Source organism: Lacerta agilis, chromosome 3 (genome assembly GCF_009819535.1).
Source record: "Lacerta agilis isolate rLacAgi1 chromosome 3, rLacAgi1.pri, whole genome shotgun sequence".
NCBI classification, from domain to species: domain Eukaryota; kingdom Metazoa; phylum Chordata; class Lepidosauria; order Squamata; family Lacertidae; genus Lacerta; species Lacerta agilis.
In genome coordinates, this window is record NC_046314.1 from 48,819,118 (window position 1) to 49,058,356 (window position 239,239).

At 42.0% G+C, this 239,239-nt stretch overlaps 5 protein-coding genes across 14 annotated transcripts; 1 reads left to right on the forward strand and 4 right to left on the reverse strand.

Moving 5' to 3' along the window:
• Positions 1–953: 953 nt before the first annotated feature.
• On the reverse strand, positions 954–47,350 carry WASF1 (WASP family member 1). Of its 2 annotated transcripts, XM_033143587.1 has the most exons (10): positions 47,141–47,350; positions 39,073–39,231; positions 22,353–22,511; positions 16,055–16,189; positions 10,219–10,372; positions 8,558–8,675; positions 6,518–6,690; positions 5,504–5,683; positions 3,870–4,465; positions 954–1,892 (listed from the first exon to the last, which is right to left on the reverse strand). In XM_033143587.1, exons 3-10 carry the CDS (start codon positions 22,483–22,485, stop codon positions 1,735–1,737), a joined length of 1,647 nt encoding a protein of 548 aa, XP_032999478.1. In that variant the 5' UTR covers positions 22,486–22,511; positions 39,073–39,231; positions 47,141–47,350; the 3' UTR covers positions 954–1,734. The 2 variants fall into 2 exon arrangements, with proteins under 2 accessions (XP_032999478.1, XP_032999480.1); XM_033143589.1 differs by lacking the exon at positions 39,073–39,231.
• Positions 47,351–48,242: 892 nt separating this feature from the next.
• Positions 48,243–83,874, forward strand: CDC40 (cell division cycle 40). Of its 2 annotated transcripts, none has more exons than XM_033143586.1 (15): positions 48,243–48,397; positions 61,867–61,953; positions 64,476–64,605; positions 70,034–70,117; positions 70,674–70,813; positions 71,467–71,563; positions 72,772–72,911; positions 74,550–74,624; positions 76,345–76,390; positions 77,176–77,277; positions 77,928–78,043; positions 78,241–78,374; positions 80,964–81,040; positions 81,346–81,490; positions 82,026–83,874. In XM_033143586.1, the coding sequence occupies exons 2-15, from the start codon at positions 61,939–61,941 to the stop codon at positions 82,201–82,203; spliced, it is 1,479 nt and encodes a 492-aa protein (XP_032999477.1). In that variant the 5' UTR covers positions 48,243–48,397; positions 61,867–61,938; the 3' UTR covers positions 82,204–83,874. The 2 variants fall into 2 exon arrangements, with proteins under 2 accessions (XP_032999477.1, XP_032999476.1); XM_033143585.1 differs by lacking the exon at positions 48,243–48,397 and adding an exon at positions 49,599–49,813.
• Positions 83,875–85,070: 1,196 nt separating this feature from the next.
• METTL24 (methyltransferase like 24) lies at positions 85,071–159,340 on the reverse strand. 2 transcript variants are annotated; one of them, XM_033143590.1, is made up of 5 exons: positions 158,781–159,340; positions 128,691–128,789; positions 121,210–121,349; positions 117,694–117,922; positions 85,071–85,715 (listed from the first exon to the last, which is right to left on the reverse strand). In XM_033143590.1, the coding sequence occupies exons 1-5, from the start codon at positions 159,102–159,104 to the stop codon at positions 85,401–85,403; spliced, it is 1,107 nt and encodes a 368-aa protein (XP_032999481.1). In that variant the 5' UTR covers positions 159,105–159,340; the 3' UTR covers positions 85,071–85,400. The 2 variants fall into 2 exon arrangements, with proteins under 2 accessions (XP_032999481.1, XP_032999482.1); XM_033143591.1 differs by lacking the exons at positions 121,210–121,349; positions 158,781–159,340 and having other exon boundaries at positions 128,691–128,791.
• Positions 159,341–173,332: 13,992 nt separating this feature from the next.
• Positions 173,333–181,664, reverse strand: DDO (D-aspartate oxidase). Of its 6 annotated transcripts, XM_033143596.1 has the most exons (6): positions 181,383–181,664; positions 180,433–180,539; positions 179,797–179,974; positions 178,616–178,724; positions 176,829–177,005; positions 173,333–173,920 (listed from the first exon to the last, which is right to left on the reverse strand). In XM_033143596.1, exons 3-6 carry the CDS (start codon positions 179,966–179,968, stop codon positions 173,353–173,355), a joined length of 1,026 nt encoding a protein of 341 aa, XP_032999487.1. In that variant the 5' UTR covers positions 179,969–179,974; positions 180,433–180,539; positions 181,383–181,664; the 3' UTR covers positions 173,333–173,352. The 6 variants fall into 6 exon arrangements, with proteins under 6 accessions (XP_032999487.1, XP_032999488.1, XP_032999486.1 ...); XM_033143597.1 differs by lacking the exon at positions 180,433–180,539 and having other exon boundaries at positions 179,797–179,971; positions 181,388–181,664; XM_033143595.1 differs by lacking the exon at positions 180,433–180,539.
• Positions 181,665–187,316: 5,652 nt separating this feature from the next.
• Positions 187,317–209,197, reverse strand: SLC22A16 (solute carrier family 22 member 16). Of its 2 annotated transcripts, none has more exons than XM_033143592.1 (8): positions 209,023–209,197; positions 197,351–197,827; positions 194,695–194,812; positions 193,112–193,658; positions 190,637–190,764; positions 188,890–188,999; positions 188,670–188,769; positions 187,317–187,955 (listed from the first exon to the last, which is right to left on the reverse strand). In XM_033143592.1, the coding sequence occupies exons 1-8, from the start codon at positions 209,070–209,072 to the stop codon at positions 187,743–187,745; spliced, it is 1,743 nt and encodes a 580-aa protein (XP_032999483.1). In that variant the 5' UTR covers positions 209,073–209,197; the 3' UTR covers positions 187,317–187,742. The 2 variants fall into 2 exon arrangements, with proteins under 2 accessions (XP_032999483.1, XP_032999484.1); XM_033143593.1 differs by lacking the exon at positions 187,317–187,955 and adding an exon at positions 188,238–188,381 and having other exon boundaries at positions 188,626–188,769.
• Between the last annotated feature and the right edge of the window lie 30,042 nt (positions 209,198–239,239).

The window sequence follows — 239,239 nt, forward strand, 5'->3', positions numbered from 1 at the left end:
CAAATTCTTGCAAAACATCACTTACTTACAGAGAATCTCCCTCAAGTCAAGGTTAGAAAGCTTATCTGTAGACAAAATATTTATAGCTGTTAGTTAAGTTCTAATTAATCTGTTCATTAGAACATATTAGGAGACAAAAAAACTCCTTTATATAGATTACAGATTATGTGTGATTCATCATAGTTATTTCTGGCAGCACTTCTTGGCACAAACATTTCTTTGAAGGCAGAATTTACCATCAAGCTGCTTTATGGGTTCTTTTGAGAGGCAGAATAGATTGCTCTGTAGTACAGAGCAGGAAATATAAAACAGCCTCCCACCTGCTAATGATCAGCAGCCTACTTTGGAAAGTGTAAGAGCTACGAGTTCTCTAGCTGTCAGTTACACATGGCCTTCCTACGCAGACTGTTAAAATTGAGAAGCTAAGTTATTTCGTGTTAAACTAAACAGTGCCTTAGGTTCTTCATTACTTAGCTAAATCAAATTGGTGTTTTGACCCTTTTTGTTATTTTAACTGTTGGGAAGGAATAAAATTGCAGATACATACCACATGGACAAAAAGCAACAGTATTTTGCTATAGAAACATAAAAAAGCATCAACATGGTTTTTTTTTTGTTTTTTTTTAAGGTGATGGCCCTTGTTTTCCAACAGTGAATGGTAACAATTATTAATTATGATTAATCTGTAGATAATGAACTTGAGGAGTGGGTAAATCCAGCTGAAGCTAATGTTTTCATAGCACAGCTAATTTAAGAAACAAGCAATTGTTTTAATTTTGGTTGGTGTGGTTGGTTGATTTGTACTAAGTAGTTCCTGAATTACTTAAGGGAATAAATTTCCTCTGAGTAGGGCTGCAAACTCACCTAAACATTGGTATTGTCTGCTGTTGTTTTTGTTTCTTATATAGTAATGCTCTTAAAGTGAATTGGTGCTGAAAAAAGCAACAGCTAGAAACATTTAAAACAAACCATTTATTTAAATCAAACTGTTATTTCTAACAGTTACATAAGTTACATAGAATGGCTAAGTCAGAAGATTTCACAAGGTGGGGGAGGAGGGTCAAACTCTCAAGCAGGCAAAATAGTATCACACAATAGGTACCAGTAAAGAAAATCTTAAAACATTCAAATAAGGCCATATTTTTTAATTAAAAACAACAATAAAACCCCCAAAGATCATTATTTGTTTTTCTTTCAGTGTGTCCAGTGCTGCTAGAACTACATGTACCTTGTAATGTACAGATTTAATCAAGGCAGTAATAACTAGGGTGCAAACCCCCAAGTTCTTCTCCTGCTCAAATCCCTATGAAGTACCTGGGAATTGCAGCACTTGATGGATTACACCCCTCTCTGTTTTTAAACTGTTTAAAATGCTCAAATGTGTAGTAATGCTCATTACTACATACAACTCTCCTGGAAGCTTCTGCCTTCATAACTTAAAATTCACAAAGTGCACAGTTAAAGATATGCCAGAAAATTTAAATCTGCTACTCTACCAACAGCTGCCCATGCTTAATACTTAGTGGTCTACTGGAACAAAATCACACTCTTTTAAAAGAGCTGTATCACTGTAAAACATTTAGTTTCAAAGATGTGCCAACATTTTGTGAACTGAAAAGTAGAAAAACATGGATTATATAAAGAAAATACAAAAACACTAGAAATGACCAAACAGTTTTAAAGAACAAGCACCACAATGGACATCAGCATTCAGTTTAGTAGCATATATCCATTCTACTCCAACCAGTCAACTTCATCAAACTCTGAGTCATCTTCTGAATCACTGTATTCCACAGCAATGCGACGAGACAAGATGGTGGCAACATCATTCTCAACACGCTCGTGTTTAGCTTCTTGTTCACGTTGCTCTTCAACTTTTCGTAACTGAATACCTAAAAGTACACGGGGGGAATTAATAGTACTGTGTACACCATATTTATCAGACATGTGAATATGAACTTGCTTTGTTCAAAGCAATGCCAAAAATTCTCAATTGTTTTAGACAGCTTTTTATAGTTCATGCATTTGCGGTTTCCCCGGTAGTTTGCAAATCTCTACAAAAAGCTAGTTTGTGTATGGCTATAGGTTTATACAGGGAGGGGATTTCATGTAACATAGAGAAAATTGTTTTGATTCTTCTAAGCACATAAGTGTATGGAAAGATATCATAAGGCATAAAAATGCCATTATCACACAATGAGACTCCAGTAACAAAAAAAAAGTAACAAAGGTTGAAGTTATAATTGGCTGCTAATGCAGATGTCTTTTTTAGAGGCATATATTATTTCCAATAATGCTGTTTTACTGTAAAAAGCAACAAAAAACTTTTGTTGTAGCTTGAATTAAATATTCATTGGTCCTTTAGTGACAATGAAGTTTTTTCCTGGTAGCTTTAGAAATCAGCTCAAATAGAAGGTTAATGGATGCTAATCCAACCAGTAAGCATTAGCAACAATAAATATTATATACCCTTTTTTCTTCTTCATTGTCATTTTTAGGGTTCTAAACTCAGCAACAACAGTTGCTCATATGAAAAAAAATGCATAGTTAGTTGCACGTGCATAGTTAGTTGCACGTGGAGAGAGTCACACGTGGAGAGGAAACTGCAGCAAAGTCTGGTAGAAATGGGATAATGGCTTCTTTTATTATTTCAGTGTAATTTAATAGCAAAGGGAAATGTCAACAACTCCCTCAATAAATAGTCTGAGGTTTGCTGCTAAATTGCTATAAAAATTGTAGCCTCTGATATGGTGACTAAGACTCCCAGGAGATAAAACTAGTCTCTCTGAAATTATCCTGGACAACAAGGTCTAAGAGCACATGCTCTCCAAATGTTAAGCAAGCCTGACCTTCCAATGTTGGGATATGCAGTATATACACAAAGCAGAATACTACTTGGTGATTGTCTTATATGCCCACCCCCTTTCTGCTTTGCTTTATTTAAGTTGACAAAATACACAGCTTTTCTGAAACCATTCTCAAGCTACTAATTATCTAAAGTAGACAATGTAAAAAGACCTAAGTCATGAAAATTATCATAGTTTTTAGGTGGCAGAAGGATGTAACATGACCAGCACCATATCTATATGTATTTGATTGGTTAAACAATTTGCAGATAATAGACGGAAAATATGGTATTTATATTTATTACATAAATTATGGAGTTTTTAAAGTCACTCTGGCTCAATTTAAAGAAACATTATTTAAATAATGATATAACTCATGGTCATAAAACTGTAGGCCAATTGTTCTGTCATGTGTACACTTCAGCTAGCATTTATATAAAACCACTTTAACATAAGAACGTAAGAGAAGCCCATCTCGCCCAACACCCTGTTCTCAAAGTGGCCAACCAGAAGCTGATGGGAAATCCGCAAGCAGGATTTGAGCACAAGAGCACTCCCCACCCCCATGGTTTCCAGCAACTGGTATTTAGAAGCCTTATCTGTGTGAAGGCAAAACATAGGCATCATGGCTATGTTATGTCTGATCCTCTTTAGTTCCACAGTTTAGCTATGTGCTGCATGAAGAACTTTCTTTTATCTGTCCTCAATCTTCCAACATTTAGCTTCATTGGGTGTCCATGAATTCTAGTGTTGTGACAGAGGGATAAAAACTTTTCTCTATTTTCTCCAGGCCATGCATAATTTTATAAACTTCTAACATGTAACCTTTACACTTTAGCCAAGGATATGTGAAGTGCATATGAGAAAAGAATCTATATATGGTAATCTGCCTATTTTGCAGAACCAATGAAGTGTTTAAAATATCCTCAACAGAAATAATTTAATTGAAAACATTAAATCTGCTAAAAGAGTATTTGATTCATTAAACAAATAACGCTGCTAACCAATGAACAGAACAGATACCTTTTCGTATTGCTTCCAGAAGGACACTTCTGGCATCGCTGATGACAGGTAGTGTTGATGGGTGACGCTTGGGTTCAGGAGCAGGAGTGACTTGTGATGGTGGTGATGGAGGCATTATTGGAATGTGAGACCCAGGGGCAACAGATGTGGGAGTGTGGGAGAGTGCTGTAACAGGTGATGAGGGTCGGATGCCAGGAGGTGGCAATGGAGGAGGAGGAGGAGGTGGAGGAAGTCCTTGCATTTCGCCCTGTGGAACTGGAATGGCTTCACATACTTGGGCCGCTCTGGTGACGGGAGGAGAGGGTTGTGCCAAAGGAGGTGCAATTGGAGGAGGAGCAGGGTGAAGCACTCCAGGAGCAATCTGGAGAGGAGCTGGGGGCGGAGGCACAGCTGGAGCTTGCAAAACAGCTGTTGGAGGGGGTGGAGGCGGCGGCACTGGAGGTGGAGGAGTGGAAGTCATTGCAGATCTTAATGAAGAAGTTGACAAGGCGGATGGAAGGGGTGGTGGTGGTGGAGGAGGAGTAGGACTCACAAACACTGGTGTTCTGCCAGTAGCAGGTGACTGAGGACGATTTTCAGTCAAACCTGTGGTAGAGCTGAAATGAAAAACACTCCAAGTGATTACTATAAGAGTGAAAGCTGGCCACAGGGCATTTATATTTAACTTTCAATTATATTTTAAACTTCAGTAATAAGGCTATTGCAGATATATTTTTGCACAAGCATGCTAAAGGGCACCATAGTTCAGTCATTTACTACAAGCTTTTTACTACTCAAACAATGTAACAATAACACTGCATTATTTACGCTTTCACTTTTTGAGTATGTTCTGTAAGTTCTGTCATATGGCCAGTGCTAGACTGAAACCAATGCAAAATACCCTTAAAGCAGGGGTGGGGAAGCTGTGGCCCTCTTTATGTTATCATACTGCAGTTCCCATTATTCCTGACAATTTGCCAAGGTGGTTGCAGCTGGTGAGAGCTGGAGTCCCAACAACATCTGGAGTGCTATGGGTCCATAGAATCATAGAGTTGGAAGAGAGCACAAGGGCCATCCAGTCCAACCCCACACCTTCTTTTAAAGCATAGCATGAAAGCACTTTAGAACTGGGAACTAGTATTAAACTGATCTCTAAACATGTTAACAAATTGACAACTACATTTTGGAATGTGTTCGTTTCCAATAAATGTTCTAATCTTCCTTGAAGTCTATGTCTCAAGCCAGGTCCCCACATGGATAATACTGTGTGAGCTGAAGCAGGGTATTTTCCTTACCTATTTACAAAACCAGTGCCTGTGTCCTGCACTGGAAAACATTCTAAAACTCATATAAAGTTGAGTTTGAAGTCTGTTTCTTAGGCTTACGCTTTACAGTGTTTTGGACCGACCAAGGTAGAAGTACTTTAAAAGACACTTCGAAAAATATATTTTTTAAAAAACAAAAAGTTTTCCTTCAATAATAATACAACAAAACTGAAATCTCAATGTTAAGTTCTGTATTTATTATAGTACAGTATTTGGCAAACAAGCATTCCATGCCTTTCAGTTCCCTGATAGGCTGTGGTGTCAACCTTTCCCCTGCTTGTCAGTTTTAATGAAAAGGTGTCCTGAATTAGTATTTTAAGTGTTTCATACCTGACACAGGGTGGAATGGGTTTCACATCTCCTGCTCCATGCATTGGTGGAGGTGGGGGTGGCTCATGTGGCCTGACTAAGACACGTTCCTCTGCTCTATTCAGCAATTCAGTCATCTGACTGTATGGCAATGCAGAAAGAGAATAGGGTCCATCCATGTGTTCCACATATGCCTGAGGTCTGAATAGAAATAAATCCACTTACAGATTGTATATGCTAATTCTGCATCCTGTCTACAGCCCTATTGGTTTCAGGAACCTCAAAAGAATGAAGACAGTCCTTCTGGCAGTTTGTATGGGGTTAAGACGAAAGACAGAAACAGTACAAAATGATCAGTAGAACATGACAAACCAGGTTACACAAGGTAACATTGCAAGTATAAAGGAAGCACTTTGCAAGCGTTTAGCAAATATTATTTGCTTACGTTACTCTGTAACAATCTTTGTATGTTAATAAAGTATACAAATAACAGTAAATAATGTAAATGGTAGGTTGAGTTCTTCTAATCGCAAAGTAGAGAGCAAATAAAGGGGATTTTTGGTTCTCTGAAACATAGAGGCAAAAGAAGGGCAAGGGCTTAGACACTGAAGGAGGAACAGCTGAACAATGAAGGAGGGATCACAACAGCAGTAGGAGTGTAGAGGGCAGAGTGGCAACCGCTGGTAGTTGGAGGTTGTCTGAAGAACCAGCATAAAAACAGCATGTGTACATCCAAATATATAAATGGGTATAGTAGGAATGTGTTCTCATAATAGGTCTCAGGTGATTATGTGGTTCAAAAATCCATGCAGACAATAAATGAAAAAAAGCTGCTAGGTCAGAAGCGGAGTACAATTTGATGTGATGGATAGCACCAACTCATTAGCATTTTGTCTACGACATCAAAAGTTCAAACAATGGCCTCAGGTTTTCTAAATTCTATGAAAAATATTTTACAAACTGGCCAATCCTTATGTTTTTATAACTAATATACAAAATAATTAACTACTAAAAGTAAGAAGTAAAAATGAAAACCTCGTCTCAAAATGTGATGCAGGGCCATTAGCAATTTCAATGTGCTTATGTAAGAGACTGGCGTCATCTTCAGCAAGCTCTGGACCCAGGGCTAACTTCTGCCACTCTCTGCGCCTGTCATGAGGAGCCCGCGGCACTTTTTCCGGTTCATGAGGACGATCTAGATTCTTCTGCTACAAAATAGCACAAAAAATAAATTGACAACTGTTCTTCCTGGCAAACTATAATACAATCTGTTGTAACACCAACAAAATCACTTAATTATAGGACAAATACAAAATTCAAAATAGATCAGTAAGGCTTATCACTACAACTGATTCAAACATTTATTTGTATATATAGAACCATTATTTAATTACTTCAGCTATTAATGCAAAGGTTTACTATGGTTTGTAAATCATGCTAATTGAGAAACACTGAAGAAAGTGTTTGAATGGAGGCTATAAGGAGTAGAAACATACATTTCATCTATATAAGCACTCAGTCCCCTTTATCTGACATTATATAAGATGTCATGCAAGAGAATGGATTACTTGAGTGTTTTTTCTTAATTTTTAAAAATATATTTCAAAAACATACAGGAAGGAAGGAAGAAAATTAAACCCAAACACATATACAAATCTTTTGGAGGTTTTTTTTCTACAATCCAGTGACACATGAATTTTATGAGATAAATAGATATATATATATATATATATATATATATATATATATATATATATATATCTATCTCACTGGAAAAAATAATTATTGGTGCAGTGACATCTTTTTAAATATTTGCTTTATTTATAAATACCAGGATAATGTCCTCAGTCTCATGATGTGCTCACTTAAAGCTGAAAAGGTACTAAGAACGCAGTAGCATATTTCACAGGAGTTTCAACTTTGTTATCATTAATATATAAAATAAAAATTTGCCACATAGCTGAAAGCAAATCTTTTTTGTTTGTCCTCTAGTATACCTTCATTTATGAGTTAATTTTTCAGCAATAGCAATCAACCGGATTTGACTATACCTTATTAAATCTTGATTTAATCCTTCTAAATATTTCTGTTTTCCATCTTGGAAGCTAACATGAGAATACTACTACTACTACTACCACTAATAATAATAATAATAATAATAATAATAATAATAATTTATTGTTTACACCCCGCCCATCTGGCTGGGTTTCCCCAGCCACTCTGGGCGGCTTCCAACAGAATATTAAAATACAATAGTTTATTAAACATTAAAAGCTTCCCTACACAGGGCTGCCTTCAGTAAATGTCTGGTAGTTGTTTTTCTCTTTGACATCTGGTGGGAGGGCGTTCCACAGGGCGGGTGCCACTACCGAGAAGGCCCTCTGCCTGGTTCCCTGTAACTTGGCTTCTCGCAGCGAGGGAACTGCCAAAAGGCCCTCAGCACTGGACCTCAGTGTCCGGGCAGAATGATGGGGGGGGGGAGATGCTCCTTCAGGTATACTGGACCGAGGCCATTTAGGGCTTTAAAGGTCAGCACCAACACTTTGAATTGTGCTCGGAAACATACTGGGAGCCAATGTAGGTCTTTCAAGGCAGGTGTTATATGGTCTCAGAGAATGGGGAACAACCTCTGCCTGACACAAGGGAAACTGCTTCCAGACTGGGTTGAGATTACTAGGCTATACCTCAGCAGCATCTATTCTTTTCTTTTGTAAAGTAGCATCATCTTTTCTCTTCCTGTGTTTAGATGGTCTTTGATAATTTCTCCCATTCAGAATAAAAAAATTCCTTCCAGTAGCACCTTAGAGACCAACTAAGTTTGTTCTTGCTATATGAGCTTTCGTGTGCATGCACACTTCTTCAGAAACACCGAAACAGAAGTCTCCAGACCCTTATATATAGTGAGAGGGTGGGGAGGGGTATTACTCAGAAGGGTGGTGGGAATGGGTGATTGGCTGATAGGCGTGGTAAACCTGTTGACTGTTAACGACTGTTAATTGGTCTTACAGGAAAATGCAAGGGGTGAGATGGCTAAAAATAGGACCACGTAATGTAACTCATTTACTAGGATAATACCTTTTGCTTCCTTTTTTCCTTTCTTTTGTCTTCTGTGTCTTGTAACATCTTTTCTTTCCATAGATCAAAGAAATAGGATGGATTGGTGTAAAACTTCAAACCCTCTTTTCCATCATCTCTAAAGGAAAAATAAGATTACTAGATAAAACATGTTACTAAATAAATATTAAATATTGTATACACAGCATGTAACAGCAAAAGGGAGACTGCTGAACCCTCACCTCCCAATTAAGGAAAGAAAATCCTAACAATTTGAAGGGGATGAGGTTTATATAATTTTCATTATATAAAGTGAATAAGAGAAATTGTTTGTTCTTAGGGGACGGCACAAACAAATAGTATATGGAAGAGAGGAGGGAAAATAAAATTTTCTACATGTACCAAAAAAAGAAAAAATGAAATAAAATAAAAAATTCTTTCCAGTAGCACCTTAGAGACCAACTAAGTTTGTTCTTGGTATGAGCTTTCGTGTGCATGCACACTTATTCAGATACACGAAAGCTCATGCCAAGAACAAACTTAGTTGGTCTCTAAGGTGCTACTGGAAAGAATTTTTTATTTTGTTTTCACTATGGCAGACCAACACGGCTACCCACCTGTAACCAAAAAAAGAAAAGACATGGAGAGATAGAACAAGTTTGTGGACACAAATTCAAGCTGAGAGTGGATCTTGGGAAGGAAGGGAGATAAGGAAGCTGCCATGGGGTGGGGGAGAGAAGACCAGGTTCCACCAGGCTTTTTCAGCTGCACTCTGCTCTCTCTTCATTAAAGCAATGAAGAGGAGGCTTCAGTCACCACCCATCCATCTGGGAGAAGGGTGAAGAGGCCCTCCCTTTAACTACTGCCAACCGGGCAGCTCAATTACCCCACTGTATCCAATCAGCTGGCTGCATTACCCAATGCATTCTTATGGCCTTTTGAATTGCTGGGCTCTGTCAGTGCTGCAGCTGCACTAGTTTGCCTATCCAATGCATTTGGTTGGGGTCCTGGAAGGGAGAGTAGCCAATGGGTCTCTGGTTCCCTCTGGGCTGCAAGTCAGTGCCCCACCTGAGGGCTCCAGCACTGGGCTTGAAAATACACTCTGAATAGAAGTATCTGTCCATACTGGGGGTCATCTTGTCCAACCTCCTACCATTCAGGAATCTCATCACGCAGTCCCTCATCCAATTTGAAGCTGTACCAGACCCTGTTTAGCTTTGCAAATATGCTAGCAGTTTTATTGCATTTTTAATCAAATATTACAGGCCGTAGCCCTGAAAACAGGTTCCTGTGCAGAACTGTATCACAAACAAAACGCTCAACATCATCACTTTCCACTACAATGTGGGCTGAGTATTTGTAGGGCTGTGGACAAGATAAAAGTATGAGGCTAGAAGACCATACCCATCATACCTGATATTTACATGAATGCTAGGAATTTGGTTGAGCCACTAGTACGATTTCACAGTGAAGAAGACAACAGTTATGCATTCTGAGAGACTGTGTCATCACAATTAATGGAACATGCAAAAAGTAATCTTAGAATGATTAGCTGCCCTAGTAAAAACTGAAAACAAAATAGGAATTGAGCTACACAAATCGCCAGTTCTTAGAGAGTTCTTACTTATCACTAGTAAAGTCTGAGAAATTAAAATACATTCTGTGCATTTTTTAACACTGACCTGTAAGGGGTAAGAATGTTGAGTGGAGGAGGCTGTTCACATGTGTCATAAGTCTCTTGCAAAGGAATGGGCAGACTCTTGCGGTCAAAAAGCTGCTGATCTTGAGTTGTGGAACTTCGGAAAGCTTTTCTCATTGTTATATCTTGCAGTGAAACTGAAAGAAACATCAACGTTTAGATAATGAGATAGTGAGATATAAATGTTGCACTAGGAGGCAAAAGTTATATCGGACAATTGTAGCTCATAAGACACAAGTAGACTGTGGAAATTACCGGTATTGTTGCTGAATCATTAAAAATAAAGTTACAAAAAGAAATCATGGTCATATACAATGAAGATTCCATGCAATTCTGTACTGGCAACTCCCCATTTATGCATATTCAATATGTGCACAACTGCACATACATGCATTGGCCCGAACCTGGTAGTGACCCAAAAACGACATGAAAAGGGGCAGAATAAGATTGGGGCAGAACGGGTTTTTTTGCAGGCTTTTTCAGTGGTCTTTCAAATGTTCATGATTTCACTGAAGTATGCAGTGCCTCAGAACATAACCCCCACGTAAATGGGGGGGGGGGTTGCCTGTATTTAAATATATATGGATAATTTGGAGCAGCAAAGCAATGAGCATTATTCCCATATTACTAGTCATGTATTTAAAGGCAATTTGAACAGAATTGAGGACATCCTTTGAAGATACTTTTCTGCAGTGTCTTGTGGAACACCATGATCTTGATAGCACAGGATGAGTAGATGGTAGGGCTAAATTTTATCTGCTGTCTGTTAACAACACACTAACACAATCTATAGAGACTCCTACTAACAACATCAGTATGTTTTTAAATAAATGGGCTGACGAAAGCCTATGTCTGAAAAGTTAAAATGACTGTTTAGATTTTATATGAGAAGTCTAAGCACTTCAATCATGCAAAATATACCTTGTCTGGTTATGTCTATCTTCAGGATGACTGACTATGCTTATATATCAACTGGTCTTGCTTATTGTTTAATTTCTATCCCTTCCTATTCCTTTGGACGGATAACAATACTTTGGACATCAAAATAACACTCTGTTTGCACTTTCAGCAAAACTACTGAAATTTCACAGAAAAGGCAGCCACCTGAGTAATCAGCTCACAATGATCCCTAGATCAAATTGCCTCTACAGCTAAAACAAAGTAATCTGTCTGGAAACTCCCTTTCTAGGAATTAGCTTCTCAGCTTTTACAATAAGAAAATTGCCTTCTAGACTTCATATTCTTCTTACTATGCTGTTTTTAGAACTGTCCTGCATTTTAGAGAAGGCTCTTCAGTATTTTCTTTCAGCCTGGCATCCATTGTTCCATTTGCATCCTTGACATATTGCTAAATTATAGCCTTCTGTACTAAATTTCACAAGAAGTTGCTATCTTGTAGCTTTTAAAACTGTTTCCCCCCTAGTTCTTTCACTTCATTCATTTTTATTTCTCCAGCTTTGCATTACAAGAGACTTCTTCAGGCCTGGTTCAAAGGATCACATGCATTCTGGTGAGCCTAAGACTCATATACTGCCTCCTCTTTACATGTTACACTTGAATTCTATACCTTATCAGTTTCTCTGTATATTTTCTTTGGCAGTTTATAATCTCATTAAGGTGATTTAGGCCTCTGGAAGGTTTTAACTGAGTGCCAGTTGCCTTCTGACACAAACAGGCAAAACTACAAGCTAAGAGGGTTCTGTGGATCTATGCTAACAGAAATCTTGCACTATAGGTTCATAAGTTGGTAATTGTTTTGGCTAATTTTATTCCACTTTCATTTACTTTACACAGAACAAATTTTATAAATTCTGATATTCCTCTAGCAATCCTTAAAACTTTTAATCAAATTGACAAATAACCCCATATTGATTTTACATCCCATTGACTAAGCAATTATTTTTACAACTGTCTGCCCCATTTTTAAACTGACTTCATACTCTGGTTCCCATTTTTATCATGTTTACTTAGGCTGCATCGCTCTTGAGATTCTTTACTTGTACATAACATCTGTTATAAAACTGCACATAATTCTACATACAAAAATGCTGAAATACACAGACATAATTTTGATCAAATATTTAGCCAAATATGAAAACTTTCAGATATTTGACTCATAAATATTTTATATATTTTAATCAATCTTTTGGCAGCCATAGTTTTGTTATTCAGCTTCCTCCTCTCATTATTATTATAGTCCTACATTGTTACACCTTTACCTATGAGCACATGATAATAGCATCTCTTTCTCTACCTTAATTTATTTGCACAAACTTATATGAAAGTATTATTTTAATTCATCATTTAAATCAATTCAATCCAAACTAAGTGAAATTCAATCCATAGCAATTTGAAAATTATCCCCCCCCCCCAATTGCCTGCCTAAGTAAATGCTGTCTAGTGGAATAAAATGAGTAAAAAGTATTTGGATAGGAGGCAGGAAATAACACTATGAATCATGAATTTTCAGTTTCTACTTGACTGTGAAAGATGTTGACAGAGAAGAGCACAAGTCTCTGAAAGAAAAATAGATGAATACAAAAACTCACTCTTTTATTAGAATACACAATTCAACCAATTCCAATGATATATTAATCCAGTGGCAACCCAACCATTACTTTGGTGTGGATTAAACAATGTGGATTTGATTGGTGGTAGAGTTGGAGTTTCACTTCAGATAATTTATTTATGGAATTCTGGCTTTTGCTGCTGTTTTTTTTGTTTTCACTTTTTGGGAAGAAGGGTCTGCGGCATGGCTACCATCACGCTTTTGGGGTTACCCTGGGCACATCTGACTTCCACAAGGCAGTTCCGGTTTTGCACAGATACATCTGCACCCCATGGGGCTTAAAAATGTTGGATGCCATTTTTTGAGCCCTAGTCTGAAGCACTGATACCGGTAGTTGTGCTGAGCTCCCTACTTGCTCTCACTTTGCCCATGTTCTCTGGAAGGGGAAGCTGTTCTTTTTTAAGGAGAGTTGGTCATGCTTTTGAATTCAACTGATGTACCTGAAGACTAGAGAAGAACATGCTTACGGCAGCATTCCTTCTGGTAAGCCTATCGCTTGAGGAGGGTAAACAGGGAAGGAGTCAGAACTTGTGGCTGGTTTTAGAAGTGGTTAAATCAATTGATGAAATTACCAATTAATACAGTTTTGCAGCCCATGTTGAAGTAATTTGAGTTTAAGAATGGGTAATCACTACACACAATTCATTCACACAATTCATTGGATGAGTTTGATTTAAATGGAGTAGTCAATTACACAATTAATTATTGCAGTTCAGAGATCAACGTGAGCTTGATATCAATTAGTAAGAGAAGAGATCCAGCCCAGTATTTACCGGTAACCTTAAGACAAGAAGAGCAGTAGGGAAAAGAAGTCTAATCATCAAGTGAGGCAGAAAACAAACTGCCCTCCAAGGAAAGGGAGGTACTAGCACCTGGTCAATGGATGGTGTTTTCTGCTTCTTCAAGCAAGTCGAAAAACAACCACACCCACTTGTTAGTATCCTAATGCCTACTTAAAAACACTTAATCTCTAATAAAAATAGTGAACTGAACATTCCAGTGACTGCAGCCATTTGTGGAAACAAAAGCTGGGGGGTTGGACACAGTATTTTGATATACCTCTGCCCATGGAAGCCCAACAAATGCCAAGGTTGTAAAACTTTTGCAGGGCTGAGGGCCACATTCCATTTGGGAAAAGTGGTCAAGGACTACAGATCAGTGATGGCAAGCAGGACCAAAGCAAAAAGTGGTGGAACACTCCTCCCTCTCTTCATTCATTCATTCAGTATCCATTCTTTTTCTCCCTCTCCTTCATCCATCCATCCACTCTCTCTCTTTCACACATATGTGACCACATCTTTTTTAGTCCTCATCCATCCGTTATCCATGCTCTCTCTTTTTAGTCCTGGGGTGCACCAAAGGAGGTGCAGAGGGTTGCATTAGGCCCCTGCGATGCCATTCTGTGATCTAGGCCCATGCTGCTAGTGAAAACTACATCTCTCATGTTACCATGTGTTACTTAATAATACGAACACTAATAATAATAATAATAATAATAATAATAATAATAATAATAATTTGTATGCAGCCATTCAGGTTGGCTTACAGCACATATAAAAACATAGAAAAATGTCAAACATAAAAACCTCCTTTCAGGTGTCTTCTATACAGATGTTGGTCTATGCGGCCAAATGATTCTTGTTAAGGAAAGAATGCACCTGGTGTATTGGCCTAAGCTGGCAAAAAACATTCTTCACCACACCAACAAGTGGGCATCTAAACAGCAGTCCCAGATCCAAGAGCACACCCAAGAGCATACACCAGGATGAGATATATTCCCAACCAATTGTACTTGTCTTGTTTGGATTGACTATATATATCTCCTCTGCTCGCGGCTGCAGCAGCGGTGGAGGGATCCTCCACTTGCAGCTTTACACTGGGAGTAGAGCACAGTCTCTTGGGAGTTGGACGGGCCTGCTTTAAAGAATAGCACCATAATTTTGATTGATCAATCAATAAAAAACAATAGTGTGAAAATTAAAATGAGCAGGAGAAAATCCAAAGCCACATAAGCAACAAAAGCCAGCAAGACTCATATAAATCCACAGCAACCACCAGTAGTTTTTTTAAAAAAAGGAATGCAAAGGAAAGCCTGGAATAATAATAATAAAAAAGCTAGGACATAGCCTGGTACAAACTCATAAAAGTGTCTAGTTTTAACAGGTGTCCCTGGACTGATGTTACAACTGAAAAGGACATACTCCTAGCAGATTCCATGGAGTCTTATTCAGCAGAAGCACCTAGATTAAGACCTGTAATATTGAAAGGAGTGCATGCAGTGACACATATGGGAGCAGGCACAATTCTAGGTAGCCAGCTCTGAAACTACCGTATTTAGGACTTTACACATTTAAACCAGCATCTTGAATTGAGCTTGGCACAAACATGTAGGCCAATGCAAAGCAGGAAAGAATGGTTATGATCTTTTATAACCCACAGTCTGGAGACAGCATTCTGCACTAATATTATTTATTTAAACATTTTAGGTCATATTTCAAAGTGAAGTCTCTAGAAGGCAGTTTACAAGACATAAAATACAAAACAGTGTCCCAAAATAGTATTTTTGTAGAGACTACTTAAAAGCCCACAAATTGATAACAAATAACAGTATGAGTGGTGTGTGTGAGAGAGAGGGATGTGGCCAACCCTCTATGTGGGGCAAAAGTGGTTAGCTACCCAGCACTAAAGCATGAAATGTCATGGTGAAATCCAAATTTAGCTGGAAAGCTGGCATCATTGCTCAGAACGAGTACCTCTAACTTATGAACCTGATTTTGGGAAAGTACAATCTCATTCCAAAGCGGGATATCAAATCCAAACTCCTCCTCTTCTTGCCCTATAACCTTGAAGCTGGGGGCGACCAGCCAACATTATTTCTGATTTGTCTGTCAGTTTGTTCACCTACATCTAGACCAGAGCTTTCCAAACTTTTCATGCTGGTGATATACTAACGTGTTGCAACACACAGTTTGGAAAGCTCTGATCTGGACTATCACTAGCTCAGAGATTCTAAGTGCTGCTACAATTCAGTAACATTTGGTAGGTCTTTGCTGAAGCCTCATAAGGCTCCATGAACCAGGAGATCCACAGATTCAGACAACCCCCTGCCAATTTCTGTTAGAATCTCCCTCCTCCAAGTATTTTTGTTATTGTCTTTTGCATATCACACCAGATATGCTCACTACTAATAGCAACTATGGCTGATATGATCCACAAGACCACACATAATATTATTTGCATAAAAACTTACGTTCTTCTTCTTTTGGATCAAGCTGTGTAACACTGATAGATAAACGGTCCACACGTTCTTGCAAGGAGTTCACTCGGAAAGAAAAACTGTGTGCCTCATTGAAAAGCTCACCAAATATATCTTCCGCATATTTACCTACAAAGGAAAGTTTTTAAGTTAGGGTTAAGAATTTGAACAAGCAGCTAAATTTGTTAAATTATTCTTTGATATAGGGCATTCTTACATAAGCCTGCCTCCCATAATTCTTTGTTCCTGCCTCCATCACGTGGAGAGGAATTACCCAATCCAGTGGCTTCATTGTCCACCTTAGTAAATCTGCTTATTATAAAAATTTGCCAATTTAAGAAAGTTAAGACATTGCAATTCTCCTTAACAGAAGCTTGCCCCTGTTCTTAGGAGTTTACATTTTTTGTTTTATGATCCAGGATATGCCCTATTTCCCTTCTCAATCATTATTACCTGGTGTTCTCCCAGGTGCAACTAGACACCTGATGCTTAATTCCCACTGCAGAATTACAGTAATCAGTAGCACTCTAAAAATATGAAATGCACATAAGACAACCATGGAAGGAAGTGTTTAAATATGTATTTGCAAATGAAATAAAATGGATTCAATGACTACATGATTCAGTTTTGAATCTGGAGCGTTGCCAGTCTTCTGCTGTATCAAAATTAATACAATTAAGGTTGCCAGAGCACAGTCCCCAAAATAAGAAAGTGGCACAGGTCTGTAATGGTCACTTCCACAGCATTTTGTTATTTTTTTAAATACTGAATGCCATGCAACCTTAAATGTTGTTGTTGTTGTTAATCTTTTATTTATATCCCACCCTCCCTGGCCAAATCAGGCTCAGGGCAGCTAACTCAAATATATAACAATAGTATAAAATCAAACAATATTTAAATTACCTCCTAAATACTGGTCAAAATCAAATTAAAGTCTAATTAGATGGCTTTCCATAGGGTTAGGATTGGGAACAGTAAGTCCTCATCGGCCCAACTGTTTACGCTGATCTTATATGGGTCTGTGAGAATGCTGGGAGGCCTCTTTCATATTATTTCTGATACAAAAAGAAAAGGGTAGTCAGGCTGAGCCCTGAACAAAGGCCTAGCAGAACAACTCCATCTTGCAGGCCGTGCAGAAAGATGTAAAATCCCGCAGGGCCCTGATATCTTGTAGCAGAGCATTCTACCGGGCCAAGGCCGAAAAGGCCCTGGCCCTGGCCGAGGGCAGCCTAATCTCTCTGAGGCCCGAGATCTCCAAGGTGTTATTATTTGTAGACTGTAAGGTCCTCCAGGGGGCGTACTAGGAGAGGCGGTCCTGTAGGTACAAGGGTCCTAGCCCGTATAGGGCTCTAAAGATTAAAACCAGCACCTTAAAGCTGATCCTGTACTCCACCGGGAGCCAGTGCAGCTGGTATAGCACTGGATGAATGTGATCCCATGGCAAACACCCCGTAAGGAGTCTTGCCGCGGCATTCTGCACCCGCTGGAGTTTCTGGGTCAGTTTCAAGGGCAGCCCCATGTAGAGTGAGTTACAATAATCAAGCCTGGAAGTGACCATCACATGGATCACAGTGGTGAGATCAGGGTGGGAGAGGTAAGGGACCAACTGCTTAGCACGGCGGAGATGGGAAAATGCCGCCTTTGTTGTAGCTGTAACCTGTGCCTCCATAGAAAGGGAGGTGTTGAGGATTACAACCAAACTCTTGACAGAAGATGCTGTCTTGGCTAGTTACAGGTAGTTAGCCGTGTTGGTCTGCTGTAGTTGAAACAAAATAAAAAAAATTGAAGAAGTGTGCATGCACACAAAAGCTCATACCAATAACAAACTTGTTAGTCTCTAAGGTGCTACTGGAAGATATTTTTATTTATTTATTTTTGTCTTGGCTAAGCATTCAGTGTTTTGCTAAGGTCTCAATCATCAACATTTTACAAACATTTTGATAGAAATCTTTTCTATCTTTTTATTTAAAATGCACATATATGTAGTCATAAACCTGAAAAAAATCAGTAATATATTTCAAATTATCACTTGTTTATTTGCCTGAAGAATTTCACTGGGACTTACAGTTCTCTCACACAACAGGCTTTATATTTAAAGCCTGCTACATCCCATGGTTTCATGCAATATAAAAGCTAATTCCTGTCACTGAATGGCTCATAGCTTACACAAAAAATTGATCTTTCCCATCATTATTGAGATAGTTGTGACTAGGCTTATCAGAGAGCTTGTCATCTATAAAATCTCAAATCCTGCAATCCCATTTTATCCTCAAATGCTCACCTTGTAGTATTTTAAGATACAAAACCATATAATGCATTGAAATATACCTGCCACCAGTCCACCAGAGGAACAAAGTTAATCTTTGAAGAAAATGCTCATGCTCCCATTCTGACAATGTTTCAGGGGGATAGTTCATAACTGGTATGGTGGTAGTGTTGTTAAACACTAGGCCTGCTGATAATAAAACATCTGTCATGTATGTCTTAATCATGGATGAGGGGACAACCTAGTGGCCATGAAAAAGAACATTCTCTGTGGCAGCCCCTAAAGCTGTGAAATTTTGTCTCCAGAGAAGTGTGCCTGGTGCCTTCATTGTACAGCTTTTGCTGTATGCTGAACACACACCTTTTTATCCTGGCCTTTTCCAGCTAAAATCTCTATATATAAAATCACAAAAGGTGGGTTTTTGTGCTGTACCACCTTTCTCCGTAACCGCTTGACCAATTTACTTCAAATTTGGACATAATGTTGCATGGGCATATGGGAAGGATCTTACGTACGGTAGTTAGATTGCAAAAATAATACACCTAACCCAGGTAAAAAATGGATTTTGTGCCAAAAAACACAGTGGCCTCCAGTGGACATAACACACTAAAAACATCTCAAACCCCTCCTCCTCCTGTTACTACGTCACTACCTCCAGCTAATAAAGGGGCATGCTGTTCACAAACGCTGCTGCTGTCTCTGGCGGCAGCTGTAGACCCACGCAGGCAGGAACAACTGTTTGTGCGGTTGGCGGCCATGGCTCCATCGGGTGGGGAGGAAAAGCGAGACGAAACGTTGCTTCCGCCATCTGTGGTGTTACCTCAGCCACCTACAGAGCCAGGACGGGCGGAAACGGCACTCTCAAACCTTTCTGATGCTGCCTCCACTTACAAAACAGCCAGGGCGGGCGGAAACAAAACTTACCGTCATTTGCGGCGGTGGCAGTAGCGGCTGTAGAGCCAGCCGGATAAGAAGCAGTTTCCGACACCGCCTGCACTAACAAGACGGCCATAGCGCCTGCTGAGTCGGCCGCAAAAAAACCTTTGGTCATTTCCGGGACTCCGTCTCCACTGAGAGGAGAGTCTGGGCACCCGGAAACGAAAATGACCGCCATTTATGGTGGCGCCCAAAGCACCTGCACAGCCGGTAAGGAAACCACGCATCCTCAACTTCAACAAGAAAAAGTGTTGGTAAGCATACACTTCCACTTTTGCACTGCACCTCCCTTTCCCATTTCACCAAGTTAGCCGCGTGGCCGGGCCAGCTAGTATATATTTAAAACCCACCCTATTGTAATGTAAAATGTCATAGGTGATTTTATTATTGAACTATTATATTGCTGTATGTAACCCATAGATGAGGGGGAGCAATAAATCCTATAAACAAATGGAAGTGCAATCGCTGTTAATACATTTTCATAAGCTTGCTTTCGCTACTCAGAATGATACATAGATGGAACCACTAGTGGCTAAAAGGTAGATCTTATCCAGGCCACAGCTACAGTCTCAGTGGTATTTGGCAAAACCCTTAACTAGCAGAAGAATCTGGAATTTGATATTATCTCTGTACACCTGAAACTCCAGAGTGATCACCTAATTTAAGACAAGATATTCAATGTGGTAATGCAGGGCACAGGGCAGCAGCTCAATGAATAATCCATGTAAGTAGTAGATTTCTTATGCATGTGTTGGTTATCATCTCTCCCAACTTGGAGAGAACTGAATTAAAGTGGTCACTTTAAAAACAAAACAAAACCATACACACATACACAACTTTTAATTAGTGAGAAACACATGACAGAGCCTTCCCCTAATCTAATACTCAGTCTAAACACCAGATAAGCATATTTGAAAAAAGAGATGTATACTCATTTTTTAATTGAAGTCATAATGAACTTCTGGGTCAAGGAACCTGAAGAAGCTGAATACTTTAATTTATTAGAAAGGTATGCACATGCTATAGCTCTGAGCTGCTCTCCTTAGGATGCATTAGGCTGACACAGGATGGAAAATGCTAATGTCAGTGGATAAAATGTACTACCGGTAGAAAAAGTTGCAGTTCAGGCCAGTACTGCAAGCACCATATTCCACCTGATAGCCCTTTGAAGTGGTTACAGCTCAGAGGAAAAAACAATACATTTCAGTAAGATTGCTATAGGGTTCTAAAGTATTCATTCATTTAAAATTAATATGGAAAAGGGGGAAAGCTTTATTAGTCTCCTTTTTTCACTTCTGCTACATACATAAAGTTTAGTTCAGGGCAATTAACCTGATATGAGAATGAATAAACAAGTTTTTATGAGCATACTTTAGAACATTGGTGACAAGTGAAAATATGAAATCTGTGGTATGAAATATGAAATCAGCTTCAATTCTCTACAGGTTCACCAAACTCTTGCTATCTGGTTAAATAGAGCCATAGTGTCTTTTTTTTTTTTTTTTTTTTTGCAAAAGATCAGTACAAAAACTGAAAGATATAAATGATCAACCATTAAATGTGCTACTAGGAAAGGTCATATAGACTACTTCCACTACCCCTAAGGTTTATGACAAAACACTTAAGACAGGGTTGGAGAACCACTTTTGTCCAATGGACTGGATAAAAAAGTGTCCAACCCGTACCTGTCAATCATCTGATGTCATATGACACCAGGTGGCTCCAATCCCATGCAAAAACAGTAGGCCAGGATTGCTACGAAACAAACTCTAAGGCTCCTGATTGTCCTTTACAGGTGTAACTTTAGTCATCCTGCACCTGGTGTCATATGATATAAAGTGAGCGACGGGTGGGCATGGCCACCCAAAATGGCCTGGCCCATGGACTGGAGGTTTCTACTGCCTACTTAATATAAGCATGATAGGCTAGAACAGTACTCATGCAAACACATAAAACATTCCATGATGGACTTCTACTCAATCTTGCCAACTAACTAACTGCATTTATGGTATCTATAAATAGATACTATTATCTATTTATATTGTTCATATTTACACAATCTGTGTTTTGCAAATATTTTGTAGTTTATGCTTATTTGTATATTGTTATTTTTCAATTATATTTTTGAGGACCCTTTTTGAGGTGAAAAGTGGTTCTGAATTTTACCATTAATATCCCATACTTCTAAAGTGTGGGGTGATCTGTTTCCCCCCCTTCTCTGAACATTAAGTCAGTGGTTTGTTTCTTGTTTACTCTAATTTAAACATATGCAACCACCTGTTTTCTTGCTTTTCCTCTTTATTCAGGATGTCTTGGGATCAGCCTCTACCATTAAGCTTTCCCCAGGCTGGAATATAAACCTTCTCTCCTCTCCCTTAAAATTGTGTGGAGCTACCAATCTTCTGCTTTAGGTTACCAGTCTCAAAAGTCCATCATTCTTTTGTTAAATCAGTTGAGTCCCTTTAACTTTGGTTAGGTTACACTATTAGCCTACTGAGTAGGAGCCTTATTACATCTATGTTTTGCATGGCAACTGCACATGTTGGCTACTAACATTCACAAACAATTGTCATTGTTCTCCATAAGTAGTACAACTGCCAGAAATGTGTACAGAACTAGAATCTAGTTAAAAAAAACAAAACCCAGAACCAAAAACCAAATGAAGTGAAAATTACTGAAAGGCAGAAGGACAAAAAAGGGGCCTCTCCAACACAGAGAAATGTTCATATACATGGCAGTTGTATTATCCCAATATTATCCTCAAAATCGCAGGTCAGACACATACCAAGTTGGCAGAGTACAGAGAGAAATTTCTGCCTGAGTTCTATAGTCTATATATAAACATTGCAAAACTGCCAGTTCAGTTCTTTTAAGACCATTAAAGTCAACAATAAAACTACACATAACACATTTTGTTAAATGCACAATTGATGGGGATATAGAACATTTTGGAATGATTCAAAAAAGACGGGATGAACATTATGAATTAATTGTTTTGAAGAGAGTAATTTTATTTTGTTTAAACATAAAATGCAGCTGCATTACACATTAGCTCAAAATGCACTGTCCCTTAATATACTGGGTACTTACTTAGACTGCTTAGTTGTCTGATTATATTTGCCAAGGAAATATTTGTAACACATTCCAGTTCATTCTTGATGCCTCGTGGTAGTGCTGTATGACAAAGATACCTAGGGTCTATGTTTCTTTTTACCAGTGGCATCCTGAGATATCGATGACACAGCACACCTAGGAAAACACAGGAGATAAATTACAACATGGTTTAATTACCAAGATCATTGCTCACTTATTGATAATGGGAAAATTAGACATTATATACATTCTTTACAGTAATGTAAAGTCAAGAGAACTACGAGATGTTCTTTCAACTGCTGTTCACTTTGAAATTCCCTTACTTAAAATGCTACAAATATAGGTGTTAATGCCACAAATACTTTTCTTAAGAAAATGAACAGTATGACCTTTGCATGTCCAGTATGTACACTAGGGCTTACTTTCAGGTAGAGTATACACAGCATTAACAATAAAGAATAAACAACTGGAGAAACTATTTGTAAATGGTTTTCTTTGTATAACATTTTAGTTACTATATAACTACAAAAGCAAGCACAAAGAATTAAATACCCTCTGCCGCTCCCAAGAGAGGTGGGCAGTGGCAGTGGGACTAGCTGCAAGAAAGGGCTCCTTTTGAGCTGCTCGTCCCTCCGCCGCTGCCTTTGTCCGAGGGAGGCGGCCGGGCAGGCAGGCAAGCAAGGCGGCAAGCAAGGGCGGCCACCTCTCCATCCCTGCCGCCACCGTGCTGGCTCTGAGTAGCAGCCAACTCTCTGCTTCTGCCTCCCTCTCCCCCCCCCCCCCCATCACTGACTCATTCGCTCCAAGCCAGGCTGCCCCTCCCCTTTGGACTCTCCCCATTCAGCGGCAACCCCAGCCTCAACCCCACGTGTGTAACACACACACACTTGGTGGCACTTGCAGCGTAGCAGCCAAGGCCGCTCCACCGGGCATGGCACAGGGCTCTACCTCACTATGGCAGCCACGCGACACAGCACCCTTGACTTCATGTTCAGAGCCACAGGTGAGGCGCCTCGCTCGGGGTTACCTCTGCCCACCCCGATGACACCGACCCCACGCTTCCACCCTTTTATTTTTCGGGGGGGGGGGGGGAGGAAGAGGCTCCTCTAGCGAAGAAGAAGAAGAAGAAGAGGAAGAGGAAGAGGAGTTTGGATTTGATATCCCGCTTTTCACTACCCGAAGGAGTCTCAAAGCGGCTAACATTCTCCTTTCCCTTCCTCCCCCACAACAAACACTCTGTGAGGTGAGTGGGGCTGAGAGACTTCAAAGAAGTGTGACTAGCCCAAGGTCACCCAGCAGCTGCATGTGGAGGAGTGGAGACGCGAACCCGTTTCCCCAGATTACGAGTCTACCGCTCTTAACCACACAAGGCAGAGTGGCTGGCTAGGCGGGCGGGCGTCATTGCGGTGCCTCTCCTCTCCTCTCCTGCACAGCCATGACTCACTGCTGCAGCCCTGAGCTGCCTTGCACTGCTGCTGCTCCTCTTTGCACCATCAGGAGCAGCTGCAGCTGCTTGGCACAGGCCACTGCCTTTGCTGACTAAGCCGAGCCGGCTGGCTTCCTCTCCCGCTGACCCAAGAAGCTGTGCCCCAAATAGTTTAGTACAACATTTGATTCAGAATACCGGTATTTTCTTTCTTGTTTTCCTCCTCTAAAAACTAGGTGTGGCTTTTTAAAAAAGAACTGTCTAAATAATAGATATTTAACAACTATATGCAATGTTAACAAATATCAGACATTGCCCTAAAGAAAAACTAACACAAGCCTCACCAGTATCTTAATGAAAAGGCTTGATAGAACAAAATCAAAAGTTTTAATGTCATTTATAGGTAATTTTACCTATTTTAAAATGTTTTAAATAGTTTTAAACATTTCATTGCTGTTTTGATATTTCTTGTAAACTACTTAAAGAATGTATTTCAAGCAAACAGTCTATAAACATTGTTAAATAAAAGTAAAATAAATAAATTATGGATTTGTTAACTGGAGGATTAATTAATATATACCTGCCTTCCATATACTGAACAGAGTGGAAGGTAGGACAACGAGCGTTTATAAGAAATGTAGTCAACAGAAGAACCTACTGGTAAAACTGCAGAGAAAGAAAATGTAGCATTGCTGGAGAATCTATTTGAGATTACTATTAGAATATAATCTGAGAGAATTTTTTTATTGAAAGATATATAAGTAATCTGAAATTTTTTAAATGACAGATTTGTGGATTAAGTATTTTCATTTATTACATTCCAAGCTTTGCATGGCTCAAGATATTCATTTTTTATAAGTACAGGTGGCAACCATTTTGCACCCATCTGATCGCTGCATGACTGCTGACCTGCGCGTTGTTTTATACTCCAGAAGGGGGTGGAATGGTCTTACGTACAACTGCTGAAGTACACAATCATCCAGAACACAACCCCCGTGCAAATGGGGAGTTGCCTGTATAAAAATACTATTTTTAAATCCGTTCAATTTTGTTTACATTCCGCTTAATTTTTATCATTCTGTTTCTTTTAAAGAGATATTGTCACTTTATGTTCTGTCTCTTTAACATGTATACTTTTAGAGAAATTACATGTACAGTGGTACCTCGGGTTACAGGTGCTTCAGGTTACAGATGCTTCAAGTTACAGACTCCGCTAACCCAGAAACAGTGGCAGAGGAAGCCTCTTCACCGCCTGGGGCGGCGGAGCGGAGGCATCCCCCTGGGGGCGGGGCGTCACAACGCACGTTGGATGTACTGCGCATGCCCAGAATTTCTGGGCATGCGTAGTGCATCCAGGCCAGCGCTGCTGCTCCCGTGGTGAGCCGGCGAGCAAGCGGTGAGTCGTGAGGCTGCCCCATCCATGCTGCTTTACGGACGGGGCAGCCCCACGACCCGCCACACGGTCGCTGCGGGAGCAGCAGTGCCGACTCGGATGCAATACGCATGCCCGGAAATTCCGGGCATGCGTAGTGTATCTGGGCCGGCGCTGCTGCTCCCACGGCAAGCCGGCGAGCGAGCGGCGGCTTGTGCGGCTGCCCCGGCTGTCCATAAAGAAGCACGGACGGGGTGCCAGGCAGCGGGGGAGTGGTGGGAGGGGCCAAGGAGTGTCACCCCCTCCCCTGGAACCCAGGCCGCCTGCCCCCTATGCCTCACCCTTCCTACGCCACTGCCCATAAATAGTACCTCGGGTTAAGAACTTTGCTTCAGGATGAGAACAGAAATCGGGCATTGGCGGTGCAGCGGTCCCATTAGCTAAAGTGGTGCTTCAGGTTAAGAACGGACCTCCGGAACAAATTAAGTACGTAACCAGAGGTACCACTGTATATTATTTTTTCTCATATTTGTGTGTATGAATCTAACTAAAACCTTCCATTTTGGCTGCATTGTGGACTAGATGAAGTTTTGAAATTGACAGTAAGAGCAGCCCTGTCTAGAAGCATTACACTAGTCAATTTGTGAAGTTACCCAAGGCATGGATGATGGTGGCTAGGTCACTAAATAATGTGCTTTTTATTACATTAAAAACAAATAGATTTTTTAGTGTTCTGTCTCAAGGTAGGGAAAGCAAGAATAGCCTAAAAATATATTGTACGCATTAAAAACTACAAAATGTCTACCCACATTTCTAGTCTATTTTATTCATTGATTTAAACATTGTTAACTCTCCTTTCAGAACACACTGCTCTCACCATGTGGCTTACAAGACTCAGCATAATAGTAACAAATACACTTTCAAATTTCTGACAGTGTTGATGTTTTGGCATGCACCATTACAAAATATTCTTCAAAAACATACCCATTCCACAATCCAGCTACAGCTAAGCACATTTAACTCCATTTATTTTAATGGGAAATTTAAGTAAATGCACAGCTATCTCCCACTGAAATCGATGGGGACTTGTGCTTACCTTAGGGTGAGTTATACCCATAAAAAACTGCACTGAAGTGCAACTATTAGTACACAGGCTGATTTTTGTTGCCATTATATGCACTCCCCAAAATAAAAATTAATGTAATTTAGTATAAAATTGCTTTCTTTTTAAGACCTATTTTTTCAAAATGATTTCACTTTGAGTTTATTCATTATCTTACCACTGCTGCATTATCTCTCCACTGTATAGCATACAGCCACAAAAGCTCTATGGCTGATCACAACAGTTCTTTGTATTCTTGACAGCCATAGAGAACCAATCCATTTTTAAAGCTAAAAACGTGAATAGTTTAAACAAACTGTATCTTCTAAGGATATAATTACATCATTAATAAATTATAATTTTTAAAGTGCTGTGAAGGCTTTCCTTTTCAAAAATCTACTTTTTATGAACACTGCTTGTGTACAGTCGGACTCTCAAAGCCATTTCCACTACTTAACAATAACTTGCTTTTCAAATTCAGACAACAGTTGAATAATCTGAGTTTAAATAAAATGCACCCCAATTTATGTTAAAGGTAATCTAGAATATATTTCAACTTCAGAAAGTCCCCTATTTTCTATAAATAGCAAAATGCAGTCTAGTACTGTACATTCATTTTACACCTAAACTTTAACAGCTAAAAAAGGGATGCACAAATTCACTCTGCTATTAAAAACAAAAAAAAACTGCAGTTCAACCTCTACTGTAGTGTTAACTTCACAATTAGTCATCAGTGGCAGGATTCTAAATACACAGAAAGCACAGACGGGCTAGTCAATCACAGAGCTGTGATTCCATTAATCATACTGAACACCTCCGGATCTGTCATTCTTTTTTTAAAGTATTTTTTATTAAAGATTTTCTTGATTTACAAAGGTAGTGTAATATCTCTCGTATTTTTTCCATGTAACATTTTTACAAATCAATTTCGTTTGTTGAGAAATTAGGAAGAAAACGGCGGAAAGAGGTGAGTGGGATGGGGAGATGGGTGGGATGGGGTGACGATGTTTCTATTTTACTGAATTATATGTAGGGTTTGGTGTCAGCATAGTTTGTGCAGGTTCTCTGTTGTTCAATTGTCCTCCTTTGGTGGTGAGAGAGGTTGGGGTTGGCATAGGGTGTGATGATTCATTTGTGGTTGGCTGTGGTGGTCTTTGGTTTCCTGTGTGAGTGGGGTGGGTCAGTGTTTTTGGTCAGGTTAGCCATATTGATATGTATGCTGTCAGTAGATTTTTGTAACTGTCTTGTTGGGCTGTGTGTGTGATGAAGGGGGGCCATACTGGGGACCTCCTGTCATTCTGATGCTACAAAATGGACCGTCGGTCCTTACACAAAAGAACTGGAATTCAACACACAGTGTCTTCCCTCAATAGTGCTGTCTTTTCAAAGATACACTCACCCTAGTGCTCACGATTCCCCCTCTTCTTCAGAAATGTGAAGGTTAGTTAAAAAAATGGAGGAGAATATATCTGGTGATGAACCATTACTCTTAAATTCTAGGCTAGGACATACAGGCAACAAGAAGCGATGATCGCGGGGGGTGGGGGGAATAAATGTGTGCAGCTCATTGTACTGAAGATCCAAGTTGGAAATTGGAAGCTAATGAAATAATAAATCATGTCAGACAAAATGAAATCTATTGCTCAAAGGTCTGTCACTAGGAACCTTCATATCATATATGACCTAATTTGCTGATTATTCAAAGAGTGATGTATACATAATTTAGATTCATTTGATAAATTATTATAGAATTTTTAAAATTACTTTATTTAAGCTATTTTCTTATATAAGAAAACTGCCTAAAATTCCTTAAGATCTCAGGAAATCAGTTGCTCAGTCCATTAATCCCAATGGGCCTATTCTGAGTATAACCGACACTGGATATCTCCCAAGAAATTTTCAGCTTCCTAAATATATTTATCAAGTTTTATATTTTATAAATCCCATTAACAACTGCTTTTTTAAGTGATAAAGTTAAAAATGTTTTAGATATAAGAAATTATTGAGTTGGAATGGATCTCAAAGGTAATCTAGGTGAAGCCCCTACTGATACAAGAAATCAATTACTACTACTACAGTGATCAACTTGTTATCACTCTCCATGGGCTGATTTATGACTACTGTGGGGATCTAGAGTCTGAAAATGTGGAAGTACATTTTAACTTACTTTAATTGTATTGCTTATTTATTGTTTTAGACTGCACATGCTTTGGGGTAGAATTACTTCATTTATTTGTGTACAGAGCCATATACATTAATGGTGCTATATAAATACCGTAATTTTTTTCTCCATAAGACGCACCTGAACATAAGATGCACCTAGTTTTTAGAGGAGGAAAGGGGGAAAGCCCCGGTTTTTTGAGGATCAGCTCACAGTTGTGCAGCTTCTTTTGCAAAGGGGGAAAAGCCTTGTTTGGGGTAGGGGACCAGCTCACAGTTGTGCAGCTTATTTTGCAAACAGAAAAGGCCCCATTTTTATGGGGTTCAACTCACTGTTCTGCAGCTTCTTTAGGAAAGGAAAGGGAGCGATTTCTACAATTTTCTGCTTGTTTCCCTCCGTCTGCAGAACATTCAACAATGGAGGCCTGGGCAAGGGGGCAGGGCAGGGCAGAAAGGGAGCCTTATATCTCTCCCGATCGCTTGCTGATCAGCTGTCCAGCGGCTTCCTTTCAACACCCCCTTATTTGTTTTTGTTTTTTAAAGCACAATCTGCTTTTGGCCCCTGGGCAATTTGGCTCCAGGGACCACACATTCGCTCCGTAAGACACACAGACATTTCCCCTTTTTAGGAGGAAAAAATGCCATCTTATGGAGTGAAAAATACGGTAAATGTGAATACAGTAATGCTATATTAATGAAAGAGGTACTGATTGGCAACAGAACATGGAACTGGAGCCAAAACAGGGACAGTGCTCTTCCTAGCTGTTCTCAGAATATATCCTATGCAGATATATTTTTGGCAGGTTAAAATCTTCTACTGAAAATCAAAATGTGCCCTAGAGAGTCCATGGCTGGGTTGTGCAGAAGGGTCTGCAATTTTATTTACAAGGTTAGCAATATGTAAAGTAGCATTCTTTTATCAAATTAAAATCCTGAGCTCCATTGTTGAGAAATATTGCTATCCTACTTCCAAGTTTGTGCTCACAGTACACCTTTAGCTATACAAGTTATTATTAATTTTCAGAATGTGATGAGATGTTATGTAAATTATATTTAAATCAGTTTTTTCAAACTAAATGAAGTAATTGCTCTTTTGAGAGTACCATTTTACAATAAAATTTCTTTGCAACCCAAGGGGCAATTTCCAATGTATTGCAGAGTTTGTCACATGTAAAAACTATCTACCTGCTGGACAGAAGTCATGGGTGTGTCCTCATTCCACTGAGCTAGCTCTTAGGGAACAGGTTTGTTGCCTTGAGGCCAAGGTGGGCATACAGCTTTTTCATTGACCCAGAAGCAATAGCACCAGTTCTTAAACACTTCCTCCTGAAAAGTAGCCAATTGGAACCAGACAGATTTACAAGACAGTATAGTTATTTGGAATCTAATAGGATTGCTAGTCCATTACTGATAAGGTTTATTTCCCCCCCTTCCCAGTTGTTAATTATGTCTGCTGCTACTGCTTAATAATGTTTCTGGAACCAGCCCTGCTGCCAGAGGCAATTTTAGGCTAGTGTAACTGGTTCAGCTGCACTGGACACTGGCGCCACAGGGGATGTCTCAACAGTGATGTAGAATGGAGCAAGAGAGGTAGGTGGGGGAGATGCTGAATTTTAGCATTCCAGAAGGAGTTGCTGAAATTTGACAGCCCAACACCCGCCACTGCGGCTGCTACTAGGAACAAATCTAGTACCACTGAATTACATAGTATATATGACAATGTTAAGAAGCACTATAAATAGGTTTTGATTTTCACACCAACATTTTGTACTGAGAACTTTAGTATGCTCCACATATATGAAAAATTAAGATTCTTTGGCTTCTCAAGATGGGGGAGTTTGGGAAGAAATTGAGATGTTTCTTTTTGGATTTCTACAATGCACTCTACGTGCAGCTACCTTTGAATGTTACTCAGAAACTACAATTAATCCAGAATTTGGCTGCTAGACTGGTGACTGATAGCAGCTGCTGGGAGCACATACCACCACTCCTAAAAATATATATAAATTGGCTCCAGTATGTTTCTGAGTACAATTCAAAGTGCTGGTGTTGACCTTTAAAGCCCTAAACAGTTTGGCCTATATACCTGAGGGCAGTGTTAGAAACTCAGATATATAGGCTAGATGCCAAATGGCTCTTTAAAAGGAGTTACAGTTGCCAAAACAGAATGTCTAGTTGCCATTTTGGGGCAAGATGGCTCTAAAGTCTTATTTTTCATATGGCAGACTGATTATGATTGATTCTCAGTTAAACATCTGGTTAGTTCAGATGACAACCTTGAGCTAGGTTAAAAGATTTCAGAACTTAAAGAAGAAAAAATCCACGGAGAGTCCATATATATATTGTCATATTCTGACCTCTTTTTCTTAATGGTGACTGCTTCTGCTTAGGCTGCACAGAAAAAGCATTTTGGTTCCAGAAATTCATTCTAATTGTGCAGATAAAATATAACTGATAGAATTCTACAGGATGGAGTATTAGCATGTAAAAACGGTCCAGATAAAATGATCCACAGGCATGCACCTCCAGATGGTGGAGATGTCGGGCGCCATCCTGGTACCCAGGCATCTTCACTTGGTTGTAAGTAGTCAAAAGCCAGGTGCAAACACATCTAAAGGAGCACCTCCACCCCCATCGTTCAGACCTGACACTGAGGCCCAGCTCTGAGGAACTTCTGGCAGTTCTCTCGTTGTAAGAAGTGAAGTTACAAGAACCAGGCAGTCGGCCTTCTTGGTAGTTGCACCTGTCCTGTGGAACATCCTCCCATCAGATGTCAAAAAATTTCATAGACATCTGAAGGCAGCTCTGTTTTGGGAAGCTTTTAATAATTGTTGTGTTCCTTTATAGTTTGTTGGAAGCTGGCCAGAATGCAACCTATTCAGATGGGTGGGGCTAAATAAATAAATGAATGTGGGTTTTTTTTTTCTTAAGAAGCATGAGGGCCATCCCCTCCTCAGCAGCTGGCATGGTTGGGCACCTGCCAGGGGTCTCATCCCAACACACAATGAACCACGGCCAACCGCAACCCTCAAAATTAGAACTAGATGCCACCATTTTTGTTTATCCTTGTGCACATGCTTCAACAGCACAATTACACAACCCAAGCTTAACTCTTTTTCTCCTCTTCCTGCTTCTCTTTAGCCTCATGGTGCAACTAAAAAAGACTCCAGTTCCTGTAGCACTGGCAGGAAAAAGAATCAACCATTTCTGTCTCCCTCCCCTAGGAATCACTCCCACTTCCATTTGGGATCACTGCTTGATAAATAAGAGGCTGTACTGGGGTAGTATGTGAGGACAAGTGCAAGGCCAGACTTGAAGGACAATGCTTCACTTTATAGCTACTTTCCTTTCTCTCCCCTGCTTCCCCCATGCCTACTTCTCCGATATGAACTTTGATTCTGTGGCTGTAATAGTATTGAGGGATGAACCTGAACCCACCCACTCTAGTGGCAGCAACAATGAGCAGATGAAGCCAGTAGTACAGCGTGCAGGCTCAGGGAAGCAGCAGTAAGGGGACATGATACTATGACTGAAATCATTCCTGCACAGAAAAAGCAGTACTGTTAGTCAACAGAGGTGGTAACTGACTATGAAATGCAAACTGAACATCCAATATATGAAGAGCAGCTAAGATAAGGCTTCTGCATGAACAAAATCAAACAGTGAATGTGTGTTCCATGACCAACAGAGTAGCTCAAGTAACTTGTTGCTGCATGGCCAGAAACACACATTCTATGGCATAGGATTCAATATTCTTGTGAATAAAAGATACTGATGTCCGTATCAGCAAAATGAATATTGCCACATTCAAAATTTCTAAAGAAACATAAATATTACTGTACACATTATCTGTGCACAAAGAAGAATCCATCTATTCCCCAGGGCTACAAATACCTTGTTCTTAAAGCTCCACACACTTCTGTAAGTAGCTTTACATATCCACATTTCCAGCAGTGCAGAGACCTCAAACACGAAAATGGCTAAAGGAAGAATGTGGTATCTTCTGTATGGCTAAAAGAAGGATTGGGGTAAGTTTCCCAGATTTTTTTGCTGTTCTTAGCAGGGGAAGCAGCAGTTATTCCTTTAACCAGAATTCAGAAAGTAAGATCTGTTATTTGTTGCTGGCAGTGAAAATAAGGCTGCCTTCAGAAAAACTGGCTCTGTATCATGTATTATGATTTTGCATAATTTTGGTTTATTCTCTTATTTGTAGTATCTTTTACCTTCTTATGACAAATTCTAGATGCCCTCTTCCCTGCATCATAAAAGCTTCTTTAATAGAAAATGCTTTCTTCTCTCTCTCTCCCATGCTTTCCAATAACAAGGAATAAAGCACGTGTTGTTATTACTCAGAACCTGGGCTGGTGATTTTGGGTTGAATCCAAAGATTTTGTCTGCACAAAACGCCAACTGTGGCAACTTATTTTTACAATAACAAAAAAGGAGGAGAGCACAAAATACATTGTATGTTAAGGGAAAGCAGCACAGTTGTTTTGATCCACAGATTGCACAATATGCTTCAAGGTCTAAAAATCTCCACCTCCCTTCTCCTATATAAAAATCAAGTGTGCACAACCCAAGTTTGCAGCAGTTGGGGTATGTTTGTCAACAGGAGGTTAAAGAATGAGAGAGAGTTGCAAACAGATAAACACATCTAGGAGGATATTGGCTGTTGTAGAGGTCTCCCAGAAATCCTATCTCTCTACCAGCAAGACTTTCCTCAACTACAGATTGACTGTGGCCAAACCTTCAATGCATTACAAGCAAGATTTAACTGCATGCAAGGGCCTTTATCTGCCTGAGCAGTTTGGGATCCCTGCTGGAAGGCACAGAACAGTTTTGTCATTGCTATAACATAGCTCACCCTGGAGGTACATGTCTAGCATGGCATAACATGTCTAGCATGGCATAACAGAAAATGGCATATCTATAGTAGAAGCTTGGGGCAAACTATAAGCAGACAGTACCACATGGCCAGCCTTTTGGTTCGCTGGTGTATATGGATGCTTCTGTATTCTGTGTACCAACTGAAAACTGGAACACATCCTTCTCTTTAAAGATTTTCCATTAGTGACTCAACAGCAGTCTAAGAAGCCAATACTGGGGGGGGGGGGCTGGTCCAGTGAAACTTCAAGATGAACAAGTATTCGGACATAAGCTTTGGTGGGTCAAAGAACACTTTTCTCAGACATATGAAATGCTATCTGCAGCTGACAGATGCATCCGTAACATATGGGTATGCGTACAAGAGTGTATGCACACCCCCCCCTATAAACTAGTTTGTGGGGAGAAGCGCAATGTAGCAAAGTGAAAATGAAAGGCTCAGGAAAGCATGATAGTCATGTTATAACCTATTAAGAGTGCAGTTCAGAACATTGGACATTCAAAAAAAGAACAAGATAAATCCAATTATTCTTTACCAATACGCAAAGAAACAAAAAGCAGCTAAAGAAACAATTATTTTCTGCAGCAACCTGGCCACACCCAGTCTCTACTGACCCTAACAATTGTGATGATTATCAAATCTTTAAGTGTTTTATGTTTTTAATCATATTTCTTTGCCAAACCACAACTAGTTGTGAGTGGGTCACAGCCATGATTATTGTATCTTTTGCCTTTTTAAATAGATTTTGTGGTTCTGTGCCAAGTTGTTCATTTCCTGTGAATGCTGTGTGCTCCACCCCTTCTGTTCAAAGCTTTTGCTTCCCTGGGTAGCCTTTCCTTTGATTGTGATCTCATTGCCCAAGGAGAAGAATTCCAACCCTAGTGTTCTCTTTGAAATGTTAGCATCTTTATGTGGGGACACTTAAACATTCAATACCCCACCTACAGTCAAACAGCAGATGCATCGTGTGAGTCAGCTCTCATTTACAATCATTTAGGGACAGGGGAGGAGTGGAGAAAAAATTGTGTTACGTGGTTGAATTTTTTCCCACATAAACTAGGTTGAAAGCCACACCAGGGTCACTTTTCATTGCAGAATTTACACAGAAGCAGAGCTACTAGGATATGGTCACCTGCACAGTTGTAGCCAATGGTCACAAATTTCAGACACGTGTAATTCAAAATTTTCATTCTGTAAACAAAAAACACCTAGAGTAAAAAAAAAAAAAACACCTCACTAAATCTACTAATGTTTTGCCATTGTGGTACTTTTTTGTTCCATCCAATATTAATATATTGTGGTAAAAAAAAATGTCCCACATGATTTTTCAGTAAAAACCAATCCAAAGGAGGAGGTTATTCTCTTATTCTTACACGTGGCTTCACTATTCCCACACTGTTGAATTCAGCTTGGGGTAGAAATATGTACCCTAAAAACTATCTTTCCATTTCTTAGTTTCTGTTAAAGAATTGCCATATTGGATTAAAGTGTCCCAAATGGTTTTCCAAACAAAAACTATTTCAGGGAAGTATATTAAAGTGCTCCTCTCCAACATAACATTTATGCATCTGTCTGGGGCATTCTATTACCCCAAAGAAATAAAAGTTATCCCCTAAAATTGTCTACGTCCATTCTCCCTATTATGTTTTATAAAAAGACTGAGACATGACTGTCAATGTCATCACTTACATTCTACACTCAACATGTATTAACACAAAATAGTACCGGTAGTACTTTCTAAACCTAGGTTTAACTGTAGATTTTCACTCTAGTCTTTAAGCTTCCATTGATTAGAAAGGTTATACTAAAACACTTTAAACTGTTAATCAAACTTGTACTTCTCACAACCTGTATTTGCATTTGATACTTACAATGCAACTGAAAGAACAATCACCCCTCCCTTCCAGACCTCAATCTTTTAGCAAGAAATTGTATATGATGTTCACTTAGAATCTAACAAGATGACAAATGTTCACAGCTACTGAATAATTAACTGAAAGTTTTGCTGACAGTAGTTTAGTCAGAATGAATTAGAAATTAAGAATTGATACAGTCCTATAGAAACAGATCTAAGCCTAACACCAGATCAGGACAGAGTATGCCACCTCAATTTGCCTACATCTTAAGACTCATACTACACTTTTCAGAGTTCCCTGTTTTGTCCCTATCTGCAAGTGCTTCTTCTTCTTTTCTGCATGTGCTTCTTAAAGCAAGATCAGTCTAGGAAGGTGGCTACTACCCTGGGTACAGAAAGGACTGTTTTACCATTTCAAGTAAAAAGTCACCTTTCCCAAGCTAGGGGTAGAAGTAGCTTGGGGGTTTTGAACAAAAAAATGATGCAAGGATATAAGCAGCCATACTAGGCCCAAGGCTTGCTGTCTGCCTAAGCCATGTTTGCTTTAAACAAAAACACATGCATATATTTGTACAGTCGTACCTTGGGTTACGTACGCTTCGGGTTGCGTACTTTTCGGGTTACGAACCCGGAAGCGCAACCCGAAGCGTGCGCGATTCGTGCATGCGCAGAAGCATTTTCGCTGTCTGCGCATGCACAGAAGCAGATTTTTCCAGTTTGCGCATGCGCAAACCAAATTTTCCGGGTTACGTACTTTTCGGGTTACATACAGCGACCTGGAACCAATTAAGTGTGTAGCCCGAGGTACCACTGAATATATGTATAGTTTAAATAACCCAGGTGGCATTCAACTAAGTTTTACTCAGGGTAAATGCACTGAAATTTTGTTCATTAATTTTAATGAGTGTACTCTGAGTAACACTTAGATGAGTAACACCCAGGTATAGGGAGCCTCATATAATGCATAGCTGGAGAACAAATAGCTATGCATAGTTGAACATAATTTTCACAGCTGTGAATAAAATGTATGTGTCTATTCGAACATGACAAGTTTATACAATTCTCATTTCTTCTAGTTTGTAGTTTAAATTGTGTTTAATTGTTTCATTTGTTTTAATATCAATGAGTTTCCTTTAATGTCAATTCACTGTGTGTTAATAATAGTATGAAATGAATCCTGCTTGTCATGTGCAGATCTTGCGGATTCATCCCCAAAATTCATAAACTTAATTTCCATTAGAGACATGGCTAGAATTGATATCACAGTGGATTAATTAACATATACAGTAAGTAATTTTGAATCAGCTGATTGCACTCTAGAACAAAGTGATGTCAAAGGTCTTTCTGAAAAGCAGTATGTTTGATGCAAACAATATCCATGCATGTTGATATTCAATGCATGAATAGGGGAAATTCTAGGTAGGAAAGAATGATCTAGGATCTATCTGAATGCCAGCACACATCCTCTAAAACCCACAATTTTGTACTACAGCACCTAGACCTATACAAATATTCCACTACTGCAATCCTGCATGAACTTCAAATCCTGCATCACACACATTATAGACTAAATGTAATTTAAGCTATAATAGGCAGAATAACAGGAAATGATGGCAAGTAGGGAGCTGTTCAGCTACCACCAACAGCTGCTATAAATCCCTTTCCAGTCCCTTTTTGATTTACTGGCACTCCTTCAACATGTACAAACAAATTAGACTACATCCAAAATAGATGTGTGGAGGTTAAGATCTACACCAGCTACCTCTTCAGTTCTTATAAAAAGACAATATGGACATGTAAATTAGTCTTTTCTTTTTTTGCTGTTTCACCCTCTGGACGCTTAACCTCTGGCAGAGGTTGCTAAGCTTTTGGGGCCAACGGGCACAGTTGGAATTTTGGTAGACAGGTATCCAGGGAACTGTTCTGCAGTAGTTCCAGTTTTATCTCTAGTGACAGTTCCAAAAGGTAGCATTTGATGAATGCCAAGGCTTCCTACCATGAATAGTATTGAACTAAGTATTGAACTATTGAACTAAGACCAAATACAGAACTTTCACCCACAAGGCCTTTAAAATTATAATTAAAAGAAATTATTAGAGTGGGGTGCAAAACTGTATTAACAGTAAAGCACTTCAGTAACTGTAAACTTAGTCTCTAGTCACACTTTAAAGGCACTGGCCCTTGCTTGAGCATTGTATTGCTGGTCCTGACTTGGGAACACAGTAGAAAGCTATTGAGATTGTCTCCAGTTGACTTAAAAGAACTAATGTAGAAATTACAGAAATATTTCAAAATAGTGGGACTGCACTGTAATAGCAGAAGTCCTCACTCAATAATTATTTGCAAAACTGCATCACAGTCATAATATGCCAGTAATTAGCAATTTGGATTGGAAGCATTGGTTAATTATCAATTACTCTTGAATCTTGGCTTCTTAGACTGCTGTTGACAATCACCAGAGAAAAAGGCAGCAGAAGTTAAAAACTATGGCTAACTAGATTTCTAACTTTTCTTTTCACATTGTTTCAATTGTGATATCCTGTACCTAGCCTGATGGAGGAATCCCAAACAGTAAAGAGGAGATGTGCAGCATGAAATAGTCCTGCAAGCTATGAGAAGATTGGAATATGTAATTTTCATATTCTTCAATATATATGTAGAAATAGAATGTAAATTAAATAAATTTCAAGGCATTCCCTAAAACACCATGCTGAGAATCTTCTAATATCTCCTACTGATATATCTAATTAATGTGCTCATCTGTTCAGATGTTGTAAGCCAGACATGAGCTTTATAACACTACTTTCATTCTACAGAGTATTTTGAAAGCATCAGCAGAACAATTTTGCTAAAGTGTAGAAAAAGCCCATAGAACAAAAATTGTGTTATTTAATACGATGGTACAAACAGAAGTGAAACTCTTTTGCTATCATGATGTTCAATCTGTTTCAGATTTCAATTTCCATAATTTGCTTTGGCTGCTAAGCAACAAATCAAATATGGTTTGATGTATTTTGTATTTGAATGCATTATTCCCCCTGCTGCTCTGATGGCTGAAAATACAGTTGCAGAATACTTGCTTTCAGAGAAACACTATTCAAAGAAATATAGATTTCAATAGGGGTATTAATTATCTGAAAAAATAGAAGAATTCACAGAAAGTAAGACTCCAATTCTTAGAAGTGTTCTCAATCCGTCATCATTTCTCCTTCATACAACATGAAAGGGCTTTGGTTCTTACCTTAGTCTATGGGAGAGCATCTCTAAAATAAAAAAATGGACACCATGGGAAAACAGTTTAACTCATATTGATCTATTGTTAGAACTCCTTTTTTAGTACTCAAGGTCTTGTCTCTCAAGTTTCCATTGGTCAACTTCAGTACCCTTAATAAATAAATCACAGTATCAATATGTCACACCTTGCTAATACCTTCACTTTAAAAGACTGCACACAAGTTACTCCTCATGTTTAAAAAAAACTGCACACAAGGCAACTGATGTTGAGATGGAAGGCAGCAAGCAGAAGAAGTTGGAAACTTTCAAGAATATCATGATTAGGAAATGGCAGCTTGCACATTACCTCTTCCAGAGATAAATGACAGCTGCCTCAAGCCCATTAATTTTGCATTGTTTGACATTAAAATTAGTAATTATAATCAATATTTCACTGGTAGAAAGGAAATAGGATGTGCAAGATAAATTATAGATTTACCATTTAATTAAGCAATTTTTCAGACTTAGAAACTGGAATTCTGATCCAAATTATAAGAATTACCACTGTATTATGGGAAAGTATACTATATTCTCTCTATACTGGAAGATAGGAACATCAACCTTGCATTCAAATTCAGTTTACCAGATCACAGCCAATGTGTCTAAGATCAGAAATTATTTTTGTACCATCTATCTTAACTTACCTTTTGCTTTTCAGTTGTCTTCTACCAATAACACTCCAAGGGGTGTTTGAATTTACACTCTCAAAATAGTCTTCTGTGCATAAACAGGTACTGCTTCATTATAGGAAAGCATACACTGCAATCACTTGTGTCTCATCTCTGGCCAGGAAACGGTCACATCTAGAAGTGAAAGGTTAATTTAAAACTATTTAATCTTCGACCTGTCTACAAATGATTGTCAACAAGGATGTAATTAGTGTAAATTATTATGTTAACACCTGCCCACTGGGAACTGGACCGAGATTACAACTGCATTTCACACATTAGAATATACTGACCTTTTGGCATTTTTCGGATTAAGAGATGGATGATCATGACTTTTAGTGAATTTTTTGTATTCTCCACCTGCTAGATATAGAAAACTACTACTTCTTTTTTTCCCACAAGAAAGTTACAATCTCAATGCTACAATCTACAATGTTAGAGGATTAAATAGGAAGGAGGGAAGGAGACAAAAAAATAATGGGACAATAATATCCATAGTTGTTGAGGAGCACACAGAGTATTACGTGGGTCAGGTTTGCTACACAAAATTTACGATTACCGCATTTCAAATAGCTGCAGGGGTCCAAAATAACCCCACTGGCTGGGGGATGAGGAAAATACATTTTGAGTGTATTTTAAGGATTTATATCTTCCAAAGCAAAACATCCTAATCCTTAAAATTATTAATTATATTTGGGGAGAATACAAATCAAATGCTATCTACATACAAAATTCATTACATGAGAAGCCACATGTAAGTAATAAAGAATCTTATTGACACCTGCCCCTTGCTTAAGAGATCCCTCACTCCATCTGTTTTAATCATCTCAAAATAGGACATCTCAAGTCCCCTTAATCTTCAGTTATTTGGATTGGATTTAATTCATCCTGTTTGACATATGGGATTTATGTTACTCTTATGCTGTGATCTTATTTTATGATTACATTGGGCTTTTTAAAAAGAGGTGATGTGTGCTGTGGTGTCTTTAATGCACCAAGTAAACCTAAGTCTCATGCATGGGATAAAAATGATAGGCAGCAAAACTGATAAAGTGACAAGAAGGGTGGGATAGGAATATCAGATTAGAGAGCACAAATGAAAGTGAAATCCAATAAAGCAAGAAAAAGACTCAAAGTGGGTGTAACTTACCCACAATTGAAAAGCACATCTCAACATGAAAGGAGGGATTTCTTATTTTCTGTAGTATATTACCTATTCAGTTCTCTATTGAGTTCAAATATGATAAGTGTAAAATCTCCATATGATTTCCAATACAGCTGCTTCATACTGAAATTTTTGTGTAAGGCACCTTTGAAGTTGGTTAGAGAATACCTAGCAGACATGTTCAACCACTGATTTCTGAGTGTTTCATGTCAAGGCAGAAAGGTATTGCTGGCACATAACATGTATCACACAGAAAATAGGCAAATTAATGAGTCCCTGATGGTACTGCCAATTATGTTGCCCCATGATAGCATCACTTGAGCAAATATGAGGACAAGGCTAATATTGAATCTGTTGAAAGGGCTAGCTCCTGAATTTGTGTTTATTGGTAAGTAGCTGCTTCAGATGGTGGTGATGGGCAAAGGAAGCTTTCTAGCCAATATTTGAAAAGAAAAGCTCACATTCCAAGAAAGGCTGCTGATCCTTAAAGATGTGCTGGAGATAGGATATAGCTGGGAGCTGTAGGTGACAACTATTGATGTTCAATAGTTGTGATAGCAGAAGCCACCAGTGCAATGAATTATGTTAGCACAATGGGGCTTCTCCTCACTCCCAGTTGGCTCTGGGGAGGTTGAGAGAACCGCTAGAACAGCTCACTGGAGGAGAATGGAGATAGTGCCATTAGTGCAAGTATTTATGCATGCCTGATGGAGGAATCTCCTTAGTACTATTTTAAATTCCACCCTTTCTTGATTCAGTTGACTCTTTAGACTGACACAGCCATCTATTTCTAAATTTGCTTAAGTACAGTGGTACCTTGGTTTAAGAACAGCCCTGTTTACGAACGATTCGGTTTATGAACTCTGCAAAACCGGAAATAGTGTCCCGGTTTGCAAACTTTACCTTGGTTTAACAACGGAATCCGAACGGTGGAAGGGCACCGGCGGCAGGAGGCCTCACTAGGGAAAGCGCACCTTGGTTTAAGAACAGATTTCAGGAACGGATTAAGTTCATAAACCGAGTTACCACTGTACTGTAGTTTTTGAAATCCTTTATGTAGATCCTGTAGATGTTTGTGCCTATACAGTAGTACCTCAGGTTACATACGCTTCAGGTTACATACTCCGCTAACCCAGAAATAACACTTCAGGTTAAGAACTTTGCTTCAGGATAAGAACAGAAATTGTGCTCTGGCGGTGCAGCGGCAGCAGGAGGTCCCATTAGCTAAAGTGGTGCTTCAGGTTAAGAACAGACCTCCGGAATGAATTAAGTACGTAACCAGAGGTCCCACTGTACAAGGATTGTTGAAAATGCAGTTATGTCTGTAAACCTTCAGGCAATGACAGTAGTCATTTAGAAATTCTGGAATATCTATTACATAACCATTAAATTTTCTGATCACCATAATATAGCTACCGGTATGTACTGGTTGATGGTGGAGTAAAAGGCCTCCTTCCTTGGATTGAGTTGCTTCCCTGTACTCCTTTGGCAGAAAAGGTAAAATATTAAATAAATAAATAGAGGTATGATGCCATTGAACAAGTAGATAGTTCAGCTGGTTAGAGTGTGGTCCTGATAATACCAAGGTTGCAGGTTCAATCCCTGTATAGGACAATTGCATATTCCTGCATTGCAGGGGATTGGACTAGATGATTCTCAAGGTCCCTTCCAACTCTATGATTGGAGTATGTCAGATACAGTAGACACATGCAGACAGGAGTTGAGAGAGTATTGCTCCAACTCAGTAAAAAATATGTGGGGCTACTATGCATATGCCAATTTTACAACAGTGACATTTATCTCTTTGAAACTGGAGTGTGAAAGACTGTATTCTCTCAAGCAGACTTATGCGGTGGTGAGTTCTTTCAAAATGCACACGACGCACAAATTTCCTTGAAATCAGAATAACCAAAGTTTATGCCTATCCAACAAAAATAATTTGTTTTCAAAATATATATGCCCCTCCCATTAAAACTGTTCTTTTGTATGCAGATATTATGAAATATAATTTCATTAGACATTACTGCTGTTTGGAATTGCATGTGACAGCAAGAAATCATTGTGCAAATGTAAAATATGTGCTGGAAAACTGCTGATTAAACTAGCATGTTTAAGGAGGTTATTTGATTTATACTACCTGTACACAAACCAGACAATGTATTCCTCTTGTACAAAGACAAGAACATAGCCAGAATAAATATTAAAATACTCAATATGTTCAGGGATTTGGCCAAGACAGTATAAGGCAACTTCTGAGAACCTGACTTGACACAAGTCTGGTATGCTGCTGTGAGAAGGCTCTGAGATAGTAAACTACAAATAAAAATGTACAACACCCCCACCCAATCCAAAAAGCTACTTGCTTTCCCCTCCTTTTTAACTTCTGTACCCTAAAGCAGAGAACAGTGATTTACCTCAGAATTTAACACAACAATGGACAGAATGAAGAACTCCAGCAATGAAGCAAAATTACTCCAGAGGAATTCTGGTTAAAGTGCTGGTACTAAATGGCATGCATAATTATTTTTATAAATTACATACACATACCTAAGCCCTAAAATTTCAGGTGATTATTTTACCATATGTATTAAGACTTTGGTTTGGTCATGGGATATTAATTAGATATGTTAATTAAATGTGCCACACTCAACTGCAAAGTGAATCACCTGACATCACTATGATGTCAAATGATGCTGTGCCTTGAAGCTCCCATTGCCAGGACTTGGGCTGCTTGAAAACCCTTTTGCAAACAGCCCTGCACTCCTCTACAAACCTCAGAAAACCAGGGATTCAAGGAGCAGAGCAGGGCTGTCTGCAAGATTCTCATGTTGGAGTTTGACGTGCCAGTAGATAATGTCAAGCCTACAGGCTAGTCAGATTTAATATACAGTGGTACCTCTGGTTAAGTACTTAATTCTACGGGGGAAATGGAATTTATACCCAAGATGTACAAAATAGGGGGGAAAGTATAGAAAAGACTTACACAATGCATAAATGTGATTTAGAAGAATAAATTACAGGGCACTGCACTCTTATTACCTCGAGCTTGTCACAAACAAAACACAAAGATCAGCCTTTCTCAAACCATTCTATCAGGTTTTCATCATCTTGCCCCACTTTTCTTCCAAAATCTTATCCCAGTGCATTTCACTCCACTGTATAAAACAAATTGCAATGAGATGTCCATTTCTTTCCATCCATATTGTGTGCTTAGAAGTTCTGCATCCCACTGAATGGGAAGGAAAAAAACTATTGCCAAATATAATTGGTGTGTGTGTGTAATATTTGTGTACAGCAATATTCCAGAATGGATTCCTTGAAATCCAGCTATTTCAATGGGGCCCCTACAAGATTGATTTAGTTGGGTATTATCCTCTGTGACCAAGTTAAGAACTGGCAACTACGTTAGGCATCTAAAAGATAATTAAAGAAGAACCCTTAGGAATGAACACCAATACATGCCAGTCGGTATTCAAATTCAATTTGTTTATTTAAACTACATATATGCTGCAAAGCCCTCCCAGGGCAGCTTAAAAATAAAATTGGATTCACTTATGTAGGATAATTTAGCTTCATATGGTTAGCAGGAACAGTGTGCTTTCAAATGATTTACAGTATTAACCACTTACAATGCTTCTGATCTTCCTTTTACCCATTCACCTTCAATCAGTTTATATGCCACATCCTCTATTATCAGCCGCCACTGGACATAACCTTTGGAAGTTTCAAGCTTGTAAAATAATATACTAGATGACAACTAGCATTTTAAAAATCCACACATTTGCTTGTCTAAAGCAAATAACTCTTCCTGAGACTAGAATGGTAACAAAAGCACCTTTTCTAACTGAACTGTTCTAAATATTCCTCTTGTATTGACTCATTCTAAATCAGACAAGGCTATCTTCACGTATATCTATTTCCCTCGGTTTTATACAAATGCTGGTTATGTTGTTTCAGACTCACTCTGAAAACACACACATACTGCACCTCACTGATGGTAAAAGTAGAAACAGATATTTGAAAGCCTTTACAGCAAATGCATGCTACTGCAGAACAGTGCCACTACTGTATTCACACATTTCAGCTTAATTATATATATCATGCCCAGTGCTGCTGGATAAAAGCAATAGTCTTCAACAAAATAGTTTACTGAATGGGTATCTGACCAATGTTTTCAAAGACACATTCTGAGCATGATATTTTTGAACAATGGTATTTGTAAACAAGAGACCTCTGTATATGCATTGTTATGTTAAAAAGAAATCTGTTACATTATTACCTAAAGCCGGTAGGGTGCTAATATAGATACCTATTTGCTGTTGTTATTATTATAAAGTTGACCATACCTACAATCACGTTTTTATCATCTATTATAGAATGTCTAGATTTAGCTTTATTTTTACATTTGCTTCACATATGATGGAACATCTGCAGTATAATGATCCAAAGGTAGTTATCAGCGAATTTTTTTTAAATAGGCCCTTGAGAAATACACAGTTCAATACACAGTTTGAGACATCAATTTCCAGACAAAGTTTTAAATTTTAAAACCTAATTTACAGGAAGAAGCAACTCAATGCAACTGAAGTACATTATGCAAGATCCAATACTGGCAGATCACATTTCAAATTCTTTAAAATAAGAGCATCACAGACACAGTATTCAGTCTCTGCAATTCTCAGATTCTGCTACGGAAAAGAAAAAGCCTTGAAATGTAACAAAATATTACTAGGGAGAGTATTTTCAAATAAATATTTTATGCTTTATAGATTAAAAAATGTATGAGATACCTCTATCACCTATTGTCCAGCACTGGCTTTCAAAAGTTCTTATAGGGAGCTAGCTATACATGAATTATTTAAAAGCACTCAAAATAAAATGTCAAATTCAATACCTCATATTTGCACTATTTTTAATTTCAAACTAGTACAAAATTATGTAAAATGCCAGAAATTAACAGCTAAAAGAGTTGAAGGCAGTTGAAAGAAGTGGTTTAGATCTATCACTATAAGCTTAGTTTCATTTAAAATTAGGTATTTAGACCATTTTAGATTACTACCATTTTTGCATTGTTATACCCTAAGCACATCTACTTCGCTTGCAGTAGATTTTATACATTTGGGAAGCATGTGTATGCTTTGACTACTACCAGGCAGTTAAGGTCTCTAGCTAGATTTAAGACATATAGGCAAAAATTTATGAAGTGGTTATGATCTCTCAGCACCACCTATTATAACACATCTAGAGAGAAAGAGAGGAATGTGACTGGTTCTTTCTTACTTTTACATGTCCAGAAGAAAAGCATTACAACTCTTCATGCCATTCTATATTATTTTCTTGCCCGCTTCAGTTATACTGGCTGTATACAGTAGTAATTTTTATTACTCTTCCTCTTATTTTATATGCCACCCATCTGATTGGGTTGCCCCAGCCATTCTGGGAGGCTTCCAGCAAATTATAATACCATAGTAAAACATCACACATTAAAAACTTCCCTAATATTTTACTGGACTTTATAGCAGCAGTCTGGCAAATATGAAGAACAATATTCATATTACAGTATATGATCTAAAGAACATGAGGCTGCCACCTTGCTGAAGCTAAGGCAAAGGCCATAGCTCAGTGGTACAGCATTTGCTTTCTATGCAGGATTTCCCAGGTTCAATCCCCACCATCTCCAGATAGGACTGGTAGAATCCTGCCTGAAATCCTGGAGAGGCTGCGAGTCATTGCAGAGGATTCCTACTGAGCTAGATGAACCAATGGTCTGACTCAATATAAGGCAGTTTCCTATGTTCCTAAACTGAACAGGTCTAATGTCTGGTCAGTGCCAGGATTGATGATCACTTGGAAATCACATGTACACTGCCCTGAATACAGGATGGAAGAAAAGCATGATATAAATGTAAGATGATAATGAATAAAATAAGCAATGTGCTGAACAGCAGCTATGTTGGGGCTAAAGCCAGAGTAAAATAGCCCCCAAAATTGGATAAAAAAGCAATAATAAAATAAATAAATTAAAAGGGCATTTCCCAGTCCCCTTCTCCATTTTTCACTGAAACCTTATTACACTAGATCACAGGCATTTGCTCTCTGTTAATTAGCCAAGAATAAATACCATCTGCTGGTTTGGTATTCAGAACCACTAATGCAGATTAAGATTCCTACTTCACTCTCAAAGGTAAGGGGGTGGGCGGGCGAGAAGGGGCCCTTATACTTCTAACCACTCCTTAGTCAAAATTGTGGGTTGATGGGTCAGGAAAAAGGAAGTAACAAGTTTGCATTAAAGTGATCTTACGAGACATAAGTTGGAAATTGGACAGACGGGGTGGGATGAGTTAGGAAACGGGGAGGCGGCGGATTTTTTTAAAAGGCTGTTATTTTATTTCAGAATAATAGATACGTACACAGGAGTGGGAACAGCTCAAACAGAGGTACGGTGATTAACCAACCTCACGATCAGTCCCTTTTAAGGAGGATTCCCGAAGCAGACTCGCCTCGCCCCCCCCCTTTCTTTCAGAGACCACAACTCCAATCTCTCATTGGGGGGGGGGGGGCGAGAAGCGCAAGGCGACCGGAAGCTCCTGCATACCCCAACCTGAGGAAGGGAGGGGGAAGGGAGAAGAGGCTGTAAGACCCTGACCCACTCGCCTGTCCTCTCCCCTCCGTAAGCCGCGCAGAGGCAGCGGCAAGCAGGACAAGGTGGGAGGATCCCTCCCTCCCCGGGTTGGAATCGGTGAGGTGAAGTCTCTCCCTCCACTCTGGAAAACCGGGGAAGGTGGGGGTCGGAGAGAGAAGCGGCGATGGCGGGAATGAGGAGGGGGGAAATGGGGGGGGAGCACTGCAGTGAATGAGGGGCCGCAGCAGGGCACTCACCGTCTCTCTCTGCCCGTTTTCACAGCAATAGCCAGCAGCACCGTCCTTCTCTTCACATCTTCTCTTCACACAGCCGCCGCCGCCGCCGCTCAGCCCCTCCCCTTTCTGTGTCTGTTGGGCTCGTGCCAACCGGTCCGTTTGGGTTTGAAGTTCGAACGCTCAATAGCCGCCCCCCTCGCGGACAGGCGTTCGTGAGAATTCGGGGGGGGGGTAGGAACGGATGATCCGTGAGAGAGCACGGGAGGGGGGGGGAGAGAGAGAAGGGGCCGGTAGAGAGAAACTGCGAAGGAGAGAAAACGCGGAGCTTCCCCCGCACAAAGCTTCACAATAGACACGCAGCGGCGCGTGTGTGTGTATGTGTGTGTCGAAGGCGGGGCTTCTCCGCCGGCTCCAGCACTCTCTCCTGGAACGGGGGGGGTGGAGGATGGTAAAGGGGTGGGGGGAGGTGGAGGTGTTGTTTACGCAACCACCTGACTGGCGTCCCCGACAGATCCCTTGACACACATTGGAAAGGGAGTCGGAAGACACCACCATCATCCGGCTCCCCTGCCTCGCCACCCCCCAGCACGTTGTCAGGTGGTACAGGCTACTTTTGTTCTCTTTAGGGTGGGAGGATGATGGAGGAGGCACCAGAATTATTGCGGCGTTTACTCTAGCCGGCTTGTCGCAGCCAATCATAACGAAGGAAGGCGGAGCTGGAGGCTGTTCCGACGCACTTATACGAATTCTTTCCAGCAATTAGCCCTGCTTATTCGAGAAAAATATTTTTCATGGCCCAGGGTCATTCTATATATTTTGTGTCCGCCTCCATTTTCATTTTGAGACGTGTTTGACTGGAAGCGAAAAGTGCTGAGGAGAGCCAGTACTTCATAGCGCAGGCTCTGGAACATTTATCACTGAAGTTTTCTTAAAGCTTATGGGATGCTCTAGTCTAGGATGCACAAAGGAAGTGAGGCTGCAGTCCTATTACACTCAGGAGTCAACCTTATGCAGCACACCTGACGGATTTCTGAGTAAACATAAATAGGATTGGATTGCAGTTTGCGGGTGTTTATCGAAAGACATTCTTACTAAATTCAGTGGGGCTTAACTGTCTAGTAAGGCTGCAAGTGAACTAAGCACACTTACGTAAAAAGTAAATTATGGAAATTAATGGGACCTGCTTCAGAATAAGCATGCGTGGGATTAGGCTATAATACACTTAAAATGCACGCTTGAGAAATAAGCCTCATTGAGTTCCGTGGAATCTACCTGCAGGTGAGTAGAGGATTGCAGCCTGCCGCCTTAACCTGGGACTGTTGTTGTTGTTGTTGTTGAGTCGTTCAGTCGTGTCCGAGTCTTCGTGACCCCATGGACCAGAGCACGCCAGGCACGCCTGTCTTTCACTGCCTCCCGCAGTTTGGTCAGACTCATGTTGGTAGCCCTACTTACCGGGAAATTCGATAGTTCTTTCTTCTGAGTAGCTGTGGTTATGATTGCGCTGCAATTCAGCGGCGCTTATTTGAAAGTAAACATGCATATAGTTTGTTGTTTGCCTTAGAACGCCCTACTTGTTAATGCAATGTGAAATCAAGTGCTTTGCAGGCTACAGGATAATAAAACAAATGACACCGCATGGTTATCGGTATGCAGAGGTTCCTCCTGAGTGGCCACAGGAATGAGCCAATGCATTACTTGATGTGTAGTTTGTCCTCGTAATGGACATGTAGCCTTTTAAACAACTTGCATGGCTCTTGGCAGCGCAATCCTGTGCGACGTTTCCAGGGAGCAAGTCCCACTGATTTCAATTGGATTTCTACTCAGAAGTAAGTCCAATTCAGTGGACTTGCAGTGGTGGAGTTGCAGCCTAGGGCTTCGTGAATGTTAAATCATATTACTTCGTATTTATCTGCTCTTCTGGGGCTACTTGAGAAAACAAGCTTTGTTTACTGGTGGTGGGAAATAACAGCACTGAAGTGTTAAGTGTCACAGAATATTTGTGGGAGGGGGAACGATGAGGCACGGCGTCTCTTCAGCCATTTTATGGCAGGCCATAACATTCCTTCTCACATACTTGCAACTGCCGCACCTATACTTATTTACTCGGAAGTCCTACTGAAGCGTTCTCCCAAATAAATGTGCATCAGGGAACCGCTTTATACAGCCCAGTTCAGCGACGAAAAAGCTTTCATGTTTGGCTCTGGGTCGGCATGTCGGTTGCATGCTGGGATTTGTATACTTGCGGAAAGTCCTACACCATGTAATCTTAAAACCAATATTGGAATGAATGATACCTACGGCGAAGACTTCTTGAAGGATGCTTTTAAAATTAGAGCAATTTTCTAAAAGCAATTTTGCGATTTAAAACTGGGTAAAGTCGCGGAACGAGCGCGTTATTCCCGACAGGGAAAGGGAGCTGTTTTGCACACCTGCCAGGACCCGCCGGGTACTCCTCGTGGCTCCTCCCTCCTGCCGATGGTCCACTTCCGTTCTGCTAAGATGTCGGCCGCCATAGCAGCGCTCGCTTCGTACGGCGTCTCGGACTCCGATTCCGACTCGGAGGCGGAGGGCAGGCCCAGCCACTCGGCGGCTCCCGTCGCCGGCGAGGATGCAGTGCTGCACCTCGCCTCGTCTGCCCCGGCCCAGCAAGCGCTGCTGCCCGTCGTGGACTCGGCCCCGGCGGTGGCTGTCAAGGTAGGAGCTGCTCCGGAGTCGCCCGCCTGCGGCCCCGGGATGGGTGAGGGGACGAGGTCGCCCAGAAACGGCGGCTGCGGTGCTGGAACTCGCTCTCCCTCTCTCGTCCCGACATGAAGTCATTTCATCCTATTCAGAGCCTGGCAGCTTCTCCTCGGGGGTAACCTATGCCGCGAAGGTTTCTCATTGGCGGACGAGGGTTGGCGCCCGTTTTTCTAGAATAATTCCTCTGACTTCTATGCAGGACGGGCAGAAAGTCAACAGGGAGAGCTTTCTCGCCGTGGAGGGAGAGTGTTGGCAGACGAATTCTTGCCTCTTGGAAGCCTGCCTGTTCCTTTGAACTTCAAAGCTTTAGGAGAACTCGTTTAAGGCAGAGAGGGGACATGGGGTTTACAAACTTAAGGCTCAAAAATACTTGGGGTTTTTGACTGAGAGAGGGTAAGGTGGCCTATTTGGTATTCCTTAAGGGAAAGCGATCTCTAAAAGGTAGTGTGTCATATTTTTGCACTGCTGCATCTTGGTGTGACCCATATTTCAAATTTTTGCTATGAAAAAAGTTTGTTTATAAAGTTTGTTTATGGGTTTCCCTTGCCCCTACTCAGAGTCTTAGTGGGGAAACCACCATTGCCCCGTTATGCACCTTGCAGTGGAGGGACTTGAAAAGAAAACATTTCTTGTCTTTTCTACTGAATGGATCTCAGTCTAAGACTTGCTCTGCTCAACTTTAAGAAACTAAGCTAATACCATTGATATGCTGGTTATGCTAGGCACTAATTCTAGGTGTGATTCCACTCCCTTTATACATAAGGGGAGCTTACCTGCTTCATTCTGTACAGCAGAGATGGCTGACCTGTGACCCTGCAGGTGTTGCTCAGCTCCAGCTCCCAACATCCCTGACCAGTTGCTGTGCTGGCTGGTGCCAATAGAAGCTGGAGTCCAGCTACATCTGGGTGGCAGAAGGTGAGACAGCCCTGTTGTACAATATTCTTCATATCTGGCTAGGATTCATTTAGGCTGTCTTTATTAATGCTTTCTCATGTATGTGAAACTTTAAGCTTATTCTGTTGTACAACAGGCTAGGCGTCTATAAATTGCTTCCTGCTGTTTCCACTTTAATCACTTATGCTTCACGGTAACCTCCAGTTCTATGAGATTAAAGACCATTAAAACAACAATAACCCTATGATGATTGCAATAGCTCTTGTTTGTGTTCCCCAGCAACTGATATTCAGAGGCATAGTGCTTCTGATCCAGGAGGAAGTATATAGACATCATATTGGTAGTTTGCTTTCAATTCCTTTTGTAATGATCTGTAGTATGGAATTTGTCTTTTCATAGCTGCCACACACTGGGTCATCATTTTCTCTGAACTACTCATCGCAATTCCAAGGTACTCAGAAGTGAAATGCTAGTATGGACCAGGACTGGGCATGAAATAAAACTGAGTATTAGGCTGAGTATTAGGCTGGGCTGTTAATATCTGCTCTCTTCATCCTCTCAGCATTTCCTTTTGCTACCCTTGTGAGAAACAAGGAGACGCTCAAACGGATCTCTTACCTTCCCTACAGATGTGCTTTTCTTGCCTGTCTTAATCAATGGCAGAACCAGTTGCCCAAGCCCTTATACATCGTCCAGTATCTATCTGCATAACCCTGTCCATCTTTGTCATGCCTGTGTGTGTCTAAAGCACATGGGACTCTTACATCTATGGCAATATAATTATTCATGAAATCATGTTTTTAGGTTGTGGGAGTGAGGACTCCTTTTAGTCTTCCTGCTCTTGCTTATCTCAGCCCTTTCTCAGCCCTTTCCCATTGTAGTCTACTAACTGTTCCAGCATCTTTTGTCTAGGCAAAATCCTGTAATGTTTCCTTTGGTGCTAGTTTTGAACAGTGTTCAGCAATTTGGTGGTGGTTGTTTCCTACACAGTCATAATTATCTTGTAAGCATCAGCTATAAATTTTCAGCCAAGAAATGTACATAGGTAGTTCAATCCTGTGTCCAACAGGAAAGGTACATACTTTTTAGCAAGTAGACAACCCTTGGGTTTAAATTGCGTAACACAAATGTTTGCTTCCGATTCTGAAACTTGCATAGAGGCAGAAGTCTGATTTGCAATGTTTAATTCATAGTAAGAAAGATTTATTATGAGCAGTGTTGCAATTGTTTAGGTTGTATGATTCTAATTAAGTAATGCAAGTTTTAAAAAACTTTTTTAGTGTACTTCATCATCGTAATAGGGAAGAATACCTTCCCATTTTAAGATTGTTATATTCATTATACTAATCAGAGAGCAATTTGGAATAATTATTTTTGTTGCACTGCATTGAATAAGATTCCACATAGTAGCTGTGGATATTTTTCAGTTAAATTTTACTTAGATACACTGAAATTTATTCAATTTACTTAAGTTTGATTAATTTCAGTGGATCTACTTTTAGAAAAACTGAGTTGACTGTCACCCTGTTTTTCTCAAGAATGGCCCTATTTACACAACTTGGGAAGAGCATTGCTTGGCTTCATGTGCGGCTTGCTTGGAGTAAAACAAACCATAACTCCCAGTTTGGCTACAACGCTACGCCACGTCATTGTTGCTTTCAATTGTGCTACCAGAAGGATAAATCAGGAGCTTCCTGCACATTTACAGTTAAGCATTAGCTATCGTTTGCTGTGACATGTGAATGTAGTTATTACATCTGTTTTGTTTGCTTGTCCTGTTTGCTTATATATATGTGTGTGTATAGAGCTATATGAATTAATGGTGCTGGAGGAGACTCTTGAGAGTCCCATGGACTGCAAAAAGATCAAACTTATCCATCCTTAAAGAAATCAGCCCTGAGTGCTCACTGGAAGGACAGATCCTGAAGTTGAGGCTCCAGTACTTTGGCCACCTCATAAGAAGAGAAGACTTCCTCGAAAAGACCCTGATGTTGGGAAAGATGGAGGGCACAAGGAGAAGGGGACGACAGAGGATGAGATGGTTGGACAGTGTTCTCGAAGCGACTAGCATGAATTTGGCCAAACTGCGGGAGGCAGTGAAAGATAGGTGTGCCTGGTGTGCTCTGGTCCATGGGGTCATGAAGAGTTGGACATGACTGAAGTGGGGACCTTCATACATATGTGGTGGCATTGCAGGGAAGTTCAAAAATCCTGGATTCATGTTTTGGAGGAAATAATTATTATTATTTTTGAAATATAAAGAAAAACCCGGAGTTATTTTTTGGGGGGATAATTGATGATGAAATAAATGAACAAGATGAGAAGTTTTTTTTAATATGCTACTGCTGTGCCAAGAATCCTGATGGCAACATATTGGAAGAAAAAAGAGATACCGGGAATTAAAGAAAGGCAGGAAAAAGTATTTAGCTATATAGACCTAGCCAAATTAACAGATGCAATCAGAGGACGCAGCATTCAAAAATCTCAACAAAGTTTGGGGAAATTTGGAGAGTATCTGGGAAAACATTGCCCCACCCTGAAAGCTTGGATCCATTTCTAAATATCTAGTACTGGAATTAGCTGTTAATAGAGAGTGATAGGTGAAAATATAGGTATAAGGAGTATAGTATAGTAGCGAAAAGGAATTACTAATAACCCGAGAGGAAGACAAGGGGAAGTCGGTGAGTGGGTAAAGATCAAGAAGAGGGAATCGAAATGATTTATTATAGATATATAAGAAAGTGAAGATAAATAATTGTACATTTAAAGGATGGAATAGAATCTGATTTTGATCTGATTTTGACTAATTTGAAGTTAATTCTGATTAATTTGGATTTAACTTGGTTTAATTTGGATTTGGATTTATTTGATGTATTGGATGTTTACCTTTATGTTTTTATGATTTTGTAATGTTCTTGGTTTTTGTAATTTTAAGTTAATTTTAATAAAGAGAATTTTAACAATTAAATATTTTTTTAAAAAAAGAAGAGTCGGACACGACTGAACAACAACAATAGAGCTATATAGATACATTGTGTGTGTGTGTGCATGTGCGCACAAAAAAATCTCTCCTAGAATTGTAGCTGTCCATGGGCAGGACCTGGTGTCTATGTAGAAATAAGGTTTGGTAAAGGTAAAGGGACCCCTGACCATTAAGTCCAGTCGTGTCCGACTCTGGGGTTGCGGCGCTCATCTCGCTTTACTGGTCGAGGGAGCCAGCATACAGCTTCCGGGTCATGTGGCCAGCATGACTAAGCCGCTTCTGGCAAACCAGAGCAGTTTGGTAGACTTTTCCAATCTCTGGCAATTTTTGCAAAAGTAGATTAAAATAAATTCTGAGGCTGTGCTATTCTACACATTATTTTAATGTTAATACATGTTAAAGTTTTTATAATGTTTTTTTCAAATTCTTACTGAGTTTCTATACAGCCTTTGTAGTATCCATAAAAAATTCACTGACTTGAAATGTGTTGGACTTCGAAAACATTTCCAATGTACCCCTTTTGTTTCTCCTACTATGCTATTACATGCATCAGGTGTTTGACAAGAAGTTGTAGGATAGTATTATAGAAATTCACTTCTAAATTCCCATATGACCACAGTTACACCATAAATTGAGTGTGGTGCTTTGTTTCGTTGTTTTATTGCGAGTATTGCTTATTCTTTCAGGAATTGCATGCATTTTTGTCAGCTTTTATTCAGCAGGGTAGGAGTAGGTGTTTTGCCTGTGGGGGCCCCAGTTCTGAGTCATCCCAGATTTTCTTCGATGTAATGGGTATTGTGCAGCGCCCATGACATTTTCTTAGCTTTTAAAATGCTCTAGGTCCCAAAACTTTGGGGACCCCTGAAAATAGATAAACTCTTAAGCAAGTAGATGTGTCAAGAGTTCTCTACAATGTACTAAACCATAGCTTTTGTTTGAAGGCTAAAACCAATACTATATAGATTTCTTTCTCTGCCATAATTCATTAATAGAATAACATTACGTTGTGTAATATTCTTGGGCAATGGTGGCCAATCTGTCGTCCTCTGCAGGTAGCAAGAAAGCAAAGTTAAGGTTGTCAACAGCCCACACTTCCTTTCTCTCTTAAGATTATCACCACCCACACTGTTCTTTCTCTGTGTGTCTTGAAATTCAGGGGAGAAAAAAGGAGAGAGAGAAATAGGGAGGAGTGATGATCATCTTAAGAGAAAAACAGTGTGGGGGTGGTTCTGGCCCCACTCTCAGTGCCAGCATACAACCCCACTCCCTGCAAAGAGTTTACCTCCAAGAGGGTGCATTTCTTGTAAAGAAAAAGAAAAAAGTTCATTCCTGTTCTAGTGATTTTATCATTTAAAAAATGCTTGCTGCACACCTCAGATATGGAGACCAAACAAGAATCAAGTAGCCTGGTTTCAAATGACAGTTCTAGTTGCAAAGATGTTGATCTTGCAAAAAAGAATGCTCAAAAGCAGGGGTCAGCAAACTTTTTCAGCAGGGGGCCGGTCCACCGTCCCTCAGACCTTGTGGGGGGCCGGAGTATATTTTTTTGGGGAAATATGAACTAATTCCTATGCCCCACAAATAACCCAGAGATGCATTTTAAATAAAAGCACACATTCTACTCATGTAAAAACACGCTGATTCCCAAACCGTCCGCAGGCCGCATTTAGAAGGCAATTGGGCCGCATCCGGCCCCCAGACCTTAGTTTGGGGACCCCTGCTCAAAAGGGGCAGATAGTTTTCAGAGTGTAAGGGTCAAGAAGTCATGATTAGACCAATGAGAGTGGCTTATTTGAAAAGAGAAATCGAGATACAGTAAATTTGAATGTCTGTGATAATGCTTCCTAAACCTCTTCTCAGATTGAGGAATGTGGAACCTCTTATTCCTTGGGGCAGCTGGAGGATCTCAGAAAACAATAAAATATTCCTCTTTCTTTCACTTTCCTAATTAACAAATAGATAAAATGAGTTAAGCATCTTTTGTGATTTGCAGGTTGGGGCTTCTGGGAGAGTGAAAAGACAAGACATTTGTATGTGGTCACTCTTTTCGAAGGTGTTGGATGGGTAATGGAAGATACAGGTTGGATTTATTGTGGACTAAATGGTTTGAAATAAAAGTTCAGGCAATAGTAGTTAACATGGGATAGCTCAATTGGTAGAGCATAAGACTCTTAATCTCAGGGTCTTGCGTTCAACCCCCATGTTGGTAAGAAGGCTGCTGCATTACAGGGGGTTGGACTAGATGACTTTCGTCGTACCTTCCAATTCGATGGCTCTGTGTTTGCACTAATCTCTCCCAGAAATGGGGATTTGCACTGAAGTACTCTCTTGGCGTTGCAAGCATAGAAGTGGATATATGGGATTCCCTGCTTCCCTTCTTCAGTTGTCTAAACAATAATGCAGCCTCATTTTTCCAATGATAGCTTTGTGCTGGGAAAAGGCTGTTCTCTAGTTCATCGCCTGGTGCACAAGTGGCACTTGTAGGTTCTGTTGTGCTCATGAATGTCTCTTAGCCACCTGCAAAGCTTCTGCATTCTTCTCTTCTCCCCTCCCTGCCCATCTTCAGAGGTCTGAAGGGAGCAACATCTGCATTAGAATCATAGAATCTTACAGTTTAAAGGAACCCAAGGCTCATCTAGTCCAGCCCCCTGCAATGCAGGAATCTCATCTAAAGCATCCATGACAGATGGTCATCCAACCTCTCCTTAAAAACCTCCAAAGAAGGAGAGTCCATCATCTCTCATGGGAGTCTGTTCCTCACATTGAAAAGTACTGAACTCAGTGAACTTCTCAAAGCAGATCATCTTTCAAAGCAGCAGCAAACAAAGCAGAAGGTGGAGAGACTGGGAGGGAAGGTAGGAAAGTGTCTCATACTATACTACCCTTCTTCCAAGGATCACAAGGCAGTCTACAATATAAAAACACAAAAATACATAGCATAGTAACAAACATTGCAGTGCACAAAACAAAAATGCATTGTTAAATTGCTGATGATTTCACATAATTTAATTATGCATAAAGTATTTTAATGTGAGTTGTGCTGGAAAGGAGAAGGGCCTTTCTTACTCTGCCTTCCCTGCTGGATTTGTATGCAATGAAATCCATTTGCAGATTTAAAGGTGACCACCAGCTATTTAGATTAGGATTGAAAGCAAGGAGACAACACCTGGTGTCTGCCAAAAGTTGTGGATTGCAACTGCCATCAGCTGCAGCCAGCATGGCCAATGGTCAGGGAAGATTAGTTATAGTCAGTCAACATCTGGAGAGCACCACGTTGGCTGCCTTTGCTGTAGGGAGACAGACTACACCATTCTGCATTAGCTGCAGCTTCTGAATCATCTTCAAAGGCAGTCCCATGTATCCATTCAGTCATTTTTCTCTTGATTTAAAGCTTGAACAATGCCTTCAAGGTGTTGTGTTTATCTTTGAGAATGGTATGTAATGAAAGAAGACAAATCCAGCAGACAGCGCTTTCTAATTTCACTTTTGTCATATTAATGTTTAATTAAACAGCTACATTTATGTTCCATAAATGCTGGATTATTCTGTCAGCCTGTTTTGACTTTTGCTGGTATGTGTGATTTTTTTATTTTAAAAAACTAATGTTTAGAAATGTGTGGTACAGAAGCAGGAAGAATTTGCAAAGCAAGGAGCTAGATATACGCACAAGTCCCACAAAGATGACCAAAGACACTAATCTGTAATATGCCAAATTTTAGGAGGTGTTATCCCTGTGCATGGTAGTCATACAATGTTGTAAATAATATACTGAAAGACATCCACTTGTGCTAAAAAAGTCTGCTCCTTTCTTAATCTATTGCAAAATGCCCACAATTGTACTTAAAATATTGGAATGTACTGTTCCAAAATCACACATAGTGATGTGACCTACACTTTTTCCCCTTCAAAGCAGTACCAAAGAGGTTGAAACATCATGGTTCTGAACATATTTCAGAGACAGAGACAGATAAACTTGTCTGGATTTGCAGGAAGTCATTTGTGCAAAAAAAATAGATTTGCTTGATGAAAATGGTGAATGCAGGGAGCTTTGTAAGTGAAAGCTGGATTAATACTACTGTGCTTCAATTTCAAAGATCCCAGGTTCAGATAGAATGGTGAACGCATTGTGTGGTTTTGAAATTAGAAGTTGAGCTAACAGTACAGTAGAGCTATAGTAGCTATAATTGTCCTCGTGAGAATTGTTCATGTCACAGTCTGTTCTCTTAGTAAAATAATTTTAACAGGAAAGAGGAATGAGATAAAATAATGGATTTGTGACATTTCAGCAAGAAGAGAATTCCATACGTTCCCTTAATTAAATGTGAGGTGCTTTTGATTTCCGAATCTACATTAGTTACTGACAACTAGAATAGTTGCATAATTGTCTTGTTTCCTTAATAGCAAAAATTATCCTCACTGTTACTCAAGAGTTAATGCATTTCATGTAGTAGAATTTTAGATCCATAAAAATAGATTTTATTTTTAAAGTAGCCTCAAACCCATAGCATAGAATTGGAGGGTGGGGATTCTATAGTGATGAACCACACTTGTCACATAATTGAACTACTCCATACAATTCTGTTGTGTTGTCTTCTGAAAAAAATTAACTGCTGATAGTGTAACTCTTTCTAGTTATAGTATGGGGTGCAAAGTGGATGTTTGTGAATATACCAGTAGCTGTTGCCATTACAAGCAACTGAATTGGGAAGAGGCTGCTTTGAAAAGAATGAAGTCTACACCACCATTGGAGCACATACTATGGAATGCTGTGTGTACATCATTTTTAATAGGCAAAGTTAGTGAGACACACTTATCGTTTTGGATTGCAAGTCACTGGTTAGATGATGCATTATGCAAAGTAGCTCCCTGAACTGGTGTCTTCTATCTTTTGTAATCCTTTTGTTAAAGGATATAGGGAGGGTGTACTTTGGACTGTAGCTTTTTTTAAGTGGCAGTAGTAGTAAATTGAGGAATATGGGTTGCTGTCATTACCCTATTTTATTTGCTGAAATATTGATAAAACACATTTTCATATAATATACCACAAGGCAGTATACAACCTTAAAACATAACATTACATAGTAAAAGCAATATTAAAATGTCAAACACCTCCATAAAAGCTGGTTGGCAATAGGACTGGGCAACATCGCAGTGTATCACCAGCCAAACATTGCAGTTGGGCAGTATACAGCGATGTTGAAAAAACAAGCTGCATTGTATGAGGGCAGAGCACGATGGCGGTTTCACTCAGCAGTTTATCACTGGTGAAACCACCACCACTTCTGAGTCCCTCTGCTAGCAGTGCCTCTGGAGGAAGGAACTGCTAGAAGACGTTGCTAGCAGAGGGACTCAGGAGCAGTGGCGGTTTCACCAGCGATATACTGCTGAGTGAAGCCAACATCGCGGTCTGCTCCTCATACCGGTCCTGGGTGATATAGCGATATATCGCCCAGGCCTTGTTGGCAAAAAATCTCGTTTGAAAGTGTCTATAAACCAAGGATTGCTGCTGCTGAACCTCTGTCAACAGGGCAGGGTCTGCCACACTAAAGACTCAGCCCCTAGTAGGTTATTCAGATTGTTTCAAGCTGTCCCTAATTTTGCTGTATTCTCAACTATAGAAAAGTCTGGTGCTTAAACCTCTGTAAAGCTTGACCATTCGTAAGAAAACTTCTTATATGAAGAGTTCTTTGAAAGCCACCAGCTTTAGCAATAATATACAGTGCATAATATTCTGTTTTGAAAGACTCATTCTTTCCTCCTATAGAGAGCTACACAAAAAATACCAACTACTGTAAGAGGCTACCTGTCTTTCCCTGTATCCTGCAATTGGGGAGTGGGAACCTCTGGTCTGTGGGGCCTTTCCATCCAGCCCACAGTTTCTCCTTCAGCCCTATTCCATCTGCCTCTGCTTCACAGTGAATCGTTGCAAGCTGCTGCTGTTGCTTCCTGCTGCATTTTCATGCTGGACTCAAAAGAAATGTTTTCTTTTTTCTTCTTCGCCTAGCATGGAAGGAAATTTTCAGTCTAAGGACCACATTCCCTTCTGACTGAGGGAGTGGGATCTAACCTGGCCAGTGTCCCAAAGGCCAGAATAAAAGGGACCAGGGAGCTATATGTTTTACATTTATATCCTGTCCTATCAGACCTCAAATGAACCTTCAGAGCTGCTCGCATAAAATTTAATTCAGACGCAATCGAAAATGGTCTTAAAGCATCGTTGAAATCCAAGCTGTAAAAGCAAAAACCCAGAAAGAGCACCAAACTCTCAAACATACAGCATCAGCAAAACTACAGCCATTTTTGGCTGACTCCCTCAGAAGTTTAGAATCGGTGGGTGCAGAGAGAAGGTGGGACTCAAAGAAGTTAACGGGGAACTTACATCCGTGATCTGCTGTTGTCTCTCAACAGCAGTGTCACATTTGGCCCCCCGTTCTTAGGTTCCCACACCTGCCTTGACCACATATCCCAAGAGAATGCAGCCTTTGGCTTTAAAAAGGCTCCCCATATAATCTCTATTCCTGTGCAGACATAACACCTAAGCACATTGTTTTTCCCTTTAATTAACTGTGTTGCATCTCAATACCTTAAGCATGGTCTGAAAACATGGCAATGTCAAAATGCTCATCTTGTGTTTCTTCTCACTCAGTTGTAAGTATCAAGCCTGATGGCTCTTTCCACTGACGTGCTAGGCCTAGCCTAACCTAATTTTCTCAATTTGTGGTATGTGTTGGTTCACTTCCACATCTGAATTGCATATTTAGTTCTTGGTTTCACAGGTCAAGAAAGATGCTGACAGTGGAAAACAGATTTAGGGGAAATTTACAGGGGCAAAAGCAGGTCCATTGTGGAAAACTTGAGGCATGTTAAGACTGGAGAAAACAAATGTATGCAGTCCAAAGAGTGACTTTAGTCTTACTCAACTATGTGCATGCACAGTGGCCTGCAGATTCCTGTGTTTCAAACAGCTTTGGCAACTTGCCTGCCTTTTAAAAGCAGGTTGCTATGCAACATGCATGGGCTGCAATTCAAGGAACTTTACTCCAAAGTGCTGATGGTCATGTGGAAATAGTCATGCAATTCTGTAGACTATGGGCAAAAATAATATTGGTCAGGATCAAAAAGAGCTCACAACTAGTCCAATGACTTTTTGACTACTGCTTTAGTAACATAACCACCTTTGTCACATGGCAAACTGTTCCTCTTTAAATTCTAGCCATTGGTATAGTATAACATATTGTCTAAAATGCATAAGTGTGTTATGCTGAAGGGAAATAATTCCTTTCAGCGGCAGCCCCTTGTACCATATGGAGTCCCACACCAGAGGGCACAGGGGGTTGCCACAAAATAAACTGCAAAAACAGACAGATCTCAGCATAACAGAAGTGTGGCACTCAAAACGGAACTTCCGAAAAAAGTTTGCAAACCAGAACATTTACTTCCGAGTTTGTAGTGTTTGGGTTCCAAGTTGTTTGAGTACCACGGTGTTTGAGAACCAAGGCAAAAGGACCCCTGACCATCAGGTCCAGTCGTGTCCAACTCTGGGGTTGCGGCGCTCATCTTGCTCTATAGGCTGAGGGAGCTGGAGTTTATCCACAGACAGCTTCCGGGTCATGTGGCCAGCATAACAAAGCCGCTTCTGGCGAACCAGAGCAACGCACGGAAACGCTGTTTACCTTCCCGCTGGAGCGGTCCCTATTTATCTACTTGCACTTTGATGTGCTTTGGAACTGCTAGGTGGGCAGGAGCTGGGACCGAGCAACGGGAGCTAACCCCATGGCAGGGATTCGAACCGCTGACCTTCTGATCAGCAAGCCCTAGACTCTGTGGTTTAAGCCACAGCACCACCTGGGTCCCTGAGAACCAAGGTACCACTGTATAAAACTAAAGGGGAGCTGTGGTGAGCTGTCAGAAAAGGTAAAAGTTAGTCTCAGCAGTTTATCCACAGGAAACTTTCTCAGTGTGGGGACAGTACCACATCAGAAGCAAATGTAATTAGTATTTAGTGCTTTAGAGTTAAAAGTAAAAACATGGTATTAAAAGTAGTGAATGTTGCCACTTGGTAGAATTAGCTTATTGCCTATGATTTGCTGTCAGAAAATGGTTTTCATTAAAATATGATTGAATTTTCTAGGAAGATGTGGAAACAGGGGTTCACCTTGATCCAACTACAAAGGAAGTTCAGTTCAACCCAACCTATGACACCATGTTTGCACCCGAGGTAAGCAAACTAACTTTTCAAAAAATATGATTAAGTTGGAAAAATATTGGCTAACTTTCTTCAAGGAATACCCTGTGAACTATATTAAATTATTCCTGTATTAAAAAAGTATTTTTAAAATAGGAATAATACTAAATTCTACGGGTATTTCTATAAATCTTGATCTGAGGCCAAGCAAACTTGGCTTTCATTTTGTATATGTATACGGCACTTCATGTTACATCAAAATATGTAATGAAATTATATTTAAACTCTTAAATTAAGAACTTGAAATGTGGCATAGGTAGTCTCTTCTCATAATAAAGCAATAATTTGCTTACATAAAAGTAAAAATTGTAGTAAATAGAAAAAAATTAGAAGTCAGGTGTCCTTGTGAACATCTTTTTAAAAACAAAAACAAAAAATCCTTCCAGTAGCACCTTAGAGACCAACTGAGTTTGTTCTTGGTATGACTTTTTTTAAAGTCATCCTTTTTTAATTTCTATAATGAGGCCACTTAAAGTTGCAAATAGGTATCCTCCTCAGGCAAAAATCATGGAATTGCACACTCAAAGTACATTTCTATGTTTGGTTGAAATCCTTAGGATATATCATGTTCAGACCGGGGAATATTAGACAAGATGAGTAAAAGAAAACCATGCATTATTCACTGTTTATAATCTCCTAGCCAGGGGTTATGTTATTTCTTTCTTTCTCCCCCATTTGTGGAATATCACAGTTGGTGGGTATACTGCATCTAGCCTTTCTCTCTCTCTCTCTGATGAAATGCCATATCTTTATACACTAGTGGAAGCCAAGGTAAAATTCTGAAGGTCTGATTCATAGTAGATGGCCATATGCAGTGCAAGTTATTTTTACTAAATGCTCAAACAATTCATATGTTTCATGATTTGTCAGATAGGAGGGTCACTTGTACATCTCTGTGCCCCAAAGTACACAATGTGTCATGAGTTAACACAAATCATGGGTACACTAAAATGTACACTGCATGTAAGATCTGTGCTTTATTATTTTGCATGTTGTTTGTTTTTCTGAGTTTGCACAGTTTCAAAAATACAATCTGGATCTACCCTTATCTTCTACATTAGCAATATTTATCATGGCCTTAGCAGCAGCTGAGAATGTAGAAAGCATTGTAGTAAGTTACCCTTTTAAAAAATCTTCACAAATCTTAAAAAGAAATACGCTTTAAAGGAGTGTGCATAATAAAATCTACTAAAGTACAGCGTGGGGGGTGGAAAATAATATTTACTAAATAAAAACTGTCAAATAAATGGACTATAAAAACAATTTAATCTTGAAATCGAACATTCCTCATGGAAAAACACCTCTGGGGAAAGGCAACCAGTATAAAAATACAATATAGTTAGTTTTAATACATGCAGCTGTCAAAATCTTGAAATTGTTGCTGTCCAAAGCTGTAAGTTATTTGTGTAAGCTTGAGGCAGTTTTCCTAGGTTTAGCCAATCAGTAAGTGTAGTTTCCATTCCCCATGGAAAAACTCATCTGAAGCAAGGATGTTAATATGTACACTAATTCTCTGTTTATTTATTCTTTTATAAAACTTAGTTACAGTTTAGGTTTAAATACTGATTGTGAAGTTTCAACCTGTATTAAATGCATGAGAGTGTACGGGAATGCTTCAGTAAATAGAAATGGGTTTGCTGCTCCTAACCCTTGAGAAATAGCAAACAATGCATGGAAGGAATCTTTTTAGATTTAGCAAATGTGGCACAACATTACTTTTCTGATGGTTGTGGACTTATTCATTATTTTAGGTTCTCTGTGGGTTATACTACACTTTATAGTAGGCCTGGTGCCAGCAGTTGGCCAGGTCAAGCATTGTCCAAGGATCCCAGGGGCTCCAAAGGGCTCTCACCTGGCCAACCTGCTGGACCACACTCCCCACTTAGCCCCCAGAGCCATTTCAGAGATAACTGGCAACGCTGCCAAGCTCAGTTCCCATCCATGGTGGCCACTTACTCTGTTTAATTATGGGAAATGTGCTAGCCACGCATTTGTTTTGCTGGTCAACTTGTATGCAAAGCGTTTAAAACAGAAAGCTAGTAGGATGGATCACAGTGGATGTTGTCATCAGGACAGCCTTCTCCAACCTAGTGTCTTCCACATGTTTTGGATTACAACTCCCATTATGCAAGACCATTGACCATGCTGCCTGAGGCTGATGGAAGTTGTAGTCCAACAACATTTGGAGGTCATCAGGTTGGGGAAGACTGGATTAGACTAGAGTGGTTGAGCCCTAGGTTAAAATGCCCAGCTAGTTGTGCAGCTCACTGAGTGACCTTGGGCCAGCCAGTCACTACATCTCATGATTGTTAAGGATAAAATGGGCCGGAAGAGAATCACTTTTATTCCCCCAAGAGCCTTAGAAGAAGAGCAGGATGAAAATGTTATAAATGCTCGGATACACATATGCATGTAAGTAAAGAGTTGCGTGTGAAATGGCCTTTAATGACTGCTTTGTGGATATCCTTGTAGTTATTTTATTATTTTTAATGCAGTTTGGGCCGGTGAATCCATTTAGGACTCAGCAGATGGCTGCACCTAGGAATATGCTTTCTGGATATACAGAACCAGCACACATTAATGATTTCATGTTTGAACAACAGAGAAGAACATTTGCAACCTATGGTAAGGTATATTTCTTAGATAATCCTTTTGCAATCTTGAATCTGCTGCATTTGTCTGTGGTTGACATGGTCTGATAGAGTTCAAAGGTTTTAAATATACTCTTATTAGTTCTAAACGTTAGCTAGTTCAGATAATTAGAAAAGGGGTCCGATTAGTAGTGTAATATCCACATGCTATGTCCTATGCAAGGCCATTGATCTTTGTGCATGGGTCAGTACACAGTCAATAGCCGCTTGAGGTCCTTGTCATCCAGTTTGGAGACCTAGAGGTAGCATGTGCTACCTGTTTCCACCGGAATTGTCAGAAACTACAAAGCATGCAGCTTTCAGTTAACCAGTTAGCTTTAACGTCTCAGTCCCTCTTTTATTTGCTAATATTTTCCCCCAATCTAAATTTTAATTACATGAACTCAGGTGGGAGTTCATTATTCAGTATACAGCACAGGCAGAAATGTACTCAAGTCTATAAGATAGCTGAAGCTTCTTTTAATTACTGTGTGCTAAATGTATGTTAAAGTATGCCACAACTACTTATTTGTATTTATACTTGCTATATGATAATTTGGATTTCTGTATTTGTATTTGTGGGCTAGGGGATTGTTTAGGGGCTTTCATTGGGGAGTGTATTTTTTATTAGTTTGTATACATTAGTATTGTTAATTGTTTTAATTATTTTTATTCTGTATTTTGTGAACCACACTGAGACCTGCAGGTAAAGGGCAGTACCCAAAATTTAAATAATAGTAATAGCAATAATTGCTACCTTCTAATCTAAGTTGAAAGCGTTGTTGAGATCGAACTACACTTGCTCCAACATGTGCATCATGGTGAGATAAGTGTTTTGGTTATTATATATTTTCCTAAAATAACTAAATAAGTACAGAGCATAATATATCTGCAAGACATGCCTCCAAACTCTTGTCTCTTCAGAAGCTGCTTTGATTCCTAGAACCATTAATGCAGTCCCTTTTCATGCTGGTTCCCCTGGAAACTGCTAGGTTATCCAGGAGTTATGGTTACCCGATCTGTTCCAATTGTGAAATGCTGCTAGAGAAAGTGGAGCAGTGCTGTTGTTAATTCAAGTGGTGGTTAATATCATGAAGAGTGCTGTATATTTTCTGAATTTTGTGTGCTATGATTTTGATCCTGACGTCCACTAGCAGCTTTAAAAAATGAAGCCTACTTATAAGAGTAACTTGAAGGAACTGTCAACTAGTGAATGGTATTTCACTATTCAATAGCCTTTGAGATTATTTTGTAGATTTCCTCTGTAAGAGGATCAGTGAATAAGAGTTTCACAACAATAGTGGTAGTGAACACAAGGGCAGCAATTCTAAGAAGTATATCTAAACATTGTGCAAAAAAATTGAAGTCTAAAAAGATTCCCTGTTTCCATTCCATAAGCATCGTGTTGCTGCTTTAAGCAATCCTATATGTCAGACAGTCAATTGATTGTGGCAAATAGAGGGAGGAAGCATCTTCAAGAAACCAAAAGAATGGCTACATAGAAAAAGGAAGACCCAGTCTTTTATTCTTTAGAGAATACTCATTGATGGGGCACATGCTTGCATACAGAATATCCCAAGTACAGTTCCCAGCCTTTCTAGATAGGGCGACGAAAGTCATTTGTCTGAAACCCTGAAGAACCACAGCTAGTTAACGTAGCTAATATTGAGCTCGATAGACAGACTTATTTCTTTATTTCAACAATTTATATGCGGACTAATTACAATAATCTCTAAGTAGTATACAGGTAATTCAGCACAGTATAATGAAAATAAAAATCAGTTAAAACTATAAAATCAGAACACAGTTAAACTGTCTGCTGAAATAATAACAATAAAAGTCTTCAGTAGCTGCTGGATGTCCAACAGGGAGGGACCTGTGGAATCTCAGCTGGAAGAATTGAGCCCATAACAGCTTCTGGTGGATCCAGGCTGTGCATCTGAGCCATGAGGATCTGCTGATAGTGATTCCTCAAAGAGCTCAGTGATAAGGAACGGATGAATCTGGTGGTCCTTAGGGTATCCTGGACCCAAGCTGTTAAAGGCTTGGTAAATTGATACCAGAACCTTGAACCTAGCCTATGGGCAGCCAGTATATGGGCAGCCAGTGAAAGCTTTTAAGCACCAGAGTGGAAGCATTTGTCTGTCCCTATCAACAGTCTAGCCACAGCATTTTGCACCAGCTGGAGCCTCTGGTCCAGACCCAAAGGTATCCTTAGTCTTGGTATAAGGCAGCCTCCAATCTTCTGAGAGCAATTTCCTGTTTTAATTGAGATTTTTCAAATACACAAAAATTACATAACATATGAGACACATAAGACGGCAACCATTTTTGAGCAGTATCATCTTTAGAAATAATCCCAAAGCCATTGGAATCTGCTAATCACTAATGCCTATTCCCATATGATGTCTGAAAATGGTTATAAATGAAAGTAGAGGGAATGGGTAGCAATCTGTGGAGAATTTTTTTAATCTCCCATCCACATAAACTATTTTGGAGAGCTCTCCAAAGATAGTCCTTAATGCACCATTGCAATGTTTATATATATGGGGAAATGTGCATGTTGCCTTGGAATTAAATATTGGTGTGGTTTCTGTGTACTTTATAAGAAGAAAAATACTTTGCTTTCCCATTGCATCCATGACATGGTGAGCGATTTCTCTCTGTAAAACCACAATAAAATAATTTTCTAAATACCAGGTTGCAGAGAAGGACATATTGTCTGTCTCCAAGAATGCAAGCTTCTTTGCACAGGAATGCGCTTCATGCCTAAAATGTTGCTAGTGTAAGACAAAGGCACCATTGTTCAGTTACATCAGGCTAATAAAATAAGCTAGGATGTTGGCAGTAGGAACTAATAAATCTAATTCATCCAGATACTAGGCTGTCTTCCAGGCCCATCTTAGTGTTCCACCATCACAGTGCTGGTAGCTGGTCATAGTCCTTACGCTAACATTAGGCACTAGAACTTATTTTCAGAGAAGCAAAAAAAGAACAAAGCCTCAATTTTGCCCCAACTCTTGCATTTTGTCTTTACGTATGTACATTATGTTTTAACCTAGAAAGAGCATTATAGTATGCTTGAAATTATTCACTCATTCAGAACTTATTCTTCACCAGCTAAAATATGTTTATACCCATTATGCTTTGCCAAGACCGTTGAAGTCCTTTGTGTTTAGGAAGGTAGCCAGTCATTCAAGATCTTTGCTGTCAAGTTGCAGAGGAGCATTTTATTTTCAGGGTATTTTTGGAAGGAGAGTGATATCTGGGAATCAGAAGGGAGAGTATTGTTCTTTCTCCATACTCTGACCTGTAATAAAACATTTCTCTACTATCCATAAGCAAGATTCTACCTGCTGCATGATTGAAGCAAGGTTCATGCTGCCAGTGGATAATTCTACCCTGAGCTTGACCTTTGTGTGAATAGACAAACTCTGTGGTTTCATTTGGAAGGGAGCCATTCAGCTGCCTTTTGTCAGCATGCATGCTGGCCAGTGGCTCTGCGGATAATTCCATCTTGCAGTGATAGCATTTATAGACCGGATGTCACTGAAACGAATAGTATTTATTAGCAGCCACATGCTTGTGTTGACCACATCACTTTCATTGTGTTTTATGTCAAATAGGAAGGAAGGAAAGGATCCTTCTCAGTCAATCTTTTGTGTTTTTGGACTGTGCTTTTAGACAACTTGCCATTTCCTTGTAACCTCCCAAAGGCAATTTAATGCTTGTGTCCTTACCACGGCTGAGTCAGTTCTTTTGCCACAGAGAAGGTAGGGAAGAGAAGAAGTGCAGTCTCGTCTCACAAATGTTTCCTTCTTTTTAAAGACTAAAACCATACAGTGTTCATCTTTCATTTTATTCAGGTTCACTTCTCAGTGACTGGGGTAGGTGAAGCACATGTGGGCCTGTTTATTTGTCATTGGGTTGGGGGGGAGTTAAGTCAAAGGTTCTAAGCAGAGACCAGTTACATAAAAAGAGGTCTGTTTTTAAAACAGCAGGTTTCCCCTTACAGCTGCATTTGGAAGTCTCTGTCAGAAAAAAAAGATAGGAATCTCTTTCACATTCTCAGCATAAAGTAGGAGTTGTTCAAAGTCCTTTTCATAAGGAAAAGATGCTGAATGAAATGCAGGCAGGCTATAGAGAACACAGCTCCCGCTGAAGATTAAATCTCACCCAGTGGCTCCATTCACGATCACTCGGTTTGAGGGAGCAAACAAATAGTCCCAGAAATGGCATCAATACAGTGAGAAGACAAATAAGCTGCTGTATTGATTTTGACACACATCCAAATTGGCATTTCTGCTTTAAATAAGAACTGTGAAGTTGAGTCTACTGAGAAATTGGCTCAATTGCCCCATGCAAAGACCTCACTGGGTTCTACAATGCTTGGCTTATTTATGTGGAATTCTCATTAGAATAGTAAAATCCAGACAATTGTCATTTACAATGGTCATCCTTGCAAATTGTTCATGAAAACCCACCTCACCAGCTAGGTTTTGGCAATTGACCAGGCTCTGAGTGGGATTGGAGAATTGCTACTTTCATTAGGCAAGCAGATTGCACTCTGAAACTATTATGCAGTGTAGGTGTGTTAAGCTGGAAACTTTACTATGTTTATTCAGTTAATTATATTTGTATGCTGCCTTTTGACACAGTCATTAAGGTTGTTAATATCTGCCACTTTGAGTCAGGGTATTGTAAGCTCAGGGTATGCAAATCTCTGTTCTTAGGAACAAGTTAACATTATATTTCATTGGTTGTAACAGATTCAAGAACAGTCTGCTACATTCAGCTTTGATAAACAGACTGAGAATTTTATTTAAACAGTTCATTCTTTGCTGAAAGGAAAGTGATCCTGTCTTCTATAGCAGGTGATCCATGATTAGTAGCTGTCATATTAATATACTGGCACCTAGTAATAGATACTTTTGGTTGAGGCCTGCCACATCACCCAAGTTATTATTTGCCTTTCTGTCTTTATCTGAATTAAGATAGTATTGACTATAAACTATGAAGCTATTCTCATGTATCCACTAGGTGCAAGGGTTGCTAGCATGGCAGGCACAGGGGCACGTGTCCCTACAGAGGCCTTCTCTGGCATCCAAAGGGTCCCCTTCCCTTGGTGAAATCAGGTTTGAAAGAAGCATACTTTTGTATTCTGGGTTCAAACAACATGCTAAGCCGAATGATGACTTAGTTCAGTGCAACAGCAAAATGACCAGGGAGGAGCGGTCACATTTGCCTCTCCAGAAAGCTGCTTGTCTGTTCCTTTGTGCTGAGCTGTGCTTTGGCTTCACTATGATGGATGTGTCCTCAAGATAAAGGTCTTCTGAGAGTTGGTGGCTGAAATTGGAGGTATGCCAATAAAAATATTTCACAAGAGGTGAATCTTAAAATGTTATGGTTTTGTCCTTCCACAGGATATGCTTTGGATCCCTCAATAGATAATTATGAAGTTCCTACTAAATATATTGGTTCTGTTGAAGAAGCTGAAAAGAATCAAGGTAAAGAATATTTGTCATAGCATTGCCTAATTACAAAGTTCAATCAGTTGTGCGTGTGTTCATTAACAAAATGTTTAAAATAAATTGTATCTAATGGATGAAATAAGTAGGGAGATGCTTTTAAGCAACTGATGTTGGACATACAAAGGGACTGCTTCTGGAACATAGCGGAGTCAGGCATAGTGTGTAAAGAGCTGTGTGTATCTCAACTTCTTGACAAAATGCTGAGTGCAGAAGGTGGCAATAAGTCAGTTGCTGATGAAAGCACAACTCTCTAGAAAGGCTAATAAAATATAGCGTATCAAGAGCTGATTGGTTTATCCTCTTGCGATTTTACAGCTACCATTCACTTTGCATGCAGTGCTTGTTTCTTGTTTGACAGATCATTTGAAGATGCATGTCCAAGGCCAACAATTGCACACAAAAGGCTCAGCTTCCCCTAATCCAGTACATTCTCTCTTTTCTGACAACACTGAAATGATTCAAGTGGAATCTGGAAGAATACATTGTCGTTCTTAAAGTGAACCTAGACATAAACTTCTGCTACTGCCTACAGGTCTGACTGTGTTTGAAACAGGACAAAAGAAAACTGAGAAACGGAAGAAATTCAAAGAGAATGATGCATCTAACATTGATGGCTTCTTGGGACCGTGGGCAAAATACATTGATGAAAAGGATGTTGCAAAACCTTCAGAAGTGAGCACCCCTTGTTTATTCTTTGAAGTAGAATAGTAATAGTGATGCTTAGTCTGGGATCCCATGTGTGGTCATAGGGGAGTTCCTCACACCTGCAGCAGGGTTTCTGGCTTTCCCTTCCAACTCCAGCTGCTTGTATTGCATTGAATGCTGCCCTGAGAGTCCCCTGAACTTCTGGTGACTCTAAGGATGGGAGCGCTGTAGTGGGAGGGGTCTTGAAAAGTTCCCGTTGTCAGAATCAGTGTAGGTTTATTTGGGCAATCTTTCTGAAGGTGCAGCGAGTGACAGGAGATGCCAGGGCTGCACATCAATTTCATTTCACCATCTACTTGGTTTTCTGCTCACTTCATATTGAACTGCTTTTGGGTTTCCCCCTTTCGACTTCTGCAAATTTGGAGTTGTGTATGGCTGTTGCTGTTTGTCTATATAAGCAATGAATTGAATCAGAATTGGGAAACATGTTTAGAATTTATTTTGTGAAAACATGTTTCTAAACTGAATAGTTTACTGACCTTTTGTTTAACATGCTTTTTTGACCCTTTTTTTTCCTAACTAGCATTAAAATGGAAACTTTAAATGAATTCAGTGAAAACATTCTTCTAGATTTTGTTGTAAAAACAAGACTGGTAATTTTTAATGTTTGGGCTACTTAGGAAGAACAGAGGGAACTGGATGAAATAACAGCAAAGAGACAAAAGAAAGGCAAACATGAAGATGATAAGCCTGGAGAAGAGAAGACTATTTTGCATGGTAAGTGCTTTCTTTAGCAGCTGATTTGCATTTCCTGCATCTACTTTCAAACACTTGTTTATCAGGAATAATGTTTGTTGTCATTTATTTGCTATGTTAGTTCTTCTTGCAGCGTACCATGTAGGAAGAAACGATCTCTAAAAGAAAACATGGTGCCAGAGACACAAGGGGGATTTCAGTAAGGAAGAAACTTAGAAACAGCCTGGTTTTTTTGTTTCTGGTAACACCGGAAAGAATTTCAAGATGTGGTTAAATTTAGCTTGCGGGCAGATTGTATTATTGGGAACACTGTGGAAATGTCATTTGCTTGTATATTCATCTCAAATGTCAGTTCCTTGTATTTTAATTTGGCAGCCTCCTTTTCTTGGCTGTCATTTGTACCACATCAAACTTAATCGTTGGAATCTTTACTTTTGTCAACTTTTAGATTATTACATATTGACAAATCTTGCCTCATTTTTGACGATATAGGAATGTAGGCTTCATTGTTGACTATAAAGGCTTGAAATTGTCATTTTGAATTTTTCTGCTGATGTGGAAGCAATTCATAGAATTATGGAGAAAAGTCTTTTTTGTTCCCCACTTCTACATCATGCATTTTCTTAACCTAATGTTTCGCTCCTCTCTTCGTCACATCTCTCCTGAGATTCACACGTGTGGCAGGACTTCATTCTCATTTACTTTTTTATAGAACCCTCTTGCCCATCACCACAAATGCAATGATAAGTTGCAAGTTAACTTTGAAATTTGAAGTTACATGCAGTGTTTTAATGTACATTTCACTGCTTGGTGCCTTCCTCAAAGACAGCAAGGTGTGTGCAGAAATTGCAAACAGGATTTCTGAATTGTTTCTCATTGGATTTTCATAAACCAATAAAAAAGACCCTAACATTGCGGTCAAGTCAATTTTGATGTTTCTTGATACAGAGCTGGGTATTTTAAACATAAATATTATACAGCGTTGGGTATAGCATTTTAGCCTATGGAGATTTAAATTGTCACCTAAAAGGCATGAAAACGCCAGCTAGAATATAGTATTTAAGATCATGAATGTGTGTATCTGGTCAGAATAAGTTAGTTTTTGAGCTGTGTAGTTAGTAGATTATTCATTTTAATCTCCATTGTGTCCTAAAACTGAATTTATCCATGTCATGTTTGAGGGAGACTGTAAACCTGCATGTTCTAATTTTGTTTTGTTTATTTTGCAGTCAAAGATATGTATGACTATCAAGGGAGATCCTATCTTCATGTTCCTCAGGATGTTGGGGTTAACCTACGTTCAACAGTACCCCCTGAGAAATGCTACCTTCCTAAGAAACAGATCCATGTCTGGTCTGGTCATACAAAGGTAAGAGACAATTAAAATATTAAGTTTTCTTTGTTTCATGTTATGCTTTCTTGCCATTAACTCAGTCCTTTTTTATAATTATGGGCCCAGCATCATTTTTTTTCATTTCAAAAATTGTCCTTGCACAAATTTGTTTCATGTGCTAGCTTGTATTAATTCAGTACTTGGTGATCATAAATAGGTGGAGACACTTGTAGGTAGATTCAGCTGCCCAGTTCTGTTAGCAGAAGCCAGCACAAGGACTCGCACTAGCACAGCCAAGCTTTCCCCCGTGCCGCCTCCAGATCCTCTCTGGTGGGTTGGAAGAACAACCAGAATATGCGGTGAGAAGGAGAAATAGGAGGTCAAATGTCCAAAGTCTTCCAAATGCAGCACTGTATGGTTGCTCAGCAAGTTGCTAAACTTGCTAAATTATTTCCTTTGCCACTAGGTAAGGTTCCTCTGCAGTGGAGGCATGAGTGGACTCTGCATTATCCTAGTTCTCACCCATAGTTTAGACCGGTGTCATTAAGTGCACAATAGTGTTCGTTTGCTAATGGTGTGTGAAAACCTTATTACTATATTCGGAACTATGAATACTTAATTTCACATTCTATGTAGGCCATCATTCTTTCACCATTAAGCCATGATACAAGCACTCAAATCCCCTGAGATGCAATTCTCTCAGCCAATTAGTCTCCTAACTAATAATTCCTTGTCATGGGTCCCTGTTAGTGAACTAAACTGGCTTTGAGATATGTGTTTCCTTATTCATACAGAGGTTATTTATATATTTTGCACTGGTAGTCCTCGCTGTACTTTTTATAGAATTACAAGTGTGTTTCTGTGATTTTATGTAGCTAATCTTTGAGACTTTCTTAGGGAGCTTATACAAATTCAGATGCCTACTTGGAGATAGTGGGAATGGAATGGCAGAAATTATTCCTCAAACTTTAGCACATATAGCTGTCATTTAGATGCAGTATGCTTAATTTGAATCCATTAGGAGACAAAAGCACCCCAAGGCCATGGGCAAACCTGCAAAACTTTGGTTCAGTTAGATTTGGAGTGCCTGCTTAGTAGTTACTCCCAGGCTTTTTCTGTATGTCATATGAAGCTATGGGCCTGACTCAACTAAGTTATTGTGCTAATGAAAGCCAGCGCAATGAGTCCCAATAGTGCAACAGAACTACCCCCCATGTGTGTCCCCTGTACCGCCCCCAAATCGGGTTGGGAGATCCCCAAGAACCATGCATGGGGTGGGGGTAGGAGGGGGAATTACACTGATAAAGCTGTACTCTAAAAACAACAGCAACAACCGGAGCCTTTTATTCAGGGGTGAGAATAAAAATCAGCATAATTTCAAAATATTGATAATGGTTTGAAAAGGAACCCACTTTCCAAACACACAATACATGTTTCTTCATTAAGGGATTTGGTGGGCACCAGTGCAACTTGTGCTACTTAACTCTATTCAGTAGTATCAAGATAGCGTCCGGTTGAATCAGCAAACGGAATTGTTGCTGTGCCAACAGCTAAGTTAGCAGCATTGGCAGCCACCCTTTAACAATGAATGTCTCCTATAGGATCCAATATAAACATGTTTGGAAAGAAAAGAAAAATATTTGTAGCTATTTCATAGTTGTTTTTATTTATAAGGGAGTCAGCGCTGTCAGACTGTTTCCTCTTTCTGGCCACTTGCTGTTGTCTTCTTCCATGGACTGTAAAATTAAGGTGAGTACCTTCAGAAAGTGCACTTATTGCTGCCTACAGATGGCTAAATTCACATCAAAATGTATTGGGATATGCCTCCCCTTTGACACTCATGTCAAGGTAAATTCAGTTGTTGGCTTTTTGTTGCGCTAAAGTAATAGGTCAGGTTCATAATGGAATCTTCTGTTTATCATTAAACAAATACCTGTACTTTGATCATTGTAAAACAACAACAAAACTACAGCAATATATACCAAGCAGGTTGCTGTACAAACTTTTTGTGTGTGGAGGGGAATCTCCTTGGCCAATGGCTTTAACTTAGCCTGTAGAGCTCAAGTCATATGTTCTGGTAACCTTTACTATTTCTTTGTTTCCTTCAATAATGAGGACTTCAAATAGATGTCTGACATTTGTTCAGCTACTTTGCACTGACACCTTGCTCAATACAGGCAGCAATCCATCTCCATAAGTGAGGGAAAGAAATGCACACATGCCTCTCCATAAAGCAGAGGCCTTCGTGCATAATAGCCCAGTTTTGTATTGTTTCCACCTTAAAAAAAATTCCTGGAAGGGGGCTGCAAAAAAATGGGCTGTCATGCATGCAAACCTTTGCATGGGAGATGCACCTCACATGTTACTGTTTGTGTTTCAGCTCGAATAGAGAGGTGTGTGCTCCTCCTTCATGCAAAGTGGATTGCTACTCACATAACGTATGTGGAACAGGCTATACTTTTCCAAAACTGCTGTTAATTGAGGCAGCATGTTGTAGTTCTCTTACGTCCCAGTCCACCATGCTAGCCACTACATTACACTGGTTTTCTCTCTTTAGGGATGCAATATTTATTCAATTTATCTTAATTTCTTTTGATCAGTGGAAAACATGACCCTGTCTTTTTTTTAAAAAAGTGTATAACTATTCTCTGCTGCCTTGTGGGAAATTGTCGAGAGAAGAAAGCACTAAGGAGTAAACCCTACAGAAATCAAGAGTGGAGTCCTTAAGATGGTTGGGTGGTGCCTTGTACGCCTCCTTCCAGCAACTCCTGCAGCCAAGCTGGTGCCAAATGTATTGCTCTGCTTTCCTTTGGACCACATGAGTGAGGCCGAGAGAGGGGTCTCGTCCGTCTGGGCAACCCAGGACCCCCATACACACACACCACCCAGGTTTGCTCCCCGCGAGGTCACTGGTGCTGCAAACGCAGCAGTTTGTTTCTCGAGACAGGCGGATGCCAACAATACAATATGTAGTAAGACATGGGGGGGGGGGAGAGGTACACGTGGCAAAGCAGCTGCACTTTCCTTCTCCATTGCTGCTGCCACTCTTCCCTTGTTTGTTGATACGCAGTTCCAAGAAGTAGCTCTGTGAACATCCTATGAATCAGCAAGTTCTTTCGGTATAACATTTTTCAAGTCACACAGTTAATTATATTTTGTACATTTTGTACCTGTTTTATTATATTATGGGAATTACTTTAAAAAAAACATAGTTTTTCATTCAGCAGGTGTTCTAAAGCTTTTTTAACCAAGAAGGAATGTTAACAGTACTGGATTTGATGTATGTTTTTCCTGTTGATTTTTTTTGTTTTGTTGAATTGCTTCAAGAAGATTTATGGGAAGCGATTTATAAATGAGGCAAAAATAAGAAGGGTTTGTTTTAAAATAATAAGTTGTGTGCATCAGCTGTTCTACTTGCATTTTGTGTCTTCATTAAACCATATTGTAAAATGTATTTTCCATCCACCAGCTCTGGGAAGTATATGGTGAACGAAGATGCTTACGAACTTTCATTGGTAATACTTTTTTAAAAAAAATATCAGTTTTTAAATAAATGATAATTGCGTCAGATTCCAGTTGCACGCTGCCTTTAGCAATAAGTCCAAATTTTAATGTGTGCCTCAAGGGAATAATTAGAAGTGATGGATGCTAAGAAAATAATTATTGAGCATGGTAGTTCAAAATCCTCCCTGCGGTACAATTCATTCATGTGTGGTGCATAGCTAAACACACGTTTATCACAAGTAAAGCATTGGGTGGTACCAGAGGGGAGGGCAAGGGAAGCTCCTACCCCAACAAATAGCTCATTCCCACCACCCCCGGATCTTCAGGGCTGCTTGTTTTTAGAATGGGGTCATTAACATGAAATATATGTATTTTTGCTCAGCATCTCTTTCCACTTTTATTTTAAAAATTATGGTTCATGTGAAGTAGCGTAAGGACACCCTGATCCTAGTGAGGGGTGGTGCACATGTGGACCTGGGCCTCCCTGTGTGCAGCCACTGCTGAATTGAGAACTGCATGCGCAAAAGTGCTGTGTCCCTAGTTTCCAGTGTTGGATTGAGAACCACAGTCACAGCACTTGAGCCCAAATGGTTTGTGTTCTTAATTGGATAGAATAACTTGCTTTTAAGGGGAAGTGGGGGCAATGGAGATGGGAGGACAGAATAGAGGGGGAGAAAAAAAGTGCCTGAGCCGTATTGCAAATCACAGACACTGTGCATCCAACAACTGCCCTAGTACTGAAAAGAAAAACCTCTGGTTCCCTTTCCTTTTAATACTATATATATTTGTCCTGCAGGGCACAGTAAAGCTGTTAGAGATATATGCTTTAACAATGCTGGGACTCAGTTTCTCAGTGCTGCATATGATCGGTATCTTAAACTCTGGGACACGGAGACAGGTAGGCGAATGCTTGTTATGTTTCCTCTTCTGATACCTGTATTTTTGTGAATGACAAATACAACTATTAAAGTGCAACAGGGTGGCAGGAGTGCAGATCCCTGTACAGCATTATCGTCTTAGAACAGCTTTGCTTTTTGGATGCATTTAAACTGTTATGGGAAATGGTTGGTTCAAAAGTGAAAGCCTTTTAGCCACATAAGGGTGTATTTATCAAATAGGATAAGGAGATGTAGCTCAGTGATAGAACATCTTGACACTCTGGCATTTTCAGGGTGGGCTAGGAAACACCATTGTCTGAATCCTGGAGAGTTCACTGCCAGTCAGGACCACTGTGAACAATCTTGAGTTAGATGAACCAGTGGTTTAAGGGTAACTTTGTATATTTCTGTACTCCAGAAATTACATTTGTTGACAAAACAAGGTTTGTTGTTTTGTATTGCATGAAATGGCCCTCAGTGGATTGGGTTTGGTAATCTGGATTTAATGCAAATGGCACACCCTTCAGAAATACAGGTTGAGGTTTATTTTATTATATTCAAAATTGTCATCCCAACATACTACCTAACAGCTACAACAGAAAACGAAGAAGCTGGGTATGTGAATCTCTTCCTATTCATTGATCTGTTTCCCCTCCCACCCCCTCTCTAGGACAGTGTATTTCAAGATTCACAAACAGGAAAGTTCCCTACTGTGTCAAATTCAATCCAGATGAAGATAAGCAAAATCTTTTTGTAGCAGGAATGTCAGATAAGAAAATTGTACAGGTAAGTTAGAAAATTCGGAGTATTTGCTAAAGATAATGCAGAAACAATTTGAAGATCAAACCAATTGACTATATAACCAGAAATCCTTTCCTATTGTTGCAGTAATAATAGGCTATTTCTGTTACAAAATACTTGATTTTAAAAAATGGATCATTTTCTTCACCATTTTTAAGGAGTTGTTTGGATTTGTCTTGCAGTGGGATATTCGAAGTGGAGAAATTGTTCAGGAGTATGATAGGCATTTAGGTGCTGTTAACACCATTGTTTTCGTGGATGAAAATAGAAGATTTGTGAGTACATCTGATGACAAGAGTTTAAGAGTCTGGGAATGGTAAGTAAAAATTTGTGTCTTTACTTTTTGATTAGAGAGGAAGAAAATATAGTTTGAGTAGTGAATGTATTCTCTTTATACTTCCCCCCTCAATATAGCCATGATGCCAACTGGTTGCAGAACTTTAGACTTCTTTCCTGTGAGTCTACCCCATCCAGAATGTTCTCTGGAATTGATGATGCTGATACAGCATACAATGCCATGGCCTGATTCCTAAACCTTGGTTAGCTTGCATCTCTGTACCAGCCTGAGATGAAACTTAGGAGGGACTGCAGTTTACTCCACATTTAAAGGGGATGTTGTCGAAGAAACAATGAGCAAATATGGCAAAGAAAGGAGTATGCTTTCCAGTATTGTGTCAAATAGTGGGTTATTCAAGAAAGGATGCCAAGACACAAACATTTTACTTCCAGGTCAGAGACTGGAATATTCAGAATGAAGACATACTTTTAGTCAGGTTTCTTTCTTTGTTTTTAAATGGAACCATTGCAATAAATTATTTGTTTGGGCTTTGGTTAGTTATTGACTCTGGGGAAAGAGCACCACCTACTGGCTTTACCAGTACCACTTCATAATGCTTAAGGGCCATATGAACATTTACTATAACCGATACGGAAATCACAGTAGATGCAAATGGAGAAATTCATGGAGTGACAATTACACATAGTGTCGGTACTACCTCCATTATCCGAAGTGGTATAGCTCTAACTATCAGTTGCTGGGAATCTCAAGTGGAAAGGAGTGCTGTTGCACTGGGCTCCTGCTCTAATCTTTCTTGGGCATTTTGACTTCATTTTAATGACTTTTGAAGTTGAATAATAAACTTCAAAATAGCAGAATATTTGGTATAGTGGGTGAAAGATTGGTTGAGGGCTGTCTACTCAGATTTGCTGTGTCCTTCAGGGTGAGGGTTACTTGTTTTCTTAAAAGAATCCTACACATTTTAGATAAACCACATATTTATTTGCTTTCGTTTAATGATATGCTGCATAAAAGCTGGACATGAAGTACTGAATTTATTTGCCATTACAGGCAAATAGGTTTGCACTGTTGCATTTTTGCTTCTTCAAGGTGTGAGTGAATCTTCTAAAAAAAGCTTTCCGGTCTTTCTGTAGGCCCAAAGCGCTGGTGGTAGAATTTGATTACCTTGAATTTATATGATCTCATGGTTATATGAACAAAATTAAGCTGCAATTAACCTTCATGAGAGCATTTACACTCCATCTAATTTGTCATTAATGTGATGTATGTAAATATTATGGAGGTTAATGTAGCTGTGTAATGAATGGTTTCTGCATTGTTAAATCCTCAGTGCCACCCACAGAAGCTGATGATATTTATATCAGCCATAGCAATTCTCAAGAGTTTCCAAAGACCATTTAGTTAACCAAAACTAAACATTTAAATGCCTTGAGCAGAATCATGAAGCAAAATAAAATTCTAGTGGGAAATCTTTTATTCTTTGTACAGAAACATGTACGTGTGCTGAAGTCCTTTAACTCTCTCCTATTTCAGGCAGATCTTCCCATGTATTTATTTTCAAGTATTTGTTTATTTTTGAAAAACAAGAAAATCACGTTGAATGCTACCTTTTTCTTTCTGCAAATATTGAGATATTACTAGGAACTGTTCATAGTAATGGTGAAGCAGGCGCCAGCAGGATTGAGCCTTGCCCCCCCCCCATCAGCTGATATCACCCGAAGTGTTGCAGTGCATACCTAGGAGTGTTCCTATTCAGGGCTCCAGGTAGCATAGAATCTCAGGAGCCTTGTGACATACTGTGGGTTCATGAATGATAGTTTTTTTGTGGGTAGAGATAATAGACTCCTCCCCAACACTTCTCTTTCCAGCCCTCCTAAAAACCGCCTCCACAGTGCACAGTACCAAAGGGCTCAGATTCAAAGCTGGCTGCCAGGCCCAAACCTGAGTGCACTTTGTTGTTTTACACAGGGAGGGGGGTTCTGGAGAATGAGAGGGCAAAATGCTGCTGCTCCACACCAGCTGTCCTTTATGACATCTGGTGTAGGTAGGTGAGTGGGGCTTGGCCAAATGGCAGGCCTAATTAGGCCTGTGGGGTAGGTATCTCCCACTGTTGCCCTACCCCATTCTCCCCTGTCCAATGCACTATAAACTGTTAGAGGCTCAAGCCAGCCAATTCCTTACTGCTCAATTGTTCTTTTGTTTATTTCCAGCTGATACCCTCAACCTTTCAGGGCTCAACTACTGTTTTGATGCTAGGGTTTTTTCGTGAGCAGGTGGTAACATTTTGCTTTAACTGGCAAACTACTGTACGACAGAATGCAGAAACCCTACAACATTGTCCGGGGTGAGGGGCTCATTTCACTTCAAAATGGTTAGGCATTAGACCACCCACTTTCTGCATTGAAGGAGATCGTGATTCCTAAATTTGGAACACAGGGAGAAAGAAAGGAAGTGTATCATTACACATGGCGTTGTTAGATACTGCAGAATTCAATAGCCAAGTAAATACATTTAGACTGCAGACTTCTAGGCCCCTCTCATCTCTTAATTTTGTTTACTAGGTGTATGTTTGTAGTATTTCATCCATATATTTCTCTTCTTTCATAGGGACATACCAGTAGATTTCAAATACATAGCAGAACCAAGTATGCACTCAATGCCAGCAGTGACTTTGTCTCCAAATGGTAAGCTAACGTATCTTCTTAGGCCTCTCATAGAATAATTTATTGCTTTAGAATTTACCGCTTGAGGCTCCATATTTATGGCAGAATAAAAATCCATGTTAAGTCCTATCACAGCCAAAATAATTCACAATTCCATGTCTCAGATTGTGTGTCTTTGTAGAATGCAAAATTGGAGCTTTATTATTATTTTTAATATACTATGGCTATCACTGGTGATTCTCAAAATTAAGTCAGATGTAAAAATCTAAGTGCATGAATTTATTTTAAGAATGACATTACCATTCTTTTTTTTTTACTCTTAACAGGGAAGTGGCTGGCTTGTCAATCGATGGACAACCAGATTTTGATTTTTGGAGCTCAAAACAGATTCAGGCTAAATAAAAAGAAAATATTCAAGGGCCATATGGTGGCTGGGTATGCTTGCCAAGTAGATTTTTCACCTGACATGAGGTATGTTTCATTATAGTTCATCTGGCTATATTATGGGTTATGCCCCATTTTGATTTTCAGGCTTTTCCCCCATGGTCTGATTTTGGACTCTAGTGTGACTTAAAAGATGTTTTTAAACTGTCAAAGGAGTCCTCATATGTGTATAGTCTGTAACAGTGATTCTGGATTAGGGAGGAGGAGGAGGAGTGTCCAGGTTCCTCCATCCAGTAGTCAAGGCTGCACATCTAGTGCCTAATACTAGCAGTGCTGAGCTTATGTTTTGGTACCATTTGCTTTTTAGGGGTTGTCTTCACCTTCCTTGTCATAGGATGGGGCAGCATGAGGAGAAATTGGTCTAATTATTCTAACCCTTTTGAGCAGCTGATTTGCATGTTGATACAGCCCACTGCTGGGCAGGTAACTTTTGAGGCCATTGTGATTAGCATAATTCATCGCAAAAACCCTGCAGTAGAAAGTAAGCATGGAAAGCAATTAATATTTCATGTGTTAAACCGTATTTTGGAGTTTTGACGCAATTTTTAATTATTTTTTTAAGCTATGTGATATCAGGTGATGCAGATGGAAAACTGAACATCTGGGACTGGAAGACAACAAAACTATACAGCCGATTAAAAGCCCATGACAAAGTCTGTATAGGTGCAGTTTGGCACCCACATGAGACATCCAAGGTAATCACGTGTGGATGGGATGGTCTTATTAAGCTGTGGGACTGAAGGCCATACAGGAGAACTCTAAACTTCTCATCACTTGGTGAACACCAGTTCTGCAACAAAGATGACCTGACATTAGAATATAAAGATGGGTTGCCTCAGGTATTTCAGTATTACAGTGCACATATACCATATGGGGAATTCAGAAGACTTCATCTGAAATGTTTCCAATCTCAAAACTATTATAAGCTGAAAGTGACCAAATGAAGTGGTCTAAATGGAATATCCTATTTTAAAATTAAATTAAACTGAGGAGATTTGAGTCTAGCTTTGTGTTCATGAAGCTGAAGTATACTTCATAAGCTTCACTCTATCCTCAAAAGTGCACAATTTGGGAGAAAAATGTTTTCATTTCAGCATTGCAAGATGATGCATCTGTTTATAAATACTGTTTGGCAGTACTCTCAAATTTCCAAATACATTGGATATTTCTGAGTGTGCGTGTGTGTACAGTATAATAGAAGTTGTTGGAATTGTTTTTGTATTTTAACAGCAGGTGTGGGTCATGTTGAAATACACAAAGATTTTATATGTGCAACACGGTTGTTGTTTCTTTGTGAGGGCAGTCCCCTCAAACCCAACAGCCCTGCTTGAAAATATGAAGGAAAGCCTAGTGCAGAGACCCAGATAGGCAGAGGATGTCTATCTGTTGCTATGTTTATTCTAGCTCCAAGATGGGTTCCATCAAGTCCTGAATGTTTCTCTTCACCATTATCCATTTTGTGCAGCAGGTGGATATAGCTAATAGGTTAGATCAGCGAAATGCTTACGAAAGGTGATGAGCATGAGGTCCATTTAATAGCTCCTCCCACTACCAAAAGGCCTTTCCTGGGTGTTGGGGCATGCTGCTGAGTGTGGTGGGCTGTAGCACATGGGGGCTAAAGCAGAAGTCACCAAAATTTGCCGGAGCCCAATATTCAGCAATCCACACCCTTCCTGTCAGCCCCCCACACCACAACCCATTCCATTCACTGAGGGACAGGCTGTTTGTGGTGAGATGGGATAGAAATACACTTTATGCTCCCTCACCTCCAGGTATTTTTCTCAGTCCCATTATATTTGCAGATGCATGGATTTGGATACATGCTAAGAAACTCTACATTTTTATCATGACTCCTTTTTATAATTATTATTGACAAGTCAGGTTTCTATTCTTACTCAAATATTTTCTTTTTATAATAAAACAAATCCAAAGAATATTATGTATATATGTATATAAGACAGTTAACGAGTAATTCATCAAATGCTGCTTTAGCATAAGCCCCATTCAGTCAGTGGAGCTTGTGCAATTAGTGAATTACTGCCTTTATGGAAATGCTTCCAAGAAGGTATAATTGAAAGCACATTGCAGCTTCATTGCCATTTGACCACCTAAGTCTTGTAAATGGGCACTTTAATATCTATTTTTATTTCATGGAATTGTGTGTTTTGTGCTAAACTACTGTACATATGTCTCAATCCTCCTTTTTACAGATCTTATTTTTAATAAATGTTTTATATTAAAAGATGGATACCAGCTTAGTGTAACATCTCTAGCATTGTCTGCAGGTGGCTGCTGCTGCTTCATTTTTACTCTTTGTTTGGTATTGAAGTTGTAACTGCCTAGTTCTCTGCAGTGCCAGAGTGTAAATGTATCTTTCATTGAGTTTATTATATTAAAATATTGTGGGAGAATTTCTTTGTGCTGTACATTTCTACAGTTGAAGGTGTGCAGCATTTTCAGAAATCTAAAACTGCTTCACACATTTCTGATAACATGGCATTTATAGTGGATGACGCATGTAAGAATACTACATTATAGCTACGTAACTACTTTTTCATTCTGAATACATGCATCAATAAATTGCTGCTGCCAAATTTGTGTTTCCCATCTTACCCACCCACTGCTACATGTGCCTCACCTAAGGGCCTAACTAGGCATGATCTCACACTGTTTTTTAAACTTAAAATCAGCTGTTTGGGGGGCATTTTTAGTGGAGTCGTAGCAGGAGAGAAGGAAAGGTTTCACCTTTTTCATTGCTACCATACTTCCAGTACTACATGCCTCCTCAAACAGCTGTTTGCCCCATGGGTGTGAAGCATACAGGCACCTGCGTGCCACTTTGGGAGGATTCAGATAGGGCAGGGGTGGCCAGCTTCCAAGAGACTGCGATCTACTCAGAGTTTAAAACTGGCAGTGATCTACCCCCTTTTGGGGGGTTCAGGTTGAGGTTGTTGAGCTTTTTTTTAGGAAGGAAAGCCCTGTTTTGGGGGCTTCAGGGCAAAGATGTAGAGCTTTTTTTAGGGGAGCCAGTCATCTACCACAGACATCAAGTGATCTACCAGTAGATCACGATCTACCTGTTGGACATGCCTGAGATAGGGCAATTCCAGGGGGCTTAATTTGCCCAGAAGCCCCAATCTGGAATTGCCTTTTGAAAACCTTGGCTGTTGCTGTGTGAATTTACACAACTGTTTTGTACTTGTGCATAGCTGCTTCTAAAAATGTGGTCATGGACCAAAACAGACACATTTAACACATGATGATGGGCAGTTAATAAGTCAGGACCGGTGCTAGGGCTTATTGCACCCTAGGCGAACCACCTTCTGCCCCCCCCCCCGCCAAAGCCTGCTTTAGTGGGAGCCGGGGGGGTAGTGTAGGGGGCAAGCAGCACCTCTCCGCAACAGCGGAGAAGCTGCTGCCTGCCCATCCCGCCCAAGCCTGGCCAGCGCCCCCTCCATTTTGGCGCCCTAGGCAATTGCCTAGTTCACCTAAATGGACGCGCCAGCCCTGATAACAGTGTATGTTGTAAACCACCATCCTGATAATCTTAGCCCCTGCCCCCAGAAGAAAGCTTAGTATTTTAAGACAGCTTTTTTTGGGGGGGTGATGCTATTCAGCCATGAAGAAACAATTTATTTTCCACACATTTTGAGTTTTTAATCAGTATGATGATGAAAACATCTCAACAGGCTTGGGCTGGGCAGCAGCCAAGTGCATAGACAAAGTAAACAAAATACTTTAAATTCAGGCTTCAACTCTTCTAGGATATGAATCTATGCCTTCCCACTTTGGCGGGGGAACAAAAATATATTTTTATTATATACCACAGCTGCTGTATTTGCACATTGGGTAATTTTTGACAGTTCGTCTCTGAACTCACCTTCAATAGTACCGCTGAAGGGGATGAGTCACAGTTCTGTTCTGTAGGCCAAAGCCCCTATTTCCATCTTGTATTCACCCAGCTCAGTGTATAACAACTACTTGCATTGAAGGCTTCCCTTTTTAGGAACATCTGTGGTTTTGATAAGTCTTTGTAAGTGTGAAAAAGCCTGAAGTCTTTCAGTTCTAGCTCTTTGAGGAGACTGTACCAGTACCGAACCACAGTGCTGTCATTGCCACTGACCTCAAATCCCGGCCAATGAACATGGATTTCCAAGACCAATTGCCCTATGTGTTCCACAACGTCCTCTAGGATCAGGTTTTCCAAAATCTTCCACTCTGCACTTTCCATATCTGCTTTGAGGATATCGATCTGTAAAAGTATGACAGGAAAGCATGAAAAACAGGCTCCTCGTTTCATAAATCAACTGTGTATTTAATATATCAAGCCTCATCAGAGAGGCCATTTCCATGTGATTATTAGAGCCTAGAATGGTAGATTCTTTACCACAGAAAATAGATTGCAACGGATGTATAAAAATAATGAACTGGTTATTAGAAAACAGAGACATGCATTATGGTGAGATCAGTGTCCCCTTGCACAACTGACTTTTACATGTGCAAATAAGACCTATGCTTCCTCTCTTCATTGCAGCCCCCCCCCCCAAGGTCCAATCTGCTTTGGAGTTTGGTGGGCCACTGGAGGCAGAGCTGTCAACCTTCCCTTTTTTGCATTGGGAAATGGCCATAGCTGTCAACTTCCTCTTTTTTTGCAATGGGAAACTGCGCTGGAATAAGGGAATTTCCTGCAAAAAAGGGAAAGTTGACAGCTATGACTGGAGGAGATGGAGGGGGCTGCAGGGAACAGAAGAAGCAGCCTCATCATATCTGTTGGCATATTGTTGGGTCCTGTGCATAGTATTCTATGCACTACTAATAAATTCATTTTCCAGGTGTGGATCCTTATGTAATTGAACAGTTCTCTGTGCTGATGCTGACTGTATATTAACAGCCACTGGAACATCCATACTCCCTTTCATATAACACAATAATGATAGATAACCTGATGAAAATTACCTTGCAGAAGATTTCCCAAATAAAAGACCACACACACACCCCTACAACACAGAGAGATGCACCAGCCAAGAGTTTGTCAAGAGAGATTGCTCAGCTGTCCTGACTACCCTTTGACTGACTTGGCTGAACAAAGTGCTGTCTGTCATTTCCATGGGCACTCGATGCATTCTTATATACAAATTCATTCCTGATTGCTTCAGAGTTTCAACAGTTGCAAATAACTTTGCTTTTAGGCAACAATCCTTGCCGGGGAACAAGTCCCATTGAACTAAATGTGAGTTACTTCTAAGTAGATGTCTTTAAGATTGTGCCATTAGCATCTATGGAGCATTTTAAGAAAAAGGAAATCCTTTCTCTTGTCATAGTGACTTTTGCTTTCACCAGGAGACACTATCAGGAATCAAAAGAAAAGACTTTATTAATGTGGAACTTGAAAAGCAATGTTACAATAGCATCCACATTTCCCAATAAAATTATTTCAAGTATGGTGGCTGGTGTTCCTTCCTTAGCCCCTACACTGCCTATGCCCCCAATAGATCTAAAGGCAATTACAACAAATGACAATCATTAGGAGTAGGAGCCAGCCAAAGTTCAGCACTTTCTAATTCTACTATTTCAACAGCAGAGTCAATTACGGTATGTGTTGAACCTTTGGCTTCAGGTGGAACATGCCTATGGACAACAAGAGACATCAATGGAAGTGGTAAGGAAATTATTGTGGCTCGTGGCTATGAGCACCAAACTCCAGGATAATGAGTTGCTCTTAAATATCCCAGTGTGGTACATTTTGCTATATAGTCCCTAGATCATGCAAGGCTATTTAAAGGGACTAAGCTTATAGATTGCTTTTTTAAACAGTACTAGAGCATTCCCTTGAGACTGGATGTCAAACACCTGAAAGGCACTCGTCTCTTCTAAGGAAGAAGTACAAACATGGAATGCTATGCAGATGTTTGCTTAAGTATATTAATTACTGCAGGACCTCTACTGCAGCCAAAGAAAAATCCCTATTAATGCTTTTGCAGAAGAGGATTCATAGCAATTTCCTTACTGTGTGTGAAAGAGAATCTGGACTACTTAGTATTCATGTCAGACATTTGCTGTCTCCACCCAGATCCACAGCTGTCAGTTTATGTCTTCCAAAAGGAGAAAAGAAAAAGCCCATCTTGGAAGATGGAGGAAAGCATGCACTCGTCACCAGGCTCCATCTGGTGATAATTCAGTTGTGCCATCTCAGTTTTGCTGTGTGCACCATCTGCATGATTTTGCTTCATGCCCTGTTTAACTCTTCAGTACCTATTAACTGCCTGCAATAATTAAATTAGGGTCAGTGCAGACTGGAACCTCTGTGGGGGCTGGTTGAAATAGTTTGACAGAGCAAATGTGCACACCCAGTGAACTACTTTTGTGTAGTGACCCACTGAGTGGATGGATTTTCACCTGGGCAATTGTGGTGGTTGCTCTTTTTTCTATTTGTGTGGTGGGATCCCATACAGAAAATAATGCAATACATAATGGTAGGTAGCAAGCTCCTACTTAGGGCAATTGAAAATGACATCCACAAGACATCTGTTTGGTGTGTTAGGTCTTAAATCTTTTTTTGTATAGGTACAAGTAACAAAAGGTTCAGAGATCATGCATCCCATATTCAATACGGTACAGGGGGAACCCCCCCCCCCAAATAGAGAATTTAGACTACTTGGGAAATATGCTCATATTCGTGCACAGGTAGGATTCATTCACAATAAGCAGCCTGATAGGGAGTGGCAGGAGGAAGCCCCACTGGGCAAGGCCCAAGACTCACTGCCATGATCCACCACATGTAGAATTTACACACACCATTGAATTAGCCCTACAATTAGAATTCCAAGAGGGATTTCATCAGTTTCAGTTCAGTGGAGAAACAGCTGCATCTCATGCTTACAGCTGTTAAACAGTATGATACAGGTCAAGAGAGGGGCTGTGTGGAAATGTATAAATGGCAAATATGCATTGCGTTTGGTAAAATGTTAGAAGCATCACAAGACACACTTGAAAAATTACTTTAGTTCCTGCATTTGTACAGAAACATTAACCACAGGCGACACATTTAACCATTAAGGTTCTTGTGCCTTCTGTAAACACCCTGCTCACTGGTTGCCATGTTTCCATGTGACATATATAAGGTGACTGGTAACTGGGTATATCTGAATAGGAGTATCTTAAGATCTATTCAGAGAAAAATATGCTCCTCCATCAATTTTGTAGGTATTTTAAAAGAAATCCCCACCCCCCGTTTCCAGTGGGAGGAAAAAACAAGGAAGTGGTTTAAAGGAGCTCGGTAGACCACATGTCATCCTAGTTTAGGTTTAGGGAAACCCTGGTGGCTGAGACAGCTTTGCATCCTTCAGAACCAAGCTGATTCCTAGTCCTTTCTCAAAACTGCCCCAACACATACCGTTTCTGGCTCTTCAGACATCAGAGCTCCAATGTCAGTAGAGCCAAGATACTGGGGGTTGCAGTGGCAGAAGGAAGGAGGGATCCAACATCAGATATCTCTCTTGACACTGCATGCTTGCACATAGTTTTAAATAAGGAGAAAGGGACATCTCCCTTACTAAAATAATTATGTAGAAGAGGAAATTTCAATGGCTGCCACTTGTCTCACAAGCTGCAGTTTCCAGAATTTTCACTCTTGCACAACTATTGAAAGCATAGAGACCCTCTATGTACATACAGCATGGTAAAAAATTAAAGGGGGATTCCAGTTTGCATAACTATTGAAACTAGATATCTGACTGCCTTCTCATACAAGTATTTCCCTTTTCTTACACACCTGCAAATGCAACCTCTTACATAAATAAGAACCACTTGGCTTTTCCCCCTTCCCACTCCATCAGTGACAGGATGTTTTTTGTGGAAATGTTTCTGTCACACACCCGACCTTCAGGTTTGCACAATAAAAGTGGATTAAAGTGCTCTTTCATCCTAGCACACCAAATACACTTTTAAAAAATAAGCAAACTTCTGTGGTTCAGAAAGTGACAAGGAAATGCACTGAGGGTGCATCCAGGCATCCTTTTTATGGTGCATTCATGGTGCTTTGTGCTCATGCTGGGATCTAGGTGCTCAGTGGGGTTTTTTTTGTTTTTTTTTTTAAAAAAGGTACTGGCATTCATATATTGATAGGATTGCTGTGCCAGGATAAAACAGCTGCCATTGGCAGCAAAAGAACAGGTGCTGGTATTCCGTACAGGGAGTAACTCACAAAAATGCCCTGACATGCAGCTATGTGTGATCCTATTTTCAATTCTGTTTGCTCCTACAGAAGTTCTGGGATGGACATACTGCTTCATTTCCAATTGCTGCCTACCCTGAAACTCTTCATGCAATAATATTTGTTTGTTTGTTTATACCCTGCCATCTGGCTGGGTTTTCCCAGCCTCTCTGTGCGGCTTCCAACCAAAGATTAAAAATACATTAAAACATCAGTCATTAAAAACTTCCCTAAACAGGGAATGTTCCAGGATTGTGCGTTACTGTTTTTGTCCAGCTTTTGCTATGTCTCCAGATGACAATAATTGCAGTAACATTGGGGAAGCATCACAGAACAACACATAAAGCAGAATCATGTGCGGTCTATTGTTGCATCAACAACATAGTGAAGAACACACACACACACACCCCACCTGTCTGGAGTGGCCTGAAGAGGGTGGGATGAATAAATAACTAATGGGAAGCTGCGAAAACACCCTGTAAGCAAATCAGGAAGAATGCTCATTGAATAAATCAGAACAAATGCTTAATAAAGACCAGATACAATCTAATCTTGATGTAAGGATCGTGCACACAAGTCCTGATGAATACTCTATATGGGTCATCTGGAGGGGCTTTTAGGTTGTGGTATTCTGGCTTTGATGCCTCCCTTCACCCTCATATACTCTCAAGTTAATGTCCAAAAGAGTTGATAGCCTTGCATCAGGAGGACAAGCAGCAGGTATTCAGCTCATAACCTACAACATTCACAAAACTGAACTGAAATGTGATTGTTATGACCAGCATCTCCAGGATAAAGTGAGCTGCCAGAAGGAAAAGAAGAAAAGCATAAGCTGTGCCTCTATCTGTTGCATACGGGAAAGCTCACAAAAGAAAGATGACAGTATTAAGAGATAGCGGGTAGCCAATTCAAAGTTTGACACTACTTGCACTGTTCACACAAAAATGTTCAGCATGCTTAGAAAAAGAAAAAAGATTGACAGAAAAGCACAGCGTCCTGCTTTGCTCCATCATCTAAAACCCAAAACAATGACTGCCATGAAGGGCAGATTTCTACCCTCAATTCTAAAAAAAAAAGGTGTGAATAAGTGAAATAAAGGCATGAACCAAATAGATGTGCCTTTCTATTCATGACTTTCTATACATTACTGTTGTGTTACTAGTGCACGTCATTCTGGACTGTTGTGCCATCAGACGCACACCCCACGTACACACTAAATCCATGTCAGGCAAGGGATGTGTGATTCTGTGGCCCTTCTGATAGGCCCTGCTAGCTGCCTGAGGAGAGTCCAGCAACACCTGGAAGGCCAAAGCTCCCTCAGCCCTTATGTAAGGGCTGCTCTGGACAAGCACAGGCCTGTTCCAGTCAGAGCTCTAAGGAAAGAGGACAGCAGACATGTACTTAGCAACAGAAAAACAGATCTTTGTGGAAGTGGCAACATCACCACTCTTCCCATTGCACCCAGAATGAAGCCTAGAAAGGGCTACTCTGAGCAGAACTATTAAATCTTGAATTAGAAAGTCTTTCTCTTTCTCTGTCACACACACACACACACACACACCCTAGCACAGCTGTCTGCTCACTATAGGAAGAAGTCCAAGTGGGCAATGCTGGCATTATTGCTCATGTGCCCCTAAGCAAAACAGGTGGTCATGCCACCATGCACACATTAAAATTACATTTTCCCAGACATTAATAGAATAGCATAAGGCGGCTTCATGGTGTGCCAAAGATTGATTCCCCCCCCCCCAGCATAGTTCCAGATTCATTTTACAGTGTGGAACTGTAGAAAATTTCCAGGGAAGGAGCATAGCACAAACTTTGCCTACTTAGTTCAATCCCCCTTTCCATGGCATGTTTAGCTAAAAGGATCACTTTGCTGCCCGAGATCCTGGAAAGCTGCTGTCAGTCAAGAGACCGAGTCACAGGAAACTTTTATAAAATATCAGACTTTGGTCTATCTAGCTCAGTTTCATCTACACTGGCAGTGGCTCTCCAGGGTTTCAGGTAGGAGTCTCTACCAGTCCTGTCTGGAGATGCCAAGCATAGAATGTGGGACTTTCTGCATACAATGCGGATCCCCTGCCATTGAGTTATGCCTCAGACATTTTGGGGATGGATCGACAAATAATCTGGCTTGGTGTAATGCACCTTCCTTTGTTCTCACAATGCACACTCCCTACTCCTGCAATTTGTTAGAACTGTTTTTAATTTCTGAATTTTAAATTGTCCTGAGATCTGCTGCTGAAGGGCATGCAATAAACTTAGCAATAATGCTGCTGCTGATATTGTTGCACACCTAACCTTCATTATTTCAGGCTCAGTCATAAAAATGGAGATGCCAAAGGAGTGCGCAGGTTCTGTGTCTTAAGCATTCTACCTACACGGTGCTTATCACCAGGACACCATGCGCATCTGAAAAACATTTTATGTTCCTGCTGCAAATTACCCTCAGGAGAGACAAAAGAATGTTGCTTTAATGATTCACCATGCATTTGCGAGCATTATGTTCCGTGTATAATCTGTTTCCCTGGTGCTACATTGTCATTCTTTCACACACATGCTGAGTATGGGAGACTGGGGAAAGAGGAGACAGATAAATCTGAAGTATACTTGTGTTTACATGCAATTTCTTCAGCAACTGGAATGAAAAGTAATAAAGACTTCTAATTTCTAAAGCCACAGGCCCATAGCCCCTGCTCTACTCACAGCTATGTGGAGCTGGTGCACTTAACTGCTACAACAGCTACAAGGATGGACGAAATCCAGAGCTCATCAGAGACCCTTGAGATAGCACTGACAATCCATTTCCGGTTTCTTTTATATGACCAAAAAACATACCATAAGTGCACTTGTAGAAGTACCGTACCGAAAGGAACATAACATGCCAACTGGACTCATTGTTGTGGCACAGTCCCAGCCTACGTCTTTAAAAAAATGCTTCACATTTCCCTCAGCTTCCATTCCCTAGAGGCAGGCAGACCATGGAAGCTTCTGCCAAGTCTCAGTGCGCAAGCTGTGCAAAGCTTGCTATCTTGGCAGGGAAGTTGGGCAACTCTGACAGTCATTAACACTGTGATAGCCGCATCCCAAAAGGTGGTAACAGTACCTTTCCTGGCTATGTGTCACTCATCAGACTGGCTTGCTCAGAGCCACCTGTCAATCAGAGCCCACCTGGACAAGGAACCCTTAACAATGGAATGTGGCCAATATTCACTGTCCATCCAATCAACCTGGTGCTGCATTACTCAGGGGCCTATGTTTGTGAGTAACTACTTAGGATAGAGTAGACTTGGAATAAGGGCCAGATGAAGACATGCTGAGACTGTAACCCTAGTCAATTTTAAGATTCCATAGCACATGAAATACCTTTAAATGAAAGTACCTTCTGAATACTTACTTAGCATATATGAAAACCTTTTATGCTCAGGAACATAAAATCAGTTACACACATAGTTTAGCACTTAACAAAGCAGAAGAGGCATGCACCCTATGTGTTATGCACATATCATAAAATTTAGAAAGAAAAAAAAAGGCATTTAGAGCCCCCTCTTAATCTGAGGCCTCAAGCTGTAGCTTACTTAGCATGAAATGTGAGAAGTGCTTTCTACTTCCTTTCATGCAGTATTCTGCCTTTCCCCTTTTTGTTCTCTTAAACCCCTTTCTCTTAAAACTGGTTGTTGGGGTTTAATCATGTGTTGTTGTGACTGCTCACAATACAGTCTTCTCTCCACGGTGCCTATAACTCTGGGCCCATGCTAGCTGACCTCCTTCGTAGAGGGAGAGAGGTGTGGGCTGGATGCTCCCACATCTCCCTAACAAGTATGAATTGCTCACAGCCTTGAGGACTGCCCTTCTCTCAAAGTCAGAGGAAAAGGGGGGCTGGTGGCAGCAGACCAAATGGTTAGAGACAGGAGCTGTTCCTGTTCCCAGGAGAGAGGGAGGGAATGAACTCTCAGACTTTCGCTACAATAGTCAGGACCAAGGAGGCCTTAATATCTGCAACAACAAGGTTAATGGGATTTCTGATATATCTGGCATTGACCTGAGTGCCATTTAAAGTTCCCTACAGAGAACAATCAGTTGAGAGTAAGTACCTGAGAGAAGCTATTTGCCAGTGTTATCACAGCATGTGATAAAAGCCACTGGAGAAAGCAAGATATCCCAATTTACCACACATCAGGTTTCCTGCATCTCTGCACATAACGAGAGATCATATCTGCAGTGCTTGGGTCCAAAGAGATTTAGGTTACATAGCCATGGTGTCAAAGTTAAGCACTGTAATCTTTTCTGGTTGGCAAACAAGGGAGAAAATAATTTTCCTAGTTCCTATACTTGGGAAGAGTTCACCCCATAACAGCTGTTCCATCATCACGACCTATTCTTGGCATAGGGAGCATTTGGTGTTTTGCTCTTGTAGGATTTGTTTAGGATTCTGTTCCTGGTATATTAGTACCTCAATCAAGAGATACACACAAGGACTGCATGAACAGCACAACAAACACAGAGCACCACAAGCCTGCTTCATATAACAGCAGGATGGAAAACCTGTCCATGGGTCAGACCTCTTGCCAATATGTAAGGACTTCTACTGCCTTTCAATACACAAGCGCGTGTGCACACACACACACACACACACACACACACACGAGTAAAACACAGTCCAAGGCTACCCAGAGCTTAACCCTGGGAGCAAGGGTCTATTATCACTCAATAACTTCTACTATTAGGGTGTTTAGGGCCTGCTGACACACCCATAAAAGCTATTAAGAAGAATGGCTTTAAAGCCTGAGACATCCCTGTCTGTACTATCCTGAATTATGGATTTCCCTGGACTGATATGGGAGCAAGGTTCTTGCCAATAAAACCTGAATAAAAAAAGAACACAAAAAGATCTCTGTTAGATCATCCAAAGGGGGTCATCCCTAGTCTAGTACAGTGGCAGAGCTACCTGCTCCAGCACTGGGAGCGGCGTATTTCCAGGGACGTGGTTGGCACGCATCCCAGGGGGGCGTGGCATGCATTGGGGGTGCATGGCAAGCAGCGCATGTGGCGAGCATCTTGGGGGTGCGCGCTGAGTGCCCTGGGGGTGGGGGCAGCCATGATGTCACACACCCCTGGATGGCACCTGGGGTGGGCCACCCACCTGCCCCTACCTTCATCCACCAGTGGTCGAGTATTGTTTCCAAGAGTGACCAGACAGATGCCTCTGGGAAACCTACAAGCAAAGCTTGAGGCCACAGCCCTTGCTATTGTTTGCCCCCAGCATTGTGTAAGTAAAGGTGTAGCATCTTTGACTATGGGCATTCTAATTACCGTAGCTAAAATAGTTAACAGCCATTGACAAGTTTTTCCTTCATGCATTTAATCCTCAGACTCTACCTAAGAATAAGAACAGCCTGCTGGATCAGGCCCCCGAGGCCGCTATTGCATCTTGTCCAGCATCCTCTTCTCACAGTGACCACCCAGAAGCCAATGGGAAGCCCACAAGCAGGACCTGAGTGCAACAACACCGTCCCCATCTTTGGTTTCTAGCAACTCTATATTGCCTCCAACAGTCAAGGTAGAACAGAGCCACTGGGTGAGTAGCCACCGATAGCCTTATCCACCATGAATTTGTCTAATCTCCTTTTAAAGTCTTCCAAGTTGGTAACCTGACCCCTTGAAAACTTCCCCTGTTCTTAAATTCACATTTCAGAAGCTTTCCTCTGGTAGTAAAATGCAGCAGTTACTATAGAATAGAATGTAGAATCCCGGTGGACTAGACAAGCTTTTGTAGAAATGACTGAGGTTCTCTTATTTACATTTCTATTTTTCTATGAAAAATATTGCACTAAAGGCAGGCAATTCATACTCTGCTGCACAAACTAAAATTCACAGACTGTAAAAGCCTTCAAGTGGTGGCTTTCTTCTTCTTCTTCTTCATTTTAAAAAAGCAGTTTAACTTAATCTCTTCTGCCATCAACCATCAATAAAATGAGTTGTTCTCCCCCCCCCCACCCGATACACACAATAAATTTAAAGCATGCCCAATGCACATTTAAAGCACGGGAATTCTCCCAAAGAATCCTGAGGACCATAGTTTCCCCTCACAAAAACAGGACCCAGGATTCCTTAGGGGAAGTGATGTGCTTTAAATGAACATTGGGTGTGCTTTAAACATACAGTGCAGATGTGCTAAAGATGAACTTGTGGACTGGAGGAAAAGATTCTGCTCACAATGGGCACAATCCAGTCCCAAAGGTAGGCATCAAAAGTTGAAGTTATGTTTAATTCTCTCACTGAGGTTAGTAGGACTCAGAGTGGAATCCTATGCATGTTTACTTGGAAAGACATCTGTAGTGCAGAAGAAAAATCTTATCTGCAGTTTTGATGTGAAGTGCCACAGGCCCAGACACAGCTGGATTCCCTAGCATACCGGATGTTTACATAAAATAATTCATGATTTACAACAGTGAGCCCCTGTTGCTCCTTTTTGACAGAAGAACAAATATTTGCAGCTTGTTTACACGGTTCTGGTTTTAAGCTATGCAGCACATTTGCAATATGTAACCAAGCTCAATCAGCAGCCTCTCTCTCTTAATGTAAAAGCATGTTACAATGCATTTGAAATTATACCTGCAGCTGATTAGAAAGAGAAGTTTTATGTATTTCTAACACAAAGCAAATATTTAAACAAGCACAAACATTACAATATGTCACACATCATCCCAACCTCTGCATGGTGCAAGATTCCAGGGGCTCCAGGGGCTTCCACAGAATGTGAGACAGCAGAGACTGTGGTGCCTTTACGATATATGGTTTATTCACAAATACATACAACTTCTTGCCCATTTTTTTAAACAAACAAATCCCAGCTTCCTAATGACCTGCAGAAAGTGCAACCCTAGCTGGATACAACATCTGAATCCCATGGTGAACCACAAAGTAACCAATTCAAATCCCTGCTCAAACCACAAAGCCTTTAAGAAGCCTTAGGCAAGTCAATATGTCCACTGCTGCCGAGCCACTCCAGGTATTTCTGGATGATACTGATGATCAATATCTGCTTCAATCTGCTTTTACAATGATTTTTGGCACTGAAAGGGCCTTGGTCATCCTGGTTAATGATACATGGCAGGAGGTGAGCAGAAAGGAAACAGATTCTTCATCTAGCTACCACTCACACCATTTCCTCATTAGGTTTTTTGGGGGCAACCTCGCCACCACTGCTCATTTTCCAGAAATAGGTTACTCCTAGAGCTCAGGATTTATCATCCCCAGGCAGATACTTTATGCCGCTATCCAGGAGGTCCCATCTCAAACCAGGTTATGATGCCTCTTGCAAAACACACATGAATTGCTTTGATTGCTTACAAAATGCTTATTTTCCTATGAAGGGGGAAGTATCTCACATCCCATGGTGCCTTTGCAAAAAGAACAACCTAAGGACTGCCTGCTGTAACTATCAAAGACTTGAGCCAGATGCAGAAGTGAGAGAGAACACAAGGAAGAATCACAACAGTACCACAGGAACATCACACCAAATGCCTTCATGGCTAGGACATGTTACAGGGGAGAAACAGATATCCGATTCAGTTACTACTTCCCAGCATCTCCCTTCCACTCAGTTTAACCCAGGCATAGGCAACCTTCGGCTCTCCAGATGTTTTGGCCTACAACTCCCATGATCCCTAGCTAACAGGACCAGTGGTCAGGGATGATGGGAATTGTAGTCCGAAACATCTGGAGAGCCGAAGGTTGCCTATGCCTGGTTTAACCTCTTCCTTTAAATTAACATCTCTCTGCTGAAATTCATGCCTGGGCTCTCTGGAGATTCATAGCCTCTAACTTTCTGCCAGCCTTCACCATTATTCAGAAGATAATCACAGATAAAAGCAAGCTCCTAAAAATAATAATCCAGATTTGAATTCGAAAGCTGTTTTCACAAGTGAGGTATACCTAAGTGCTCTCACTTTTCCAGCTCTGCAAATGGAATGAAGAAAGAAAAAGAGACATCTATTAGACTGTTCACTAGATCTTAAAACAGCCATTTTCCTTTCTCACATTAGCAACATGTACAAATAACACATCCCAGACCGCGGCATTTTCAGCATCACTTGTGAGAACACCCAAGGGGTCTGGGTTGAACTGTAAAAAAATAGTCATGCATGATAATTAAAATATGCTGCTATTTTTACATAGCTTCAGTTTTAACACTAAAGGAGGAGTGAAATATTAAATGGGAACTATTTGTTCTGAACGCTTTCTCTTTCCAAGCCCTTCTGCAACTTTCCTCTTTCCTTCTGCCTGATTTGACAACTTAACTGCCTTGCTGTTCTCACTAGCCCAGGGGTAGGCAACCTAAGGCCCGGGGGCTGGATGCGGCCCAATCGCCTTCTCAATCCAGCCTGCGGATGGTCCAGGAATCAGTGTATTTTTACATGAGTAGAATGTGTGCTTTTATTTAAAATGCATCTCTGGGTTATTTGTGGGGCATAGGAATTCATTCATTTCCCCCCCCCCAAAAAAAAATAGTCCGGCCCACCACATGGTCTGAGGGACGGTGGACCAGCCCATGGCTGAAAAAGGTTGCTGACCCCTGCACTAACCCTTCCATTCTATCCCTTCCTGCTTGACAACTTCCCTACCATTATCCTTCCACTCAGAGGCAGATTTAGGACAGCATGACCAGATCCTCCAAACTGGGCATTGAGCCTCTGGGCACTGCAGGGCGTTGTAACTGTGACCTAGTGAATTAAGGTTGAGAGGCAGGGGGGCACAAATTCTGGCCTTGCACAGGGCACAGCTGAAATTTCAAAGACCAAAGTCTGCCACTACTCCTTACCACCACATGATTATTTTCAGGCTGCTCCCCTACCACACTCCAATGTGCCACCAATCTCCCCATTCAGTCATCCTTGCCACATCCTCCTCTTCAACATCTGCCTGGTTCCATTTTACTCTTTGCCTCCAAGCTCCTGAAACTTGCAACTAATGCCCATCACCTCAGCCTTCTCTCACCTGACTTCTCTACTGGCCTCCTCTAGCATCTAGATTCTGCCCATAGTGCTCTAAAATCGTTGCACTTATTTTGCATTTCTCTGAATTTTGTGATACCGTTCTTGGCTTAAAAAAAAAAAAAGTACCAAAATGTATTTTAAAATTCACATTTTGAGATTAAAAAGATGCCAAGAAAAGTATATGTTGAGATAAAATATTTAAGTATATATATACTTAGTGGTGCAATTAAGAACAAACTTCCTTGCAGGTTTAAAAAAATTCACAGGTAAATGTGATGACTCAACAGACTTGGGAATTATCACTTGTGAAATTTACATGGACCAAAATTGCCTGACCCATCCATCCCTGGAAAATATGCAGATTTCAAACATCTTAATATAGGGCTAATGCTTCACCAGCACTTGCAGAATGCTCCCAGACAGTAGTTATCTTCCTGTGTTCCACCACCACCACTCCTCATTTTCTAGCCTGACTCCTTCCTTCATCTCCCAGAGGAGGATAGCTACTTTATCTAGGTCACAGTCAATGAGGCTGTTGGGAAATGTAGCCCTTAGCTTCAGCATTACTGTTAAAGTATCATTAAAACACATTTATGAATGAGAAACAAACCTGACAGTTTTCAACACAATAGTGACGTGGGTGACGCTGTGGGTTAAACCACTGAGCCTAGGGCTTGCTGATCAGAAGGTTGGCGGTTCGAATCCCTGAGACGGGGTGAGCTCCCGTTGCTCGGTCCCAGCTCCTGCCCACCTAGCAGTTCAAAAGCATGTCAAAGTGCAAGTAGATAAATAGGTACTGCTCCAGCAGGAAGGTAAACGGCAATTCCATGTACTGCTCTGGTTCACCAGAAGCGGCTTAGTCATGCTGGCGACATGACCCGGAAGCTGTACGCCGGCTCCCTCAGCCAGTAACACAAGATGAGCGGCGCAACCCCAGAGTCAGACACGACTGGACCTAATGGTCAGGGGTCCCTTTACCTTTTATCATTAAAACACATTTATGAATGAGAAACAAACCTGACGGTTTTCAACACAACAGTGACATTCCATTTTTTTAAAGGGCCATTTGATGTCCACTGAATTTATCTTATTCTAAAAGTAATGACTTCCCACACCTCAATGATGCAGGTTTAACTGGTGATGGTCAAGAAGCCACAAATGAGCTTACTTCTAAAATATCAAATGGAAACACCTGCATCAACTTGGCTATCAATGAATCATAAGAGTTTGCCATAGAAACAGCATTCGCTTGTGTGTTGACGTATCATTGGAAAGAAGGCTCACATGTGGTAATATTTAATGCACATAATTAAGTTGCAGTAATCATAATGGCATTCCTGGGCTTCCACCAAGGTTCAACTCGGTCCTGATTGTGTAAGCATGATCCCGGTGGAACTTAATTTGTATCATGCACCATCAATCTTGCTTGTTGTTGTTCAGTCGTTCAGTCGTGTCCGACTCTTCGTGACCCCATGGACCAGAGCACGCCAGGATGTTGTGATATTATGACATGACGAGCTGCGAACGCTGCAGCAAGGTCACAAGACTCAAGAGTCATGTTTCCTCTCTGTGGGAATTACACTGGGCATACCAGCTCCCACACATGTGATGTCATTGTATTTTACTATTGTACTTTCTTCTTTCTGTTTTGCATCAGGAGGTGCAAGATGCTTTAAGACACAGCTCTGAATTATGAGCTGCTACGCAGAGGCATACTCTGCTCTTTATCTACAATAAAGTAGGTTCTTAGCCAAAAGGCTTGTGTATGTTGTTTTCAAGCTGGGAACAACTGCATATTACATTGTGCCCCTGGACTCTAGGAGCCAGAGGGCACGGAAGCTTCGTCCGTATTGGGGGTCAGTCTCTCAACTTGCCCCCGCGGGAAGTTTTCATAACATTGGTAGCAGTTGGCTGGTTTCCGAACATCGGACCTTTGATGACTTCTGCCTGATGTTTATCTGCCGGCAAAGAAAGCAGCCTTAAACTGTGTGCTTCGTTCCGGGGGAGTTATTTCGTGCTGAAGACGGCCGTTTCCCGCTGTGAGAAGAAGACGCGTTAATTGGACTGTGAGTAGCCGGACTGATTTACGAGGCAATAAACCTCAGAAGGCTAGGTTTGTTTGCTTAATTTGCTTTCTGAATACAGAGAGTAAAAAGCCTGCTTTTTCGCCACAATGGCAAAGGATAGCAAGCAGAGCAGCAGCTCCCTTTGTCCACTTCTCACTGATGAAAATTATCAGACATGGCGTATTAAAATGGAAGCTGTGCTTACCAGGCAGAATTTGCTTGATGTGGTCACTAATGCCCCTCCACTGCTCCCTGGCCCTCGATGGCTGAACAGGGATAATCAGGCGAAGGCGACCATTGTTTTGCATCTTGACCAATCTCAGTTAATACACGTCAGAGATTTGGTCCACGCTAATGATTATTGGGTTGTTTTGCAAAATGAACATTTAAGGATTGCGGCAGGAAGTTCCATGCTGCATTTCCAACGTCTCACCAATCTAAGGTTAAAGGAGGGAGACAATTTGCGTTCGCATCTTAACCATATGAAAGAATTAAGAAGTGAACTCGCACAACGCAACGTTCAATTGAACGAAGATGTGTTTTGTTTCATGGTTTTGAATAGCCTCCATGCCGGTTATAGTGCTATTGCATCACAGCTAGGTGCCCAGGATGCTCAAAACTTAACCGTTGCCAGAGTCTTCTCAACTTTGCTAAATGAGCAAGATCGTTGTGCTGCTCAAAATGAGGCTAATGGAAGGGGGAGTGAAGCAAGAGCGTCCTTAACCCCACCTAGTGGTCCAACTGAGCATGTGCAAGCTCTTAAAGTCATACGCTGCACAAACTGTGGAATGAGAGGACACAGTTTCCAGACCTGCAGAAAGCCCAAGAAAGGATCTAACCAACAAGCCGGTGGATCTACAGGCAAGGCACAAGCCAAAGTCTCCAAAGGGCGCACATTTGCATTGCTTACACAAGGCGTGCAGGAGCAGGATGACATTGACATTGACCTGGCTTTTGTTATTGACTCAGCTGCCAGTCACCACATGACCGCAAACAAGCGTTTATTTAAGACTTTTAAGAAGCTGGAATCCACCGTGTCGCAGGTGAGTGGAACACACCTGAAATCGACTGGAGTTGGAACTGTTTATCTTCAGAGTCTCCAGCTGTCTATCAGCAACGTGCTATACGTCCCAGAAATTGCCTACAACCTGCTAAGTGTACCGCAGCTTACCGAGAAGGACTGCGAGCTCAGGCTGCGCAAAGGACTATGCACAATTTATAAGGATGGAGAAGTTATCCTTACAGCTCAGAAGAACAAAGATGGACTGTTTTTACTGTCTTTTGATTCAAATGACTGTTGTTATGATGTTGTTGACTCTTATTTTGCAGGTGCTGCTAAGTCCAAGGAGACTACCAAACAGCCACGCAGAGAAAAGGTCACAAGATGTTTCCAGCAGGTCTCTGCTGATGTAATAGGACTTCTGCCAAAATCTAGAGGCGGAGCTACCTGTTATTTATTGCTGTGTGATCAATTCTCTAAATTCTCATGGATTTACACTATGAAAAGTCCGCAGCAAGTCTTGGCCAAGTTCACTGAATTTTGTGCTAAGATAGATTTCATGCATGATGGAAAAATTGAATGTTTGTATACTAATCAATTACCAGTGTTTGATTCACAGGAGTTCAAGGACTTTCTAAGTCAACATTGCATTCGGCACAAAGTTGCTGTCAGCCAATCATCATGGAACAAAGATTTGTGTGTTAAAATTAACACAATACTACGTGAGGGTATGCAGGCGCAATTGCTAAGTGCAAAGCTGTCTGACCAGAATTGGGCTGAAAGCCTATCTGCCTTCACATATGCATGGGTCAGGAGTATTCCAAAAGGAATGGAATGCTCACCTTATGAGATACTGTTTAACAGAAAACCTTCTGTTAAGCATCTTAAGGTTTTTGGTTCTCAAATGTGGGTGGAATCACTTGAAGGTGCAACCATCCAAGGCATCTTTATGGGCTATGAGAAAGGTCAATACAGAATACTATTGCCTTCCTCAAACACAGTAATTCTTACTCAGGAGGTAGAACCTACTGTAAAGCCGGAGACACAGATTCTCCAAAGCTTTCCCATTGATGTCAATACATATGAGGATTCTGACACCAGCAGTAGCAGTGCAAGCTCAACCACGGCTAGTTCCGACACAGGTGAAACTGTCATTGAGAGAACTCATGCTATGACCAGGCCATCTACAGATGATGATGTGCTAGAATCTTTAGAGCCACTGTTTACAATTGGTAAAGTTTCTCCAAAAAGTCCTGTTCAGGAGAAACTCAGCAAAGAAGATCTACATCTTATGCGTAGATCTGAGAGAGTAACAAAGGGTCAGGCGCCCAAACGTTACTCCAATGAGTTTGCAATCTCAGCTGTTGCAAATGTAGCTGTAGTTTGCACTCAGGCTCATTTCACAGGTGTGAAAAAGCCACCACAACAGGTTGCAAAGTTCAACACTGTTTCTGCCAACACACACAGAGCAAATGCTCTGGTCCCCTGGAGAGTTGGTTATCAAAGGCTTCAACTGGTAGAACCAGTCTCAGAGAGTTCCAAGGATGGAACAAAGACATCAGATTCATACTGTGTATATGATAACTGTTTGTTTACTTCTGTTAATAATGCCTTAACTTTCGCCGCTCTCACATTGTCTAATATCGGGGGAGGATGTTGTGATATTATGACATGACGAGCTGCGAACGCTGCAGCAAGGTCACAAGACTCAAGAGTCATGTTTCCTCTCTGTGGGAATTACACTGGGCATACCAGCTCCCACACATGTGATGTCATTGTATTTTACTATTGTACTTTCTTCTTTCTGTTTTGCATCAGGAGGTGCAAGATGCTTTAAGACACAGCTCTGAATTATGAGCTGCTACGCAGAGGCATACTCTGCTCTTTATCTACAATAAAGTAGGTTCTTAGCCAAAAGGCTTGTGTATGTTGTTTTCAAGCTGGGAACAACTGCATATTACATTGTGCCCCTGGACTCTAGGAGCCAGAGGGCACGGAAGCTTCGTCCGTATTGGGGGTCAGTCTCTCAACTTGCCCCCGCGGGAAGTTTTCATAACACAGGCACGCCTATCCTTCACTGCCTCCCGCAGTTTGGCCAAACTCATGTTAGTAGCTTCGAGAACACTGTCCAACCATCTCATCCTCTGTCGTCCCCTTCTCCTTGTGCCCTCCATCTTTCCCAACATCCAGGTTTTTTCTAGGGTGTCTTCTCTTCTCATGAGGTGGCCAAAGTAATGGGACTCTCAAGAGTCTCCTCCAGCACCATAATTCAAAAGCATCAATTCTTTGGCGATCAGTCTTCTTTATGGTCCAGCTCTCACTTCCATACATTACTACTGGGAAAACCATAGCTTTAACTATACGGACCTTTGTTGGCAAGGTGATGTCTCTGCTTTTTAAGATGCTGTCTAGGTTTGTCATTGCTTTCCTCCCAAGAAGCAGGTGTCTTTTAATTTCGTGACTGCTGTCACCGTCTGCAGTGATCATGGAGCCCAAGAAAGTAAAATCTCTCAAATTAAGAGTAAAATTAAGGGTACTTCTTTCTATTTATGGTTCTGCAGCATTGCCCAATAAGTAAAATGGTGAGCAATAATGAGGAGTTTTTGCTTCCAGCTTTATCATAAGGCATACTGTAGTTTTGGGGAAGCAATATCACTCTTTTCTTACTTTGCACATGAATTGAAATTGAAGATCCCAGCCTTTAGTGCTTCTTCCCAACTTTTTCCTTCATCCACGAAGGGATTCATGTAAAAAGTGTTCTACTGGGTGGCAAAGGCTGTGTGGATTGTGAATTCAAATGTCACCTTTTTTTTGTTTGCATTCCTGTGTGGTGGAAAATCATAATGTCAGCACTGGTCCGGTCTGCTGTGCCACCTAACAATGGAATGAAGAAAGCCCCCAGGATCAAAAGTCAGGGTAATGGCAGGGAGGCTCAAAGACATGGCTGCCCATAGTGACAAAAAAAGCAAAACTCACCCACTCCTCCTTGATCTCTCAAAATTTTCCAGGCCTTCTAACAAAGGACAATAACCTCTTTTTTATATGCTGACATAGTAAGAGCAAGAAATAAAAACACACCAGCAGGCTGGGTTTTTTAAGGGCTGTGGAATTTGCAACATATACCCCATATACCATTCGTAACCTATCTATAATGGGTCCTCCACCGGTTTCATGCAGGAATCTGATATGCCAGCACAAATAAATTAACTTGTGGCTCAGATCTGTTGGTTGAAATTAATGGGAAGCATGCAAGAGATCCCCAATTGTAGGTCTTTGGATTAGAGTATCTGTTAGTGATGCAGTGGGAACTTCCTTGTTTATGAACATTAAATAAAAACCTCAATTTTCTTATAACTGGTTAAAACACTTGGGGCTTATCCACACTTATTTTGCCCCACTGCTTCCCGTACAGGTCCATGCTTTAAAGCTCTGTGTTTGAGTGCCCCCCCCCCTTTTATGCTCCAGAGCTTTCCCCGTGACCACCTGCTCTTTAAAACTGCATCGGAGCAAATGGCTATTTGGATTTTTTGTGCACTGTGCCTAGAAAGCGCAGAGGGAAGGTAGGTGTGGATAAGCCTTTAGCTAGGAATCCTAGGGCTCATTCAGATTGGCTTATACCTGGTCTTTATAGAGCATTGGTTCTGATTTGTTTGTGAGGACTTTTTAGGACAATGAGCATTCATTCTGATTTGTTTTTCCTGTGCTTACATTTAATCGATTATTCTACACTTCTCAATGCATTTTCCCATCACTTTCCTAACCACAAAACACCCTCTTTCTGTGGATTTGTTGCACTGGGGTAAAGAACCCACTTTAATTGTGAAAACTTAAATTTTCTGTTATGCACTTTAATCCCTCCCACAAAATTTGAACAGTCTGAAGGTGCCCCTACCCTGATAGGTAAATCTGATGAGGGGCCTCAGGAAGGGGCATAAAGGCTGCTTTGCCAGCAGAGGCATAGGTACATCAGCAGGATGAAATCAAACACTAAAGAATGTTAGATCTGGAGCAGATTTCATGCTTTCTAATAGAAAAGCACTGTAACATGTTACCTCCAGGTTGACTTTGAAATCTTTCTATTTTATGAAAGCACAGTACAGTAAAATATGAAGGTCAGACTTTCTTATTGCTGTAGCAAAATGTTTCTTTCTTTCTTTCTTTCTTTCTTTTTTTAAAAAAGGGAATTGGCACCAAGTTGGATTGCTGTAGCCAGCAGGTGTACTTACTGAAGAGTTTGACAAGGGGAAAAATGCCTATGATGTCTGAACAGAAATGGAAGATGGGAAACTGCAGGAACAGAAAGGGGAAAGGGCTTGTTAATGTAGGGTCTTCCTTTTAAAATCATGGGGAAATAGCTAGTGATAAAATCGAAAGCTCTTTTAAAAACCATCATGTTAAGGTGATAAATCCTAAACTATTAGAGCATGTGATTCAACAAGAAACATCTGTCTTCAGTTCTTTAATTGAATTATAGGCTCATGCAAGATTGATGCATGAGACAGCATCTTAAAAAGCAAAGACAGCATCTTAAAAAGCAAAGACATCACCTTGCCGACAAAGGTCCGTATAGTTAAAGCTATGGTTTTTCCAGTAGTAATGTACGGAAGTGAGAGCTGGACCATCAAGAAGGCTGATCGCCGAAGAATTGATGCTTTTGAATTATGGTGCTGGAGGAGACTCTTGAGAGTCCCATGGACTGCAAGAAGATCAAACCTATCCATTCTCAAGGAAATCGGCCCTGAGTGCTCACTAGAAGGACAGATCCTGAAGTTGAGGCTCCAGTACTTTGGCCACCTCATGAGAAGAGAAGACTCCTTAGAAAAGACCCTGATGTTGGGAAAGATTGAGGGCACTCTGGTCCATGGGAGTCACGAAGAGTCAGACACAACTGAACGACTGAACAACAACACCCTTAATTCACTGCATTGAAAATTAAGAATAGCTTTTCTTCAGTCACATGTTCTACACTGTCTAAATCGGTGTAGAACATGTGCCTGACAACCCCCCCCCCCAGATAACCTCAGGATCAAGGGTTAAATATAGCCGCTGCTCCCTCCTTCTGGCCACACAGAATGTACCCAGGCTACATCTCCCACCAGCCCTCCTGTGTTCTCCTTGCCTAAGGTGGAGAGAAGTGTGTGTGTGTTTAGAAACCTCTGACCTTTGCATGGCTGGAGTTTAGCCTACTGTACAGAGGTAAGAGCTACTGTCAAACATCTGTTGCTTGGCCCCCTTTTGCCTCTGGCCCTGTTCACCACTGACATGAGGAAGCCCCACAAGGCTGCCTAGAGGAAATGTCGCCCCTAGCTTGAAAAAGCTCTCCAAGCCTGGTCTAAATGCTAGAAGTAACTAACATGTACAATTTCCCCCCATCTGCACAATTATTTCAATAGTTTGCATAGTTACCACCAGAAGTGGCACAAAAATTTCATGGCACAGACAGTTTACCAATTGTTTATACCTCTGTTGCCATGTGATTTGTACATGACCAGCTGCTGCTCAGTTCTAGTTTATTGCTATTAAGATCCAACCATAAGGTCTCCCCTGAGTTGATAAAAGGGACACTGTCAGGATACTTTAGGATTGAGGGTGACCTAGTTCTTTTCTTCAGGGCAGAAATGGATGTTTGGAGTGCTATTTTCAAAGGCAGCAGACTCCACTCTCCAACTCAATGCAATGAACTATGACATAATCTGGGCCAGCCCACAACATTTTGCAGCCTGTGGTAAAGCAGCAAATAGCACCTTTCTCCCAACCAAGGCCATTTGGTTATTTGCAGACCTGAGGCAGAAAATCCCACAAGCACCTCTCCTCTTTTCCTGGCAGTAAAATACTGGCATGGATTGGTTAGACACAGAGGACTGGTGGGATGAACCAGCTGGGGAGCCACCAAAGGAAGAAGGGAGTGGTGGTGGGATGACGATGAGTGGTCAGAGGGAGAAGACTGGGAAGAGGAGGTGTTGAAAGCAGAAGGGGTAACAGGGCTTAATGAGCTAGCTGGGAGAGTCTGTGGCAGAGAAGTTCAGAATCAGAAGATGAAGCTAGCAAGTGGGAGGAGGGAGGTCAAGAGGCAGGGATGAGTCAAGCTGGTGAAGTTATGGGTGTCTCACCCTCTGCGACAAGCTTCTCTCCCCACATCTCCCAGAACCAGGAGATGCATGAAAAGGGAAGATGAGACTGGCTGTACACAGGAGCAGTTTCAGATTGCTTGAGGAAAGCCCTGGACCCTTAGATCTTGGCAACTGATTTCACGGAGTAAGACCCACAGGGAATGAGCTGCTGTACTCATGAAGCCTGACACTCAGCCCAGTCTGTGGAGATCATGTTTTTGCTAATAAAGACTTAACTACAACTTTGAACTGTGTAATTTACTGACCGGCACACTCCGTGACAAATATATACTAATAATTAAGTAAGTTAACCATCTGCTCCACTTTCATAACACTCAAAACCAACTGCCTGAGGTGGCTGCCCCACTTTGACTAATGACAGGGTCGGCTCTGCATCATTAGTACATTTCTTCACAGTTTGGAATGTAGAGCAAGGAGAAATGACAGCTGTTTAATCTCTGGAGATGTGGCAGCACAGAAGGGAAGCATAATAATGGTGAATATGAAGATAAAATATTTCTATTTGAGGAAGGAGGTGCAAACGTCTTCAAAAACAGAATATTCATATTTGAGCTGTCACCTTATATTTGTGCAATAAAATAAGAGGAGGTAAAAATTATGATGTTCCCACTCCAAACCAAAGGGTATGTGCTTTAGGTTGCAAATCTGTACACACCTGGAAGTAAGCCCCATTGGATTTGCTTGTGAGTAGAAATGTATGGAATTGTGCTGTTTAAGATTTGCATTAACTGCCTGGAAATAAGAAAGTGGGCAGGAAAAACTCCTTGCCCAGGATGGCACTGAGCTGTTAATGCATTCTACCACAGAGTTAAGTTCTTCAGCAATGGTGTTGGATATTTAAAAATACACCAAAAGTTAGTTTTTTGCTTACTAAGCTTTAAATCTCAGCATGCTTTTCCAAACGGAGCTTACATCTGTTAGCAGATTTGTCACACAAGCCACCTTTAGTTAAGAAGCCAGCACCAATTATCCTTAAAATAGCCACTGTGACTCAAAGACTGCTTTCCTTTCTTTTAACTAGGAACCTAAGGGTGAAATCTAATGTCAGGCAAGCAGACATCCTCTCACACAGTGATGCTTCTCTTTCTCCTTCTCCTTGTAGCCCCCACATGCCCTGAAAAATATGCTGGGGGTGGTGGTGAGGTGTGCAGGTTGCAGAGTGGGAGAAGAGAAATGCCTTTGCCTACAAACCTGATTTCAACCCAATTTTAAATATTAAGACTTTGTAAAACTTAACACATTAAAAAAGGCTTTATGGGGATAACAACTAACTAAAGATATATGGGTAATTTCAGAAACCCAGTGCAATGTTGAACAGGTTTTTCTGACTGTCAAAAGTTGAAGATCCATATCTGAACATTCCTTTTATTTTGTCATGGTTATTTTTCTCCATCTCCCGGTGCTCCTACTCTCACAGGTACCAGAAGGAATGCCTAATCCCATAGCAAACTGCTCATATTCCAATGCCCTCCAGGGTTTCCCATCATCTTAGACAAGGCATCTGGAAACGAGAGGGAGGGCCTTCTTGGTGGTGGTGTCCTGTTTGTAGAATTCCCTCTCCAAAGAGGCTTGCCTGGCACCTACTATACTATATTTTTTGCACCAGTCAAAAACATTCTTGTTCTCCCAGGCTTTTAAAATTAAAACAGTTTAAGTCTCAATGGGAACTTCAAAGTGGCTTTAGTACAAATTTCATTTCTGTCATACTGATTTTACTGCTATTGAATTTTTGCCTGAACAGTGGTATAGGAATGCATTAAATAACAGACATATGAGCAAATATATGAATGAATGAAAATCTATCCTCAAGCTCCATAATAATCCCTGTTTCTCTTATCCAATAACTCAAAAAGCTCAATAAATTCTGCTTGAAGGGTTTTGCATAGCTTCAATAAAATTCCACTTCCAGAAGGAAACCCCATAAAATATAATAATTGCTTTTATTTTGTATCTGATTTAGGACTGTATGCATTTTTCAAGCACTAAAATTAGTGTTAGGCACAGAATCTAGCACACTGAGTGTCACACAATCTGCTGTATGGCCTTTCTAGAAGAGCAGCCACTTTGCATCGATCTATTGAACATCATTGTACAGACATCTGGGTGTACACACTCTCTCTTGGTGCAACAAAAGTTGTACATAAACGAATAGTTATACATCTGTGCTCACAGTAGCAGTGACTTGCTGTAGCAAGAACGGCAGCTACCATAAACAAGCCATGAAAATGGTTCTCAGCTTACATTAGCCCAATACTGTCTGTGCTGACTGGAAGAAGCTCTCTAGTACCTTAGCAAATTCCCAGTCCTTAAGGCAGAGAAGATCTGCTTGAAAGTGTGAGCAATGCCAGGCTGATGAAACCTCAGAAACAGGTGGGTGGTGTGCATATAGCAATGAGATTTCTATCAGTTATAGGACAGGTCATCAGTGCCCTACTCCATGTTTGGCATAAGTAGAATAAAACAGGGCAAAATAATTTTTACTGCTGTGCAAATTCAGCTTTTCACGATATGTTCCCTTAGGATTGCCTTTAAAGTACACAGTCCCACCTGACCTCTGAGAGTAAGGTTGCATACATATTACCAGCTAAATTGTTCTTTTCCTCAATTCCAATTGGGAGTGCAATAGAGTAGGCAGGATTGTGAACACAGCCTCAGAGCCAATTGCAAGTGATACTGAGTTGTGTGTAGTTTTCCCAACCTACTCCCCCATGCAGTGGAGGCTGGTGGAAACTAGACCGTGTGCTTAGGTCACATGGGTGGCATCTAGGTCCCCATATTCCCCCTTTCAATTGTAATGGTAAAAAAGGTAAAGGACCCCTGGACAGTTAAGTCCAAAGGCAACTATGGGGTGTGGCGCTCATCTCGCTTTCAGGCCAAGGGAGCCGGCGTTTGTCCACAGACAGCTTTCCGGGTCATGTGGCAGCATGACTAAACCACTTCTGGCGTGATGGAAGTTAGAATGCACAGAAACACTGTTTACCTTCCTGCTGCAGTGGTACCTATTCATCTACTTGCACTGGTGTGCTTTCGAAATTCTAGGTTGGCAAAAGCTGGGACAAAGCAACAGGAGCTCACCCCGCTGCGCACATTTGAACCACTGATCAGCAAGCCCAAGAGGCTCAGTGGTTTAGACCACAGTGCCACCAGCTCCCTCTCTACTAGGACCAGCCACTCTGTGGCTTGTTTACCTGTTCAAATGAGGGAGGAGCTTGATGAAACGTACAGAGGATTGCACACAGCATATATCATTCATTGAAATAAAATGACAGCAATTGCTTCACTGTGATACGGTGACAGTACAAAGACTGGACCATGGCTTTGGATGTTTAGGTGGGTTTGTAATCTTAGCAGAACTATGCCCCACTTTTCCCATAAGAGGATCTTGCCCTGCCCCCATGGCTTTTTTTGGGGGGGGGAGAAGCCTCAGAGCTGCAGAGGAAGAGGGCTTAACCCATTCCTTTTGCTAGTTTTCTGATAAAATTCCTCCAACCTGGGTTTTTCACCCATAGCGGGAAAGGTAGGTGTAGCCCCACCTTGAAACTTGGGGTGTTTCAGTGCAGTAAGGGAAAGGGTGAAGAAGCCTCTGTGCTGCACATTTTGTGCTTCAGTAGCACCCTCCATGAGTGCACTTTGTTTTCTATTTAAAACTCAGCACATTGTGACTTCCGGCGGCGACGCCATCGCCAGGTGGTCGAAGGCTGCTTCGGGTCTGAAGCGCCTTGTCCATCCCGGGGGTTAGGAGCCGCGCTACCGCAGCGCGCGGCTCCGGTTGGGGTGCGGGAAGAGCGTCCCGCACCCTGGGCTCCCCGGCTGCGCCCGCGGAGGCTCCGAACCCTTCCCCTGCCCCCCTGTAAAGGGGGAGTGGGGGTGAAGGGACAACGGAGCCGGGCTTACGGGGATATGCCCCAACCGGGATGCAAATGCGGCGGCAAAGCCCGCGGTGAGCGTCTAAGTTCTACCTGTGAAGAATGGAGCTAAAGGAACCCGGTGGTCGTGAGTAAATAATCTTGGCAGAAATCGTGTTTTTGGAACGATCCGGGGGGAAGGAGAAAGGCAGCCTGCCTCCCTCCCTTCGAGCCTAAGAAATTAACCAATTTGAGGGATTGCTGCCACAGAACTGGTTATAAAGTATCTAAAATCGATACATGAGACTGGCAAACTTTTTTCTTGGGAAGCTAACTAGCGGAAAATATCTCTATTTAAAGTTGCGGTGTTTGCGCTCCAGCTTAGGAAAATGGCGACGAACAAAGAGACAGGAGAAGAAATATGATACCCACTTCCTCCTCCTCTGCCAGTATGCTGGGTTTCGTCCTTGAACTGGTATTGAACTCTGGACTAACAGATGAACAAAGGCTCACTGCCTTGAAGGTGGAACTAATTTACAGAAAAGTTAAAGTCTTGTGTGGGGGTCTGAAATGGAACCAACTGCCCACAGAGGAGGCTAACAAAACTTTCGACACTTTGGAAGAAAATCTTGTCAAAGAGCTGAGAGGATGGATGGAAAGATGGGAAGAAATGAATGAGCTACTTCGGAGAAGAAATTCGCTTGTTGGGGGTGGCAGTCCCAAGGCGATGTCAAGATTTGCTATATCCAGTCCCCGAGGTGTGAGCTCGGGGGCCAGGGACAGAGAATTAAGGTATTTACAAGAAGAAAAGGAATGCTACAAAGAACCGGAGAAGCTGAGAGAGGGAGAGTTGGATACCTCGGAGCTCGTGGCAAGGAGAGCTTTGGACTGTGCCTGGATCTGTGGACGTTGGGAGAGGGAAGTTGCATGGAAGTTCAGTGCTGATGCCATCAGGAGAAGAAGAATGGACAGAGGGGGTGTGGGGTGAAGTATTAAGTAAAATCTAAAGCAATCTGTTATGGTATTTTGAAATTGGAGGGTGAACACTGTCAACAATAGTTTGTTTTATTATTTGTTTGAACATGAAAAGAGATATTTCAAGTTTTTATGTTATTAGCAGCAGTTCAAAGGATAGAAGAGATAGATTTGATGAGGATGATTTGTGAGGATTTATGAGGATGTAGTATAAATAAAGTCAATTTAAGTGGTTTAAGTTTATAGATTAAGACGATTAAGATTAAGATGAAGATTAAGATGAATGTTTTACTTTATATATATAATTAAGTTTAATTTTTTAAATGAAGAGGTTAAAAAGTAGATTATGGATATAAACTCGAAGGTGAAAAGGCAGGGGAAGTCAACTGTCAAGATTGGAAAAAGAAATTTTTTTTTGAGATGTCTAATTAAGAAGAAAAATCATGGCAATTTTTGTAATAGATGTGTAATTGTATTTGTTTTGTATGTGTATAAATGTAGGTGTGGTTAAGGTTGTATGTTGTTATAAGTAAAAATGTCAATAAATTCTTATAAAAAAAAAAAAAAAACTCAGCACATTGTATAATTTGGCCCTGTCCCAACAATAACTGTTCTGCCACCAGCAATGTATACATATGGCAGGGCTAATGCCAGGGGGATCCTCCTCAAATTATTACATGGGGGGGAGGCTTTCCTAAAAGGATAATAAATCATTGTCGAGGGGTTCCAGATAGATATATCTTCATTATTTCGTGATCCCACGCTATTTCTCCAGTGCCTTGGCCCAAGGGCACAAACAGATTTATGGAGAATGAAACATCCTCCAAAGTTGCAAATTGCTGCCATGACTGATGATGTTTAGATTCTGCTGGATCATTAGAAATGCAAGTCACAAGCACATGGCTGAAGGAGAAGGGAGATAGTGAGTTAAAGCCAGAAAGAAATGCCTGATGTGCAAGTGAAACGTGGACACCCAACATACAAAGCTGCCTTGGGCAATCGTTCTGTTTAAGCCAAGATAGGTATAATCCTTTTGCATAAGCTCTCTCTTTTTCCCCTTCTCTCTCTCTCTCTCTCTCTCTCTCTCTCTCTCTCACACACACACACACACACACAGAGAGAGAGAGAGAGAGAGAGAGAGAGTCCTGTTGCTTCTCACTTCTGCACAAATCGTGATGAAAGGAAGTATCTCATTAACCACAGTTTATCAACTTCTTCACTTTAAACTATGGTTTAATATATTCGCTTGTTCCAAAGCTGACATCATGAATTTCCTGATTTGGATAAAATAGGAAACTAATACTATGGTTAATCAGAAACTCCATGGGGGAATGGCCTGTGTGCAGAGGCAAAATATTCATGCACATTTCAGTTTAATAAGCAGATGTATGGTTGTATGAACACAGCCACACTTTAACTTCCAAAGTAGTAGGGGTGCTCTTTTTTGTATCAGCCACAGGAATATGAAGATAAATATTTCCAAAAGAACACTCAAGAGACAACCCATCGCAAACTCACAGACCTGCCAGAGAAGCAGCCCTGAGAGAAAATACAATTTCTAGAAAGAATCAGAACTTGGTAGAAAGATCTGCATGAATGTCTCCACATGATCTGTTGTGGAGGTCAGATGTGGAAAAATTAAGCAGGAGCTACTAAGGGATAATGCAGGCAGTTTTATGGGACATGTTCTTTTTAATGCAGCAACCAAATTTGATTTTAAATTTCAATAGGAATGGCTTGGATTGTAGCAACTGGGGGGGGGGGGAATGTGGCATTAGATAACAGAACAGACACCAGGAATGTTACTATGTCAAAGCACACCGACCAACACTGCTATGGTAAATACACAAAGAAGCCCAAAGAACATCCACATGTTTGGGTTGTGCCCCGGGACTGGAGCTTCCCAAAAACTCAATGTTTTCATGTTAGTGGAAAAATGGAAAAGGCAAGGAGTAATTTTCAAAAAGATGGTGGTGCCATGCCTAATCCGCCCCCCTAAAAAAAGAGCTGTGGAGAGGGCACTGAAAGGTCCTTCTAGAATTACTCTAAGAAAGTGCATGAAGAGTGCAGGGGAGAAGAGACCTCTAATTAATATGTGCTAGAAAGTTCTGGCATCAATTTGTTCTCAGGGGGAACATGATAGACATACTGTATAGGCAAATGAAAAGCCCATGCGGCAATTATATAAACACTTACAAAGAAGTAAATCCTATTGAACTCAGTGGGACTTACTTCTTAGTAGACATGTCTGGGATTGTACTGTCAGTATTTACTCTGATGCACTCTAATTGATAAGCAGCTTTGTGGAGTCTCTCTGTAATACCCAAGCCAGCAATGCAACGCAACCTTAATTCCCCCAGCCTTTTCTCAAGAACAGAGAAAGCAGTGTAAACAAACTGTGTTTCATTCTGTAAACAAGAAATTCTCATTAATTAGAAGCAACACGGTTCTAATTCTCCCTAAGTAACCACCCCAGACAATGAACAACAAAACACACTGTGTGAATATAAGCCTTCCACAGGACAAGATGCAGTGTTCACTTGGCTGACTTCCATCTCCCTTGTTCTGTCATCCTGAAGGGGTGGCCCCATCATGAGACATATTGAGAGAGTCACCTCAAGCAGCAGATGCTAGGGGGCAGAGACGGGATGGAGCTGTGTGTGCCCTGCACTCCCTAAGATAGCCTGCTGCCTTCAGATGTAGTGGAGGATGTTGTCCCACTGCCCGTGTCAAAGTAAGATTAAACTCCCAGTCTCGCTGGCTTCTGTGCAAGGAATTAGGGGAGGCGTCATCTTGTCTGCCTCAGGCAGCAAAATGTCTTGGGCTTTTAAGTAGATAGTCTTCTATTGTTTATCCCTATGTTCCAGTATAGAGACCTCTAAAGTTCCACATAAGCAGGCATGCCCAAAGTCCGTCTTGGGGGCTAATTCAGCCCGCCGGTCGGTTTAATCTGGCCCCTGTGGCAGTTAACAACATCAACCTGAACAACTTTAACCCTAAAAAAAGCTCAATAATTTTGGGGTAAAATCATAAAGCTGAACAACTTCAATCCTAAAAAAAGGTCAACAACTTTGGTCGGCCCTTACGACCCCTCACTTCATCAAATCTGGCCCTCTTTGAAAAAAGTTTGGACACCACCTCTTTTTAGAGGCTTTCCCAGTCTCTACAAACTCCAGCCATTCTAGTTTGAAAAGAGAGAGAGAGAGACATTGGCTTTGCTGACAAGGGGCATTATTTCATAGCAACAAAATATTACAGTGCAAATGGAGAAATAAATATACCTGCAAAAAGTATATTTTCAAAGAGAATGGCTAGAATTACAACAGATATGAGATGCAGCATTAAAGAACACAACCAAACAAAATGGGATGACTCCAACTCAGTAACAGACTCAATGGACACAGCTCACAGTCAATTGATTTCAGTGGGTCTACTCAGAGTATGACTTAGATCAGGCATTCCCAAACTCGGCCCTCCAGATGTTTTGGGACTACAATTCCCATCATCCCTGACCACTGGTCCTGTTAGCTAGGGATGATGGGAGTTGTAGTTCCAAAACATCTGGAGAGCAGAGTTTGGGGATGCCTGACTTAGATGGATACAATTTAGTGCGTTGAGAAATTTTCTTAGAAACAAAGGAGCATTCAGAAATGCTGCCCAGAGTGGCTGGGGCAACCCAGTCAGATGGGTGAGATACAAATAAAATACTACTACTACTACTACTACTACTACTAATAATAATAATCAGAATAATAATCAGAATGACATTTTTAAACATCTCTTATAAATTATACCCTACCTTTTTGAAAGAGCTCAAGAATACACACAACATAATAATGTATCAATGAAAAATGATAACAACAAACCATAAAAAATAAGAATCCAAAGTTCAAAAATCAGCAAACAGCAGCCACCTGAAGAACACCCACACACCAAATGTAAGTGCTACCAAAAGGTACCATTTCTCTCTGGTCCCCATATTATCTGGTCCCAAGACAGATTCATAATGTGATTCAATAGTTTTAAAAAAGTTCATTTTCTATTTTTAGCTATTTCAGAAGTGTTAATTCCCTAGATAATAGCACTTTACACTTTGCAATGATGCTTTATGTTTCACAGCCTTGATCTGCAAGCCCTGGAGGTGGTGTTCTCAGCCAAGTCTGCCCATGTCTTAAAAAGGAACCAAAAAGCATACAGCACTACCTGCAGGCATCAAGATATATTAGTAACCTAATTCATTCCCTGCACACTCTCAAGGGCAGCAGTAACTTGAAAGTATGCTAGCTGAGAATGTCATGAACTTTTTGAAGTATGCATTGGCAAAAAGTTAGTGGAAAGCTTCTACTGCATTCACAGTTCCCTAAAAGGAGGTCGGGCAAGTCCATTTAAAAAAAAAAAAACCTATAAAAAGCTGCACTCCATTTCAAGCCAGGATGCTTTTGCTACTGGTGTCACTAACAGGGAGAAAATAGTGACCCGCTGAACATCAACAATCCCTTTATAATCTCTTCTGCTCCAATTATAGCTGGAAATGTTTTCCCATCTCTTTAAATTCTGCACTTAGGATCACTGTACAATTCTGCTCATTGCTACATTTTCAGAGCCAGTAAAGATAAAAGTTGAAGATATTGTAAGATGTACATTACTGATAGGGGCAGAAAGGGAGAAAAATATGAGGGTGATTTAAAAATTGTGGGGGTGTTTGACTATTAATTTTAAATCACGATTCCTTCCCCCAATTGTGTCCCTCCCATCCTCAAATATCCACAGTAGAAGCTTGATTACTCACACCATGACTACCTAAATACATGTTAGTGTAGTTCTATGTCAATGTAGAAAAACCTTCCGAATTATCTAAACACCTGACCATCCTGATATTATGGACATTCTCTGCGTTGCTTATATAAATGGAGTTTAAGCTCTAATGGCTAAGATTTATGAACACAATGAAGGCCCCCAGTAATTCATAAAGCTATATAAACAGTAAGTGGAGTCTTACCTTGTGGTGTCCAAAGTCATTTAATACAGTGCCAAGCTTCTTGGTGTTGGTATGAAGCTTATGAGCCGCGATCATTGGATTTGGATCCCGCCAGTCAATGGACAGGCGATGGTACCAGAGGCGCTGTCCTTTCTGAATATGTGCCAGTTTGATACTGGGGTCAAAGCGATGCACCTCACATCCACTATTGGCCATGCTGATCTCAAACTGGTTGTTGTCACTGCCCAGTCTTCGCAAAGCAAACAGAAGAGGTATTGTTACTTCAAATAAAAACAAAATCTGAAGGATCGCTACTATTAACATTTTAGCTCACCTATCCCTGAAGGGCTTAAGGGAGAAAACATCAATTCTTGGTAGGTGTGCAGAAGCACTAGAGAGAGCTTACAATACCACAATTTTCAGAAAATATGTAAATAAAAACAGTAACAACAACAACAACAACAACAACAACAACAACAGGCTAATGAAAAGCAGTCACTGCATGATTTGTCAGCCTAATTCTAATCAGCCCAGAAGTTCTCCTGAAAAGTGAAAAGCCAACAGTGAAGTAGAAGATACAAGGATTTGTTTAGAGAGGGCATTCCAGTGTCTAGGTGCTACACTCAAAAAGGCCCTGTTGCATTCCTGCATGTAACACTTCAGACAGTGGGGGGAAGGGGCAGCCAGCAGGGTATCAATAGTTGACTGAAGCACCTAGGCAAGTTCATATGCAAGTCTGGGGACCTTAAGAAACCCTGGTTACAAATTATTTTGGGCCTTAATGGGTATGTCCAATGGATATGGTTTGTTTAATTGAGCTCATAAGGAACTTAGCAGACAGCATAGCTGAAATAAAACTAGAATGATGTGCTCAGAACACATCTGCCCAGAAGTCTGTATGATGCATTCTGGAGCAGCTGAAGCTTCCAACCTCTTCAAAGCAATCTTCCAATGCAGATGCTCTAATCTGGATGTAACTAAGGTATGAAAGACTATGGTTTGGTCCAATTTCTCCATTTCAGATGTGCATGTGCATTGCATGATGTAACTTCATTCAATGGCTGTCAACTAAACTTGTCAACTTACTCAGTTGAAAGCCATTTTGTATGTAGTGAAACAAATCTGTAACATGTCAGGTGTCAAGCATGGCACGTTGGCACATGCTTGTCACCAGTTAATGCTCCTGCAATCAAGGGGTGAAGGTGCATGTATGAGTTTGTCCAAACACTGCAAGATGAATTAAACTCAGGGCATTCTTAGGGCTAAATGTCACATTATATTAATCACAATTTTTTTAAGAGAATAACTTAGTGCTGCTACCTTTATTTTGAAGGGAAAGTAGCTGTGGGGCCCCCATCTGGTTTCACACTCCCAATTCAGACTGAGGTCTAAAAAGCAGTTGCTCATTAACTCCACACTCACCCCACCCCACTGGACCTCAGAACAGTTTGTAGTAAAGAAGCACTTTTGTAACCAGTAGTAACTGGGGCAATTTCAGGTGGGAAAATAGGGAACAGGAGATGGCACCAAAGACCCATGGCTACATTTCCTTCAGCGTAAACCAACAGTGTTAAGCACATTAAAAATCACAGGGCATGACCTTCCACACATAAGCTGAACTGTGACTGACTATTGCATGTTGGCAAGTCTCTACATAGCATGATAATATAAGAAATGTAGTATGGCTTAAGGTCATACACAATGCTCTTCTGTGGGCCACACACTGATTTTCATGCTCCATTCATGAAATCAATGGAGTTTAAGTCAAGTCATAATGGGGATTACATGCAGCTAACAGCACAATCCTAACCATGTCTACTCAGAAGTAAGTCTTGTTGAATTCAATGGAGCTTACTTCCCAGAAAGTGGGGTTAGGATTGCAGCCTTAGTCTGGATTCAGTCTTATGAGTGTTCTGTAGCTAGAGGAAAAAGTAAAGTGAAAGCTGCCTTACATTCATTGATGATTATCTAAAAATGCTTAACTACTGTGTGCATAGTTAAACACTTCAGAATGCTGAAACCTGGTGAAACCTTTTGAGAGTCTGTGGGGTTTTAAAAACAACAACAACACTGTTTCAGATGGAGCATTAATCTCTTTAATAAATTCACAGAGTGCTTTTTATACTAAGCCAATTTTAAAATGATTCAAATTCATTGATGCATTTTGCGATATCCCAGCCAGCCAGTAACATTGCCCTCTGTACATCACAGAGTGTCACGTGCCTCCCAATGGATGGAGTAGCTAGAAAATAATCTAAAATGGGCAGCCTCCAGAGGATTTGAGCTCTGCTCCATCATGTTCATATGAAATGCTTCTGCTTTTCATCTCAGTCCTCACAAATGCACAGACAATAACTTCATTCCTCTCAATGTTTCATGCAATACACATTTTTATATACTCAAAAACATTTGTTCTCTCTCTAGTCATCCTCTGGGAAGAAACCAGCTGGTCTTCATTTCCTCTTTCATAAATATAAATTCATTAGATAAGAAGTATATTTCAAGGAGATTTTGTCTCATTCTGAACAAGATTGCTTCTCTGTGCAATCATACACCAAAGAGCAGAATTAAGTGCCAATGTTACTGAAAGATTGTAATTGGATTGGAGTCACAAGGAATTAGAATTGATTGCTATGTAATTCCTCAAGAATTGCAAACACACACGCTCACACTTAATTTATTTGAACGTTGCTAGAGTTCGTTTCTTATTTTCATTCTGTGCTTTAGGGAAAAATCTTCAGTGCTTATATATTCCAGCAGAAGGGACTGGTTTAGTTTCCATTTTTAATATTTTATTTATGCAGCAAAACATTTTTTCAAAGGTCTCATTGTGTGCTTGCTTTTCTTGGGTTAGCAAAAGGCATTCTTAATATAAAATAGATACGGAGGCAATAATGTTCTTTGAAGTAAGGTGACAAAATTCAACATGAAATTTAAAACTGACTTGATTGAATTATTTCTAGATGATCTACTATATGTAAAATCATAAGGAGGTAAGAATAGACCTGTTGGCTCAGAGTAAAGGCCTATCTAGTCCAGCATCCTATTCCCACCGTGCCCAACCAAATGTCTATGGGAAGCCCCTAAGCAGGACATGAGTACAACAGCCCTCTCCCCATTTGTGGTTTCTTATCAACCACTTCATCAAAAGCAAGAGAGAGGGTAGCAACAAGGGAGAGGGGGCTTTTTGGTTGTGGCTCCCCACTTACGGAATGCTCTCCCCAGTGACACCTGCCTGGCGCTGACACTGCTATCTTTTAAGCAACAAGTTGATTTTTTCATGTACCCCCAGGTATTTGGTGCTATGTGATGAGCTGTTTTTTAACACTGCTTTTGCACCAGTGTTGTTTTTGTTACTTTGTAATGGAGCTGGGGTGGTTTTAGCACTAAATGAATTGTTGCTTCTGTTGCTTTGTTTTGGATACCTTATATTTCTGTAAGTCAACTTGAATCTCTCTGAAAAGGGCCCCTTAAGAATGTTAATTAATCATGAATAACATAAATGGTCCCGTCCCCCAACTCAAAAGGAAGACTTACCCTAGTGAATATAGACGGCACTGCTTTCTTTTGATTTGATGAACTAAACTGAATCGGTCATCCAAGCATATTGACCATGGCCTCCTTGAGCTGTTGGGGTTTCCTGGCAGGTTGTTCATGCTCATATGATCACATGAAATCTGTTAAAATAACAAATGTCGATTTCACTCTGTGTTACAATCTTTCTACACATCTCACATTTTGTTTGAGCTGGGAGAAGGGAGGATGAGGGAATGTCTTACAGGAAATTGTTCAACAGTTATGTGACTGACAAAGTGGGGTGAGGGAAAGGCTGCCAGGCTTAATTTATTGTTTGCTTATCTCTTGTTTGTTTGCTTTGCTAAAGGAAGGATGTGCCAGATCGAAAGAAGTCAGACGGCGAGAAGGGCAAAGCAAACGTTAAAAGGCAAATAATTGAATTCCAGTGAATATTATGTGCCAGATGCATTTCAAAAACAGCTCCCTGGACTACAAAAGACCACTTATTTTCTCCTTCAAGCCTTGGATTGGATTCCGCACTTGACATTATTTAAATAATAGTAACGACCTAACTCCCACTCTTAACTTTAGGTTACTTGGCCTACAGGTCTGAGATCCGTGTCTATTTGGACCTGGCCTTCCCACTAGAACATCAAGGGGCCTCTTTGGCACAGGGAGACTTTCACCAGCTGAGGCTGCTCCAACGGGTACAACCCCTTTTGAATGGACACAGACTGGCCACGGTGACCATGTTGTAGCAGCTTCCAAGTTAGATTACGGTACTGTATGCGGGGGCTGCCTTCAAAAACTGTGCGGAAACCAAAGTGAGTCCCTATGCAGCTGTTAACAGAGACCAAGTGCTGAGATCGTATCACACCAGTGCTTAAATAGCTACACCATCTCCCAGTCCATTTCCAGGAACAAATATTGGGGTGGAATTCAATGTTGTGCCATTATGAACAAAATGCACAAGCATTTCAGCTTGCCAGATGCAACAATCCCCGCCCCACTGCACACGCTGTTCTGTGGGTTCTTGCGTACCCACACCGATACAATCTCGGGGGTTCACACACTCTGCAACATGCTGTAGTCACTCGTGCATGCCACACAACGTGCAGACGTAACTTGCGCACACACAGTCACCAAGGAATATTGAGGGGGCTTGGATTTCTCATTGAATTTTTTTGGGGGGGCCCTCAGCCCCCCCCTCCCCGATGGCACCCCTGCCCTAGTGTTGGTGCTGACTTTAAAAGTCCTACACAGCTTGGGACTGGAAGGGCCAGCCTAAGAATATTGCCACCTGAGGTGGACCAGCTGCCCCACTCTCTTGCTTCAAATTCCTCATGGTGCAGCAGTACGGATGCTGCTCACTGCTGCTGTTTCTACTCCCTTTTTCTCTCCCCCTGTCCTGATTCTGCAGCCATTCTGTCTCCTGGTGGCTTGCTGGTCACTAGCCACCTTTCTCAAAGTAAAACATTGGGGTGAAGAAATGTGCATGCACACGAAAGCTCATACCAAGAACAAACTTAGTTGGTCTCTAAGGTGCTACTGGAAGGATTTTTTTTATTTTTTATTTTATTTTTACCTGTAACAAAAGGATGTGTTATACATAGTGTCAAAGGAGCAGCAGCAGCAGCACAGGCTGCTCTCCAGTATGTGTGTGTGGTGGGTCTTCTCAGTAGTGACCCCTCAGCAAAGCGCATGCTTCTGGTGATGGGCGTTGCTTAATGCTTACTTACTTTGTTATCTCTTTGGTGCCAGGTGAACTCCTTTTCCATTTCCTAGGCCTTTTAACAAATTCAGCCCGTGATATAAAAACATATTTTCCTGCTCTTTTATAGGCTGTTTCCACCCCCCTGCTATTAGTTTTGATATCATCACATTTTCCGTGGTTGCATTTGTTTTTGTGTGTAGTAAAGAAAGTCATTTTGAAATAGAGGCTATCCATATGGTAAAATAATATGATTTTCTTAAATGGAGGTTGTCCTACAGGCATGCAAAGCAACAGTCAAGCCAATATAAAGGCTCTGATAGAAAATTCTCTCTCTCCCACACTCGCCTCCCAACCCTCCCGTGGGGCTTAAATCCCTGCTCATTTGAATACCCATATGTTTAAATCCATTCATTCTTTTTCAGTGGATGTGCTTAAATAAATCCCACTGGAGAAAATGAGAATTAATTCTATGTTCAGCTCTTTGCTGAACACATTCTACATAAAGTAAGAATGCATTGTAATAATCCTGTCTAGAACTCACAACAGGATTATTTGCCACAGAAGGAGTCAAACTAACAATTGCCCAGCTATGCACACATGAGAAGCAAAAGAAATCTTGCCTCAGAATTCCACAAGGTTCCACAGGGCAAGGCTGCTCATACTCTGTGGTCCAAAGACTCCAAGCTCTGTACCATAATACTCCAGATTCTGCAATCTGAGTAATTTATCTCTGCACTGAATTTTCTTGGACTGCTACCATAACAAACTGCTTGGTTGCCCAAAACATCGGGAACTGCATGTAGTTTGTTAAAGGTGCTTAACAAACTCTATGAGGGGTAAACCAGAGTTCCTAGGATTCTTTTGAGTGCAGGAAATATGCTTTAAATGTATAGTGTGTATGCAGCCCTAGACTCAAAAAATGTATCCAAGAAGCATATTTTAGGATAAAAAAATGTTTACAAATGAGATTAAAACATATTAAAAATTTAAATATATATTTGAAAGCAAATTTTCATATGTATTTTCTCTTGAAAGTTACATATTAGCCAAGAAATGAGATGGCATGATCCCAGACAGGAAAGAGACTGATCCATTCATCCTGACACAGAACACGCACCGTCTTGCTTCTACGAAAATCCCATCAGACTTTCCAAGACTGGGGAAAAAATCTATAAAAATCCTACCCATGCAAATGGAAGTTGAATTAAAGCAGCAAAAATGAAAATCAGGCGTCCGCCTTGACTAAAGCAGATGCTAACTAATCCTTCCTAATGAGCAAACTGAACAAACATGATTAACGAAAATTTAACTTTATGAATGTGATATACTGGGAGAATTAACACTGGAAGCGCTGGGTGTTACTGTGGTTATTTCTCACTCCTTCATTCTTAATTCCCACAAGATTTTTATGATTTTTATTACAAGAATCTGACTTTCCTTCCCCTACCCTTCCATAAATGTAGTAAGCACTTGTTTTAAATATAGGAGTGGGAGACAGCTCAACTGTGCAACACATTAAACTGAAATAAAATTAATAAGAGTTCTGTTAACATTGCTAGCAGGAGTCACTGATGAAGGAACTGATGGGTATTTTAGCAGGGCAATTTCAATCTTTATGAGAAACTATTGGGTGCTGGGGCGGAGGCAGGGGGTGTCACAGCCATCACCATGAAAGCATGTGATTGCTAACTAGTTAGCTTTGCCCCAAAACCCATTAGGTTGCTGATTGCAGCAAGAGATGCCAGTTAATCAGCAACCATATGCTTGCATGAGTGCCCCTGTCTCCAGCACTGCCTCCTAATCTCTGGTAAGAACAAGACTTCCTCTACTTTCCTTTATCTCCCAGCAATGTTCGCCAGCACGATGAGTGAACTGGTTCCTGGTCATAGCAAGCAGTTGAAATGGTAATAGTCCTTGTAGATGTCACGATTCCCATGGAGGTGTTGGGTAAGATTCTGAGGAGGAATGGGAGGAGCTCAGGGAATCGGAGCTATAGTAATTGGGACCCAAAAAAACGTGACTGAGCCCAGGAGGGAGCTAGAGGGAGATCTAGATCCAGCAGAGGGGCATAGTGGTTGTGTAAGAGCCCCATACCCATATTACACCCTCACTAAAAGCAGTCATGAATAAAGACATTAAAAGAGCCCACCAGGACGATAGTAAGAGAGAAAAGATAGCCTGCTGAAACCATGAAATAAAACTGCAGAATGCCCATGCTATCATTGTTAGGTGGGAATTCTGCAGCATCTGGCAAAAAGAGAATCAGGATTCCTCTTCCTTCTCCATTTTAATTTATGCCTGCCCGGAGGAGTCAAGGCATTCATTCCCCAAACTTAAAAGTCTTGATTGCTATGCCAGCAACTATAAATTCTCTACAAATTGATGTGCTTGTAGGTTTTGACCCAGCTAGTGAAGCCTAGCAGACTCTGCCACATTTTATTACATCCTTGAGTGAGGTAAAGGGCTGGCTTGCTGTGCAGTGAAGCTACTTCACTCCGCCGCTCTAGTCAAAAGCTAGGTTGCATTTCTGCACCTTCAGACCTCACAGGTGTTGTTTCATTGCTCTCCTTTCAAATGCAGTTATTTGATTTTCAAATGCAGGATGTGTTTCTGTTTTGTTTCATCTGGGTGCCACTCTTTATGTGTGTGGTTTTTTTTCCCAGGCACGGAGAACAATACCAGTGCTGGAAGAAGTCTGCACTTTTCAGGTTGTGAGTGGAGGGAAATGGTCTCTTTCCGACTCAGGTTTATCCTCAGTCCCCAAGGTGGCAACGGCAGTTGTATCACCAATGCATTCTTTTCCTAACAGGAAGGTTTTCCTACATAGCCAACAAATGCAGGAAACAAAGTATTATACAAGTATTTAATATCTCACCCCCCCCCCAAAAAAACAGGGTAAAGATGATATGAAATGGTTTGGTATCACCCGTCACTTCAGGTATTCAAGGTCTTGACTATTGAAATGATCCTCTGGTAAGCCAGGTCTCTGCTGTAAGGATTCTGTAGCTTAGAACCTCAGCACAGGACAAATAGTTCCATAAAGGCATAAAAGCAATGCCCAGTCAAACCACAGAAAAAGGGCACTGCAGAAAAGAGTCAGGGTGCAATGCAGCATAAATGACACGTATGTTGCAGTTTCAGAGATTTCTCACCATGAAGTGCACACTAGTTTGTAAACATTCATTTAAAAAACAAAGCTGTCCTTTGACAGGTTGAGTGGCACATGCCTAGGACAAAGTCATTGTCTTCATGCTTGGGAGCATTTCATAAGGAAATGTTTTCTCAAGGGAATGTACATCCATCATGCAACATTCATTGCTCTTCCTAGAGACAAAGCAATAGTACTTTTAAAAAGGGGGGGGGAGTTAGGAAAATGGCTTTCAGACTACCACTCAGATGCACATTAGATGGACACTTCCAATATGTGGTCCCACAAGTCATTTGGGTGACAGAGATGAGGTACACTTGGAAGGGAGTCCCACTGAACTCAGTGAGGCTTACTACTGTGTAAACTTGCACAGGATCACGATGTCAAACTGTAATAATGCAAGGTTCATACACAATTCTATGTGCTTTTGACTCATGTGTTATAGCAGATACTGAAATATCTTCTCACACTGTGGTTCTGCTCTGCTCACAGAAGTGATTTGCATGAGCACTTCTGTTAATGAAAATTGAAATCTGGGAAGCTGACCTGAAATATTCACCTTGCTGGAATGGTAAATACCCTTCACTATTCCTCTTCAGTGAAGTACAGTTATAAAAGTCAGAACATATTCTCTCTTTTAACAGGAATCTGGAACAGTGTTAGAAACTGAGGTATGAAAGCTAGGAGTTAAATGGCACCTTAAACCTAGGTTATGGGCACAACAATGGACTGTCTAGGCGCACTTTTTAAATAACAAGAATACAAAGCTGAAAATGAATGAACTGCAGCTAAAATATTATGTTCATTTTTCACATGGTCTAGTCCTCATCTGAAGACTGCAAAAAACAAAGCCATGCTTCCCCTGCCCACCCCCCTAACATTCTTAAGAGGGTCTCTTCTCCATTCTTCAGAGAGTAGCTGGAAGCGGGGAGGCAGAAAAAAGGTTCTCCTTTCCATCCACTCTGCAGTTTTAATCTGAAATCTTAGGTGCAGCACTGCGCCCAGACCTCAGAAACTGCTCATGCTAATGAAATTCCTTGTTGCAAAACGCGCCTGGAATAATGGGTGTTTTGAACGCTGATCTGGAACTAATATTGACAACTGATGCTAGCTTTAATGAGGATTCCAGTTCACTCTGCATTTGGGGGTGAACCTTTCACCACCACCACCACCCCCAGATCCTGTGCACATATCAGAATGTAGTTCTGCAGATTAAGCCGCATAGTCAACAAACCAACCCACACATGGGTCCTGCACTTAGAAGACAGTCGAGGGCTGCCTCTTTCTTCCTTTAAATGTTTTTAAGCTGTTTAGAGCAACTCCATGAAGTAAAAATTCTCTGTTGAAACATTGTTCAAATACATCATATTGTTCAGTGGGGAATTGTATGGAGAAAAGGATGGCTGCCCCATGTACCTAAGGGAGTTGCCATCTTTTTCTTCATTCAATTCCCCAAGAAGGGACTGCACATTTTGATGTATGATCATTTCCTGGGAGCAACTTAAAAATATATATTTTTGCCTCATGGAGCAGCTCTAAAGAGCTTAAAATGTTAAGGAAGAGAGAGGCAGTCCACAGACTACCTCGAAAGAATTTTTGTTTGTTTGTTAAAGTGGGTGTATTTATCCGCCCATAAACAAGATGAAACAGAATCAGTTTTGTTAAAAAAGAAAAGAAAATGAAACCATTACAATTTTTTGAACTTAAAAAACAAAACCCCAACAACCTTGTGGTTTAGATCCTTTGCTTACGTTATTGTGGAAGAGCTACCCTGTATACCAAATGAACAGAATTTCATAAAGACGAAGATTAACCAGTCATATAACAAGAGGTTAGAGGGGTCTACAGCTGCCATCTGTGAGAAAGTCTTCATTTGTTCTGATGAAGCATGAAATGGGATGCAATCCAGGAGATTGTCCTAAACTTCTGAGATCCAAGAATACATTTTTCCCCACCAAGGGGATTTGATGTCATATAGCACAATGTTGGTTACAATGATGTCCACCCAAACGCTCAATAAATTTTCACTTGTGCAAAAGGACTTCCTTCAGCTACCCCCTGAAACCCTCCTGCACCTCCAAAAATCTGCTGCAAAGGGTCAAGTTTTCAGGACAGATTTTTGGGGGTGTGCAGGGGTATTAGGGGGAGAGTTGAAGTCTATCTGAACAATGTTGGATATCACCCACAGCTCTCTTCTTGAAAACCAATAGTTTGGACCCTGGGGAGTGGATACATGTTGGCCTCAGACTGGGGAAGAATCACCCATGAAGCTACATATTCTAGAGCTCGATAGATGGAACGGTGGAATAGAAGTATATTTAATAAAATTAATAATACTCAGAAGTGCTTCAATGTTTTAGAGACGGTGTGCCATAAAATGCACACACAATATAGTCCCTGTCAAAGCTTCCTAGTTTTCAGGGTAATGATGGATTTTGTGAATCAGAACACCTTTTTAGAGCTTTTGTTTTGACTATTATTTTTATCTGAAGCAGTGCCTGTTAAATGGTAAAATCACAAAATGAATGGTCATACCTTACCCATTATGCTACTTGCCGTATGATTATGCAACAGATATTTTCTGAGAAACAATCTATATAAACTGTGATTTCCTAAATAACTGTCAAGATGAAAACCAACCTGTACAGTGCTGATGTATTTTAAGAGCCTGAGGGCTTCGTTATTCAGGGATGCTGTAGGACTTGCCCAGGGTTGCAAATTTATGTGCCAGCGGATTGTCTGGAATACCAAGGAGGGACAAAAAGAATATTAACACAGTCAAGAACAAACATATTTTCAAGAAAAGACATTTCTATATCTAACTGTTAACTGTCCTATAATTTCCAGCATCCACCCTGGATCCCTTTTTATGGATTTCTTTTTTTGTGGCTGGCTTTATGAGGTAAGAATAAAAATTTATAAAAACACAAGCTTGTTCTGTAGCTAGCCATGTGGAACAATGGATGCAGCCTATCTAGAATTAGAAGAAGTCAGAAAGAAAGATCAAGATCATATCAAAAGCTGCAAAGTGGAGTTATTCCTTTTAGGAATGATGGAGAATGAAATACAAGCTAAAGATAGACACTTGTTACTATATGCCACGGTCTCGGCGAGATTGCTGGTAGCGCAAAACTGGAAGACTCAAAGAGTACCGGAAAAAGAGGAATGGCAGTTAAAATTATTGACTTACTATAATTGGGCAGTAAAATATGAAGAATTACAAGGGAAAGGGGAATTGGAGAGAGGAAAGAATTGGGAAATGCTTAAAAACTATTTTAAATTATATGTAAAGAGAGCCAACCTCTTGGCAGAATGCTAAAGATCCAAATGAACAAGATATAAGAGAGAGTTGAATAGAATATAAACATGCGAATGGACTAATGGATACTAAAGACAATATGTAAGGTAAACTGTGAAGCAAGGGGGAGGGGAGGGGGGGAATGAAGGAGGGAGGGGGAAGAGATGGAATTTGGAATAAGTTGTAATAAGTTGTAATGAGTCGGCAATTCTTGTGATGTGTATTTTTGTTATGATTAATTTTTGTTTATTTGTGGTTTATGTAAAATTTGAAAGAAATAAAGATATTTTTAAGAGAAAAAAAATTTTAAAAAAAAAAGCTGCAAAGTGCTTACTGTCAAACAGGACTCCCCAAATCAGGCCTCTGGTTTTGTGAGTCTAACCTTATAATACAAGAAGCTATTCTGCACCTGTAGAGAAAAGTTATTCCATCCCACCTGCCCTCCAGACCATTCTGTGGTGTCCTGATAGAGGCAATGTTGTTGCCCACAGCATGGCATGCTCTTGATTTCATCTCCAGGGAAAGCTAGTGTCAGCACTGTTCATACTTTTTGGAATCTGTGAAACCTGTCAGCTCAAAACCTTGGAGATCCTGTCAGCCTAGCATATAACTTTTCACACATAAAATAGGACAGGAAAGTACTTGAGGAAATGTGCTTGCACTAACAAAGGCAATTGCATTCCTTCCCACTCTCCAGAAACCCATTCCCTTGGTGGAATCTCTGTCATCATGTCAAAAATGCACATGGCCACCCTTTCCCTCTCAGAAATACATAAAAAATAAAACTCTTTTAAAGCAGAGGTGGCGCACCCATGGCCAGGCCATATTGCTGGAGTTCAACTCCCACCCCCTCTGACCTTTGACCATGTAGGCTGGGGCCTGATGGGCGTTACGAGTTCAATAGCAACTGAAGTGGAACAACACAGTTCCAATTTCTTTATTGAGGTACTTTCATCTGGCTTCAGAAGGAAGAGAAATAAGACTGCATTGACTTAGCTGAGGGACAAGCTGAAACCTGCATAACCACTAGCACAGCCTCATTTGAACATCTGCTTCTTTCTCCACCTTCCACAGGAAGACTATGGTTAAAAGCAGACTCCATGGCTGCAACATCAGTCAACTTTCTCTCTTCCCTTCCCCCATCCCCTCCTTGTTTTGTTTACCATTTGCCTGGAGAAATAGGGTTTTGGTTTGCCTTTGTATTGCCCTACTGGGGATGCTGGAATTAAAAAGGATTCTTCCATGCTGTTGGTATGCTGTGGCTATGACGTGAATGGTGGTTTCATTTGATATTCAGAGACTGGGGAAGTGGGGGAATGTATGATGTCTGAAGTAGGAAGTTACATGTCATCTCTCCTGTTCTCTGTGATACACCTAATGCCAACCACAGAAAAAGCAAACGAAGTGAGAGCCAGCTTCTGATGGCAAGTATCACTACATTGAGTCCCACAGAGATTTTCATCAGAAGAGGTGCTGAATAGGGCAATGTATCGCCAGCCAAACATTGTGATATAATGACATATCAAGATGTTGAAAAGCAGGAGTGGTGGTGGTTTCACCCCGGCACCTCGTGGGGCCAGGGCTGATGCAGCTTGTTCCTCCCTCCATGTGCCGGGTGCTGGCGGTGGAGGGAGTCAGGCACAAGCAAGCCCCACCCTCAGTATACCACCGGGTGAAGGCACCATCACGCTCTGGCCCTCAAACCAGTCCTGGGTGATACAACAATACATCGCCCAGGCTTAGTTCTGATGAGTTATTTCATTCATTAATTTGTGCACTGGCATGTTCAGATTTGGATCCTAGGTGTGAACACTGTGCTAGTGGGATGTTTTCTGACAAAGCCAGTGTCCTGCTCCTGATATTTATCATTAAGAAGAGTGAGCTCAAGCAGCAGGAGCAGAGTTAGCATTCAATACCATGGATTAGAAAACCTGTGTTTTTCCTCTATTGCACAGAAAAGGAGAAAATAAATATATGTAAAAATAATGGGAAGGGAAGTACCCATCAGGAATTGTAGGAGGTTGGAAACTAGAACATGGTCCCCAAACAAGAGTGCAATTGGGGATTTGATAGGGCAGAATTCTCAAAACGTTTTAGGCCACTGGTGCCAGCCCCTCTCATCACTTCTCCCCTCCCCTCCACTGGATCACCTCCTCTCCACCTGCAGAGACGAAAACAGAGAAAGCACCTGCACACATATTTTGCTTTTCCAAGGGAGCTGAGTAAAAGTTGGATCCAGCAGAATTGATCTGGGCCTTGGAAAGCACATAGAGCTTAAAGAGAAAGTGGGAAATAGTGTCACTCTTCCCATTTTGTCTTTAAACACAATGTACTTTTCAAGAGAGAGAAAAGGTAACCCCCTCATGGCCAAGGGGGCAGTGAGCACGGGAGTTTGAAGGCTTTGTGAATGCCCATGCCATTCCATCCATGAGTACCACATTGGTAATCCTGTTTCTTTCATTAAAAAATCTCAGAGCCTGTGGTATAAATGCCTTGTACCATTCGAGAACACTAACAGAAACAAAAGCAAATTGGGTGCCAGGCTCTGAATTCATATACCACTGACTTCACTGAGGTCATATGCTTAGGACTACCAGAAAAGGACACTTTGCAAGGATGGATGGTAGACACATTGCAGGGAGCGGGGTGGAATGTAATGAGAGGGAAAGGGCAAAGTTCAAAGACAAAAGGGGGGTGAGAGTCAGACCAGATCAACAGCCATGAATGGATAGCGTGAGTCATATTTTTGCAGCTTAAATAAACACTGTCTTGCTGGGAGCCAAAAACACTACACGAAGCTTTTTGTTCACTGGCGGTAGAATTCTGCCTCGCTCCCTTGTAAAGGAATGATGAAAAGAACATTTCAGAAACTTTTTGCAATTGACAGCCAGAAAGCAGACTTCGGTTTTTCCATCACTTAAACTGTTCTTTTGCACTCTCTTAACTTTCCATTACTGGTCAATGAACGAGCTTGCATGCCCTTCAAAACTGAAGCTGAAGTACCAACTTGCATCATCTGTCACTGCTATCTCATTTCTAGGCAGCAGTATTGAATTGCTTGGACCCGTTGGGAGGGAGAAGCATGAAGCTTTCCAAAACCATTCAAAACTTTCCTACAGCCAGACAGCATTTGAAGGAACTTGAAGGCTGGAATTCTGACAGATCAGAAGGCAGAGATGAGAATGAGAACTGACAACACATTCCCAGGCAGAAGCCAAGGACATATATGCAGACCTGAGTCCAGTTTATTCAGAAATGTATTTGTGGCAGGAAGTGCATGTACCACACAAAAGAAAGTGAACTTTAGCATATCCAAACCTACATTTTAAATGTATTTTTACATATAGCTTGCAGCAGGTGGGGAGAACATCTGCTGCAACAAACTGAACTTGTGTCTTTATTTTTTTACAGGGGGGGAGAGGGTTCCCCCCCCATTCTTGCCACCTTTCTGAGAATTTTGTATCGTGGCAGATCTAATGTAGTTACTTTTTGTGGAAAGACATGTGGCTAGGTTAGCCGACATGGCGCCCTCAAACAGTTGTTGGTTCACAACTCCCATCAGCCCCAGTCAGCATGGGCCAATGGTTTGGGGGGGTGTTTTGTTACTGGCAGAGGAAGATAAGATATACAAAACCAAGCAGCGCTAAATCAGAAGCAGACCCCAAGACTACTTCTAAGAACTCAAAAGCTTATTTTCCCTCAGTCAAAATCCAAAGGGCCCAAATCATTCCTTTTATCTCATGCCCCCAAGCTTTAGGGCCATTTTACCATTTTTATGTAAAGAAATACTTGTAAAGTATTTTATGTAAAGAATCACCTGTTGTTCACTATCAACCAACAAATACAAGCTGGACCTGTACAGAGAGGGATTTCACTATGCTTATCACAACAGAACAGCTTGGCTCATGGAAAATGAATCTGACATTTTTAAAAGGAATAAGAAATTTGGGGGAGCAGTGAATTGTCCAAGAGCAACTAATTCTGCAGCATTGCTAAAGCTAACCAGCTGTGGACCTGATCAGACCCTTGGATGGAAGACCACTGGTAGCACCATGTAAAAGCAGAAGCGGGGGAATTAAGAAGTAGGATAAAAGTATGCTCTCTCTCAACATGTTGGAATGTACATCAGTGCAATTGCAGTGTTACACTTTTATGTCCTTTGCCCTGCTAAACTGGCACATGAGGCTGCTTTAGCAGCACAGAAGTATGTGTCAGCCCATTCATCCCAGTGATATTACGGGCCAAGTATATTATTGACAGAAAATTAAATCACAACAGCCTCAAGACGAAATAGGAGTCAATTTAAACTCTACATGACAAATGGGAACGTCAGGTAATCCAAATATAACTGCCAGGTGCTTGTAAACATTGGCAAAGCAAATTGGAGATGGTGGTACCAGCTATGGAAAATAATCTGATGGTTCTGTAGACATTTGAGACAAATGGGTCCTAGACAGGAGGCCAATCTCAGGAGGAGGAAGTGTTACCAGCCAACTTGTCAGGCCAGGAACACTGGGTTTTGGGGTGGAGGAGGGGGTACATGTGTGTCAAAAAAAGAAAAAACTATTATCTAAGTTCAAAGTTGCTTCTAGATGACATGTTTAATGAGCATTCAGCCTTATTTGTTTGCGAAGAGGTGAGATACTGAAGGCCATTTAAAGAGCATTCATCAGAACAAGTATCCCATACTTTCCAGTGCATTTTCTGTTCACTTTCCTTATCACAAAAAGTCCAAGCTTTATTTCACAAGGGCTCTATATCAGCTTTAATTGTGCAGTCTGAATTTGTTGGGATATGACTGAATCCCACCAAAAATTAATGACAGTCTAAAACCTCCCCAAGCCAAGATTTTTGGACCTCTGATCTTGTCAGTAGCAAGAATATGGTAGGGCACAGATTTAAGTACAATTAGATTTTGTGTCCAATGGCTGACACAAATTCCTTTCAAAGTTAAGGAACAGATCCAGTTAGGACACAGATTTCTAAAGCACAAAATTCTTATCCACACATGTCATTTCTCATATTAGGACCAGCAGCATATAGATGAAGCACAACTTGAGAAGCTAAAACATCATTTAAAAAACACCACCACCACAAGAGCTTGTGATATCTATAGTTTTACTTTTTCTCTTTTTTATCCAGTACATATCTAAATGTTAACTGCAGTTTTAAAAAATTACTGCTAGATACATAACACACATACAGTGTTTTTTGTTTGTGTGTTTTTTTTACAAATGATTCCCTGCAATACAATGGCTGTAATACAGATGCAAAGCAGACCTTTTTAAACAGAAGACGAAGTCTGAGAATTCCATGTACATCTATGGGAAGTCCTCTATATTTTGCAAGAAAGTGTAAATCACAAACCATTAGGCATAAAATCATATGGAAATAAATGCAATGTGGCGCACTGTACAGTGTTTAAGTTCCACATTCTTTCTAGCATGGCAAAATGTTTACTGGATTGCTCCATGGGAATATAAAATACACCCCACAACAGAGAATGTTTAATACTACAGTTTTCTCCATCTAAGGCAGTGTTTTTCAACCACTGTTCCGTGGCACACTAGTGTGCCACGAGATGTTGCCTGGTGTGCCATGAGAAAAATTGAAAAATTACTTTATATATAGTCAATATAGGCACAGAGTTAAATTTTTTAACATTTTCTAATGGTGGTGTGCCTCGTGATTTTTTTCATGAAACAAGTGTGCCTTTGCCCCCAAAAGGTTGAAAAACACTGATCTAAGGGAGCGCACAGCTTTGCAGAATATTTGACAGCTAGTATAGATGTTACATTTTTAAGGAGCCTGTGTGTCACTTAACATCTGATGCACATACTGGTAGTGGTGTCACAGCAGAACAGAGCTGGTATTTCAGCTATTATAAAAATTGCATTTCCTTATTTGTTTTTAATCCCTTCTCTTCCTCATGAAGAACCTCAGTAACCACAAGATAGGGATGGAATGTTTTGAAAATCATAGTGTCGAATTTCTCTGCATGGATTTTTTTTCTAACTCCCATCCCATTCCACGATTTTGAAAAGAAGTTAATTCCCCCTACTAACTAAAAATAAAAATAAAACCCTGCTAACAATATGAATAATTCTAGCACATGATATATATATACCAAAATGTAAACAGATGCATACAGTAATGCATATAGCTGTATAAAAATACTTACGTGTCTTATAAAATTGTGCAGTGGAAACATAGTATAGCAAAAGGCTTGACTCATTTACCCGATATACATATTGGACTGTATTCAAAGTAGCACTATTTCCCTTATTCTCTGCTCTCACAATCCCTTGACTCAATAATGGTCCACATTCCCATTGATGCTGGTTGTCTCTGGGGCCTCACGTAAGAGACATCATTTCATAAGATGTGGCCTTATGACATCATTGACAAAATCACATGGTGCATCCCAACAAGACTAAAAAAAGTAGTGTGGACAAATTGGGCCTAAGAATGTGAGATCAAAGAAGAAGAATGAAGAGAAACAGAAATATATGTTCAGAGGTGCCCACCATTAAAAAAAGAAAAGAAATATATAAGGTACTTTTCATCAAGCGGGGAGAAATCCACAAAATTAGACTAGAGGCTTTCTCTCTATCCTGATTAATACATCAATGCATTTTTAGTCATTAGATGTCCATCTTTACTATTTCCATTTGTGTTTTAAGCAGTGCTATAACAGCCATAGAATAAATAAAAAAAAATATCCAACATGCAAACTTTTCTTGCCAAAAGATGTTCTCTTCCAAGAGACTGTTATATGTTTTTGAGACTCTGTTTAATATCTAGAATTATGCAAAGGTCAGGGTTTTTTAAAGTGTTTTCTTTGGCCTAATTAGACAGTAATCTGTGTTGATGTTCCCCTGGAGACCACTTTCTCTTTCAGCATATGCGCCCTTTAAATAATCTGCAATTAAAATCGTCTCATGTGTCCTTCTGAAATGGCAACACTGCAATAATAAAGCATTCAAAGGCCAAGTTTACAAGTAGCCATTATATCACTGGAATGGCAGACTACAAGGATCTTTGGGTATCAACTGGTGGTGGGCTCTGCCTTGTCACCAGGGTGGATAAAAATCAATGATTTAAAAAAAAAAATCGGATTTTTTTTTAATTTAAATCGGATTTGTTTTATTTAAATCAGATTTTTTTTAATTAAATCAGATTTTTTTAAAATAAAATGCTTTTTGAGTTAAATATATTACCATCCAAAGGTTATTCAATCATGAAATAAAGATTAGTTTTTTAATTATGTAGAATAAGGCTGTATATGTTTAATTTTTTTGGTAAATAAATTCCATTAATCCATTCTCAATGTCATTTATGCTCTTCCAGAGGTTTTTGTAAGATTATTGGGCAGTTTCTCTGCCTACAAGATATTATCACAGATGCTTGGTTTACTTTTGCAGTTCTCAAAACTGAATTTGACTCAGCAGAGATCACATGCCTCTTCTTCACAGCAAAAATGTTATAACATGAACAGAGTTGACAAAAATACCTTAATCCTATTGCTCTACAAACCTATGAATCAACCCCTTCAGTGCTAAGTTTCAAGAAGTTCAGTGAATAGAATAGAAACAATATTTTTTCTGATTGTTTGGAGTGGAATGGATCTAATAAATCTATTTAAATTGTTATTATTAAGGTAATGATTATTTTTCTCCTTCTTAAGTACAACAGAAAAGTTGTCCAAATATCAATGATTAACCTATTAAACTGGGGATTTAAAAAAACTAATATGAAAAGTTGTTATTCTAAAAATCTTCATCTACTTGCATATTAAAGTTATACCATCAAGAATTAGTCTTTATGTAGAAAACTGATTTAAATCAAGCCTTACTGACTAGTGATTTAAATCAAATCCATCCTGCTTGTCACTGATACTCCTTGTTTAAAGGGGGGGGGTCGCTTTACCCTCAAGGGCAGAGAACCATCCCACTCCCAGTCATCCCACACTGGACTAGGTGGACAAAACCTTTGACAGGATGTAAGGCAGCTTTCTACATGTGAATTCAGTGTGTGAGCCTGCTGTTACTCCCTCTTTACTTCAATTGATGGCCATAATGTTGTTCTCCAAACCCTACTTACACCCATATACTTTATTATGGCTGGCACCGATGTGTCCGCTTGCCTGAGGGCAGGTGACAGTGTACTATCCTTCTTTCCCATAGCAATAGCATGGATGAGACTAGGTTGTGGGCAGCCAGCCCTGTATATTATGGTTTGGATACAAAGAGCTGCTCTGAACACCAGCTGCTAGAAATCACAAGCAGGAAAATGCTATTGTCCTCTTGTCCTGTGGACTTCCCACGGGCTTCTGTTTCACTACTGTTAGAAAAGAATGCTGGTCTTGGTCTTATCCAGCAGAACTCTTCTTATATTTCTATGCTTGGGCTCACACAAGAGACTTGTGCTATCCCAATATTTTTGTTTTGTTTTTTATTCCCTCACCTCTGGACTGCCTGACCCAAATGCCATATTGCAAAAACTGTATTTTGAAAGTCCACTCAGTTTGGAAAGCAGCTTGCATTTGGGCATGGGAAATGCTGTTTACGAACAACAAGTCTTACCCTCCCCCTTGAGCTCAAGGAACTAGTTTCAGAGAACTTTGGATCTTGGTCAGTTTGCCCCACAGGGAGACTGCCACCAACAGCACCCATATACATACTATAATGTGAAGTACCACTCCACCACATAGATCATCTGTGTCATGTAGATCATTCCCACACCAGTTGCTGTCAGGTTGCTATATTCTAAATTCTCTGATTTACCGTATGTAGCAAGCTAATCTAGATGTTAGAGGCAGTGCATGGACCACATGGAAATAACATCATTGTGAAGGAAATGGCATCTACACCAGCCATACCTATGCTGCAAGGCACCAGAGGTCTTGGACCAGGGACAATGGCTGGTAGCAGAGCCTAGCTCTCCTATTCCGTGTGCCACAAGGACAGCTCTCAGGGTTAGAGATCTTTCAGACTGATCTCTGCAGTGGAACTGGTTTTCCTGGGTTTCAGGCAGGGAATCTTTTTCCCAGCCCTATCTGGAAATGGCGAGGATTGTACATGGGACCTTCTATATGCAAAGCAGATGCTCTAACACCTGGGGAGCCACAGGTTTGCCTCAGGTCAGAACCAAATGCTTAAGAAGAGGTGTTTGTACATGAAGAAATGAAATGAAAACATTAAGAACCAGCAACATTCCATGACCAGAGCTAAATATTTAGCACCTGCTGGGGGGGGGGGGTTCTGCTTCTTTTAAAAGACCATTTTCACATTACTTCAATGGTCAATGTGTGCCAGAATCACGACCAGTTTCCTGACAATATTTTTTTAACATATATTTTCTTTGGCTTCTTTCTGTGCCTCAATTTTTTTCAAGTGAATTGCTCAGCCAATATTCCATGATCCTATGTTGCTAAATCTGACTGATTGTGTCCCCTACTTGGAGTCATTTTATTTGCTGGCAGCACTGCTCAATGTCAGCCAGCAACTACAATCCAAAACATTTCCACTTCCCTGTGTGTGCCAACATGTCTTCTGCTTTCAAGGCAGATGGACAAAAAGAAAGACACAATCTCTATCCTTACATGCCCATTTTATAAGTATGAAAAACAGAAATCCAGCTAATTAATTCTCTAATTGCTCTTCGGCATTTCAGCCAAGATTAACATAACCATCACAAGTCAAGGACTAGCAATAAATATGTGAGTCGTGGAAACACAAAACGTCTCTAACATTTGATTTACTGAGAAAGTTACTATTTTTCCTACTATATAAGCCATTCCAGGATGTCTGTTCAATTCATATATTCAGATCTTTCCTCCATACTTCCTTTAACCCAGTTGGATCTCCAGCATTTATCTTGCAGATTCAGGAAACCAAACTTGACTATTTGACTGAGTGGCTCAAACTCATGAGACAGTTTAATGTGTGTACATGGATCACACAGATCCACCCCCCCCCCCCGTGCGCTTTTGTACATGCTTGTCCACACATGAGAGCTTTCAACTGAACTCTGTCTCAATGTTTCTCAGCCATACTAGTGGGCTGTGCTTGATGGGGTGCATTGTCACTTCCTCCCCCTCAATTTATATTTCCCTACCCTTCCTGAATTCTGGAAGCTTGAAGTCCATTGTGGGCAAACACACAGGTATTAATAATTCGTTTACTTGTGAAGGTAGTCATTCTTTCCCATTATTTCTGAGATACGAGCATTATGATATACAGTGGTACCTCTGGTTACAAACTTAATTTGTTCCAGAGGTCTGTTCTTAACCTGAAACCATTCTTAACCTGAGGTACCACTTTAGCTAATGGGGCCTCCTGCCGCCGCCGTGCGATTTCTGTTCTCAGCCTGAGGTAAAGTTCTTAAGCTGAGATACTACTTCCGGGTTAGTGGAGTCTGTAACCCGAAGTGTTTGTAACCCGAGGTACCACTGTACCAGACTTGCACAAAAACAGCTGTTCAAAACAACAACACACGTGCGTTGACCGATCCCACCAGCAACCCACAGAGCACCTTGTCACAAGAAGTAGAAAGTGTGTTACTAGATGGTTGTTGCAACCAGCAAAACACCACATATGTGGCACATCCCTCTTCTCCCAGGCCTTTGGCTAATGAAATAATCAATAGCCTTTTAAACTAGGGGAAGGGGGCGCTTGCTGGGTGCAGGTGGCAAATGAAGCCATGTTTTTTTTACATGTTTTACAAGCTTTATTTGTTGCTATGTTATGTTTGCTTTTATATTGCAAACTGCTCTGTGAGCCTTGGAGGAAGAGTAGTATAGAAATTAATTTTTATTTTATTTTTAAATCCACCAAAACAATACACTTTAGAATGTCCACAGGTAGCATGCACTTTTAGGTTGGGATTCTTTCCCCCCCTTTCCACATTATCCACAAATTGAGAAAATCTGAACTAAAGCGGGGGGTGGGGATGAGGATTGCAGTCTGCCACTTTAGATGAGAAGATCATGTTGACTATGAAAAAAAATGCACAAATGGGATGCATTGAATCCATTTTAAGCTGCAGCGTGTGTACACAGCCAGCGATAAGTCTCCTGTGGCTTGAGATTGAGAACTATTAATTCTTAATACATATTGTATCCTGAATGTAAATTCATTGATAATGCAATGCAAATAATTTACCTGCAGTAAAAAGGATAGGAAACAGACCCTGGAGGCTATTTTCCCCATGTTCATGATTTGCTCTACTAACATCTGTGACTGAAGCAAGCTAATGAATTGCTGAGGGAGGAAAACTAATTTTGCAAAGAAGCCCACCACATTTCTACAACTAAACTGCCTCACTCCACACTGCAAACACCAGTGATTGTTTTACATATCGGCTGCACCAACAATTTGTGCTAAGCTACTCAAAAGGTGGCATTCTTATAGCTATTCTGCAGCCTCTGTAGGTAAAGTTAGAGTGATAGCAATTTTAAAAGAGCTCTGGAGCTATGCACACATTCCTGTGTACTCTGGCTCCAGTGCTCCCCCGCTGCTGGTGTTTGAAGCTGTATTCACATGAGGTCAACCACGATTCATTCTGAACCTGCAGCTCCTTGAGAAAGTGTTGTTTGATGCATTTCCTATCAAACCAGATTTCATCTGATTTGAACATATAAACTACAATCACTTCGCAGTTAAGTTGAAATGTGCTACGTTTGAGACAGAAGATGGCAGCTTTGTGAACAGGAACGGGGTGGGGTGGGGTGGGGGTCCTACAGGCATGAGGAAACCAAAGGGGCAATGTATATCAGGTGAAGACATTCCCATCCCCTCTCCGGTGTGTACAGCAATGTGCACATGCAATTTGAAACACAGCAGGGGGGAACTATTTCACCATGTTTTAAGATGCTAATCTGTACACAGTCATCCACTGAAATATAGATTGCCTTACTGAACATGAACATGTCTAGAACTGGAGTTTTAATATTTTGTAATGCAGCATTACTGGAGGGAAACAGTTATAGCTACAAAGTCTCCTAAAAGGTTGAGAGTTTGTTGGCACAGGGTGTTTGCTGGAAGCAGAGATGGCTTCCTCTGAAGCAGCAGGTAATTGCCCAAGAGTCAAACTCCCACCCAGTTAAGTGGAAAGCTTGGAGGAGGAAGGGCTTGCAAAAAGTCAGTAGTGGGTCCCCCCCTCTATTTTTAGACTTCAAAGGCATTTCCCTGAGAGAGCCTTTTTAAGGCTTTCCTTGACAGCATCAGCATTGTGTACGCGTACAATGCCTTCTTTGTATCAGTTCGTTAAATAATGCTCTCACTCTCCATCGGTATTCGATTTCATGCCGTTTAGCAGTCTGACCACATGTGGAATCCATCCCATGGCCCTACAATAATAGAGCATGTTATCTCAAAACTTGAAGCTGACCCACAAAGGCCTTGTGCCAAAAATTTGTTACCCAGTGCAGCTACCCACTGAGCGCTCAATAGCAGCCGCATTTGTAAATTAGCTTGTGTCCCAGGAGGGGAGCCAGGAGGGGAGACGTCAAGTCTTCCCAGGCCAAATGTCAAAAGCAAAGCACACTTCAGAGCTGTAAAAAACCGATAAAAATGAGGGGCACTCCTAAGATTGCTTTGCCTTAGTAAATATAAGTTTCACTTAGGAATGCCCGTGTTACCAGTCTTCGTACGTTCTGGAAATCCCACCTGATACACATTCAAATGTGCACCATTGAAAGCAATGCTGTGCAGAAAGACAACATCTGTAATTGGATGCATGGAACACTGTGCATCTGAATACACAGATCATGAGCCTCAGATTGTTGCGTATGGTTCCTGATCCAACAAGGCCTGCCCTGTGCAGATCTTCTTTCCTGAATTGAGTGAAAGTGTCTTGCTCCACTTTTACTCCATTTCTCATGTGAGCTTAAGTTTTTAATAATTAAAAGCAATTAATTCTGAAGCACAATATTAAAAAGCATAATAATGACAAGTGCACAAATTATCTGTCGAAATCCCCAGGAAGTAATGCAATGTCTTTTTTATTCAGACAATTATCTAGTGGTAGGGGATTAGTAGAGGGAAAGGTCTTTTAAGTGCAGGCTCTTTTTATTATTTTAATATATTGCACACCAGTGTTTCATTATGAAATGCACTAAGAGTTATTATCCACCCTGAGCCTTTGAGAGAGGGAATATTAACAAGTGTAAGAGAAATAAATGATTTTTTAAATAAATGATGGGCCAGAGGAAACAGTGAAACATTACTTAATCAATCATTCATTTCATTGTCAATATACAGGATGCTTTACAGAGGTAAAAAGATAGGTCTCTACCCCAAGGAGCTTAGCCTCTAAATTTAGAGGAAAGTGTCAGGGACTCTAGGGATCAAGTCAGAAACACATGGTCTGAGGTGGGGCTGTTGCCGAGATACCTGTGACTGTACATGTTGAAGCATCAAAGCTTCTATCAGCACAACAGAGAATGGGAAATGTCCAGCATTAACCCCTGTGATTTCGTTAAACTATTTTTATCCAACTCTTCAGCCAAAAAAGCTCCCAGGGTAGCTTATATAATATCAGTTATAAACAAAACTGTCATTACCTCCGGGCTTACAATCTAAAAGGCACAACACAAAGGAAAAAGAGGAGGGAGGAGGAAAACAAGCAAACTCAGGCACCAGTTCTTAAAGTTACAAAGCTCTTCTGAAGTCCAGTTCAAATGAAAACTGTTCAGGGAAACAAGCAACAGTGGACCTTGCTTCCCATCTGTCCCTTTGCTGCAGTCTGCTGGAAAGACTACTCCCAGGAGACCATCGGGAGGCCTGTGCTTAATGCTGGTGACTATAGCTTGCTACAATGCAGCCTACCAATGGACTTTAGGGAATCATGGGGCTCGAAAACTCACTCTCCAGATTTAGCTATAGCAATGACGTGACTCACCAGAATGGGAGTGGGCCACTAGCTGCTCACCAGAATGGGAGTGGGCCACTAGCTGCCAAGGGGCTACAAAGATAATTCCCTTCCTAGGAGAAAGTTTCATATACAAGACTGGCTGAATTGTTGGTTTAGAATGCAAATTCTAAACCTGTGGCTTAGATGCAGTTTTAAGATTTATACAACCATGCTATATTGTTATAACATGTTATAACATGTTGCATGCCTCTGTGGCGCAGTGTCTGCCTGTTAACCAGAAGGTTAACACACCTCTCTCACACACAACTCTTCAGCAGCAAGAGTGGATGCAGCCAGGGCTTTTCTTGGCCATAGACACTTCCACACACACATCAGCTGATTTTGGATTTGGTGCTGCTCACTCACACGAGCTGCATGCAATGGAATGGTCAAGTGGAAGAAACTATGGCTGCCTCCTCTCTTCTTGCCATGGGGCTATTAAAGAGATAGCCTAGCTGAAACTTAGCAAGTCTTTTTCCACTTAATTTCCAAGTTGCCAAAACCATCCTTGCCCATCACTGTTGACAGGTCAGCTATACTATTTTCGATCTCCTACCTACAGCAGAGCATTCCAATAAATCCAGATCACTAAGCAAGCTAAACTAGCCAACTTTAAGTCTGTCTAACCCTAGACAAACATTAGTCTGTAAAGAGTAAGTGGTGCTTGACTTCAAACAGGCCATTTCCCAGATGATAAGCTCGAAATGGGATGCTCATCCAAATGAACCAGATGCTTTTAATTATTAATCAGTAAAATCAAGTGCTTGGGAGATTGTGATCTCTAACCCCAAAAAGCAGGTCTTCCAGCCGATTGCCAGATTTTTAGTTTTACTTTGGAGGCTTTCAGGACTCTGGAGAGCACTACCACTAATGGATTATTATTTATACACCATACTTAGAAATATACTCTTAGTTTCAAGTGCATGAAAGCATAACCACAGCTTTTAAAATCTGGAGGCCCACCAGGGTACTGGAAAGGTAGAAATTGGAAATTTGGAAATCGCCTCTAGGCTCTGAAATTAAAGACTCTTTTGAGTGGATCCAGCTGACACTGAACATCTGGTCTCTGAACACAGAAATCCAGTTAATAATAAAAAAGTCATGCATAAAGGACTGGTTGTATGTTGGGGTATATTTTTATCCTCTTTATAAGGTAAAGGTAAAGGGACCCCTGACCATTAGGTCCAGTCATGTCCGACTCTGGGGTTGCGGCGCTCATCTCGCGTTACTGGCCGAGGGAGCCGGCATACAGCTTCCGGGTCATGTGGCCAGCATGACTAAGCCACTTCTGGCGAACCAGAGCAGTGCACGGAAACGCCATTTACCTTCCCGCCGGAGCGGGACCTATTTATCTACTTGCACTTTGACGTGCCTTCGACCTGCTAGGTGGGCAGGAGCAGGGACTGAGCAACGGGAGCTCACCCCGTTGCGGGGATTTGAACCGCCGACCTTCTGATCAGCAAGCCCTAGGCTCTGTGGTTTAACCCACAGCGCCACCCGCATTCCATCCTTTTTATACACAAGTATAAAACAAACAGGTTTTGAATTTGACAGAGAAATAGCATTTGCAAGAAAAAGGTTAAATGTAATTTTAAATCTCAAATCACAAGCAGGAATTGCAGCAAAAGGTTGCAGTATCTCCCCACTCTTTTAAGCGTTTGGTTCCAGAGTTCCACAGAGCAAGTCACACCCTTCTTCAGGATACTATGAACTGTATGGAGCTCAAGCAAGCTAATTCTTTCACCCACATCTTCCAGTTTTCTGTTTTGCTTTTTCATCACACATCCCTGGAAAACACAGGGCATACTCATGGGCTGTTGGGAGGGTATCATTCATTTTCCTTTACAAAGTTACATATCTCTATATGTATCTCTATATCCCCGGTGGGGTGGGGGGAGTCACCAAAATGCTTAGAAACCAGCACCTTCTTTAAGGTGCCCACATTTTACTTCCAGATTGATAGGGTCTTGACTGTCTGAGTGCAAATAGAATCTGTCTAGTTAAAAATAAATGTCCTGTAATATATACAGCAAAAAGGAGCATCACAGGAACATAGGAAATTACATTATACCAAGTCAGACTTTTGGTCCATCTAGCTAATATTGTCAACTCTGATTGGCAATGGCTCTGCAGCATTTCAGGAAGGTCTTTTGCAGCCTAATGGGAGACACCAAATATTGAACCTGGGACCTTTTGCAGGCAAAGTATTGTTGCATGCCACCCCAACCTCTGAGCAGTGTGAGATTCCAGAGGTTCCAGGTGCTCACGCAAGGTCCATGTTTACTTTGGGAATTAGGCACAGTGTAGACTGTGGTGTCTTTAAGATATATGGTTTATTTACACATATGTACAACCTGAACATGTGATGGAGTGGTTCACAGCACCACAAAAGGATCTTGCTTCTCCCATAGCCCAAAGTGAAATCCAATATTGCTCTCAAATGTTACTATCACTCTCCCCAACTTGCTGCTTCAGTTCTGGCCCCCATCACTGCAACTCTAAGCTCTAAACTCTTCATCCCTCTAACTAACCATGAGCTGAGGGAAGGAGGGAGGCCCACCCATTTGACATCTGGTGCCGAGCCACTTCCTTTGTTGCCTTAATGACCTAAGATATTCCCTCAACTCAGGAAGCTATCCTGCCTTATATTTTAACACTTGCTGGATCCAGGGCTTAGATGGTTCTCACATACAGCCTACTTCTTCCCACCCAACCCCCAAACTCATAACACAATGTATTTTACCACTGAGCTATGCCCATTCCCATCCTCCTAGCCCAATTCTATACAGGTTTATTTGGCTTTAAATCCTAACAAGTTAAATGAAAGTTACTCTCAAGTAAGTGAGCATAGCAGTGCAACTGTATGTGTGTGTGTGTGTGTGTGTGTGTGTGTAGAGAACTAGCTACGTGTTGGCTAGTAAGTCTGGAACAAGATCCACTGTGCTTCACTTGCTTCCGACTACTTTAAAAGAACCACACCTTTATTTAAAAATTTTCATTAAAAGCACTAAATAGCATTACTATGCCTAAAGCAAACAAAAACAAAAAAAACCAACCTGTAGTCTTTTACAAGCAAAAATCTGCTGAGCAGAATGAATTCCCCTGATGTTAAAAAAAACCCACAACCTTAAGCCTTTAAGCAAGGTTTTTTATTATTATTATACAGTATTGTTGCACGCAAATACCTTTCCTACCACCTGAGTGTTAATGGATGTATCTTCAAGCAATATTAACTATTTTCTGATGTATGATTATCAGGATATAAAAGATCAGTAAATTAACATTTCCAGTAGTTACTTATAACATAAGATGACCCTGTTGGATCAGACCAAAGGCCAATGGGCAGAGCAATCCTAACCAGCACTGATGTGGCAGAAGATCCAATACTGCAGGGGGCTTTGCTGCACCCACCAACACTGTAGGCTGTTGCCAGTGCCAGCAGTATCCAATGTAATATCCTCAAACAGGGAAGGATGAGGAGAGGGAAGCAGAACAAATGGCCCAGCCAAGGGTCCAACGGATTCCAAACTGGTTTAACAGCTAGAGGGGAGTCTGATCTGGATTTCTTCCTTGCACCCGCTTGTTGCCAGCCCAACAACAAAATCAAGAAATATACTGCAATGGTGGCCCCCACTGCTCTGGTCAGCCCCACTGCTCTCCAACCAGAAGTTAGGATTATTCTAGAGGACAGGATGACTCCAATAAGGTCCAGCGAGGACTTAGCATGCTTAGAGTCTTAGAATCGTAGAGTTGGAAGGGATCATGGGTCATCGAGTCCAACCCCTCAATGTGGGGCTCAAACCCACAACCCTGAGATTAGGAGTCTCATGCTCTACCAACTGAGCTACTTAATGTCTTAGTGACCAAAGAATGCTGAATGACTTTTGGGGGGGAGGGGGAATATAAAACCAGAATGGAATAGAATGGCCTAGAAGAGGGTGTGGTTGGCTAGACGAGCACGCCAAAATGGCAAGACTTTGTTGCTGGTCCCACTTGTTCAACTAAGTTTGCTGCTAGTAACTGTAAATGAGGCTGGAAACGGCTCAACTGCCTCTGCTCTAAATGCTGCTGAGTTATTACCACAACAGCAGATTCCAAATTATAGCTTCCATTCCACTGGTATGCACGGCCTTCAACATATTTGTATACAGAATTCTATTACTCTAATAAATTATCTGGCTCCTTAAGAAGGCCAGCATGTCACCTTTACTTTATTCTCTCAAAAGAAGGCTGACTAGCATAAATAACTTCAAGCTGCATCAGTAAGTCACAAGCATCCTAAAGGAATGTGGATATGTTGTCTAGAAATGATAAACTAGTTGCATTCTAACAAATTGCAATCATTTCATTTATTGTCTGCTTTATGTTTCAGCCCACTAGGAAGACTGCAGGTTATATTTTATAAATACATCTCCGCATGCATTTAATAGCCATTATACTATTCAGTATTTATATGCATTCACATATGTTTTTCCAGTAATATATTACACATATATGCAATTTTTAAATCAAGATCAGAAAACCCTGCAACAGACCATCATGAGGAAACCAGAAGCCTATATGTAACTAGGTCGACATAAATTTTAGCTAGGGCGTCCCTTTATTTTCCAATAGCCTGCTTGGTCCTTTTGTCCTCCTCTATCCATTTTTATTATTCTTAACTAGTGGTTTAAGCCCGTTAAAAAAACGGGCGCTACAATATATGTGGAGGGGGCTGGCGCCCCACCCCCACCCCCCTGCCAAAGCCTGCTTTAGCGGGGGGTGGGGGGGTGGAGGAGAGGCAAGCAAGGCTTCTCCGCTTTAACGGAGAAGCCCTGCTTCCCCCCCCCCGCCCCCACCCCCCTGCCAAAGCCTGCTTTAGCGGGTGGTGGGGGGGTGGAGGAGAGGCAAGCAGGGCTTCTCCGCTTTAACGGAGAAGCCCTGCTTGCCCCCCCCGCCCCCACCCCCCTGCCAAAGCCTGCTTTGGCGGGTGGTCAGGGGCTGGAGGAGAGGCAAGCAGGGCTTCTCCGCTTTAACGGAGAAGCCCTGCTTGCCCCCCCGCCCCCCGCCCGCCTGCCAAAGCCTGCTTTAGCGGGTGGGGGGTGGAGGAGAGGCAAGCAGGGCTTCTCCGCTTTAACGGAGAAGCCCTGCTTGCCCCCCCGCCCCCCGCCCGCCTGCCAAAGCCTGCTTTAGCGGGTGGTGGGGGGGTGGAGGAGAGGCAAGCAGGGCTTCTCCGCTTTAACGGAGAAGCCCTGCTTGCCCCCCCGCCCCCCGCCCGCCTGCCAAAGCCTGCTTTAGCGGGTGGTGGGGGGGTGGAGGAGAGGCAAGCAGGGCTTCTCCGCTTTAACGGAGAAGCCCTGCTTGCCCCCCCGCCCCCCGCCCGCCTGCCAAAGCCTGCTTTAGCGGGTGGTGGGGGGGTGGAGGAGAGGCAAGCAGGGCTTCTCCGCTTTAACGGAGAAGCCCTGCTTGCCCCCCGCCCCCCGCCCGCCTGCCAAAGCCTGCTTTAGCGGGTGGTGGGGGGGTGGAGGAGAGGCAAGCAGGGCTTCTCCGCTTTAACGGAGAAGCCCTGCTTGCCCCCCCGCCCCCCGCCCGCCTGCCAAAGCCTGCTTTAGCGGGTGGTCGGGGGGTGGAGGAGAGGCAAGCAGGGCTTCTCCGCTTTAACGGAGAAGCCCTGCTTGCCCCCCCCCGCCCGCCAAAGCCTGCTTTAGCGGGTGGTCGGGGGGTGGAGGAGAGGCAAGCAGGGCTTCTCCGCTTTAACGGAGAAGCCCTGCTTGCCCCCCCGCCCCCCTGCTTTAGCGGGTGGTCGGGGGGTGGAGGAGGGGCAAGCAGGGCTTCTCCGCTTTAACGGAGAAGCCCTGCTTGCCCCCCCGCCCGCCTGCCAAAGCCTGCTTTAGCGGGTGGTCGGGGGGTGGAGGAGAGGCAAGCAGGGCTTCTCCGCTTTAACGGAGAAGCCCTGCTTGCCCCCCCGCCCCCCTGCCAAAGCCTGCTTTAGCGGGTGGTCGGGGGGTGGAGGAGAGGCAAGCAGGGCTTCTCCGCTTTAACGGAGAAGCCCTGCTTGCCCCCCCTGCCCCCACCCCCCTGCCAAAGCGTGCTTTAGCGGGTGGGGGGCGGGGTGGAGGAGAGGCAGCAGCGCCATGCAGGCCAACGGGGCAGGAGGGGGTCAGCAGCAACCGGCTCTCCTTGTAGCGGCGGGAGCAGCAGCGTGACCTCCCTCTTCGGCTTCCCCTCGTCCTCTGCAGCGCCGGCATTCCATTTAAACCGCCCCGCTTGAACTGCCGACGCTGCTCGTGTCTCTCTGCTCCAATCCCTGTGTCCCTGGGGCACATGCTCAGTTGCGCAAACCCAGAGACACACGGACTGGACGCAGAGACACTTGCATTATATATATATAGATTAAACTTCATAGCATTTGGCTGCTGGGGTCTGAAGTGCATTTCAGCCAAACTATAGGATTCAAGTAATCTCTCACATGTCAATGGAAAGAGCTGGTTGCACTGTATTCGCAAGAGAGAAAGGCAGCTGGATACTAGCCCTATTGCTCCTTGTAAACTGAGACAGATCTTGCACCCTGGAGAGGGTCATGGAAACTAAATGCTACCTCATAGTCCTGGGTTTTGTTGTTGTTGTTTAGTAGTCTATATTTCCTTAAGCACTCTAGAACTCCCTCCTGTCCGGAGGCTGTAACTGTTGAAGAAAAGTGGCAGCAATTACCATATAGTTTCAGGGCATGGCTGACCTACTCACAAGGAAATTGTGCAAGGAAGTGCATAAGCAGGCTCTCCCAGCCCCAGCCCCCTTCTGTTACATTGCCCAGCTGTAGATTTTGCAAGTTGTTTCTTCTTATACACCAAATGGCTACATTTTTAGGTGCCTTGGAAAATATCTTCTTAGTCAATTTGGCATCACTTGACTCTCTCACCTAGCGCCACACAGAATCATCAGCTTTGCTAAAGTACAGATTGCTGTGTTTCTCTTTGTTTCTGCTCTGTGCCTAATTAGGGCCCTGTGTGTATCAACTTGTGATGTGTGAGGGAGCTGAGTAATGGGCAGCCTTTGTGTTCTCAGAAGTGGTGTTTAACTTGGTATCTGTAACAACGAGCAGAGATATTTTTTTTTAACCTTACAGTTTTGGAACAGAGTCTAAAAGCTCATAACATCCAGAATTGTTATACTCCTGTGCTTTTTAATTCCCCCCTCCCCCATCCCTGCTAGGGATGCAAGAAGGTATTGATTTCCGTTCTGACCCATGTTCGTTATGTGCAGTGCTTATGTTCTGATGCAGTTCAGCTTCTGACAAAAACTGCATTATTTTCTTAGTGTCCACTGTAGTGTAATTTTACGTAATTAATTACATAACTAATGATGTTATTAATCACAGTATCATTATGCTATGCCCTATCATTCATTTCAATGCACAGGCCATTTACTTCAATACAATACAAAGGAAACACAATTGAACTTGAGGAAAGGGGAGTCATCCATTATGTATCATCAGCAGCAACTGTTCATATTTGCTGGATTGATTTCCATTCTGGACACTGGACAAATAAGTGGACATCGGCAGTTTCCTTTCCAGTTTCTGTCAAAGGTCTCCAACATCCCTTATCCTCACTACCTTCTACCTTGGTGTAGTATCTTGCCTGATGAAGAGTTTGATAGAACTAGAAATGTTGCCCCTATTTAGTGACAGATGGCATTGCCCAACTGTGTATTTTGGAGTACCTGCCCCCACCCAAAAAAAGCAATGGAAGTTGATCCAACAGATCCTGCTCATTAGCTGTTGTGACTAAAGTGCTAGCAGGAAATGAAGAACAAGGCAATACCATGAATTGTCTGCCTCCCTCGACATAGGAGCTGGGGCACAATAACCACTCCCGGGATGTGGGGGTAGAGCTAGAGAATGGGGAACAGGAAGGATGAACAGAATTTGAGCCTTATTGGGAGAAAGGAAGACGGAGCTCTCTGTTCATCGCCCATCACCCTGCAATTTATCAAATTTGATGAGATTTTGCTAGGTGATTATAATTACAGCATGTCACACTATGAGTCCCCCCCCACCCGCCTGCTGAAAGAAAGGATTCCCCAGCTGCTGCTCAAAAATGTATGAAGCAAGACTAATTTTTTAAAAGCTAAGGTAAGCATGCAAGGATCATGGCTCTGCTGTGTGATCATTAACGTAGGAAGCTTGCAAGAGACATCACTGCCAGGAACCATTTTATAATCAGTATTTTCTGGTCTATTAACTGCAAATGAAAAGGCTTTAAAATATAATTAAAAGATCAGTAGCTTTTCCTTGCACAGTTACTACGAAAATATAGAGCTTCTATATCGTCTCTTTCATTCTTTCTCTACTCCCCCCCCCCCGATTTTGTACCAGGTTGCGCTTGTGCTCCTGGGACCCGATTATTTGCTGCTGAAAACAACTGTCAATGAAAGGGCATCCTTTTATTGCAAACACAATAATCTCTCTCAGTCTGCTCTTTCAGACTGACAATATTTGAACAAGAACTCCCTGAAGTCTTCCTTAGTTATCCATGCAGATGCCAATGGCTTGAAGCCACAATACCTAGTGCTGTAATGCTATTAATCTCCCAGGCAAAATGGGTTTGATCACAGGAGAAGATAACCAAGAGAGTTTATATAAAATCCATGTGTGTGAAAAGTTCCCCCTTTTTTGCACTGAGAGCACAAACTCCCTTATAAGCCCTTTGCACCCAGGGGATTCCTTAGGAATGCTATAGGACCAATTCTAAGAAATCTAGTTGCACTTAAGCCCCATAGGTGTGGGTTTAACGTTTCCCAGAGCATGCCCCACATCCCATCCATTTGTGGTGCATGAGGTGGAATGCCACTGCTGTGCCACCATCACCATGACCAAGATAGGGCAGGTCAGGGTGGCAGTCACAGCAGGGGAAGGACCAGGTTGGCAGTGACAGCAAGCATATGCACATCTGCACCCACGACTGCCAACCCAGTGCTTCCCCAGCCATTCCAGTTGTGGCAAGTGGCAGCACTGCCACCACTGAGAGAGCAACAGAGCAGCAGCACCACACTCATGTGACATTGATGTATTCAGTTCAGAATGCTTTTTATGTCATTATTTCAACAACCAGGGATGCTGTTGCTATATGTTCACGAAATTATAAACACAGGAGTCAAGGAATATGTCTCCAATTGCTAAAGGTCCTTAAAACAGTGCTGACAGTATCTGCTATTTTTGCAGCATGATCCTCACTTCCAAGCAAACATTAGGATCGTATCCAAAGTCTGGGTTTTGTTTGTACATGCATGGGAATAATCAGAGACTAAAGATGACCAAATCAACAAAATGAGAAGCAGTATAATGAGGCTCCTCTCATCTGAGATTTTGAAAACCTAGTAGGGTGGTTAATTCAAATATGAAGAGATGGAGGAGTTCAAAATTCTCTGTTAGTAACACACTAAAAGCAATCCAAGATATTGAGCGAAGATATAAGAATATGTGCAACACTTGAGATTCCCTGCCTGAGTAAACAAGGAATGTTGATACAGAATAACTACTCTGAATCAATCACTTCTGAAAGGTCTGGTATATCAGATCATATACATAAGCCATTGGAAGGAATGCTAATGATTATAATTAGTTTTGGTTTTCCCTTTGAAGCTTCCAGTCCAGGCACAGTCAGATATAATTTCTTCAGTCCATCTGTTTCAGTGTGGCATTTCCTAGTTTCTAAGATGATGCAATAGCATTTTTATTGTAACATAATAATGTTATTGTTAAGTGTCCTAAAGATTTCAGTGTGTGCTTTTTTTGCCAAAGGCTGCAAATTCCCTTTAATAAGGAAAATAAATCTGGATGAAAGTCAAAGAGAATGCAAGATTTCAATTTTTAAACATTCAAGAAATGTTTCTTTCCCAGAAACATAAGAAAAAACATCGTAATGGCGTGCCTGTAATAGTTCCCAACTTTCTCTTTGTCTCCCTGTGACAAAGGGCAGAGAACCAATTCTGGCAGGAAACTTTATCTTCCCTAAATCTAAAACCTCAAAATAGGGGGTATAAAAAAGATGCATTTCCAAGGCTTTGCCTTCAGCAGCTCAAGAGGGGAAGTAGGAGAGGCAATATATCAAGTGGAAGTATTGAGGAGGGGATGGAGAAGCTGGAGAAGACCTTGAAAGATATCCCAATTATCAGCCTGTCTCAAACCTTTCCTTTTGGGGCAACAAAATAGAAAATTCTTTCCAGTAGCACCTTAGAGACCAACTGAGTTTGTTCTTGGTATAAGCTTTCGTGTGCATGCACACTTCTTTTGGGGCAAGTTGGACTACTGCAGTCTGGTGCACATACCGGTACATTTTAAAGGATGGCAGCTAGTTTGAAATAGTCACTGGGTTGCTGTATTCACCCAGCTCCACTGACTTCCAGTCCATTTCTGAGCTTACCGGTAATTGGAAGTGCTGATGATTAAACAATGTAGGTGTTTAAAGTTAGGTAAAGTCCAAGTACATATTAGCTCATCTTTGTCCACACTTGTTCACCCAGTCCCTAAAGTCATCATATGTCTCTTCCTGGTGCCCCCCGCCAGGGCCGACCCTAACATTAGGCAGAGTAATGCATCTGGCTCAGGTGATAGAAGCCAAGTAGCAGCAGCCTTCCCAGCTGCTCCTCTTGAGCCTCCCATTCATTCCCCCACAGCCTTCTGCCCTCTAAACTGTAGTAGTGGACACTGTCCCATTGAAGCAAAATCTGACTGCCAGTACAGAGAGAAGTTGGAATGGGGGGGGGGGTCCGTATTGCCCCTTCCCTCAGGCCACAATGTCTTGGGCTGGGCCTGTCCCCCCCCCTTTTAATGTATTTTTATTTTTAAAATTATTGATTTACAAAAGTATGTGCAATGTCTCTCTCTCGTATCCCCCCCATGTAACATTTTTACAAATCAGTTTCATTTGTTGAGACATTAGGAAGAAAGGGAGGAAAGAGGGGGAGGGGGGCATCATAACCAGACACTGGAGAGACCTGTCAGGAGTAAGCATGGACAAATGGTACCAAATAGTATGGGAAACAGCCTTACTAGAAAAATTAACCAATAAGCTGAAACTGTCACGGGGACAAATAGAAGACGCCCTCACCCCGGTATGGCTCCCCTTTATCACAGCCCAACAAGACAATGACAAAAATCCACCAACAGCATACAAATCAATATAGCTAACCTGATCCAAAACACCCACCCACCCCACTCACACATGAAAACAAAGACCACCACAGCCTGCTCCCTTTTGAGGAAAGGCAGATGGTGAATGAAATAGGCCACGTCTTCACCATACATTTAAAGTAATATTATACCATTGTAACAGTCATGGCTTCCCCCAAAGAATCCTGGGAACTGTGGTCTTTTAAGGGCACTGAGAGTTGTTGGGAACCCCCTATTCCCCTCACAGACCTACAGTTCCCAGAGTTCCTTAGGAAAGGGGACTGATTGCTAACAATTGTAACTGAGTGGACTAGTGGTCTTCTAAGAACTCTTAAACTACAGGATTCTTCAGGGGAAATCATGGCTGTTTAAATGCTATAGCAATGCTTTAAATGCATAATGCAGATGTGGCCAGAGAACCATTCCAAGGTACTCAACCTTGGAATGTCTCCCCAGGGAAGCTCACCTGCATACACTGATATCATTCCAGTGCCAGGCAAAATACACTTTTATTCTCCTAAACTTTCATTTTAAAACATATTAAGCCACTGAGGAAATGCTTATGTGTTGCATTGTATTTATTTATGTTCTACCTGCTATTTCAATTTGATTTTTGTTGATTTTTAAATTTAAAAATGTATGATTGCGCTGTTTTTAGTCTTTTATAATGAGCATGGATGAGCTAAAGGCACAGGATAAACATTTAATGAATGCATAAATAAATATTAAAACGTAAACTTCCATTCTATTTTCTTGGCTGCAGTTAAGGCAATGAGTAATATGTAGGCTTCATAATTGCTAGCAGCCATGAAGGACAAATGTGTGCATTTATGAAAAAAAAAACCTGATTTTTGTTGGTATTGTTTAAAATCATCATCATACATTTCTTTCCCATTGTGGTATTTTGAGCCATACTTGACAATTTTATCTTGGCTACTCTATCAGGCTATAAAGAGGGCTTCATGCTTTCATTCTGCAAATCATAACACATCATTTCTCTCCACTAGTTATTCTTTGGATGGCAGTGATGGACTGTGAATGCCAAGTGGGAGACTATGTTTTTTATAAACCACAAAGTGTAGAAACATCTGGTTTCTTGGCAAACATGCTGAAGAGTTATATTGGTGGCTCTGGTGTTTACCAGATCTGTCACATGGTTGGGCTCCTTTTGTTTTCTATTGGTGTTTTCCATACATGCAGCTTTTTAAAAATCAGATAAATGTACTTAGCAGTTATAACTTTACATAAAAGCAGCCTGAAGGTGAAGAAGCCATTTAACTCTCAATGTGTTATTTTAACACAGGCTAAGAAGAACAAATCCATATGATTAATTATATGATTATAATTGCTTGCAGTTATGGAGATAACCTGCAATCAAGATCCTTGCATCTGATAAGAGGCAGAACTTTATGAAATATTTCAAAATCTTTTCAGCATCGCCCCTGTGCATTTTTTTCTCTTTACATGCAGCTCCCAGCAGCAAATCCCTGATAAGCAAGCCAATCATCACAGTGTTTACTCATAGAAGAATACTGCTATTTCCTGATAGTCTTTATCAAAAATAAAACAAAGCAAAGCAAAGCAAAGCAAATCCCCCCCAACAATTCAACTACACCCTGTGGCTATTTAAGGATTATATTAAGAGCATCATTTCAAATATCTGTGAGTGTGGTCCTTATCAATCTTTTAAATTTTTCTGTAATCTATTTTAACTGCTAGAGCAGAAGTGGGGGTAGAATAACTTTTACATTTACAAAGCAATCCAAGGAAGCAAGTCCTATTGAACTCTATAGGGCTCACTTTTGAATAGACATGTCTAGGATTGTACTGTAAGAGCATGGGTCACCAATGTGGTACCTGTGGGCACACAGCTGCCCACGGAAGCCGCCTCTGACGCTCACAGGGTCTCACCCCCCCCACTCAAATTAGCTAAAGATGGCTTCTTCCAAAGGTAATAGAATGATTTTTTTTCCAAGCCTAATTGAGGCATGGGGTGATTTTAGTGGGGTTACAGCTTGAGGAGTGGGGGGGGGGGAGAGTTGCAGCATGGATGTAGTGCCCAAACTGTTCCTCTATTTTGCAAATGTGACCACAGGCCCAAAAAGCATAGTGACATCTGGTAAAGGGCTTAAGGTCTGACTTCCTTGATTTTATTTAGACCTTGCTTGCTGCTCTAATAACGGGTGATGTCTTCCATCCAAGGTTGACCACAAATACAAAGACTGTATGCGTACTGGAGCTTTTTGTAGCAGCCATCCCCAAGGCTAAAGATGGGGATCACTTAGAAATAGCATAGCTAGGGTGGCACTGGGCAGGCTGTGACACTGAGGCCCACTTGAACGTGGTACAAGGTCCAATGATGAATCCCAGTGCAGTGTTTGAGAAACACTGGTCTAACCCATCCTATGTTCCTAAAAACAAACAAAAGCATCCCTGAAATATAAGTAAAAAGCAGAGGCAGAGAGAGAGAGAGAAAGAAAGAACTGCTGAATTATTCATAAAGTATTTGTCCTGCCTTAACACAATGCAGCTTACCATTGACATACATACACATACACACCATCCAGATATACCGGTAATGTAGGAAATGAGTTACAATAAGATACCTGAAATGAAGGACAGGCAACAGCTTTTCTTCTTTGAAGTACATCTGAAGACATCTGATACACTTTAAAAGAGGGAAATTACTCCACCAAGTATTATTTCTAATTGATGAAGGGCACTCATATAGAGAGGACCGGACAAAGTGCAGATCTGAAAATGACATTTCCCTGAAGTACATGGCTATTTAGATCTGAGACACCAGTTGAACAGCCTGACCTTAAATCATGTTTACTCAAATCCCACTGATTTCAGGTGGGTTTACTTCAAAGTTTAGTTGCTTTAGACTGCAATCTTACTGCAGTCTCAAAGCCCGACATTCTTTGATCATATTTGAACTCTGTCCTCATTACAGAGCTTGTATTGCTTCAGGTTGTTATTGTTCCAGATGAGGACAGCATTTGAGTCCCTCATCATACAGACTAATTTACTTCTCATGATCTCTTTGGCTCAACTGCTTCAAACCCTGCCTGGGCCCCAAGTTTACTAACAACTTCAAATTCCCAAATCAACCTTAACCTTATTTTTGAAGGCAATTTTACCAGCATACGGGGCTACCTGCCATTAATGGAAATAGATTTGCTAGGCTGAGATTAAATAAATGTACCAGTCTAGCACTCATGACTTATGGTTGCCTTATGATATTCATTGTCAAGGGATGCTTTTTATTCCAGAATAGAATACACATCCTGTGGATGCTCCAGATTTCTGTAGAATATTTCCAAGGTCACTTTTTCAGATTAGACAGCTGCACAGGGCCCCTCCCTTTACAGTCTGGTGACAGCTTTACCAGCTCAATCTCAGTGCATGCCTCACCACTGATTTATTTCATACATATGTTGTATTTTATTGCACTACAATCTGAATTACACAGAATTAAAATTGTAATAAAACAAAATACAATATAAAAAAGCAATAAAAACAAAAATCCCATATTCAACCACAAATCGACAAACACCTGAATAAAGCTCACACGCCACAGTCTGGGAACCCCCAATGTATGATGTCTTGGGCAGGGGTCAGCAACCCGTTTTCAGCCATGGACTGGTCCACCATCCCTCAGACCATGTGGTGGGCCAGACAATTTTTTTTTGGGGGGGGGAATGAATTCCTATGCCCCACAAATAACCCAGAGATGTATTTTAAATAAAAGGACATATTCTACTCATGTAAAAACATGCTGGTTCCTGGACCGTCCATGGGCCGGATTGAGAAGGCGATTGGGCCACATCTGGCCCACGGGCCTTAGGCTGCCTACCCCTGGTCTTGGGCTATTTGGAGGAAAGCAGTGGCTGCCTATATACACCATATACACCATACAGCTAAATCACACACACACACACACACACACCCCTTGGGAACTGCAGTTTAATAGTGCTGTGACTTGTAGCTCTGCTGGGCAAACTACAGTGCCTACAATTCTTGGAGGTTGGGTGTGCTTTAAGTGTATGATGCATAAACAGCCAAGATAGAAAGAAAAGAAACCATCCCTTTTGCGACTCTCAGCAGAACTAGCAGACAACCCAAGGCCACCTCATAATTTAACATACCGGTATGTTAACCTCAGGGCCTCAGAGATATATGCACCGCATTGCAAGGGGTTGGACTAGATGACTCACCGGTCCCCTTCTATGATTCTGGGATTCTCCTCCATACGATTACCTCCTCACGCACACCAGACCTGAACCGAGCCACGTCTCAAGCACCAGCACCACCCAACGGAAGGGTGAACCAGCCATCGCACGGAGGCGGCCACTCTTACCTTCTTGCGGGCGTCGCTCGAGGGCGCCCCCTGGAGGCAACAGGTGGGCTCGGCTGGGGCCCTGTGGCGTCCGCTCCTCACGTAGGTCACCTGCCGCCTACTGGTCGCCTCGCTCGCCTTCTCAGCTCTGCGAGCTCCCGGCGGCGGCGGGAGAGGCGGCTTGCGCGTCTCCTTGGCAGGCTCGGCCTCGGCGGCGTCCCAGGAGCGCCGGAGCCCCAGCTGCAGCAGGCAGAGAAGGAGGGTGGCGGAGAGCAGGCAGAGGCGCAGCACGCAGCCTTTCCCCGGCCGCCTCTCCTTGGCTGCTGCGGAGCGCCACCGGCTCATGCTGCCGCCAGGGGCGAGGGCGGGTGCCGGCGGGTCCCGGGCGAGCGCTCGGCTCTCCTCCTCTCCGCGCTCCTGCCGCTGGGCGCGTGCCTCGCCCAAGAACACATGCCGGGGAAAGTTTGGGCTCTGGCTGGCGGGAGTTCCGCCCCTCTCCTCCTGCCCCAGCCGAGAAGCGGAGGGCGCCTCAGAGCCGCCGCCTCCCGGCCACCGAGCGAGGGACGGGAGCCTTGCTGCAGCTCTTGACGGCCTCCCCCGAGGCTCTGCGAGTCCCTTGGCCCTCTTCTTGCTTGCTCATCAACGGAGCAAGCAGGAGAGAGCATGGCCGGGTCCAGTGGGGCTTAATTGGAACAGCGGAAGGAAAGGACGGATGGCGGGAAAGTTGGCCTTTCTTGCAGCGCTTTCCAACTTTCCCTTGCAAGTTGCGCCATCGGAGACGGCTATCCTGTGCGGCTGAGTTCGGAATCGGGGTTTGTTGCTGGTTTCCTGATGGTTTCTAGGTAGTTATAGTTTGCAGTGGATCAGTTTAAAAACTGCTACCCAAATCGCTCGGCTGCTGCAGGTCGAAGTTGAAACTTCTGGCCTGTTGCAAGAGTTTTGGGGTGTTGTTGTTGCTCTTGCAGAGCCAAAGCGAGGGAGGTAAGTTTGGAGGCAGCCCGATTTGGGAGTGGGGGGCGAGAGGTCTTTTCTGCCTCTTTGCAGTTCGAGGGGGGGTGTTGCCTGGAAAGTTGCACAACACACACACACACACGTTCCTTCTTTGAAGTGTTTGCAAATTGCAACCAACAAACCCCCTGCCCGGATGAACGCGCGCTCTGTGACCCCCATAAATAGCGTGCCTTCCCTCTTGCCCAGAGCCAGAGAAGGAAGGGGGGGCAGGTAGCCAGAGGGTGCCGGATCAGCTGTTTCCCAGCGCGCAGCCCCTTCCTTGCAGCTTCTCCCTCGCTCCTTCCACACACCCCTCCCCGCCTTCTTAGCTCTTGACTTTGGTCGAGGCGAGGGAGGAGCTGTTGATCCTCTAGTTAATAGATAATACGCTCTTGTTTCCTTGCAGCCGCGGGCGGGGGGTCCTTGACACGTTATCCGGCAACCCAAAACTGGTTCCCGGAGGCTAATCTCCAGCGACGCAGGCTAGATGCTCCTCGCTTGCTCTTCTTGTGGGTTCATGAATCCCGGGATAAATATTGTCTCCTGTTAATTTTGGTGTGTGTTTTTTGTGTGCCGCAAGTCACCTCTGCCTGTCACTGCAGCGTGCATCTGTTGCGTCCATAGAGCCCGGCCAGGGAGCCATGGGAACCTGTCACATTATGTGTCATTCTAACCTAGTTTGCCTCCTGCTCTGACTGGTGGCTGCTCTCCTGGATCTCCACTTCCTACTTGTTCTTCTTGACTGGAGATGCAAGGGGTAGCCTTATGCCAACTTGTGGACTGGAGGACATCCCATGGTTGCCTAGGAGACAGGCCCGAGCAAGATCTCTGTGAACACCCCCCCCACGTGCCTTAAGTTAGGGTTACCAGACGTCCCTGCAAGAGCAGGCTTCCTTCCCCCCCCTCTCTTCCCTCCTCACTCACCCCCCCTCCCTTCCTTCCTCCCTTCCTTCCTTCCTTCCTTCCTTCCTTCCCTCTCTCTCTCTCTCCCTTCTTCCTTCCTTCCTTCCTTCCTTCCTGCCTTCCTTCTTTCTCTCTCTCTCTCTCTCTCTCTCTCTCTCTCTCTCTCTCACACACACACACACACACACTCTTCCTTCCTTCCTTCCTTCAATTGGCCGGGGGGGGGGGGGCAGAAGGTGATCTCGCCTAGGGCGCAAAAAAATCCTAGCACCGGCCCTGTTAAGCATATATGCTTCTAAAGAACTGCGTAACAGGTGAAAAGTACATGTATGGAAGGGTGATTCCACCCACCTCACCTGGAGATTATCTATGTGTGACAGTGAGTGGTGAAAAGGTGGTTCTGCCTTAACACTCCCCCATCAGCGCCGGATTTACGTATAAATCCCCCCCAAAATGTAAAGGAAAAAAACGATGTACATTTCCAAAATAAAAAAACGAATAAAATAAAACCTACATACAGCAACAGTGTTGTGTTGTGTAGGCTCCTATGATATACCGGTAAGCCATGGGCCCTGCCTGCTAGCCTGCTCCCTAAAATATCACTGGTTTGCTCATTTCTATATATATAGGGTGACTACATTCTGCATGGACTGGTTGCATGGCAACATGTGCAAATGGCTTTAGATACCTGTTAGGTCCATAATTTACCATATAGCAGCGACAATTTGTTGTTGACAAAGGACAGCTGGACATATAAAGAGCCCCATTACCTTCAGTAGCTTAGGGCCTCATCAAACCTAAATCTGGCCCTGTCCCCAATCCTTTCCCTCCTTCCTTCTCCCCCCCTCCCCCGCTTGACTCAGACCAGGATCCTGCAATGCAAATCCTCCTTCAGCAACTGCCCCAAGTAAACAGGGAGAGGGGGGCTATTTCCCAACAGAACCCAAAGGGCAAGAAGCAACAGGCAGTGCCGTCATGTCAAAAGGTAGCTCTATGGGTCAGAAGTTTCCAATCAGGCTAAACAAGCCCCTTCAGAAATGTGCTTAAAATGTAAGGTGTGGATGTGACCATAGTATTAGAGATCATACAGAAAAACACCCTGATCATATGTTTAAAGCACATGGCTCCCTGATGAACCCTGGGAACTGTAGTTTACCCCTCACAAATCTACAATGCATTCAAATCTACAATGCATTCAACTGCACACTAATTGAAGCTGACCTAGCAGTGTCCAGGAACATTTCATTAAACGTTTAATTGTGCTTAAATAGGTACACATTTCCACCAGTTTAATTTCAAACCCTCAAAACAGCAGTATTAGTCCAGATGCTACTCTTTAGAGTCCATGCGTATGTTTGAAGCAGTTTCTCACTAGGAAACCACAATGTAATCTGCAAAAAATTAGCAAACCAGAGGACTGGCCTACAACACAACCAAGCTTAAAAAGTGTTAGCTCAAGAAGGAGGAGAAGGAGATACAGCCTTTTTTGTAAGAGCAAAATGGTAAGCAGAAGAATGTGCTGGTAACCCCTTCATCCCTTTTGTGGTGATGAGGAAATTAATCTTGTTCACAGGTTTGGTCATGATTGTTAAATAATCACCAAATCAGCCCCTCCCTAACTGGTAAAATAAAATAAAAAAATACAGATGCAGCTGCTATAAAAGTTCTTAACAGCCTTAGGTATTTGCTTGAAAAGAGAAATGCTTTCTCCTGGTATCAATGGCCATGTATTCTCTTGGCAGTCAGAACATACTTGAACAGTTACAGTTGCTAAATAAATTCAGCCAGACAAAAGCTCCTTTGTCCTGAAGTAATAGAGGGCAAAGCCAATGTAGGGTAAAAGAGCAGAGGGCCAAGTAAACATAATTGCTTTTCACATAAACCGTATGAGGAAAAAGTAAATTCTGTGGAATGCTACAGTAGCCTTGAGTCTTCCTCCTGCGTGAATTGGTAAAGAATGGAAAAGGTATTCTTTGAAAGTCATTCCAATGAACCTGAACAAGCATAACCTATTCAAGGAAATCTAAGGTGAGCCACTGAACGTTTTATTCAGAAACTGAGCACATGCTACACTGTTTGTTTAGCAGGTGTTTAATTCTCAAGTTACTATGTGCCTTTAGGATCGTGCAGGGTGTTCAAGAAGAGTGGTGAAGAACAGGTTTTAAAATCGTTACTTACGTTCCCATGCAGGCTTTTGGAGTAAAAACCAAAAACCTGCCCCCAAGGCAACTTACATACAATGAAAACATAAAGCTTCAAAATCTAATGCCAACAAACATCATTTAAAATAGGAGTGTAAAACATTTTACAACCCATCAACACCATCATACAAAACTAGTTTGAACAATTTAAAAGAAAACAAACACTGCAGCAAAATAAACCATTAAAACTATGAATCTAAGCACAGGGGGATAATTCCTACTAAGTCATACTCTGAGTAGACCCATTGAAATAAATGGCACACCTAACAAGTCAATTGGTTTCCATGGGTCTAGCTGGATACAACCCACCATTATGCTATTTACAATTGGTAAACTGATACTTTGGCTTTATAAGAGGGGCAAACATTTTTCAATGCACCAAATACCAAATCATCATGATTTTATTTGTATGCCGCCTTCAGTTAAAGCAATGCTCAAGGCGGCTTACAATATGAAAAGATTTACATAATTACAAACATAGCAAAGTAGTCATAAAGATAAAGAAAACACATCAAAAACTATATAACCAAACTGAACAAATTCCATGTAAAAAAAAAGCTACAAAAAAATTAATCAGTAACAGCAGCAAAAACTCCCAACGAAAACTTTCCCCCAAATACTCTCCAGCCAAAATCAAAGTCTGATGGCCCCACTTGGTCTGCTGGCAACCATTTTTGTAATCCTTTTCATTTTAAGCATGTGCACAATTAGGAAGTTGGTAGTAACCTCTGCCTCCCACTGTGACCCACACTATGTATGAAATAAAATTAATTCTTTAAGCCTCAGGCTGTTCGCAGGCATATGGGGTTTGGGGAAATATTTTAGGTCTAAAGCCTACATAGACAAAGAGTGTATTAAGCTATTCCACATCATGGCAGCTGTCACTACCTGGTTCAGTTGATCTCTACCCCCATCCAAAACATTACTATTGTCCTGAATCCCTGGCCTACCTGGCAGCAAGTCAGTCAGTATGCCAAGTCCAAAGTCCAAGGTTCAATCTACACAAGCAAAGTCCAAAGACACAGTCCAGGGTCAATACAAGTAGCCAGGTCTGGAGTCCAGCAGTCAGGAAACAGCTCAGAGTCAAACCCAAAGCACAGTCCTGTAGAGGTCCAGGAGCATACAAGCCAAGGTCCATCAACATGGAAAGCTGAGAAGACACAGCCTTTCAGCTCTGCTTCCCTTTTGTACTTTGCTGATTGCAGCATCTGGGCTTGACGAGGCAGGTGACCCTCACCTGTTCCAGTCCTGCTCTAGCTGAGGAATCAAATCTCTCCTCCCAGAGCTAGGGAGCTGGGCTGTGGGCCCTTGCCTACCTTAGCCTCCTAGAACACCCCTCCCACTGCTCCCTAACCTCAGAGCCCACCAGGTTCATGGGGACAGTGGCTCCTCTGGCCCTGGTAATGGGCCCTGCTGTTCTGGCTTCTATGCAGTGACCCCATCCCCTTGCTATCCTCTGTCACCCTGTGAGTACTTCCCCACTCACTGCTTGCCCCGGTGTGTCCCAGTCCCAGCTACACCCCTCACTGGGATCCTTTCCCTCTTCCCGATCATCCTGCCAGTTCATGACAACTATAAAGAATAGCAGAGAAGGAACAGGATGCCAGATGAACAATTGCAACCCCCCACCCCACCCCACCCCCGTTCATCACAGTGCCATGATGTAGGAACGCAGGAGTTGGTGAATTACGACACAACACAAATACTAACACTTAAGACAAAAGCCACAGGACTGCAGCTGCTGCAGCATACAAGAAGAGACCACAATGCTTCTTTTAAACAGTGGGGAAAGACAGAAAAATAAACATTTCTGTGGCACCATTTACAACATTGTAAGGTAGGTCAGTGTTGTTATCTTCTTGTTGCAGGTCAGAGGCTGAGAGAGGGGGCAGTTCCCTAAGAATGCAAAATTCTGCCAAAGCTGTGAAATATGATTTGAGAAGTGAAGTGGGAGAGAGGAATGAGTGTACCTCCAGCAAAACAGGCAAGCAGCATTGGATGAAAATGAAGACCAGTGAGGTCAAGGGGCCATTTTATCACATTGCAGTTGTCTTTTTTTTGTTTTTTAACAATAATGGGGAAGGTGAGAAACTGAGTTCCACAGGTGCTGCATCCAGATGATTGCTTCAGATATGCTCCTTTTTATCCTTCGAATTCTTGCCAGAGTTCATGATCCCACAATGCATTTCTTTCTCCACACCACTACTTACTAAACCACCTTAAATTGTTCCAAATGAGACTGTGAACTCTGGAAAGGTGGATATACCTGTCCCCTGCCAGCTATAAGAAGTGTCTCAGTTGATACAGCTAATTCCATATGACATTGTCCCCTCTGAAAAGAGGGGGAGGAATTGCTATGTGGTACTGATGTTTATTTGTTCTTCAGCAATGTTAAAATATTTTGGCAATAGGCTAGCTCACAGGGAAAGGAAAGCCTGTAGTTAATTATTAAAACACTGCCTTAGTTATTGCAGCATGCCAGAAACCACTGGATTTTCAGAGTTGGGAAACTTCATTCCTCTAGAAACAGAATACATAAGAGTGCTTAGAAAAAAGTCAGGCAGTATAATAGTTTGTTTGCAAAATAGGTGGGCTGCTAAACATCAGAATAGCCAAGTGGTATACAAAAAAGTAGTAATATAAGGCATGGGTAGGCAAACTAAGGCCCGGGGGCTGGATCAAGCCCAATCGCCTTCTAAATCCGGCCCGCAGACGGTCCAGGAATCAGTGTGTTTTTACATGAGTAGAATGTGCCCTCTTATTTAAAATGCATCTCTGGGTTATTTGTGGGGCCTGCCTGGTGTTTTTACATGAGTAGAATGTGTGCTTTTATGCATCTCTGGGTTATTTGTGGGGCATAGGAATTCGTTCATTTCCCCCCCTTCAAAATATAGTCCTGCTGAAAAAGTTTGCTGACCCCTGATATAAGGCAATGACAGCATTAGAAACATAATAAAACAAATTTCTGACATATTTGCAATGCTGGATGTGGACAAATTAACAATAGTAGACTAGAAAAGCCTGAGTAAAGCGTGCGGGGGGGGCGGGGTTCAGCATACATGAAAAGCCCAGAAATCATAGGAACCTGGAATATTTTGAGCGGGAGGGGGCTCTAGAGAACAGGAATTCTAACTGATTATACCTTAACTCGGGGGTGGGGAATCTTTTTGACCCAGCTGACCAATCTTTATCTTCCCCTACAACACTGGCCAACTTTTACAGGTGGGAGGGGCAACCCTCCAATCAATCATCCGATCACTGAATTGACCCACGTCGGTCAACTTCCCACACACTGGGGAGTTAATTCCTGTTTTCTGTGGAGAAAAATTATACAAGAAGCCAATCCAGCTACTCCATACCTAATGTTACATAGGTCATCAGGTATGGAGCAGATGAATGTGGCTTGGGGAAAATTCCAGTGGGAGACCTGGCAGGCCAAATTGGGTCCACAAGCCAGAGGTTCCTCCATCTCTGCCTTAGTAGAATACAACCCTCTGGGTTTAAAACATAAGTTTTCATCTTTGTATACACAGGAAAGCTTTTGCACCATTGAATCAATCCAGGTCATATTTCTTCACACCACTGCAAGGTGCCTGCAGACCTGAGAGTGCCAGTTGGCTCAATGAAGCAACCGGAGCTATAAGGGAAAGTTTGCAGGCATAAACTTTAATCATAATTTTTAATTTTTAATAACGTTTTTTCACCCTCTGTGTTAACACTTATGACTAGACAGGAACCGTAAAAAAGAGAGAAGGATTAAAAGTCTTTATCCTTCATATTCTATCTGCCTGCTGTTTAAATGAGACAAGTCAATCCAATTGTTCAGGTGCCACTTTTGAAAACCAAAGGCTTTAGTAGTGATTCAAGGCTGAATCATTGGTGCATATAGCATCAAAATGGCCTTAGTTCAGCTCCTAGTAGGTATGAGTAAAATAAGAGGGTTTTATCACAGAATTTCCCATTAGCACATCTTGCTCCAGCAGAGGTTTTCAGTGGTATAACAAATGTTTCAATCTGAGGTTCAACACAGGGCACAGGAGAATAAGGGCAGGCAGATCTAGAAAGCTGGTTCTCCTCCCAAACTGATGGACAGTCATAGCAGATTGTCATTTTCAAGCAAAGAAGCATCTGTTCTAGATCAGACCAAGGAACCATCTGGTCCAGCATCCCATTTCCCCCAGTGGGCATCCTTCCCCCTACCCCTTAATGTACACAGAATCATATTTTTAACCCCTGCTGCCAGGTATCTCCCCCCCCCCAATGTATTGTTTGTGGTTGATAGGAAGTTTCTACAAGGTATTTAGTGTGGTTGTTTTGTGATGGGTGTCTTAACATAGTTGTGCACCACTCTGGGCTCCAATAAGGGACAGAGGCATGATGATGATGATATCAACATCAGAATGGTAAGGGACTTTACTTAAGTGGGGTCTCTGACGTGCGGTGCTTGTCTTCTGTTTTGGTTGATAACATACAGGCTGAAGTATTTTAATCAACAGTACCTAGAGCCGCTTGTCAAAACTGTATGGAAATTTCAAACTTTTACAGAATGCAGCCATCAGGTTGTTAACTGCCATGAATATATCACTCCAGTATTACAAGATCTTTCTGCATCTTTCGTTATGGGCTCTATTCAAAGAGCTGCTTTTGACCTTTGAAAGTTTAAATGGCCTGGGGACAGGTTGCCTCCTGCTGCACAAGCCTACATTCAGATGCCCATGCTGCTGCCCCTGCCATCAGGAGACGATACCTGCTGAATTTGAACTTATCAAGCCAGTTGATTGGTTTTGTTTAGGTTTGAATTGAGGCAATGTTTTCCTGGCCCACTACAGGAGCTAACTAACTCCCCAGTGCTGATAGTTTTGTTACTATCGCTGCTGTTGAGAACTGCCACCTTGCTTATCTTAGACTGCATACACACAATGTACAGTGGTACCTCGGGTTAAGAACTTAATTCATTCCAGAGGTCTGTTCTTAACCTGAAATGGTTCTTAACCTGAAGCGTGCTTTTGCTAATGGGGCCTCCTGCTGCCGCTGCGCTGATTTACGTTCTTATGCTGGGGCAAAATTCTTAACCTGGAGCAACCACTTCCTGGTTAGCGGAGTTTGTAACCCGAAGCGTCTGTAACCCAAGGTACCACTGTATTTGAGGCACACCCCACTCCCACAATCCTAAGTTTACCTCCTATAGTTTACCTCTCAAAGATCTAGAGTTCTCAGCACCCTTAGCAAACTACAGTTGCCAGGATTATTTGGGGGAAGCCATATGGTGCGTATGTAGCTACAATATTTACCTGGAATTGTCACAGGCAGTGCTTATTGCGTTTGGTTGCCATTTGGGCCCATTGCTTACCATTTTCTCCCTGCATACCAGGGATGGGGAACTTGAGGCTCCCCAGATATTGTCAGCCTTAGTCAGCAGGATCAAGTGTTATGATGAGAGCTGAGGTCCAGCAACATTTGGAGGGCAACAGATGCTCCTTCCATGCTCTATTCCTGTTATACATGTACCTACCAGTTGACAATAACATTTGCATTTGATGAAGTGGACTTTAGTCCACAAAGGCTTGTGCCATAATATACATGCTAGTTTTTAAGGTGCCAAAAGCCTTGATTGTTTTTTTAATCACTGTCACTATCATTATTTCATTTGCTCCAAGGATCTCAAAGTGGTATACATAGTTCTTCCCCTTTCCCCTTTATCATTTTAACAACCCTGTGAGGTAGGCTAGGTAGAGATAATTCTCTCCTTAAATCTCCTGGCACCCTCACCCTTATCCTTCTGGCCCTTATCTGTAGTCCATTCTGCTTCTTTGGCTTTTAGTAGTATTTAAGGCCCTTCTATCTGGTTTGTACCTGCAGTTTTTGTTTGCTTTGTGCTTTTCCTCCTGCTGTTTTCATCGTTGTACTAGTTTAACAATGGATGCTCTACTTTTATAGTGTATTCTGTAATGTTCACTTGCCATTGTTTTGGAAGCCACCTTCAGGGCTGTTTAAACTCACATTCTGTTATCTGCCTGTTCTGAAAAATTGGTAGCTATGCCCAAAGTCCCCACCCCCACCCTTAACATTTGCAGCTGGAAAGATTTTTAATTTTGAATGCAAAGGCTCAGAGCAACCTTATTTTCTCACCCATTTGCATCACATCTAACGATTAAATATTGACATGGCTTCCTTCAGAAGCATGTTTCACTCCCTGAGGCTAAATATCAAAGGCTATTCTTGTATCAGGCCAGCAATTAGTCTCAACTGTATAAAAAGGAGAAAATAATATTGAGTAGATACTGCCAGAGGGAACTCTATTTCTAAATCATTTATTATCATTCTTTTTTGCACCTACTTCCTGTTATTATTACTGATAATTTCCAGCATTTTACTACTATATAGAGTGTATGAGATTAGCAGAATGCTGCCTTTACCAGCCCAGTAACACTATTAAATAGCACTAGAGATAAGATAAGCGTAGGGACCAGGGGGCTGAAAGGCACTCTCCCAATGCTACACTCTGGACTCAGTCCTGAATGTAGTGTTGGAACCACTGTAATACAGTGTCCCCAATTCCCATTCCCTGGAGCCAGTCTAGGAGGATACCATGGGCGATGGTATCAAATGCCGAGAGATTAAGGAGGAGGAGCAAGGTTGCACGCCCTCTTTTCCTGCTGTCTGAAAAAGTCATCCATCGGAGCAACCAAGGTGGCCAGGCCTCAACCCAGATTGGAATGGATCTAAATAATCTGTGTTGGAGGACACAGAATAGTTGCAGATGATGTTATAGCATCACCCCAAGAGGAAAACAGGTTGGTATCTGAAGGAATCACAAATAATGTTTTTCCTTCATAGTAAGAAAGCCTCTTCTCTCATATTTCTTACTGCTTTTCATTTGAAAAGTAAATTAAGAGTTAGAGAAAGCATTGTAAATGCCTCTCTTTGTATTGATTTTGACCTTACAACTCTGTTTCAGCCCTGCAATCCTTGATTACTAAGAGACTTTTTCCAAAACATGGTGGACAGATGGATCCAACTGCATAATCCAGTGGTTTTCAACCAATGTTTGCAAAGGGGTGAGGGGCTGCTGGCTCTGCAAGGAGTGAAATAACTGGGCACCTGAGCCCCACAGGGGTGCCGCAGAAAGAAAGTAGTTGGTCAACGGAGCCATCGACCCAAAAAGGTTGAAAACCTCTGGCCTAATCTACAAAAAGCACTGCTTAAATTAATTTTACAATCCGAATTTGCCTCTCCTGTTGTTTGGCAAAAATAAAAAAAATTTAAAAATGCAAAGCTGAGAGCCAAAATCCACACTGAATATACTCTCTTCCTTTTGTGGAATGCAAGAAAAGCTTGTCTCCATTCCCTTCCTAAATGAATCTCTCTGTGTGCCTAACAAGCCTTGCCAATTTTGCCTCCGGGGGCTGAACCCCATCTGCTAAACCAGAGACTACTAATTCAAAGTGTTAGCTCTCATCTCACATGAAATTTTAATGAAGTTAAACTGAATTCTCTTCCCTGTCCCCGAACACCAACTGATCAACTTCCTTGATTGTGCTCTAAGAATATCAATATTCAGTGGTACAAAGAAAGACTTACCAAGAGTTGGGGCTATCAAGGTGTTTCCTAAAGTGTTGTTAGTTCACATGTTCTGAAACAATTGGCCTCCGATTTGTGTTTGTGAGTCCAGCACCATTCTGGCAGTGTGATTTTAGGCATGTCTGCTCATAAGTAAACGTGAGTTCAGTGGGCCTTACTGGTACATGTGCATAGATCTGCAGCCTGATTGGCTGAGAGCAAGAATGTGGACCCTGATGTGATACCCTCCAGATGTTGCTGGACTACAACTCCCATCAGCCCTGACAACTACCTGTGCTGGCTGGGGTGATGGGAGTTGGTGTCCAGCAACACCTGGAGGGCCAGGTTTCCCATTTCTAGCTTGAGATGAAAATGTGACTTAATATTAGAAACTGCCTTTTTTTAGCAGAGCCTATTCTCTGTGGAACAGCATTTGCTCTTGCATTCAGGTGAGCATACTGCATTCCTGATGATTTCCCAAATGCTCCCCCTTTCATCTTTCTGAAAGAGATCTGAAGGCAAAATTGAACTGGAAACATGCAACAATATTCTTCTCCCTGTAAACGTACAGAAGATAACCAAATGACAGCGACAGAAGCCAGGAACGCAAAGAATACATGTGATATATATCCCAAAGAAAAGCACTTTCAAATCCCAATCTGTTTTTCCACAGCAATGCTTATAGGCTCCTCCAGACAGCCAACTTATTGAGCGATTCATCCTGATTTGCTTTCACAATCCTTGTGCAGATTATGGAGCATTTGTTCCAATTTCCTGGTATGAGCTTGAATCACTCCCACAAAATACTGTCTGGAGGTGACCTAACCCTCCCCTGAAATCTTTAGGACTTGATACTTTTCTTAGATGTGTAATTTTTATAAATGGTTTATAAAGGAAACCTACAGTTTGGGAGCAGAAGGAAAAAGAGAAGCTAAATTGGGGATAGCCAACACAGAGGCTTCCAGATGTTTACAACTCCTATAATCCCAGCTGGGGTTTATGGAAATCGTAGTTCAAAACACCTGGACAGTTGGGTACCCCATAGCAAAATGTGTGTGTGTGTCAGGTGGCAACCCAGAGCCTGAAACTGGATTACTGAGGAATGACTGAGGAGGAAGTGGGAGAGAAGCAGCTGTCTTCCCATCTCTAGCGCTGCAGCAAGTGGGATTCCAGGTTGGCAGGTATAGTGGATGAAATGAACCCACACAGGGCTAGCTGTGGCTGCTTTCTCTCTTACATCCTGTTGTCTTGAAGCTGTACTCTTGGGCTGCCTGCAATGCTACTCAGCACCAGCAACATCTGAAAATGTTGCTGGAGTGACTACAGCGAGGAATGTGCTGTTCTGTATTCAGGAAAGGTGAGCAGTTTTGCTCAGAGCTACTTGTAAAGAGTTACATGCAGCGTAATGCTCCGACTATTAAAGCCCAGGCATTTGGCAGCATCGTGCAGCAAGCTAGTAACATAAAAGATAACAGCAACTTTAATCTACAACTGCCTGCAGCTTCACGGTCTGCAGCTTATGATATATGGCTCTGCTCTATAGTTTGAAGGATGATGTTTTGGCACTGCTGCCACACATGGCACTTGCTGGAGGATAGCAGATGCCACTCATGTGTTCACAGAGGAAGGCTTTTGCATAGCCACCGATGGCTTCTTGGGAGGAAGGTGCAGGATATAAATTTCATAAATAAATAGCCATAATTGGGAAAGCTTCCACCGTGAACAAAGACATGCACTAAAAAGAAACAGCTGCTGAATTTTTCCCATTCAAAATAGGAAATGGTTAGTCAACCCATCACATTGGCAAAGTCTGCCCCTTGCCTTTCTTTTTATGCACAAGCCCCACTGAAATAAATGGGTGGCTCGTCCTCATTTCAGCAAAATATGCACTAAAGAACCTCCCTGTGCTTCTTACCAGTAATGTTGGCTTCTGCAGAGGAGATCCTTTATTAAGATGATGTTCAGAACAGAAGAATGAGTGGAAGAATGATTGGCAGCAGGGGACTGGCATAGGGTGCTGGGTGGAGTCAGAGTGAGTGACAGGCAGAGTCAACTGATAAAAGATCATTGGAGAGTGGAGAATGGCGCAGAAGAGGAATTAGCAGTGTCAGGGAGAGCAGTGAGCGGAGTCAGAGTGGTGTTAGAAAGCAAGGGCTGGGAGGTAGAACAGCTGCTGAAGAGAAGAGACAAGCATGCCAGGTTATGATAGCATAATTCTTAGTTATTCTATATTAAAAGTCCACTTGCTTGGATGGCTTTCCATCCAAAATTATACACCAATTTTAAATTTATGAATGTGTTCTGGTCTGGGGGATTCCAAGTTAGCAGATCTCACTCCACATACTGATTTTGAATTGCAGCCAAGTAAATAAAGGGAAAATCTGATTCCTCTATGTAAAGGAGTAGATGGTGACGGCAGGTTGCTCTGGGGAATATCAGGGGGTGTCTGACCTGGACCAACTGGGGGCCTTGTAGGAGACTCCTGGAATTATGGCACAATGCTGTAGCTTCTGAACCATCCAAGCCATCCCTGGTTTTTAAAGACAGAGAAACCCTGCAGAGCAGCCCCCATTCCCAAGCACCTTGAACAGGGCTCAAATGACCGACTGATCCAATGCTGCCCTCTGCTGGTGAAATGGAGCTGCACAACATAATTTTTTTGCAAGAGTTGGGGACTCAATATTTTGTATTCAACTGCATTACAGATTAAACACTGCAGATAAAACCTCTCCTCCCATCACCTTTCAGCCAGTTCTCACATTCCCCTGCTGGCCATCAAGTGCTCAGCTGGAGAGAGAGAGAGACAGAGAGACCTCTGTAAATCGACACCAATGGCATTTTTCCTGACCGGATTTCAGTACAGTACAAACACACTAATCCAAGTTATATCAGTAATTACTGAGGGGGGGGGGGGGAGAAATGAATGTTCACCTTACAGGCTACAGTTTTGCCTTATGCCTTGACATTTCAAGGGCTGCAATGCACTCTTTAACCAGCTGGGTTGCTTCCTTAGCTGTACCCTGGTGCACAGAAAATCCACCGCTCCCATGTCCGTAATTGTGCACCACCAGAAGCTTTCCACTGCCTCGAACCAGTATCTCTTTCTGGACTCTCACGGCTGACCTGGATGGCCTCAGGCCCACCCTCACCTTTATATCCTGAGCTGCCTGAAGGGATGGCTCAAGAGCACAACATCGGCCAAATATATCTTTGCTGGTACTGGGATCTGGAGAGAGCTTCCAGTTGCCTTTTTGCCGTGTCCCACCTAACGTTATGTTGTGTATCCCTGGGTAGATGTAGGTTAGTCCATCGCCGTCCCGAATGAAATGTGTTACCCAAGGGGCCTTGGCCTTGAGAACCTGACCTCTGACGGGGTGTATCTCAAGGTCACCCACGAGCTTCCTGGAGCCAATGCCGGAGCAATTCACTATGATGTCATAGTCACTCCGCAGCTCCCATAGGTCTTCGATTTTTCTAGCATGCACCTGGCCCCCATTTCTTTTCAGCCTGCAAAGAAAAAATCAAGAGGTGAAATCATTATCGATCAGTGTGAATGTTTTGCCTGACTGTTACTAGTGTGAAATAGAAAGATGGAAAGAAAAAAACAGAAAAGTCCCAATATGCAATCCAGATAATCTCATCTTACTTTTTTTTTAAAGAAACTGTTGAGAAGAAAAACCAGTGAAGAGATTGAAAAACCTTATGAAATAGAAGTGTACACAAGTCAAATGGGATGCATTTGTTTAGGGAAGTTTTTAATGTTTGAAGTTTTATTCTGTTTTTATGTAAAGTTAGTGGAACAAAAGTCAAAACGTGTGCCTGTTGCGTTTGTGTGTTTTGGTAAGTCCCAATGACTCTCTACAATCTAAACAGGAAAAATATGCAATTTTGAAATAATAACAAAGGACTGAACAAGGGGGAAATGTACAACTAATCATAGATTAGGTGATCCCCTTCAGTCTCTGGCAAAGAGTAGTTTTTCTCCAGCAAAGTGCAGTTTTTCCAGGGATCAGGAAAAGTGCTGAGTCAAGATCCAAAGTATCATGCAATTAGTTTTGTGCACCCACAAGAACTTTAGACTTCTGTTTCTTGTACAGTTGCCCACCAATCCACATGTCAATTATGGAGCTGAGGAGACTTTCAGAGCTGTTTGTGATTTGGTGCTGGAGATTGCTGTTCAGAAAAACAGAAGTTGTTTGTTGTTGTTGTTAAACCCACTGTGCAAGCTTCTACTACTTAAAGCAGAAGCTTGCCTGCACAATCCTACTGACGATTCTCATCCCTCTGTGTTTTAATTCCCAATAGTCTGTATTACATAAGAAGCTGAGCTGCACTGCCTGCATGTTTGCTCTCTGTTTGCCCAATTTGAGGTGGGGGTGGTGTATAAACACCTATGCAGATGGAGACTCAGGAATTTGAAGGAGCTCCTCTCCCACCGTCTGCCAGCCCAGGCCTTAAGATATATATGAAAGGCCCTGCTTGCAGCTCTATTGACAGTGGTGGTTCATGGTATGATGCCACAGAACAAGACCTTCTCTGCTGTGGCTCTGCGACTGTGGAACTCTCTCCCATGGAAGATAAAGCTTCCCGCCACCCATCACCAGCCTCCCACCATCACATAAAGATGTGTACTTTTTTCTGCAGGTCTTTGGAGCTAACAAATCGATCTTTAGCAGATGGATTGGTTATTTTTATTATCGTTATTGGTTTTGTGTTACATTAAAATATCAATATAACACTGTGCACCACCTGTGAACCTGCCGGTTGAAGTGCGGGTTATAAACACTATAAATCATCATCATCATCATCATCATCATAAAAAATGCACTGAACAAAGTCAAAGAATAGAGCTCTGAGGGAGGCTGAACTTCCCAGGGGTGTTTTGTGTTCTTACAAAACATCTGTTCAGTTGCAAACATATGTGCTAAGATGGTAATAAAAGGACACAGAAACCCGCACAGATCAAAATTACAGGAAACTGCTCATAGTGCCCATCCTTGAAAAACCAAAAGCAAAAGCACATTTCCCATCTACCTCTACCAAAAAATAATGCATCCCACAGTCAGGCTAAAGCAGGATACAAGAGCAGATGGACATTAAGTTGGCCCTCGGTTTATGCTGCAATCTCACTTGTCTGTGCTGCACCAATGCATCCTCACAGGTGGGCACAATTCTTTTTTTAAAAAAATCATCACCCTCTTGTGCCTTCAACAAATCAGTTGTTCATATGACATGCCCCCTCTCAGTGGCAATCCTTTTACTGTGAGGCAAATATGTTTTTGTTTTCCAGGTTTTTTTCATTTTAGTTGTTTTTTTTTAAAGCTATTGCAATGTTTACGCAGCTGAAAATTATGCTGCTGTGGAACTGAATACATCAGAAGGTGGTAGACTCTTAATTCCTTTGGTCTGAAGAAGAGGCTGGATGGCTGATCATCAGTTATGCTGCAGCTGCATCTCCTGAATTGGAAGTGGCTTTGAGGTCACTCCCAATTCAATGTTTCTTAAGTTTGTTGTGACAGTCAAAAAGTAGCCGACGTGTCCCAATCAAAACTCTTCTTGCCTGCAGAAGTGGCAGGTGGGTTTCAGCCAAGTGCTTATGATTGAGTCTCTTTCTGTATCTTTTGATGAACAGCACCATAAATAGTGCTCAGGGCACTTGAGGGTACACAATAAATTACACATCTAATAGACACTTCCTTCTGACCCACTCAGTGGAAGAAATCTTAATCATTTGTTTCAGCTACTTGGACACCATCCTTCAAACGGGCCTATCAGCAAAACAGCATTTATTTCAGTGAGTTTTGTGCCAATGACTCGCTCTGAGGATCAGGCAGCTCCTTTGGGAAATTACAAGAGTGTAAGACAGAAATGAGGGGCAGCAGAGGCCTTTGCCCACAGGCCTGCCTGACAGATACTAAATGGATTCTGCAATTTAGTTGAGCGTCGGCACCACTTTCAGGACTGTTTAAAAAAATGAAACATGACAAGGCATGATTTCCCCATGAGGTTGCTCATATGTCAGAACAGCAGACTGGAAGAATAAAGAGCACTCAGCGTGTGATTGCTTCGAAGCAAGAACTGCCAGCCCATGTTGTAACATGGTTTAAGAATTGTAGTGCCATTGCATTACAACCAGGGAGCACTTCGTTAACATTTAGTCTTTGTTTCACTTTGCATCACATCACCACAATAAGAAAATGGCAGTGTGTTGAAAGCTGGGACAGGGAAGTTGCGGTCCTACAATCCCCATCATTCCTGGCCAGACAAAGAACCATCACATTCTGCTTACGAACATGCAGAGGCACCTGTCTGGCTGCTGGTGGAAGCAGGATGCTCGGATAGAAGGATCTTGGTCTTATCCAGTAAGATGGTTCTTTCATTTGTTATAGCAAGGTGTCCATCCAAACACTCATACCTTTTCTCCAGCCAAAGCAAATAGGGTGGGCAGTCACACTTCAGTGTAGTAAAGGCATGACCACATTTGTGCTGTGGAAATTTCTTCATTTCCTGTTCAGTCATCGAGCGAAACCCCAGAACCACATCAGACCAGAATGGAGGCTTCTCTTCAGGAATGGCTTTAAAGATCTGCCAGCTCATAGACATGAAAGGGGGGGAAACGTAAAACACACAGACATTCTGTTCTGTTATATTTATTGGAAAATCATTATCTAAGAACAAAATTATTTCATAATTGTGGTTGGTTTTTTTTGGGGGGGGGGGTAAGTTCCGTGCCCCTGCTAACCTATTCCTAAGATGTATTTCCCCCCATAACCAAACCAGGGCCTTTGTAAAGTCCACAACAGTGGCAACAGTCCTCTCCTGCTGTTGCTCTACTGCTTTTAATAAAGGTAAAGGTACCCCTGACCATTAGGTCCAGTCGCGAATGACTCTGGGGTTGTGGCGCTCATCTTGCTTTACTGGCCGAGGGAGCTGTCGTACAGCTTCCGGGTCATGTGGCCAGCATAAGCCGCTTCTGGTGAACCAGAGCAGCGCACAGAAACGCCATTTACCTTCCCACCGGAGCGGTACCTATTTATCTACTTGCACTTTGACGTGCTTTCGAACTGCTAGGTTGGCAGGAGCTGGGACCGAACAACAGGAGCTCACCCTGTCGCGGGGATTCGAACCACCGACCTTTCGATACAAAGCTGTTAAACAGCCACCATGATGAATAGCCATTTGGAGACCAGTCCCGAATAAATTTCTACCATTCATTCATATGATACCAAAACATGTGCTTATGTGACAGTGGGGGGGGGGGGAATAGATGCCACACTGGGAACAGCATATCCCAAGGGTTCCATTTAGGATGTTATTTTCATAGAATTGCATGGGGGGGAGTAATTGTTTTTGTTTGTTATTATGATATGTATTTCCATGTTTTTATATTGCAAACCACCTTGCGATATTCGGATGAAGGGTGGTATAGAAATTTAAATCATCATCATCATCATCACAGAGTTGGAAGGGACCCAAAGAGTCATCTAGCTCAACGCCCTGCAATGCAGGAATCTCAAGTAAAGCATCCATGACAGATGGCCATCCAACCTCTGTTAAAAATCTCCAATGAAGGAGAGTCTACAGCCTCCCTAGGGAGTTTGTTCCACTGTTGAACAGCTATTACTGTGAGAAAGTTCTTCCTGGTGTTTGGTCAGAATTTCCTTTCTTGTAACTTGAAGCCATTGGTTCAGGTCCTACTTGCCCTCCAGAGCAGGAGAAAACCAACTTGCTCCATGTCACAGCGTTTTAGATATTTGAAAGTGGCTATCGTATCTCCTCTCAGTCTCCTCTTTTTCAGGCTAAACATACCCAGCTCCTTCAACTGTTCCTCACAAGGCTTGGGTTCCAGACCCTTGATCATGCCCTCCTCTGCACGTGTTCCAGCTTGTAAATGTCCATCTTAAATTGTGGCGCCCAGAACCGGACACAGTATTCAGTAATACTAGTAATTCATGAGCGCATATTGGTTTTGTCTCTCTCCCTTTCTAAAACATGGCCACAAAATACAATTCCAATGCATGCATTTGTATGTGTTTATTGTATTTATAGCCCACCTTTCTTCCTCAAGTCAGTGTACATTGGGTTCCTACCCAGACAGTCACACAGGCACTGTCCAGACTTTCACTGCTTTAAGCGCCTTGGACTCTGCTTGGCCAACAGGTTTGCCTATCCCTCTGCATTTAGTAAGCATTCCTTATTTACCCAGAGACCAAATGAATCCCAGCCTCTGAAGCTTCTGAGGAATTACAGATTACTGATAGGTAGTCAAAGGTCTCCTTAAACCACTGCTTCTGTTGATGAACCGGTGTGTCTGCACAGCAGAAAGAAAACACATTTTAAATGTTTTAAATTTATAGTTCCATATCTCTATTCTCCATACTCAGCGAAACATTTAGAATACAATGGAGCTTGATGGTAGTTTGATAAGTAATCTAGTCTTGCAAAGTGATTGCTGCTTCTTCCTGTAAAATACTGACTACCTTCATACGTAGTTGAACAGATTTATTTTCCAGCTTCTATGATGTATGTAACATAGCCAAGTAAACAATGCAAATATTTCTGCCTGGAAGCAAAGTGCACATACAGAGTCTAGAACAGGGAAGAGTCTTGCATGCAGCAATAGGGGTACTATGACAGGCGCTGTGTACAAGGCTCTTTGGATGGAGTTTTGGTATGACCCTAGCCTGGCAATATTACAAAGAATGTTAGTAGCTTAATGATTGGGTGCAAGGGCAATGTGTAATATTTTAGATTTGCTACTTTTTTCCTTATAGAACTACTGTAAAGAGAGAGATGTACAGCTGATGCTAAACATATGTGGAGGTTATGTTCCAGGGATAATGCATAAAGCCAAAATCGTGAATAAAACACACTCTCCCTGCATCTCTGAACACTCTCCCAAGGTGAGCGCAATGGTGGGAGGGATTCTTTTTGGTCAAGCACATAAAGCTGGATTTGCACAAGTTAAATGTGTGTAAGCTGTGAGTCAACTGTACATGCATCTCAATTTGGCAACAGCAGCACTCATTTCACAGCAACCACTTGTGTTTGGTTGCTCATGGTGCACTGATCCACTTGTCATGGAATCAGCCCTGAAAACTACAGTTACCCCTCTCTGAAGCCCGTTTTGGGAGTTTATAGTAAATACAGAAAATCATCTGGAGGATGCTGAAGATGCACCTCTTCACCTTCGCTTTTGAAACTTGAGGCCTTTATGTTTAGGACCCACCTTATTTTTATTGTTGTAAGTTGCTTAAAACCATTTTTAATATTGTGTTTTAATGTTGTAACCCTTAGGGAGAAGCGTGGAAAACAAATAAATACGTAACATAAACATCTATGCCTATTTACATTTTGCACCTTAGGAAGGAAATTGCACTCACCTGGGTAAATATGAGGAATGAGCATCCCAGCAGCTACATCACTTGTTGTATTGGGTGTAAACCTGTCAGCAATGAGAGTCACGCTGCAGTCTGAGACAGATTCCGAAATGCAAACAGCAGTAGAGAGGCCAATGAGCCCTGCACCAATGACTGCAATCCTTGCCTTGGCCATGTTGTGCTACGAAAAGTGGGAAGGAGAAAGGAGGGGAGTGAAAATAAAATTCTAAAGACAAAACAAGGATTTCTTATATAATGGTTTTTTAAAAAAAAAATCTAAGGATACTTAAAAAATAATAATCTGTCCATTGTGGAACAAGATATGGAGGGCTCTTAATCCATAGATATCTTGCTGAATTTAAAAGGGATTAGCATAGGGCACCTCGCCCCTGTACTTGATTGAATAGGTTCTTCTGGAAATAAAGCTTAAGAGGTATCCGTTCAGCTTCACTGACAGCACCTGGCACTTTTGGGCAGTTTCTTGGATCCCAGCTGCCTGGCAGGGTCCATTAGTGTGGGTGCCTTTTCACACAGCTCTACAGGCTTCCTTAGCAGTGGCTGACAGCCTTCTTAATTTCCTACTATACCTCAGAGCAATGGTACACTAGGGTTATTGAAGGACTTAAAAGGGTCACTCACTGTTGTCGCTGCAAGATAAGCCCTGGCCAGAAGTGTAACAATGCAGGCTGGGACCCACTGCAGAGGACTTTGCTGAAGGCCCTTTCAAAACTACAGCAGCTCTGCCACTGTTTAAATAACAAAGTAAAGAAAAGATGGAGTATGCAAGCAAGCACAGATTTCTTCTTTAAACAAAAACACAGCCAATTAGCCAGTCATTCCTTTGAGTGGAATAAAAGGTCAGCATGAAACTGCACAATGTCCAACTACACATCTGCAAACAGCGTCTGCAAAAGATACCATCTGTGAAGAAGAGAAAGTCACCCCAAAGCATGGAGCAACATCAATATATTGCATCTTTGACAGTCCTGGCAGAATGCAGATTTTGTATTCATAGAATATTCATATTCATCGAATCTCCTATTGCTTTGATAGCCATGGCATTAATGTTGGAACAGTTTATGGATCAACAAGTACTTAAAAAAAAAAAATCTAGTAGAGAGTGGCCTTCGTACCCTGCTTTAAAACATCTTAGATTTTGAACTTCCTTTGAACTTTGCACATGACAAGTAGAATTTGGTTGATAATTCCCTAAAGTTTACTTCTGATAAAAGAGCGCCGACTTTTGCCCTTTTAAACTGGGCTCAATTTCTGTTCAGAAACGTTGCAAAAAACACGGTTTGACAAATGATCTCTGACGGGTCAAAAACGCGCCAGTATTTTCAGCAAACTGCTTAGAATGTGGATAAGTGCAGGAGCTATGAAGCAGGGTAGCATTAAAATAAAAAATAAAAACCCACAAAGCTTTTCGTCCTCCCCTTCCCCCAGGAACCGGCTTTATAATAATATGTTCACAACCTACATTTCCTACATGGCTCTACATTTACTTGGGTAGACGGACTAGGGGAGTTCATGGGTTTTCCCGCTCATTCTAACGAGCCCCGGACAACCGCTGGAGAGGCTAAAAATACCTTTCCTTTCAAAAGAATCCGGACCCTTTCCGACAAAGTGGCGCTTCCCCACAAAAGGTTTCCAGGCCACGGACGCGACCATTAGCAGGAGACGGAGGGGAAACGCAGGCTCGGAGGGTGGAGCAATCGCCAGAAGACGGCTCTGCTCGTTCCCGATTGGTCAACAGCGGCGGGTTTCGGCGACTCCACGGGCTCGAGGGTGGCCCGTTTCGTGCTCCCTCCCGCCGAGGCGTCTCCCGCTGGTGTCTCTTGGATTCGTCCGACTGGATCTCTGGGACCCTGTCGCGGAGTGTCCACGGTCCCTCAAGGGAAACTGCTTCAGTTGTCTCGTTGCATGATTTTAATTGGTGCTACTGGGCAACGAAGTCAAAATAAGAGTCGCAAGGTTAAATATTAAACCAGAGGCAGTTTATTCATGGCCGGATTATAATTCTGTAGTTGCAATTGGAATAATTGCGCAGAGCGAGTTTATGTCTGCAAGGGACCCAGGAAATGTGTCAGTCTCAAGGTGGGGAGTAAACTACAGTTACCGAGATTCCGGTGTGCAGCCATGTGTTTTAAATGTAGGCCATTACCTCTCAGAGAAATCTGTTAAAGCTCCTCTCTTCAGACATGTCTATCAGAGCTTCTGCCAAAGGTTTGTTTATACATGAGTGGGCCAACCCAAGTGGCCACCCCACTCCACATTTCTAGCAAACATATGGAAGGAGGGTTTGAGTGAAACCCCCCTTTGGAGGGAATTTCCCTTTGAATTGGAGCATCCTAATAATTTGTATTGTTTGTGGACCACCACCTCTCCCAAGCTGGCAGTGAGTCACAAAACATATTAGAATGCAGTTCAAAAAAAAAATTGTGGTTGCAAATGCAACGTGCAGAAAATGATTATTTGGTACAGTCTCTTGCCAAAATGATACAAGATGATTAGATATGTCATATATGGTCACAGTGCAACATAGATTTAAGTACTGTGCTGGATCGTGACCAAAATTCACATTTGCTTTATTATCAGAATGTTTCAAGTTGCTGGTTATATTGAATATATTTTATGTTTATTTTTATATCTTTAGGGCCAGCCAAATATTTACATGAAGGCTGTTCCAGGTGGGTAAAGAGGTTCATGCCATGTTGTGTAGATGTATGATTCCTCAGAAGCTGGGAAGAGCAAATTAATACTCCATATATCTGGGTCCTTGGTTACCGATATGTATGCAATAGGAGCTCTTTTCCAGAAATGTAGGAAGCCCTTCCCTATACCTTCTTTCTTGTTGGAAGGGAATCCAATGCAGGCACTCTCTTTCATCAATGGTCAAATCATCACTTTGCACTTTGGGAGCAATTAGCTGCATAGAACTGTACATGTGTAAATTCATTTTCAGTCAAAACAAATTCTCATATTTCCCAGTGACTTACCTTAGCAGGTAGAATGTTAAGAGCTGCTGCTGATTTTTCAGATGTATAGAGGCAGCAAGCAATATCTCTAAGCCCCTGGAAGCACACATTCATTGCCTGGATAAGGTTTCAGGTTCAGTCTCCATAATTTCCCACTAATAGATCTCTGCCTAGGAACTGCTGGCAGCTGTAGAATGAGAATGTCTGGAAACTGCTGGCAGCCCATGCAGAAAATGCTTGGCTAGGCATGGACTAGTTATCTGAGCAGGGACAGCTTATCCCATTTCACTAAAAGGTAAAGGGACCCCTGACCATTAGGTCCAGTTGTGTCTGACTCTGGGGTTGTGGCGCTCACCTCACTTTATTGGTCGAGGGAGCCGTTGTGCAGCTTCCGGGTCATGTGGCCAGCATGACAAAGCCGTTTCTGGTGAACCAGAGCAGTGCACGGAAACACCGTTTACCTTCCTGCTAGAGCGGTACCTATTTATCTACTTGCACTTTGACGTGCTTTCGAACTGCTAGGTGGGCAGGAGCTGGGACTGAGCAACGGGAGCTCACCCCGTCACGGGGATTCGAACTGCCGACCTTCTGATCAGCAACCCTAGGCTCTGTGGTTTAACCACTTCTGCTACTGCCAAGCTCCAGTTCTCTCTGAACTCAGCAGGAACTGAGGCACTCCTCCAAAAGTTGCTACTCACTTGGGTTTTCTACCCAGGGGCAGGGAAGACTAGTGGCCATGTTGTGCTCCAGAATGGCTCCCTCTCTGTAGTGGAAGCGGTGGGGTGGGCAGAGTACCGCCTCTTTCAGTTCCACCACCTGTAGTGGGTGCATCACCTCACATCATGGGCGGGCCAGCTCTGTAACTGACAGTCAGCATAAGGCAACTGCTCAGGTTATTATATATCTATATGTATAGATATATAACACCACCAGGATTTTTTAAATATAAAAACCCCTTAAAATACATAGCTTGCACAGACATATTTATTGTTAATTATAAATATTTTTTTAAAACACAGTGTCATCACTTTCACAGTTAGTGGTACATAGATTTACACATTGGACAATCATTTATGTCTATTCCTTCATGGGGAAAAAACAACACATTCATTTTCCATAATTAAAACAGTATCCCGAGTTCTGAAGTTGAGGGCGTAAGATGTTTGTCACTTGATTTCACTGCCATATTTTCAGTTATTGGATGGCATCACCACTCCATAAATCCACGTTCTTATGAAACCCAGTCTTGTGAAAGAGAACATCTGTTCCATGAAAAACCATAGCTCTCCTCTTCACACACAGTTACAAGATATCCTCATGACTTGTTAGTAGAGAGACACGTTGGCTACTGCAAAATGAAGTTGTCTGGCTGCTGATTGATATAGCACTTCCTCCTTTGCTATCTGGCCATCTTTTCCCTGCCAAAAGGGATATTTGTCAGACCTGGTTTTTGGGGTTGGTGGGAAAGGTCACACCTTGCCTGAGGGGAGGCCTGCAGCCTATGGCTGCCAGTGTTTCCTGCTGGCTGTCTCACAGTAGTCTTTACAGGGGGGAGCACTGAAAGCACTTCTTTCTGACTTAACACTAATGCATTGTGCATAGGGAGAGGTTGAGCATTGCATTTAGTGACATCATCAGGACATTTTATCCTCACACGTTGATTAATGGCTTAATTGCTTGTCTAATGTGGGGATGTCGTTCACCACCAACATTATGATTGGTGGATGGCAACAGGGTTGCTCAAAACAATGCGAGAGTGGTTGTCTGTTTTGTTACACTGCCTCTTGTTTTTCTTGCCGTTCTTTGGTTTTCACCTTTGCTGCCGATAACACATGGTGGCATAGATTAATTGCCCTGCCAGTCGTGAAACATTTATTTCAAGGGTAGAGCACCCATGGCCCTCCAGATGTTGTTGGACTCCAACTCCTATCAACCTCAACCAGCAGAGCCAATGGTCAGAAATGATGTGAGTTGTAGTACAACATCTAGAAGGGGCAACCCAGCTAGATGGATGGGATATAAATAATAAAATTGTTGTTTTTAAGGCCCAGCCCAAGTACCAAGTATCAAGGCAGGACAATACATGTTGCACCCAAGGATATCTGAGGATGCCAAAGATTTATGTTGTTAAAATAAGAAACTATATAGTTGGCCTACACACACACACACACACCCCTTTCCAGAATCACAATCTTTATCCCCTAGCCTTTGACACGGACAAAATGGGGCATATGAGAAATGGCGAGTCTCAATCACTTGAGTCAGGAGGGTTCAAGAATCAGGGAGGGAGAAGGGGGTGTTGGTGGGTAGGAAGTGGTTGTCGATGGACCTCAGGGGGTCTACATAACCTACCCAGGGGTTCAGTAGCACCATTCATCTAACAAAAACTACCACAGAGAGATCAAAATTTTCAAAAGTAGGGGGATCATGGCTTGGCTTTAAAAAAACAGGGTCTCTGCAGTACTTAGCTAATTAGGATCCACTGCCTAGTGGTCTCAATATTAGAGTTTGCTGCTGTTGTTCAAGAAAATAAGTGTTTCCTTTAATGTTGCCTCAGAAATATGTTGTAACATTCATTTTGCACAGCCGAGCTTTAGTAGTTTCACACAAGGGTTTCTGCTTCTTTGCTAACTTTACCTTAGGCCACTTTCTTCCCTGCACAGTAAAACACCCATGAACAAGAAGCTTGCAAGCAGCTGCTAGAGGTTCAGAATGTGAAGGAGTTGCTAGCAAGCTGAAAGCCTGGCTCTGGAAACTGACAGGCCCTTGTGAGGTGGATGTCTGTACTTCTAAGATGGGTGATCAGAAGGTGATGGGAGGAGGTGGCCTTGTTGAAACTTGGGACAGAAGTGCCAGGATGCTTTGCTGAGAAAATGAAACTACAAAGAAAGGAAAGAGCAACAGGGCACAGCTGGGGAGCCAGAGGAAGAAGAAGGGAGAGGCCAAGAAGATCTGAACACATGAGAAAGTTAAAAGTGGGGAGGCAAAGGAGGAGGAGGAGGACAACAAAGGGGGCTTGGCAGGGCCCTTCCCTCTGAGGCCACAGGGGAATCATTGTGGAAACCAAAGGCTGAGATTGTAGCAGCTGATTCCCCTCAAACTGTTTTCTTTGTTAAAATGGCTGGGAAAGTTGCATTTCCAGCAGGAACAGAAATTAATTGTGAGAGAGATGCAGGGGTAAACGTAAGATAAAAGATTGAAGAATAACCAAAAAGCTTTGTTCTGAAGACTCAACACATATTTTGTTTTTTAAAAGCCTAGTATGTTATAAACATATGCATATGTAGAACACATCCAGCAAAAGACCTGTGGTCTGGTGACCCCAGCCTCTGCTCTGCAAAGCAGGCAAGCACATGTCCTTAGTTTTAACTGAGGGTGGTAAAGAAACTCTCCAGGGTCAAAACCATGTTACTTTAACCATTTTAAAAAGAAATTAGCAAGCTTAAGAGCTATCATTCCTCTTTATTAATAAAAAAGCAGCAATGAGGGAGGGCCCTTCCAGATTGGGACAATGGTTAACTCTTTCCCTTATGCCATTTTCACAGTGACAATTGGCCCCAGAACTGTTCTTTGTCCCCAAAGAGCTATTTGCAGCCAATATTCTGTATACAGTGGTACCTCGGGTTACATATACGCTTCAGGTTACACACTCCGCTAACCCAGAAATAACGCTTCAGGTTAAGAACTTTGCTTCAGGATACGAACAGAAATTGTGCTCTGGTGGCGCAGCGGCAGGTCCCATTAGCTAAAATGGTGCTTCAGGTTAAGAACAGTTTCAGGTTAAGAACGGACCTCCGGAACGAATTAAGTACGTAACCAGAGGTACCACTGTACAACATCCTTCTGTAGTTTTGTTCACAGATTTTTCTGGCCTTCAGGCATACCAAGACATTTTATTCTTACAGCACACTTAAGATGATGAGACTTATATAAGCTCAGTGAAAATGTATCCTGGATCATCCTCAGATTTGTAATAAATCACAGGGCATGTACACACATTTAGTTTCATGCCACTTCCCCCCCCCCCCCACTTGAAGAGCCCTGTTAAAGATTAAAAGAGTTAAAGACTGCAACTGAAATAAAGGGAAGGAATGAAATAAAAATGGCACTCCATTTTTTAAGACAACCTGATTTTATTTGTGCTGCAGACATTGCAACATACAGCTACCAATATTTTGTTTCAGTCACACATAATTCCTTTAACATTCAATGAGCATGCATGCGGTCTATACCAGTGTTTTTCAACCACTGTTCCACGGCACACTAGTGTGCCGCGAGATGTTGCCTGGTGTGCCGTGGGAAAAATTGAAAAATTACTTTATATATAGTCAATATAGGCACAGAGTTAAATTTTTTAACATTTTCTAATGGTGGTGTGCCTAGTGATTTTTTTCATGAAACAAGTGTGCCTTTTCCCAAAAAAGGTTGAAAAACACTGGTCTATACAACTTACAAATGTTGACTGTCTCCATTAGAAGCCATGGGCTGGCTTCTCCTATTAAAGGGATCGCATTGCTAAGGAATGAGACAAAAGCTTAGAAAACCTAGATTGGCATGTTCCATTTATTAAGAAATCACTACAATTATTTGAGAGTTTTCCTCCTGTGTAAACATTGTCTAAATGTCCGAGAATGTGACAATACCAATTCATGTTTTTTGTGCTTGCATTTGGCAATTCAAACGTTATTGACAGGGGATTTTGAAGTGACAATGAATGCAGCAGGAAATTTGAGAAAGAAAATATAGGTGGCCTTTTAAAATCAGTATCAGAAAAACATATTTCTTTGAATTAACATTACTCACTTCATATGTTGACAAGGTGCTTCAGAACAGCTTCAAAATATGTTCTACAAGCTCTAATTCTTGTCTCCATGATGAGAGAGTGTACAGATTACAAGGAACGTGTACTAACTAGTGGATATTGCAAACGAAGGAGCACAATACAGCACATAAATAGCTTTTTAAAAAATCTTATCCAGCAGTGCCGTGTGCCTCTTGGTTCAGCATCTCAATCTTCTCCCGTGCTGCACCATCCTGAGATGCTGGGATATGCTTTTCTGAGCCACTGTCTTTTTCCACATGCTCAATGAGTTCTGCCCACGTATTTGTCAATGGTTTCCCAAGTGTTTCTGGTAGCATCAGGGTTAGCACTCCACTCAGAAAGGCCATGACTCCTACAATTAGCTAAAAGAAAACAGGTCATGTAAGCGAGAGAAGCTAACTGCAATGAAAAGCAAAACAAGAGGTTTTATTTACTATTGTTAACAATGACACAGATGAAGCTACAGAGCAGCCCAACCCCCTAAGTTGCACTCGAGGGGGTGGGATAGAGCCCCCCCCCATTGAGGAGTGTTGTAATTCAAACCATAGCTTAGCTCTGGGTGAAGAAGCAGCAGGATGACAGGGAGGACTGAAACGGCCATGGTTTTAATTTTGAGTACCTACATGCTTGTATCTTCAAGATTAGCCATAGTTTGCCATGGCATCATATGTGAACTGGTCCATTGTGGATATGCTCAAGTCATTTTCAAAGGGGCTGCAGTGCAGATATTTGTTTGTTTCAGGCCTCAACTACTGGCTGTTCTCACACCTGGCCATCTAGTACATTACAGTAGTACCTCGGGTTACATACACTTCAGGTTACATACTCTTCAGGTTACATACTCCGCTAACCCAGAAATAATGCTTCAGGTTAAGAACTTTGCTTCAGGATAAGAACAGAAATCGTGCTCTGGTGGCGCGGCGGCAGCGGGAGGTCCCATTAGCTAAAGTGGTGCTTCAGGTTAAGAACAGTTTCAGGTTAAGAACAGACCTCCGGAACAAATTAAGTACGTAACCAGAGTTACCACTGTCCTGGCATTGTCAAGTTTGATGAAGCTGTTAAAACAAGACATTTACCTGTGGCATAAAGATCCAAACACTTGACAGATAAACACAGAAAGGGGCTACCACGCTCCCTACCCGGCACATCATGCTCCCACTGCCCACTGCAAGGGTCCTGAACAGTAAAACAAAAAGTCCAATTTCAATTGATACTGTTATAAGCAGAAGACATTTTCACAGAGCAAAGCTGCAGGATACAATTCTAATTCTTAAGGGGTAAAGAGTTTTGCCTTACCGTGCAACTGTTGGATATAGCTCTGCCGTATACAGGTAGATAAGGCCGAATGCAACACCTATTGCAAACTTTCCAGCCATATTTGCTGCAATAACTAGAACACTGTAATCCTGTTAAGAGGAAACATAATTTTATAACAGCATAGGGAGCATGAATTCACTGAGGGTCACGTTTTGACTTATGTTCCAGAAATCAGTTCATAAAAGCCTTGCTATTTTGTAAACATTCAGGAACCCCTACTGCACCCTTAATAGTCCAGAGCAGATAATGGTTTGGTTTCCTTTACCAAGTAATTAATTCCATCTCTGCACTTAATCATGACTGGACAGTATTTTTTGACTACTATTGTGGGCCCAGAGGCTGCAGTTTCCTTTCTTAAGTTCTATCTAAGCATGTAAACAGTCACATTTTGGAAAAGGTTGCTAGATCAGCAAGTTACCAGTTTTACAGATGGAATATTGTCAGTATTTCTGAAATTTATGGCCCAGTTCTTTAAGCCATGGCATCAGCTATGGTCTACAATTAGTTTCATTAACAACCCTCTGTGCCAACCCAAGGTCCCATAATTGCTGTAACGTTGACAAGAGCCGCTATTGCCAAATGTGGCCTCATGTAGCCCAAAACTTGCCAAGAGGAGATGGAACAGGGGTGGAACTGGGGCAATATTCTTCCATAGCATTCTGATGCAGTAATTCAAGCTGGATATGTACTGGCAGCAATTCAAAAACCTTGGGTGGAATTCAACGTCACACTGTTACAGATGTTCCATCTGTGCACATGTATCTGCTTGCCAGATAGAATGATACCCATTTTCTTATCCTCTGGTATCCTGGGAGTTTTCTCAATCCCCAAGAGCCAATTTTGGGGAGTGCACAGGGGGAGGAGAGTGGGGAAAGCCTGTTGCACAGGCAGAAACCCCTGCACTGGGCTTCTGCTGGTGGGGTTCATTAGGTGAACCCTGCTATTAGACTCCATCTGTACTATACATTGATGCTTTTGAATTATGGTGCTGGAGGAGACTCTTGAGAGTCCCATGGACTGCAAGAAGATCAAACCTATCCATTCTCAAAGAAATCAGCCCTGAGTGCTCACTAGAAGGACAGATCCTGAAGTTGAGGCTCCAGTACTTTGGCCACCTCATGAGAAGAGAAGACTCCCTAGAAAAGACCCTGATGTTGGGAAAGATGGAGGGCACAAGGAGAAGGGGACGACAGAGGATGAGATGGTTGGACAGTGTTCTTGAAGCTACTAACATGAGTTTGGCCAAACTGCGAGAGGCAGTGAAGGATAGGCGTGCCTGGCGTGCTCTGGTCCATGGGGTCACGAAGAGTCGGACACGACTGAACGACTGAACAACAACAACAAGTATTATACATTTAAAGAAGTACCATGAGACTTTCAACAATCATGGGAAGCAAAGTTTGTTAATGATGTTAGAAGACCCTTGTTTTCCTTAACAAGGAAACAGAGTTCCCTCGGCTCTGTGAGTGGAACAGGCATCTCCCAACAATTCTCAGCATCTTTAAAAACCACTGTTCCCAGGATTCTTTAAGGAAAGCAGGAAAGCCAGGACTACTTAAAACGATGTGATACTGCTTTAACTATATAATGCAGATATGGCTGAAACTGACAAGAAACAACACATGCCCTGAATAGATCCTCTTGCCTTGCTCAGGATGCTACATTACCGGTAGCACAAGACCCACAGCATGTTTATATACATCTGATGCAGGTGTGAGTGACTCACCTGAGGTATCACCATTACTAGAGCGCAGATCACTGCACTCGAGATGAGGAATGGGATCAAGGTGTTCCTTCGTCCCAGTTTGTCCATTCCTATGCAAGCGAGGACATAGGCAGGAAGCTCCACAGCACCTAGCATTAGATAATTCACATTTTAAAAATGTGTTAGATAAGTAAAGACATGGCTGGACTGCTGCTTCTCATGATTTTTATTTTCTCTCCAGTGTGGCCTTAACCTGCCCCTCCCCTTATGCCTCAGCCCTCCCAATTTGCAATATGGCGATGGAAACAGGGCGGCCTAGAATACTGCGAGGTACTGAATATGAAATACACTTGCCACTTGGGGGAAATGATCTGCAGAAACAAGGGCTGTTACAAAACAACTTTCCCCAGGTGTCAAAAGGATATCTAAAATGGCTCCTACAGTCCTATGTCAAAAAGCTGAAATAAAGAAAGAATTCTTTGCTCTGTGGCACTTTAAAGACTTATTGTGACACAGGCATGCATAGGGTGAAAAGGCCCTTAGGATTGCCAGTTAACTGGAGCTCATATGACTAATATCCTGACACTAAATATATTGAAATAATGGGCACAATCCCATCAAACTGAAATACTGTGAAATGGTGATAAAAATGGAAGAGATTTAAGCATATGTTTTAAGTCTCCTGCTGAAATCAGCAGCATGGCTCCAATTTGGCTGAACCATGCCATAAGTGGTCAGCAGCTGATAAATGTCTTCACGATTACAGAAAAATTCTCTCTTGTAACAGTATCGATCCACTGGCAATACACTGCTGCTAAACAAAATGGAATACTAGCACCTTATCTTACGTACATCCTCAAAAATGTCAACTGATGATGCTAGTTTGTGAGTAAGAACAGCCCAGCCCCATCCACAGCTCTGGATGCTGTGGCACAGAGGCACTTGTGCTGCACACAGCTACAGCAGCCTTTCTAGGCAAGGCAGGTGAGGGAGGGCTGGCCACCTCTGTTCCCACAACCCTTCTGGTTCCAAGTGCTACTTCCTGTCTGCATAAATGTCTACAACAGCATTAAATGGCCAGAGGACTATTAGGATACTAGCCTAGTGGCTATAGCAGTAGCAGGTGGCATGGTGGGGCAGAGATGCTGACTTGACCTCTTGGCAGGTGAGTCCCTGCTGCTTAAGAGAGGTGAGGTGGTGGGGAGGGCAGCACGGTCAACGCAAAGGCAGAGCTGACCTGGCACTCCTCCTGCTGCGTTTGCATTGTGCTGCCCTCCCTGCCACGTCAGCTCTTTCCCACCCAGTAAGAGCTGCAATTCACCTGCCAAGAAATCAGGTAAGCATCTCTACCCCACAAGTCACCTGCTGCTAGGTTGAAGCAGACCTGTACCCTGCCAGGCCTGAAGGAAACCCTTGCATGGTACTTCTGCATTGCATAGCAGCTCTTCCACAGTTTTGGTGCTGTTGTAACAATGGCTCCTGGTCAGACGTTGGGGCCAACTCCTGCTGCCAAAATAATGAGACAAAAATGTTCTCTGGATTCAGCACTGGGAGCTCTGCACTTGGTTCTAGGCTATGTTATTGCTGCACAGCACAGAAGCATCTGACTCCAAGCATCTGATCATGCAATTTCCAGCAGGTAATCTTATATGTGTAGTGAGGCATCAGTACAATGCACTGCATGCACAACTCAACATGTGGCACAAAGTACATGTGCATACGCTTGATTTCAGCATTCTTTCCCCTCTTTGTGGATGTGCAAGGATTTGAGGACATGCATACAGAGGTATGCACCTGCATGCTCATCGCACACCAGGTAATGTGTACAATGGGAGAAGCATGCATACTTGATTCTCATTTTTTGGCCAGCATTTCTAAACCACAATTGTGTAAACCAGGAGTGGCTAAACTGTAGCCCTTCAGATATTGCTGAACTGCAATTCACATGATCCCTGGCCATAGGCCATGCTGGCTGGGGTTATAGATTAGCCACCACTGCTATGAACTAACTTTAAGTGAAAGCTAAATAATTCATGCAAATAGTAGCCACTTGAAGCCAATCCCATAGTGAGAAATTCTGTAGTAAGAGGCCTAAAGGGACAGAGAAGCTTTGCAGAACAGCCAGAACATTCATACAGGCAGACTACAGCCTAACATGTTTTAAGTTTGACAGCATTATATCTTAGTGAGCAACAATGCTTCTTGCACATGTTTCTTTGCATCTCTAAAAGTAAAAAGGCTACAGACTTGATGAAAGCTGAACATTTAGCTGGAATATCCCTGAGAGGGCCAGGTCCCCATTCCCATAACCCCAGCCCTGCTTGAAACATGACAGTATTACCCTGAAAATCATCTACCTGTGAAATGGCCCTCACAAGAACAGGGCCTGAGTTTGGAAGTTCACTGGTGGTGGCGACAATCACTAGACATTTATTTTAAAAAAAGTTGGTTGCATTTCTGTTGGAAGTACAATAAGTTACATCAAACAATATTTACCTATGAGAAATAGATTTAAATATTCATTGCCTCCAAGGTTCACGGAACTGAGGGAGAACACATAATATCCTAAACTCCCAGTGAACCAAATCAGCCAGACTGTAATGGTCCTTCTTGCAATGTGCCAGTTATGAAACAGATCTAAGATGTTGTGCTTCTTCACGGGAGAAATGTCATTATCACCCGTTCTGCTACTGACTAGATCATCTTGGACGGAACACAGTTCAGAAATTTTACAAGGAGTGCTTACTTTATTCCATCTTGCCATTACATTAATTACTTTTTGTGCTTCTTCGTATCTTCCCTCTGTGAGCAGCCAGAAGGGTGTCTCTGGGAGCATCCAGCAGCACAAGACAAAGGGGAGAGTTGTTACGGAAAGGCATATCTGGTAGACCCACCAGGTTGGGGCCAAGTAGCCTACCAGAGCCACAACCATAATCCCCAGTGCAAAAAACGCATGGACGTGCATGGATGCCCACGTGCGAGCCTTTATGCCAATATATTCAGTCACATAAACAAACACTACAACCAGATAGCCACTTGAAACCTGGGAGGTGGGGGAAAAACAGAAAAAGAAAATGGCTTCAGTCTAGTCTCCCTCTACGACAAGAATTTAAAATAGATGGTCAAGCTATTCAAGAAGTCCGTGATGTGCAATAAAGAGGAAAGCGGTGATCCAAGAACAAACTAAGCAATAGTATCGAATATAAATGTAGGCTATAATCCAGCCAAAAAGGGAGCCAGTGTGAATTGGATCAGGGTGATCTGGGTTCAGATTTCCCCTCAGCAATGGAAAACTCACCATGGGCTCATCCACACTTCTGTTTGTCCCATGATTACTAGGCCTGAGTCCGAGAGGTTTTTCTTTTGTCCCACCGCTTTCCCTGGGAAAACCCACTCTTTACTGCTGAATCGGAACAAATGTCAATCAGGTTTTCTGCGGATTGATGTTTGTTTCAATTCAGCTGTATTTAAAAGTGGCAGGACAAAAGCAAAGCCTCTCAAACCCATGCCTAGAAATCAAGGGGCAAACAGAAGTAATCATGGAACAAATGGATGTATGGATGAGGCCTAAACAGTCTTGGGACAATCACTCTCTTTCTCAGCCTAGCTTACCTCAACAAAGCTATGTTGGGGGAAAATAATAAGATTACCCTAGTTCACTTCCCTGCTTCTTTGAAAGAAATACGGGATATGGCTATATATAAATAAGAAAACATTCAGTATTTAAGATCTGTTGATCAAATGAGCGAGGTACATGTTTAATGCTTCCACCTTAAATGAATGATATTTCAAAGTGCTTCGCTTTGTCTGGATTGGGCCTACATATATTAAACGGCAGTCAATATAAAACAAGGCTAGGCAATATGCTCTGAGGTAGCCAGGAAAACTCCTGGAGACACTTAAGAAGCTCCCAGAAGCATTTTAGTGTCACTGAAATCGTACTGAGATCAATCCAAGTGCTTTGGCTTAACTGGTTTAGAGACTGCAGCTAGAATACACTTTTGGAGGTTTAATAATAAAGAGCCTTCAGAACAGCCAAGGAAATTATTTTGTTGGGGAAAATCAACTTGGGTTCTTACCATTGCAAGCAGGAAACGGACAATCACAAAGCTTGTGTAGTCAAATGTGAACGCCACTGCAATGCCAAATATAAACTGGCCAGTGCTGGTGAACCACATGATGGGCCGTCTCCCCATCCTGTGGAACGCAGTAAGAAAACAAGCATAAAAATAAATATTGCAGAAACTGCATCAGAAAAGCATTTCTAACTCTGGGGCTTGCATTACCATAATGAGAGAGAAACAAGGAAGCCCCACCAATGGTGTATCTAGCAGCATGTGGTTTACTGCAGATTTTATACTTCTTATTTACTAGATTTTTATGCTTGATATTTCTGCAATAGCTTTTTATTAATCTCTTTTTAAAAACAGTTATCTTCATTTCATTAACTCAAAATGAGCTTCAAAGCTCATTTTCAGAGTTTGCATTTTAGCTAATGGCTTTTTTAAAGGGCAGCTGCTGTTACTTTTATCTTTGGACGGAGTAATTGTATCGAGCATGAGGGCAACATCCTGTCCTAAGCAAACTTCCAGGGGCCAGAGGCAAAAGTAGGTGGAGGCTTTGCACAGTAGCCAACATTCATTCCTTACAAACAAACAAACAAAAAGTTTCTACACTCACCTCCAGCCAGCCAAAGTTACACATTTCTATGTCCTACTGATTGAGTTCAGCAGGAGAGAAAGCTTAATTTAACTCCCACTTAAATTTTAGAATTCTGAGTGTTCTGAGGTCACAGGCAGACTACATACTTAGTAGATATTGTTCAATTCAAGGATATCTTTAGGGTTAACATATTTCAAACAGCGAAAATCCAGACAAAAAAGCTTTTTTTTTGGCATGGTGGTTGAAGTTTTTTTGGGGGGGCTGCCAGACTTTCTGCCGATTTCTGCCAGGACACTGCTACCGACTGCAGTATTCTGAATATGTCCGAGAAATTCCAGACATATGGCAACTCTAATATCTTTTAATTATTTGGGATACAGGGCATCATACAAAAAGCCATGTAAAGCTGCTGGATGAGGAGAACATGCTGCATGTAAACAGCAGAGAAGAGGCTTAAACTAACAAGCCAAATACAATGAAGAAACAACGAATGTCTCACAGAGATAACAATATGCTCACCGATAACAGGATGCGAACCTTTTTCTAGGTTGCATGATAGTAGTCTGCAAAACAGACACAGCACTGCCTGTTTTTACTAAGTGTCAACAAAAATGGCATTGTCTGTTTCATTGCCTTAAGATACACACTTGCAACAACCAGTATTTTTTTCCCAAATCAGCAACATGTGGATGCTGTACTGTATTGCTTTTCATGACTATGCTAAGAAAGGTGCATAGAACAGATACACCCTAGGAAGCCTCATGGCACACCTCTGTGCCTGATGCAGTCAATGGCTTTCACATTCAAAAAGCTGTTCGTTAAGGTTTGACTACACCTGTTTATTAGTAATTAAATTCCAAGGTAGGTTCCAACATGTTTATTTAATTTTTTTAAAAAACCAAATCAAAAAATGAAAATCAAACAATTTTTTACAGAATAAAAATATCAAAAATCCATTTGCCTGACTATGTTTTTTTAGAAGAAAAATTAATCCAAACTAATAGGTGGCGATTTTTATGCATTGCTCTGAAAAGTTTGCAACTGAAACATTTGAGCACCAACATGATTCGGGTGCGGTGGGGGGCTACAAAAGGTGAAACTGGGCAATCAAATGTTCATTGTCACTGAAAGGGGGGAAATGAAGTAGTGCTGATGGTTTCATTTTAGTGACAGAAGGTAAATTGTTCAATTTGGCTGTGGACTTTTTGATGTGTTTTATTTATTGTTTTTGACTACTTTTGCTATGTTTGTAATTATGTAAAAAAAACACAAACCACAATGTTGTAAGTTGCCTTGAGCAGAGTTTTAACTCTGGAAAGGCAGCATACAAATGAAATGATGATGATGATGATGATGATGATGATATAAACCTCATTGCTTGCTGCCTATTCTCAACATTCTGTAGGACCATCTGAACACCACCTACAGTGATGCTGAGGGGCTGGAGTATGTCTGCATTATATTGTGTGTTGCATTTCCTCAACAAGGATACTGAGGTGTGTGGTGGAGTTACTGTAATTTCTCCAGCCTATGTGACAGCTGCATTCCACCTACATCTTAGGTTCCCTTAGGCTACAATTCTTAGAACACATGAATAGGATTACCTTTCTATTTTTGTTGCTCAAAATACATTTCCATGGATAACACAGAAGCAGGGCCTCCCTCCCAAATTATTAAAAGTGATCCAAAAATGCATTGGAGCTATGTGCCTCTGGCTGAGTAACTTCTTTTCTTGTCTTTTGACTGGGGCATCAGAGAGGGTGGAAAGAGAACAGGACACCAACATTGCATGAGCTTGCAAGTCAACTACATTTCCTCTTGAAAACACTCAGTTAACATGCCTTGTTCAAGCTCAGCCTCTGACTGTTAACTTGATTGAATAGGAATTGTATTCCACATCTCTCAGCTCTGTGCTTTCTACTGTAAGCAGAAACTTGCTTGAGAAATCTAGAATGATATATTTTGATGGCATCCTTCTGCACTTTCCTGTTGCATCTAACAAACCAAACCATGTGGATGGGGATTTGAACCCAAGTCACCAAGCTAGTTTAGGCAAGTTCAGTATTACTGTACCTGTCAGCAATTTCTCCAAAGATCACAGCTCCAAAAAGGACTCCCAACATGAATGTGGGTTGTGTGAGTTTTGCAAGCCATTCCCGCTGACAGACTAAATCCCACTCTGTCACGATGGTGCTCTGCCATTTGGTCTGGTCATAGATGAATCCATCAGTGCATTGAACATCCGTCTTGTTACCACTGTATTCGTAAGTAAAATTTGAAGTGTCCTCTCGTTTGGACCTGCTGCACTGATTAAGTTCCCAAACATCTCCATTTTCCAGCTGCACCAAGATGTAGTGTTGTGCTGATGTCCAGAGTGCCCAGGCATCCTCTATTCTTGAACTAGATGAATTATAAATCAGAACACTACTCACATTTCCAGGGACACTGCATATGAACTTTGGTGTAACAGCCAAGAAGACAGAAGCCAAGTAGTGGATGCCACAAGAAATAGATTGAAAAACAGATGCAAAATAAACCCATGCCTGGTATCTGAAAAGGAAAACAAGCAATTAATTATCATTATATTTACCATTTGAAATTATATCCTGATGTTCTAAAAAGTGACACACTTTTAAACTCAAAGAAATGGTTTTAAAAACTGAACTTTGTCCCAGTGAATTGATAGAAGAAAACACAGTTCTATTAAGATAAACAATATGCACATGGATCCGGTATGCCTTGTGTAAGGCACATAAACACAGGATCAGGGTCTAAAGTGTTCTGCAATCTGCAGTTGAAGGGTTAAAATCTACATTTTAGTGAGACAACTGGTAAAAATGACACCGATTTTAGCCAATCCAGTTTATAGACCATAAATCAATCTTGTCCTTTTTGCATATTTTGATTTCAAAATAGCTCGCTGCTATTTCTATATTAAGAAGAGGCCAGGGGTGGGGATGGATGAAAATCAACCTGGGATGTCAACATGGAAAAAACCTTAATCCCGGCAATTGCACAATCTGAGGGTATCTCAACATTTATAACTTACAAGCCTGAATAACTAGGTAATTTTCCTATTCCCCAAACCCAGTAAGTCTTCTACACAACAGTCTCAACATACCAGGCCTACTGTGAGTGCAAAGGATGAAGAGCTTCCATTCACAAACCCAAATTACTGCCAACATCGGGCAAAAGCCATGCAAAGGGATTCCAAAACTGGCTTCACATCCACTTATTGCAACACTTCCCAAAGGGAAGTCTAGAGAAACTCCACTTATGGAAACCTGAAACACATGGGGCCCGAGCTGAAGCAGGGCTCTGAACGAAATGTACTGAAGAAATTGTATGTGAAGGAGCACTGAGGGAAGTCTTCATTTATCACCGCCACCCAGTGTCACGCTGAAACAAAGATGCAGAGACGCAATGGCTGGAGGAGTGGTAGGAAGGAACTAGAAAGACCCTTCTGACCTATCCTCAAATCCAGAAGTTAGCCACAGTGCCTATAGGGCCTCCCAGAAACAACCCCATCCCACATTGTTCTGGAGGCCTCAAATTCTCCAGAGAGGCTTTATGAGGTGGGGGTGGGAATGAGAACAGGAAACTTTCCTTCCATGACCTTCCTCGAGTTGGCTTATCTTAGGCTCTAATCCCGTGGCTGGATCTCCCAAAATAAATGAACAACAGGTTATTGAACATATTTCAGAAATAACAGCAAAACAACCACAATAAAAATGCCTACTGATCAATAAAACCATTACAGGCTAAAGTATATGGGGCAAGAGAAGGAGAAGCGCAAAAATCCCATAGCAAGATGTTGCATTTCCCCTTCTAATCTGGAAACCTCAGTATCCCACAGGATTTATGGCACCAAAATTATTTTGGTACTTTTCCTGTCCTTCCAAATACCTTCACTAGGAAACTGCTTATTCACAAACAAAAAGGCAACTGTTGGGCAGCACGCATCTGAGGGGTGTGTTCAGGGGGAGGAGAGTGCCAGTAATAATGCCACCAGTGATACCTACTGTGTTCAACAACTTTAAGAAGAAGGCACTTCTTTCCACAAGCAAACAACCAAGTAAAGTATAAATAGCTGGGCATTTCTTCTTTTGGGTTACAGAACTGCCAGAAATGTATGGAAAGTTTGCAAGGCTACACAGCCCAAACTTTCCACAACACTAGCTGCCTTGTGCACTACTGGATGTCATAGAAGGACAATTCCAGTCCCTTCCCGATGTGATTTCAGAAGTGTGTCAACAACACACCTATTTGAGCCGCCTGTGTAGAGCAGGGGTAGGCAACCTAAGGCCCAGGGGCCGGATGCGGCCCAATTGCCTTCTAAATCCGGCCCGTGGACGGTCCAGGAATCAGCGTGTTTTTACATGAGTAGAATGTATCCTTTTATTTAAAATGCATCTCTGGGTTATTTGTGGGGCCTGCCTGGTATTTTTACATGAGCAGAATGTGTGCTTTTATTTAAAATGCATCTCTGGGTTATTTGTGGGGCATAGGAATTCATTCATTCCCCCCCCCTCCAAAAAAAAAATTAGTCCGGTCCACCACATGGTCTAAGGGACGGTGGAGCGACCCACAGCTGAAAAAGGTTGCTGACCCCTGGTGTACAGCGATCATTTGTGGAATGGATCTGTGATGCTCCAGTATCTCCGTTAGGACAGGAGTGGGCGAATTTTGGCTCAGGGACTGAATGCAACCCTTCCAGTCCCCCTGTTTGGCCATCAGAACTCTGTCTAGGCTACACCCCATCTCCCATCTTGCTCCACACCCTCCTTGAGTGTTTTTGCCTGGCTGGAATGTGTCCTTGAGCCCTGATCACACCTTTGGCTTCCCTGGGTGGAGGATAGAGAGGGGTATGTGAGTGCATGTAGAAACTAGCCTACTGAAACAAAGGTAAAATGTGCATTCGTGCATGTGCATGTGCATGTGGCCCCCAGAAGGTTGCCCAGAAAGGAAAGCTAAAAAAAAAAAAAGGTTCCCCAGCACTGAGCTGGCTCCTATACCACATGAATAAATTAATCCTCAAAATACATGAAGCCAGGAAAGTCTTGGATAGGAAAGCCAGAATAGTGCGGACTTAGTGCAAAGCTAAAAACAAACAAAAGCAAAAGTAAACAAACTCCATTATGTTGCTTCTCATTTATAAGTACATTTTCTGAGGCCAAACACAGCAAGAGCTTAAAATGTCACTAAAAGGCACACATTTCACTGGGAATTAAGTGACTTACGTAATCTCAAGTGGGACCTGCAAGAATGTTGCAAAGTGGAGCGCCACTTCATTCTTTCCTCTCTTCAGAGTACATAATGAATGCTGTGCCCACTGAGCACGCTCAAGCTTCACCGGGGTGTTTTGGGTACACTCCACTCCATTCTGGGGTTGGACACATTTGTACTCAATTCCAACTACATGAAAAATACTGCATTTCTGCACCGATTCCTATGGGCAGCTCTCACTTCCACCCTTGAGTACATTTAAAGCAGCTTATCGAAATACAGAATTTTTCTTTTTGTAGCTACCATTTTAAAATATAAAATTCTCCCTTCCTCCATCCTCCTTTACCAGTCACTTCATTCCACTCCCATCCCATTTTCAGATTCCCCCCTCTCTTGTGTCAGTCAGCATTCCGTGGCCAAGCACTTTGGGTTATTTTGTGGGACTTCCTGTAGCTTAGAGGTATTTTTTGTACCTCTGAAAACCTTGGGGTTATCTTGGGTCTGTCAATATCACCCCCTTGTGTATGGGTGGTCCCTTTTTGGGTATGTATGTGTGAGCACATGAGTGTCTGTGTAGGCGAATACTGAAACTAAGCTTAGTAAAAGCATGCCAGATATCCTATAAATATGTCATAACAGACCAGTCAGACAATGCCTAATTGTCCCTTTTTGTTACCTGTATTTTTCATTTTTGGAATAGACCCTGGGTCGCAAATAAAGCCTTAGGCAGTCACTTGAACAGAGGCCACCTGCTATACTTACAATGAATCTGTCAGCACTGAACATGCCTCTTGACCTCACAAATACATTCTGAACCCCACAGAACAGGGGGGGAAGTGTTTGGATTAAGCGGACAGAGGTTCTGATTTAGAGCAAAGCCATTGCAGGTTGACATAGGGTGAAGGAAGTAACCCCACTCCTTCTCCCCCTCCAGCTTCCTGCATTCCCAGTGCTGCTCTTCCTTAAAAAAAAAAAAGCATTGGGGCACCTTACATACATAGATTAGTCCCTCGTATGTTCAGATAGCCCTTTGTATCCCACTTTTAAACGTCCTGGTGAGACTTTTCCCGATCAAGAACAAACTGCTTCTGTCCATTAAAACCCAGTTGTGCCTTTCCCTTCCTTAAATCCTTAAAACACACATACAACCTTTGACACACACACAGCCTTTTAATAACAAACAGGTAAAGGTAAAGGGACCCCTGACCGTTAGGTCCAGTCGCAGACGACTCTGGGGTTGCGGCGCTCATCTCGCTTTACTGGCCAAGGGAGCCGGCGTACAGCTTCCGGGTCATGTGGCCAGCATGACTAAGCCACTTCTGGCGAACCAGAGCAGTGCACGGAAATGTCGTTTACCTTCCCGCCAGAGCGGTACCTATTTATCTACTTGCACTTTGACGTGCTTTCGAACTGCTAGGTTGGCAGGAGCAGGGACCGAGCAACAGGAGCTCACCCCCGTTGCAGGGATTCAAACTACTGACCTTCTGATCAGCAAGCCCTAGGCTCTGTGGTTTAACCCACAGCGCCACCCACATCCGCTAACAAACAGGTACAGAGGAGCAAATTACATTTTTGTATCTCATTACTGGATAAGCTTTATTTTTATTAATTTCTAATTTTCAAAGGCTCTTCAGCATAGTACTTACATCCATCAATTATGATGCATGTTTGATGGGATTTAGTTCATTGGTTTGTCTATTTATGCAAGTTACGAAGCAATACCAGTGGTCAATAAAATAATATGTTGTGGTAATGCCAAACAGAACCCAAAGGATGATATCCAACATCGGGCATATTCGAAACAGACCCACTGAGACCAATGGAGTTACAGAACCTAAGTCAATTAATTTCAGAAGCTCTGCTGTATGACTTTGTTGGATATCGCCCTAAGTCTCTGCTAACTACACACTATAATTGAGACATCTACAATTGTCTGAATATTGTCTACATTAGGCCTATTTCTGTATTTGCACTTGAATTCTTCTTTTCTCCACAGGTTGTTGGGCTTCAAAAAATACCAGTGAAATCTAGAACACACTGAACCCTACAGCAACTTAAGACAGTTAGCAGGATATGTTAATATACTGTGAACAACATCTCTACGTGCATTCAGGTCTTCTTGCTTTTAACAGACTGCTCCTTGGGGTTTGCTGGAACTCATCAAAATTCTGCACATAATGTCTGGATTATTTACCAGTCAGTCACAGAACAGAATTTGCCCAAGGCATTGGGGTGCTTTTGTATTATTATGATACAGGTGCACTTTGCAGCATTACTGAGACAAGACTTCACTTGCGCATCGAACAAAATATTTTAATAATTCAAGCAGTTGCCCACCCATGGAATTATAAACAACTGTGTGAGTCCCAAGGCTGTCTTCTTTGGCTTATAAGCAAGGCGTGCCCTCCTGCAGCTAAAAGGAAAACGTGCAGAGATTTCATTTATACGCCTAAGAAAGGTACAAGGAACCACCAAGATAGTTACTTGGAACTAGAGGTGAAATTAATCACATCTTTGAATTCCCTGCTTGGGGTTCTCCTCTTTTTAAACCTAACTGCAGCAGTAGGGCTGAGGGCATGGTGTTGAAGGAATGTTGTGCTTTCACCCATCTTTCCTTTCATACCATTTTCCATTTTCACCCCTTTGCTGCTTTTTACCCTGATGTTTCTATTGCAAACAGAAAGGAGGATGTCCACAGTGGAAAGAGTTTCTAAAAACCTACAGTCCAGCAAATAAAAATCAACAGCAGGTGTGGGGAACCTGTGATGCTCCAGATATTGCTGGATTCTAGCTCCATATGGGGTGTATGGGGTACCAGAGGAGGGGCAGTACCTTTGGTGGGAGCACATCATGCTCCTTCTGGGGTAGTTTGTCCACCTTTGGTCCCCACCCTATGCTCAGCTCCCCACCTCTCTCAGCTCCCCAATATTTTATTCCAGTTGGCACCCCTGTATTGGTGCTGCTTATGCAGCGGTTTGACTCCACCCCCGGAGGTGCACTCCATTGTCTCTCAAGACAGATGGATGCCAACAATAGCTCCAGTCTTCCCTGGCATTGGCTTATGGAAGTCGTAGACCAACATCATCTGGCAGCCCACAGGTTGCCCATTAGTTTATAGTCAAGCAAATGAATAACATGTAACCCACACTGGTAATGTGCATCAAATCACCAGGTCCCTCCAGGCTTTATGTACTTACTACCAATATAATATTGCACTGTGCTCTCGACCTTTTAGCCAACAAGAAGTTGCCATGGTGTTGGTTGTAATAAAACGCAGTGCAAGACAATAGTGGCCATGAGCACACTGCTATATTGTCGCTTTAGGTGTTGGGCTAGGATGGAGGCACCCAAAGTAGTCCATTGGGGCACAGAAAAAGGGGGAAGTAGCAGCAGAAGAATTAGTGGAGAGGAAGAACAACAGAACAGACAAACAGGTTTTGGACAAGCAGTCCCCATGTGTCTTTCCAGGCTATACAAATGTTTCTCTCTTATAATGGCTCTAGTGTTCAGCATTAGCCCTTGAATGCCCTGTCAAGAATTCATTTCAATAATTGTCTTGTTATTCATCACCGGACTCCAATCCAGAGATAAGCTCCAATTAAATGCCAATTACACATGCATAATTGGCCAATTACTGTATATGCCCAGTTACTTGTAGAGAGAGAAAAAGCTAACACTGATGTATTAAGCCTTCCTCTATTATTATAATTTACTATACTTGATTTTCCATGTATACTATACAAAGCACAACTTTCACCACTGCAGAAAATAAATAGATGATGACTTAAATGGAATATATTGACCAATTCCCAGCCCATTTCCAAGGAAAAGCAGGTTGAAAGGAAGCAGAAAGTTGGGTAATAATACCCTTTTAATCTCCTACCTACCCTAATGATCCTAAAAAGGAAATAAACATATTGTTAACATATTGTTAACTTTTAAAAAAAGTTATATTAATAGCAAAACATTCATTGGTTCTTCATTTGCTGGTGAGGATAACCAACATAGAAAGTGGCTTGGTGAAGCAAGGGTTCCCCTCTGCTCCTGGAGCAGTAGATTATATAAAACTCTGCTATTGGAGTAACACTCGTGAAGATTTATGCTCTTCGGCAAACAAGAATGGGGTGTGGAGAATTGCAGGTTTTAGTTTCATAGTTTTAACAGGTAAATCTTAGAAGCAAAAAGCTTAACATTCCAAGAGGGGTACAAAGTGCCTTGTTAGCAAACATTTGCTTGCCTATGAAGGGTCAAAGATACTTACTAACACAAAAAGTCAATGACTGAAGATGTATAAAAAACATACTCAAAGCAGCTATAAAGCATTCACAGTTTCTATAAGCAGTAGTTCTTAAGAATGCTGCTTCAGGACCTGATCGAGCCCTCAAACTCTAACTGTATTCAGCTTGAACCACCCTTGTAGTTATACATAACATGTCATTCTGCGATAATACTGTGCACTCAGCTACATTAGTAAAAAACCAGAGTTTTAATTGTGTTATAAACATGCAACACCAGATGGAGCTGTAGAGCACAAAACTTTTCTATGCGATTTTACATAGTTTTTTTAAACTTTTGTTACGATTTCATTTATGACTTATTTATAGCTTTTTCCCTGTGTGTAGATCCACCCAGTGATTCTGGTTTTGCATATGTGTGTGTGATGTATGCACATACACACACATATGCAAACCGAAGGTGAGTGCAGGAGTGCCTACATGCTGGACTTTCCTGCTCTCATGAGAAAGTAGTCTGTTTCAAATTATTGGAATAGGAGCCATAACTTGTTGGTATAGCACATCCTTTGCATATAGAACACCCTAAGATAAACCACTGGCATCTCCAGTTTAAAAGGTATCCGGAAGCAACACTGGTGTGAGATATTGTGGGTATAGGGCAGTATATGAATTCAATAAATAATAGTAACATTGGAAAGCCACTACCCATCAGAACAGACACCTCTGGGTTAGACAGACCAATGGTCTGACTCACTATAGTATAAGCCAGATCCATACATATTCATAATAACGGCATCCATGTGGAAGCTTTATGCAGTTATCTGTGATGGGATGCAGGCTCCCAACGAGGAACTCACAACCGTTTTGCTTCTCCCCTATCTTTTTTGCTGTTGTGCCGCACTGTGGTTTGGCTTAGCATGCCATCAGAACATGGGCTCATGGTTAAGCTCTCTCCAGACTAACCAAGAGCCAAGGTTTGGCTTAGCATGATTAGGTCACTGTATCATCCAGTAAAATGTCAAATCTGACATGGACAACACATGCTCTGGAAGCCTCCCAGAGTGGCTGGGGTAACCCAGTCAGATGGACAGCTTATAAATAATGAATTATTATTATATGTGCTGAGGGCAGAATAACAGAGTACCCCTACACCTCTACACACAACAACGGAGAAGGTGCTTTTAAATCGCTCTGAGAAGTGAAATTCCAGATGCAGTGAAACAGGATCTTGTTTCTTTTAGATAATATTTATTTATTTATTTATTTATTTACTGGCTGGCTGGCTTAGTTTGAGATAAACCCTACTGGAAGTAAGAACAACAGGCAGCAGATATTCAGATAGAAACACTTTCACCCCCTCCCAAGGCTGCACCTAGTTTACACTAACTCCCTGTCTCTTGCTGTGTACATATCACTGCTTAATCTGGATCCAGTGCACATCCACCACTGGTTTTTGAATCCATATACACTTCACCCACTATACAAAACAATCCCGTAGCTTCTTGCGAAATACTGCCGTTTGATGCATTTTACCTCAAACCAGCTACAATCCAAAAGAAAAACTGCTCATTTGAGAGAGCCATTGTGATGATGACAGCTTCATGAATAGGAGTTGGGTGTGCATGCAGGTGTAGGGAAACCAAGCAGATAAATACACAGACATCCCAATCCCCTCTGGTGTTTACAACAGCAATCTCATTTTGTTTTATGCCGCTAATGTGCCCATTGACTAACTCCAAAATATGGGCTGTTCCTCTCTCACACACCCCTCCCTGCTGAGCCCTATTCCCCAACGCTAGACTGCCCATTCAGGAAAAATCAACATTCTTTTTTAATAAAACCCTGGATTACTCATTCACAGTGACTAAGCTGGCCAGACTACAACAATATGTGCTTAATAAACTACCAAGAAACCTGTACACCAGATTTCTTTCTCTAAAAGCAAAAACTCTGTAGAGAGAGGGGGGGGGGAACTTAATAGGAACTGAACCCACAGGTGCAAAGAAACATAGAATCAGAATTGCAGAGTTCAAAGGGAACCCATGGCTCATCTAGTCCAATGCCTTGCAATGCAGAAATCTCATCTAAAATATATACATGGCAGGAAACTCTGCTTAAAGACCTCCAAGGAATGAGAGTCCACCATCTCTCATGGGAGACTGTTCCACTGTCAAACAGCTCTTACTGTCAGAAAGCTATTCCTGATGTTTAGTCAGAATCTCCTTTCTTGTAACTAGAAGCCATTGGTTCAGATCCTAGCCTCTGGAGCAGGAGAAAACAAGCTTGTTCCATCCTCCATGTGACAACCCTTTAAATATTTGACAATGGCTATCATATCTCCTCTTTTCCTCTTTTCCTCATAACCTTTCATCATATTGGTCATCCTCCTCTGCACATGTTCTAGCTTGTCAATATCCTTAAATTGTGGCATCCAGAACTGGACACAGTACTCCAGATGTGGTCTGACCAAAGCAGAATAGCACAGGACTGTTACGTCCTTTGATCAGAACACTATACATCTGTTGATGTAGCCTAGAATAGCATTAGGGGTTTTTGTTTGTTTGTTTTTTGCTGCTGCATCACACTGTTGACTCATGTTAAGCCTGTGGTCTACTAAGACACTGAGATCCTTTTCACGTGTACTACTGGCAAGCTGCCCTGCAGGACATATTCAGGAGAAGAAAAAGCTGAGGAGTAAACCCTACACAAATCTGGAGTGGAGTCCCTAAGATGGTTGGATTGTGCCTTGTACTCCTCCTGCAGCCAAGCTGGTGCCAAATGTTTTGCTCTGCTTTCGTTTGGACCTCATCAGCGAGTGAGGACTTGTCATCTGGGCAGCCCAGGACCTCCATACACACTGCCCAGGCTTGCGCCCCAGTGAGTTAACTTTGGTGCTGCTAAAACAACCAAAACAATGTGGGAGGTAGCAGTTACCAGTCTGTGCAGTCACTGTGGGCCCTGTGATTCTCCAGCGGTTTGACTTCCGCTCTTACCAGTGCTGCGCTGCGGCCCACTTCTGGGTAGGAGGAGCACCGGAAATAGCTTGTGTGCATGTGCAAGTGTTATTTCCGGTGCACATCCAGGTCAGAGGAGGCCCATGCACAAAAGCTATTTATGGTGCTCCTCCGACCCGGAAGTGTGCCGGAATAGCGTGTGTGCACGCATGTGGGCATGCGCTCCTCCGCCCTCCGTGCGATCGGCGCTGGAGACACCGGCCCGAGGTGTGGTAAGTTTGCTGACCCCTGGACTTCACCTCCAGAGGCACACTCCATTGTCTCTTGAGACAGACAGGTGCTAACAGCTGGCAAGCCAGGTGCCCCCCCCATCTTATATTTGTGCAGCTGGTTCTTCCTGCCTAAGTGTAGACTTAAGTTTCTAGAGGTGAGAGCATACTCAAAGAACCCCAAGACACAGGTTTGCCAAGCCCTTCCTTGCACACACCCCTGCTATGAACAGCTCCCAATGCGTTCTGCACACACAGGGCGGGGGGGGGGGGGAGGAACCTCCACAACTCCCTTCAAAAAGCACACTGTATTCCATCCTTATGTGTGAATGGGAGCCAAGGCTCACTTGGACCCTACCCACAGAGCTCATGCCACACAATTGCATAAATGGCAGGAAGAGTTCCTTTTGGAACATGTGCAGAACAACCACTACCAGACCTCTGGGATAAAGGGAAAATTTTCCATAATTTAGGGAACTTCCTCTTTTTAGTCGTTTGGCCAAAAGATCTCTCACCTCATATATATACATATACCCCCTTAAGTGTTCCTACACCGGTATTTTAAAACAGGGGCTTTTATTAACATTAACGTGCTGTAGTAGTGAATCGAGCTGGGAAGACACCGGGGTTCAAATCCCCATTCATCCCTGAAGCTCACTGGGTGACCTTGGGGACAGCCACCATGTCTCAGCCTTGCCTACTTCGCGAGGTTGTTGTGTGAGGATAAGCCGCGAACCGGAGAAGAGAAGCGCTCTCTCTGCTTCCCGCTTGTTGGAGGGAGGCGAGAGTCAAAACTAGCAACAAGCCTTCACTGGAAGCGGCCAACCTTCACTCCCCCGCGGTGGACACGTGTCTCCCTCCCGTACCCCTGGCAGGCGCCCGAGTCAAAGAAGCTCTCCGCTTCTCCCGCGCCTCGCCAGTGCCACCCCCACCCTCGCCCCTGCCCAAGAGAGGAGGGGGGCCCGGCAGGGAGCGGAGGGCCAGACCGGAGACCCACAGCGCCTCCAACTCTCCAACCCCACTCCTCCTGCTGCCTCCCTCTCGGCGCTCCAGCCTGTTACCTGCCGAAGTGTCCCAGGGAGTCAAAGAGGAGCTCGAAGTTGCGAGCCATGGCGCGGGCGCTCGGCGGTGTGCGGGGCCGGCCAGAGTCCCATCTCAGCCTCTCCCCTCCCTGCCCCGCAGAGCCCGCCTGCTGGGAAGGGGCGGCTCCTTCGCCCGCCTGTCCAACAGACGGACCCTTCAGGCCGGTGAAGGGCCGCGCTATAACCCCTCCCCTGGCGCCAGGGGGGTCAGCTCCGCCGGCCGCGCGCGCTCTTTTCCCGCCGCCCACCACGGTGCGCAGGCTTCTCTCCCTGCCTGCCTCCCTCCAGGCCCCTGCCCCTTCCGCCCCCGCCGGGTGCACCTCGGCTCCTTTAGCAGCGCCAGGGTACACCTGAGCCCTTTCAGCGCGCTTAAAGTTCCACCAGCCCCGTTTAAAGTCGGATTCCCTGGCCAAATTTCCTAGGACATGGTGGTTTTGTTCTTGTGACCGTTCGCCTTTTGTGGGCTTCCAGTCGGGGCGTATGGTTGCCCACTGTGAGAACAAGTATGCTGGGCTAGATTATTTTTATTTATTTGCTTTCACATTCGCACCCCACTTTTCCTGCAAGCTCAAGGTGGCGTCCATCGTTTTCTACCCGCCACCCCGCGCGTTTTTCTCCTCAGAACAACCCTGTGAGGTAGGTTAGGCTGGGAGGCAGTGATTTGGCCAAGGTTCCCCTGAATGCTTCATGGCTGAGTGTAGATTCGAACTCTGGTCTCCCAGTTCTTTGTCTGACACATAACCGCTACACCACACTGGCTCTCAGATGGGCCTTCTGTTTGAACCAGCAGGGCAATTCTAATGTTCATATATGGAGAACATATATGCCTCCTATGCACTCCCTCCCCTTTAAGGTGTTGGACACTTTCAATACAGTACAACATTGTGGAGGAAATCATTAAGGGCTGCTTCACACCTGGAGCACCCGAAAACCCACTTAAGTTTCCTTGTAATACTAAATCTTGGAGCCCTGACTACATGAGACTGAATTGCTAGGTCAGTCTTTAACTCAATTTCTTTACATTCTGGCCTCTGCAGAAATGCATCTGTTTAAGGCTAAGGCAAGCGGCAATCAATGTGATGCACTCCAGATGTTGCTGGATTCCTGACTCCCATCATCAGCCCCAGCCAACACAGCCAATGGGCTAGAGGCGCTGGCAGTTGCAGTCCAGCAACATCTGAAGGGCACCACATTGGCTGTCTCTGGTCTAAGCGATGCCCTGGGACTGCGGAGCAGAAGGAAGGCACACACCCTCCTTGCCTCTGCTATAAAGTCTGTGAGACATACAGTGCATCCACTAACAGTCTGCACCCTCTGCTTCCCAGTAAGAAGCAGTTGTGCTGTCAAGCAGAGTCTTTGTGGCAAAAGTCCAGGGCCCTATTCTGCGCCATCATGAGCAGGAGGACCTCCAAAGTGCAGCAGAGCTGGCTCCCCACATTTTGAAGTAAGTGAAGTTGTAATACACATTGCCATTTCAAGTGGGGGAGGGGGGGCTAAGGCCACCATGCTGCCATTTAGGTTTAAAAATCATAGTTGGGGGAAATAAATGAAACAAACAGGCCACATTCTGCTGTGTGCACGGGTTTTGATATTTTTTTGGTCTTAAGTATAGTTTATACTTTAGCAGAGTAGCTTGTAAAATTCTGAAGGCTGGAACAAGAAAATGCTGAGGACTGGGTTGTGAATTGAGCTGGAATGGAATTAGGTGCCTTTTGCAGAGGGGTGAACCAGAACTGGAACGAATTACTTTTTTAAAACAAACTTCTTTGGTAAAACTAACCATCATACACAAAGCAGGCCAAAATCACAGCTGGATTTATTACAAAGATTTTACAAAACAAGGAAATGAGGTTTTACTAACACACAGCCAGAATCAAAGGGTGGAAAGTGCTATTGAGTGGAGACTCATTAATTTCCCAGCAGGAGTTCATGTTGCCTTGAAAGCACATTGTGAAGCTGAACAAGAGTCTTCATATAACATTGTCTCATGTGACCATTTATTGTTGAGCAGGTAAAGATGGATTAGTGTCATCATCGTGAATGGTTTTGAAACAATCCACCCTTCAGAATAAACCTAACCTATAATTTTGCACTGCTATAAATCATGGTAATTGTGAAAAAGAGTCATATGGCTTCTAGGTTGAGTCACTTGTTTAACAAGGAAGAAGTATATATATTTTCCCTTTCCACTTATCAGATGCTGGATGTACATAACAGGCTGTGACCTACAGTCCTCTAGTGACTAAATTTCCCAGACTTTGCTTGTTTTTGACTCACTTGTAGAAATAATAGCAAAAGCACATTCCTGGGGTATGGGGAATGGAAGGATGGGCTTCATTTTATATTCAGGGACCCTATACAACATCAAAGGGAAAGGATTAGCAGTTATTATAGGGCCACTATTGCAGCCCCATATTATTTAGGGATGAGTCAACTGAATCACATTCCATCATTATAAAGAGAAACTGAGAGGAGTGATCAACAGACTGATCTGAAACTTGGCTGTGTAAGAGATGTAGATTTGAGGATGGTCCGTGCCACCTCTGGGGTAGAAATAATAAAGGCCTTCTTTTAAATGAATTAAATGTTTGACAAGTTGAAAGATGGCATGCATTTTTCTTCCATGGGTTTTACTAGGATGATTTTTAGGAAAATATTTCTCCATTTCTTCCAGTAGCACCTTGGAGACCAACTAAGTTTGTTCTTGGTATGAGCTTTCGTGTGCATGCACACTTGTGTGAATGCACATGAAAACTCATACTAATTACAAACTTAGTTGGTCTCTAAGGTGCTACTGGAAGGAATGTTTTTATTTTTTATTTTGTTTTGACTACGGCAGACCAACACGACTACCTACCTGTAACTATTTCTCCATTTGTTCAGCATCTTTTGGGAAATGATTTGCCGTGTTGGGTCAAACACAACAAGCATGTGCCTTTACTCATGAATTGTTTAACATGCTTGCAGTTTTGGTTTGTTTTTGTTTTTAAAGGCATTTCTGTGGCCAGTGTTAGTCAATGGGATTTCAGAAGGGTGTCCCTCACACATGTTCAATATGAACCTGCTCTGAGAGAAGGTTAAGTGGAAGGAGAGTTGAAAGGGATGTTTAGTGGTGTGAGAGTGAGTGACAGAGAGGGTGTGTTGGCAAACAGCTGTGTGTGAGGGACATGAAAGAACAGTGGGAGGGAGAGATGAGATGTTCGCTGAAGCTCCAGCATGCTGGGAAATTACAGCTGCTAAGGGCCATACATTTAACATAAATGTTCTTTAGGCAATATTGATATGATAGTCTACCCTTTGGTTAGTTCCAGCTTCACTGCTGCATTGGAGTTGGATGGCTGTCAGGGCCAGTGTGGTGGACTTAAGTCCCAGATTGTCTGTACACTGCAATAGACACATGGAGTCTATGCATCTGAAGATATCATGCAACTGAATATAGAACGCCGTGTTATAAGTACTCAGTTCAACTGGCAACCAATGCTATCCAACTGGTAAAGCCAATTAACACATGTAGCATGATCAAAATCCACCTTTCCTTAACAAACAACACCTGCAATAGTTTCTTCTGCTACATGATGTGCCCAGTTCTCATTGGCCTATGATGACACTACTTGTCAAATTCACAGTCCATGGCTCATTATAGTTTTTTTTACTACATTTAAAAGTAGGAGTATTTTATGAACATGCCAAGATACATAATACTGCAAACTTTTATTAACTTTTAATTTGACCCTTTTCTTCCCCTCAAGTGCAAAAAAGAAATGCAAAGCAACCCCAACACTGATCAAGTCCACAGTTGCTTGCAAATCAATAAAATATCCCCAAGGCCTTGTTTGGTGTGCTTTTATGCAGAGCTGTGAGGCGATTAAGCGCAAGAGATAGGAACTTCTCAGCTCTGAAACTCCAACATTCTGGTGGAGATCTGGTTCTTTTCACAATAGTTCCTTAAAGTCACCAAAATACCTGTTAGACCCCTTGGGCATGTGAAAATAAAACTTTCATGTGCGTAAGCCAGAACTGTTTCATCACACCAGCTGCCATTGAGAAAGACCTTGCATTCTTTCAAGTTACATACCGTAGTTATCCCAGTTATTAAAAGTTGAAGAAATATTAACAGTGCAGTCCAAGGGAGCCAATATACAACCATAGTTAACATCTCTGCTTGTGTGATATTCTCTGCACATCACACTAAGCTAAATGTTGCATGAGCTGGCGGATTAAAATTTGAAATGAAAACAATCTAAAGTTTTTTTTAAAGTTCTAAGACCCAAGGCATATGTAGCGTAGAAACATAGTAAGGACAATATTAAGCATGGTAAGATCTTGCTCATGTAAAAGAGAGCAGGGATTGAGTCAGGCACATCATAGGAGGACATCCTCTACCTTCCTCACCTAGGGGTAAAGTCCTTCAGGTTCTACAACAATTAACTTTATACACATGATTAATGATTTCAGGAACCATTTATTCTAACATCTTAGTTAATCAATTTCTAGCATTATTGGCTTGGATCCTAAGATAAGAAAGTTCATAGAAATAACATTTTAAGGAGAGGTTGGATGGCCATCTGTCATTGATGCTTTAGTTGTGATTCCTGCATTGCAGGGGGTTGGACTAGATGGCACTCAGAGTCCCTTCCAACTCTACAGTTCTATGATTTCCCATCCTCTCCTCCCACTGCAATCACCTTCATACTCCCTCTGCACCTCCCAAATCTCTGGAGGGTGAAGGGCTAAAAAATATGGGATGAAAATCAGGGGGCTGCTGGAGGAGGGGGGAATTGACAATCAATCCAGTTTGGGGTGATTCTGCCCCCCCCAGCAGCATCTTCCCATACCTCATCCCACAGAGTATATAGGAGGTGGAAGAGATGGTAAATTTTCCTTGCATTAAGTTAATTTAAGACCCAGCAAAAACACGGATGTACTAGATTTGGAAGGGCATAACAACCGCTTCGGTTGGCATGCATATTTAAACTGTGACAAGACTAAAGTACACAAAGGCTTTACCGACCATATAGTAAGAAACACGTTATATAGGGTTTGGGAAAAATATAGAGGTTTGTTGGAACCAAAAACCCCTCGATGGATCTCTCCTTTAGAGGTGAAGGCTGTAAAGAAGAAAAATATGAGAGGAAGCTGGCCCACGTATAACTCTTCGCATGTATAGACCCTTTACCTTTCCCCAAAATAAATTCACACAGGAGTCAGATATTTGGTTTTGTTTTTGGCAGAATTTAGGCCACAACTTTATTGATTACAATCAAGTGAGTGGCTGCATAGGATCTGGTTTGACTATCTCCCTGCACACATGCAGGCAGCACTGTCCCAGAGCCACGTTCATAGGACAGCCAAGGATGAACACCAGGGACAGCTGATGGAGGGTACACCAAACAGCCGCTCTGATGACCCATGGACTTGGGTGCGGGCCGAACCCCTTTTGGGGATCGCCAAACCAGTGAATCCCTGGATTCCTTTACCGGAATACCCTTCATTGCATAGGCGTGGCCACGTCGCATGCCACGGCTATCACCTGAACCAGAGCCTATCTGCAGCCTTAGAAGCTGTGACGATTTGCTACGCGGCAGGCAAAACCCAAATGGCACCAGCCAATCAGCCAAGTGGGGAAAATTCCTACCATGCCCCTGCCCCAAAAGCAGGCAACACACGACGGCATAGCAAGGTCAAACGCAAGCCCTAAATATAGGGAGAGGTGGCCAGGTGTTCCGATGCGATACCCCCAAAGAGGAAGCTCGTAAGCCATGCATGAGTTTAAATAGGTCCCATGTTGCTGCTTTCCAAAGCATCCCATTGGTCGAATTGCACCCCGGCAACTCAGGACCCACCTATCAGGGGTTGTGGCTGTTCAATGATTACCCACCAACAACACTGGGTCAGGTAGCCGGGTTGCACCACAACACGTGCCCTCTTGAATGGAGGACCCACTTTATTTATAGTTAATGGTAACCAAGTGAATCTTAGAAACTATGAGGAAATCAAAGACCAGCTCTCAGGATGGTTAGAATACCATCAACTCCATGAGACATTTAAAGAAGACAAAAAGAATGGTTTTTGCCACTGAGCCTTCCAAATTTGAACAAGAATTATTAAACAACAAAGTTAAAATAATATCAAAGATGTACCGACTCCTCCTTGACTGGGAAGTCAAGGAGGAGGAGGTGAAGGTAGTTATGATTAGATGGGCTCAGGACATTGGACACGCCATTTTGATGAGCAAGTGGGAAACTCTCTGGAAAATAAACATGAACTTTACAGCGTGCTACACCATTAAAGAAAACATGCTAAAGATGCAATATAGATGGTATCTCAGCCCATCAAAACTTTCAAAGATGTAAAAAACATAGCGAACAATTGTTGGCGGTGCGGGGAAGGAGATATGTATCACATGTGGTGGACATGGAGAAAGATTAGAGAGTTTTGGAACTTCATTTATGATAAGCTGAAAAAGATCTTTAAATTAACATTTTTTTAAAAGCCAGGAGCTTTTCTGCTTGGGATTTTAGGTAAAGACATTCCAAAAAAACCTAAGAGAAATTTTTCTATATGCAACGGCTGCAGCCCGAATACTGATCGCAATGAATTGGAAAGGGGAGAAAGTTCCAACATTATCAGATTGGCAGTGCATATTACTGGAATATGCTGAAATGGCGCAACTGACTAACAGACTAAGAGGTAATACAAGACAATCATTTATTCAAAAATGGGATAAGTATAAGAGATATTTACAGAATAATAACAGCGGTACAGTATCTATGGCAGCATTTGAATGACCCATGTCTAAATGAACTGTTAAGAAACAAGCAAAAAGGTACAAAGTATTAGAAAATACAGAAAGAGTAAGGTAATAATGATAGGTACATTTATCACCAGAAAGGTTATATGCATTGGGAAATGATAGGAAGTCTATTCTATATTAGTAAAAAGATAGGAAAAAAGAGATTGCATAAATTTAATTTATGTAAACATACGTAAGTTTATTAGTACACAATTGTTTTTATCTTGGTATATTGTGTATGTTACCTATGAATTTCAATAAGGTATTTAAAATGTGTGTGTGTGGGGGGGGGTTAATTTAAGACCCAAGATCACATGCACACCATACATTTAAAGCACACTTATGCCACTTTAGCAGACATGACTTTCCCCAGCAAATTATGGGAACTGCAGTTTATCCCTTAACAGAGCTACAGTTGCCAGTACCCTTAACAAACTGTAGTTCTCATGGTACATCTGAAGGCAGCCCTGATTAGGGAAGCTTTTAATGTTTGATGGATTATTGTATTTTAATATTTTGTTGGAAGCCGCCCAGAGTGGCTGGGGAAGCCCAGCCAGATGGGCAGGGTATAAATATTAAATTATTATTATTATTATTATTATTATTATTATTATTACATTATTACTGCGGGACGGGGATCAGCCATAACTGTTGAAGTGGTATAAGAGTGCTTTAAATGCATGGTGCAGATGTGCTCAGGTCAGTGCATTGCTGCAAAGACTGCAAGAACTTAATGTTTCACCCATGTTATTAGAAAGTGTCAGCCATTGCCTGTCCCTTTTGATTTCATATTAAAATTTCTCTGAAGGTTCAACCAAGTGACAGTTACCCAGTAATGCTTGAAGAAGCCGTGTGCCAGCAGCAACTTGCTTTGACACACTTGGCTCAGTGTGTTCTACTGGAATGACCTTACTTAATTAGAACCCTTTTTACAAAGGTGTCTGATTACACTTGGCCTAACTTCTCAGCTACTCTGCCTGTCACTGCCCTTTATAAGAGATGCTGGGAGTTACTCTTCTACCATTTCCTGATTTGGAACTCCTAAATCGAGAGGGGAGGTAGTCCTGGGTGTTCAGTGATGAGGGAAAGATTCTCTTATCCAGCCACAGCAAAACTGGCATTCTTACGCCACTCCTTCTTCTCCCATGGATAGCTTGCTCTGGCTCAACCAGGGTATAGGACAAGGTTAGGTTCAAGGCTAGATGTGAAGCTTTGCTCTGGGGGAGACGGAAGTTGGTCCAGCAAGGAATAAGCAGAAACTGAGTGCTTTTGTAGCAGTAGCACCAGGTGCAGCTTTATGAAGAAGGATGGTATAGAAATCTAATGAATTAAATAAATAGTACCACTTATGGTTACAAGATGCTTCTTTGCCTAAAGGGGCCTAGGCCTTATATACAGCAGTGGAGAGGGGGAGGCTCAGGCCTTCTACAGGAGAGCCCTCCAAATCCGAGGATGGCAATGCCACGCCCTCAGGTTGGGGGTGCTACTCTGTAGGTTCATTGGGTATGCGGTGCCCTGCATACCTGTCAGGGTTGGAGTCCTCATCTTCATCACTTGATTAAGAGGAATCCTGCTCATGTTCCCTGACAACAGAATGGTACAGCTTAGCTTTTTCCTATTACAGCCCTTGCACCACCTCTGAGTTAGGGCCCTGCTCCTGTTTGTCATGTTCTTCCAGGAGTTTGACTCCTGCAGTGGGTGATCTTCTTCCCCAAACCTGCATCACTGTCTCAGGACAGTCCAGTGCTGTATCGATAAATTTCTCATCTTGCCTGGTATCTCGAAAGTGGATAGGTGGGCACCAAGTTGCTGTACTTTTTCTTCCAGCTAGGCAACCAGCTTGCACTTGCTGCACGTGTAGTTTTTCATATTCTGAGACAGGAATACAAACATGACACAGGTGTTGCAGGTCACTGCGGCAGCTCCCTTGGCGTCCATGTCTCTTGGTCCTACATACCCTATGAGGCAGCGCTCCAGGCCAATCCCATAAAATACCCTCGCAAACACTCCTGTTTACAAGTCCCTGGTCACAAGCTCCCACAGGGTGTGATAAATAGTTGAGTTGCAACATCTGCCTGCTCCCAACCCTCTTCAAACTGGCAGAGATTGTTGGTTGTTTATGAACATTGCTGCCATGCTTCCAGGAAATAGGAACACAGGAGATGTGTGAATAGGGATGTAGTGGAGTGACGTTCAGGGGCTTTTTCAGAGCTGGAGCAAGACCAAAATTATCATAGTGTCAAGGGGACTGAATGAGTCTCCTATGGCAAGTGAATGTGGTGATAATGAGATTTTTAAGCTTGTGGCAAATTATCATCAGGGGAATCTGAGAGTGAGGAAAATAATCCAGCATACTACTTTCTTTTTCTTTGGTGAGGTTCCTACTTTTCACTAACAGTTTAAATGTCAACACATCTGTCTGAGATTGTTTGCGTTTCTAATTAAAAGCTCATTGTGTTTCACAAACTGATCCACTGCAGTCAGAAGTCAATGGAGTTTGCTGCCCCAGGAAACTACAATCAGGATTGCAGTCATGCTGGTACTAATGCAATGTATTACTGCCACACACAGAGAAAAAGAGGACAGACAGACAGACCTGCCTGGATTTGTGGCATGGCTACATTGGGGCATGACTACAGGGGCTGACATGGTGAACTCCTGTTCTCCAAAATTCCCACTGTCCCACTGAAGGGAAGCTGAATAGATGCAAGCAGTGGGACTACGGGTTACTTCCCTTCATCTGGGAACCAAAGTGAAAAGTGGGAATTGGCTTCCCCCACAGTTACAGGGTTTCTCTTCCCAATCCTCCTTTTTGTGAAAAGGGCAATAATAGACTCTGCACCCACCCAGAATGCTGTGTATGTGAATGGGGAAGGCACATGCATAAAATGCACATCTCTGCCCTGCCCGTCACGTCTAGATTGGCCTTGGGCAACTGAGAATGTAACATTAGCAGAGCACACAGCACAGCAAGTGTTTGGAGGCGGTTTTCCTAACAGGCTCTTCTTCCTTGGCTGCTGCAGTCAAAAGCTCCCCCTCCTGTTGCAATCTGTCAAGAACAAACTTGTCTGTGACAGCTGTTAGCTAAAATTGCTAACATATCCTACTCTTGGAGAAAACAAACACAAGGGTAAAAGCTGGCGTTCTCTGCTTTTGTGCTTTCTGAATTCACGTACAATAGTCATATTTTGGTTAGCATTTTTAAAGAGAATAAAATCAAATAGAAAGCCATTCATTCAGCCCGAATAGATTAACAGAACATTTGAGATGCGTTACTCAGAATAGCATCTGCCCAAAACCAAGCCTCCATTGGTGAGGAGCCAAAACGTACTGTGAGAGGGTTTCACTTGATTCTCATGTTACTAAAAGAAACTGTTCAGTTGCTTTCTCTGGTCCTCCATGTGCAGAAGTCCTGTATACTTAATACAGTGGCAATTGTCCCTTGACATGTAAGCAGGCTTCTTGGTTCTTTATCTTATCTGTGAGATAACAAAGCAGTATTTCTTTATAAAGAAGAAAGCAGCCGCTGTATGAATGGAATATTCACTCTTAGACTAGAGCATAGGTGAATGAGGTATTGTAACTGGCACACTGAATGAAAATCTCTAGGCTTAAAATAGGATCAGAGAAGAGACAGATACTTCACTCTAAAAGGAAGAGCACAGAAATAATTTTCAAATGGTCTTGAGTGCTGGAGCAAACAATCTATCAGGAGTACCATTTCAGATTTTGGGGGAAGGGTAAGGATGGAAATTCACAGCAGAACTGAAAGGCCTGCTCCTTCTGTATACAAGATGATGGACTGTGTGTGTGTGTGTGTGTGTGTGTGTGTGTGTGTCATTTTAAAAGCATTTCATAATAATAACAGACACAGAACCATTGTCAGAAACACTAGGAGGTATGCATGACTGTTCTTCAGTATATTAATGGCAGTCCTTCCATTTATGGGGGAGGGGATTACTTTGATTTGCAAAAACCTGAAACGACACACACAAACCATAATCTACTATTTGACTCTCTATGGCCAGATCAGAGGGAAGGAAGAAGAAAAGTGAAATGCAGGTTCTTTTATTTTTCTTTTAACCTATCCAACATGTATTGAGGAGGAACATTCAAAATGACATGCAATATAGAAAAGTAATTTTCAGTTAGAGCAACTGGTTTAAATTAATGAGAGCCAGAAGTTATTATAAAAATATTAAAATGAGAGCCAGAGATTTCTGCTATGAAATACCTGTCCAACTCTTCAAATTCACAAAGTGCTTTATAACGGATTCATTTTTAAAGCAAAATGGTGTGTCTGAATGGTAACCTATTTGAATGGTGCAGGTGGTTGTTTTCTTCAATCGCTCGTGCAAATCTATAGATCCCTGGCCACTATCTTTCAGTCCTTAACCAGTATGCATGACAAACACACCTCACTTTTCATAGGAAGTTCCGTGCTATAGATATCTGATATGGGAACTATTTTTAGCTGCAGGTCTGGTCTATTTATTTGATTGCACTGGCATGAATAAGCAGTAAGCAAAGAAGCTGTTTCAGAATACGTGCTATGGGCACCACCATGTTTTTCACTAAAAGGACCCATGAGCTTAAATCCTTCTTTTTTTCTTTTGTCTGATTGGAAAACTGCAGAGATAACATGCAAGGAACAAATACATAAGAAAAAATGGCAGATGTATCTGAAACTTTTGCATAATGTGGAAAGCAGCCCTTGAACCGCCATGAGATCTTGTGATGAAGGGTGGTATATAAATCTAATAAATAAATAAGCCAGAGAGAAGGCTTCGGAACACAAATGTGAAACTATTCTTATTCATTCTGCTAATATTTGCAGCTACTGTATGATGTGAATCTGGAGCTTTGCCCTCATAATAATAATAATTTATTTTTTATACCCCGCCCATCTGACTGGGTTTCCCCAGCCACCCTGGGCGGCTTCTAACAGAACATTAAAATGCAATAATCTATTAAACATTAAAAGCCTCCCTAAACAGGGCTGCCTCCAGATGTCTTCTAAAGGTCTGGTAGTTTTTTTTTTCTTTGACATCTAGTGGGAGGGCGTTACACAGGGCGGGTGCCACTACCGAGAAGGCCCTCTGCCTGGTTCCCTGTAATTTGGCTTCTCGTAGTGAGGGAACCGCCAGAAGGCCCTCGGCACTGGACCTCAGTGTCCGGGCAGAATGATGGGGGTGGAGACGCTCCTTCAGGTATTAAGTCAGAGGAAAGTACAAATCTACATTCCTAATGAAGGATGGCGAATATTACCGGTACTTCTGAATAAACCCTTAAAAGGTAAAGGTAAAGGAACCCTGACAGTTAAATCCAGTCATGAACGACTCTGGGGTTGCTGTGCTCATCTCGCTTTACTGGCTGAGGGAGCCGACGTTTGTCCGCAGACAGGTTTTCCGGGTCATGTGGCCAGCATAACTAAGCCGCTTCTGGCAAAACCAGAGCAGCGCACGGAAACGGCGTTTACCTTCCCATCAGAGCGGTACCTGTTTATCTATTTGCACTTTGACGTGCTTTCGAACTGCTAGGTTGGCAGGAGCTGGGACCGAGCAACAGGAGCTCACCCTGTCGCGGGGATTCGAACCGCCAACCTTCCAATCGGCAAGCCCTAGCCTCAGTGGTTTAGACCACAGTGTCACCTGCATCCCGAATAAACCCTTAATTTGTAGAAAGTCATGTAACACACATGTACATAACCTTTCTTCCCAATTTAGAAATGAGAAACAGGCTTTCTGGAGCGCACAGAACTAGTAAAAAAGCAGGCATTTGCTTAAACAATTAAAAAAAAAACCCAAAGCTGTGTCTATCAGAATGCATCTCCTGGCCCACTTCTGATGGAGAAGGAAGTATCTCAGTCACCAACAGGGGGCCACCTTGTCATGTGCACTCATTTTCCTAAGCCATGAAAAGTTCTAGGGGGCATTGTCCTTACCTGGATTTGGTTTCATTTGGAAAAGACATAGGATTTATGGTTTTTCTGTCTTCAGGGCCTGCACCAGGTTTGAAGGGGCCCTAAGCAACAAGGGAAATAGCAGTAGCAGTTGCAGCTTCTTTTTCCAGTGCTTCTTTGCTCAGGTCCAGCCCAGGCTAAGCATCACCGTCTCTCCAACCATAGACCAGCACTGCTAAGACAAGAAGTACTGAGTGAAACAACCCTGACAGTCACCATCTTCATTTTCCCAGATGCATTCTGGGGAAATGAAGATGGAGGCAGCTGCAGCTTCACCCAGCTAAAAGCATGCTGCCATCCAAATGTTTGCCTAAGCATTTTGGGTGATGATGCTGGGCATGAGGGTATTATTTGAGTTTATTTACAAATATACCAGTTGAGCATAGATGGAGGCAGATATCTTTAAAAAAACCCACTCCCACAACAAATCCACTGGCCCACATCAGATCTCCAGAGAGGCGGGCCCCAAAATGTGCTTTCCAGTGCGCAAAGCTCTCTGACTTTCTCCGTCCCAGTCAAAAACTGCATTACTTTTGTTTAGCAAGAGTGGTGTTCTCACAGACACAGATCTAACTTGACTTCATCTTTAGCTGGAATGTGTGGGGGACAGAAAGGCAAAATTTTGTTGAAATGGCCCTCGCTTTCCAGAGATGCCCCTAGCTATTTCCAAGCCACTGTATGCTATTTACCTGTCATTTTCCCAGGAAAAGATGTGCCTGGCAATCTGGCCTACTGCCTGTTAAAGAAGTTTCAAGCTGTTGTTTGTCCCACAGCTGTTAAAGGCACAGATGCCTTGCCAGAAAACCAGAACAAAACTGGCAAACTTCTGGAAAGGGACACGCATGGTGTGGTTTGCATTGGACAATGTTTTCAAATTCTTGTGGTACAGAAAGTATTTTGTACCTAGTATGTGCAAATACAAGGCACAAACAACACTTTGCTTTGTTTGGCATCCGAATGAAATAACTAAGGCCAAATTATTATTAACTGCAAAATACATTTTGAAAGAGATTCTTGTTTTGATTCAGTGTTCAGCATTGCCAGCATAACAGATGGTGAAGGCATTCAATTTAATACCCAGCACATGTTTAATTAAACTGGAATTTATGTCATTATGACCTTTTTAGAGACTTTAGGGGGGAAAGTAGCCCCTAAGAACCAGCAAAGAAGAGACCTTGGGTTGGGGAGTCATTTTCACAGGAAATGCTTAGCAGTCAGCTGTGCTGAAAAGGAGAAGATGGGGTTGGATCATAGAAGTAGGAGAGGAGAAAGAAAATAAGAGGATATGTATGACATAGCTCAGTCGGTACAGAAAGAAAGGACTCTTAATCTCGGGGTTGTGGGTTTGAACCTCACGTTGGGCAAAAGATTCCAACATTGCAGGGGGCTGAACTTGATGACCCCGGGGTCCCTTGCATCTCTACAATTCTATGATTCAGTAGGATATTACACTGGCATAGGACCAGGAGTGGCAAGGTAGCTGAGCGTCATTTTCAATGATTGCTGACACTTTGCATATGCAATATGCTACATTTTAAATTTTATTTCATTTGTGTCACTGACCCACATGCTAAATCTCCAAATGCTCTTGTTCCACTGCATCGCCATGGGCAGAGCATCATAAGCCTGGCAGGCTCTGCTTTCTGTCTGAGCTTCCAAAAGAATCACCATCCACTTCAGAGATGCTTTAGATGCCACAGGAATTTGGGCTTCTACACAAGCAGCCAGTTTGGTAACAAGAAACCAGGGCCAAACCAGCAAAGTTATGGCCCGTTTTCTATGCTAGAGAGATGCCTGGTTACAGAATACTTCCTCTGCTTTCCAGATCTCACACAACTGGGATTGTCTTTTAATTCTCTCCCTGCCTAAAGTATACAACATATACTGGCCATAGTTCTGTGCATTTGTTACTGGTGGAGAGGCTTCCTCCAACAACCTGGCAGCAGTAGATGTGTTCATTTCTTCTAAGCTTATTGCAAATCCATGCTATAAGCTAGCCAGTTGATCAAGCAGTATCACCTTTCCCTGCTACTGTATATCTTGGCCCTAAATAGCTGCTAAAGTGCATTCCCATTAGCACCATCGGAATACAACTGGAACCAGCCCTGCCAGTGTACAGTCCCCGCTTTACAATTACTGTATATGCTTGTTTGCAAACACAAATGCACGCACGTTTTGTGGGTGTCCTGCATCCTTAGGAAGGGGGATGGGTGGGTGGGAGAAATCACTTCCAATGCTCTTGCTCCAGCCTCAAGACTGCTTTAGCCTGTCCATGTTCTGGTAGAAATCAAACTGGAATAATAGCTGTTGGCCTGCCACCCACTCCCTACATCCCCTCATAGCAGGTGCAAGGGAACGTGTGCCTGCCAGCTGTGCTCGTCATGTGTCAACACACCCACCATCCGATTTCCTGGCCAGTCAGCATCCCCCAGTCAGTTGGTGGAGCTGTACCATGTGTAGAGCCCCTCTGCCAAATGCTTGGCCGCCAGGAAGGGAAAGCACAGCTGGCTTGCAAGGGCATGGCCACTAGGAATGTTCCCACTAACCCCAAAATCATCTCTTGCACATGTGAAGGGACCTCATTTGAACACCCATTTTGTGCACCTTGGAACCTCAAAAGAGGAATGTAGGAAGCTGCCTTATATAGCATTGCTCCATCTTGCTCAATATCATCTACACTGGCTGGCAGCAGCTCTCCGGGGTGTCAGACAGAAGTCTTTGGCCAGCCTTACCTGGAGATGCCAGGAATTGACACTGGGACTTTCTGCATGCAAAGCGGATGCTATACCACTGAGCTATGGCCCTTCCCTAAACAGGATTTAGCCAGAGTGTGCCATTGTTTGATCCTCTTTAGCTCACTTGTTTTGGAACAGAACTTGGAAAGAACCAAGTCTTTATGCTTATTTGTTCATTTGTTTCTGTTCTTTTTAAAAAAATATTTTTTAAAGAATGTTTAAATTTTTGTAAGAGTTATTTGCCTACAGGGGTGCTGTTGCAACTTTTAAAGAAAGCATTATTTGTAGAAAAACAGCCTTAAGCTGCTCAAGTAAATAATTGACACATGGCCAGTTAGCCATGATGTCAGAACCAAATTCAAAGGCAAGGGAAAGCAAGACATTTAGGTACACTTTCCTCCACCAGAGATTACAAATACCGCCCAAGCTTTATTAGAAATAAGTGTTTCCAGACCAAGGGTATGATGCATTTCTCCCAGAATGAAATTGCAGTCTCAGCAAATTTGCAGGACAGCCTTAATAAATCAGCTAAAGACACGAGTTTGGCCAAACTACGGGAGGCGGTGAAGGATAGGCGTGCCTGGCGTGCTCTGGTCCATGGGGTCACGAAGAGTCGGACACGACTCAACGACTGAACAACAACAACAAAAGACACAATTAGTTTCATAACTTGCTCATCCTTTCATTATACATTCTTGCACAATTGTACCCAGTTGCAAGCCATTTTGATTCTGTAACTTCTAATTCATGGAATTTCTGCATCCAATTATAGGGTTGCAGCTTTCTCTTAGGGGCGGGCTTATTTTATGGGATCCTACACATTATCTTTCAAAATTGTGCCTGTCAAGCCTGATGCATGATATTCTTTTCTAATGAGGGAAGTTGTGTTTCTTTTTCAAGCTCAAGCTACAAGAAGTTCCAGGAGCAGCCCAACTTAAGTCTGCTTTCCTTGAAATGAAAGCAATGGCAGCTTCTGATGTTGTTATAGCATTCATTTTATTTTACAGATGGACAAACAGAATCATAGAAACATAGGATTGTGGAGCTGGAAGGCACACTGAGAGTCATCTCGTCCAACTCCCTGCAGTGCAGCCATCTCAGTTAAAGCATCCATGACAGGTGGCCATCCAACCACTGCTTAAAAACAATCAAGGAATGAGTCCGTTCGACTTCTGTTCTGCTGTCAAACAGCTCTTACTGTCAGAAAGTTATTTCGGATGTTTCGTGAGAATCTCTTTTCTTGTAATTTAAATCCATTGGTTCAGGTCCTACTCTCCAGAGCAGGAAAAAACGAGCTTGCTCCATCTTCCATGTTACAACCCTTTAGATATTTGAAGGTGGCTATCATCTCTCCTCTCAGTCTTCTCTTATTCCAGCTAAACATTCCAAGCTCCCTCAACCGTTCCTCATAAGGCTTGGTTTTCATCTTGGTCTCCCTCCCCTGCACACTTTTTGGCTTTTCAATATCCTTCTTAAATTGTGGTGCCCAGAACTGGACACAGTACTCCAGGTGTGGTCACACCAAAACTGTATAGAGCGGGGCTATTGTTTCCCTTGATCAGGACATTATACTTGTTTTGATGCAGCTTAGAGTAGCATTCACATTTTTTTGCTGCTGCATCACACTGGACTCATGTTCAGCTTGTAGTCTACTAAGACCCCGAGATCCTTTTCTCATGTGCTACCAGCAAGCCAGGTGTCCCACCATCTTTTGTTTGTTCAGTTGGTTCTTCCTGCCTAAGTGTAGAACCTAACATTTGTTACTACTGAGATTCATTTTGTTAGTTTAGGCCTAATTCTACAATCTGTCATGGTCATATTGATTCCTGATTCATGCTTCTGCGGCATTTGCTACCCCTCCCAGTTTATTGTAGTCTGAAATCAGGGATGGGAAACCTGTGGCCCTCCAGGTGTTGTGGGACTCCATCGTCCATTGGCCACAGTCAGCATGGGATTATGGGAGTTGTAGGCCACCCGCATGAGAAGAGAAGACTCCCTAGAAAAGACCCTGATGTTGGGAAAGATGGAGGGCACAAGGAGAAAGGGACAACAGAGGATGAGATGGTTGGACAGTGTTCTCGAAGCGACTAGCATGAGTTTGGCTAAACTGCGGGAGGCAGTGAAAAATAGGTGTGCCTGGCGTGCTCTGGTCCATGGGGTCATGAAGAGTAGGACACCACTGAACAACAACAACAATATCTGAAGGGCATTAGGATCTCCAGCCTTGGTCTTAAGTGCAGGTGGCCATGTAAGCCTATGTCACCCTTATAAGGCTATATACCAACAATGTCAAGTGAGATACCCAGAGAGAAAGTCAAAGTATTAATTCTGATGGACTGCTCACAGCACACACTCTCTCTCCCTCTTCTAAAATTCAATTTCTTCACTTTGCTCTTTCCCCCTGTCCTTTCTCCCCTATTCCACCTCCTCCAACCTCTGATGGCTGTCTCCTGCAAAAGGCTCTGAGAGAGATCTGCAGTTATCTCCTAATCAATTCAGTGGGTTATGTTGGATATTTCTCAACCATCTTGGGCCACTAGCAAGTAATCTGCCTAACAAAGGAAATGGGGGCCAGCGCCATAACATTATTGTTGAAGTTAAGGTTGAGTAATGCAGGCATTTGACTGGTGACTAAAAAACAACTGAACTTTAATCTCATCAGATGTTTTTCACTGAGTTGAGTCTTTTTGCAAATATACCAGGGAAGACAAAAACAGAAAGCAAGACAAAAAACCCTGACCTTGGTCAATACTTTACATTTGATAGGACTACCCTTGAAAATAAATCTATTTTCCTGATGCTGTTTTGCTCCTGGGCAGCAAATATTCTATTTCCATGATCAAGCAAAGGGAATCTGGGAGTGAGTATGGATCTCCCATACTTGCTGGTGGGTTTTTCAGAAGGGAGGGCAGACTTTTCTCACCCTCCAAATAGGTCATGAGGACTGTAATAGAGATAAGGGGCCATGAAATGTATAAAATAAAACAAAATAAAATATAAAAAGACAATTAAAACAGCACGAAATGATCATTAAAATGACTGGCTAATCAAAGTTTTAAACAACTGCATGTCAGCACAAAAGAAGGTATTCAAGAGACACCTGAAAGTGAAAAGCGGGGGACGGGGTGCCTGCTGACTTTGCCAGAAGAGTGTTCTGCTGCAAGGGAATGACAATACTAAGTGTTCAGCTTCTAACTGAGGCCATTCAGGTCTCTGTAACACAAGGTGCAACTAACAATGCTTCTTTGTATGATCTCACTCATCTAGCTGGGATATAATATGTTGCATTTGGTTTTATTGGATGGACTCGGGCAGAGAAATCCTTGAGTATAACATTGGACCCACATTAAGGAAGTAATGATGCCCATGCTCCATGCTTAGCTCACTCTTTCCAGGTTTTGTAGATATTTGTGGCTGAGGCACTTTTTCACACAGCACATGTTTAAACAATGGAGTACATTAACCTGAAGATCCAGTACTGACGATCGACTGCGGGATATTCATGGAGGATATTAGTGGTTGCTAGCCATAATGGCCTGGTGCTACCGTACCTTCAGTACTTGTGTCCTGTTTGTGGATTTTCATAGGTGCCTGGTTCACCACTTTGAGCACAGGGTGATGGGCCTTTGCTCTGCTTCAGCAGGGCTCTCCTTACATTTTGTTATGTCGTACTGCTTTCAAAACCTGTCACATCAGCTTGAAAATGTCAGAATCATATATAATCTGACATTTTAATGAGCCAATTGATAGTTGTTGTTTTTTTACATTTAGTGCTTGTGCTGCATATTGCCACTCCAATCCAGAGTTCTACATAAATTTTGCTGTACACAAAACCGTGGTGGTGGTGGTGGGACCATTAATTTCAATGGTGGCAGGTTTATCCACTTACGGTAAGAATGACAATGCTACACTGTGTTTCTACTCAAGAGGGAGGAACCACAAAAGAAGGCACTCCACTCAATATATATTGCAGGCCCTCCCCTCTCTCACACACCCCCCAAATGCAGCTGCTCTTATTAATACTGACAGATACGCACAGGTGTTACAAAACAAATGCTGTCAGCAGTCTCAGATTGTCACTATCAGCATGACATTACAGGACAACTGCAAATGTCAAAATGCCTTTGCTACTAAGTGGCATATCTCAACCAAATAACAGAACTGTGCCGAAAGCAAAATGTGCTTCTTTGCCCACCTCTCCATAATAATTCTATAGCACCCAATTCAGCAGCAGGCCAAATGACCACTCTGCTGATAGACAAACCTTTGTTTTGATTGATACCTTCATTTTATCTGCTGCACATGAGAGTGTTTTATGGTTGTGTTTTAATTGTTGTTAGCTGCCCTGTATGGTGTGCAAGTGCTAGGAGGGAAGGATAGAAGCATTTGCAATAAATAAAGCCAGCTACTTTCCTGCTTGTTTATGCTGGACAAGTACCAGAGTTTCACCCCATAGTCATAGATAGGATCAGGCTTTGTGTATCAAGGTGCATGTATGAGGGGAAGAAAGCAGAGCGGTATACAGATCTGTAAGGCCCAGGAGTCTTACTAATCCCCAACTATGCCCAAGGTGAAAGGCCATAGCTCAGTGGCAGAGTATCGGCTTTATTTGCACAGCTCTAGACACCTGAATATTGTGAGAAGAAGCACCAGGGCTGTGATGGGGTGTTTTGTTTTATATGGGGTTCTTATCTGCAGCCGGCCAGCAGTTGTTGTGCTCCAACTCCTAACAGCCCCAGCCAGCATGGCCAAGGGACATATACTGCAGAATTACATTTAGAGCACATAACATCCCCCACAAAATCGGAACTGTAGTCTCCCTCTTCCAGAGCTACACTTCCTGGCACCCTTAACAAAGTACAGTTCCTGAGATTCTCACATGACTTTCCCCAAAGAATTTTGGGTACTGTAGTCCCCAAGCTACATAAAATCCTTAACAAATTGCAGTTCCCAAGATTTTTTGGGAGAAGACATATCCTTTGAATAGGAGTTGAATGCGCTTTAAGTGTTGGTCATGTGTATGTGCTCACAAAAATTATCGGGTAAAGCGGTAACACATGGACTCTAACCTGGAGCTCTTCTTTTCCACACTTGCTGCCCCCCAAGAATTACCAGCAGAGGGCACCCAAAGCTTAAGAGAGCTGCTAAATTAGCCACACCTTGCCCACTAAGCAAAAGTCCAAAAGGATTAAGGAAATAATGAAGCTGTGTAGGTGTATGTAAGACAAAGACCCTGCCACCAAATTTTAACGTATAATTAACCAAATTGCATGAGATAAAAGTTGGGTTTGGTGATCAAGTTTGCCAATGCAGCTTGTGTCTTTGTTCCTCCCGTGCAAAGAAGCAAAGCAAAACACAAAGACTTCACAGATCAGAACAGGGGCTCAGAATCAAGAAGCAGAAGGCTCAGCTTTAGCCCCTGGTCCCAGGAAATTAAAACTACTGTATTGCTTTGACACTTCATATTTCAATTTATTAGTAACAAGCTGAGCCCCTCAAATAGCCCACAGTAAAACTTAGAATAAATTGAGGAATGCAGTGCTCCACGAATCTAGTTTTAAAAGAATTTGGGCACTGTTTGGTTTGACAAAAGTGCAGTAGGGAGATTCTGAAGTGCAAAAAAATGCAAGGAAATGTAACAAGCTGTATGTAAGTAAAAAGGAAGATGGGCAGAGAATAGCAACCAGAGGTAGAACAGTTTTATGTTTGACATACCTGGCCTGACTTTCAGTGGTCAGTTCTAGTGCAAGATAGCCATTTTAATGTGCAATAGATAAACAGCTGTTAATCAGTGCTGGATATCCAAACCCTCTTTGCAATGTAATATTTGGATATTGCATTTCCACTAATATTTTGTTATGGAGAACCACAACTGCACAGTTTTGACAGGTCTTTGCTGGTTTAGTGCCAAATTACACCATTACTTAACTCCTACAGTATTCTGAGTGCTTTTTAAAAATTTCATTTTTATTTATTTTTTTGTAGACAAATACACATGAAAGTAAAATACAACAAAACTAAATAGCAAAACTCCAAGTATTTTAGTCATTTCCCTTGGGGACACATATCATTAGAGTGCTTATGTGCCCTCATATTTTTGCTTACATTTTCTGGGGAGAAACATTCTGAATGAGCAAAGTAAAATAAATGAATACGGGAATCTAGTCATAATTTTCCAAAGGTAAACTAAACATTTGGACTGAAGCTACTTGTTCTTCCCAGCATAGTTCCTTGAAGACTTTAAATGTAGCCCATCTCCTTCCTGAGCAAACACAATAGAATAGTAACCCAATTATCATAACCTAGTAGGCAAAATTTCCTTTATTCCCAGAATTACCAGCTGCTGGACACGCAGAAGCAGCAAACGTCTGGTGTAGCTTTAGATCAACATTACTCATGGCACTAAAAGCATATCTGAGTCTCTCTCACTTTGTATGTATCATAAAATGAATGCTGCAATAGCAGAAGATGTATTGAAAGTATGATCTCATAGTTGGGCAATTTCCCACTCACTCATTTGTTGAGTGCAGTGTTCATAAGGGATTCAGCAGAATCTGTGTCTTGCAATAATCTTGGGTGCTGTTTAGGATTTAAATCAAGAGTTGACAAGTTTCAGCACACGTTCCAAAGCACAATCATTTACTGTATCTAATTCTAGGCATGTTGAGTCTTTGTCATGATGACTCGGGATTACCTTGGTAATTTGATGACAGCCGAAATCAGCCATAACATAAGACCTACTGTAGTTGGCGCCCTGACTGCTATTTGCATCTTAGTATCACTATAAGGCTTGGATTTTCACCCCAAACCACCTCTGTCTTGCCTCTTGTTCCTTGACAATCCCATGCTTTCTTTTCACAGAGGTACAGAATAGCTTTTTAGGAGGGTAAATCCAGGGTCCATTAGTTTTGAAAGGAATGCATACATGAAAAGTATTGAAGTTAACTAGTCAGCAAAAGATTAGCAAAAATTATTGCTTCAACACTATTCATCTCAGCCTTTCAGAGAGAAAGAGAGACAATTTACGCTTTGTTCACCAGAGATCACTCAATTTTTGTAAGGCTGAAAGCTTACAAAAATTAAATGCAGGATTGATCCAATTAAAAACAAAGGCAGCCATGATGCATTTTGATTAATGCAGTTAAAAATCTGAATGAGTCTGAACAATCTCAATCTGGGTTGTTGTTGTTTTTTTTTTTTTTTTAAAAAAAAAGCTTATTACTCACAAGCTTTGCCTTTCAATTGGGAGAAAAGGAATGCAAAACTTGTCCCATTAACTTTCATCACTACAAGCTGGGAAATAGCAAATAGACAAGAGGATGATGATTCTTTCCACAGCATATGAGTCTGCCTGGCTTGTCTCATGTATTCCTGCCTAGTACTTTGTCCACTTCACACCCTGGCACATAAACCTGAAGCATAAGCAAACCGCCATGGATGTTAAGGGCAGGGCCGTCTTAAGCCTATCCGGCGCTGTGGTTCAACGATCCCTCTGGTGCCCCCCCCATCTTCATCTGCTGCAAAGCAGGCAGCAGCTCGTCAGGTGCAGCTTCCCTCCCCTTACCCCCCATTGGTAAACAGCCTTCTCGTAGGCGCAGCGGGCAAGATCCCGCACACACTCAAAAAGGGGGGGGCGAAACCAGAAAACGGTGAACTGACCTCCCTGGCTGGCTGCTCAGGGAGCTGAAAGCTCAGCACGGCCGCCTCGCCTTGGCCAGGATCCACCTCAAACCACCTTTTCCGCTCACCCTCAAAATGGCATGCGCAGTTCATTCAGCCTGGCGCTGCTGCTCCTGTGGTGACCGGGCAAGCCGCTGAGCAAGCGGTGAGTCATGGGGCTGCCCCGTCCATCCATAAAGCAACTTCAATGGGTCCAAAATACAGTGGCTAGATTACTGGCTGGGGTTTCGTTCAGATCTCACATATCCAGTTCTAAAACAGCTGCACTGATTGCCTATTTGGGGTCCATTTCAAGGTACACATGTTAATGTTTAAAGCCCTAAACAGCTCAGGCCCCAAATACCTGAAAGACCCCCTCCTTCCCTACAGACCCCCTTGGGTATTAAGTTCAGCAAAACAGGACCTTCTGGACGTTCTGCCGCCCTTAAAAGTTCTGGGGTGGTGGAAGCCCAGGAGAGGGAAATCTTTGCTTCAGCCCCTAAGCCAAGGGTACGCAAACTAAGGCCCGGGGGCCGGATCCGGCCCAATCGCCATCTAAATCTGGCCCGTGGATGGTCTGGGAATCGGCGTGTTTTTACATGAGTAGAATGTGTGCTTTTATTTAAAATGCATCTCTGGGTTATTTGTGGGGCATAGGAATTTGTTCATTTCGACCCCCCAAAATATAGTCCGGCCCCCCACAAGGTCTGAGGGACAGTGGACCAGCCCCCTGCTGACCCCTGCCCTAAGCTGTGGAACTCTTTCCCCACTGAGGTGCATCTGGCAACTTCATTATACAGTTTTTGGAGAATGCTTAAGACACACTTTATTATCTTAGGCTTTGACACCTAAGATGTATATTTTTAGGACCAACCCTATCTTTGTGATTGTAGGTTGCTTAGAATACAACATTAAGAACAGTTTAAAAGTGTTGTAACACTGGGACCTTAGAGTGATGGGCAGGTAATAAATTAAAATACAACACCACCAGCACAGTTGGCACTGGTTCTCCAGGATTCCAGCTAGGGGCAATCCCAGTACTTAGAGATGCCAAGGGTTGAACCTGAGACCTTCTACTTGCAAACCAGGTGCTTTATCACTGAGTGAAGGCCCTTTCTCAACAAAATACTGTTGCCCGCCACACCAGTCTTTGAGCAATGTGAGATTCCAGGGTTATCAGGCCTTTATCAAGGGTTTGCGTTTCCTTTTGGGAATGAGGCATAGTAGACTGGTGTTTTTATGATATATGGTTTATTTACACACAGATACAACCTGAGCCAATGATAGAGGGTTTCACAGAGGGTCTTGTTTCTCCCATAGCTGCTTGGATTCAAACATTGTGCTCTGCCTCTCTGGAGGAGGGCCCCCACTCATTTACCATCTGGCACAGAGCCCCTTTACTCTCTTGATAGCCCATCACCTTTTCTTTGTTTTCTTAATGGCCCTTCACCCAGATGATCAACTCATGAGGAAGCTAGCCTGGCTTTTATTTTAACACTTGCTAGGATTATAGGGATTTGAAGTCTGGCACCAACAAATTCATAACAATTCAACTGGTAGCAAAAACTGTGTTCGAATTAATAAATTGGGGAGCCAATGCAGCTAGACAAAACCTTCTCCTGTAGTTTGCGTTCTGGATGATAAAAGCCTGTAAACTGTTCTCCAAGCTATCCATTCACTACTGGGTGAGGGTGGGGACGGAAGTAGAGGACTCCTGGATGAAATAAATACTTCTGAGCCTGTGATTCATGTGTGATATGGGATCCCTTAGCACGGCAAGATATTGAGTTATTTTGTCACACAGGACCACTGACTCAGGCTGAGGTAAAGATGTTACTATCCCGTTGCTGCAGGAATGGACCTTGGCATCAGCCAGTTGAATGAAGTTCTCATGTTGCTTCTTTGAGAAGTCAGAGATAGTTTATGTACATCTGAAACTTTGCTTACGTACAAGCGCCAAGAGTAACTATATTTGGTTAGTACTTTGGCAGGGAGAGTATGCCCGCGTTCTGTATTTTCAGATAATGGATGGCCTCAACTTTACATCTCGGCTTACTAGTTAGAAAACTTTGAAGCAAAGTGATACAAACTGTTTATGTGACATGTCCGCATAAGGCAGAAATTAAGACAGTTGGGGTTGTTTTATACATCTCTGCTAGTATGGTAGAAGACCCTGATGTAGAAATACCGTATTTTTTTATATGCAGGATTTAATAGAATACCAAATCACTTCTGTAAAACTCAGCAGCTTAAAAGTGATTGTCCAAATTATTATCTCTTGTCTATATTAGTCACCAAGGAAAGCAAGAGTGAGCTTGATTACAGGCTGACAGGGGCTTGAGCATGTGTTTCCAACATGACAAACATTATTTTGCTCACTAGCCTTGTATGTACATTAAAGCTGAGGCTATGAAGCTGTGTTATGAAAGCCTGATCACCCCACGTCTCTTGACTAGCAGGACGTTCCTGGAATGACCTCCCTTTGCAGTGCATAGAAATCTAACGCTGTGTCTAAATTCAAGCTGCTTTCTTTCCTTCCCTTTTTCTTTTTTTCATTCACCCCTGCCAAATAGAAACACAGATTCATTGCCCCAACTGATTTGGTGAGGGTGTCCTCCCACCACCCCTCATAACTTCCAAGGGCCATTATAGAAACAGCTGGTCATTAAGCAAATCAACAAAAGATGGTCACTAGGCAGCTAATACAGGACATGACCGTTATTAAATTAACACTTCAGAGACGTGCAACAAGCTTGTGTAAATTAGGATTCTAAAGGCATGCAGGCTACAAATCTTCATGTCTGAAAGTATCTGAAATATAGGAGCATACTGAAGTGTAAATTACAGCAGTTGATTTACAGCACTGCATATGATTTTCTTCATTAACTCACATATTGGAGAGGCAATCCATGAGCATACAATGGATGTGATCTATTCTAGTGGTCCTAGAATCTGATCATGGGTGCAATGACTTTGAAGAGGGCAAATTCTGCAAAGCAGCATGGGCATCTGAAGGTGGCTATGGCACACTTCAGAAAGAAAGCCACTGCTTTAATATGGCAACTTCTCCTGACAGGGTTCCTCAGTACTTTTGCTTCAAAAGGCAAAGTGCCACTCTCTCTGCCCTATTCCCTCTGCACTAAAAAAGCACTTCAGTAAACTCTGAATTCAGGCATTCATTCTCTTGGGTATGCAAACACAAAATGGGGTAAGCAAACATGTATCTGTTCTCCTTGCAAAGTCTTGCTCCGTCTGTTTCCTCTGTCCACATCATCTATAATTGTGCAATCTGAATGTGCCAATATGTGGATCCCAACTGAAAATAGCAACAGTCACTCTAGTCTAGAAGATTAAATTAAGTGGCGTACAAAAACTGAATCAGCAACAGACAATTTAAATAAAATATTGCAAAAACACACAATTACATATAGAGATGTTACATTAATACAAAATTACTAATATAGATAAATCAGTATCAATTCATTTTCTTTCTGACACACTCTCCCTCTCACCCAGAGGACTCTCACTCAGGGCCCAAACAAACTCTCATCTCACCCACAAAAGTCTCACAATGAGAATTCCTGGAAAAAGTGGACATCACCTTGCTCTCTCACTCTAGACTTGCTTTTTATGGGCATGCCCAAGGGGGGTGGTTCTTCCTCAGGCTATGTCCGATTCAGCTGCACTCTCCACCCCCAGTTCCAGGTGCAGCAGGATTTTTGACCTGTGTATCTGAAGAAGTGTAAATGCACACGAAAGCTCATACCAAGAACAAACTTAGTTGGTCTCGAAGGTGCTACTAGAAGGAATTTTTTTATGTTCATCAGTAGTGGCAGCAAGCCACTGGGGGATCAACTATACTGCAGAGTTCCCAATTCAGAATTCCACTGCAGAGTCAATCCCTGCCCCAAGCAGGTCTTGCTGTAAGTAGAGATATTTTTTCATGGTTGGTCAGAGACATGCCCACAAAATGATTTTTTTTTTTTTTGTCACCTGACATTGCTGTGATGACAGTTGATTGAAAGTTGGGCAGCCTCCGCCGCCTGTCAAAATGGTCTACAGGATGTGAGAAAAGTCAGAATCTGGCTCACCAACCAAATCATGTTCCTCACCTCTGTGCTAGAGAAAGAAGGGGTTGAAACACTTTAACAGTGTGAACTCTGGAAAGTGACAGAAAGCACAATTGCAGAAGCCTGGAGAAAGGGATCCAGAAAGGGGATGGCCATCCAACCTCTGCTTAAAAACCTCTAAGGAAGTCCACCACCTCCTATGGGAGTCTGTTTCACTATCAAACAGCTCTTACTGTCAGAAAGCTATTCCTGATTTTAGTCAGAATGTCCTTTCTTGTAACTTGAATCCATTAGTTCAGGTCCTACCCTCCACAGCAGGAGAAAACATTCTTGTTCCATTGTCCATGTGACAGCCTTTAGATATTTTATGATGGCTATCATATTTTCTCTCATTCTCCTCTTTACTCAGCTAAACATACTCACTTGCTTCAACCATTCCTCAAAAGGCTTTGTTTCCAGACTCTTGGTCATCCTCCTCTGCACATGTTTCAGCTTATCAGTATCCTTCTTAAATTGTGGTGCCCTGAACTGGTCATACTACAGATACGCTCTGACCAAGGCAGAATAGAACGGGACTATTACTTCCCTTGATCATTACACGATGCTTCTATTGATGCAGCCTAGAATAGTATTAGCTTTTTTTGCTGCTGCATCACACTGTGGTCCATCAAGACCCCTAGATCTGTTTCACATGTACTACTGGCAAGCCAGGTGTACCCCATCTTATATTTGTGCAGCTGGTTATTCCTGCCTAAGAGTAGAATCTTACATTTGTCCTTAGTGAATTTCATTTTGTATGTTTGGGGCCCAGTTCTCCAATCTCTTAAGGTCATATTGAATCCTGATTCTGTCTTCTGTGGCATTGGTTACCGCTCCCAGTTTGGTGTCATCTACAAGGGTTGGTTTTCCTGGTTTGCTTTCTTTTCTTCACTTTCACAGTGCCATCTACAACCTGTGCAATTGTAATGCAGTCGTATCTTAGAAGTAGAACATAATCCGTTCTGTAAGTCCGTTCGACTTCTGAAACGTTTGACTTCCAAAGCGCGGCTGCAGATTGGCTGCAGGAAGCTCCTGCAGCCAATCGGAAGCCCCACCGGACGTTCGGTTTCCAAAAGAATGTTCAAAAACCAGAACACTCATTTCCAGTTTTCGATCGTTCGGGAGCCAGAACATCTGACTCCCAAGGCGTTCAGGAGCCGAGGTACGACTGTACTGTTTCTTAAACTCATAGTAGCTCCTTTCCCTGGAGAAAATCCACGATTGGATCCTGCCTGCTGTTCCCATGGGCGGTGCTATCCTAAAGGTTCTGAATTGCTGTCTGTGAGCCATAGGAACCCTTTGCCATAGGTGGGAAACTTTATTTTCTATTTATAGCTTATTGTCATCACTGCAGCTGTTAATAATCTGATAATAATTTTCAAATCCTCTGGCACTATAGAGCTTAAATAGCAAAAGAGAACTGCAAGTGGATCCATATATAGTTCATATGATCCGCTTGCAGTTCTCACTTGCTGTTTAAGCTAGAGGAACACGCTTTCCAATGGTTGTATCCCCCCAGAGGACAGCAATGATGTCTGTCTTGGGGAACCTTCAAGGGTGCCAGCACTTACAAGTTCAGCTTTCTTGGAATAAAGTTCACTTGAGCTTGTGATGTCATTTTGATACATGGTTTTAATTACACATAGATGCAACATGAGCATAAGATGAATGGTCTAATTGCATTAACACTTCAACCGATTTTGCTTCCCCTTAGGATTCCAGGCTGTCTTCAGAGCCACAGCTATGGTTTCAACACAGAGAGCAAGTCAAGGCTTTCTCTGTCTTCCCAGCTTCTGATCAGACAAGACCAGCTCCTGGACTGTTCTTCTCGTACCCCTAGAATGACATTCACCCAGGTGAGAGGTGAAAGCCTACCTCTTTCTTCTGGATGCTTTACTAGTTAGTTGTTTTCTGTGGCAACATGGCCAACTCTTTAGTCAAGTACAAAGGGTGTTTAACAGGCTTGGCAGAGCCAGTAACTTAACAACTTAACTCATTTGACTCTTTCAACAGTTTCTTCTATTATTGACTCCCATCTAGAAACATATATAGGGGTGGGGATACAAAAAAAAAAGTTAACTTTTGTGCAAACTTCCAACACTGATATAGGGCAGTTCTTAGGATGAGGTGTGGGTTCGGGGTCATTTCACACCTCACACTCCTTGGCAGTTTTATTTTTCTAGAAAAAGAGGTGCTGGAACGGAGTTCAGTGTGTTCTGGCTGGAAAAAAGCCCTGCTTCTTGGGTAGCTATACCTCCACTTCCTATCAATAAAACTAGCATGATTACTGAATTGTGTTGTGCTAAACCTGTGACTGGTTAAACAGCAATCTTCTGCTGGCAGTATATATTTCACAGAATTTCAGCTCCCTTCCCTCCCCACTACTAACTGGAGAAGATAAGAGGCAAGGTTGTCCCCAAACTCACACACCCAGCTAGATTCACACCTTACAGCTGCACAGCACGGTAGGTACTGAAGGAAATTCATCGCCCGAGTTAATACAATATTCTGCCAAACGCTGCTTTGGCTCATTCTGTCTCAGCAGCAGTATTTAAATATATTTATGTGGAACAGTGGTGTGCCTGAAAGCTAATTTAGCCAGGAGAACAGTACATTTGATGGACAGTCAAATTTTCAGCTGTACACGAGGGTTGCATGTAATTAAAAAACAGCACACACACACTTGTGTGTGTCTGAACAGATCCCATCCACAGCAATACAAAGAATGGAATCCAGTTTAATTAAAGACTAGACCAGGAAGTTTGTTTTCATAGAAAATGTACATCTGAAAATATACTTCTAAATCTGAAAATAATCTTAATAACAGCATACCCCAACTGGGCCAAGCCAGTATTACTGGGCTTGAAAGAAATTCATTAGGTCTTCCTAGGCTTCCAGTTTTGCATTCATCAACAGTGGGATAAAAACCAATTAGTTT

What these genes read in the sequence shown, in the direction of transcription:
- WASF1 (XM_033143589.1), bottom strand. Translation starts at nt 22,485, where the DNA reads ATGCCACTGGTAAAAAGAAACATAGACCCTAGGTATCTTTGTCATACA. An exon ending in AGGAAAAAAGGAAGCAAAAG is followed by an intron (nt 6,691 to 8,557) that starts GTATTATCCTAG and finishes GCTATTTTGTAG; the next exon opens with CAGAAGAATCTAGATCGTCC. An exon ending in GCATCACATTTTGAGACGAG is followed by an intron (nt 5,684 to 6,517) that starts GTTTTCATTTTT and finishes ATTTCTATTCAG; the next exon opens with ACCTCAGGCATATGTGGAAC.
- CDC40 (XM_033143585.1), top strand. Translation starts at nt 49,619, where the DNA reads ATGTCGGCCGCCATAGCAGCGCTCGCTTCGTACGGCGTCTCGGACTCC. An exon ending in AGAGAAGACTATTTTGCATG is followed by an intron (nt 71,564 to 72,771) that starts GTAAGTGCTTTC and finishes TTTATTTTGCAG; the next exon opens with TCAAAGATATGTATGACTAT. An exon ending in ACTCTGGGACACGGAGACAG is followed by an intron (nt 77,278 to 77,927) that starts GTAGGCGAATGC and finishes CCCCCTCTCTAG; the next exon opens with GACAGTGTATTTCAAGATTC.
- SLC22A16 (XM_033143592.1), bottom strand. Translation starts at nt 209,072, where the DNA reads ATGGCTCGCAACTTCGAGCTCCTCTTTGACTCCCTGGGACACTTCGGC. An exon ending in TAGTAATGGTGATACCTCAG is followed by an intron (nt 189,000 to 190,636) that starts GTGAGTCACTCA and finishes TCCTCTTAACAG; the next exon opens with GATTACAGTGTTCTAGTTAT. An exon ending in CTATATCCAACAGTTGCACG is followed by an intron (nt 188,770 to 188,889) that starts GTAAGGCAAAAC and finishes TTTACTGTTCAG; the next exon opens with GACCCTTGCAGTGGGCAGTG.
- METTL24 (XM_033143590.1), bottom strand. Translation starts at nt 159,104, where the DNA reads ATGAGCCGGTGGCGCTCCGCAGCAGCCAAGGAGAGGCGGCCGGGGAAA. An exon ending in AATACATCAGCACTGTACAG is followed by an intron (nt 121,350 to 128,690) that starts GTTGGTTTTCAT and finishes TTATTTTAACAG; the next exon opens with ATTTCATGTGATCATATGAG. An exon ending in ATGACTTTGGACACCACAAG is followed by an intron (nt 85,716 to 117,693) that starts GTAAGACTCCAC and finishes ATACTTTTACAG; the next exon opens with ATCGATATCCTCAAAGCAGA.
- DDO (XM_033143597.1), bottom strand. Translation starts at nt 179,968, where the DNA reads ATGGCCAAGGCAAGGATTGCAGTCATTGGTGCAGGGCTCATTGGCCTC. An exon ending in CATTCCTCATATTTACCCAG is followed by an intron (nt 178,725 to 179,796) that starts GTGAGTGCAATT and finishes TCTGCTGTGCAG; the next exon opens with ACACACCGGTTCATCAACAG. An exon ending in TTGCTTTGGCTGGAGAAAAG is followed by an intron (nt 173,921 to 176,828) that starts GTATGAGTGTTT and finishes TTTTCTTTGCAG; the next exon opens with GCTGAAAAGAAATGGGGGCC.